The 286,124-nt window shown below is 53.9% G+C and overlaps 1 protein-coding gene across 14 annotated transcripts; it reads right to left on the bottom strand.

Annotated features, from left to right (window-relative positions):
* Positions 1-65,993: 65,993 nt before the first annotated feature.
* Positions 65,994-276,845, bottom strand: RGS3 (regulator of G protein signaling 3). Of its 14 annotated transcripts, none has more exons than XM_044992123.1 (24): positions 276,777-276,845; positions 252,827-252,955; positions 228,808-228,858; positions 224,974-225,032; positions 223,972-224,066; positions 222,772-222,840; positions 221,173-221,233; positions 215,434-215,524; positions 213,835-213,902; positions 207,513-207,594; positions 199,426-199,531; positions 197,539-197,878; positions 195,373-195,412; positions 181,576-181,766; positions 176,260-176,343; positions 162,638-162,749; positions 150,002-150,045; positions 124,658-124,780; positions 90,204-90,782; positions 75,774-75,847; positions 70,510-70,611; positions 69,389-69,450; positions 67,928-68,094; positions 65,994-67,194 (listed from the first exon to the last, which is right to left on the bottom strand). In XM_044992123.1, exons 2-24 carry the CDS (start codon positions 252,951-252,953, stop codon positions 67,009-67,011), a joined length of 2,913 nt encoding a protein of 970 aa, XP_044848058.1. In that variant the 5' UTR covers positions 252,954-252,955; positions 276,777-276,845; the 3' UTR covers positions 65,994-67,008. The 14 variants fall into 14 exon arrangements, with proteins under 14 accessions (XP_044848058.1, XP_044848056.1, XP_044848055.1 ...); XM_044992121.1 differs by lacking the exon at positions 276,777-276,845 and adding an exon at positions 253,334-253,566; XM_044992120.1 differs by lacking the exon at positions 276,777-276,845 and adding an exon at positions 253,448-253,514.
* Positions 276,846-286,124: the final 9,279 nt, after the last annotated feature.

Here is a 286,124-nt window from a genome sequence, read left to right as displayed (position 1 = left end):
CTCCTCAGGGCCGACGTCCTGCCGCCCTGCTCCACATTCAAAGGGCAACACTGCAATCAACTGCCCTTTGGCCCCTGGCACTTGGTGGTGGGGAGAGGAGCCTGGTACCCTGCATCCGCCTTGCTGGGGTGGGGGCTGGGGGAGCAAAAACCCATGTGATGCCTCTTGGAACTCTAGGGAGTGCTTTGCTATTCGGGGGGAGGGGGGACTCAGGACTCCCTCGGCCCGTTCACTTCACATTTGGTAGAAAAATTCTGCCTCGGCTCCAGACCGAACCTAATCATTTTGAGAGGGATGTGATTATTTTTGTGGCTATTACAGGGGAAGGGGCTCAATTGCCATGTAAACGATGGAGCAACGGCTGATGCTTCAGGGTGGAATTATGCTGGAAGATTGCTGAGCCGTGAGGACACGAGGAAGGAGCGAGGCTCGGTGACAAATATGGTCCCTTTGTCTGTCAGGCGGGCTCTCCAATGAAGGGGTGTTTGCACAGCTCATGGGGGGTTACCTTATTGGAAATGAACTCTCCAGAGCTCCCAGTCTCATTGGTCTACATGGGCGCACCACTCCTTCCAAGCCAGCTCACTAGCCACGTCTGAGCACCCAGAAGGGCCTCAGTCTAAACTTTAGTCTCTAAACCAAAGCAAATGGGCAGCATTTTACAGCTATTTTGGCCACTCTGTTGGCACCGGGCTGGCTCTGTCTCTTGTCAGCACATGCTGTATTTCTGTCCACACAGAGTGCACCCCACTGCCACTGTCATAGAGCTCGGAAAACTTAGAATCCAAATCACAGGGCTAGAAGGGCCCGCAAGGGCCATCTACTCTAACCCCTGCCGTTGTCACAATTTAATGCCAAGGGCCCATGCAGGTTGATGCCAGATATAACAGCACATGCCCAGCTGTGAGCACTTTACCTGGAGACCGAGAAATCCCAGAGGAAATAAAATGCAGCATTCCAGAGTGCCCAGAACTGCAATCTGCAGCCAATTCCTCGAGAGCATTCTAAATATTTACCAGGAATCAGTCAGAGGCTGAGGATGAGCTCAGGTTTGATGAGGATGAGGATGAGGAGAGGTTTAGGTTGGATATTAGGAAAAACTTTTTCACTAGTAGGGTGGTGAAGAACTGGAATGGGTTACGTAGGGAGGTGGTGGAATCTCCTTCCTTAGAGGTTTTTAAGGTCAGGCTTGACAAAGCCCTGGCTGGGATGACTTAGTTGGGTTTGGTCCTGCTTTGAGCAGGGGGTTGGACTAGATGACCTCCTGAGGTCCCTTCCAACCCTGAGATTCTATGATTCTATGCAGAGCAGGAAGCATTGTCCTGAGAGACTCTCATCATAATCCCCATTGGTCTTGGTTCTGCTCCATCATCCAGTCTTGTCTGTCGGTCTTTGACTGGCTCCTGCTCCCTCAGTTGTATCAGGGAGAGGACGGTTTGCTTTAAGCTGTTGCTAAATGACATATGTATGTTAATAGCTTGAAAACTGGCCATGAACCCTGGACAGTCCCAAAACTCCCCTCTGTTCTCACTGTCCCTCAGCATGTACAGTTGTGTAGGGCTGGAAGCCTTATGTTTTCTGGCTCCTGTCTATAAGAGTGTGTGCGCTCTTCCCTGGACTATGAGGAATCCATCCCTCAGTGCAGAGACAACCAGTGAGCCGAGGTCATGGAGAAGTGGCCTGTTACACCAATATGTTATTACCACTTCAGAAAACTGTGCGTACCACAGACTACAAGGATCAGTTGTCAGGGCAACCTTCAAATGGAGCAGTTCTGAGGCCTTTGGAGCAGTTTGAAACATTCACAAACCAGGCCTTAGAACACCCCTGCAAGGTAGATCATGTCCCTCCTTTACAGCTGGGGACTGAGCTACTTGACAAAGGTCCCAGAGTCTGGGGCAGAGCTGGGAACAGAAATCACATCTCCTGACACCCAGGCTCATGATCCAAACACAGGATGCATTGCGTGCTACAGAGCATGTTCCCTCCCACAAGGCCAAACTGAGCGTTCAGATAAGCAGGCTAAACTCCCCCCGATACCAATGAGAATTGAGCTCACTTACACCAGGTCGGTGTTGAATCAAGGTCAGGCATATTAGAGTGAGGGCACTACTAAGGGCCGGTTTCTATCCTCGGAAGCACTGGCTGCAAGTCTGGCTGAGATGGGATACATGGCAAACTGGGCCGTAGGCCAGGGCCGCCCAGAGGATTCCGGGGGCCCGGGGTCTTCGGCGGCGGGGGTCCCCCGCTTCAGCGGTAAGTTGGCGGCAAGGGGAGTCCTTCCATTCCAGGACCCGCCGCCAAAGTGCCCCAAAGACCTTGGGCGGGGACCCCCCGCCGCCAAATTACCGCTGAAGCGGGACCTGCCGTCAAGTGCAGCCCCCACCGCGGGTCTTCGGGGAACTTCGGCTGCGGGTCCCAAAACGGAAGGACCCCCCCACTGCCGCCGAATTACCGCCGAAGACCCGGCTGCACTCCGGCGGCAGGTCCCGCTTCGGTGGTAATTTGGCGGCGGGGGGGGTCCTTCTGTCCCGGAGAGGAAGGACCCCCAGCCAGCGAAGACCGGGAGCGAAGAAGCGAGAGTTCCCCCCCCCCGCGCGAGAGTTTTCTGGGGCCCCCGGAGCGAGTGAAGGACCCCGCTCCGGGGGCCCCGAAAAACTCTTGTGGGGGCCCCTGCTGGGCCCGGGGCCTGGGGCAAATTGCCCCACTTGCCCCCCCCTCTGGGCGGCCCTGCCGTAGGCTGGTGTCTCTATGGCATCCCAGTGACTCCCACTCTCTGGAGGATAGAGACGAGCAAGCGGAGAATGAAGAAACAGTCCCACTGGGAAGTGAATGGAACCAGTACATGTTGATCAAGTCATAGATCTGAAGGTCAGAAGGGACCATTAGATCATTCAGCCTGACCTCCTTCCCATCACAGGCCACAGAAACTCACCCAGCCATTCCTGCATCCAGCCCAACCTACTTGGGGCTGACCTGGAGCAGATCTTTCAGAAAGAGAAAGCCGGTTTAAAGACTCCAAGGGCCAGCTTGTCAGAGGTATTCAGGGGCCTAAAGGTGCAGCTAGGCACCTAGTGGGAGTTTCCAAAGGATGTGGACACATGGGTGCTTCTGAGAGTCCCATTAGGTGCTTTCTGCATCTTTAGGAATCTAAACGCCTTTAAAACTCTGCTCTCAAGTGACAGACAATCCCCCCCATCCCTCGCGGTTCAAAATGTACAGCTCACTTCTAGTTTGAATTTCTCCATCTTCAGGTTCCAGCCATTGGATCTTATTCTGCTAACTGAATGAAAGAGCCCTCGGCTACCGGAAATCTCCTCATGCAGGTACATGTAGACCGGGATCAAGTCACCTCTTTGATAAGTGAACTCCTTTAGTCTCTGCTGGAAAGCAGGTTTTTCAGACATTGCACCATTCCTGTGGCTCTTTTCTGAACTCTCACCAATGTTTCAACATCCTTTTTGAAGTGTGAACACCCGAACTGGACACAGCACTCCGCCAGAGGCCTCACTAGTGCCATACTCTGGGGTAACATAATCTCCCATATTAATGGGAAGATAGAGTAGAAATATGGAAATTATATCCCTCTGTATGGCTGGAATCCTGCTTTCCCGGATATACTCCCTCATCTTTTAAATACATCCTAGAGTCTTTGTTCCTAGCTGTCTGACCTTGCATCTGGCTGTATTTAAATGGATGTTCTTTCTTTGTATTCAGCTTACCAAGGGATCCAGAACTAACCTGTCGGTATCATTATTTATCACTTTGTCCTGGGGTTCAGGGTGCAATCTAGACCAGTGAGGGGATGAGTCACCACCTGCTCTGTAACCAGGCAGATCGAGGGACGTGATCATTCCCCTCTATTTGAACAATTGATGAGGCCTCATCTGGAGTACTGTGTCCAGTTTTGGGCCCCACACTACAAGAAGGATGTGGACAAATTGGAAAGAGTCCAGCGGAAGGCAACAAAAATGATTAGGGGGCTGGAGCACATGACTTATGAGGAGAAGCTGAGGGAACTGGGATTGTTTAGTCTGCAGAAGAGAAGAATGAGGGGGGATTTGATAGCTGCTTTCAACTACCTGAAAGGGGGATCCAAAGAGGATGGATCTAGACTGTTCTCAGTGGTAGCAGATGACAGAACAAGGAGTAATGGTCTCAAGTTGCAGTGGGGGAGGTTTAGGTTGGATATTAGGAAAAACTTTTTCACTAGGAGGGTGGTGAAGCACTGGAATGGGTTATCTAGGGAGGTGGTGGAATCTCCTTCCTTAGAGGTTTTTAAGGTCAGGCTTGACAAAGCCCTGGCTGGGATGATTTAGTTGGGGATTGGTCCTGTTTTGAGCAGGTGGTGGGACTAGATACCTCCTGAGGTCCCTTCCAACCCTGATATTCTATGATTGAAAGGCTGATTGATGATGGAGCCCAGCTGAGAAGGAACAGGCAGGGCTGCTGTTAAGCCAGGAAGTTGGGAACAGAAATGGGCTAGGCTGGGCTAGGCTGGGAGAGGAGGTGGAGGATTTTCTGACCCCAAATGAAATTACTCTAGAACAGCGGTTCTCAAACTTTTGTGCTGGTGACCCCTTTCACAGAGCAAGCCTCCGAGTGTGACCCCCCCTTATAAATTATAAACACTTTTTTTATATTTTACACTATTATAAATGCTGGAGGAGAAGCAGGATTTTGGGTTGGAGGCTGACACTCCGCAACCCCCCATGTAATAACCTTGTGACCCCCTGAGGGGTCACGACCCCTAGTGTGAGAAACCCTGCTCTAGAAACTGAAGAAGAGTCTATTAGAGAGGGAGAATGGTTACAAAGTAGGAAAAAAAGAAGAGACTAGAAGCAAGATCAGATGACGATGATATCAGCATAAGAGCTAAGCTGAGGAAGGAAATAAACCAGCATGTTACACTTGTAAGATCCCAAGCCAAAGAACTAAGCTTCAGTGATGTTAACCCCAGGAAAGTAGCTGACTGGATTTAAGGAAGCCTAGGGGATCTTGTGAGAGCAAGGAGGGGATCTTTTCACTGAATGTAAAAACAAAGAGCAAGCTGATAAATGCTAAAAAGTAAAGTGCTGATGAAAGTCAAAATAAGTTGCCAGCTACCAAAGTATTTGACTGAACTAAAGTGGGTGATACGGAGTGTATTGGCATTGACCAATGATAGGAGAACCAAACACACGGGAGAAAATAAAGTGTTGGTAAGTAAGTGACTAATTAGTAAATGAGGAAGAGAAAACAAGCCATCAGTATTTACTAATTACATGTGATGAATTTACCTGAGAAAGTAAACCCTGGGGTTTCAGCTGTTCCCCTCTCCCCTACAGTGTTATGAGCACTAACGGTATGGGCACGTCGCAGTTAAAGGGAAAAGAAGATGCCGTAACTGTGGAGGACAGCAGGCCTCTCCCTAGGGACACGGTATGGGAAGGACAGAGGCCAAATGTCATCACTGTTGTAGCAATCACAGTCCGGCCTCTAGAGAGTGTAGTGCGGCCAGGCAAGTAAAGAGACGCAAAAGACAAACATTGTGAACAACGTCTCTTATGCAGAAGCTGTAAGGAGGCTCTCAAGGTATCAGGTGAAGCGGGAAGAAACAATCAGCAGGAAAAGGAGAACTGGAGACTCATTCTATGAAGACTATAATAAACCCTGCTGAAGGAATAGGCAATTATTAAGGCTGCGTGTCTGTCATGGAGGTCACAGATTCCATGACCTCTGTGACTTCTGCAGCGGCCTGGTGCTGGCTCAGGGGCACTTACTTGGCGGGGGTGCCCGGCTCCCACTGGTATGTCCCTGCAGCTCCTAGGCAGAGAGGCCAGGCGGCTCTGCAAGCTGCCCGCGCTTGTAGGAGCCGCCCCCAGAGCTCCTATTGGACGGGAACCTCAGCCAATGGGAGCTGCGCCTGTGGAGCCAGCGCTTGTGGCGAGAGCAGCGCGCGGAGACCCCCGGGCCCGAGCTGCGGGAACACGCAGAGCCCGGTATTTAGCCTGTGCATCCCACCAACGTGCAGTAGTAATTCCACTACAAACTTTGGGCAAACTATCCGCACCGATTGCCCTGACGTCCTGTGTATTGCTGGAGCTCCTAGAGCTCTGGCTCCTTGATGGCAGCTGAGGATCAGGACCCAGATAGTTCTCTGCATGCCGGGTACTAGGTGCTGTAATTAGAACTGCCGCTAGAGGGCACCCAAAGCACTGTGTGCAGGTGGTACCGCAGTACAGCATACAGGGCTGCTTTCCACCATAGGAAACCATAGACGGCCTGAGCTCATCACACAGGGTTTGTTTTCAAACAATCAGGGCTGCAAGGGAGGCTGGGAAGAGCTGCTGTCCCGTGGGCCGTGTCAGAGCCCTCATCCCGAAAAGGAGAGAGACCCCCAGCGTCCAGCTCGGTCCCAGGTCAGCGGTTCAGTGGCGTCACGGTCAATGAGTCCCATCATTCAGCAATACCAGCAAACACACCCACCGGAGCACACCTCAGCAGCGGGCCCTGGGATAGCGCACGGCATACACAACCAGCAGAGTGATGCACCTGTCAAACCGCAGTTACTCTCCTACATGCATGTGTGTGTGCATAGATGGGTGTATACGTTCTGTGTGTGTGTGTAGCACCGGCAAACCAGATGCCGGCTCATGCCAATGTCCCCCTGTCTCAGCTGAACACTGGTAAATCCCTGGCTGGAACCAGTCTGGCTCGCCTGTGTGTTAGTATCGTTAACATAGGTATTAGGATTATAAAAATGTGTGTAAGGGCCCATCTATCACAGAGGCAGGCTCCCCTGGGTGGTGCGACGGATCACAAGGGGAGCCTGTCCGTGACCCCAGGTTTAGGCTGTTATGGGGCCTGAGAAGTTTACACGTGATAATTGGTTGGTGAAATCTAAGTACAGAACTCACAGCCCGTGTGGGGTTTGTGCCCTGGTTCTTCATAGCCTGCCTGAGGTTGGTGCTCATGGCCATACACTGGGGTCTCGCACACAGGTTTGTATCCTGCTGAGACTACACCAGTGGCTGGTGATTTACAGTCACAGAAGTTCATAATACGACCCTTCCAGTATTACCTTACAGGATGGGATACAGGTGTTACAAGTGAGATTAATACAGGCAGCAACGTACACACATTCAATAAAGTCTAAACACATTCTTATACCTGCTTTAACAATCCTAATACCCAGGTGTCAGATTGAGTCCAGCTGGGTGTTTGTCAGTGTTCAGCTGAGATATGTGTGTGTCGGTGTGTATATATCTAGTATGAGTGTGTCTCTGTGTGTACAGTCTGTGAGTGTACAGTGTGTGGGGCTGTGGGTGTACAGTATGTGAGGCTGGGGGTGTATATAGTCTATTTTTCTGTGTGTGTACAGTATGTGAGGCTGTGGGTATATAATGTGTGTGTGTTGGGAGGTGTACAGTATGTGGGGCTGTGGGTGTATACAGTGTGTGTGTGTGTGTGTGTGTGTGTGTGTGTACAGTATGTGGAGCTGTGGGTGTATACAGCATGAGTGTCTGTGTGTGTACAGTATGTGAGGCTGTGGGTGTATAATGTGTGTGTGTTGGGGGGTGTACAGTATGTGGGGCGGGGGGTGTATACAGTATGAGTGTGTGTGTGTGGCTGTACAGTATATGTGTTATTCATATTCTTATACCTTCCTCTGCAGCAGCTGGTACTGGCCATGACCAGGACACCGGTCGGAGCCAGTCTGGCAGTCCCCGTGTCCCGGTGTGGACAGGAAGCTGCACGGGCAGCACTTAGGACTGATCTACACTTGGAAATTTACCAAAACAGCTATTCCGAGATAATTATTTCCGAACAGCTATTCTGGGATAAGCCGTCATGAGGCCCCTCTTATTCCAGAACGAGTCCCTCTTTTCCATTTAGCTTCATCCACTTTGGATCCAGCATGTGACCAAAACAAGGAGCTGGAGCCAATGGCTAATCAGTCACCACTGGGACTTACATCAGAGCCTCAGAGGCAGCTCTGTGCCCCAGCACACGACGCTTCCTTCTGCGGCATGAGAGCAGCTTGTTACACCTGTCCCGAGGCAGGCACTGGGCCTCCCTATGTTCTGGACAATGTCCAAGCCCAGGAGAAATTGCTTCCAGATGCAGCTGCCTACTAGGAGAGCCCCCAGCTCCCAAACTGATTTGAACATAGGAGCAGGTTGTGCCCAGGCTGGGCTGGAGCCCACCTGCCTCCTTACCCAGGCACCACCTTCTCTCTCAGCTGCTGCTGTCTGTGTGGAGAGAGGAAATTCACACACACGTTCTCCCCTCTTCTCCTCTACAGGCCATTCCTGCCTGGCCCAAAATAGATCTACTGGGCTGCAGCCCTGATATAATTGGCTTAGTCTTTGAACTGCTTCGTCAGCTGAGTTCCCATTAACTTCTTTTCCATGACCTCGTTAGTGCAGGGGATAAATGGGCGGCTTGTTTCCCCTTTGCTTTGAATGAAGGGGGGTTTGTTTGTTAGAAAGTCAGGCTGGTAACAAGAATCTTCCGCTCGCCAAAAATAACTGAAGCTGTTACTGTTTCCTTTCTGCTTCCTTATCTGCACCAGAGGAGTCACAAGGGAGGCTGTGGCCATGACTAGACGCGGCGCTGGGCTGAAAACCTGCCTTGGAGCAAAAGGCTGTGAAACACGGAGCTGAGGCAGACGGCGCTGCAGGGTTACTGGCAAAGCCCACAGCTGTGCACGGGACAGTTCTGCTAGCCCCCTGCTGTCCTGCCCACCGGTGGCAGTGTGTGTGGGCGGGGGCTTACAGCTCCCCCTCCTTAGCTAAAGCAGGACATGCTTCCTCCTCTTCATGGCTTTGAGGACACGGCAAATGACACAGGTTTGCAAGAAGCCAGCAGGGGGTTGGGTTGCATAGGCAGAGGCGTCATGCGATGGAGCCCAGATGGTCCCTCTTTGCCATGGCTCTGCTAGAAGCATCCTGGAATATCGTCCATCAGGAGCTGGATAGCAGAGGGCTAGTTAGTCTCATAGACAGAGGCAGAAGAAGAACCAGTGGCTGGCAGTTGAATCTAGCCCAATTCAAGGTGGAAGTACGGCAGACATTTGTAACAGGGAGGGAAATTAATCACTGGAACAAACTACCAAGGGCTGTGGTGGATTCTTCCCCAACTGAAATCTTTAAATCCAGACTGGGTGTTGTTCCAACACTCGGCTCTAGCTCCACCCCGAGGTTCAGAGTTTAGAGGTATCCCAAGGCGAGGTCCTTTGGCCTGTGTGATGCAGCAGGTCTGGCGGGATGATCTCACGGGTCCCCTCTGGCCTGTGTGGCGCTCCGAGCACTGCCACATGCGGATGAGGCAGACGGGCCGGGTGGCGTTCAGAGACACGGAACAACGGAGGGCAGGGGGCTGAAGGGATTCGCTTTTAAGGAACCGTCAGTGACTGATGAGAGCGGGGCTGGGCGCTTGGGAGGTGATGACACATACCTGGGTGATGTGATCCCCATGGATAGAGAGCAGCCGTTCAGTTAGCCGGGTCCCCGGGGTAAAGCAGGAGCAATGGGGCGACCTTTAAAAAGCAAAGCGAGTGTTGGCTGAACAAAACACATGTGCTGGGGGGAGCATCGTGACTCTGGCAGGGATGTGGCCTGGGACACGCTGAGTTTGTCTCTGCCTAATGTCATTGATTAGAGGTGCCATGCACAGGTTCAGCCGGCATCAATGCCCTTCACCCCCGCCAGAGTCCCACCCCCTGGAATGCTGCCCATCCCCCCGTCAGCACCAGCCCTGGCATCTCACCGGGCTGGACCCCCGGCCGGCACAGAGCAGTTTGGCAGTGAGGGGCCACACAAACCCCAGGTGCCCTCGCACCCCTGTACAGCACGGGAAGGAGCCAGTGCCAATGCCCAAATGGAGTTTGGGGTTTGGGGCATGCCAGCAGCTGGCACTACAGACCTGGCTGCTAGGAGGGGCTTCATTTCCCAGCTAACCTGCCTGCCAGGCCCAGGATCTCAGAGAATGGGGGGATGGGGAACTGTTGTGAGCCAGGGAGCTCCAGCCATTCCTGCTCCTACCCTCAAGCTAGGCCAGAGACTGTGCTTCTGCCCAACCCCCAACTGCTCTCCCTCCCCTCCATGGCTGCATTGCTGTCCCACAGGCCTTCTCCCAGGCAAGCCCAGGCAGGACGCTGCTGGCCCAGGAACGATCACCAGGCACCAGCTTGGCTCCGTCAGGGCCCTGAGGGCCTGGCAGCGAGTGAATGCTAATAACCAAGGACTACCGTGCCTGGGAATCTCGGCGAGCTCACCGTGGGCTTTGTCACCACAGTGAGTGGGAAATTCTGCTCTACTGTTCACCCCACTTGTGTCACGTGACACTGCGGCCTGACCCGAGAACAGAGGCACAAGAGGGCTCTGGGGGGGTGCATAGCGAATGAACCCTGGCTTGCGTAGTGCTGATTAGGGCTTCCCAGCCCGCCTGGGCTGGGCACTGGAGTGGATTGCATCTGGACAAACTCCCCTGCAAGCCATGCTGTGAGTCCTGGGCTCTCCTTGGAACTGCCTGAGTCCAGCTCCCCCTGCCCCACAGGGGGCTCATGGAAATTTTGCAAATAATCACAGATGGCTTGGACTGCTCAGCAAAGCACAGTGACTGCGCAATGCCTGCTCTCCCTGTGCAGCCCCCGCCACGCAGCACTGGCTCCTCCAACGCTAGCACAAGCAGGAAATACGAGACCATCCTCCCGTTACCCACTTCATGGCCGTGCACTTAGTGTGCCCAGGCCCCAGGCCAGATGTGTTCTGCAACTGGAATGCATCCCTAGCAAACATTCCCTCTGTGGCTTTCAGGGTCCCCCCGGGTGCCAGGCTGCTGGTGTATGTGATCCCGTGAGCAGTGTTCCCATAGCCAGTCATGGAAACAAAATGCGAACGTCAAGACTCCACAATGGCCTCGTTCTATCCCTGGACCATAGAATCATAGTTGGAAGAGACCTCAGGAGATCACCTAGTCCAACCCCCTGCTCAAAGCAGAACCAACCCCAACTAAATCATCCCAGCCAGGGCTTTGTCAAGCCTGACTTAAAAACCTCTAAGGAAGGAGATTCCACCACCTCCCTAGGGAACCCATTCCAGGGCTTCACCACCCTCCTAGTGAAAAAGTTTTTCCTAATATCCAAACTAAACCTCCCCCACTGCAACTTGAGACACTGAGCAGTCTAGATCTATCCGCTTTGGAACCCCCTTTCAGGTAGTTGAAAGCAGCTATCAAATCCTCCCTCACTTTTCTCTTCTGCAGACTAAATAACCCCAGTTCCCTCAGCCTCTCCTCATAAGTCATGTGCTCCAGCCCCCTAATCATTTTCATTGCCCTCCACTGGATTCTCTACAATTTGTCCACATCCTTTCTGTAGTGGGGGGTCGAAAACTAGACACAATATTCCATATGTGGCCTCACCAGTGCCGAATAGAGGGGAATAATCACTTCCCTCGATCTGCTGGCAATGCTCCTACTAATACAGCCCAATATGCCATTGGCATTCTTGGCAACAAGGGCACACTGCTGACTCGTATCCAGCTTCTCATCCACTGTAACCCCTAGGTCCTTTTCTGCAGAACTGCTGCCTAGCCATTCGGTCCCTAGTCTGTAACAGTGCATGGGATTCTTCCATCCTAAGTGCAGGACTCTGCACTTGTCCTTGTTGAACCTCATCAGATTTCTTTTGGCCCAGTCCTCTAATTTGTCTAGGTCACTCTGGAGCCTATCCCTATCCTCCAGCATATCTACCTCTCCCCACAGCTTAGTGTCATCTGCAAACTTGTTGAGGATGCAATCCATCCCATCATCCAGATCACTAATGAAGATATTGAACAAAACCGGCCCCAGGACCGACCCTTGGGGCACTCCGCTTGATACCGGCTGCCAACTAGACATGGAGCCATTGATTACTACCCGTTGAGCCTGATGATCTAGCCAGCTCAGATTGGGGGAGGGATAGCTCAGTGGTTTGAGCACTGGCCTGCTAAACCCAGGGTTGTGAGTTCAATCCTTGAGGAGGCCACTTAGGGATCTGGGGCAAAAATTGGTCCTGCTAGTGAAGGCAGGGGGCTGGACTCAATGACCTTTCAAGGTCCCTTCCAGTTCTAGGAGATTGGTATATCTCCAATTATTACCTTTTTTTTATTATTACCTCTCTATCCACCTTATAGTCCATTCATCCAGCCCAGACTTCTTTAACTTGCTGGCAAGAATACTGTGGGAGGCTGTATCAAAAGCTTTGCTAAAGTCAAGGCATGTCAACAGGAGACTGATGCAAAAGGGTGGGAGAGCAGCTCAGCTTCTCGGCAATGTCTTGACTAAGCTGCAGAGCGCCACACTGCACTGCCCAGCTCTGCCGCTCTTGGTGCCACGTGCGTTGCCCACTTCACCGAGAGTGGCGCAGGTTGGTGCCAAAACATCCGTTTAAGCAGTGACCCACCGCTGCTCAGTTTGCCTTGCTCCCTTCGAGGGTTGTTTGGGAGGGGCAGGTCTTATTTTAAATTAATCGCTTGTCATTACATAAGGCCTCCAGTTAGTGTGACAAGGGGTAGGTTTGTTAGCGGGCAATGTTGGCATTTTAGCATTATTAACTCTGTCTTGTGATTGACCATTAGTTACGTCTGCACTGCAAAAAACCTGCTGCAGCGAGTCTCTGAGCCTGGATCAACTGACTTGGTCTTGCGGGGCTCTCGCTACATGGCTAAATATAGCAGCGTTGACATTTCTGCTCGGCCTGGAGCCCAGGCTCTGAAACCCAGCGAGCCAGTTACGCTGGGCTCAGAGACACAGCCGCAGGGCATTTTTGCACTGTAGGCCTGCCCAAAGTGGAAAGGTTCCCTCTGGGAACAGGCATTTGAAAGCACATGTGATGCATCTGCTGACAAGCCATTTTTTCAAGAGAAATAAGGTAGCAACCTCCACTGCTCAAAATCTGTCTGGAAATAGAGAACTTCCCTGTGTAGAGGGCTATTACTCTACCCACAATGGGGTCCTTTTTCATTTCTGAACCTCTCTCTTCTGCCATAATAGGAAGAGCCTATTGGGGATTGGGGCTTCCGCCCAGCGGGGTGGGGGGTCTCGGGGGGGGTGCCCGTCGGGGGTTGGGGCTTCTGCCCAGCGGGGTGGGAGTCTCGGGGGGGCATGCCTGTCAGGGGTGGGGGCTTCGGCCCAGCTGGGGGGATTCTCGGGGGGGGGGGCGTGCCTGTCGGGAGTCAAGGCTTCGGCCCAGCAGAGTGGGGCATCTCGGGGCTTTAGCCCTGGCTCTCACACTTCTGACGATTGTCATCTGTGGCTCAGAGGGTCGGTAAGTGTGGCCACCCCAACCGATACCTCTGCTGGCCTCTCTCACGTCCGCGGGCTGGGGGTAGCGCAGCAGTGGTAGCAGGCTGCACTTGGGTTGTTATTGGCTATAACGCTAATATGCAACTAAGACTAAAGCCCACTCTGCCCCCCCAGAGGGACAGCCCCTCCCTTTGGAGGCACTGTCTAGGGAGAAGTGTTGCCTAGTGGCTGGAGCAATGCCCTGGGACTCAGGACACCTGGGTTCCAGTCACAGCTCTGCTGGGTGACCTGGGGCAAGTCTATGTGCCTCAGTTTCCCTATTATATATAGGAAGGATAATGATACTGCCCTGCTTTATAAAGCTCTTTGAGACCTACTGATGAAAACTAGCTTGGTATCATTGTTACCTGAGGTTTGTGATCAGTGACCGAGGCACATTTCTTTCCAGATAATTATTACTGAAATGTAATGACTGAAACAATCCCTAGTTCCTTCTAAAGATCTGGAAGCAAATGTTATGGGTGTTTCCTTCCTATCTGTGCATATGTGCAAAATTCCAGCTCCAGGCCTGGCTGGAGAAGCATCACATGGCCATGGAAAAGGAAACTCTTGATTAAAATGGACCAAAACATTGGAATGGCTCCATTTTGCTTCTTCAAAAGGCTGATTTTTGCCTTCTAGCACAAACCCACTGGACTTTTTTCTATAGCACTGAAGACCCCAAGTGTGAACAAATTTCAGACGCATCTACCACAGCAGCGTAACGTGGCCAGAAATGATCTCACCTCTCAAGCATGTCTTGGCCTCGCTGCTATGTCCAAAGGCCTAGCCAGCAAAGCACTTCAACACGTGTGTAACCTGAAACATATGAGCAGCTGCTTTGACTACAGAGGGACTGTTCACATACTAGCTGGACCTTTCGTCTGACCCAGTATGGCCGGTCTTATGTGCTTAGTGTTACGTGCGTGCTAAGTGCTTTGCTGGATCAGGTCCTAAATCAGCAACTTGGGTCTAGGAGAAAGCACGTTTCTCTCTCAATCCCTTACTTTTGCAGCCTTTTCAGAACCACTTCTGGGGGTCCCAAAGCTTCTGCCATTCTTCCACATGTTAGTAATAGTTCTTCTAAACAGCAGCCAATCACATTTAAACATTCTCCTTTAGTCACTGTGGCTATGCCGCATAGGGACCTTTCAGCCCTGAACGGCCCTTTCTATATGATCGTCAGGCAGGGGTGAAAGTAAATTAAAGGACTTACCGGTACGCCGGAGTCCTGAGCGGCGGCGTGGCCTCAACCAGAAGAGGCGGGGCCTTTCCGGATTTAAAGGCCCTGGGGCTCCGGCTGTGGCAGAGGCAGCTGGGAGCCCCAGGGCTCAGAGGCAAATTAAAGGCCCTGGAGCTCTGGCCGCCACGGCGCTCTGGGCCCTTTAAATCACCGCCGTAGCCCTGCCGCCGCTACCCTGGGGCGGCAGGGCTCCGGCGGTGATTTAAAGGGCCCGGGGCTCCCTGCAGTGGCTGGAGCCCTGGACCCTTTAAATCACCGCCGGAGAAGCCGGTCCAGTCCAGCACAGCGTACCAGCTCTTGCTGTACACCGTACCAGACTGTACCAGCTTACTATCACCTCTGTCATCAGGTGAAATTTCTTACAATCTGGCTCGGCTGCTGCCTGGGAATCTGCTCAGTTAGGGCAGATTGAGTTTTGTGACATCCCCCAGTTTAACAAATACACCTTGTGGTTTTGAAATCAGAGACTGCAACCCCCACTCTCCTGATTCATAGATTCATAGACTCTAGGACTGGAAGGGACCTCGAGAGGTCATCGAGTCCAGTCCCCTGCCCTCATGGCAGGACCAAATACTGTCTAGACCATCCCTGATAGACATTTATCTAACCTACTCTTAAATATCTCCAGAGATGGAGATTCCACAGCCTCCCTAGGCAATTTATTCCAGTGCTTTACCACCCTGACAGTTAGGAACTTTTCCTAATGTCCAACCTAAACCTCCCTTGCTGCAGTTTAAGCCCATTGCTTCTTGTTCTATCCTTAGAGGCTAAGGTGAACAAGTTTTCTCCCACCTCCTTACAACACCCTTTTAGATACGTGAAAACTGCTCTCATGTCCCCTCTCAGTCTTCTCTTTTCCAAACTAAACAAACCCAATTCTTTCAGCCTCCTTCATAGGTCATGTTCTCTAGACCTTTCATCATTCTTGTTGCTCTTCTCTGGACCCTCTCCAATTTCTCCACATCTTTCTTGAAATGCGGTGCCCAGAACTGGACACAATACTCCAGCTGAGGCCTAACCAGCGCAGAGTAGAGCAGAAGAATGACTTCTCGTGTCTTGCTCACAACACACCAGTTAATGCATCCCAGAATCATGTCTGCTTTTGCAACAGCATCACACTGTTGACTCATATTTAGCTTGTGGTCCACTATAACCCCTAGATCCCTTTTTGCTGTACTCCTTCCTAGACAGTCTCTTCCCATTCTGTGTGTGTGAAACTGATTGTTCCTTCCTAAGTGGAGCACTTTGCATTTCTCTTTGTTAAACTTCATCCTGTTTACCTCAGACCATTTCTCCAATGTGTCCAGATCATTTTGAATTATGACCCTGTCCTCCAAAGCAGTTGCAATCCCTCCCAGTTTGGTATCATCTGCAAACTTAATAAGCGTCCTTTCTATGCCAATATCTAAGTCTTTGATGAAGATATTGAACAGAGCCGGTCCCAAAACAGACCCCTGTGGAATGCCACTCATTATACCTTTCCAGCAGGATTGGGAACCATTAATAACTACTCTCTGAGTACGGTTATTCAGCCAGTTATGCGCCTGTTCTTTTAGTGCTGGTGTGTGCTGTTAAACAGCTAGACAAATTAGAGGATTGGGCCAAAAGAAATATGATGAGGTTCAACAAGGACAAGTGCAGAGTCCTGCACTTAGGACGGAAGAATCCCATGCACTGCTACAGACTAGGGACCGAATGGCTGAGCAGCAGTTCTGCAGAAAAGGACCTAGGAGTTACGGTGGATGAAAAGCTGAATATGAGTCAACAGTGTGCCCCTTGTTGCCAAGAAGGCTAATGGCATTTTGGGTTGTATAGGTAGGGGCATTTCCAGCAGATCGAGGGATGTGATCATTCCCCTCTATTCAGCACTGGTGAGGCCTCATTTGGAGTACTGTGTCCAGTTTTGGGCCCCACACTACAAGAAGGATGTGGATAAATTGGAGAGAGTCCAGCGGAGGGCAACAAAAATGATTAGGGGGTTGGAGCACATGACTTATGAGGAGAGGCTGAGGGAACTGAGATTGTTTAGCCTGCAGAAGAGAAGAATGAGGGGGGATTTGATAGCTGCTTTCAACTACCTGAAAGGGGGTTCCAAAGAGGATGGATCTAGACTGTTCTCAGTGGTAGAAGATGACAGAACAAGGAGTAATGGTCTCAAGTTGCAGAGCGGGAGGTTTAGGTTGGACATTAGGAAAAACTTTTTCACTAGGAGGGTGGTGAAGCACTGGAATGGGTTACCTAGGGAGGTGGTGGAATCTCCTTCCTTAGAGGTTTTTAAGGTCAGGCTTGACAAAGCCCTGGCTGGGATGATTTAGTTGGGTTTGGTCCTGGGATGATTTAGTTGGGTTTGGTCCTGCTTTGAGCAGGGGGTTGGACTAGATGAGCTCCTGAGGTCCCTTCCAACCCTGATATTCTATGATTCTATGATTCTATGACTAGGTTCCCAAGAGACTTAGGCACTTAATTGCCTCTTTAGGCACCTAAATCCAACATTTAAGCTCCATTGACATTCACAAAACCACCGTTCAGCTGCTGCCTGACATCCCGAGGGTACTGCACTTTCCACCAACGGGCATGCACAATAGCACCTACGTGCTGATGCCACCCCACAGCTCCTGGGCTGCTTGGGGCGCTGGCTTGTGCCTAAGCCCCAGTGAGATTCTCAAGCTAGGTGTCCACCGCCTCTCTCCCGAGTGAGGCCCGGCTGGCAGGCAAGCTCAGTGCAGGTCACAATGGGGAGGGAGGGGGTTGCATCCACTAGGTAGGCTGCTTAGCTGAGACATCAGAGAATCCCTGCGCTGCCTGATTTGGAAGAAGGTCACCCACTATTATTCAGCCACTGTAATATCATCTGGTACGATAATTTCGATAGTCTTCAATACACGTCAATGGAGCACCATTACATGGAATGACTGCAGGCTTAGCAAACATCCGCAGATTAGCTCAAACCACTTATTAGTTAAAAGAAACTGTCTCTTCTGTCCTGGAAAAGAAAAAAGGGTTCTTGAAGGTAAAAGGTTGAAAGGCAGAAACTTTCCGGTGTTTTTGACCTTAAACCAGAATGCTGTCTTAGTTCCGATGAAAAATGTGGAATATGTGACTAAATCTCCCCTCTGAAGCATGAAGGACATTGTGAGATAGAGTTTCCAAGGCCTTACATAAGATGCTTTCTCTGAAAAAGCAATCCACAAAAAGCAGATGCACAACGACATGTGCTGGCCAAATGTTATCGGCAGGAGCACTGACTCTTCCTCAGTCGGTTGGACAATCTGAGGAGAACTCTTCAGAGGCGCCGACTGTGAGAGATTTATGAAATAATCTGTTCCACAGTCACTTGGCAGCTTGCAGGCGTTTATCGGTTGGGGCACAGATTAGGCCGAGGTATTTTTCTTATCCATTAGCCAGCTGGGAAAAGACGGTCTTGCTGCGAGACACTTCCGTGGGGCATTCGGACACCTCTCAAAAGCGTGCTGCAGAGATGGGATCAAGGGCATCGCTGGGTCCTGCAATGGAATTTAGTTAATGGTCCTGTTGATGATCCACTGGACAAGGGGCCAATTTCACAGAATCACTTTGCATAGCATGGGCATGGGGCTTCCTCCCTCAGAATGGCCCTTCCCTGGGCTGCTGCCATCCGCTGAGAGGAGAGCTGCGTGGTGCTGCCACAGTGAAATGTGAAAGGAGGGTCACCCACACTGCAAGTCCACCTGGGAGCCTGTATTTCCCACTGACAAAGTCCAGTGAGCACTAACAGATCCTCCATTACTCGTTCAACAGGTTCCCTGAGTATGACACCTCCAAGGTGGCATTGGCAAAATGACGTGGCTTGAAGAGGGAGGTCTTCACCTGATGGCCATGAAAAGTGCTAGTTTCAAACCACCTCACGGCCCTCGCGTTGCCAAGGCCATGAACAGAAAAATTAGTCTTTGGAAACTTCCCTCCTTTGCTCCATTGGATCTCGTGCCAGATCACAGCTCTTGTTATCTTCTGCGGTTTCTCAGTGGAATGAGGGAACTTGCACAGTTTGTTCAGAGAACATGCAGAAGTTAATTGTGATGGCTAATCTCACTCCCAGAGTTTGGGATGGAGCCCAATGATATTGATGGTAATTTCTTTTTTACAGCGTTTCTGGGGCTGTGTTTGTAATTGTTCCCCTCCAGTGCTTCTGTCCTTCCAGTTTAACACGAGCTCACTGCAGTTACAAGCTTCTCTTTGGAACGTAGCTGGTAGAAGATTTCAGCCCTTGCAAAGTGCCTGAGGAATCCTGCTTTGAAAGTGACTTGGCTAATGCAGTTAGCTACAGGCCTGATTTCTCTACAGAGGCTGTCAGTCAAAACTGTTTCCTCCAGCACATCCCAGCTTCAGAAGTAAATTCAATTACCAGGTCAGATGAGCTGACACAGGCCACAAGAGTTTTTTCCACAAACAATTTTGCTCTTTGGCTATTTTTAAGCAGGTTCCAAGGGAGACAACAACAGAGGGAATTGACCTAGAAACAGGCTGTGGTTCTTGGGCAGCGTGCAATCTCCAAAAGATGTTCCACCAGATTTCCAGGTCTGGGCATTTCTCAGGCAGGAGGCCTGGGGAATACAGAGTGGTGTATGCAGCTGCCACAGCAGGTGGGACATGGAAACCGCCTCCTCCTTTGGCTTGAGCTGCAATGAGATAGTTGCAGGTTTATGTAGAATGGAGAGGCCGGATGAGAACAATCTTTGCCCTGCCGATGTCACTGCCAGCTGCTTCAGCATGTCAAACTGCAACTGACACAGTGAGACAGATTCCAATTCACTTATCCTGGTGTAAATCCCAAGTAACTCCACCGACTTCCATGCAGTTAAGCTGGATTTACACTGGTATCACTGAGAGCAGAATTTGGTGGCCCAGTAACGTTTAGGGTCAGATGCTATTGAGCAGAGGTCTTTGTTCAGCTGGGCCTTGTGGGAACAGACGGGCACAAATGAGCAAACAGCCAAGTCTTCGGCCACAGCAAGGCTGTATAATGATGGGCATGTTCTCACTTCCGACAAAGAGCAAATCAGCCTGGCTTTGAGGCTCACCTGGGTTGGTCTGAAAGCCAAGATGCTTCCCCAGGAGCCTACAGCCCAGACCCAGGTCACTGAGGCTGAGCCAGTCCCAGGGCAGTGCTGAAAACTCAGCTCAGTGATATGAAACCTCAGTGATTAGGGCCAACTTTCTCTGGGTCCTTCTGCAGCTTATGGCTCGTGTGCTGAGTCACTGATGTAAACTCACTGCCCCGGGATAGGAGCAGAGAGCTCAGTAAGAGTCTCAGCCCAGCTCCCTACTGCTATGGCTCCCCTCCCCCATCATTCACCAGCGTAGCCTCCCAGCACCTCCGGGGAGCTCGAGTCCATCTGGGGAGAGGCGTGACGGGGAGATGAAGGCTATGGCTGACTTCAAGCGGAGGTGTCATTTCCAGGTCACGTAGACCTATCCGTGCTAGCACTGACTGAGCTGGCCTGCAAAACCCAGAGCGTGGCTGTGTGGCGTGATGGGCTCGCAGCCCCAAGGACCTCCCCGTCTGAGATGCGAGGTGTGTACATGGCTGGCTAGCCCCTCACACCCCACTTCTGGTTTTAGCATGTTAGTTCAAACAGTGCGTGCAGGCATGTCTCTGAGCCCTGGACATTGCACGTCTAGTTCGATGGGCAGATGGCTCCTAAGGGACGGGCCCAAGGTGTGTCCCAGAACAGTGCCTGAGCCATGTGCCTTTCACACTGCCGGGGCTAGGAACAGAATCTGCGGTTACACCTGCCAGCCTGACACCCCCACACTGCAGGGGAGAGGAGATTAGAGCAGGGGTGTCTCAGACTTCTGAAAGCTGAGCCCCTCTCCAGGGAAAGGAAACCACCTGCAGCCCCTCAGAGCTGCCAAGGGCTGGTAATGACTGTCGCTGAGAGGAGACAGAGGGACTCTCTGGGACTGTGAATTAAACCACTGAGCTTCTCTAACTTACGCTGCCTGGGATGATTCCACTCTGCTGCAGGGATCCTGGGCTGGCACGGCACACTCCCGCCGGGCCCCAGCCTGCCCCCTATGCGGAGAAGGGGGAAGCACGTAGCTCTGCGGCCTTTACACCTCCGGCCTCCACTTGCATCCCTTGCTAATGAACCGTTTTGCTGGTGGGTCCAAAGCTGAGCTTGGGGTTTGCTCCCTTGCTCCATCCCTCTGTGCAAAGCTGGGCGCATGCTTCCCTTCCCGGCCGGCTTCTGCCCCCAGTCTGATACAGAAACAGAGCGAGGCCAGGTCCACCTCCTGCTTCCTGCTTTGGGAGCAAGGCAGATGGGAGTGAGCTCAGGCCTCAGCCTTGGAGCTCCAGCAGCCCAGGATCTAGGCTGCGAATGGCTCCCATGTGGTCAGAAAGTGACACCCCAAGAAGAATGGGGCCGTTTCCGCGCTGCAGGGAAATGGGTGGCAACGCGTTGTTTGAGGCTCAGGCTTTATTGAGTTTCTGGGGCTGTGCAGCAACCCTGGTGCTCACAAGCGTCTTGTGGGGCTGACACGAACGGGCCTTGTGTGAATGGAACTCGGGGGCACATTTACACAAGGCGCCTTGGTCACCAAGGGATCTAAGCTAGCAGGACCTTTCCCCCAGCCACGTCCCCAGGTGTTCGACCTGCTTAAGCATAAAAGTTGAGGGGCAGGGGGCAGGGGCCGGCACTAGACCATATGGAATGGACAGGGCTCATGTGATGCAGTTACGGTAGCCCCCTCTGGGGACCAGCCACTGGAGGTGCCCCAGGCAGAAGTGAGTTACACACAGGCCTTGTGCACAGGGGGCATTTCACCCACTGTGAACATCAGATACAGTGGGGATGGGCACAGACAGACTCCCCTCGAGTCAGCTGAGACCCGGCGGGGGCTGGCGGGACGTGCAGGAGGGTGATTTTCAGGAGGTGGAGGATGTAACCAGGGGCGCACTCATTTTAGATTCAATTCTGACCAATGGGGAGGAAGTGGTAGTGAATCTGAAGGTGGAAGGCAGTTTGGGTGAAAATGGCCATGAAATGATGGATTTCATGATTCTAAGGAAAGGAAGGAGCGAGACAGCAGAATAGACTTGGTGAATGGACTTCAAAAAAGCAGATCTTAACAAACTCAGAGAGCTGGAAGAAAATCAAAGGGCAATAGGAGTTCGGGAGAGCTGGCAGTTTCTCAAGGAGACAGTATTAAAGACACAACTGAAAACTATCCCAAGATGAAGGAAAGTTGGGAAAAGCCCAATATGAGCACATCAAGAGCCTCTAGTGACCTGAAAATCAAAAAAGACCCCTATATAAAGGGGGAATATGGACTAATTGCTAAGGAGGAATACAAAGACCAGCACAAGCATGTAGGTATAAAATCAGAAAGGATAAAGCACAAAATGAGTTACATCAAGCAACGGATATAAAATCACTCCAAACCAACCTAATTTTCTTCTTTAACAGTAAGGTTTTTGCCACAACCCCACATGACATACAGCTGAGCAAACTAGGGAATCTGTGGTCTAAATGCACTTACTATAAGGTGGGTGCACAAAAGTAGCTATCAATGGGTCACTGACAAAATGGGAGAGATGTAGTTTGTGGGGTCCTGCAGGGGTCTGTCCTGGGTCTGGCACTATTCAATATTTTCATTAATGACTTGGATAGTGGAGTGGAGAGTAGGCTTATAAAATTTTTGGATGACATCAAGAAGGGAGGGGTTGCAAGTACTTTGGAGGAATTCAGAATGACCTTGACAAATTGAAGAATTAGTATGAATTCAACAAGATGAAAAACTCAAATGGAGAACAACACAGTGGGGACCGAGTGGCTTGGCGGGACTACTGCTGAAAAGGATCTGGGGGGCTATAGTGGGTCACACATTGAATATGACTCAACAATGTTGCAAAAAAGGTTAATGTCATTCTGTGGTGTATTAACAGAAGTGTTGTATGTGAGGCATAGGAGGTGATGGTCCTGCTCTGCTCAGTGCTGGATGCTGTGTCCATTTCTGGGCACCGCACGCTAGGAAAGATGGGGACAAATTGGAGCGGGCCCAGAGGAGAGCTACAAACCATGATAAAAGGTTTAGAAAGCCTGACCTATAAGGAACGGTTAAAAATGTTGGGCACGTCTAGTCTTGAGAAACAAAGACTGGGAGGAGATCTGATCGTCTTCAAATATGTTAAGGGCTGTTACAAAGAGGATGGTTATCAACTGTTCTCCAGAAAAACAACGAGGAGTCTGGTGGCACCTTAAAGACTAACAGATTTGTTTGGACATAAGCTTTCGTGGGTAAAAACCCCACTTCTTCAGATGCTCGGAGTGAAAGTTACAGATGCAGGCATTGTTATACTGACACGTGAAGAGAAGGGAGTGACCTCACAATGGTATGGCTGCCCCCGATAATTGCTCTCCTGGTGCACTGAAGGGAGGACAAGAAGAATGGGCTTAATGTGCAGCAAGGGGGAATTAAAGTTAGACATTGGAAACACCTCTAGCTATAAGGTAGCTAAGATCGGGAGCAGGCTTCCAAGGGAGGTTGCAGGATCCCCATCACTTGAGGTTTTTAAGACCAGGTGGGAGAAACACCCCTCAGGGCTGGTCTAGGTTTCCTTGGCCCTGCCTCAGCGCAGGGGGCTGGATGTGATGAGGGTCCTTTCCAGCCTTACAATCCAATTCCATGGGTAGGGGGATAGGGCAACTCTACAAACATTTCCTCATTCCTGGATGGATCCATCCCGCATTCCTGGGAGGCTGGAACCGTGTTACCAATAACACCGAGCACCTCCCAGTCCTGCACCCATCCAAGTATGCAGCCAGCAGATAGCCCCCACCCCACCCCGGCAGCCTTCATTTTACAGCCAGAGAAACTAATTGGGAGAGTGTCAGCGACTTGCCTCTGGGCAGACAACTCACCCCCACCCCGGGTTGGAGCTCAGGTGCACCCGACACCTCATTTTACTAGACTACATTGGCCCTCTCTTCATTATCGCCTTCTCAGATGGGTAAACTGAGGCACAGCCTAGTGATGTGACTTACTCTGGTTCACACAGTGAGTCAGAGGCAGAACTAGCAGAGGAAGCAGGTCCCTTGATGCCCAGTCCTGAGCTCTGACCTCTCTCCCTGTTGTAGACATAATGCAAGGACACAAACATCCGGCAGCTGTAAACAGGGAGAGACAGCTACAGTTCTAACTGGGAAACCATGCTGGGTGAAATGCACCTCCACACGGCGAGCCAGCACCAGGCCTCAGCCCCACTGACATCCCATCTAGGGCATCAGTGCAGCTTCAGCACTGCCCAGACCTTGTGCTCGCCCAGTGCCAGGGCTGGTTTTCTCCAAACATGAATTTCATGATTAAACAGATCTGGGCTCCTGCACCAGAGTTTATTTGCTCTGAAAACCGATCTGAACAGAACTCCAATCGCAGTCCCGAGAAGTGACTGCAAAGGGGGCAGAGAAATGGCCGACACAACCGTTGTTGACATGACCGTGGGTAACATCTCGCCGTTCCCCCAACTCTGCTAAAAGCACCGAGCAGCATTCCGTAGCAAGGCTGTATTGCATGGTTCAGTTCTCACTCTCTGCCCACGAGGCCAGCCCCCTCCCCATCCCATAACCACACAGTCCGGGTTAGTTATTTCGGATTCAGTCATTGTCTATAAATGGAAACCTACTTTCCAAAGCCCCGTCCAAATCCTGAGGCAGGCAGGCAGCAGAGCAAAGACACGGTCTCTACACTGGCTTCCCAAGGGACCTTTCAAAGCAGAGCCCCGTACTTGGCTGAAAGCACCGCCCGCAGGTAGAGGGAAGCTGGGAATGGCTGTTTACCAGATGTTGCTGTGGAAAAGCAATGCTATTTGGCCTGGTTTAGGTTGCTTAGGGAACAAAGAAACACAAAGCTCACCTTCCACGGCTGGAAGTCAGCCCTGAGAACTGGCAACAGCAAAACAGGAGGAAAGGATTTTTTAAAATATGCACCCTAAAAACTCCCCCTAGAGCCCGAGTCACATTTCCATAAGGGACCACCGGGGTCTGAGTGATTCAGCAGGTGTGTTTGGAAGTAGGCGAGGACAGTGTCCATTTTCAAGCCACCTGGGGGGGGTGAGAGCCCATGGACCTGAGAGGAAAGAGAGCAGAAAGCAGAGGCAGTAACCGCAGCCAGCGGGGGGTAGCTAGGTGCTGGAGATGCAACACAGAAGTGAGCAGGTGATGTAGCTAAGAACATGGTGCTTAGGTGACCAGACAGCAAGTGTGAAAAATCGGGACAGGGAGTGGGGGGTAATAGGAGCCTATATAAGAAAAAGACCCAAAAACTGGGACTGTCCCTATAAAAGCAGGACATCTGGTCACCCTGATGGTGCTGCACATTGTACGGGCTGAGCTGCATTACTCGTACAGCGGGGCCTTCCAAACCACTCAGGGGACAGATGCAGGCTTTGGCGCTGCAGATAGCTTGGTGTTCAGGCAAGTCCACACACTGTTAGGGCTCACTGAGAAAAGGCTAGACAATCTCATTATTTATATTGCCAGAGCTCTAGTCATGGGCCAAGACCCCGCTGGGCTAGGCACTGGACAGACACAGAACAAGAAGCCAAGTCCTGCCCAACGAGCATTAGGAAGCACTGGGATGGGTTCCCTAGGGAGGTGGTGGAATCTCCCTCCTTAGAGGTTTTTAAGGTCAGGCTTGACAAAGCCCTGGCTGGGATGATTTAGTTGGGGATTGGTCCTGCTTTGAGCAGGGGGTTGGACTAGATACCTCCTGGGGTCCCTTCCAACCCTGATCTTCTATGATTCTATGACATTCTCACCTGGAAGGCTGGGGACAATTTTCAAAAGCACCTAGGTGATTTAAGAGCCTGAGTCCTACCCTGCAGCAAGCCGTGAGTGCACACCATGCTGGAAATCAAAGGGGGTTGTGTTCACATGGGAAGGGAGGAGCTTTCTAAAAAGAGAGGGAGAGGATCCCCCCATTGGCCTGGCTGGCTGTCCCCAGCTCTCTGGGGATGTTCAGGCAATTCCCACCCAGTCAATGCATCTCAGGCCCTGTTGTCTGCAGGAGCATTACAGAGCGACTGGCTGGGACCTACAACCCAACTCCTTTCCCCTTGCCGATGCCAGTCCCTCAGCAGGTGGCTGATGCACTGCGATATCGTGGAGACGGTAGCACGATCCTGGGCTGCTACATGCCTGCACTGGCTGGCACCGCTTACATCTTTTAGCTCACTTGACCTGGCAGAGGGAATGGTTTTAGCATCCTCCTCAATGCTTAGTGCGTTTTTCCATGTGCTGAGTACAATGAGCAGCCGGGGGGTTCGGTTTGCCCAGTAAGTGAGGCCAGTGTGCAGTGGGGAGTGTGGGGTAGCAACTCAAAGTGCCCAGAGCTGGGCGCAGCCAGTGGGCTGAAGGCTCTTTCCAGAGCAGCGTTAGAGGGATGCACACGCTCTGCCAGGATAAGCACAAACTCTCTAGTCTGTGCCTGTGGCACTGCTTGTTATCAGAGCCGTTGGGTGCTGTGATGCTCAGATACGCTGGCTCTTGGACATTGGATGCCCTGGCGCCGGGCCCACTGGATAGTCAGGTGCTCCAGAAATCAGTCATTTTGGCCCTTGGTCATTCTGGTCCCTGGGGGCTCTGAGCCTTGATCACTCAGGTCCTTCCATGCCTCCAGCTGCGATTAGGGTTTAAGCCGATTTGCCTAGCTGAGCTGGACTGAACCTCCCTGGGTCCAGAGGGAGCATTGGGCTACCAAGACTTGAAACCTCAGAGCCCAGCAGGAGAGCGCAGATGGGAGCTACCTGGAAAATGACCCTTGATTAACAAAGATTCCTCTGTGGGAACACACGGCAGGCAGCAGAATCTGTCTTGTGCTTTCATTTGCAAAGAGTGAAGCTGCTTGCTGGGTAAGCCCCTGTGCACTGCTCGGTCCATATGGGTGGGCTTCTCTCCCGCATTCTCTGTTCCAATAGTGACACCGCCCCATAACAGTCTCTCCAAGAAACACAGGCCGATTCCCCTGACCATGAGTCATCTTTCCTATTTTACAAACAAATAATTGACCCCCAAGAAAGCCCACAAGCCAAGTGTCCATGGGAAAGCCTGGCGGCTGCTCTCTGCAAAGAGCCAAACGCCTGCTAAATTTGTGAGCATTCTCAGCTCTTTAAAAGCACAAAGCACAGACAAGGTGCCAGTGTCATACACCAGCAGACAGCCCTGCATCCCAAATAGTGCAGGGGCTCCGGCCCCGCAGGTCTGACTCTGTGCACGACTCCCCCTGAGCTCCTGGTAGCCGCTCCCGGGCACTTGACTGGCATTCTCCAGGGGCTGCAGTATTTGAAGACTGGATACATTTGCTCGGCATCACCTGCTGTTACTTCTGACAAGAACTAGGACAGCCAGAAGGTGAAGCCAGTGCACGGCCCCTCTGGCTTCCTCATGCCAAGGCCTGGGCTGGGCGGCCCATTGGGTGTGGAGCCAGGGGCCCGAGGCAGCGATGGAGTGCACCAAAGGGACGGTTTGTTCAGAAGGGCACTAAGGCATCACAAATGCATTTCTAACAGGCAGGGGCCGTCCACAGGCCAGACTGGGGGGAATTCTCTGGGGACCAGCCAGCAGGCTGCAGCATCAGACCCTTAGCATTTGGCTAGTACCCAGTTGACGTAGTCTGGGGCCTTTTACTGTTAGCCTTCCCGACTGCTCCCAGCCTGGGGTGCAACTAGGAGCCTTGCCCTTACACTAAATTAAATAAAATAAAATGGCCCTGAGCTTTCACCCCAAACTGTGACCTCAGCTCAGCCCTCTCCCGCTGTCCAGCACAGAGACGCTTTGGAGCAGTTGGGTTTTCTTGTTGTTGCTTTCAATTTCCTCCCAGCCCTGTCCCCTCCCCCTTTGTTCCAGGCCTAGGCAGAATCCCAGCTTAAGGCTCATAAGCAGGGACTGCATCCTCCTCGCGGTTCCTGGGGGCGAGGAGCAGGAAGGAGAAAGGGGGCCTGGCCCCTGAACTGGCCAGAATCATAGAATCATAGAACTTAAGATCAGAAGGGACCATTATGATCATCTAGTCTGACCTCCCGCAAGATGCAGGCCACAAAAGCCGATCCACCCACTCCTGAAATAATTCTCTCCCTTGACTCAGCTGTTGAAGTCCCCAAATCCTGATTTAAAGACTTCAAGTAGCAGATAATCCTCCAGCAAGCGACCCCTGCCCCATGCTGCGGAGGAAGGCGAAAAACCTCCAGGGCCACTGCCAAAAGTGTGCAGCAGGCACAACCCCACCACACACACTCATTGTGTCTCCCATAGCTCCACACCCCACACGAGGCAGGTCTACACTGCCGCTGGTAGCGCGCCTCCTAGCCCAGGTAGGCAGGCTCACGCCAGCAGGGCCCGCACCAGCAGGGCTCACGCCAAACATAGCAGTGTGGACGCTGTGACCCCACCTAGGCACCTGAGCTCAGACTGGAGAGCCTGAGCTGCAGCCAAGCCGCAGGGGCCACTCTGGCTCTTTCAGCCCCAGCCCTGCTAGCGTGAGTCTGTCTCCCCGGCCCGGGACGCTCGCCCCCTCATTGCCCACATAGGCCTAGGCACTGAAGGTACCATCCAGCCTTTCGTACCTTCCTGCCTCAGGAACGGGGGCACGACTGGATCACCCTTCTTTGAGAAAGTAACAGATTTTTTAGACAAGGGAAATGCGGTGGATCTAATATATCTGGATTTCAGTAAGGCGTTTGATACGGTACCGCATGAGGAATTACTGGTTAAATTGGAAAAGATGGGGATCGAAATGAAAATCCAGAGGTGGATAAGGAGCTGGTTAAAGGGGAGACTGCAGCGGGTCGTATTAAAGGGGGAACTGTCGGGTTGGAGGGGGGTTACCAGTGGAGTTCCTCAAGGTTCGGTTTTGGGTCCAATTTTATTCAATCTATTTATCTCTGACCTGGGAACCAAGAGTAGGAGTGGGCTGATAAAGTTTGCAGATGACACCAAGTTGGGAGGTATTGCAAATTCGGAAAATGATCGGGATATCCTCCAGGGAGATTTGGATGACCTTGTAAACTGGAGTATTAGTAACAGGATGAAATTCAATAGTGAGAAGTGTAAGGTTATGCATTTAGGGATGACTAACAAGAACTTTAGTTATAAGCTGGGGACGCACCAGTTGGAAGTAACGGAGGAGGAGAAGGACCTAGGAGTCCTGGTTGATCGTAGGATGACTATGAGTAGGCAATGTGATGTGTCCGTTAAAAAAGCTAATGCGGTCTTGGGATGCATTAGGCGAGGTATTTCTAGTAGAGATAAGGAGGTGCTAGTCCCATTATATAAGGCGTTGGTAAGACCTCATTTGGAGTATTGTGTGCAGTTTTGGTCTCCCATGTTTAAGAAGGATGAATTCAAACTGGAACGGGTACAAAGAAGGGCCACTAGAATGATCCGAGGAATGGAAAGCCTGTCGTATGAAAGGAGACTTGAGGAGCTCGGTTTGTTTTCCTTAACCAAAAGAAGGATAAGAGGAGATATGATTGCACTCTTTAAATATATCAGAGGGATAAATACCAGGGAAGGAGAGGAATTATTTCAGCTCAGTGCTAATGTGGACACGAGGACAAACGGATATAAATTGTCAGTCAGGAAATTTAGGCTTGAAATTAGACGAAGGTTTCTAACCATCAGAGGAGTGCAATTCTGGAACAGACTACCGAAGGAAACAGTGGGGGCGAAGGACCTCCATGACTTTAAGATTAAGCTAGATAAGTTTATGGAGGAGATGGTATGATAGGATAACGGGCTTAGTCAATAGGTCAATTAAGTGCCACACTGGTAATTAGTACAATGGGTCAATGATAGGATATTGTTAGCCTTTTTCCAGAGGGTCTGGCTGGAGAGTCTTGCCCGCATGCTCGGGGTTCAGCTGACCGCCATATTTGGGGTCGGGAAGGAATTTTCCTCCAGGGTAGATTGGCAGTGGCCCTGGAGGTTTTTCGCCTTCCTCCGAAGCATGGGGCAGGGGTCGCTTGCTTAAGGAGTGGGTGGATCGGCTTATGTGGCCTGCATCTTGCAGGAGGTCAGACTAGATGATCATAATGGTCCCTTCTGATCTTGAATTCTATGATTCTATGATCCCTGTTCCCTGGCAATGCCCGACTGTGCAACCTGGCAAAGCTAGAGCGGCTTTCAGACCAGCCCCGAGCTCGAGAGGAGAAAAGGAGCGTAAAGCCACAACCCACCCACAGGTGTCTTCAGCTGGTCCTTGGCCACAGCCTCGGCCCCCGGAGCTCTGCAGCGTGAGGCAGGAGGAGTGTTGTGGCTGAGATTCACAGAGAAATGAAAAGGCCCCAGGAACGCTCTGTGAAGCCAGAGCTCATGCTGTGCTGTGCTGTCATCACTAGAGATTAATAACAGGCAGGGAGATAGCCTGCGATTCCCCCCCTCGGCTCTCCCATTCAGCCTGAACATGGGAACGACGCCTTCAGACCCGTCCAGCCAGGCGCTGAAGGGAGGCAGATGGAGCCAGAACAGCACGAGCTGCGCCTGGGAGGAGGGCGAGTCCTGATAACAGGAGGGTGAGTGGGAAGCACAACACAGTGAAATGCGCCGTTGTTCTGTGTCCGCCTGGAAACAACCACGACTGTGCTCTTGGCACGAGGCGGTTCCCTGCCACGACCTGCCACTGGACGCAAAAGGCTTGGGCTGAGCTAATTAGTTCCTTGTGCAAATCAGAGCAGGCTCTGGGCCCGCTGTACATGACACTGGTGGGGGCCGCCGGAGGAGCCCAGAGGTGAAGGGGTGGTTCCAAGCTGCCTTTCCCTCCCCCCACCCAGGCTGGGACTGGCCTGAATGGGCATTTTGTACAATCCTGGGTGTCCGGTGATCAGTCAGAAGCAGCCAGTTGCTCACAGTGCACATGCCGAATGGAGCCAGCCGCCTGGACAGCATCTGGGTAACGTCTGGGTAACGGGAACCCCTCGTCTGCTCCTGGCTGCAGCGAACAGCACGCAGCAATGCCTGAGGACAAGGCGGGTGAAGCATTCTGTGTCCCACGGCCACTGAGGTAGAGGAGCCCAGCCTGGGAATTGGCCAGGGCCCCAGAGATCTCTAGCGACTCCGAGAGGAAAGGCCCTCGGCTGCCTGCCCTGCAGTAGGGCCCCTGGCACCATGCCGGAGCACTGGCTGATGAGTGACTCAGCAGACAACACGTTCTGAGGCTGGGTGTGTGACTCCAGTAGGTAGCTGGGCCTCAGGCCAGCTGTGTGAGAAGCTCTGCTCACTGGAGATCAGCATGGGGGAAGCTGCTGAAGGAGTGCAGGGAGTTTGGCCATTTTCACCAAAATGCCCCCTGCCTCCCACTGCCCCTGGGTTGTAGTGGCACCAGACTGGCAGCTCAGGGGGAACACCAGGGGCTGACAGCAGATGGCATAAGAACCTAAGAACGGCCCTACTGGGTCAGACCAAAGGTCCATCTAGCCCAATATTCAGTCTTCTGACCGTGGCCAGTGCCAGGTGCCCCAGAGGGAATGAACAGAACTGGTAACCATCAAGTGATTCATCTCTGTCGCTCATTCCCAGCTTCTGGCAAACAGAGGCTAGGGACACCATCCCTGCCCATCCTGGCTAATAGCCATTGATGGACCTATCCTCCATGAATTTATCTAGTTCTTTTTTGAACCCTGTTATGGTCTTGGCCTTTACAGCATCCTCTGGCAAAGAGTTCCACAGGTTGACTGTGTGTTGTGTGAAGAAATACTTCCTTTTGTTTGTTTTAAACCTGCTGTCTATTAATTTCATTTGGTGACCCCTAGTTCTTGTGTTTTGAGAAGGAGTAAACCACACTTCCTTATTTACTTTCTCTACACCAGTCATGATTTTATAGACCTCAATCATATCTCCCCTCAGCCGCCTCTTTTCCAAGCTGAAAAGTCCCAGTCCTATTAATCTCTCCTCATACAGAAGCCGTTCCATATCCTCATCATTTTTGTTGCCCTTTTCTGAATCTTTTTCAATTCCAATAGATCTTTTTTCAGATGGGGCGACCACATCTGCTCACAGCATTCATGATATTTTCTGTCCTATTATCTATCCCTTTCTTAATTATTCCCAGCATTCTGTTTGCTTTTTTGACTGCCGCTGCACATTGAGTGGATGTTTTCAGAGAACTATCCACAATGACTCCAAGATCCCTTTCTTGAGTGGTAACAGCTAATTTAGACCCCATCATTGTATATGTATAGTTGGGATTATGCTTTCCAGTGTTCATTACTTTGCATTTATCAACATTAAATTTCATCTGCCATTTTGTTGCCCAGTCGCCCAGTTTTGAGAGATTCTTTTGTAGCTCTTCGCAGTCTGCCTGGGTCTTAACTATCTTTAGTAATTTTGTATCATATGCAAATTTTTCCACCTCACTGTTTACCCCTTTTTCCAGATCATTTATGAATATGTTGAATAGGACTGGCTCAGTACAGACCCCTGGGGGACACCACTATTTACCTCTCTCCATTCTGAACACTGACCATTTATTCCTACCCTTTGTTTCCTATCTTTTAACCAGTTACTAATCCACGAGAGCACCTTCCCTCTTATCCCGTGGCAGCTTACTTTACGTAAGAGCCTTTGGTGAGGGAACTTGTCAAAGGCTTTTTTAAAATCTAAGTACACTATATCCACTAGATCCCCTTTTTCCACATGCTTGTTGACCCCCTCAAAGAATTCTAGTAGATCGGTGAGGCATGATTTCCCTTTACTAAAACCATGTTGACTCTTCCTCAACAAATGATGTTCATCTATATGTCTGACATATATTGTTCTTTATTATAGTTTCAACCAGTTAGCCAGGTACTGAAGTCAGGCTTAGAGGCCTGTAATTGCCAGGATCATCTCTGGAGCCCTTTTTAAAAATTGGCATCACATTAGCTTCCTCCAGTCATCTGGTACAGAAGCTGATTTAAATGATAGGTTACAGACTACAGTTCCTTCAGAACTCTTGGGTGATACCATCTGGTTCTGGTGACTTTATGCTGTTTATCAATTTGTTCCAAAACCTCCTCTAATGACACCTCAATCTGGGACAGTTCCTCAGATTTGTCACCTAAAAAGAATGTCTCAGGTTTGGGAATCCCCCTCACATCCTCAGCCATGCAGCCTGATGCAAAGAATTCATTCAGTTTCCCCGCAATGGCCTTATCATCCTTGAGTGCTCCCTTAGCACCTCGATAGTCCAGGGGCCCCACTGGTTGTTTAGCAGCTTCCTGCTTCTGATGTAGTTTAAAAAAAATTGCTATTACTTTTTGAGTCTTTGGGTGACTGTTCCTCAAAATCTTTTTTGGCCTTCCTAATTGTATTTTTACACTTCATTTGCCAGAGGTTATGCTCCTATCTATTTTCCTCACTAGGATTTAACTTCCCCTTTTTAAAGGATGCTTTTTTGCTTCTTACTGCTTCTTTTACTTTGTTGTTAAGCCACAGTGGCACTTTTTTGGTTCTTATGTTTTTTAATTAGGGGTACACATTTAAGTTGAGCCTCTATTATGGTGTCTTTAAAAAGTTTCCATGCAGCTTGCAGAGATTTCACTTTTGGCGCTTTACCCTGTAATTTCTGTCACATGGGCTTAGCTCCCACACCTGCCAGGAGAGGCAAGGGGCTCTCAGGAAAGGTCTGCCTGAGGCAACCTCGTTCTGGTCTGCTGCCCAGAGACAGGCATCACTTGTGGCTGACTTGAGGCAGACAATGTGGCTGGCTTCTGAGAGTGAATCAGCCAGGCCCATTGGGGTAGGAGCTGAACACTAAGCCATTGTCAGATTCTGCATCAAGCAGTACACTAGAAACAAGGAAGAAGCAGTGGCATAGCCTTGCCCATGGTGCAGCCGGCTGCCTCCAGGAAAGGTGAGATTCAGTCCCGGTGCCTGTGCCGATGTACTGGAGAACTGGTGAGATGAACACCTCAGCCTATGGAGCAGAATCTTATTCAGTGATGCACTCGATATTGGCTTGACTATCACCTCCAGTGTCTGAATATCCTGCCAGGCCCAGCAGGTGTGAATGCTCCCCCTCAGCCTGCCTGGGCTCAAACTCAGTGGCCAGATTGTCTCTGGGGAACCCATGGCTGGCGAGGGAGGGTTCCAGCCATCCCTGCGCGATGACACTCCAGTGTTGTGGCAGCTGAGAACTATGGCACCGATCGAGTTGTTATGAAGCCATTCTCTTTGCTCACACAATGTTCTGGGGCTGCTCCGCCCCTTCACGACGTTTTCTTCCATTCGCCTAGCTTGTGTTGGCTGCGAGCTCCACTGCTTCATAAATAGCCACCGGCTCATCAGTGGGGTAAATCAGCCTAGCAACATTGACTTTGATGGAGCCCCGCAGATTTGCACCAGCTGAGAATTTGGAAGAATTACAACAGTTCCATGCAAATGCCTGGTCTCACTTTCAGGTGATGTTGTAAGTAAGAAGCAGGCAGCATTATCTCCTGTAAATGTAAACATGTTTGTCTTTGCGATTGGCTGAACAAGAAGTAGGACTGAGTGGACTTGTAGGCTCTAACATTTTACATTGTTTGGTATTTGAGTGCAGGTATGTAAAAAAAAATCTACATTTGTAAGTTGCACTTTCTTGATAAAAAGATTGCACTACAGTACTTGTATTTCTTTTATCTTTTTTACAGTGCAAATATTTGTAATAAAAAATAATATAAAGTGAATAATGTACATTTTGTATTCTGTGTTGTAATTGAAATCAATATATTTGAAAATGTAGAAATACATCCAAAAATATTTATAATAAATTTAAATTGGTATTCTGTTATTGTTTAACAGTGTGATTAAAACTGTGATTAATCGTGACCTTTTTTAATCTCACAATTAATTGCAATTATTTTTAATCATTTGACAGCCCTATTGATAGCACTTCCTACAGCTGATAGATCCCTGCCTCTCTTCTTATTCCTTTGGGAGAGCTAATATTTGAAGTGAATGAACTGAAATAAGAGCAAGGCAGGACATTTACATTTAGGTTACATTTTTCAAAAGCACCGAAGTGACTTAGAAGCCTGAGTCTATCACAGAGTGTAAGTGACTTGAAAGTCAGTGGGATAAGTTCCTAAAGATCAGATTTTTAAAGGTATTTTGGTGCCTAAAGATACACACCTAGTCAGATTTTCAAAAGATTAATCTCAGGGTATGTCTACACCGCAAAAAGAAAAAGAAAGAAAGAAAGAAAGAAAGAAAGGTGTGTTCTTCTCATGGGTTAGCTAACCTGCGTTAGCTAACTCAGATTAAAATAGCAGTGAAGACATAGCACTTGGCTTAAAAAATAAGACTTGTTTATGCACTCTCTTTATTTAAAGAAACTAATGTGTCATTCTAACTCCTAATGTTCTGCTGGCACTGCACATACATATTTGTGTAATTTCAGTGGGAAGTTTTTATAGTTGGGGGTTGGAATCCACCAGAGCTCTGAAGAAGTCCTGCCCTGTTCCGTGGTATCCATTAATGTACACACTCAACAACAGTGCCATTTTTAGATACATGCATTACTATACTGAGAGGAGACATGATAACAGTTTTCAAGTACATAAAAGGTTGTTACAAGGAGGAGGGAGAAAAATTGTTGCTCTGAACCTCTGAGGATGGGCCAAAAAGCAATGGGCTTAAATTGCAGCAAGGGCGGTTTAGGTTGGACATTAGGAAAAACTTCCTAACTGTCAGGGTAGTTAAGCACTGGAATAAATTGCCTAGGGAGGTTGTGGAATCTCCATCACTGGGGATTTTTAAGAGCAGGTTGGACAAACACCCATCAGGGATGATCTAGATAATACTTAGTCCTGCCTTGCATGCAGGGGACGGCACTAGATGACCTCTCGAGGTTCCTTCCAGTTCTATGAGTCTATGATACTCTTTTAACTTGGGTTAGCAGCTGAAGGTAAAGTCTATACGTGAGCCTGGGGTTGGACTCAAACTGCTAACCTGAGTTAATAACCAAGTTGTGCTGCCTTTGCTGCTATTGTAACATGAGTTAGTGACTGTGGGTTAGTTAACCCCAGTTAAGAACACCACTTTCTGTTGCAGTGCAGATGTACCCTTGGAGAGGGGGCGGTGGGGACTGAATTACCTTCCCCTCTTGAGGCAGACTGGTGGGAAGCTGCATGTGCTGTTAGGTTGAAAGGTTCTGCAATACATAGTGTCTGTCAATTGCTGTCAGTCAGTTCCTGTCACGGCTACTATACAAGACAATGTTCATACCTTGTGAAAAGGAAAATTCACAGTCTCTGTGATGGCTTGGCTGTAGGTCAGCTTCGAATCAGCCCTGCTATCATTTCACCAAGGAGGTTACATTGTGAGGGACCACACAGACTGGCTCATCTAACAAGCATTTGTCCCACCTACATCATATTGCTCTGATTTATACAGATCCTTTGGCAATTACAATCTTGGTGAAACAATGCTGTTGCTATTTGAATGGAGGAGTAACTGCTTCCATAAAAACCTGCAGCCCAGACTGGGGATCTGTAACTCATCATCGGGATTAGCTCATGAAACAGAAAAAAAAGTGTTTCTCACAGTGCTGTATTTCTGGTAACCACCGCAATTATTTTAGGCGTTCAGAGTAACAGGAAAATGTGTGATTGTGTGGCCTGGTATGACCCCTGAAGAATACAGTCATACATCTCAAAAATGTTGTAACCTTATTGGAAAACGGTTTTTGACTGGCTGATATTTTCACCCTTTGAAGGCTCTTCAGGAGTTTCTAAGAAGTACAGGGCAGGAATTCACACTAGCTCTCACAGAGCCATGAAAGCAAAAAGTGGCAAATGTATAGGAGGGTTCCAAAAGCCACAGCTGCAAATAACTAACTGCAGTAAAATAGATACACCATGTGCACAGCCAAACCAAGCTCTCAGTATCCCATTCCCATGGCTCTTGGCCTGTTTTTTCCAGTTCCTCTCATGCCGCAGTGAAACAAATTCCTATTGTCCTGTCCGTGTGGCCTGGCCTGGGTAGTTTGGCAGATGCATTCCGCTTTCATTAGCTCCTTCCAGCCAAAGAGCTCTGGCAGCTGACAGATATTAATTAATGAATCCTCACAACTTGCTAAGAACCAGGTAAACAAGATGATGCCCATTTTAGAGCAGGGCTAATTGAGGCACACACTTGCTGCCCATGGGAACTGCAGGCATCTTTGGAACTGGGCCATTCATATAGATTTCAGTGGCAAGCTTTATGCACCAGTGTGGCCGGCGTGGTCTCCCGGGGACCTGTGTCATGTGATCAGGCCTGTCCGGCTGTCTGTCTAGGGTTTTATACTTCACCCGTCACTGTGGAATCTGCTCAGCAAAGAGGCCTCACAGAGGCCTGTGTCAGCTTAGCAGCACGGCAGAGAGACATCCCAGAGCCCAGCAGGGACCGGGGTGAGCGGCACCACTTGGCCTACATGGCAATGAGTCAGTGTCCCTGGGTTTTCCCTCCAAAAGAGTTGGCACCTGCCCCCTACACCAGCCCCTCCCCAGAGAGCTAAGGAGCATCACAACCTACATGACACAGGCCACCAGGAGCTCATGATGATTTGCTCTTCCTGGCCCCTGCAGGGCCCAGCCTGGCTATGCAAAGCAGCTGAAACCTTCAGAATTGATTCCTTGAGGACCTGCTCCATGATTTTTCCAGGGACTGAGGTGAGACTGACTGGCCTGTAGTTCCCCGGATCCTCCTTCTTCCCTTTTTTAAAGATGGGCACTACAGTAGCCTTTTTCCAGGCATCCGGGACCTCCCCCGATCGTCATGAGTTTTCAAAGATAATGGCCAATGGCTCTGCAATCACATCCGCCAACTCCTTTAGCACCCTCAGATGCAGCGCATCCGGCCCCATGGACTTGTGCTCGTCCAGCTTTTCTAAATAGTCCTGAACCACTTCTTTCTCCACAGAGGGCTGGTCACCTCCTCCCCATACTGTGCTGCAGAGTGCAGCAGTCTGGGAGCTGACCTTGTTTGTGAAGACAGAGGCAAAAAAATAATTGAGTACATTAGCTTTCTCCACATCCTCTGTCACTAGGTTCCCTCCCTCATTCAGCAAGGGGCCCACACTTTCCTTGACCACCTTCTTGTTGCTAACATACCTGAAGAAACCCTTCTTGTTACTCTTAACATCTCTTGCTAGCTGCAATTCCAAGTGTGATTTGGCCTTCCTGATTTCACTCCTGCATGCCTGAGCAATATTTTTATACTCCTCCTTGGCCATTTGTCCAATCTTCCACTTCTTGTAAGCTGCTTTTCTGTGATTAAGATCAGCAAGGATTTCACTGTTAAGCCAAGCTGGTCGCCTGCCATAATTACTATTATTTCTACACATTGGGATGGTTTGTTCCTGCAACCTCAATAAGGATCCTTTAAAATACAGCCAGCTCTCCTGGACTCCTTTCCCCCTCATGTTATTCTGCCAGGGGATCCTGCCCATCAGTTCCCTGAGGGAGTCAGAGTCTGCTTTTCTGAAGTCCAGGATCCATATTTTGCTGCTCTCCTTTCTTCCTTGTGTCAGGATCTGAACTCGAATATCTCATGGTCACTGCCTCCCAGGTTCCCATCCACTTTTGCTTCCCCTACTAACTCTTCCTGGTTTGTGAGCAGCAGGTCAAGAAGAGCTATGCCCCTACTTGGTTCCTCCAGCACTTGCACCGGAAATTGTCCCCTACACTTTCCAAAATCTTCCTGGATTGTCTCTGCACCGCTGTATTGCTCTCCCAGCAGATTTCGGGGTGATTGAAGTCCCCCATGAGAACCAGGGCCTGTGATCTAGTAACTTCTATTAGTTGCCTGAAGAAAGCCTTGTCCACCTCATCCCCCTGGTCTGGTGGTCTGTAGCAGACTCCCACCACGACATCACCCTTGTTGCTCACACTTCTAAACTTAATGCAGAGACTCTCAGGTTTTTTTGCAGTTTCATACCGGAGCTTGAGCAGTCATACTGCTCTCTTACATACAATGCAACTCCCCCACCTTTTCTGCCCTGCCTGTCCTTCCTGAACAGTTTATATCCATCTATGACAGTGCTCCAGTCATGTGAGTTATCCCACCAGGTCTCTGTTATTCCAATCACATAGAATCATAGACTATCAGGCTTGGAAGGGACCACAGGCGGTCAGCAAGGGCACACTGTTGACTCATATCCAGCTTCTCGTCTACGGTAACCCCTAGGTCCTTTTCCGTAGAACGGCTTCCTAGCCACTCGGTCCCTAGTCTGTAGCAGTGCATGGGATTCTTCCGTCCTGTGTTGAACCTCATCAGATTTCTTTTGGCCCAATCCTCTAATTTGTCTAGGTCTCTCTGTATCCTATCCCTACCCTCCAGCGTATCTACCACTCCTCCCACTTTAGTGCAAACTGCAAACTTGCTGAGGGTGCAGTCCATGCCATCCTCCAGATCATTAATGAAGATATTGAACAAAACCAGCCCCAGGACTGACTCTTGGGGCACTCCGCTTGATACCGGCTGCCAACTAGATATGGAGCCATTGATCACTACCCTCCATGTCATAATTCCTTGACTGTGCCAGGACTTCCAGTTCTCCCTGCTTGTTTCCCAGGCGTCTTGCATTTTTGTATAGGCACTTAAGATAACTCGCTGATCGTCCTGCTTTCTCAATATGAGGCAGGAGTCCTCCCCTCTTGCGCTCTTGTGCTCGTGCTTCCTCCTGGTATTCCACTTCCCTCAGGGTTTTGGTCTTCTTCCCCCGAAGAACCTAGTTTAAAGCCCTCCTCACTAGGTTAGCCAGCCTGCTTGCGACGATGCTCTTCCTTCTCTTGGTTAAGTGGCACCTGTCTCTGCCTAGCACTGCTCCTTCTGGGAACAGCATCCCATGGCAAAAGCCTTCTCTCCAACACCACCTGCATAGCCATTCATTGACTTCCACAATTCAACGGTCTGTCCCAGGTCTTTTCCTTCCACAGGGAGGATGGACGAGAACACCACTTGTGCCTCAAACTCCTTTATCCTTCTTCCCAGAGCCACGTAGTCTGCAGTGATCTGCTCAAGGTCATTCTTGGCAGTATCATTGGTGCCCACGTGGAGAATCATAGAATCATAGAATTCAAGATCAGAAGGGACCATTATGATCATCTAGTCTGACCTCCTGCAAGATGCAGGCCACATAAGCTGATCCACCCACTCCTGAACTAATTCTCTCCCTTGACTCTGCTGTTGAATGCTCCAAATCATGATTTAAAGACTTCAAGTAGCAGATAATCCACCAGCAAGTGACCCCTGCCCCATGCTTCGGAGGAAGGCGAAAAACTTCCAGGGCCACTGCCAATCTACCCTGGAGGAAAATTCCTTCCCGACCCCAAATATGGCGGTCAGCTGAACCCCGAGCATGTGGGCAAGACTCTCCAGCCAGACCCTCTGGAAAAGGCTAACAATATCCCAACATTGACCCTTTGTACTAATTACCAGTGTGGCACGTTATTGACCTATTGACTAAACCCGTTATCCTATCATACCATCCCCTCCATAAACTTATCCAGCTTAATCTTAAAGTCATGGAGGTCCTTCGCCCCCACTGTTTCCCTCGGTGGGCTGTTCCAGAATTGCACTCCTCTGATGGTTAGAAACCTTCGTCTAATGTCAAGCCTAAATTTCCTGACTGACAATTTATATTTAGAAGCAGGAAGGGGCAGCGATCCGAGGGCTTGATGAGTCTTGGCAGTCTCTCCGTCACATCGTGAATCCTAGCTCCTGGCAAGCTGCAGACCTCTCGGTTTTCCGGTCGGGGCGGCAGATAGATGACTCAGTCCCCCTGAGGAGGGAGTCCCCAACCACCACCACCCGCCATACCCTGTACACATACCCTGAAAGGTCACCCAGTCCTTGACCCTGCAGGCAGCTCCCCTGGCTCATATAGACCAGCTTGTGAGCCCCTCAGCGGCCTGTGCTGGCAGGAGGGTGGCCCTGCAGTGCTGCCAGGCTGAACCAGTGGCAGGGCAGGCCAGGGTTGAGTGCCCTCTCAGAAGCCTGGGCCCAGGGAGAAGGGAGCGCACACAGCTGGATGAATTCCCAAAGGCCTGGGCCAGGGCACAAGGCCTGAATCACTTCAGAGAAGCCTACCCCATGTCAGGGTCCTGCTCCCCTTTGTAAGCCACTGGTGCATGCACCCTAAGCGGGCCCCTCTGGCATATCCAGATACCCACACGCATGGATAGCAACCAGGACCTGCTTCCTTCCAGGCTGGGCCTGGGCTGCAGTCCTGTAGACATTTTCCATCCTGCTCAGTGTGATCCAGGAGTGCTCTTGTTTCTGTTTGTGCTGCTATGACAACCAGGCCCTGGACTTGCTTCATCTGATGCTAGAAGAATATTGCTTATTGGGTCATTAGGTGGGGAACCAGCCTGGTGCCTGGCCTGTTCCAGGACATGTGCAGTGGTGAAAGGTAATTGAGTTAATACCAAATCCCCACCCTACTAGACCATATTTGCTTCTTGTTCTCATCACACGGTTACACACAGGCTGAAAATGACTCCAGGATTTGTGACCTCTCTTTTCAAACTCCCTAACCCCACATCCCTTCAGCACTCGCCACTAAGATGCAGCCTGAAATCTTGCCTGGGTTCCCAAGATTATACCACAACATAACAAAACTCCCTGGCTTGGCTTGAATTCACCACCAGTTCATCCATTAGGTGCAAGGATTGCAATCCGCCCTTCTTCTGTTTGGCCGGCTAATGAGGCCTTGCTCTGATCACGTGCCTTTTACAGAGAAGCCAAGAATTAACCCCTGTACAAGATGGAATATAAGCATAGGGCCAGTGGGATGGGATACACCTGGCACTTCAAAGCCCCCTGCTGGAGGCCCCAGGCCCACCCCAGTAGGAGAGCAGTGAGGGTGGGTCCTCCAGATCTGCCTGGAAAAGCTGCACAGAAGCAGCCAATCAGAGCGCAGCAGGCCCAGATAAAAAGGAGCTCCAGGTGCTGAGCAGGTCAGTTCTTGGTGGGAACCTGAGTGGCAAGGAAGGTGACTCTGTGCTGGCCCCAGGAGCCAGAGACAGAACCACAAGTTGAGTGCTGGCTCTATTTTGCTTTCTACAAGGAGAGCGTCTGTTAGTCTATAAGGTGCCACAGGACTCTTTGTCGCTTTTTACAGATCCAGACTAACACAGCTACCCCTCTGATACAAGGAGAGAGTGGACCTGAGACTGCTGAACTCGAATTAATATGCAAATTAGATATAATTAACTTAGGTTTAAACAGAGATTGGGAATGGTTGGGTCATTACACTAATTGAATCTATTTCCCTATGTTACGGTCTCCTCACACCTTCTATGGGTCATCTCGATTATCACTTCAAAGGTTTTTTTCTCCTGCTGATGATAGCTCATCTCAGTTGATTGGCCTCTGCCTGTTGGTATGGGTACTTCCACCTTTTCATGTTCTCTGTATGTATAAATATCTCCTGTCTGTGTGTTCCACTCTATGCATCCGAAGAAGTGAGCTGTAGCCCACGAAAGCTCATGCTGAAATAAATGTGTTAGTCTCTAAGGTGCCACAAGGACTCCTGTTCTTTTGACCTGAGAACTGTAATCCTATGGGACTGGGTGAAGGTAAAGAGACCCGGTGGGAAGAAGCTCGGGGGAAACGGTAGCAGCTAATGGATGGCAGTAAAGGCAGCAGTGTGTGACCCCTGTTCACAGGGTCCCTGGCTTGGGACCCAGAGTAGTGGGTGGGCCCGGATTCCTCCACCAGCCACTGGGGAAGTGGCCTAAGCCCCAAGAAGGGGAGAAGTTTCCTTTAGAAGACTGAGCAGAGGGCTGGACTTCAGGGAGCCCAAGAGGGGCTGAGGAGAGAAGGCCCCCTCAGGAAGGAGGGGCAGAGCCCCGCTCGAGCCAGGGAATTGTTTGTTTTGGACTTGAGTGGTTCGGCCATTTTACAACAGTGTGACTTGGCCGGAGGGCTGAGTCACTGAAGACCCACCTCGTGAGGCCAACATCCTACAGGGGGTGCTAGGAGCAGAAAAGGTTGTGGCACTGACAAAAGGCACGTGCCCCATTACAGCCAGTCAGGGGGGATCGCTCAGTGGTTTGAGCATTGGCCTGCTAAACCCAGGATTGTGAGCTCAATCCTTGAGGGGGCCATTTAGGGATCTGGGGCAAAAATCTGTCTGGGGATTGGTCCTGCCCTGAGCAAGGGATGGGACTGGATGACCTGAGGTCCCTTCCAGCCCTGAGATTCTACGACTCAGGGCCAGGCTTTCAAGTGCTCAGTGTCAGGGCTAGCTGCACTTCTGTCCCCTCTCTAGGCTCTCCCTGTGCCCCGGCCCTTCCCTGGCCCAGGGTGCAGTTCTCCCCCTCTCAGACCAGGCCCTGGGCTATGACACCCTGTGTCTCCATCATGCTTACCCTGCAGCTCCAAAGGGGTTCCACACCTGTGGTTTTCCCCAGTGGGGGATAACACAACCAGGCCGCCTTCTTAAACCAAAGTATTGTTTAATCTTAACAGTAGCAACAAAGCATAGAGCGAAAAGGATTGTAAAACAATAAACAGTCTGTGCGCACGTCCATCTCACCATCCCCTGCCAATAGCCCAGTCAGGCCCAGCTTCTTCAGATTCCTTGAGGGGCGCCTGTGTCAGTCTGAACAGCTCCCAACAACTAAGAAAGAAACTCTTTGTATCCCACCATCCTCCTTTTGCTCTTCGCGCTCCCAGGTTTGGCGCTGCCTGGCAAAGCCAATTTTGTAACTTGGCTATAGCCCGGAGGTAGAATCTTTACAGCTATTAGTTTGGGCACCGTCTCTCTACAACCCTGCAGTGTCTATTGGGGGTGGTGGTTTATCTTGAGCCATTGTTTCTCTTCCAGCTTGTTTCCCCACAATCCCCCTATTAAACTACACCACTATATTCCTCCAGTAAAACGTCCCCAAAACCAGGTCAACAGTCTAGGGACCGAATGGCTGGGCAGCAGTTCTGCAGCAGAGGACCTAGGGATTCCAGTGGACGAGAAGCTGGATATGAGTCGACAGTGTGTCCTTGTTGCCAAGAAGGCTAACGGCATTTTGGGCTGTATAAGTAGGGGCATTGCCAGCAGATCAAGGGACGTGATCATTCCCCTCTATTCAGCACGGGTGAGGCCTCATCTGGAGTACTGTGTCCAGTTTTGGGCCCCACACTACAAGAAGGATGTGGATAAATTGGAGAGAGTCCAGCGGAGGGCAACAAAAATGATTAGGGGGCTGGAGCACATGACTTATGAGGAGAGGCTGAGGGAACTGGAATTGTTTAGTCTGCAGAAGAGAAGAATGAGGGGGGATTTGATAGCTGCTTTCAACTACCTGAAAGGGGGGTTAAAAAAGGATGGATCTAGATGGTTTTCAGTGGTACCAGATGACAGAACAAGGAGCAATGGTCTCAAGTTGCAGTGGGGGAGGTCTAGGTTGGATATTAGGAAACACTATTTCACTAGTAGGGTGGTGAAGCACTGGAATGGGTTCCCTAGGGAGGTGGTGGAATCTCCTTTCTTAGAGGTTTTTAAGGTCAGGCTTGACTAAGCCCTGTCTGGGATGATTTAGTTGGGGCTTGGTCCTGCTTTGAGCAGGGGGTTGGACTAGATACCTCCTGAGGTCCCTTCCAACCCTGAGATTCTATGAGCCTATGATTCTATGATACACTATTCATCAATTCTTGCAGTGCAGCCCCACATCTGTCACGCTCAGCCCCCACACCTGGGGCCAGATTTTCCCCAAGCTCAGCACCCAGGATGCTCATAGTGTACTGGACTGTTTGGAAAGTCTGGCCTCAGTTATAGCTAGTGGGTCCTTTTAAAAATGTTTGCCCTTGGGTCACAATTCAATCCCGTGGAAGTCTGGATTTGCACCCCCATACATCGGGTCAGAATATGGCTTGTCGGATTCATTTTACAATATCAATGAGGCCCACAGGCACTATACTGAAACTGCGTTACCACAAAGCTAGCAGGTGAGTGACAGCATCAGAAAGCCACCGTTTCAGAGAGTACTAAGGGGTCACTTGCTCACAACCTATAGGTATCTACATGGGGAACAACGTTTTGATAATGGGCTCTTCGGTCTAGCAGACAAAGGTATCACAGAAGCTAGACACATTCAGACTAGTAATAAGGTGTATATGTTTAACAGGGAGAGTAATTAACCATTGGAGCAATTTACCAAGGATCGTGGTGGCTTCCCCATCACTGGCAATTTTTAAATGACATCTGGGTGTTTTTTCTAAAAGATGTGCTCTAGCTCGACCAGGGAGTTACTCAGGGAGGTCCCATGGCTGTGCTGTGCAGGAGGTCAGACTAGATAATCACAGAGATCCCTTCTGTCCTTGTAATCTATGAATCTATGAAAACAGGAAAGTACGAAATGAGCTCAGCCAAATGTACAGTGTCTATGGTTAGTATCCATGCTTTGCCTGTTAGCCATAGACACTGTCTGCTTGCCTATCTGTGAGCACTTAAGAGATGAGGCGAACCACATTGTCAGAACCATCTTAATTTTTAGATGCCCTTCCTTTTCCTCTTGGTAAGAAGCTTCTCCTCACCAGGTGGACCAATCTCTCAGGCTTCACTGGCTGGTTACTTGAAAATTACCTCCCCTTGGATCCACCCCTTCTCGGGACATGCACTCATTGGATTAAAGGCCTTTCCATTCCTGCCAGGAGGTCTGAGTCACCTCTTTCTTTGTGGATGGCAAACGTGATTGCCCCCCTCTGGGTTCAGGTATTATTCCTTCGTTACTGTTACTCTTTCCTCAGCACAGCACCCTCCAAGACAAAGCTCCACCATCCTCCCAGTTTCTTGTGGGCGTTTCAGTCTCAAAGAAATAAGAAATTAATAAACTTACAGAGAAGACATGAGGAAATCAAACCTGCCGTGTGTTTGATCCTTGCGAAGGATAATGTTTTTGTCCTCACTGGTGTTTGCAAGTATATAAACAGAACTGAATTGGTTAAGAAAGGGATCAGCCATGCAGGTGCAGCCCCATGATTTCACTTACAGTCACTTCCATCTACAGCAACATGGTACTGTCAGACCAGTGCTTCTGGATGGACCTTAGCAACATTCCAGCTGCCAAGCCTGACCTTGGCTTTGCTAGTGCAGGTTTGGCAGGCAAAAGCATTGTGACCTGATGGCATTTGCTTCACAACTTCTCCACGCAAGCAAGCTGAGTCTCGTGCCCCATAACACCCTTTTCAGAGCTCGGGAGGAGCAAACTCTATACAAATTAAGGGTATCTGCTCTTCTCACTCATGTTGAATACTACCCTATCCTGTGAGTAGCTCGCAGATTTAACTGGGAATATGATACAACCCTACATTAGTAAGAGCAGGGAATAAAGTGTTAAGTTCTTTCACTCTCACATTGTCAGTCATATGCTCAGATTCTTAGAACTCTCAAAAGACCAAACTGGTTATTTCGGTGTGTGTGTGTTTGTTTAAACAGAACATATAGGGCTGATTCTCATCCACCTCGTTTTACCTCGAGATGAACACGCATGGTCAATGGCTGTGAACCTCAAATATTGCTTCTGCCATGCAAAGACAGACATTCATCAATACAGTGTCATAATGGAGAAGCTATGGAATAATATAGACGTGAACGTGAATAACCCAGCCACAGTGGCAAGAAATTCCTTACATCTTTGGCTAACCAAACGACTGGCTGAGAAGCTAGCCACTGTGATCTGGGCTTTCAGCTCTGCCAAGTTAGTTTGCTGCACCTCATTCTACCTGGGGACATTGTGAAGGCCACCTGGAAAAATCATTTTTTAAGCAAAAGCACTGCTGAGAGTCCATCAGTGGTTTGAGCATTGGCCTGCTAAAGTCAGGGTTGTAAGTTTAATCCTGCAGGGGGCCACTTAGGGATCTGGGGCAAAAATCAGTACTTGGTCCTGCCTAGTGAAGGCAGAGGGCTGGACTCCATGACCTTTCAGGGTCCCTTCTAGCTCTATGAGATAGGATATCTCCATATATTGGTGCTCTGCACACTCCACTGGCTTCCTGTTTGTGTCCAATTCCTGAGGAACTCCACACATACCCCACCAAGGACCTTCACTCAGTGGAAATGCTGCGGTTGACGGTGACTAGGGTGGAACTGTCAGATCAAGGACAGAGCATTCTCAACGGAGAATCCCCCCAAGTGTAGGACTCCTTAGCACCAGAGATCAGAATGAACCCGAGGCCAATCATCTACAGAACACGATGCAAGACCCATTCTGCTGCACAAGCCATCCCTCAAAAACAAGGCCTGAAGAAACACTGGCACCATTGCTCCTGGGAAGTTAAGATGACGGGTGTGATTTTCAAAAGTGCTCAGCATTGGCTTAACTCACTCCAGTGAAATCACAGACTCGTAGGACTGGAAGGGACTGTGAGAGGGGATCTAGTCCAGTCCCCTGCACTCATGGCAGGACTATGTAATAACTAGACCATCCCTGACAGGTGTTTGTCCAACCTGCTCTTAAAAATCCCCAATGATGGAGATTCCACAACCTCCCTAGGCAATTTATTCCAGTGCTTAACCACCCTGACAGTTAGGAAGTTTTTCCTAATGTCCAACCTAAACCGCCCTTGCTGCAATTTAAGCCCATTGCTTCTTGGCCCATCCTCAGAGGTTCAGAGCAACAATTTTTCTCCCTCCTCCTTGTAACAACGTTTTATGTACTTGAAAACTGTTATCATGTCCCCTCTCAGGCTTCTCTTCTCCAGACTCAACAAACCCAGTTTTTTTTTATCTTCAATCAATGGGAGTTTTACCACTGACTTCAATGGGAGCAGAGTTTGGTAAACACTCAGCGCCTTTGCAAATCTCATCCGAGAATTAAAAGCAAAATGAACAAACCCAAGTACTGTTGATTAACCACATAGTGGGGAATATGATCCTTTATGGAGAACAAGTATAGGTGTGTCTCAGTGCTGTATTCTCAGATGTCTATACAGCACAGTGACGGGTACGCTACCTACTGCTGGGGGAATTCTGTGCCACTGCACGTATACAGAATTCACGTCTTCCACAGATTTCTTTGCTTCTCTGCAGAAAAATGACTTTCGGCCTGGGAAGCAAAGAGAAGCCACAAAAGCGATCATGTGTCCCTCCCCAGCAGTGCAGCCGTGTCGTTTCAGGTGTCCGGAACAGCTGGCAGAGATGTAAATCACCTCAGGGGAGGGGGCTGAGGATCCCCCAGCTGGTGTCTCCTACCCTGCACTGAGCTCAGCTCTAGTCCCGGCTGGGCTGAGGACAAGACTTCCTCTTTCCTTGAAAAGAGGGGCTGGGGCTGGCTCAGATCCACCCCCAAAACCTTCCCCTGGCTGCAGGAAGCTCCACAAACCCCCTTCCCTGCTTTCTGCCCCCATCACGCCTCAGCTGCAGGGGGAGGGCTCGCAGTACAGGCACTACTTCCCCATGCATCCAGATCCCCCATGCAAGACACCCCCATAGAGCTACACTCTCCACACTCCCAGAACCCCCCATTCAGCTCCCCCACACCCCAAACCCCACCTCATCGAGTCCCCCAACCCGCACCCAGACTCCCCCACCCTCCCTACATCCAGATCCCCAATCCGGCACCCAGACCACTCCCCACTGAGCCCCCCATACTCAAACCCCCTCCCGGAGGAGCCACACCCCTGCAGCTGGACCACCCTGATGAGCCCTGCACACCCAGACCCCCATCCCATTGAGACCCACTCTCTCAGCACCTGGACCTCCCCTGACTGAGTCCCCCACACTCAGCCCCCCCGCTGAGCCCCAACCACCTTCACCTGGACCACCTTGCAGTGTCTCATTGCCCCCACACCCGACCCCCTATTGAGCTGCCCACACTTGGATCCTGCCAGGTGGAACCTGCCTGCCCACACCTGGTCCTCCTGGCACAGAGGGTCAGGGCCCCGGGCTGGTTCTGGGACAGACCCCACCCGACCCATGTGCTGTGTCAGGGTCAGGTGCAGCCTCCCTGCCAAGTCCACCTCCTGGGGGAGGAGGCGCTGCAGGGTGATCTCCCTCCTCCATGCAGCCAGTGGCCTGTGCTCCCCACATTCATTTACTGAGAAATAAAATTTCCAGAATTTTAAAATATTGTGCACAGAATTTTTAATTTTTTGGCGCAGAATGTCCTCAGGAGAGAGACAGCTGAGCTGAATGGCGTTAGCATGATAGACCACGTTGTAATAATACGTTTCCACTTCCCCCTGCTTGTATGGGGTTGCACAAACCTTTCAGTCAAATCTGTCAACAGAGTGATGCAGTAGAGGAGTCGGCTGGAGTAATGACAGGGACGTGTAATCAGAAGGCGCCTTCGAGTGGCAGACACCATAACCCAGTGGCTGATTTGTTTCATGCAGGCTTTTCACCTGACGGACCTGTGGTGTTGCTGAGGTTGCTCTACTCCAGAGGCCTTGCAGCCCATTCGGACACAGCGCAACACCCAGCTGCAAGGTTCTTTGCTTTGCTTTCTTCAACGCCACTGCAGGAGTTGCTGCCTTTGCTTCCTAATTCTGGGCCCAACCTGAAATCGCACCTGCAGAAAATGTTCAGCTTGTAGCAGCTGGAGCATGAAACCTGAAGGGGTCTTTGAAGCATGAACCTGAAGAAATCCGCGTTTTCCCCAAACATGGCTCACTCCTACTCCCACCAAACTATTGATGATAATCTAGCTGAGTACGAAGGACTTCTGGGAATACACACAAGTCAGGGTAACTTCCTCCAGAATTAGCCAGTGCTGCCTGCAAAGCACTCTGGAGAAAAAGGCCCGTGTAGATGTTAGCTAACTGCAATTTGATATAGCAGGAGAACCAAGGTGTCAGTGCAGCAGCTTCGTGGAGAGGAAAACGAGGCCGGTGGCAGAACTCTTTGAAGAGCGAATATGGGATGTGTGACAGTCCAGCCACAGAAGAACAGAGGAGGGCACAAGCGCCGACTTTCCAAAGTGCTGGGGGGTGCTTGACCCCCAGCTCTGCCCCAGGGGCTGCCCCAGGCGCCGCCTCCCCCAGCTCCATCCTGTCTCTTCCTGCCCCCGCTCCACCCCCTTCCCGCCCAGTTCCTTCCCCTCCCCTGAGTGCGTTGCATCCTTGCTCCCCCCCAGCCTCCTGCATGCCGTGAAACAGCTGATTGCAGGAGGCGGGAGGGGGAGACGCTGAGGGGTGGAGGGGAGCTGATGGGAGGGGCTGCCGGTGAGTGCTCAGCACCCACCATTTTCTCCCTGTGGGTGCTCCCGCCCCGGAGCACCCACGGAGTCAGCCCCAATGGAGAAGGGCGTATGGCAGTGGTTCTCAACCAGGGATCTGGGGGCCATGAGTCGGTTTCAGGGGGTCGACAAAAATGAAGCAGAGGGCAGGGCCGGCGTTAGACTCGTTGGGGGCCAGGGCTGAAAGCCAAAGCCCGAGCAACTTAGCTTCCCAGGGCCCCACGCCAGAGGGGGCCCTGGGGCCCTGGGAGTCGGAGATTGGCCTACGGGGATGACTGACTCCTATGCTGAGCACCCCTAATACGGGCACCACCGGCTCCTCACTGCTGTACAGCTCCTGGCTACAGGGGAGGCACCACTGAGCAGCCTCAGGCAAAGATCCCTGATGCCGCCATTTGGGCTGATGTGCACCTCACAGCAGCCCCCTCCTGATCCCCCGATACGCCATGCATGGCTCCTTCCAGCATCTGCCAGCAACCCCAGCTGCTCTTAGCGAGAATTCGCTGCACAGCGACTGTGGAGTCTGCTAGTGTCTTCCCGGCCACACAGGCACAAGGCTGCGGATTAGCACAGTCGCAGCAGACCCTGTAATGCAGCTCCTGTAACGACTGTTCATAATTCTGCTCTAATTAAGGCTGCATCAGCATTTCAGGAGCTTAATATAGCTCAGCCATAAAAACAATATCACACTGAGCTGAAATGTGGCTCCGAGCTCCCTTGCTCTGTGTCTGTTGTATAAAAGGAAGGGCTGGGCTAGACTGACTTAACAGGCCTGCTGCCCCAAGCCCCTCTCCTCCCCTCCCCCCAAGCCCCCCTTCCCCATAGCTTAGTGCATAAAGCACTTGTTGGCAATTCGGACAACTGACCTATTAAAGGAAACCTGTCCTGCAACACCTGCCAATGCAGCCCATGAGCCCAGACCTTCAGCCCGATCCCCCTGACCTCCAGAGGGCAATACCTGCCAGTACAGCCCATGAGCCCAGACCTTCAGCCCGTTCCCACTGACCTCCAGAGGGCAATACCTGCCAATACAGCCCATGAGCCTGGATCTTCAGCCTGGTCCCACTGACCTCCAGAGGGCAATACCTGCCAATACAGCCCATGAGCCTGGATCTTCAGCCTGGTCCCACTGACCTCCAGAGGGCAATACCTGCTAATACAGCCCATGAGCCTGGATCTTCAGCCTGGTCCCACTGACCTCCAGAGGGCAATACCTGCCAGTACAGCCCATGAGCCTGGATCTTCAGCCCGGTCCCCCTGACCTCCAGAGGACTGTTATTCACTTGGGTAAGTAGGGGTGCTGTAACTAGGGGTGCAGTACAATGAACTCCAAAGGGGTTAACCCTAATTCGAGAAGGTTTAATTTAATTCAATAACATTTATCTTAATTCCATATGGTTCGTGCAGGATATTGTCAATCTGCCACAGTCGGCTCCTGATAGTTCTAATTTAGAAAAGAAGCAGAAAAAAAATGAGATGGAGGGGTTGGGTTTGGGGAAAACACATCATCAAGAGGCAGCAAAGAGAACAAACTCATTCATTTTACTTTGCAGTTCACCTTTTAAAATGTGAGCCAGGTTCTCTTCCAGTATGTTATTGTCCTTCCCATCCCAAGAGCTCCTGGGACCAGAGCGACAGCAGACTTGTAGTGCAATGCACATGCCACAGCAGAGGAACCAGGCAGCTGGGAAACTCAGCCCCAGTTTGTCAGGCAAGTGAATCCATTTAGCATCCCAAGGGCTGCACCAACCAGACCCCACCCTGAGCGTACAGGGGCTTAGGCAGCTCCAGGGTCAACACATGGTAGGACACAAGCTATGGCCCAGCCTCGGGAGGAGGAGGCTGGAGAACTGATCACAACAGCTCGGAGCTGTAGCAGTGCGTGGTTGGGAATCTTGAGCTGCTGGGAAAAGAATCGGTGATTCGGAGCCAGCTGCTATATGGGGATTGGTAAGAATCTGCATTTCTTAAAAGGAACAACCTTGGAAACTGCCGAGCCGTCTGCTGCTTTGGAACCAGTTCCGACATTTCCAGATGCTCCCGCATTTGTGCAGCCCACGCTGGGGGTGTTATTACACTGCAGGGCTCCTTCGAAACACTGAAAGGCGTGTTTCACTCCCCTCCTTCCAGACGGACCCACCTCCCCGAGGCCAGCCAAGAGAGTCCAGGGTTTGTTTACCTTCTTCCCTCAAAGACAAAGGACTGTGGGCGTTGGATGGGCCAAGGAATCAGCATGACCTAATGCAGGGCCCAAACAGACAGTGAGCAATGGGAGATGCCCGGAATGCTTCCGGAATTAGTTCTCTAGGCTCTGGGGATTGCTACCACCACTTGCTTTCCTGCCCTGGCGCCTGGCCAGTCAGGCTTATGGCCTTGACAACTGCGAGCAAAGGAGCCTGATTCAACACTGGAGAGAAGTAGTGTTTATTTTTACTTCTTTTAATTACAGGAGTGTTTTAGTCTCATGTCTTTCAGTTTCACTGACTTTTCCTAGGAGTGACTTATTGCTATTGCCAATGGCAGAGCTCTGCAGCGCTTGCTACTAGAGTCATCGCTTAACTGAGACCTCCAAAGGAAAAGCTCTGTGCCAGTGTTTGCTAGTCCCTGGGGCAGCCTCACCGCACTGGAGGCTGAGCGAGGCTCTGTGCTACCCCTGTTCAGCCATTGCTGTGCTGGGGGGATTCTCCCCGTGCTGGCTGCGGTGCTTTGCACACGAAGGGGCCAGAATCAGCGTCCAAGGGTTTTAAAAGAACCGACCAAGGAGCTGACTGTGCTGTTAATATTAATTTTCAATCATTCTTGGAAGACTGAGAACGTTCCAGAGATCAGCTTTCTTCCAATGTGGTGCCAATGTTTTTAAAATATTCCTGGATGAGCTCGTAATTATAGCCCTGCCAGCCAGACATCGATCCTGGGCAAGATAATGGAGCAGCTGATTGTAAAGAATTAAACAAAGTTAATACAATTAATGCCAATGAACATGAGCTTATGTAAAATTGGTCCTGTCAAACTACTGTTTGAAACCCATGAGCTGCATCCCCAGGCTAGCTTCAGCCTGCAGCCACCACCTGGGAGCTGGCTGGTACCGTAGGGAGTGTGGGCTGCGGGGCCCTCGCTCACCATTGGACTGCCCACAAAGCTCCCAGCGGAGGAGACACCCGCCCCCACCAGCTGGCTCAGACTCACTATTTCAGCCAGAAGGAGGCAGAGAAAATTGTCTGAGCAACTAGGTGAATCCCTGGGTGGCTGCTGCTTTGGCCCCAGCCTCCTAGGCAGACTCCTGAGCCCTGTATCGTTTCTGATTCCTGTCCCCTCCTTGCCTTGTTCCAGATCCCTGCTTCTCTGTCCCACCCCATGCTACTGAATCCAGCTCCAACCCTTGGCTGATTCTTGACTCTTACTCCTAGTCTGACCACCTACAGCCTGGTCTGGGACACTAATGTGATTTTTATTTGGATGAGGAGATTACAAGTTTGGTTGATAAAGAGAATCGTGTTGCTGTATTAGACTTAGACTTTGGTAAGGCATTTGGCCTGGTACTAGTTTTTAATAAAACTGTTGTGCAGAACAATACAAAATTAACAAGGCAAGACACATTAAATGGATTAAAAACTGGCTGACAGGTCTCAAAATGTCAATGGAGAATTATTATCTAGCAGGTGTGTTTCTAGTGGGGTGCCTCAGGAATCGTATTTAACACTCCCTACACTGCTTAACATTTTGAGCAATGACCTGGAAGAAAACAAAAATCCCTGCTGAAGAAGTTTGCAGATGACACAAAGATTGGGGGAGTGGTGAATAGCAGAGAGGAGAGGTCACTGATACAGAGGGATCAGGATTGCGTGGTAAAATGGATGCAAACAGACAATATACATTTCGATACATCTAGGAACAAAGAATGTAGGTCATGCTCACAGAAGCGGAGACTCTGTCCTGCAGAGCAGCGACACTGAAAAAACGTGGGGGTTATGGTGGACAATCAGCTGAACATGAGCTTCCAGTGTGACGCTGTGACAAAAAGGGCTAAAGTGATCCTTGGCTACATAACCACGGTAATCTCCTGGAGGAGTAGGCTGGAATCCATGATAAAGTTATTAGGATGGTATAAATGTGTGGTTGTGGCTGCGAGGAGGGAGTGAAACCTCTGCCCCCCTGAAATCAATACTATGTGAAGGCAGGAAGAAAGGCCCTGTCCTCAGTACTCTTCCATGCGGCTGTGGAAAAAGTGACAGTCATTGCCACAGTCAGGCTGGGTGACCTGAAATGGCCCAAACCAAAGCTTGGGCTATGCTGATCACCTAGCGATTGGAGGAGAGACAAGGAATATGTCACACGCTGACTGGAGACCTGAAGGAAGTGGCAAGAAAAATGGGAGTGAGAGCAATGAAGATAAAATGAGAGGGGTCAGAGACAAGAATGATTAAAGGATTGAGTCTGTCACTATAAGGCATGTTTTCCAATTTGCTCAATCTATGTAACTTAACAAAGAGAAGGTTAAAGGGTGAGTTGATCACAGTCTGTAAGTACCTCTATGGGGAACAGAAATTTGAGACTGGCTCCTTCAGCCTAACAGACCAAGGTCTAACACGATCTGGAAGTTGAAATTAGGCAAATTCAGACTAGACGTCAGATGCACGTTTTTAGCAGGGGAGGGAATTAGCCACTGGAACAATTTACCAAGGGTTCTCTATCACTGGCCGTTTTTAAATCAACATTGGATGTTTTTCTCAAAGATCTGCTCTAGTTCCAACAGGAATTAATTCAGGGACATCCTATGGCTTGTGTTATGCGGAAGGTCAGGTTAGATGCTCACAATGATCCCTTCTGCCTTTATGATCTCTGAATCCAGTAATATTTGCAGTAATATTAATATTTTCCAGTAATATTTCAAATGTCTAAGACAATTAGCTGAAGTCTGAGCATGGGAAAATGTCTGTGTGCTTGTGGAATGTGAAGGACTGGCTGTCTATGCAGAGTACGTGTGGGCCTAGATCGCATCGTTTCCAAATAGGAGAGTTTTGATGATGATGATGATGATGATGATGATGATGATGATGATGATGATGATAAAAGGTATTAATTTAATTGTAAACTTTCAAAAAAAGTCACTAGAAACGTTCTAGGCCAACTCTATTTCTAGTGTACTGATTTGCAAGGAATTTGGTTGCTTTAATCAAAAGTTAAAGGAGTTAAAAACAGAACTAATGAAATGTATACACAAAGAATGACGTGTCGACCCAACCCTAATGACAGACGCATACCTGATACCTCTGTAAAGTCGCTCTGCCCTTCCAGTACCGCTTGCCACTTTCTCCTAGCGCTAGTCACATACCTGATGGGCCGATCGGTCATCTGATAAGAAAGGGGAACCTGCACTGCCAGATGGGCGTTTGTCTCCCCTCTTGGAGGATGTTACCGGCCGTTAGATTTGCCCTTTGTTCTCTGAAGTAGTTCACTGACTCAAACAGAGGATTTAGTTTTAGCTACTAACCCAGCTGCTTTCAAAAGACCAAATCTTACTGAAGTGAATCCAAAGTGCCAGCTGGCGAGTTCACATGGAAAACTAACTTCCCCTGCCCGGGAGTCTCTCATCCTGGAGGAATCTCTGGTTTGTGAGAGGCTCCAAAATACAAAAAAACCTGCTGACTCCAAGCAGCTCTCCCCATTCTGCTCTAATTGAACAGGCTCAGAGGAGTCAGGCCCACTCCTCAGCTGCTGCAACTCAGCACCGCTCAAGGGAGCTCCCCTGCTGCCCTGGCTTGTATCTGAATGCAGGGCTGATGCTTCAGGGGTTTTTTCACAGGGGCACCAAAACCAGTGTTCCCAGCCCCAAGTGCTCACAAATCAGCAGTCAGGCAGGCCCCCGAAAACTCATGACATTGGTTTCAAAAAAACTTTGAGATTTTCATTATAATACATTTGATTCTTTTTATTTGGCATCTGGTATTTGAGCCTTTCCTTGAAGGTTTTTAGGCTTTTCCCACAACCACGAGGTTGAGAAACGTCCTTTTCATTTATGAACACTGGAGTTCTCACACAATAACATGACTTGAGGGACTGGGGCTTTAAGAAAAACACCAAATGAGACTGGTGATAAAATCATGAGAGTTGCCAGAACATCCAGGCCTTCATCATCAAGAGGATGGAGCTCGGCTGTTCTCCGTGGTGGCAGATGACAGAACAAGGAGTAATGGTCTCAAGTTGCAGTGGGGGAGGTTTAGGTTGGAGATTAGGAAAAACTTTTTCACTAGGAGGGTGGTGAAGCACTGGAATGGGTTCCCTAGGGAGGTGGTGGAATCTCCTTCCTTGGAGGTTTTTAAGGTCAGGCTTGACAAAGCCCTGGCTGGGATGATTTAGTTGGGGTTGGTCCTGCTTTGAGCAGGGGGTTGGACTAGCTACCTCCTGAGGTCCCTTCCAACCCTGAGATTCTGTGATTCTATGATCTGCAAAGGCTACTGATGAGAATTAAAATTCCACTCAAAGTTTCCCATTTCCCCCTCCAAGCCCTTCCCAAAACATGGTCTGTGAGGGGGCAGCAAACAGATCCCTGCCCAGGGCACAACAGCTGTGGTGCTGGGGACTGTGCCTATAAGGACTGAGCTTCCCAGACAGTAAATCTGGGCGAGGCACTGTGAAGCTCTTGTTACGCACGGCCCTTTGGAACTGGACACAGAATAAGCCAAATTTCTTGCAAGTTCTTTAAGTGATTGTGGAATAGTGATAACAATAGTCTTCTCTACAGCTGATTTTGTATCCCTTAGTATGCCCGTAACAAAACTTCATTCAGCCTTAAAAGTTCTTGTAACAATAGCATCAGCAGCAGTCTTGTGCTTGCATTTTGCCTGTGCAAGGTTCAGAACACGTGCATCCTACAGCAAGTCACTCTGCACCACCAAAGGGAGCAGGAAATACAAACCTTGCAGCTCCAACAGTGCAACTCGTCCTCGAAGTACAACCCCACAGTTCTCTTGTTCACGCTTCAAAGATTGATCTGGCAGCTCAGGGCACTAGCTGGGCCATTGTTGCTAACTTTTGCTATTTTATCACAAGCCTCAGGGGTTTTTGCTGTATTTCTTGAAGTTCCTGGAGTCAAGTGATTTTATGAGATTTGCAGCTTCATTTAAAGAAGAAAACTGCTGGCTTAGCCAGGCTGGGGACCAACTAGCTAAGCAGCAGTTCTGCAGAAAAGGACCTGGGGATTACAGTGGATGAGAAGCTGGATATGAGTCAGCAGTGTGCCCTCGTTGCCAAGAAGGCCAACGGCATATTGGGCTGCATTGCACCTGATCCAGGGACCGTCCCTTTATTAATCAGTCGTCGAGGTGCGGGTAAAGTTGGACTCCTCGATGTCACATGTAAGCGGCCACTGGCACTATGCACTTTGTGAACACTCTCGGGGCCGACAAGAGACCAAAGGGCATTGGAAACGGCACTGGCCCAGCATGAAAAAGAGGAAGTGCTGATGTCCCTGGAAAATGGAAATATGGAAATATGCGTCCTTTAAATCGAGGGTGGCGTACCAGTCTCCCGGATCCAGGGTGGGGATGATGGAAGCCAGGGAGACCATGCACAATTTCAACTTCTTGAGGCCATGCAGGTCCAGAATGGGTCTGAGATCCCCTTTTGCCTTCGGAATTAGGAAGAAATGGGAGTAGAACCCTCTTCCTTCCATCTTCCGAGGAACCTCCTCGACTGCCACCAGGCGCAGGAAGTTGTCAACCTTCTGAATGAGGAGCTGCTCATGAGAAGGGTCCTTGAAGAGGGACAGGGAAGGAGGGTAGGAGGGGTGGTTGGCGATAAACTGTAGGGTATAGCCCAAAGAGACTGTATCGAGCACCCGATGGTCCAAGGTGATATGGGACCAGGCCGACTGGAAAGGGCAGAGGTGGTTGAGGAAAGATAGGGATGGATCCAGTGAATTGACTGGGGCATCATCCTTGGGTGCACCCTCAAAACAGCTGCTTTTGGCCTCCCTGGTTTCTGGGAGGTCAGGTTGAGCAGCCAGGTGAGAAGACAATGGATATCACCACTTATGCCCCTTGTCTTTGTCCTTCCTCCTGTAGGAGCCCGCCTTGGGAGTTCCCCAGGACTCAGATTGCTGAAGGGGAGGAGGAGGAGGACGGAAAGTCTTCCTGGACTCTTGAGGGGTGTGAAGGCCCAGGGAGCGGAAGGTGGCTCGGGAGTCTTTAAGGCTATGGAGCCTTGAGTCCATCAGCTCAGCGAAGAGCCCTGTACCCTTGAAGGGGAAGTCCTGGATTGTGGCCTGCCTCTCCTGGGACAACCCAGAGGACTGCAGCCAAGAGCTGCGTCTCATGGCCACCGCAGACGCGACCACCCTGGCCACCGAGTCGGTAGCGTCCCAGGCCATTTGGAGGACTCCCCTGGTGACTGAGGTGCCTTTGTCCACCAGAGCAGCGAACTCTTGGACATGATCCTGTGGGAGGGCCTCCTTGAATTTATTCAGGGAGTCCCACAGACTGAAGTTATATCTGCCAAGCAGGGCCTGATGATTAGACACCCTGAATTGTAGACTAGCAGTCAAATAAACTTTTTCTGCTAAACAGGTCCAGTCTTTTGGCATCCTTGTTCTTCAGTGTGCCACTAACTTGTCCCTGCCTGTCCCTTTCATTCACTGCAGACACGATCAGTGATGCTGCATGGGGATGAGTGGATAGGAAATGGGAGGCAGTGACCATGAGATGGTCGAGTTCAGGTTCCTGACACAAGGAAGAAAGGAGAGCAGCAGAATATGGACCCTGAACTTCAGAAAAGCAGACTTTGACTCCCTCAGGGAACGGAGGGGCAGGATCCCCTGAGGGAATAACATGAGGGGGAAAGGAGTCTAGGAGAGCTGGCTGTATTTTAAAGAATCCTTATCGAGGTTGCAGGAACAAACCATCCTGATGTGTAGAAAGAATAGTAAATATGGCAGGCGACCAGCTTGGCTTAACAGTGAAATCCTTGCTGATCTTAAACACAAAAAAGCAGATTACGGGAAGTGGAAGATTGGACAAATGGCCAAGGAGGAGTATAAAAATATTGCTCAGGCATGCAGGAGTGAAATCAGGAAGGCCAAATCACACTTGGTGTTGCAGCTAGCAAGAGATGTTAAGAGTAACAAGAAGGGTTTCTTCAGGTATGTTAGCAACAAGAAGGTGGTCAAGGAAAGTGTGGGCCCCTTACTGAATGAGGGAGGCAACCTTGTGACAGAGGATGTGGAGAAAGCTAGTGTACTCAATGATATTTTTGCCTCTATCTTCACAAACAAGGTCAACTCCCAGACTGCTGCACTGGGCAGCACAGTATGGGGAGGAGGTGACCAGCTCTCTGTGGAGAAAGAAGTGGTTCAGGACTATTTAGAAAAGCTGGACGAGCACAAATCCATAGGCCGGATGCGCTGCATCCGACGGTGCTAAAGGAGTTGGTGATTGCAGAGCCATTGGCCATTATCTTTGAAAACTTGTGGCGATCGGGGGAGGTCCCGGACTATTGGAAATGGACAAATATAGTGCCCATATTTAAAAAAGGGAAGAAGGAGAATCCAGGGAATTACAGACTCACCTCAGTCCCTGAAAAAATCATGAAGCAGGTTCCCAAGGAATCCGTTTTGAAGCACTTGGAGGAGAGGAAGGTGATCAGTCAACATGGATTCACCAAGGGCAAGTCATGCCTGACCAACCCGATTGCCTTCTATGATGAGATAACTGGCTCTGTGGATATGGGGAAAGCGGTGGATGTGATATACCTTGACTTTAGCAAAGCTTTTGATACGGTCTCCCACAGTATTCTTGCCAGCAAGTTAAAAAAGTATGGATTGGATGAATGGACTATAAGATGGATAGAAAGCTGGGTAGGTCATCGGGCTCAACGGGTAGTGATCAACGGTTCCATGTCTAGTTGGCAGCCAGTATCAAGTGGAGTGCCCCAGGGGTTGGTCCTGGGGCTGGTTTTGTTCAACATCTTATTTAATGATCTGGATGATGGGATGGATTGCACCCTCAGCAAGTTCGCAGATGACGCTAAGATGGGGGGAGAGGTAGATACGCTGGAGGGTAGGGATAGGGTCCAGAGTGACCTAGACAAATTGGAGGATTGGGCCAAAAGAAATCTGATGAGGTTCAACAAGGACAAGTGCAGAGTCCTGCACTTAGGATGGAAGAATCCCATGTACTGCTACAGGCTGGGAACTGACTGGCTAAGTGGCAGTTCTGCAAAAAAGGACCTGGGGATTACAGTGGATGAGAAGCTGGATATGAGTCAGCAGTGTGCCCTTGTTGCCAAGAAGGCCAATGGCACATTGGGCTGCATTAGTAGAAGCATTGCCAGCAGATCGAGGGAAGTGATTATTCCCCTCTATTCAGCACTGGTGAGGCCACACTGGAGTACTGCGTCCAGTTTTGGGCCCCCCACTGCAGAAAGGATGTGGACAAATTGGAGAAAGTCCAGCAGAGGGCAACGAAAATGATTAGGGGGCTGGAGCACATGACTTATGAGGAGAGGCTGAGGGAACTGGGGTTATTTAGTCTGCAGAAGAGATGAGTGAGGGGAGATTTGATAACAGGCTTCAAATACCTGAAGGGGGTTCCAAAGAGGATGGAGCTCGGCTGTTCTCAGTGGTGGCAGATGACAGAAAAAGGAGCAAGGGTCTCAAGTTGCAGTGGGGGAGGTTTAGGTTGGATATTAGGAAAAACTTTTTCACTAGGAGGGTTGTGAAGCCCTGGAATGGGTTACCCAGGGAGGTGGCAGAATCTCCTTCCTTAGAGGTTTTTAAGGCCCGGCTTGACAAAGCCCTGGCTGGGATGATTTAGTTGGGGATTGGTCCTGCTTTGAGCAGGGGATTGGACTAAATACCTCCTGAGGTCCCTTCCAACCCTGATATTCTATGATTCTATGATTCCGGAGTCCCATGCCTAGTAGGTGGGGAGTGCGTCGAGGATCTGGGCCTTCTAGCTGGAGAGTTAGGGTGCAGTGCCAGGGTCTGCAGTCACGGAGCTGGAGGCTGCGCCTGTGGTCTGGTGACCGGGGTGCTCCGCCATCTTGTACGGCTGCACTCTGGTAAGCTTGCCCTTCGGTGCCGGGGCCGTAGCCAAGTCAGCCACCTGGCGTGGTGCCTGCGGAGCCGGTGGGCTGTGCTCTTTAGCTGCCGGGACTGCTTCAGGCACTGACAGCCTGGGAGAAGCTGGGAACCCTTCCCGGGGTGGATCCTGGGCCGGGCTGGGGGTCCAACCTCAGCAGTACCCCCATGAAGCCCCATAGTGGGTGCATGGCCTGACAGAGGTCCTTTGCCCACAGCCCCCTTGCCCTTCAGTGCCGAGGGGCTCCTCTTCTGGCTCTTTTTCGGCACCGGCGAGGGGGAGCGGTGCTGGGTGGAGCCCGGTGCTGGTGGTGCGCTTCCTTGGCGTGGGTTCTGCTGCGGAGGGCTCTGACGTGGGGCGAAGCGCAGCCTCCATGAGGAGGGCCCTCAAGTGGGTATCCCTCTCCTTTGGTGTACGAGGACGAGGCAAGACTTGTCCTTTCTATGGGCTTCCCCCAAACCCTTCAGGCAGCTGTCCTGGGGGTCACTAATCGCATCCGCCTGCTCCATGATGCACGTGGCTTGAAGCCAGGAGAGTGGGGCATGCCCTGCTCAGGGACAAAGTCCCAGCCGGGACTCTACGCACTCCGCTTAGCACTACCGAGCTAACTAACTACTAGGAACTATGCACAGACGAGGCAGAACAAAGGGCTATGAAGAACCGCTCACGCGCTTATGAAGTGCAAGACGAGGCGCGCCGGCTAACCACCACGGGTGGTTAGAAGGAACTAAGAGGGCTTGGGGTCGGCGGCGCCTGATATACCGGCGCATGAGCGCAGCACTCTAGGGGGCGCCACATGACCCTATGGACAGGGCCGGCTCCAGGGGTTTTGCCACCCCAAACGACGGAGGGAAAAAAAAAAGCCGCGGTTGCGCTCGGCGGCAGCTCCACAGCGCCGCTTTCTTCTTCAGCCACACTTCGGCGGCAGGTCCTTCCCTCCGAGAGGGACCGAGGGACCCGCCACCTAAGAGCCCGACGTGCCGTCCCTTCCCCTTGGCCGCCTCAAGCACCTGCCTGCTGAGCTGGTGCCTGGAGCCGGCCCTGCCTACGGATACCGCTACGGCAAAAGTCTCCGACAACTGTGCATGTGGGCACACGCACGCCTAGACTGGAACCGACACGAGCAAGCACTCCACGAAGAAGAGAGTCCTACCAAAAGCAGAAACTAGGCCAGATTACAAAGGATGAATATAAATTTACACAAGTATATACGGACAAAATTAGGAAGGCCAAGGAACAAAATGAGATTAAACGAGCTAGAGGCAAACCAGGTCACAAGAAAACATTCTACAAATCCATTGGAAGTAAGAGGAAGGTCAAGGACAGTGCAGGCCAGAGGTTCTCACAACGCATTTTTTGGTGGCCTTACAATGTGGTCACCAACTCTTGCTGGTGGCCGCTCTGACAATTTTTCCTAAAATACTTAATTAACTTTAGGAAAAACAAATAAATCTGCATGTATACACATGGTCGGCGCCAGAGCCAGAGATCTGAGCCCACGGCCCCGTGGCCAGAGGTTGGAGTGTGAAGCCCCACGGCTGGAGCCTTAGACTGCAGCCAGGCTCCCTAAGTCCCCACTGCCCAACCACCCCAGAGCTGAAGTCTGAGCCCCACTAAGCCCCTTGGTGCCCCCTGCAGGTAGAGAACTCACCGTGCTCCTTCAGGGTTGTGCCCCACCCGTCTCCAGAGACACGTTTTGCCGCCCCCGCTCCCATCACCGCCCAGAAAGCAGCCATGGCCACAGGGAAAACCCCTGGTGGCCACATTTGAGAAACGGTGGCATAGGCCCATTACTCAATGCGGAGTGGAAAACAATAACAGAAAATGGCAGACGTGCGAAATGACTTTTTTTGTTTTGGTTTTCACCAAAAAGATTAGTAGCGATTGGACGTCTAACATAGTGAATGCCAGTGAAAATGAGGCGGGGTCAGGAACCTTCAGCCCGTGGCCCATCAGGGTAATCCACTGGCGGGTCACGAGACATTTTGCTGATGTTGACTGTCTGCAGGGGCACACACACACACAGCTCCCAGTGCCCTCAGTTAGCTGTTCCCGGCCAATGGAGCTGCGGGAAGTGGCAGCCAGAATGCCCCTGCTGCTCACCACTTCCCGCAGCTCCCAATGGCCAGGAACGGCGAACCACAGCCACTGGGAGATGCTGGGGCCATGCCAGCGAATGGTCAACATAAACAAAACGTCTTGCGGCCCACCAGCGGATTACCCTGGTGGGCCGCGTGCAGAAGGTTGCCGACCCCTTGCATAGAGAGTACACTTATAAAGTTTGCAGATGGGAGGGGCTGCAAGTGCTTTGGAGGATGGGATTATAATTCAAAATGATCTGAACAAACTGGAGAAATGGTCTGAAGTCAATAGGATGAAATTCAATAAGGACAAATGCAAAGTACTCCACTTAGGAAGGAACAATCAGTTGCACACATACAGAATGGGCAATGACTGCCTAGGAAACAGCACTGCAGAAAGGGATCTGGAGGTTATAGTGGATCACAAGCTAAATATGAGTCAACAGTGTAACACTGTTGCAAAAAAAGCAAACATCCTTCTGGGATGTATTAGCAGGAGTGTTGTAAGCAAGACACGAGAATTCTTCCGCTCTACTCTGTGCTGATTAGGCCTCAACTGGAGTATTGTGTCCAGTTCTGGGCACCACATTTCAATAAAGATGTGGAGAAAGTCCAGAGAAGAGCAACAAAATGATTAAAGGTCTGAAAAACCTGGCCTATGAGGGAACATTGCAAAAAATGGGTTTGATTGGTCTGGAGAGGAGAAGACAGAGGGGACGTGATGACAATTTCCAAGTACATAAAAGGTCGTTACAAGGAGGAGGGAGGTAAATTTTCTCCTTAATCTCCGAGGACAGGACAAGAACTTAACATGAGGTTGCCATAGCAACAGCAGGCAGGGGGCGAGCCAGTCGTTAACCCAACCGCCCCCCCGAGGTTTATGGCCGAATGGTTCCATTGCCCTAGGGACAGCCGCTCGGGCGGTGGATTGCCTGAGGCGACGGGGAACCCCGACCGTCACTCTACGACACGGCAAAGCTCCAGCGCCATTGCTGGGCCGCTGCAGTGTAGACAGGGTCTCGGTGCCTGCCAGGGCTGCTCCCTGCACATGGGAGGGGGCTGATGGCGCCAGTCTGCTGGAGCTCATGGAACACAGCAGCACGGGCAGCGCCCCTGGGACAGGGCCCAGAGACTCTCCTGCTGCGCGTGGCTGGTGCTGGAGGGCTGCTGAGGTCAGAGCACTGCCTGGCCAGCAACGAGCCAGGGCAGGTGCCCTGAGCACCTGGGAAGCCTGGGCCCTGCTCGGCAAAACCTGGCTGTGGCAGCTGGCAAGGCCCGGGCAGGGCTGGGGTTGGAGGCTGGGCGAGGGGCGGGTGACATCACTGGGGGGAAATGGCCTCGTCCCTTCGCTGGTAAATGCCCTGGAGCAGGCAGGTCCACCAGGTGGGTGCCGGGCCCATGCTTGGCTTGGTCGCTGGCCAGGAGCCATGGAGGTCAGCCTGCAGTCGGCAGCACACGGTGGGCACTAGCCAGTCAGGCCTGGTCCCTCCCCCCGGTGAGGGGGAGGTGTTCATGGAGTAGCTGGATCACTTTGTTGTCCCAGGGCAGCAGTGTCAGAATGGTCATTGGCAGCAAATCAACCCCCGGCTAAAAGACTGTTGCACTGGGGGGAGCAAAATGGGGCCCGGTTGGGGGGGCCACTCCCCAAGACCTCCCTCCAGGGAAACAAGGACCCAGGCAGTGCCTCCCATCCCCCCAGCCACACAGAGAGGAGCCAGCCAGGGACTCTGGAGCAGGGCCCAGCAGCCATAGCCGTGACTGGACTTTCTCTGCCCTGCGCTGATGGGTTGTTTGCACCAACCCTCCCCTCCCCATCACTCCACACTGACCCGTCTCCTCCCCATCCTGTCCCTCTCTCCCCTTTACCTTCTGCTCGTCCCTCCTAACAACCCCCCCCCGCCCCACAACACATGGCACTGCCATGCCAGGGGTCACTCTGCTCTACCCCTTCCACACCTGCGCCGTGGCAGGCTGGGCTGTTTAGCTTGTCAGCTCTTCGGGGCAGAGACCGTCTGCGATCTGTGTTTGTGCAGCGCCGAGCACAATGGGGCCCATTTCGGCTGGCCCTTAGGCACCCTGGCATACACAGGATTGATCAGGAAAGGAGCGGGGGCCCTGTAAAGTGAACTGGTACTGCTGTGTAAAGCTGAACACGGCTGGAAGGTAAAATCGTGTGTCACTGAATTAAATCAGATGCCAGTTTAACAGCATGGTCAATGTAAGAGGCCCAGACGGGTGAGGGACTGGAACAGAGCCCGTCTGTAAAGCAGGATCATTTGTAATAGATTTATAGGTGTTAAGGCCAGAAGGGACCATTAGATCATCCAGTTTGGCCTCCTGCACAGCACAGGCTTGTGAATTCCACCAAGTGATTCCTGCCTTGAGCACAGACCTTCTGGCAGAGCTCTTAGCCAGAGATGTGGTGAATTGAATTAAATTGAATTAAAGACACCAAGCGATGATCTGTCGAGATCTCGGGTTTTAGTGAGACCATCAGATGCAAGGAATATAATGGACCAGCCCAGATCAAAGGAAAACGGCCGTTAAAAATAGAACTTTCAAACACAAACGCTCTTTGCGGCGCTAAGACTAATCGAGGCTTCAAACCAGCCACAGTTACCTGTCACTGCTGGTGCTGCTTGTTCACATTTGGTTTTTCACTGGATAATGAAAATCCCCTTGGGTGACTGGTCATCTCAGGTCCTGGCCCTGTGCTGCAATGTTCGGGTTACAAACACCGCAGGGGAGTAGTTTGGTTTTTAAAAAATTCATGGCAACGGCCCTACTGCTCCTGGGGGTTGGAAGGAAAAGCTTGTGTTAAATCTGGAACCAGGTTAGTCCCTTTAGGCCACGCCCAGGCAGAGGAGGAGTGGTAATCAGCCTGCAGTGTGAATTCATTTTTCACACCTATGGAAAAGATGCTGAGCCTTATGGAACAAGATTTTTTGCTGACTTTTCTTTGGGTGGAAACACTAGTGGGTCCTTCCTGGAGGAATGTCTCAGCCCTGCTGGCTTTGGAGCCATTGTTTGGGCAAGGAGAGCAGGCTCGCCTGGGTTTGTGGTCCCAGTTCATATCACACTGGCCAGCTGTTTAAAGAAACAACCCATGAAGAAAAGGCAGGTACAAGAAATTATATTTTCTCCTTTTATTTACACTATAACCATGACCTCAACATGTTTTTGTTAGCTGCAGAGATGCTTTGCATTGTAAACCGGGCACTTAGACGCAAGGCATTCTGTCCAACTCCGTCAGGTCCGGCACTAAGACCACGACATCGTTATCAGAGCAGTGAGAGTGTCTGATTCACACAGCTGTTTATCTACACAATCAAACCCTCCGTTGTCACGGAACTATATATACACCCGGGCTCTCCCAGCGGCCTGCTGCTAGGAGCACCGAGTTTGTCGAATCAAACCCACCGAGTTAGAAAATGTTGGACACACTCTTAGAAGAGATGGCGTCCATTCCACCGCGGGACTCCAAGACGCAGAAATATTGCACTTGTAAATTAACAAAGGAAAGGATGCAAGGAGTTCCCATCACACAGCAACGCGCCCAGCTACAGGAGGTCAATAAATAAACCGAGAGGCGTGCGGTGGGCGTGGGGGAGGAACTGGCTCTCGCTGCTTGAGGGACGCATGGCCACACACAGACACAGGAAGTGCCATTCTGGCCCGTGATCAGGGCCAAGTGCGAGTTCTGCCGGGCCAGGGGAGCACGGCAACGCCACGGAAAGCGGTTTGGTCCCGTTCTTGCTGGTTTCCCCTCGCCCCAAAGCCTCACTGCCCACCAACTTATGGCCCCCCAAAACAAAAGACAAAGCTCAGGCCAGTGCGTCCCAGTCGTCTCGTGGGATCTTCCCTTCCCCCCGAGCCACGGCAAAGGGCGTCGTACCGGTGAGACGGTGAGATCCTGAGGAACGGTACAATGGAACAGTACCAGCCTGCTCGGCTCTCCAGCCCCCTTGGCCTCTAGCTCTCTGCCTTGGCCTGCTCACGCGTCCGTTCGCTACGGAGCTATGGCTTCCATGGGTGTGAATCCCAGCAGAAAGGCACGCTCCCCTCGTCCAGCTCAGGGAAGACTGTCCCAGTCGAATTCATGTAAACATACAGCTCCCAGTCTGCCCCAGACAGAGTCCTTGGGATCTACAGTGGGGGGCTGGATTTCTTCTGGTTAATTATGTCTAAATACAACTCCGAGCGGAGGAAGCGGGGGTAAGAGTCCTTCTCCATGAGCCCATAGATCCGCTTCTGAGCGAGGTCGAAGCAGCTCCGGGTAATGGTCTGCAGGTTCTCTTTGGTGTGCTCCCGTGTGTAGGAGTCCAGGTTTACCTGCAGAGGAACAAGGGACAGTCCCCGTCAGCTACGTCCCCATATAGCCGGGCACAGCAGACACCTGGCTCTCAGTGAGGAGCAACAGCAGGTGCTGCAGCCTTTCCAGCCTGGCCTACGCATCACTCAGTCTCCATTCCAAAGGCACCGACACCCACTTGGGAAGGGCTTCGGCAGGGGCAGACCCAGGCACAAACCAGGCATTGGATCTCTCTGAAACGGGAGCCATGGAGGGATCATTTAATGGGTGTCATTAGGGCACCTCCGAGCCACCAGCAGCACTTTACAGGGCGACAAGGTGCTGCTAAGGGACCAGCCCCCCCTGAGCTGACTTGGCAGCACTGACATCAGGCCATGGATGTTTTTGGATGCTACCCTCTGGCCAGTGTGGGCGTCTATTGGCAACCTGAGGCTCCCTGGAATTCGAGTCCACCCTGAAGCCAGCCACAGCCTCAGACTGTACAAATGCCCATTTCCTGCCCCCAGGGCCTCACGCCTGCTATGGGGCACTGGCCAGTATCTCCAGAGCAGGCACCAACTGGCGCCTCTCCGTCCCCCAGCACGCAGTCCCCCCGACTGCATGGTCCCCTGTGCTCTCTGCCCTTCCGACAGCTGGCATCATGGGCCCCCGGCAGGGCAGTGCGCTGCACCAGGGCCCCGAGCAGCGTCTGTGCTGTGCAGAATACAGAGCTGGGAACCGCCCCTCCCGGGTGCAGCAGACGCGCCCTGTTACCTCTTTGCATGACTGGATAGCAATGTACTCAGCAAAGATCTTCTTGGCCTTCGAGACCATCTTGGACTGGGATTTGATCTTCTTGTACTCCTCGCACGCAAGCCAGAACTCCAGGTTCTCCTCACTGAACTCCGTCCGCAGGAAAGCCCGGAAGGCAGCCAGCCCATCTGTGGGGAGCAGAGACACAGCTCTACTGCCAGGCCCCAGCAGCCAGCCTCGCCAGGCCCCCTCGGAGAGCACTGCCCCTCTGGGATCCCACTGACACCCCCTCCTGTCAAACTCTTCCCTCTGCCCTGAGGGAAACAGATGCCTGGGGACACATGCTCCATTCCAGTCCCTCCACCTGATGTCTACACTCTGAGCTGGAAATGCTACCGCAGCCGGAGAACTGGGGGAAGGGCTGGGAGTCTTGTAATGTCTCCTGCCCCCGCAAAGTCCTGCTGGGAACAGGCAGGCTGCGGCTGCGGCTGCAGCTGCGCTGATGTGAGAAGCACGCCGAGTGTCCCTGGAGCGGTGCCCTCACTAGTGCTACCAGGCTGCCGCGCTGCACTGGGGCAAGCGCCTCATCTCAGTGCGGAGAACCGCAGACGGGTCTGAGCATCGGCCTGATCCGCTCCATGTCGACAGGGAGCTGGGCCACGGGCGGTAACGTTCACTATGGCCACCTCTCAGCCAGGTATCACAGCAACAAGCATCTCCTCTGAGCCCAGAGAGAGGGGCCTCCTTCCATCAGAGAGTGCCTTCAGCTGAGAGGGCCCACCCCAGCACCGCGGGGCGGGAGGTGCAGTGTCTGTAGGTGTGTGTATGTGGAAATGCAGCCACCTCTGGGGTGGAACGCAGGGACTGTTCTGTGGCCATGACACCGTTTTAGGGCAGGAAATGGCAGAAGTTTGCATTCCTAGAGCACCTTCCATCCAAGCTTCTCAAAGTGCTTTTCACACCTTCCTGACCTCCCCTCCCAACTCCGACAGGAGATGGAGAGATATCCCTGTCTCCCGTTCCGGAGGGGAACCTGCGACACAGAGTGGAGGGGCACAGATCACAGGACCCACAGACCCTGTCACTCCCAAACCATCCAGTGACACCCATCTCCCCCAGCCTAGCTTGTGCACTGGGACACAGCCCGACCGGCCCGTGAAGGGAGGAGGTGGAATTTCTAGCACTGCCATTTCTCCAAAGAGGAAGAATCAAGAAACTACTCGGCTCATTGGGCTGGAATTGGAGTGCTGTCCCTCGAGGACACAGTGCCCTCCAGGGCTGGCCTGCTTCCCAGCCCCACAGGGACCAGAGGGAAGAGGAGTGCCTCAGCCCCACGCTGAACACTTGGCATGGGAACCCCCCGAGGGAATCACACTCTTGAAGCATGAGGCCAGAGCGAGACAATCCTCCTCTGCCAGCGGAGAGCTCAGGGCTGGCACGTGACCCCCCTGAACCCTGCTGGGGGGGGCAGCAAACACTTACATTTGTGCAGCAGCAGTTTCTCGAGAGATTCCCCCCACTTGAGAGCTTCCTCCGGGGTCGGCCTGCAATGGAAGGGGCCGTTTGTTGGAAAGGCAAATTCGTGCTCCTGGGCTGCCCATGCTGGCTGAACAGCAGCAGCTGCACTGACACCCAGACATCCCCCCCTCCCCAGCATGCAGAGACTCAGCCTCGGCACCCCCAGCCAGGCAGCAGCTTTGAGCAGGTGAGAGCTAATCTGCCTGTCGCAGCCCAGCCTCAGGCTCAGACAATGGGCTGCTGGCAGGTGCTCTGCCCCCAGGGCGGGGCAGGAGAGAATCAGCCACAAGTAGTGCTCTGGTGGCAGGCTGGGTCCTCCTGCGTGTCTGAGCATGTGCTCGTGCTCCAGCCTGGGCTCAGCGAGGGAGCTCAGTTCCAGGTCACTCTGCACTGAGCCCGGGATAGCAGGGACCAGCCCTCCAGAGCCGGGGCTCTGAGCACAGACAGCGTCTCCTGGGGAGCCCTGCCATGAGTGAAGCAGCTGTTCTCCGAGGGGTTACCCAGGAGGCGCTGTGCAGGGGCCACTGTCCCTCCTGGCTCACAGATCCTGCGTAACGCCCTGAGCTGACGGCTGGGCAATCCTCCATGCGGGGCAGCTGCGCCGGAGCTTTCGGAAGCTGCGTGGTAGCTCAGCCACAGGTCATGGGGCTTGGAGCAGGATGCGCTGAGGGAGGTTCTCCGGCCTGGGTGAGGCAGGAGCTCAGACTTCTCCACTGGGGCCTTAACGTCTAGAGCTTTTGGCTAGCCCAGGCAGCCTGCCCCCTGCTGCCATGGGCGGGGGACAGCAGCTGGCACCCACCCGGCCCTAGTGGCTTCACGCTGAGCACAACAGTTTAAAATCCAGCCCTCTAGGTCAGGATATGGCCTGGGACTCGGGGCAGTGGGGCTGTTCCTGCCCTCCTGGCCGGGCGCTGGGTGTCCTGGGGACACCTGGTCAGTGCGGCTGCTCCCATGGCAGCCTGTATTGTAACCCCTGCGGTGGGGAGGTGTCACAGTGCTGCCTGCAGGCACCCCCCACCCCCCACCCCAGAGAGGGCCCAGCAGAGCAGCTCTGGCAGCCCAGCACCTCCCCCGCCAGTACCTACTTCAGGGATTTCATTGCTTTGTCCAGCTTGCTGATGGGGTTGGCTCCTGGAGACTCGTTTCGCCGTCGAAATATCCCCAGTCGGTTCTTCATGTCTTTGGCCCTAGAGAGAAGAGCAGGTTTTAGTGCCCAGGGTGGTGAGGGCTGGGGACAGCAGCGGCCCCAGGCTCGCACTCGAGGCAGCTGTTTCGGGAGCCTGCTGCCAGAGGGTGGCTGACTGATCAGTGCGAGAGCTTCCCGCCCGGCCCGAGGCAGGCGAGACGGAGCAGCCGGGGGCCAGCCCTCCCTTGCATGTCCCTGCGCTCGCCCAGCGCACGCCAACACCTACTCCTTCATGGTGTGCCGGCGCGGCAGGTTCCCGCTGCGTGGCCGGGGCAGGCCGAGCAGCATGTCCGAGTGGAACTCCAGGGGCTGGGGCTTGGAGAGGTCTCGGAGGAAGGGCATGGCTGTGCCCCCGGCTCCAGGCAGCGAGCCCACGGAGGGACCCTGAGCCTGGAGCGCAGCGACCTGCCTGGCCAGAGGCTGCCGGAGCTCTGCGCTGCGCTCTCGCCCGGGGCCAGCGAGCCGGGAAGTGGGAGGGACCGGGCCGGAGGAGTGACTGCGGCATGTGTGAGTCAGGGCGTCGGCCGCGCTCCAGCTGTGCACAGCCCTGCACAGGGGCTGCAGCTCTTCCCCACGACTCCACAGCCGGTTGCTGTGGCAACCAAAGGAAGGTGGAAAAAGCAGCCCAGCAGCAGGACAGGCCAGCGGGGCTCTGCCGGAGCGGGGAACGGCAGGCAGGGATTTACGAGGAGCTATTTATAGAGTGCAGGCATCCTCAGGAATGAGAGCTGGCAAAGCACAGGGCCCTGCACCAGAACAGGCAGACAGCGACGTAGATGTGGCGTTAGCCTCCAGCGAGAGCACCACAAGGGCTTTGGTGCAGCCCACATCTGGGTAAAAGGGCCTGATCTTGCTGCCCTTACTCAGACATCGACTTGCCACAAGTCCTCAGGGCAGGCAGGGGCTCGGCTCACCGTGGTGCTGGGCCGATCACAGGGAGGACATGGGGAGTCGGTGCAGAACTGCTGGACTTGGCTAGGGAAAACAGCTAACCCTGCCAGCTGTTCATTCCATGTGCAATGTGATTTGTTGGGGTTGGTCCTGCTTTGAGCAGGGGGTTGGACCAGACACCTCCTGAGGTCCCTTCCCACCCTGAGATTCTCTGATTCTATGCAACCTCGCCATGGGAGAGAGCCGGGAAAGCCCCAGAGCTGTGCATGGGCCACAGGGGTTTACAGACGCTCTGCCCTGGGAAGGCCAGAGAGGACTTCGGCAGCCATTTACACAAACCACTGATTGGTAGTTTCTAAACTAAGGCCAAGGCTGCCTTGAGTTGAACAGGCTTTAGCCAACAACTGCTGGGCTGTCCGGTTAAAGCTGACAGGCCCACGCAGCCACGCTGGGGAGGGTATGGAGTGGGTGAGCTCCAGCCCCAGCAGCACCAGCACAGCCCAGTCACGTGGCACACTGCGCGGCCCCGGGGGTGCGTCTGACTTGCAGTGTGGCCCAGGAGGGGACTGCTGGGCCGAAGCAACGGCCGTCCCTGCCAGTGGAGGAGATCCAGGCCCTTGTGACGCTTTCCCCACCCATCTCTCTGCCACCTGCCTGCCCTCCTGACAAGGCCCAAGGTATGTCTTTGTCCCATGCAGATAAGAAGCTGGAGCCAGGGCTGTGTGTTCTGTCCGAGGGCTCTGCACAGCGCCCCTCGGCACCGTATCTCCTGAGCTGTCCTAGACACACTCCCTCTTCCCAGAGTCTCCCAAGCCCTGACTATGGTGCAGGTGTCTAGCTGTGCAGATGGCAGCCTGGGGAGTCCCCAGTGGGTCAGCGCAGGACAGTAGCCACTAAGCAGCAGCACATCTGCCCAGTCACTGCGGAGAGTGGCGAGGCAATGGAAGAGAGAATCCAATGCTCAGGGGACCATGGCGCAGAATGGCCTGGTGGGGACCTGGCCACCACCCAATCCACAGGCTCTCCAGCCCAGGACAGGGGCTGGGAGAAGAGACTCTCCTGGAAAATGGTTCTCTTGTCTGAATGACAGGTGGCTTAGCGCTCAGCCCTGCAGGGGGCTGCGCACTCGGGCCCCGAGCCAGCCAAACACGTACGTGCATACTTGGCTTTAAGCTCCTGTGATGTTCCATTGACTTCAAAGGGCCTTGTCAGGCACCTAAAGTGAGACACATGTTTCAATACTTTGCTGGACTGAGGTTAGAGTGCTCAGCGCCTTGCTGAATGGAGCGCGCAGTGGCCAAGGCTGGGCAGTGACTCGGACACTGGTTGTTCGTTGCCAAGTATCAGTCAGAAAGCAACGTGGGAAAACAGGGTCTAAACAAGGAATCTAGCCCTCAAATGCCATCTGTCTCCTATTACAGCACTCCCAGGAATGCTAATGCCTGAGTGCCGTTTTCCAAGAGAGAGCCACACAACCCTACACATCTCAAACCCACAATTGTAGCCATGTTCTTAACTTAGCAACTCAGTGGTTATTCCTCTGCAAAATCATCCCCTGCCGTTTGCATTGGCAGTGTACTTGAGAAGGTTACAAGCACTCTGGTATTTACAAGGACACATACAGAGAGCATGTGAACATAACCATGCACAAATACCTACATATCAGCATAGTGCAAATCTCTGGCTATAAACAGCTCTGTATCTCCTGCCTGAGACTAAGCAGTTCCAGACAGCTCCAGGTGACTTTTCTATCGATCACATGCAAAGAAACAACACCTGATGAGATTCCACATTTACTAACTGCAAGAGACAACTGTCCTTTGTTTTCCTTGCACATAACTGCAAACACACAACAGAAACAGCCCTCCCATCACCAAGGCTGCATCAGGTGGAGAAATCCACAGAACTGAGCTGCCAGGTCCCCAGTGGATTATTTGCCTTATGGAACATAGCAGCAAAAGTGACAGCTTATAAGAAAACTCTTTTCTCTTTCATTTTGGGGCTAGCACCTCTTTTCAAAACCACGAGGGCCTAGAAGCAGCCATGCCCTGGATATTCTGGTTTAGGACAGTCTCGCAAGTTCAATCATTCGTGGAAGGAAAAGAGAGAGGGTCAGAGATTCTCATTGCCTGGGCGTCTCTCAGCTCCTCACAGCAGCCCTACACCCTCTCTCAGTGCCCGTGCAGTGCAGCCACCACTGCATGCCAGCCTGCCTGGCACTGCTGCAATGCCACCTCCAGCACCCGCACACACACAAAGACCACAGCAAACAGCCTCACATCAATTCCTCTGCCCCCCTGGGCTCTGGGCCACCAGCCACAACCGGGCAAGAAATCCTACCTTTCCAGGTACTTTTCTGAAAAGTCCACCATGGTGTGGTACATTGGGAGGCGTCAGTGGGCGAGCGATGGCTGGAGGTGTGCCCTGGTCTGGGGAAGAAGCAGAGTGCCAGCTCCCAGCTGCAGGCACCAGAAATACTCCACATGGACTGACAGCAAACCAGCGGCTCAGCCAATAGCAGGGCAGCCCAGCGCTGAGACGCTCCCCCGGGAATCTGCCGCTGTCCCCTATTGTCCCCAGGTGAGGAGCAGATACAGGGCCCTGCAGCTGCCCTTGAGACCCATCTCAAATGGGGAACTTGGCTAGTCTGAGTCCTCGTCTTCCTTCCCAGCCGCGCTCATCCGAGCTGGCCTCTCCCAGCCTGTGCAAGCGGTGGGGCAAGGTCCCGGTGCTCTGCCCGCAGCGCGGGAGCATGAAAAGCGGCTTGGGACGGACTGGCTTTAAATTGAACTGTCAGGAGGAAAGAATCAAAAATGCAAAAACCTGAACCCTTCCACTGCAGTGCCTGCTTGCACCCCCACGTGGCAACATTGCCCCCTGGTGGCACTCCCATGTACTGCTCTATTTAAACCACGCTGCACAACTAGCCAAGGGGCAAGCCTGCAGGGGAGGAAGGAGTGTCCGGTGGCTGTTGATGCTTCCCCACCTCCTGGGCACCTCTGGGATAAGAGCACTGCCCATTATGAAGTGATCCCTTACGGCTGCGTCAGCCACCCGATGTACCAGGCCGATAACTGCTCCACCTGTGGCTGTTTACACAGTAGCTTTCCATCCACACCACACTTGGCACCTATTTTTGTAGGACAATAATACCTCCCCCCTCGCCCCCAGGTTTCTGTGGCTGCCCCAAGGGATGGTTAAGGAGGACAGAGCCCATTTGCCAGGCTGTTGTTATAATGTGCATCTGGTCACACCTTTGCTTTTCAAATGCAAGGCAGTTTTCCCAAAGCAAACCTGTAACGGTGGTGACCATAGGTGCTTCCTAGGCTTCTTTTCCCACGGCCCTCTGTCTGCACATGTAAGAACTAGATCCGTAACCCACGTTTCTGTGCAAGGGTGCACACTCAGGGCACACTTGTGTGTCGTGTAACACTTACAGCTCGGCTTGCAGCATGGCTGCAAACCTGAAAGGTAGGTGTGTGGGTGGGGGGAGGGGGTGGGTTTGGGTTTCAGTTTTAGACGCAGCCAAAGGTCAGCACAGACCAAATCTGAGCAGTTAGAAAGGACCAGCCTGGTTAGCTTCCCTCGCTGGCCTCATTCTTCTGTTCAGTCAGAGAATTCACTGCTGGGAGTCCTTAGCAGTTCTTACAGGCCCGGCTCCTTCCTGGGATAGTAAACAGCAGCAGCTGCAAGCTTCCTTGCTCCTCACCCTGCATGGGGCCAGCAGGAAGGAGGCCCCAGCTCAAGTTTCACTCACTCTAAATGTCCTTTTTCTGACCTCCGCTTCCCTGCCGCAGCCCAGGGAATCCTGTGTTCCAGGGGCCCCAGCAGCAAGAGAGCCTGTGAGAAACCCATCAAGAAAGAAACGAGCCCCTAACATCTTCCATTCTTACCCTAGCTGTTTGCTACTGGCCCTGCACGCTGCCTCCAGTATGCACTCCCCTACACGCCCTGGGGGAGGGCCAGTTTCCTTCAAGGATAGTCAGCCTTTAGCTACGAATCTAAAGGGAGATCTTACTGCGTTCTGTCCTTCCCACTCCCTTCCCACCGCGTTACCGAGGGCAAGGAAGCGATGGTCATTCAGCTGCACAGAGCTCTGTCCGGCCCACCAGCGACCCAGCCCGGACAGAGCACAGCCTCGTTATTTCAAACACAGACAGACCAGCCTCCCTTCCCAATCACAGCCTAAGACCTGAGTGGCATCCTGGGGGCAGTGCAGCCACACAGCACAGGTGGGACAACGCTCTGACCCGGCCCTCGCGTGCCACTTACAAGTTTTTGCTCCTTTTCTTGCAGGAGGCCTCGTCCCCATCCTCACAGCTGCACTCGTTGTCTGTTCCGCTGAGCTGCAGGGGGAAATACAAAAACACTGTCTGCATCCTGGTGCCAGTGTGTGCCTGCGCCCCCGAGTGGCACCGCCTGCCTCCCGCTCCCACTGACAAGGCTTTTGGGGCCTGTGGTCCAGGGACAGAGGCTCCTCTAGCCAGGCAGGGGGAAGCAGAGACCGTGTGAGCATGGGGAGGTGAGCATGAGTTCTGTGCAGATCCCTGGCCAGCCCCGAAGGCTGTTGGGCCAAGGGCCATCTCCTCGGACTGGGGCGAGGTCAAACAGTGCAGGCTGCCTGGGGCAACGGCTGTCCCAGGCACAGTGAGAGGGTCCCTGCCAGCTCCAGCATCCTCCGGGCCGGTGCAAAGCACAGCTCATCTGGTCACGCTCTCAGGGTCAGTCCCGGCCCAGCCCCGGCCAGCTTCATCCCTGTTCCTCCACAGGCCTTTCCACCATGCTGGGAAGGGGCTGCCCGTAAGCGCCGCTGGCTGGCAGGGAGCGCCCAGAGGGTGGAGGTGGAGCAGGGCTGGGGATACCAGCCCCTCTGCCCCCACTGACTGGTCTGGGGAGGGGCAACCATGCAGCAAAGAATGGCAGCAGCCCCTGCCAGCCACTGGAGGGACAACACATCAGAGAGTCCCCCACTCCCCCCTGCACCACAGGCCTCTGCCCCGCCCCCGCAAAACAGGCCTCCTGACACCCCCCCACAACAAGCCTCTGCCCCGCCCCCGCACCACAACAGGCCTCCTGACACCCCTCCCCACAACAGGCCTCTGCCCCACCCCCGCACCACAACAGGCCTCCTGACACACACACCCCCCACAACAGGCCTCTGCCCCACCCCCGCACCACAACAGGCCTCCTGACACCCCCCACAACAGGCCTCTGCCCCACCCCCACACCACAACAGGCCTCCTGACACCCCCCCCCCACAACAGGCCTCTGCCCCACCCCCGCACCACAACAGGCCTCCTGACACCTCCCCCCACAACAGGCCTCTGCCCCACCCCCGCACCACAACAGGCCTCCTGACACCCCCCACCACAACAGGCCTCTGCCCCACCCCCGCACCACAACAGGCCTCCTGACACCCCCCCCACAACAGGCCTCTGCCCCACCCCCACATCACAACTGGCCTCCTGACACCCCCCACCACAACAGGCCTCCTGACACCGCGCACCACAACAGGCCTCTGCCCCACCCCCGCACCACAACAGGCCTCCTGACACCCCCCACCACAACAGGCCTCTGCCCCACCCCCGCACCACAACAGGCCTCCTGACACCCCCCACCACAACAGATCTCTGCCCCACCCCCGCACCATAACAGGCCTCTGCCTCCCCCCCCGCAATGAAATCCCCCACACAACCGGCCTCTGCCACACACACACCCCCAACAACCGTCCTGTTGTTGGGGCCTAGAGCCGCCCCTGGGTGCTGCTCTCTCTCTCTGAGGTAAAGGGAAGAGCAGCAGCCTCTGGAAACCACATGTGTTTAAATTAGCCTTGGAATAAGCACACTGAGGCCCAATCCTGCTCCCCTCGGAGTCAGTGGTAAAACTGCTGCCAACAGAAGCAGGCCTGGGGCCTGGTACGTGTCTCTATCTGAAGGGTCCCAGCTGCGCAGGCACTCGTCTAAGGGATCCAATCGTAGAAATCCTGCGATTTCAAAGCAGGCACCCCGGAGAACGCACCACTGCACCCTGTTCCGGCTCGGCTATTTCTGCGTGGCGGGGGGGCTTGCAATGGAAACGAACTCCTGCCCCAGAACCCCTGCTCTGGGTAATGCACACCATCCCGCTCACCCCGGACAGGCAGAGAGTCACGGCCACCTCCGCTCTCAACACGCGCACTGCTCAGGGTGGGCTCTGTGGTCAGCGTCTCTGACTCCTGAGCAAACGGGCTCCGTTTACAAGGACCTGCCAGCTCTGCCGACTCCTCTGGGCTCGGGGAGCCGAGCGGGGCTCTCTCCTGCCTGGGACCGTTGCCTGAGACTGAAGCAATGGCCCATGTGTTCAAAGTGAGGCACATACATCGAAGGGGCCTGGTTCCCCATGGCGGCAGGCTCCTCCCCAGCGAAATCCATTCAGCCCCAGGCCAGGTCCTGGTTACTTAGCTCTTCCCATGCAAAGCCTGGGCAGCAGCAGCCCAGCTTGAGGCAGGGGCACAGATGGGCCTGGGGAGCCTGCAGCTGCATCAGGTGAGGCAGGTCCAGCTGCTGGCAGAGCTTGGAGGTGTCAGCCAAGCCAGACCTCGGGCAAGCCCCAGCCTCCACACGCTGGCGAGGGTCAGCAGCCTCGGCAGGAGCTCCTGTCACTCGGGGCCCTGGAAGTCCTGGGGATCTCTCTGAAGATCAGCTGGGCTTTCCCAGGGAGCTGGCTTTGCCTTTCTCCCCTCAGCACGTCAGCTTGGCGCAGAGCACCAATGTGCAGCCGTCCCGCTCGGCCGGCGTGTGCCCAGACGGGGCCTAAGCAGGACCCACCAACAGCTGCCTGCCAATCGCTGGAGGCGACTTTTAATAAACCTTGGAACATGGGGCAAGTGGCAGAGGCCAGGCAAAGCTAACGAGCCGCTATCTAACAGGGCGAGGGGGATGGCCGGGGGCTGGACACACTGATAACGAAGTCAGAGATGACAGCACAGGAATCCGCATGCCCTGCGGGGAAGCAGCTCTCAATCCATGCTACAGGGAGGGCCATGGGGCTCCTCTTCCCAAGGGGCAGTCTGGGAACCAGGGAGGGTCTCGCGATGCAGACCCGGGAAAGCCACAGGGAAGCCCATGCTCCCAAGGGGCAGTGCAGCCCCTCCCCACCCAGTGAACACTCAACCGGGGGCACCTGGCCTGGCATTTCCTAGAAATCTTGGAGCAGCTTCAGAGCAGCGTCCCTGCGCTTGGGTGGTGGGTATAACAGGCCAGGGGAGGCCAAGCCTCCATTGGGCTATGCCTGGCCTGCGCTCCGCCTCGTCCCATCCCCGCTCCACCCTTTCCCCGAGGACCCCACCGCCAGCCGTCCCGCCTCTCCCCCACTCCACCCCCCACTCGCCGTGTCCCTCCTCTCCTCCACTCCACCCCCCACTCGCCGTGTCCCTCCTCTCCTCCACTCCACCCCCCACGCCGGAGGTCCCCGCCGCTCACCGTGTCCCTCCTCCCCGTCCCTGCGAGAACCCCCCCCACTCACCTTTTCCCTCCTCCCCTCCACCCCGTTCCTGCGAGACCCCCCTACCCACGTCGCTCCTCACTTCCCCCACCCTGTGGGGGTGGAGGGACATGGCGGATGGGGGGAGCTCGCAGGGGAGGAGGAGGAGAGGAGGGACTGGGCAGGTGGCGGCAGGGGGGCCAAGTGGGGGAGAGGGCGGGGCCTGGGTGGGGCTGTGGGCAGAAGAGGCAGGACAGGGAGCTGGCCTCCCCCAGTGGACCCCTGCGTAGGGTTGCCAACTCTGACTGAAGCTATTCCGGGAGATTTTCCCCCCAACATGATGTTTCTTAAAATATCCTGGGAAAGTCTCCTGATTGCTTTCAACAGTCACCGGGAGGTCGATGCTGATTCTGGGAGACGCCAGGCCAATCCTGGAGGGTTGGCAACCCTGCTGCCCTGCGTCTGGCCCACTGAGCCCTGCCAGTTGTCTCGGTCTCTGAGCCGGATTCAGCTCCTCCCGGCCATGTGAACAGACCTGCCCCGGGTTCTGGCGGCTCGCTTTGCAGAAGCCCCGACCTCCTCCTACCAGGATCCAGCTGCCTCGGCCTGGGCACCCACAAAGGCAGCCCCAGCAGTACTTGCCACCGGGGAAACGTGGCCTCAGGGCCAGAGGGAGGCAATGCCCAGCGGGCAGGCTGTCCGTCTCCCGCCCGTCGGTGCCCACAGCTCCAGCACTGCCTGCAGCACACTGCAAACCTCAGCCACGCCCGCGTCCGCCCTGACAGACAGCACGGCTTGGGCCGGAGGGCTGTGCCAGGGGCAGTGCGGGCTGGCTGCTCGCGGAGCCGCAGCACCACGCAGGACTAGTGCGCGCTTTCCAGGATTCCCGGCAGCCTGGCCCTACCGTGGGAACATGCTCCACAGCCCAGCAGCCCCGGGACTTCCTTCCATTCTAAGCTTGGGCTTCCGGAGCTTATCAGCCCCAAACAATGCAGCCCTCCAATACCACGGCCCTGGCGAGGGACTGCAACCCAGGCGACTTGCAGCCCTGGGAACGTTTCCTTCCATTGTCGGCAAAGCCTCCACTTCCGCATGGAGACAAAAGGCAGACAGCAGCCTAACCTCAGCCCCAGCCGTCCCACCGCTCCCACCTACCATGGGGCCTTACAACCACCACCTCTGAATGCAGCACCAGGCAGGCAGGGGTGCGACAGAGCTCTGCGGCACCAGACACAGAAGGATTAAAAGGACCTGTGCACACTGTGCAGACAGGGAACTTTGGGAGTTTGGGGAAGAAAACACCTGGAGGTGTCTGGTAGCAATGTGCAGCCGGGGCACCCCACCCACCCCCTGTGGGGCATTCTGGGTAGCGCAGTCCAAGAGGCATTTCCTGTTCTTAGTAGTATTATAATTAGAACCACCACTAGAGGGCACTCCGTAGGCAGGTCACATGGGGTTTTCTAGTCCCTGTTAAACCCCTCAGCAGCGGGCAGGAGATACCCCCAAACAAGCTGCTACAAGGGCCCTGGGTGTCTCTCTTCCCTCTTCTCCTGCACGCCTGCCCCTCAGACGGGGAGTGTGCCCACCTCCAGCGGCAGCATTCAGGGCTGAGCCCCAGGCTCGGTCAGCCCCTCACAGCAATTCATCCCTGTTAGGAACCACAGTGTGCTTCAGCTTCCATAGGAAGAGTGGCTTCCCCGGTGGCATGGCAGCAGTGACCGTCTCCTGCCAATGCCCCTGGCTGGAGATGGGCCTCATCCACCCTGCTGTATCTCTGTGTGCAGCAAGCTCAGAGCTCGGGGAGCTGGCCAGAGCCACTGATGGTCTCCTGGGAGGCAGCCGGGAGGCCCGGGGGCAGGGAATGCCGGCCTGGGGGCGGGGAACGCCGGCCTGGGGGCAGGGAACGCCGGCCCGGGGCTGTGGGGCGGCCCGGGGACAGGGAACGCCGGCCCGGGGGCAGGGAACGCTGGCCTGGGGCTGTGGGGCAGCCTGGGGGCAGGGAACGCCGGCCTGGGGGCAGGGAACGCCGGCCCGGGGGCAGGGAACGCCGGCCTGGGGGCAGGGAACGCCGGCCTGGGGCTGTGGGGCAGCCCGGGGACAGGTAACGCCGGCCCGGGGGCAGGGAACGCCAGCCTGGGGCTGTGGGGCGGCCCGGGGGCAGGGAACGCCGGCCCGGGGGCAGGGAACGCTGGCCTGGGGCTGTGGGGCAGCCTGGGGGCAGGGAACGCCAGCCTGGGGGCAGGGAACGCCGGCCCGGGGGCAGGGAACGCCGGCCTGGGAGGCAGCCGGGAGGCCTGGGAGCAGGGAACGCCGGCCTGGGGCTGTGGGGCGGCCCGGGGGCAGGGAACGCCGGCCCGGGGGCAGGGAACGCCGGCCTGGGGCTGTGGGGCGGCCTGCAGGCAGGGAACGCCGGCCTGGGGGCAGGGAACGCCAGCCTGGGGCTGTGGGGCGGCCCGGGGGCAGGGAACGCCGGCCCAGGGGCAGGGAACGCCAGCCTGGGGCTGTGGGGCGGCCCGGGGGCAGGGAACGCCGGCCCGGGGGCAGGGAACGCCGGCCTGGGGCTGTGGGGCGGCCCGGGGGCAGGGAACGCCAGCCCAGGGGCAGGGAACGCCGGCCTGGGGCTGTGGGGCGGTTAGCAGCTGGAGGGGTGAGGGGCTGTTCCCCAGGCCCTGCACTGTCCCCAGGAGGGTCAGCGATAGGAAGTGGGAGTAAAGTACCCCAAGCATGACTCCAGTGTCCCCAAATGAGAAGTGGGCAGACTCCCTTTCCCCGCATTTCCCCTCGACTACATTACTGCTCCCTGGCCTGCACCCCCACGACCTCCCTCAGCCCCCCCAGGAACCAGCGGGCGGGTGTCAGATCGGGGCAGGGGCCCTGGGCTGGGGTCTGCAGGGTGACTGGGCTGCTGCTGGAATCAGAGGGTGAGAAAGGACAGATGCTCTGAGTGGGGCAGTTTCCTTTCCTGTCTGCTGGCACTGACCCATGAAATAAACAGGCATGCCAGGGAATCTGGGCCGGGCAAGGAGTGCCACCCTCAGGCTCATGAGCGTGCCTTGGGGTGCCACGGCCATCCTGCCCCCCTCACCCCTCTCTCCCCCTTGTCACGCAGCTACTGAGGCAGAGTGGGCGGAGCCAGCAGAAAGGCTGCCCGGCCCGGTTGACTGAGTCACCGAAAGATCCAGTGGCCACCTTGACCCCTGCCTCCAGACGCACCCAGAGCCAATCTTCTGGGGTCAAAGGAGCTGTGGGGGCAGAGCACAGGGGCACTGACCAGTCTGCAGCAGCTGCTGCTGAGGCCTGTGCACCGCTGCCGCCTGGGCAGCCGGGGCAGAGATCCTGCAGGGCTGCGAGCGCGGCGGGGGGGCAGGCAGCGCTCACCTTGCCACGTGCACCCACAGCACGGCGTGAGCCGTGAGAAACAGATCAACGGTGCGGCGGGGAGGGGGGACTGTCGTGCCCTAGGAGCAGCAGCTGTGGGGAGAAGGTGTTATGGTGCCCCCGCCCCCGCTCTCTGGGTTTTTATTTCTTATTTTGTCTGAGTCTCCCCCTCTAAGCTGTGGGGATCACTTGGCTAACGCACAGGGCTCACTGCCCCGATGTGCCATAGGCCCCACCCGACCCAAGCGCTGCAAGGGGGAGACCCTGGGAAATAGCCCCCAACCAGGAGGCCGTTGCGGATCAGCACAGTTGCCCACTAGTGGGCGCCCTCGCATTGAGCAAGCAGGACGGGGGTCTCTGACCCAGACCCAGACCCAGCGGGTCTCCTGAGTGGCCCGTCAGAGGCAGGGCCTTGAGCACCGGGCCGGGGTTTGTTCCCCACAGCCCATTGCAGCTCTTCTGAGCATGGGGTGGTGGGTGGGCAGCAGGGGGTTCAGGCCACAGCACCAGCGCGAGACTGTCCAGTCACAGCCCATTCATGGGGCGCTCGGGTCCAGCCGCTCATGAGGAGCCAGTCACCAGGCTGAGCCCCGGCTCTCCCCTCTGCACTGCTCCTAGCAACTTCACCGGAGACCCCTGCTGGGGCTGGCCTGGGATTCCCGCCTGCCCCCCAGTAGAGCAGGTGGCGTCGGAGCCACGCTGATCTCCCCGGCATACACAGAACGGGGGCGCTGGGCTGGAAACAACGGGATGACAGCGACCAGAGCAACTGCGTGAGCCAGGCTGGAAGATCCTGCCCTGCAATAGCAGCAGTGGCCTGGTGACTGCCCAGGGAGCCCATTTCCTGCCGCCAGCTGTGTCCCAGCTGCAGCTCGGCTCAGCCTGGGAACTGCCCAGGGAGCCCATTTCCGGCAGCCAGCTGTGTCGCAGCTGCAGCTCGGCTCAGCCTGGGAACTGCCCAGGGAGCCCATTTCCGGCAGCCAGCTGTGTCGCAGCTGCAGCTCGGCTCAGGCACGTGACAGCAGGGCCCTGCCCATTTGGACAGGCTGCGGCTCTCAGGCAAGGGTGGACCTTGTAACAAACCCCCAGGTCGAGCAGTGCCGGGGGCCACGGTCGTGCTGGGCTCACTGGTGGCCCCTCCTGCTCCAGGAGCCCAGACCCCATCCCTGGAGCCACAGGCCCATGGCCTGTCTGAGGAGCACTCCTCATTTCGCCCAGAAGGGGGCAGCAGACTCAAGCTGGCCGCAGGCTGGCTCCCTGCAGGCTCTCACCGCGCGGCGCCAGCGCATCTCCTGCGGGCAGCTGGCACCTCGCTCAGCACAGCTGGGCCCCACCCCGCCTGCCAGATTCCTCCCCCAGCGCCCTAGGGCGGCTCCGGGCAGAGCCGCTCCTGGGCTGGCGGGCGAAGGGGGCACCTGGGACAGGCTGCGTCTCCTGAACCCCCGCGGCGCCCAGCCCCAGGCTCACCCTCTGGCCTGAGAGTCTCCATGGCTGCAGAGCCCCCCGAGAGCACGGCCCTGCCCCAGCCCAGCTGCCTGCCAGCCCCAGGCGCCGAGCGCTGCAGGCCTGGGACCCCGCCCCACTGCCCGCTGGGCAGGGCAGCGCCAGGGCTGTTCCCAGGCAGGCCCACGCTGACAGGGCCCCAGGAGAGCTGGAGCACTAACCCTCTGGGGAGTAACCGGAGTGAGTCACCCGCTGGCAGCTCCCAGCGGGACGTGCCCCCAGGGCAGCGCCGCGAAGGGCCGCCAGCCCCTGCACAAAGCTTGGCCAAGGGCAGGTTCTTTCCTGTCAGTATTTGTTGTGCAACAGAACACAGCACACAGCAGCTGCCGCACTCCACTCCGGTGGGCGCAGGGCAAGCGCTCCAATCTAGCTCTGCCGGTGCCCCTCACTCCCGACCCGCAGCCCCTGCTAGCCCAGCCCTGCCCCGCCCCAGCTCTGCCGGTGCCCCTCACTCCCGACCCGCAGCCCCTGCTAGCCTAGCCCTGCCCCGCCCCAGCTCTGCCGGTGCCCCTCACTCCCGACCCGCAGCCCCTGCTAGCCCGGTCCTGCGCTCCCCCCTCCCAGCTCTGCCGGTGCCCCTCACTCCCGACCCGCAGCCCCTGCTAGCCCAGCCCTGCCCCGCCCCAGCTCTGCCGGTGCCCCTCACTCCCGACCCGCAGCCCCTGCTAGCCCAGCCCTGCCCCGCCCCAGCTCTGCCGGTGCCCCTCACTCCCGACCCGCAGCCCCTGCTAGCCCAGCCCTGCCCCGCCCCAGCTCTGCCGGTGCCCCTCACTCCCGACCCGCAGCCCCTGCTAGCCCGGCCCTGCGCTCCCCAGTCCCAGCTCAGCCAGCGCCCCTCAATCCCAACCCGCAGCCCCTGCTAGCCCAGCCCTGCCCCGCCCCAGCTCTGCCGGTGCCCCTCACTCCCGACCCGCAGCCCCTGCTAGCCCAGCCCTGCCCCGCCCCAGCTCTGCCGGTGCCCCTCACTCCCGACCCGCAGCCCTTGCTAGCCCGGCCCTGTGCTCCCCAGTCCCAGCTCAGCCAGCGCCCCTCACTCCCGACCCGCAGCCCCTGCTAGCCCGGCCCTGCGCTCCCCCCTCCCAGCTCTGCCGGTGCCCCTCACTCCCGACCCGCAGCCCCTGCTAGGCTAGCCCTGCCTCGGCCCAGCTCTGCCGGTGCCCCTCACTCCCGACCCGCAGCCCCTGCTAGCCCGGTCCTGCGCTCCCCCCTCCCAGCTCTGCCGGTGCCCCTCACTCCCGACCCGCAGCCCCTGCTAGCCCAGCCCTGCCCCGCCCCAGCTCTGCCGGTGCCCCTCACTCCCGACCCGCAGCCCCTGCTAGCCCAGCCCTGCCCCGCCCCAGCTCTGCCGGTGCCCCTCACTCCCGACCCGCAGCCCCTGCTAGCCCAGCCCTGCCCCGCCCCAGCTCTGCCGGTGCCCCTCACTCCCGACCCGCAGCCCCTGCTAGCCCGGCCCTGCGCTCCCCAGTCCCAGCTCAGCCAGCGCCCCTCAATCCCAACCCGCAGCCCCTGCTAGCCCAGCCCTGCCCCGCCCCAGCTCTACCGGTGCCCCTCACTCCCGACCCGCAGCCCCTGCTAGCCCAGCCCTGCCCCGCCCCAGCTCTGCCGGTGCCCCTCACTCCCGACCCGCAGCCCTTGCTAGCCCGGCCCTGTGCTCCCCAGTCCCAGCTCAGCCAGCGCCCCTCACTCCCGACCCGCAGCCCCTGCTAGCCCGGCCCTGCGCTCCCCCCTCCCAGCTCTGCCGGTGCCCCTCACTCCCGACCCGCAGCCCCTGCTAGCCCAGCCCTGCCCCGCCCCAGCTCTGCCGGTGCCCCTCACTCCCGACCCGCAGCCCCTGCTAGCCCGGCCCTGCGCTCCCCACACAGCTCTGCCAGTGCCCCTCACTCCCGACCCGCAGCCCCTGCTAGCCCAGCCCTGCCCCGCCCCAGCTCTGCCGGTGCCCCTCACTCCCGACCCGCAGCCCCTGCTAGCCTAGCCCTGCCCCGCCCCAGCTCTGCCGGTGCCCCTCACTCCCGACCCGCAGCCCCTGCTAGCCCGGCCCTGCGCTCCCCACACAGCTCTGCCGGTGCCCCTCACTCCCGACCACTCTTCTATCTGGGGCAATAGGGAGGATTGTTTGACAGGCTCTTTCCTTCTACTCATCTAGCAGTGAAGTCATAAGATATTGCTGACATCACCCTCGTGGCCATGGCAACACACTGATGGCCCCCACCGAGGGTGGGGCTCGGTGCAGGATGAGAGCCCGGGAACGGGGGGGGCCGAAAGGCTCCACCCCAGGAGGTGCTTTGGCACCAGGCGAAGTTCCCTCTAAGCTGCCCAGCTGCAGGGCTCAGGGCCCCAGCGCGGCGCTGCCTTGGAGCTGCCGTGGCCGGGGGGAGGCGCCGCTCCCCTGCCCCGGGCTGCTGCGGCGAGTTCTGTACCCCGAACCCCTCATCCCCAGCCCCCGCCAGAGCCTGCACCCCCAGGCAGAGCCCTCAGCCCCCTCCAACACCCTGAACCCCTCATCCCCAGCCCCACCCCAGAGCCTGCGCCCCCAGGCAGAGCCCTCAGCCCTGCTGCACCCCAGCCCTCTGCCCCGCCCTCAGCCCCCTCCAACCCCCCAACCCCTCATCCCCGCCCCCCCAGACCCGAACCCTCTGCCCCGCCCTGAGCCCCCTCCAACCCCCTGAACCCCTCATCCCCAGCCCCACCCCAGAGCCTGCACCCCCAGCCAGAGCCCTCAGCCCCGCCGCCCCCCAGCCCTCTGCCCCGCCCTCAGCCCCCTCCAACCCCCCAACCCCCTCATCCCGCCCCCCAGACCCGAACCCTCTGCCCCGCCCTGAGCCCCCTCCAACACCCTGAACCCCTCATCCCCAGCCCCCGCCAGAGCCTGCACCCCCAGCCAGAGCCCTCAGCCCCGCCGCCCCCCAGCCCTCTGCCCCGCCCTCAGCCCCCTCCAACCCCCCAATCCCTCATCCCCGCCCCCCAGACCCGAACCCTCTGCCCCGCCCTGAGCCCCCTCCAACACCCTGAACCCCTCATCCCCAGCCCCCGCCAGAGCCTGCACCCCCAGCCAGAGCCCTCAGCCCCGCCGCCCCCCAGCCCTCTGCCCCGCCCTCAGCCCCCTCCAACCCCCCAACCCCCTCATCCCGCCCCCCAGACCCGAACCCTCTGCCCCGCCCTGAGCCCCCTCCAACACCCTGAACTCCTCATCCCCAGCCCCCGCCAGAGCCTGCACCCCCAGCCAGAGCCCTCAGCCCCGCCGCACCCCAACCCTCAGCCCCCTCCAACCTCCCAACCCCCTCATCCCCGCCCCCCAGACCCGAACCCTCTGCCCCGCCCTCAGCCCCCTCCAACCCCCCAACCCCCTCATCCCGCCCCCCAGACCCGAACCCTCTGCCCCGCCCTCAGCCCCCTCCAACCCCCCAACCCCCTCATCCACGCCCCCCAGACCCGAACCCTCTGCCCCGCCCTGAGCCCCCTCCAACACCCTGAACTCCTCATCCCCAGCCCCCGCCAGAGCCTGCACCCCCAGCCAGAGCCCTCAGCCCCGCCGCACCCCAAACCTCAGCCCCCCCCACCCCCCCAACCCCCTCATCCCCGCCCCCCAGACCCGAACCCTCTGCCCCGCCCTCAGCCCCCTCCAACCCCCCAACCCCCTCATCCCCGCCCCCCAGACCCGAACCCTCTGCCCCGCCCTCAGCCCCCTCCAACCCCCCAACCCCCTCATCCACGCCCCCCAGACCCGAACCCTCTGCCCCGCCCTGAGCCCCCTCCAACCCCCTGAACCCCTCATCCCCAGCCCCCGCCAGAGCCTGCACCCCCAGCCAGAGCCCTCAGCCCCGCCGCCCCCCAGCCCTCTGCCCCGCCCTCAGCCCCCTCCAACCCCCCAACCCCTCATCCCCAGCCCCCGCCAGAGCCTGCACCCCCAGGCAGAGCCCTCAGCCCCGCCGCACTCCAACCCTCAGCCCCCTCCAACCTCCCAACCCCCTCATCCCCGCCCCCCAGACCCGAACCCTCTGCCCCGCCCTCAGCCCCCTCCAACACCCCAACCCCCTCATCCCCGCCCCCCAGACCCGAACCCTCTGCCCCGCCCTGAGCCCCCTCCAACCCCCTGAACCCCTCATCCCCAGCCCCACCCCAGAGCCTGCACCCCCAGCCAGAGCCCTCAGCCCCGCCGCCCCCCAGCCCTCTGCCCCGCCCTCAGCCCCCTCCAACCCCCCAACCCCCTCATCCCGCCCCCCAGACCCGAACCCTCTGCCCCGCCCTGAGCCCCCTCCAACACCCTGAACTCCTCATCCCCAGCCCCCGCCAGAGCCTGCACCCCCAGCCAGAGCCCTCAGCCCCGCCGCACCCCAAACCTCAGCCCCCTCCAACCTCCCAACCCCCTCATCCCCGCCCCCCAGACCCGACCCCTCTGCCCCGCCCTCAGCCCCCTCCAACCCCCCAACCCCCTCATCCCCGCCCCCCAGACCCGAACCCTCTGCCCCGCCCTCAGCCCCCTCCAACCCCCCAACCCCCTCATCCACGCCCCCCAGACCCGAACCCTCTGCCCCGCCCTGAGCCCCCTCCAACCCCCTGAACCCCTCATCCCCAGCCCCCGCCAGAGCCTGCACCCCCAGCCAGAGCCCTCAGCCCCGCCGCCCCCCAGCCCTCTGCCCCGCCCTCAGCCCCCTCCAACCCCCCAACCCCTCATCCCCAGCCCCCGCCAGAGCCTGCACCCCCAGGCAGAGCCCTCAGCCCCGCCGCACTCCAACCCTCAGCCCCCTCCAACCTCCCAACCCCCTCATCCCCGCCCCCCAGACCCGAACCCTCTGCCCCGCCCTCAGCCCCCTCCAACACCCCAACCCCCTCATCCCCGCCCCCCAGACCCGAACCCTCTGCCCCGCCCTGAGCCCCCTCCAACACCCTGAACCCCTCATCCCCAGCCCCCGCCAGAGCCTGCACCCCCAGCCAGAGCCCTCGGCCCCGCCGCCCCCCAGCCCTCTGCCCCGCCCTCAGCCCCCTCCAACCCCCCAATCCCTCATCCCCGCCCCCCAGACCCGAACCCTCTGCCCCGCCCTGAGCCCCCTCCAACACCCTGAACCCCTCATCCCCAGCCCCCGCCAGAGCCTGCACCCCCAGCCAGAGCCCTCAGCCCCGCCGCACCCCAACCACTGCTGCAGCCCTGAGCCCCTCCCACACTCCGAACCCCTCGGCCCCACCCCCACCCCCTGGATTTTGTGATGTGACCCATATGATGGTGATGTGTCCCCTGCACAGGGCCCAGCTCCTGCCCAGGTCTCTGCAGGGCACAGTGGCAGGGCTCTGCCTGCCCCTGCAACAGAGCAGGAAGTCCTGGGTGGGTGCAGCCGGGGGGCTGCCAGGGGCACCTCCCCCAGGCACGTTCGCTGTGTGAGCACAGGACTGAACATTAAACATCCGGCTGCGGAGGAAGCTGTCGAGGGACGGGGATCAGACGGGGCTGCCAGAGGAGCCAGACAATGACATCACTGGCAGGGTCGCCCGTCCCCGTGGGGCGAGGGCTCAGCTCCCCCGGGCCAGGCACCATCCATCTGCTGGGGAGCTGGGGCTCCAGGCTGGAGTCTCTGCTTTCCCGGAGCTCGGAGGGGATCCCCACCTGCCTTGCAGAGGCGCCGGTAGCACTGATGCTGGGGGCGGAGGGGCTGGGTCGGATGAGCCCAGGGCTGGACATTGGGGCAGAACTTGCACTGGGCTGCCTGGAGGGGGCACCAAAAGCACCCCCCCAACCAGCCCAATCTGGAGGAGAGGCACAGCAGCCCCATGAATGCCGCCCGCCCACCCCACCGCCGTCGGGCTGCCATCTGCCACGCTGCGGCTTGGAGCGTAGCAGGGCACCTCCGCCCTGCAGTGGGGGTGGGAGTTTGGGGATGCTGGCGGCGGGTCCTACAGTGCCTGGGCTCTGGAGACCGCTGGGCTGGGGCCGGGCACTCAGGCTCACCGAGTGCCTTGTCCTCCATGGGCAGGCTGGGCACAGGGTGAGGACTGGCGGGCGGGCGGGCACACGGCACCCCCCAGCGCCTGGGTTGCAGGGACACAGGCCTGTCAGCCCGGCGGGCGAAGCCTCAGTGCTCGGGCCCCATGCCAACCTCCCCAGCTGTGCCCCCCACAACCCCCGCGGCCAGGGACTGATCAGCCCAGGGCCATGCAGATGAGGAAGGGATTAGTCCGGCCTCCCCCATTCTCTCTCTGGCTCCAGGCCTGTATCCCCTGGGGTGCAGAGGGACCCCTCCATGGGGGAGAGGAGCTCAGCCCTCCTGACAGCAGGACATCCCAGCCAGGGAGGGCACCCCCGGCTCCTCCCCACCGCGAGGGAGAGCAGCCCCGGCATGGGGAGGGAGCGGGGGGCTCTGGCTCACGTACCTTCCTGTGACCAGAGAAGAGGAGGCCGAGCTGGTGGATGGAGCCCCCGTTCTTGGCGAGCTCCTTCTTGAGGGTCCTGGGTGAGGGCAGTGCCCAGCGGGCCTGGGGGCCCTGGATGTCCAGGCAGTTGAGGGTGGTGTCGGAGGTGAAGCAGTGGCCCTTGGTCTCCTGCAGCAGGCTGCCCTCGCTGTGCGTGCGGCGCCGCAGGGAGCCCTGCACCGTCAGGGTGTAGGTCGGCTCGCAGCTCGACGGCTCAATCATGCTGCAGCGCTTCCCCTCGCTCCTCTCCTGATAGTGCTGGTCGCTGTCCTCCTCGTCCTCGTCCTCCTCCTCGTCCTCCTCGTCCGTCGGGCCGTCCGCCGTGCAGTCCAGCCGCAGCTCCGGGATCACAAAGGCCGGGCTGGAGCCAGGCTGCTCCTCCACACGCTCGGCCGCAATCACCACCTTCTCCTCCAGTGGGACAGCCTCCTTCAACGCCCTCTCTGCTGCCCCTTCGGTGGCCGGGCAGGCATCGCCCCCTGCCACCTTCTCCTCCTCCGAGGGCATCACCCTCAGCTCCTCAGTGTCCGTCCCAAGCATCTGCCAGGGAAAGACAGGACAAAAGGGGGAAACGATAAGCCAAGGGGAGTCAGGAACATCCCCCAGTGTCCCGGGGGGCCCTGCGCCAAGGGGAGTCAGGAACATCCCCCAGGTCAGTGCACCACAGGGAGTCAGGAACATCCCCCAGTGTCCCGGGGGGCCCTGCACCAAGGGGAGTTAGGAACATCCCCCAGTGTCCCGGGGGGCCCTGTGCCAGGGGAGTTAGGAACATCCCCCAGTGTCCCGGGGGGCCCTGCGCCAAGGGGAGTCAGGAACATCCCCCAGTGTCCCGGGGGGCCCTGCGCCAAGGGGAGTCAGGAACATCCCCCAGTGTCCCGGGGGGCGCGTACCGAGGTCTCTCTCTATTTCTAATCCCCCAATATGTCGATTCAGCCCCGTTGCTGGGTCATTGCCCACAAGGGGCTGGGTCAGGCCGCAGCTCTTCCAGCCCTGGACTGGGGCGTGCTGCCCTCTGCTGGTGCCGGGGGAGGTCTCCCGTCTGCTGCCCAGGCCGGCAGCACTGGGCACCGTCCTTCCAGCCCCGACCAGCGACCCACAGAACGAGGGGCCATGCTGCTTTATTATCCTGCTTACAGCCGGGCCGGGCCCCCCAGCCCCGTCCCTGCCGGGGGCTCTCAGGCCAGCGTGAGGCACGGAGCAGTGCCACGGAGGAGGGGCAAACGATGGCAGGACGGCATCCAGGCCTGGACCGCCCACACGCCCCCTCACCTCAGAACCAGGCGCAGGCCAGGGACCGCTGCTGGCAGCCTGCGTGGCCTGGGTGCCCTCTGGAGAACCCAGGGCTTCCCACCAGCCCCAGTCTGTCCCATGAGCCCCACCTCGCCATAGGGCTTGGGCTGCTTGCGAGTGGAGCCCCCTACGTCGCGTGGCAGGTCCGCCCGAATCAGCTCTGCCGGGTCCCCGCGGAGTGCCAGGAGCAGCTAGCTCTGAGAGCCCTGGGCATGGCAGCCTCACTCGCAGAGCTGCAAACACAGGGGTGGTGGGGACGAGGCACTGGCAGTGCACAAGGCCAGGCCAGGCCGGCTTGGCACAGGCTGGCTACGGGCACCCGGCACAGGTTCCAGACACAGATGGGCTCAGCCAGAGCCTGTGACCAACAGGCACTGTCCTTACCCTCCATGGCACCCGAGCACCCGCCATGGCTTGGCTCAGCCTCCCGGAGATCCGGCGGAGCTGGGCCCGGCTCTCCGAGCACCGGGGCCAGGCTGCAGCAGGGAGAAGCAGGCAGTGAAACCAGACACACTCGTCTGGCAGCTCCTGCCCCTCCTGCGCCACAGGAACAAAAAGCGAAGGGGAAGTGCCGGCCCCTGTTCATCTGCTGATTGCCCAAGGCTCAGCCCCGCCCGGCCTGCGCTTACAGCCTGCCTTGGGCTGGCCACAGGCCACTCACTCGGGGCTCCCAGATCCCAGCCCCCTGCTGCCTGCTGCTCCTCTTGCTGTGGGGCGCCGTGTTCCCACCCCCCTGCAGCACCGTGAGCCAGGCCCCAGAAAAACATGGGATCTTTGCAAATGATCTTTGTCAGGTTTGTTCTTCACCTTCCGGTGTCTGAGCCTCGGCCGCCCCCAGTTCTGCAGCCGGCAGGGCCAGCCCCGGGCTCTTTCCCCCGGGGAAGGTGAGGTTCTCAGGGAACTACAGCTCAGAGCTGGGTTTTGAGACAAACACCCCATGGAGTGAGACCTGGGACCACAGCAAGAGAGCAGGCAGCACTGAGGTCGCTTGCTGCTGCTGCTGCTGCTGCTGCTGCTGGCCGGCTCTGAGCCAGGACCCAGCACTCGTGGGCCAGCCGGTGCCACATTCCCTGGGCACAGCAGTGCTCCAGGACGGCCCGGGATGAGGCATTGCTTGGAAAAGGGCACAGCTGGCCCCTTAGCAGCCTGCAGCCACTAAGAAATCCTCTCTCCTTGGGGCACACAGCTGGGCGAGTCTGCTGGGAGCCCCCTGTCTCAAACAACTGGGCGGGAAGAGGCAGGGTGGGGGTGGGGCTCGGGAGAAGGGGTGGGTGGGAGTGGGGCCTGGGGTGAAGCAGGGGGCTGAGCACCCCTGGGACCTGGAGGAAGCTGCTGCTTGTGACTGGGAGGAGTGGGCACTAAACTGGGAGGAGTGGTTGATACGCTGGAGGGTAGGGATAGGATCCAGAGGGACCTAGACAAATTAGAGGACTGGGCCGAAAGAAACCTGATGAGGTTCAACAAGGACAAGTGCAGAGTCCTGCACTTAGGACAGAAGAATCCCATGCACTGCTACAGACTAGGGACCGAATGGCTGGGCAGCAGTTCTGCAGAAAAGGACCTAGGGGTTACGGTGGACGAGAAGCTGGATATGAGTCACAATGTGCCCTTGTTGCCAAGAAGGCTAATGGCATTTTGGGCTGTATAAGTAGGGGCATTGCCAGCAGATCGAGGGATGTGATCATTCCCCTCTATTCGACATTGGTGAGGCCTCCTCTGGAGTACAGTGTCCAGTTTTGGGCCCCACACTACAAGAAGGATGTGGAAAAATTGGAAAGAGTCCAGCGGAGGGCAACAAAAATGATTAGGGGGCTGGAGCACATGACTTATGAGGAGAGGCTGAGGGAACTGGGATTGTTTAGTCTGCAGAAGAGAAGAATGAGGGGGGATTTGATAGCTGCTTTCAACTACCTGAAAGGGGGTTCCAAAGAGGATGGATCTAGACTGTTCTCAGTGGTACCCGATGACAGAACAAGGAGCAATGGTCTCAAGTTGCAGTGGGGGGGGTTTAGGTTGGATATTAGGAAAAACTATTTCACTAGGAGGGTGGTGAAGAACTGGAATGGGTTACCTAGGGAGGTGGTGGAATCTCCTTCCTTAGAGGTTTTTAAGGTCAGGCTTGACAAAGCCCTGGCTGGGATGATTTAGTTGGTGTTGGTCCTGCTTTGAGCAGGGGGTTGGACTAGATACCTCTTGAGGACCCTTCCAACCCTGATAGTCTATGATTCTATGACTGTGCTAGGGGCTGGTGCAAGTTTGCCAGGTCTCGGAGCTCATCAGACCGTGGGCTGGGCCTGTGTTTAACGTGGCTCCAGCCCAGCTGCACTAGGTTCTCTCTTTTCCCAACCAGGGCAGTTAGCACCACCTTCAATCTCATCTAGCATCCTGTCCACCGGGGCTCTCCTGATACAAGCTCTCTGCAGCCAAAGGCAAAGCGAGGACGAGCTGTTGTCCCAGTGAAAGCTCTAATTCATACCTGACATTTCAAAGGCTTTCGCTGACTTTCCTTCTTTTTCCTGACCCCATGAGGACAGGCGTGTGCTCGGGGGGGACTGTCTGTGTATCACCTGCCTCCATCACGCACCCCTGAGTCCTACACTGTGTATTACAATCAGGATAGGACACACACCTGTCTGCACACATACACACACATCCCTCTGTCCGAGGCGCTATGTCCTTTCGCAGCTTTTCCAGTGAGCATGTGTGTGAACAGCCTCCTTTTCCACTTGGGTCCCCGGTGCACCAGCCCCAGGCAATGCTGGAGAGCCCTGGAGTGCCCTGCTGCTCTTCCGCTCTCTCTTTGGGCAGCAGGGGCAGAGGGGAAGCAGAGGCTGGGCCGGAAGGTGTCCTGCTCTCAGAGGAGGATGAGCAACCACCTGCGAGAGGCGAGTCTCCCAGGGAAGTTTGCCGATTTACTCCTTTGCTTCACAAAGCCAAGAACAAGGTAGTTCTGAAACAAATGCCAAGCAGCAGCAATTCCCTCAGTGCGGGCACTCCCCGCCCTGGGGAAATCATTAACCTCTCCCTGCAGAGCTAACGAACCAGCGGCTAAGTGCTCCTTCCGCCCACAGATCCAGTTTGTATAGATTATCGCTCACCACCAGATTTCACATGCAACAATAAAACTGCTGCCAGTCCTGGGCAATGCCCCAGGGGGCCCTGGGCACCGCGCAGACAGCAGGCTCTGTCCTAGAACAACCAGGTCTTCTAGGAACTTTGGGGCCCTTTCCTGCACCCCGCATGCCAGACTCAGTGCACCCTGGAGACATCTTGCAGTCAAGGGACCCAGAGCCCCTAGAGATTCCTACACCTGTGGGAAGCTTGGGGAATCCCAGAATGGCACCCAGCTCCACTAGTCCCTGACTGGTCTTAGAATGGCTACCCCCTTAGTAGGAGATTGCAGCGCCAGCAACACCTGGGACGGACCAGTCCCGAACAGGACAGCTGCTCTTAGAGCCCTGGAAGTCACAAGGCTGGTTTTCAGGGGGACTCTGGGGAGCAAAGTGTTTCTAGGCATAAGCGAGAGATTCCCCAGCTGCCTAGCCTGGGTTCCCCCAAAGGACAGCTAGAGCTTGCCAGGCAGAGAACTTTTTATTACCTTTTGAAACTTAAGATTGCAACCCATTGTGTCCCTATGTTTACTTGCTTTAACCTCGTCAATAACACTCTGGTTTCCTTTTCCTATTCATGTTTACCTGCTTTAACCTCATAACTAGCTCCCTTCTTTCCTTCTCCTCGTCATAAACCCGGATGTCGCTCATTGCAGGATTGGCTCCCAGCCTTGTCTTTGGTGTGAGATCTAAGGTGCAATTGACCTGGGGTAAGTGACTGGTCCTTTGGGTCTGGGAGTAACCTGAATATTGCTGTGATTGGTGGTGTAAGGGCCCATCCATCACAAGGCAGGCTCCCCTGGCTGGTGCGACAGATCAGGGTACCCAAGGGGCCTGCCTGTGACTCCACGTTCTGGCTGTTATGGTGCTTGGGGGGTTTACCAGTGATAATTGGTTGGAACTCACAGCCAGGGCGGGGGTTTGACCTGGTTCCTGCCAGTCTGCTCTGAGGTTGGTGCTCACGTTTCTGAGTCACTGCAGGCAGCGGTACAGTAGCTCCGGTCAATAACTGCCCCATGCAGCAAGCCAGCCAATTCTGGAGCCCGGAATCCTCTCTTTATCCAGAGCAGGTACACTGCCAGCCTGCATCTCCCAGACCAGGGCAGCCTGGTTCTCCCATGAGAGGGGAACTGAGTAGACACACCCACCCACTCCTTGGCCTCTCTGCTGCAGCTGGCAAACACGGGATGTGTCTACACTGCAGCATGTGTAGACACAGCTAGATCAAAGTCAGCTCAAGTAACAATCCCAGTGAAGCAGCAGCAGCATGGGCAACTGTACGGGCTAACCCCTCCGACCCAGGATCCGGGGTACATGTTTGAGTGGCCTGTGCTGCTGCTGCGGCTTCACTACTATTGTTGTCCACACTAGCTAGATCACAACTAGCTGGGGTCTGTCTACACATGCTGCAGTGCAGACAAGCCCAGAGAGTCAGTTGTGTTGGTGTTCTCTGGAGCACCCCAGACTCAGGCCCCGAGACAACTGTCATGACATTCAGATTTTGAATAGTACTGATCTGGAGTCAAACCAGAGACCTGGAGCTAAAATGCTCCATACTCTCAGTTCCACGAGCCATTTCACACCCCCACCCCCAGGACAGTTTCTTGTACAAATGTTGCATGTTTCCAAACTTGCTGTGTGGTGCTCATCCTACCTAGTGTGCCCAGCAATCATACTAGCTTGGGCATTATTTATATCACATTCATTAGTATTATCATTTCATGAAATAATGATGGGAAAACCTACACAGGTGACTTGTCCTAGTGCTCCCTGATTCGCAGCAATCCCCGTGCCAGTCTCTGCTCGCGCCTGAAGGCTGCCTATCAGATCAACCCTTACATTTAATATTGTTGGATGCCTGCATCAGATAAGGGCTAACAGGAAATGAACAAGCTCCTTTAAGATGAGAAACATTTTTGGATTAAATTAAATCTCTCTGCAAATTCAATCAAAGGGTCTGCTGTGAGCAGGATATGAACAGACACCCCTCTCCAGGGCCACACGGCAGGTTTTCCATCTCAAGACTCTCCAGTGTGAACTCCAGCCATAGTGTTCACTGCAGAGTGGGATGTCAGCACCCGAGGAGAGGCCTGCTGGAATGTAACAGCAAGGGCAGGGCAGAGGATGGCTCAGAGATCTCTGGAAGAGGGGCAGCCCTGAGCTCACCTGGCTCTGTGTGCACCAAACTGAAAGGAAACTTTATTGGCCCCAAATGAAACCTGCAGTGGCCTGGGCAGCTCAGGGACTCCTGAAAAGATAACAGATGCAGAATTTCATTCTGGTCACTGGGCTCAAATCAGCAGAGTATGAGTAGTGGAAAGTCAGCCCTGTCTGTCGGGTGCCTGTGTGAAATTCAGAGATTCTGAGGCCAGAGGGGCCCATGTGATCATCTAGTCTCACCCCCTGTGTGATGCGCCAGAGAATTGCCCCCAAACAATTCCTAGAGCAGAGTGTTTAGAAAAACATCCAGTCTTGATTTCAGAATTGTCAGTGATGGAGAATCCATCTCAACCCTTAATAATGATCTATGGAGCTCTACCTATCTCCTAGAGCTGGAAGGGACCCTAAGAGTCATTGGGTCCAGCCCCCTGCCTTCACTAACAGGGCCAAGTACTGATTGTGCCCCAAATCCTTAAGTAGCTGCTTCAAGGACTGAACTCACAACTCTGGGTTTAGCAGGCCAATGCTCAAACCACTGAGCTGTCCCTCCCCCTTTGGAGAATTGATCCCTCCCTGCCTTAGAGAATCGATCCAGTGGTTAGTTATTCTCATTGTTAAAAAATTACGCCTTAGTTCCAATCTGAATTTATCTAGCGTCAGCATTCAGCCATTGGCTCGTGTTAGACCTTTCTCTGCTAGACAGAAGAGCCCATTATGAAATATTTGTTCCCCAGGTAGGTACTTATAGAGTGTGAGCAAATCACCCCTTAACCTTCTCTTTGTTAAGCTAAACAGACTGAGCTCCTTGAGTCTCTCTCTAAGGCAGGTTTTCTAGTCCTTTCCTTATTCTCATGGTTCTTCTCTGAACCCTCTCCAGTATTTCGCTATCCTTCTCGAATAGTGGACACCAGAACTGGACACAGATTCCAGCAGTGGTCAAAACACCTCTTGACTCCTACTCAAGATTTCCCTGTTTATGCATCCCAGGATTGCATTAGCCCTTTTGGACACAGCATCACACTGGAAGATGATTATTCACCACAATGCCCAAATCTTTTTCAGAGTCCCTGCTCCCCAGCAGAGTCCCCCATTCTCAAAGTATGGCTGACATCCTTTGTTCCTAGACCGATACATTTGCATTTAGCTGCATTACAATGCATATTGTTTGCTTGCACCCAGTTTGCCAAGTGATCCAGATTGCTTGGTGTCAGTCACCTGTTCTCTTCATAACCACGCCCCCAATTTTTGTGTCATCTGCAGACTATCCTGTTGTATTCCAGGTCATTTACAACAGTGGTTCTCAACCAGGGGTACGTGTACTCCGGGGGTACACACAGCTCTTTCAAGGGATACATCAACTCATTGAGATATTTGCCTGCTTTTACAACAGGCTACATAAAAAGCACTAGCCAAGTCAGTACAAACTAAAATTTCATACAAGGACTTGTTTATCCTGTTCTATGTACTACACACTGAAATGTAAGTATGATATTTATATTCCAATTGATTTATTTGATAATTATTTGGTAAAAATGAGAAAGTCGGCAAATTTTCAGTGTTACTGTGGCTGTGACACCTTTGTATTTTTAGATCTGATTTTGGAAGCAAGTTGTTTTTAAGTGAAGTGAAACTTGGGGGACGCGAGACAAATCAGCCCCAGCACACGGTGGTCTGGAAAGGCTGAGGGCCACTGATTTATAAATACGTTCAATAGCCCGAGGCCAGGACCTGCTACCGGCAGGACCCCACTAGAAACACCCCCACTCAGTGACGAGTCCCTGTTTATCAGTATATTTGGAGAGCCATTAGTTAGCCGATTTGTAATCCGTTTACTATGTTAATTGTATTTCATTCTAATCATGTCGTGCGGTACCTTACGGAAGTGTCAATTACATCCACACTATTACTTTTATCAACCAAGCTTCTAAGCTCATAGAAAAAAAGGAGGACAAGTTAGTCTGATTTGCTCTATTTTCCATAAGTCATGTTGCTTGGCATTAATTATATTACCCTCTGCAAACGAGTGGCCTCCTCTCAGGCGCTCCCTTGTGGCAGCCCTGCAAGTGGCCCTCACCTCAGTTTCCCTCTTGGGTTCCCACAAAGTCCATACGAGCTTATTCTCTGGTTCATCAACAGTGTATTAACCAAAACCCAGTACCAAAGTCCCAAACCAACTGTCCCACAACAGCCCATATCAACCTGTGCAAGTCAGTGTTAAACCCCGGGCTTCGTTCCCACCATTCTGGTGTCTTGCACCAGACCTGGACTCTTTACCCCCAGCCAGAACAGCCACCCCAGGCTGTCCTTCTGGGGCACAACCCTGCTCTTCCCAGCCGGAGCTCCTACAGCCTCTCTGCAGGGAGCCTCTCATGGCTCCTCTAGGACCCAGCCCTCTGCAGCTGCCTTCCTGCAACCATCTAGCCCTGGCTCTCTGGCCTGGGGACACCAGCCAGCGCCGCCTTGTGGCTCTCCTGCCTTCAGCCCTCTCCCAGGAACCGTCTTCTCTCTGTGGCAGCTCTCATCGCCTGCTCCCCCGACTGAACCACTGGATCTCACCTGGCCTCCTCTACTCCCCCACCCTCTTCAGTGGCCCAGCTGGCCGCACCTGGACTGGAACAGGACAGCTGAGCCCAGGCTCCTCTAATGGGCCAACTACCCTGTCACCCTCCTTTAATTCTTTATTAATCAAGTCCGGCATCAGTCACTCCACGGATCTTGCCCGGGATCGATGTCACACTGCCAGGCCTATAACTACCCGGGTTACCCCGTTTACCCTTTGAACTATTGGCACGACATTCGCTTTCTTCCTGCCCTCTGGCACTTCCCGGGGTTCCAAGGCTTATTGAAAATCCCCAGCACCACAGCTCTGGGGTGCAAGTTATCCAGAGCTGTGATTTAAAGGGGAGGGCTTGCCATCCCAACTGGCATCTCCTCTGTGGGCAGGAAAGTGCCCCTGCCAGGCCCAGGGCTGCACCTACATGGGGAGGGGCAAAGGGGACATGACAGGGACTTCTACTGCAGAAACCTGCCGGAGCAACACAGGTCAACAGCAGCACCTGGGCCCCCACTACCCAGGCCAAGGGGGCACCTAGCCCCCACCAATCTCTGCAATAAATTCCAACAGGAGAGGTCTCCCTCCTCCCTCTGCTCGTTCTGTGCTCTGAGCATTGACTCTGGGATGGTGGCTGGGACAGCAAACCCCAGAACATGGCAGGCCAGAGTGTTTGTGTGCTGTCTCCGTAGCCTGGCTAGCGGGGGCAGCCAGGACAGGATGCTGAAAGGGATTCCCCTGGCTGCTCACCTGGAGGGATTGTCAGCCAGGCACTGGATTCCACTGGGATGGGCTGCCCTGTGCAGGGCCAGAGTGGGAGACTCACCTGTGCAGAGGCCAGCATGAGGCGCTGGCCCCATTCACAGCAACTCTCTGCTTAACTATTGAATCAAGGCAGCACCGACTCTATTGAAGTGGCGAAGAACAATACATGTATCAGCAACACCAGCCTGTGCTGCAGAATCAGAGCCAGCAGGATTATCTAATCGCCTGGGGGGCTTTCCTGGTGCATGTATAAAGGAGGACAGTGGGTGCCATTGTAACTGTCTGGATCTTGTAAAGCAAACAAAACCAAACGCCAGCCTTGCTTGAAATGTCTCCGAGCCCTGGAAGGAGACAAAGGCCTTTGCAGAAGGAAATGATCCTATGTCAGCAGCCTGGAATAATCCCATTACCCCATTACTGTCATCCCCAATTGATAGCTCTGGATAAACTAAGTCTTAACAGGGTATCACACAGCCCTCACTGCTGCAGTGACCACACCACATGTCCATAAAAGGACCAGGCTCCGCACGCTCTAGAAATGAACTGTAAACAAGCTTGTTTGTTCAACTCCGGAATAATATGCTTTCCCGTAGTGATGGCATCTTGGAGACGGCAGCAGCCAAACAGCAACACCAGACCTTCCCTGAGCGGCCAGCCCACCAGAGCTTCCCAGGCCCCCAGGAGGCAGTCAGCTCTCAAGCTGGGAGAGGGGGCAGTGGGCATGGCTGGGTGTCAGTGGCAGGGAGAGGGACTGGGTGTGCGAAAGCTGCAGTGGTTTATGACACAAGCCCTTGTTGCCTGCACTCCACTCCACTCCGCCCCTGGACAGAGGGGTTCGCCTTGGATTGCTCTGGGTAGAGCCGGGGGCTGTATGCTCAGCAAGCTAAGCCAGCCCATGACAGCCAGCGCAGCGCCATGCAGAGAACAGGCACAGAGCTTCCTGCACGGCCACCCGCCTGTCCTGCCATGCCGGGGCACCATGCAGATGCTGTCCCATGGGGGGGTGAGGTAATGAAATACTGCGAACAACTAGACTAAAACCAGCGAGCTCGTGGCACTTGCGCTTGGCTGCCTTGGCGCGCGCTCCCTGCCAGGTCAGTGCGCTGACCCAGCAACCTCGCCGCTCGCAGGGCAGGCATCGCGCTGCTCGGCTCAGCCCGCGGGGAGCCCCGGGGCTCAGAGGGGCCATGGCTCTCAGCCATTGCCTTTCCTCTTTGCTTTCGCCACGTTACTCTTCAGCAGCCATGGCAACTGGTTTGAACCAGTGAACTCTCACCTGGCGCACGTGCCCGGGGAGCAGCCAGGCTCCAAGCCCCGTGGCCCCTGCGCCCTCACAGCACTGAGCCATCTGGTGAGACCATCCCAAGGGCAGCATGTTCCAGACTAGGCAGGATCCTGAGACAGAGTCCAGGCCTCTCTCATCTCCCAGAACTGCAATCGCCCACTGCTGCCCAGGAGATGGAGCGTCCCAGCCAGCCTGGAAAACAAGCAACTGGGGGAGGGTAGCCTCTGTGAACCGGGTAACCGTCTCGGTGGATCCCAGGAGGGGATGCACAGAACTGCTTCACATGCCCACAAATCATGATGCTGGAGTTCCCAGGGCATGCAGGGCTGCCAGGAGCTGGAAACCCCAAAGCAGAGGAATTCACCCAAACAGACAAGCCTGTGTCAGCCTTCGGAGAGTGTCAGCACACACCAGAGCAGGGTACGAACCCCTCCCAGCACAGAGCAGAGCAGAGGGGAGCTCTAACTGCATGCAGCACGCTCCTAGCAAGCAGAGACACACACGAAGAGGAAGAAATCTCCCCATGTGCAGTCACCTACAGTCACAGCACTGAGCCCGCCCTCCCCAAACCGCTGGCTTCATACACACCGCCGAGAAAATGGATTATTGGCCCCTGCTACATTTGTCCTGTGTCCAACTCTTCCACCCTCCCCCTCTCCCAGCTGAGATTAGGGAGTGGTCAGTTTAAAGCTGGCTGCTAGATCACACACCCATTTGATAAATGGCTGCAAAAGCAGCGAGCGGCAGCACCACTTTCAGCAGAAAGCCCATCGTCTGCAGCTCACATTGTAAATGTTGCTTTCGCCACAGGATGGTTTCTCCAAAAGGCCCTGCTGGAACAGCCCAGCACTTGAGGAGAAACTGCAACCAGCCGCACTCCCTACAAACCCAGCTCATTTCTCCCTTTAATGCGATCACTTTTTTTTTAATCCTGTGAAAGAAGATGCCTTTCAGCATCACTTTGCAAGGTTACAGAGCTACGGTGAAACAGAACAGATTCCCCCATCAGAGAGCAAAGCCAGAACTGGAGCAGGGAGTCCTGGAAACTGAAGACGCCTTTTGATTTAAGGACATTTCTGCCCCAATCTCTGGGTACATGCTGCCTCTTCGGACACTTCAAGCCCCAGCGAGCTCACAGCAGATCAAAGGCACAAACCACCCACCACAAAACTTTCAGTGAAACACATACCAAGTCTGTTCTCTCCGTGAGGAGCTGAATCCCAGTCAGCAGCATCCACGTCTACCTGCAACAACACCCAACCTGCAGCTCCGCCCGCTGCATGAGAACTAGCAGCGCCTGTGCCCTATATACGTCCACATCAGAGCTTCAGTGGGATGCTAGCGCAGCAGCCAGCCTCTGCTCCTGCAGTTATTAATGTCCATGTCAAATGCTAGCTGAAGACACACCAGCCTCTCCCCAGCCAGCGTGCGCCTTTGTGCCCATTGTTCTATTGCGGGCTCTGCTGGAGTTCCCCAGAGGCACCATTACCTGCTGCGAAAAGGCAGGTGGATGACCACGGCGCCACCAGGCAAATCTCTAGATGAGATTTAAACTCCTTGCATCAGCTTTTCCAGCTTGCCCTGGCCTCAGGCGACGCTAAGCAAGAGGCCGGTTTTAATGCTTCCTGCAAATAGAAACTCTGCCGCTATGTTTCCAAACTACTTTCTGCTGGAAAATGTGTCACGTCTCAAACCGAAGGTCCTTAACCCCAGCAGTCCCTGCACTGTGCAACGGCCGCCCGCTCCCAGCTCTTCACTGGAGGCCCCCTCGAGCCAGCACCATTCCCAAGGGAAACAGAGCTGCAGTGCCAAGTCCGTTCGCATTTGCTAACGTGCCCCAGCTGCCAAACAAGGCACCTGTTTCCCTTCGGCTGGCAGGGCCCAGTCCCCTTCTACTCCGCACACCCGCACACATGCCCAGGTACACACGCATGTGCACCCCCCCCAACTCCTGCTAGAACTGCCACGCTGAGCACGCCCAGAGCACAAGCACAGGGTGTGGCACTGGTGCTGCATCAGCGCCCACGGGAGTTGGCACCTCGCCAACGCCTCCAGTTTGCTAGTGCTCCTCCATAGCCTTCTGCAGTCCCGTTATTTCTGGCTGGCTGGGCAGGCAGAGAACGCGGCAGAGCCCAGCCCAGCTCAGCCCAGGCGGAGGCAGTGGGTGATCGCTATCTGAGCAGAGCCCTCCCCCTCCCCTGCCAGGCCCTGCTGCTCAGTGCTGGTCAGGTTTGGTTAACAGCAAGGCCAGATTTCAGATGCCTCTGCTAAATCTCCCTCCCCCGGCATTACCATTACAGCGAATTGACTTGGATAGGCACCTTGCCCTCCAGGCTGTGGGCTGAGACCACAGCTATCAACAGGCCACTCCACTCCAGCTGTTTACCCAGCACTCTGCACAAGAGCCATCATTACCATTAGCTCCTTGCTCCGCCCTGGCTGAGCTGATTACACAATGCGCCCAGCTGCCATGAAGCCAGACTTGAGTGTAAATACATTGCCAGCCTTGGAAAGGGGCTTGAGACTCAGCTCGGCACACAGACCTCGGCCTGTACATACAACGCCCCCCAAGAGAGACGCGGGGATGGTCCATGCGGTGTGGTGGCAGAGCAGGGCATGAAATGCCTCGCTGCCAAGCCTGGCCCAGCACCTCACATGCAGCTCTGGCTTCCTCTTGTTACCAACAGGAAATCTCATTAGCTCAATAAGTCTGGTGTCTGCCAGCCGGGGCAAAGCGCCATAGCCACCTTCACACGCACTCCCTGGCCCGGGCCACGGGCAGAATCTGGCCCCAGGGCAGCTGCACCCTGAGCTGTACCTGGGTCCTGCATGGTCCTGGCACTGAGGCCCCAAGCGATTTGAAGTCTCGCTGCAGCCAGCGGGAGCTGCTCCCATTCGCACTGGAGAGCTGCCCCAGGCTCCTTGTGATCCAGAGGCAGGGAACCCAGGGCCAAGCTCAGGGCTGTGCTGCAGTGTCCACAGCAAATCTGGACAGCAAGAAACTCTGGTCACAAACACTCATTTAGGGAACATTTCTATTGACAGGGACTGGTTCCCACAGCCAGGCCGGCTCCAGGGGTTTTGCTGCCCCAAGCAGCCAAAAAAAAAAAAGCCGCGATCACGATCTCGGCAATTCAGCGGGAGGTCCTTCGCTCCGAGCGGGAGTGAGGGACCCTCCGCCGAATTGCCACCGAATAGCCGGACGTGCCGCCCCTCTCCAGAGCGGCCGCCCCAAGCACCTGCTTGCTGAGCTGGTGCCTGGAGCCGGCCCTGCCCACAGCCCTGTGCTCCTTTCCTGTAACCTGGGCTGGCTGGCACCAGGAACGGCCCACACCCTGGGCAGAGTGCGAGGGCCCTCTGTGACGCTGGCCGACAAGGTGCCAGCTTACACCACGGTCTGTCTGTCTCCACTGACCACTGACAAACACCTCGCTGGACCCTGTCAGTTGTGAAAACTGTAAAAATGTGTTTAGTGTTTAGATTTCATTGAATGCTTGTGAGTTGCTGTCGGTATTAATGTCACTTCTCACACCTGTATCCCAGCCTGTAAGGGAATATTGGCACATTTGCATGGTAAGCCTCTGTGGCTGGGGCCTGATCTAGACTACAGAGGTTGGTCAATGCAAGGCTGCTGACGTCGACCTAACACTGAAAGCATCTGCACTGAAACATTGCTCCCGGCGATGTAAATCACCCACTCCACCTCCGCAAGAGCCGTAGCACTTAGGTCGACATAGTTAGGTCGATGCACGGTCAGTGTAGACACTTATGTCGACTCTAGCAGTCTCCAGGAGATGTCCCACAATGCTCCATGGTGACCACTCTGGTCACCGTTTGGAACTCCGCTGGCTGGCAGCTGTGTACGCCCCTCCCCTCTAAAGTCTCACGAACTATTGAAATTCCATTTCCTGTTTGCTCGGTGTGGAGAGCTCCCCTAGCAACTGCCCAGATGACTATGCTGGTTCCAGGCTGCAGACACACACCTGCCTGGAGCACACAGGAGGTGGTGGATCTCCTGGGTCTGTGGGGAGAAGAGCTGTGAGGGCCCAGGCATAGAAACGTTGCTATCTATGAGCAGATCACTCGCAGCATGGGAGAGACGGGCTACAAGCGGGCGCTGCAGCAGGGCCGCGTGAAAGCCAAGGAGCGGCGACAGGCAGACCAGATGGCCAAGGAGGCCAACGGCGACTCTGGTGCAGAGCCGCAGACATGCCACTTTTACAACAAAGTCCAGGCCATCCTCAGCAGACTCCCCACCCCCAAGAGTCCCGTGAATCCTCCAGAGAGATCTCGAGGACACTTTCCTGGAGGTACTCTGCAATGCTCTGCCAAAGGTTTCCTCCGCCGTGGTAGGACACTTTCCCAGGCCACTCGGCAGTTACTCAGCAGGCACCATTGCAGCACACTGGCTAGCAGCATACGAACCCAGTCTGCAGCCGGACGTGTGCAGGAGCTGTTCCCTTTAAGCCTTCGGTACCCTCAGGAGTGAGAAATCAGCTAAACCCACCACTATCTGTGGGAAGCGGTGCCCATATTCAGTTCAACTGCCCTATCTGCATAAACTCACACCTGTGAGCTACCCCCGAACTCGCCCCCACCCTGGGCCGTGCTCACCATGGCTGGGACTGCCGCCATGCTCTGGGAATCCCAAGGAGCAGTGAGACTGTACTGCTTGCGACTTGTGTGGATTCGGTCAGGTGTACCAAGTTTCTGTGTGCCTTGTGAACGCACTCACAAATGCACCTCTATGCACTGTATCTTTTTCAGCTGGAAATGTGGTCTTGAGGGTCTCTCCAACCACCCCAGCAGAGCAGCTCAGCCAGCTAAGGAGAAGAAGGAAGAGGACGTGGGTTGACATGTTCCAAGAGATCCTGGAAGTCTCTGGTGCTTCAGACACCAAGAACAGGGCTTGGGAGGTCACCCTCGTGGACAGAATGGCCAGGGATAGAGCAGAGAGGAGAAAGGCACAGGAAAAGGAGAGGGATGTGTAGCAGGAGATACAAAAACAACAACAAGGCAGAAGTGGGTTTTTACCCACGAAAGCTTATGCCCAAATAAATCTGTTAGTTTTTAAGGTGCCACCGGCCTCCTTGTTGTTTCTGTGGATACAGACTAACACGGCTGCCCCCCGATAGGAGATACGAGCAGGTCTCAAGCAGCAGACACACATGCTGGGGACTCTTGTCGATCTTCAGGTTCAACAGACCTGTGCTCGCCTCCCTCTGCAGCCCATAGAGAACTGCATTCTGGGACCTCCTTCCACCTTCCCCCCACACACACCCACACACATTCCATGTGATGGCCAAGGCCGCTACACGACCCCTACTACTGCACCCCGGGGGGGATACAGACAATCCCAGAGGCACGGTTGGTGTATGTGCTTGTGAAACGGACATGACTGTTCTTTCCCCTGTAAAGGTGCTTTTCCCTGTATGTATAAAGTTTCATTCCATTATAAATATGTCTGTTTACCTGGGTTTGGAATAAAAGGCTATTTATGGAAACGTAATTCATCTTTATTAGTTCACAACATATGCTGGCTGGGGCTGACGTCATTCACAGATAATAGCAAGAGGTGCATTTGCAATGTTCTGTGACTACACACACACACTCATTACAAGGTTCATACTGGGGTGCAAAAAACCAATGCCAGGCACAGCACGCTACAGCAACACACATTACCGTGGCTCACTATTCAAATGGCCTTTCAAAGCCTCCCTGAACCATACTGGTTCCTGCTGAGCTCTTCTTATGGCCCTGCTGTCTGGCTGCTCAAACTCAGCAGCCCGCTGTGCCACTTGCGCCCTCCACGCCGGCGGAAACGTCTCCCCCTTTGCGTCACAGATATTATGAGGTCCACAACAGGCAGCTACAACCATTGGGATTTTTTTTCACTGAGGTCTAATCTTGTGAGTGGACAGTGCCAGTGGCCTTTCAAAAGGAATTCAGCTGTCATTCTGCACCTGCTCACCCTGTATTTGAAGCTCTCCCAGCTGCTGTCAAGGTGGCGGTGTAGGGCTTTGTAAGCCACAGGAGTCAGGAGTAGGCTGGATCACTATGGGCATTTCACCATCTCCAATGGTAATCCTCTGGTCTGAAAAGGGAGTCCCTGCTTGCAGCTTTCGGAACAGGCCTGTGTCCTCAAACCTGTGTGCATCATGCACCTTCCCTGACCATCCCACGTTGATGTCAGTAAAACATCCCTGGTGATCCACCAACGCTTGCATTACCACAGAGAAGTGGCCCTTTCTGTTGATTACTCTGTGGCGAGGTGGTCTGGTGCCAAAATAGAGATGTGTGTGACGTCTATTGCCCCACGGCTGCAAACCCATCCATTCTGTCCTGCACATTGCCCAGACTCACAGTCCTTCATAGCAGGACGTGATTAAGAGCCCTGCACACTTGTATCACAGCAACCCTAACGGTGGATTTCCCAACTCCAAATTGATTCCCGACTGACTGGGAGCAGTCTGGTGTTGCAAGCTTCCACACAGTGATCACCACTCGCCTCTCCATTGGCAGTACAGCTCTCACTTTGGTGTCACTGGGCTGGGGCGAGCTCAGCACATACACATCCAGAAATGTAGCCTTGCGCATCTAAAAGTTCTGCAGCCACTGCTTGTCATCCCAAACCTGCATAATGATGCGATCCCACCAGTCGGTGCTCGTTTCTCGGGCCTAAAGCCAGCAATCCCCCATCTGCAGCTGCTCCAGGAATGCCAACAGCAACCTGGAATTGTTTCTTTCGATGTCCTACAGCAAGCTAGCCTGCAAGGCATCGTCAGGTTCCCTGCGGCTCCTCTGGTGGCTCTGCAAATACTGCAGGCTCAGGTGCCCCGTGCTCACAACTCCTCACAACAGCGTGCAGCTGTGCAGGATCCATGCTTCACACGGAGATGGCAGATGGGCGGGTTTGCAGGGCTTTTGAAAAGAGGCGCGAAACGTTATGGGACGTAGATAAAATTATGGGATGGAGAAAACTGCATCAAGGGATGTTGAAACCATGTTCCCAGTCACCCCTGCACAACTTGTTTGCCCCCAGTAGGCGTTGCAAACCCTTCCCACAACACTGTGCGAGAAGGTGGCAAGTTGCACAGTGGGAGAGCTGCCAGGGTGCCCTGCTCTCTGCACTGATGCTAGCGCTGCTAGCGAGGGCACACACACCGCTGACACGAGGAGCGGCGTGTGGACATGCAGTGGCTGTACGTCGACGTATCTCAGGTCAGCTTAGACTTGGGCTGTGTAAATCACCAGAGCGGAGAGGGATGTGACGCGCCGAGCTCCACCAGGAGGGTTACTGACACGGAGGCCTATTGACGCCAGGTGGACTAGAGTGAAACACTGCGGAGGACAAAATACTTGGCTGTTTACTTCCACCTCCCTCCCCCACCCCCCAAAGATGAGTCTTGCAAGTGGATTCCTCCCATCAGCTGAGTTTGCAGCTCAAAGCATAAGGGGGAAAGGGAATGAAAACCCCTAACAAGAGGCGACTGGATCTTATTGCTGCTTGGACTCTGGGGAAAGGTTTCTAGGCTTAAGCAAAGGATCCCAAGTGCTTAGCCTGGGTTAGCCCTAAAGGTCATCGAGAGCTTGTTCCTTATAGAAACTTCTGTTAGCTTTTGAAACTGCAGATTGTAACTCATTTGTACATGTGCATTTACCTGCTTTAACCTCATAACTAGCTCCCTTCTTTCCTTCTCCTCGTCATAAACCTGGATGTCGTTCATTGCAGGATGGGCTCCCAGCCTTGTCTTTGGCGTGAGATCTAAGGTGCAATTGAGCTGGGGTAAGTGACTGGTCCTTTGGCATTGGAAGTAACCTGAATATTGCTGTGATTGGTGGGGTAAGGGCCCATCCATCACAGAGGCAGGCTCCCCTGGCTGGTGCGACAGATCACAGTGCCCAAGGGGACTGCCTGTTTTAGGCCGTTGTGGTGCCTGAGGAGTTTACACATGATAATTTGTTGGTGAACTACAAGTATAGAACTCAACCCGTTTGGGGATTGTGCCCCAATTCTTAACCGTCTGCCCTGAGGTTGGTGCTCATGCTCCTGAGCCACTGCAGGACAGCCTGACACACACCCCGTGCAGGAGCTGCCCGTAGGCCTGTTAGTCACAGCACAGACTAGAGACCTGCCACTAGAAAGCTCACATGAGCCTAGCCCCAATCCAGGGTCAGTTCCGGCCCCGCTTTCCTCTTCTTAGCACTTCTGGAGACATTCCTGGGAGTCCCGCCAAAGCCAGGCAGCGAGCGACCATCACAAACCGATTTCTGATCGGGCGAACCTGGCGTTGCTGTGGCGACTGCGTTAGCTCTGAAAGCTGGTGCTAAGGAACACAATGACTGGGTGATACATATCCCCGCTGCTCCGTGCAAGTGGGAAGGATGGGGTGGAAAAGGGGCACTGGAGAGTGTGTAGCCCTATCGTCAGTAATCCAAGTCAGCTCCCCCCTCGGGCTGGGGGAGCGTGGAAGCCTCCATGGGAGGAGGAGCAAGGGGTTGGTGTTGGGGGGCCGTGACCGGGACTTGCTGCCCCCACTGCAAGCTGGAGGCCATCACCTGAGCTGAGCAGGGTACAGGATTCCAAGCTGGCTTTGCTCTTAGGGCATTCAAGGCATGAACTGGAGCAATTACTGTGGCTCTGATCCCAAAGCAAACCCAAGCCCCTTCCAATCTTTGGGTTGTAAGTGCCAGAACTGACACTGCATGAGCACAGATGGACCTGCCCCTCTGGCTGAATAACAAGTACATGTTTACAACAGAGTCGTTGCACACCCAACACGTTCTGTATACTAGATAACAGTGCGTGTGTGTGTGGTAAGTCCCCACATATGCACATATGGAAATACTCACAGATGCACAGAGGGAAATGCACACACGTGTGTACACAGAGAAATGCACATGTACATGCACACAGAGAAACGCATGAACGGGGAAATGAGCACATACAGAAATGCATAGTGCACACATGCACACACAGAGAACATGCGTAAACACACACACGTGTGCACACAGAAAAATAAACAAATGTGTACGCACACAGCAAAATGCACATATGTACCTACACCCAGAGAAATACATAAACACACACACATATGCATGGACACTCACACACACAGGGAAACACGCAAGCGCATACATACTGTGAAATGCACATGTGTACACACAGGGAAATGCAAAAGCATGCACAGAGCCAGGGAAATGCACACGTGTGCACACGCACACACAGACTGAGACATAGGAGAGTCTGTCCCTTTCAGGCTGACTACACTAGCCTGTCCATTAGGGTGACCAGATGTTAAGGGGAAAATATCGGGACCGCCGCAGGGGGGGCGTTTTTTTGTCTGTGTTTTATTTTTTTTACACTCACCCGTCCGGGAGTTTGGTGGCAATTCGGTGGAGAGCCCTTCAGTCGCGGACGGTCTTCGGCGGTATTTCAGCAGCGGGTAATAAACCTTGCTGCCAAAGACAGAAGCACCCGCCGCCGAAATACTGCCAAAGACCGTCTGCGACTGAAGGACTCTCCGCCGAATTGCCGCCAAAGACCAGGAAACAAAATATCGGGAGAAATGGCGTCCCGGCTGTACTCTGGGCGGGACGTGGGACAAACTCCTCAAAATCGGGACAGTCCCGATTTTATCGGGCTGTCTGGTCACCCTACTGTCCATCCAGGCGCCACGTCTGACCACAGGCTCCCACCTTCAGCGCCCCGGAGCACACAGAGACTGCCAAGCTCAACTCCCTCAAACACCTTTCAGCCTAGGCTCCTTGGCCGCCAGCATCCTGCCCTGCCTAGGGGAGCTGCACGAGGCTGGGTGGGAAAGGTCACCGTAGCAGTGCAGCTCCCCTAGGCAGGGCAGGATGCCGTGTCAGTGCCATCGAGCCGCGATGCAGCCTCACGCCCTGAGCTTTATTCGCAGGGTGCAGGCATGGCACCAGGAGAGCGCTGGGACAACAGCCAGTGCAGAGCGCAGCAAGGAAAAACAAGGACACAACCACCTTGAAGCAGGGCAGAGCCCCGAGCTCTCAGTGCAGCAGTGGTCAAAGGGACCCCACCCCATCACCGCACAGAATAAGGGGAGCCAACCCCAGGCAGAAAGAACAAAGGCAGGGCCCACATATGGCTAAGGACAAGGCTACTGAAAGCTGGTGCTTGGCATGTGCCCTAACGCCATGCTCCCAAAGCACGGCGCCGAGGTGCCGCTCTTACAGAGCAGAAAGCTCCGGCACACGGAAGGGAAATGTCTTGCCCCAAGGCACACAGGAAATCCGTGAGAGTCAGGTCCCCGGCTCCCACCCTGCACGCTGCCCTCTCCACCCTCCAGCTCTCCGCTCAAGCCCCACCGGGATCCTGGGGTCCCAGTTAGTCTTGCAGAGGAGAGCAGGGGGCCCCCCAAGGCTCCTGTACTGCCTCGTTTCCTCGTCACCGTCAGAGCGCTGGCACCAGCTGCTCCCCAGAGCGGGCAGAGCAAACCCAGCCTGTCCTGTGGATTCTGCAGCCTGCTCCAACAGCCCTGCCCCATCGGGACGTGCCCTGACGGGGAACCGAGCCTGGGTTCATGCTGAAGTGCTGGATGGCACTGGCAAATCCTGCTGCTCACAGCCGTACCCCGCCCCAGCCCCTGTTCTGACAGTTAGATAGAGAGGTGGCGCGTTAGCTTCCCATCCTTCAGGCAAGCGAGCGGACAACATCCCACCCTCCTCTTGCTCCTGGGAATAATCCCCCAGCAAAACTGCTCGTGCTGGGATACATACCAGCATCTGCCGCCACCTTCCCAGAGTGCAGGAGAAAGGGGACAGGACACAGCTGAGGATGCTTGCGAGGCTTGGCCCAGGGACCCCCGTCCCGCTGTCCACAGCCACCCTGCTGTCTCCAGCATCGAGTAGCTCCCTGGCACTGCCTGGCAATCGTGCACCTGAGAGAGTCACCGCCGCAGAAAGCGGGAGAGAGGCGGGGGACATCCCGGCTGGCGGCAGAGCCAGGCCGGTCTCACGCCGCTGCCTCACCAGCATGCTGGAAAGAACGAAGCTTTGGCAAATATCTCAGAACGGGCTCAGAGGGCAGCAAAGGAGAGAGCTGCCAGGACCAGCCCTCCTTTGTGCGGCGAGCGTCTCCCCTTCACTGGGAGAGCTGCACTTACGCAGGGTTTTATTGTCCTCATTAAATCACATCATTGGATTAAACCAGTTCAGCCTGTGCCAGAAACCAGCCAATTCAAATGATGCTCAGTGCGCCAGAGCAGCTCAGTCCCCCTGTGCGGCAGGCGCCACTTTCTCTGGCTGGCTCGCACCAGCCCTTCCCAGGACGCATAGGAGCAAACCTGAGCTTTTCAAAATGCCTCCTTCAGGGCTGAAACGGAAAGGGCCGGAGGCTGCTCCAGTCTCCATTAGGCTTCATTTCTTCCTGTGGCGAGAACAAGCCCATGTATGGAGCGTGTGAGGGATCAGCACTGCTCCAGACTTGGACACGAGCTTGGCAGACAGTGCCAAGGAAACAGCACGGTCATTTGCCGGAGGGGAAAGAACGGGTTTCAGGACGACTTTAGAACCAGCCTAAGAAAACACACAACTGGAACTGGAGACAGAATTCTCCAGCCCCTGGCTGCTCCAGGATCTGCACGGCAGGCTGCGTTCTCTCTCACAGTGTACAGCACAGCATACCTTGGGAATCAGCGAGAGCCAGCTGCGTCCAGCCCCAGCCAGCGTGTCCAAGCGACGCGGGGTGCACAGCCTGGCCATTCCAGGGCTCTGTCATTCACACGCCAAAGCTCAGCTCCACTTGCAGAACTTTGAGCTTTGCACTCTGAGCCTTGATAAGGGGGAAGGTGCAACAGGAACTGTCCCAGGAGCTTGCATCACGTCTGCAATCTGTCACTGAGCAGAGAAACCACGTGCCAGGGTTGGGTCACAACTTCCACACACCTGAGATCTGCTGAACTTGGTGAAGGGGGAATCAGGAGCGGGGGGGGGGGGAAATGGGTGAGCGGAGATGGGGGCCTGGGAGACGAGGTGGGTGCCAGGGGAGGGGGGAATGGGTGAGCGGAGATGGGGACCTGGGAGCCGAGGTGGGGCCAGGTGAAAGTGGAGTGTGTGAGTGGAGACAGGAGCCTGGCGAAGGGGGATCGGGAGCCGAGGCGGGGGCCTGGCGAAGGGGGATCGGGAGCCGAGGCGGGGGCCTGGCGAAGGGGGTTCGGGAGCCGAGGCGGGGGCCTGGTGAAGGGGGATCGGGAGCCGAGGCGGGGGCCTGGAGAAGGGGGATCGGGCTCCCAATCCCCCTACCTCCAGGCCCTCGCGCACTGCCTGGGTCTCGCCCCAGGCTCTTGGCTGGGAGCAGCCTTACAGGGCCTCTTGCCCATGTCAGGCTTGCAATATCCATCTGCCCCCACAAAAACAGGGGAGGGAGAGGGGAGGCCAGGCACTACCCTAGTGGAGCTCACTGGCAGTCCCCAGCAGCCTCTCCTCCTGGGCAAACTTCCCCCTTTCCTGTGGTGAGCTCCCCTGCTCCAGGTGCACATGCTCTGCAGGTGCCTGAGCACCCCGACGCGCCGTAGCCTTTCTGCCGGTGGGATGGGGCCTGTCACCGAGCTGGGCACACGCTGCGCTGGGCTTTGGACAAGCAGGAGGGTTTGGGCTGCAGTTGATTCTCCTGGTCCTCTAAGGGACACTGTGGTGCTAGCTGAGCAGCCTGCCTCCACCTTCCCGGTCCGCTGCCGCTGGGCATGAGTAGGGCCCTACCAAATTCACAGTCCATTCTGGTCAATTTCCAGTCAGAGGATTTTAAATATTGTAAATTTCATGAGTTCAGCTATTTAAATCTGAAATTTCAGAGTGTTCATAGAATCAGAGAATCTCAGGGTTGGAAGGGACCTTAGGAGGGATCTAGTCCAACCCCCTGCTCAAACAGGGCGGGTGCAAGGATGTTTCACGCCCAAGGCGAAACTTCCACCTTGCGCCCCTCCCTCCCCCGAGCCCTGTGACAGCTCCCTGCCCCCCCCCCCCCGCCGGGCAGCTCCCCCTCCGCCCTGAGGTGCCCCCCCGCAGCAGCTCCCCACCCCATCTCCCTGAGGCACCCCCCCCCGCAGCAGCTCCCCACCCCATCCCTCCGCCCTAAGGCGCCCCCCGCCGGGCAGCTCCCCACCCCATCCCTCCGCCCTGAGGCGCCCCACGCCGGGCAGCTCCCCACCCCATCCCTCCGCCCTAAGGCGCCCCCCGCCGGGCAGCTCCCCACCCCATCCCTCCGCCCTAAGGCGCCCCCCAAGGCAGCTCCTCCCCTCCGCCCTGAGGCGCCCCCCCCCACGGCAGCTCCCCACCCCATCCCTCCGCCCTAAGGCGCCCCTCGCCGGGCAGCTCCCCACCCCATCCCTCCGCCCTAAGGTGCCCCCCAAGGCAGCTCCTCCCCTCCGCCCTGAGGCGCCCCCCCCCACGGCAGCTCCCCACCCCATCTCCCTGAGGCGCCCCCCCCCCGTGGCAGCTCCCCACCCCAGCTCACCTCTGCTCCACCTCCTCCCCAAGCACGCTGTCGCTGCTCCACTTCTCCCGCCTCCCAGACTTGCGGCACCAATCAGCTGTTTGGCACCGCGAGCCTGGGAGGGAGAGAAGCAGAGCGGGGCGGCGTGCTCAGGGGAGGAGGCGGAGCAGAGGTGAGCTGGGGCAGGGAGCGGTTCCCCTGCATGCCGCGACCTCCTTACTTGCTGCAGGCGGCCCTCCCCGCGCCCCCCTGCCCCAGCTCCCTCCGCCTAAATGCTGATGACGACCGGGGTGGCCGAAGATCCGGCCGCCGCGGTCGACGCCAAAGGACCCGAAATGCCGCCCCCCAAATGCTAGTGCCCTAGGCAACCACCTAGGTCGCCTACTGGGTTGCACCGGCCCTGTGCTCAAAGCAAGACCAACCCCCAACTAAATCATCCCAGCCAGGGCTTTGTCAAGCCTGATCTTAAAAACCTCTAAGGAAGGAGATTCCACCACCTCCCTAGGGAACCCATTCCAGTGCTTCACCACCCTCCTAGTGAAATAGTGTTTCCTAATATCCAACCTAAACCTCCCCCACTGCAACTTGAGACCATTACTCCTTGTTCTGTCATCTGCTACCACTGAGAACAGTCTAGATCCATCCTCCTTGGACCCCCTTTCGGGTAGTTGAAAGGAGCTATCAAATCCCTCCTCATTCTTTTCTTCTGCAGACTAAACAATCCCAGTTCCCTCAGCCTCTCCTCATAAGTCATGTGCTCCAGCCCCCTAATCATTTTTGTTGCCCTTCACTGGACTCTTTCCAACTTTTCCACATCCTTCTTGTAGTGTGGGGCCGAAAACTGGACCCAGTACTCCAGATGAGGCCTCACCAATGTCGAATAGAGGAGAATGATCATGTCATTAAATCATTAAATCATTAAAAAGGGGATAGAGAATAAGACTGAGAATATATTATTGCCCTTATATAAATCCATGGTACGCTCACATCTCGAATACTGTGTACAGATGTGGTCTCCTCACCTCAAAAAAGATATTCTAGCACTAGAAATGGTTCAGAAAAGGGCAACTAAAATGATTAGGGGTTTGGAAAGGGTCCCATATGAGGAAAGATTAAAGAGGCTAGGACTCTTCAGCTTGGAAAAGAGGAGACTAAGGGGGGATATGATAGAGGTATATAAAATCATGAGTGATGTGGAGAAAGTGGATAAGGAAAAATTATTTACTTATTCCCATAATACAAGAACTAGGGGTCACCAAATGAAATTAATAGGCAGCAGGTTTAAAACAAATAAAAGGAAGTTCTTCTTCACGCAGCGCACAGTCAACTTGTGGAACTCCTTACCTGAGGAGGTTGTGAAGGCTAGGACTACAACAGTGTTTAAAAGAGAACTGGATAAATTCATGGTGGTTAAGTCCATAAATGGCTATTGGCCAGGATGGGTAAAGAATGATGTCCCTAGCCTCTGTTTGTCAGAGGATGGAGATGGATGGCAGGAGAGAGATCACTTGATCATTGCCTGTTAGGTTCACTCCCTCTGGGGCACTTGGCATTGGCCATTGTCGGTAGACAGATACTGGGCTAGATGGACCTTTGGTCTGACCCGGTACGGCCGTTCTTATGTTCTTATGTTATGTTCTTATGTCCCTCGATCTGCTGGCAATGCCCCTACTTATACAGCCCAATATGTCGTTAGCCTTCTTGGCAACAAGGGCACACTGTTGACTCATGTCCAAATTCTCATCCACTGTAACCCCTAGGTCCTTTTCTTCAGAACTGCTGCTTAGCCAGTCGGTCCTCTGCCTGTAGCAGTGCATGGGATTCTTCCATCCTAAGTGCAGGACTCTGCACTTGTCCTTGTTGAACCTCATCAGGTTTCTTTCGGCCCAATCGTCTAATTTGTCTAGGTCCCTCTGTATCGTATCCCTACCCTCCAGTGTATCTACCACTCCTCCCAGTTTAGTGTTATCTGCAGACTTGCTGAGAGTGCAGTCCACGCCATCCTCCAGATCATTAATGAAGATATTGAACAAAACCAGCCCCAGGACCGACCCTTGGGGCACTCCACTTGAAACCAGCTGCCAACTAGACATGGAGCCATTGATCACTACCCGTTGAGCCTGACGATCTAGCCAGCTTTCTATCCACCTTATAGTCCATTCATCCAGCCCAGACTTCTTTAACTTGCTGGCAAGAATACTGTGGGAGACTGTATCAAAAGCTTTGCTAAAGTCAAGGAATAACACGTCCACTGCTTTCCCCTCATCCACAGAGCCAGTTATCTCATCATAGGAGGCAATTAGGTTAGTCAGGCATGACTTGCCCTTGGTGAATCTATCCTGACTGTTCCTGATCACTTTCCTCTCCTCTTAGTGCATCAGAATTGATTCCTTGAGGACCTGCTCCATGATTTTTCCAGGGACTGAGGTGAGACTGACTGGCCTGTAGTTCCCCGGATCCTCCTTCTTCCCTTTTTTAAAGATGGGCACTACAGTAGCCTTTTTCCAGGCATCTGGGACCTCCCCCATTTGCCATGAATTTTCAAAGATAATGGCCAATGGCTCTGCAATCACATTCGCCAACTCCTTTAGCACCTCGGATGCAGCGCATCCGGCCCCATGGACTTGTGCTCGTCCAGCTTTTCTAAATAGTCCTGACCCACTTCTTTCCCCACAGGGGGCTGGTCACCTCCTCCCCGTGCTGGGCTGCCCAGTGCAGCAGTCTTTGTTGTAATTGTAGGGTCCTGACCCAAAGAGGAGCTGGGGGTGGGGGTTGCAAGGTTATTGTAGGATGGGAGCGGGGTTGTGGTACTGATGCTCTTACTTCTGTGCTGCTGCTGGCAACTTTGTTTTGATGGATAAAGAAGAATTGATCACAGACCTAAAAATTAGCAATTGCTTATCTTGACTTGATCGCATTTGTTATCTGCAAACCCAATACAGTTCAAACCCTTCCAGCTTTCCTGTGAACCACTGATAACTACTGTCGGGGAACCGTTTTCCAACCAGTTTTGCACCCACCTTATGGTAGCTCCATCTAGGTTGTATTTCCCTACTTTGTTTATGAGAAGGTCATGCGAGACAGTATCGAAAGCCTTACTAAAGTCAAGATATGCCACGTCTACTGCTCCCCCGCCACTCCCCATCCACAAGGCTTGTTATTGTTACCCTGTAAAAGAAAGTAGGTTGCTTTGACATGATTTGTTCTTGACAAATCCACGCTTATTACCTTCTAGGTGTTTGCAAATTGACTGTTTGATAATTTCCTCCCTTATCTTTCTGGGCACTGAATTTTAGCTGACTGGTCTGTAATTCCCTGGGTTGTCCTAATTCGCCTTTTCATAGATTAGCATTATATTTGCCCTCTGGAATCTCTCCTGTTGTCCATGAGTTTCTGAAGATAATCGCTAATGGCTCAGATATCTCCTCAGTCAGCTCCTTGAGTGTTCTAGGATGCATTTATCAGGCCTCGCTGATTTGAAGATGTCTAATTTATCTATTTTTTTAAGGTTTCAGAGTAGCAGCCGTGTTAGTCTGTATCCACAAAAAGAACAGGAGTCCTTGTGGCACCTTAGAGACTAACACATTTATTTCAGCATGAGATGAAATAAATTTGTTAGTCTCTAAGGTGCATCCGATGAAGGGGCTGTAGCTCACGAAAGCTCATGCTGAAATAAATGTGTTAGTCTCTAAGGTGCCACAAGGACTCCTGTTCTATTTTTTTTAACTTACCCTTTCCCTATTTTAGCCTCAACTCTACCTCATTTTTACTGGTGTTCACGGTTAGATTTCCAATCCCTACTAACCTTTTTGGTGAAAACGGAAACAAAAAAAGTCATTTAGCACTTCTGCCATTTCCACATTTTCTGTTATTGTCTTTCCCCTTTGAAAGCACCAGGTATAATATAGATACTTGGTGTTTTCAAGGGTCAGTTTTTCACAAAGCTGAAAACAATTAAAAGCCAAATCAGCTGGGAGGATGAATGTAAACAGAAAAATGTGAATGATAATTGGGACTCACTTAAGAACACTTTACTAGATGCCCAAAAAGCCACAACTGAGAAAGAAGGCCACATTGGTTAAAATCAACAACTGGCTTAGAGGGGAAATGAAGGCAACTATAAATAATAAATAATAACAACAAACAACAACAACAAAAATAGATAACAAATGGAAGAAGGGGAAATTGATAGCAATGAATATAAATCAGATGCTAGAACTGTAGAAAACTGATAAGGAAAGCAAAAGGACACAAGAAGCCCTCTATGGCCAGCAGAGTTAAGAACAATAAGAAGGAATTATTTAAGCATACTAGGATCAGAAAGAATCCTAATAACAGTATTGGTCCATTACTAGATGGAAATGGTAGAATTGTCAATAAAAAAATGCAGAAGAGGCAGAAGTGTTCAATAACTATTTCTGTTCTGCATTGGGGGGGGGGCACATGATGTACTCATATCGTATGACTACATAAGTATAAAACACTTTTCATTCCAACTGTAACTGAGGAGGCTGTTAAACAGCAGCTGTGAAAGTTATGTGCAGTGTTGTTGTAGCTGTGTTGGTCCCAGGATATTAAAGAGACAAGATGAGTGAGGTAATACTGGACAAACTTCTGTTGGTGAGAAAGAAAAGCTTTGTGTGTAAGCTCGACACGTGTTTCTCTCACCAACATAAGTTGATCCAATAAAAGATATTACCTCACCCATCTTGTCGCTAAATTTAGACATTTTTAAATCAGCAAGTCTGGATAACTTGCATTCAGTATTTTTAAAAGAGCTGGCTGAGGAGCTTGCTGGACTATGAATGTTGATTTTCAATAATTGTTGAAACACTGGGGAAATTCTAGAAGACTGGAAGAAAGCTAATGTTGTGCCACTGTTTAAACAGGATAAACTGGATAGTTAAAGGCCTGTCAGCCTGACATTGATCCCAGACAAAATAATGGAGCTGCTGATACAGGACTTAATTAATAAAGCATTAAATTAATGCCAATCACATGGGTTTATGGAAATCAGATCCTGTCACGCTAACCTGACTTTTTTTTTTATCAGATTACAAGTTGGGTGGAAAAAGGTAATAGTGTTGATGCAATATACTTATACTGCTGTAAGATGTTTGACTTGGTACCACGCTGTATTTTGATTAAGAAACTAGAATGATACAAAATCAACATGGCACACATTAAATGGATTTAAAACTGGCTAACTGATAGGTCTCAAAATGTAAGTGTAAACAGGCAATCATCTTCAAGCGGTGTGTTTCTAGTGAGGTCCTACAGGGATTGGTTGGCTCTATGCTATTAACATTTTTATCAATGACACGGAAGAAAATAATAAAATCACTGATAAAGTTTACAGAGGACACAAAGACCGGGGGAGTGGTAAATAAAGAGGAGGACAGGTCACTACAGAGCGATCTGGATCGCTTGGTGAGCTGAGCGCAAGTAAGCATCATGCTTTTCAGTACGGCCAAACTTTAAGTCATACGTCTAGGAACAACAGGTAGGCCACTCTGACAGTATGGGAAACTTCCTTACACTAACCGGGGACAATATAGGCCGTTCTTACTCTATCCTGGGAAGAAGTGGCTCTGGGGTAGGGGGGTCATGGTGGAGAATCAGCTGAACATGAACCCCCAGTGCAATGCTCTGGGCCAAAGGGGCTAATGCCATCCTTGGATGCATGAAGAGGGGACTCTCGAATAAGAGAAGGGAGGTGATTTTACCTCTATCTTTGGCACTGGTGTGACCACTGCTACAGCATGTTCAGACAGCCATTAAAAAGCTCACACATGTCACTCAGGGAGTGCATCACTCAACACTCTTCTCCTGAAACAAAGACCCTCCACAACTATTCAACCTGTCCCATGCCCAGCGGTTTGTATCTCAGTGCAGGAGGGAGTGTGGGTCCTGGATTCTCTGAGCTGAGATGCACTGGCCATAGCTTAGTCCCCAAGCCACATGGGAGACGGTTGCTGCCATCTGCAGTCCTACAGCCCAAGGTCAGAACTACCCTCAGGAGACACTGTCCTGCCAATCGAGGTGACCTTGAGGTGGCTTTTTACACCCCATGTGACCAAGCTTTCCAACTGCCCACGTTCTCACCCCTGGTCCACATAGGCAGAGGGGCAGCATAGCCTGCACCAAGTGGGCCAGCCTCACATGGGCAGCCCAGCTGTGCTGTGCAGCTGCCCAGCTGTGCCTCAGCTGACTGCAAACCACCCCACTTCCCACCCCCACAACCCTGCTGCAAGTGGCCCTCCCAGCTGCCAGCTCTAAAACAAAAAGCAGAAGAGTCCTGGCAGCAAGATATAAGGCCGAGGACTCTGCCACACGAACCCCTGCTGCTCCCTCCAAACCTTCCCTATGGGCGGGACCGGGGTTGGATCAGGAGCCGATAGCAGCTGTACCCACTGACAGGCTCTCTACCAGCACAGCACATGAAGTGCAGATTTCCACTGCAGTTAGCATGCAGGGAAATACCAGCGTCCACACACATCTGGAAGCAGATGCTATTCAGCCAGAACATTCCATGTACCCCAGCCATAAAGGAAGGACTGGGCCCAAAGAGCCAGGAGCACCAGGAGTCTGTGCTAATGCCTGTGTAACCCCCACACCTCCGGGTGTGGTGCTCTGGCCCATGTAGTGGCACGGAGACCACTTAGGGAGCAGTTAATAAGTCTGCTCTACAGCCTTAGGTAACAGGCAGGTGGCTTTTAGCTCATGCACTAAGCTCCAGAGGTCCCCAGTTCAATCCTGCCCGCCGCCCCGGGGTCTGCAAAGAATGAAGATGGGCAGGGGTAAGGTGGGGGGTCTGGCAGATACGGGTTAGAATCTCATCTTTGTTCCAGCAGCAGAAAGCTGCTGGATCTCCCCAGCTTGTCTGCTTGGGTGTGTCAGGGCAGGAGAGGGGTGGCACTTCCAGTTACTCTGGCCCCATGGCCAGAGCCAGTCAGAGGAGACTAGAAGAGCCCCAGTGCTAGGGCTGGTCCCAGAATCAGAGCTCAGTGGCACGCCATGCCCAGGGTGTCCTCCCAGCGGAGAAGGCAGCCCGTGGGCTCTAGCTCTGAAGCAATCCCCGGGGTGCCACGGGGCAAGCCGCCGGCCCTCTCTGTGCCTCGGTTCATTTAATAAAATAGCACCAACAGTGTCTTCAGCTGCAACGTTCTCATCATGTCCCAGCCTCCTCCTCGCCTGCTGCCTCTGAGCCAGTGGGAACAATACGCAGCACTGCGGAAGGGACAATCCCCACTGACCCCGGGACTGCATGTGCATATTCCAATGGGCTTGGCGAGGAATTTACCTGGCATTCAGTCCACCCATTCCGAAGCCATGGGAGATGGCGAGAGGCGGCCAGACCATACTCTGAGCACCAGCTCCCCAGCGCCAGCCCTGCCAGGTGCAGGACAGACACACGAGACCTTGCAGCTTCCTCTGTGATTGGACTCAACAAAGAGCCTCCTTTATGAGATTGGTTCATTCTCAGGGCACCAAAGCGGCCACCATCACTCCCCTGATTTGGACTCACTGCAAACGCTGACTCTGGAGGAATCCCCTGGCGAATCTTAGAGCCAAGCCAGCCTGGGCAGAGCTTTTCGAGGGAAATGATTTGAACACTGGCTCTAGAACTGTGGACAGGATCCCTGCTGACTCAGCACATAAACCACAGCAAAGCCTTACTCCTTGGCTACGATCAGTGACTGATTCATCTCGTCCGAGTGCTGTCAGGTGAGTTCTTACACAGCCCCTCGCTGTGTGCATCACCCTGCACAGCCAAAGCCCTCAGTGCCAGAGCAAAGTGCCTGTGTCATCAGCACTCAGAGGGGAGATCACGCAACCCAGTGGCACGTCAGTGTAAGAGCTCCTGCCAGGGTTCCTGTTGGCATTTAGTCTCTCAGATCATTTCCTCTACCCCCACTCCCAGGAACGGCGCCTGCTCCAGTCCTTTCCGCACAGACTCAGCCTCACTCTTCCCCCGGTCTGAGGAATGACGCAAACACCAGACTATGCACAGCTAGGATCTAAAGTCTTCCCTAGGAACGCTGGTTGCACAGGCACACCCTGTCATTGTGCTGAGCGCTGCAGTGGTGGAAGAGACTGTACGGGATCAGGGGATGCCCCATCGCTCGCCTGCCCCAGCCACGGACACGGCGTTGGAAGATGGAAGGAGGAAAAGGACTGAAAACGGGCCGAGCCTCCCGAATCACCCACAAACCCGTTGGCACATCAGGAAGTGGAGCTGCACCACTCCTCCCTGCTGAGACCTCAGCTGGGCTGCTCAGGTTCACCCATTGTCCTGGCAATAGCCTACACTGCAATTCCACAAACACACGGCAGGTCTCGTTCCGAGCAGGGGTCAGCTAAATCCCCACGGGATGGATGGATACGGAGCCTTGTCACCCGACCGGGGGGGGGGGGGGGGATTATTTACATTTCCGGGGGGGTTAGTTACTAATCGGGGGTCTCAGACTGGTTTGTTGTTGCCTCACAAAGCTATTCCAGCTCCTTTGAAATCCGAGGGAGACGGCGTCTAGAAGCTCTGTCTCCTGCAGAGTCAGTTTGTGCTGACCCAGTTTGGGACGCTGCAAAGTAAATGCCACGTTCTCTCTGCACATGAGTCAGGCAGGCGGCTGAGACCTTCTGTCCCTCAGCACCCGCCTTGCGTCTGCAAACGCAGCATGAATGAGAGCCTCAGGCTGTGCGGCAAGCAAGGCCGACCATGAGCCGGCCAGGGGTGTCTGGGCAAAGCTTTAACCCTTCTCCCAGCACTGCTCTAGGAGCGGTGCAGCTCCACCAGCAGAGCCACGGGGACATGCTTGTGTGGACAGGACCCAGGTATTCCCCCCACCACGGCATCTCTAGGGGTTTAGACGGAGCTCCTCTGTACGAGCACGGCCACCGTGGCCAGCTGCTCCAGTCCTCAGCAGGGCTGAGCGAATGGCTGCGAGCCCCTGACGGTAGAAATACCAGACAACCCCTCTCTGCTCCCACTGAAACAGGGGAGTGAGCCCAGCTCCTGAGGGAAGCCAGGGCCCCAGCATGGAAAGCCCCTGGCACTAGCAGGCCCCTTGCAGGCCGGTTCAGCAGTGCCCAAGGAGACCTGGGGTCTCTCGCCAGGGCAGGGACTGGACACGTTAGCAGCTTCCCACACTCTGCTCCTTCTCTGCATGGAGCACTCCAGGCTCCCCGGCTCACAAGCCGACTGAACCTCTTTAATGCAGGAGAGCTGGTGTTGCCACCTCAATGTGTAGGATAAACAGGGCTTCTCCATGCCACGACACCAGGCCGCTGGGGCCAGCCTGAGGCCACCCTGCTGGGGAAAGCAGGCCGGGTCCCCGCAGTGCAGCTACGCAGGGCCCCCGTGGCTCTGGCCTTTCAGTAGGGCCCTGAACCTTGTGTGCATTGCCAGGCGCTGCTTCCCTCTGTGATCATCCCTGCCCTGCAGCCAGGCATTATCTCTGGGGACAGTCTGTGTGCTGGAGCTGTGCAGCCTCCGCTCTCCAAACAGATACCCAGGGAGCAGGGAAAGGGGCCAGTTTGCCAAAGTCTGGCTCAGCTTGGGTCAGTGGCTGTAAATCCAGCGACATGCTCTCCAGTGCAGCCTCGGAAGCTGCAGTCCCAGCAGCCCCTTGATGTGAGCTGGCAGCACCCCTGGCTCAAGTTGGTTTTTGAGAGTCCTTGCAGGAATGTGAGATGAGCAAAGCCCCTGTGACAGGGAAGGCCCCAGCCCTGTGGTGCCAGGAGTGTGCCCTGTCTGCCCAGCTGGCCAGCCCGCCAGCTCCTTACCTTGTTCTCCGCAGGAGCTGCTGCCGGATGCTGCTGCTTAGTGATGTTCTCAGCCAGACACCAGCAGATCCTCTTCTTCTGCTCCTGGGAGTAAGCCTCCAAACTTAATAAGCACTCCGACTTCTGACGTAAAGGAAACACAGGCAGAGAGCGAGGTCATTAGCGGCATGTCACGGCCCTGGCTTTGTTTGCAAAGTACAAGCTTCCCAAACCCCACCTCGGATGAATGTAAGTGCGAGTGGAGAGCTCGCTCTGAGTAAGTGCCCATCACTTCAGGCACTAAGGAGAGAGCAAAGCAAAGGGTAAGATCAGTTCGGAAGTGGCACGCTGGCTGTAATGCGGAGCAATGGTGCCAAGAAGTGGGAGCGGGGTGGTGAGAGCTGGACAGATTGTCGGTAATATTGCATCACGTGACACCACAATGCAAATGTGGCTACTGAGCTAATTCAGAGGATGGAAATTGCTCTTTGCTGTGTGCAAACAGCTGGAGACTCCAGAGCCTGCACAACGAAAGCAGCCGAGCCTAGGCTGTGCAGGGCTAGGGCCAATCGAGGGGGAAGCGGGAGCTGTCAGACCTGCACAAGGGGCCCGGGTGGCACAGCAGCTTGGCTTAGGGGCAGGGGCAGCAGGTCCTGTGATCTGTGATCAGGCAAAGGCTGCATGAGAGATTGGGCGTGATGCTTCCTGGAAGCACCCAGGAGTGTGAGGCACCTTGCTGCGCCCCACCCTTAGCATGGCAGAGCCCTGTCTGTGCCTGCCTGGGGTCAGCGCCTGACTACACCAGCCACGGGCAACACAAGCCCGGCCCTCTCAGCCTACGCAGGCCCTGCTCTCCCTGGGCAGGCACATCCCACCCTCCAAGCATGGCCCTGGAGTGCCCGGCCCCTGCTCCGCTGGAGACACAGAATTCACAGATCTGCTGGTCCCAAAGGGACAGTGCCCCCAGCTTCCCCGGTACACCTCAGGATCCTGCCCCCCTCCACTCACAGCACATAGGTACATTTCAGTGAAAACACGCACACGGTCCCAGAACACAGGACAGAGAAGTAGCAAGTAGAATTAACGGAAACAAACGGTTACGTATAAACTAAAATCACAAGAGCTTTCTAGAGCCTGAACTGAACTAAGAAGCCATTCTCCTGTCTCGGAAAGGTTAGCTCCCCCAGAGCACCTCACCCAGCACTGAACAACCAGACCGGCTGTGACATCAGACAACCAGCTGGCAGCTTGTCCCCAGGTGACGGTGTACCTCTGCACTCCAGACACAGTTCCAAATTCCTACCCTTAATGTCTTCACTTGCACCCTCTGCGGCTTGTGTTTCCCTGGAGAGTGAGGCTCTGCAATCTCTTCATTAGCATTTTGCTCACATGATTAGCATTTTGCTCAGACTGTAAATAGGCGGCCATGCTGAAGGATACAATACTCAATTTAACATAGAGCCAGACTGATAGTTAAGTGTTTCCTGCCTGAAAGAAACTTATTTATCTCCTTCTGGTGACCACCTCCAACTCACAGCCCTTAAGAGCGCAGATACATAACTCCTTGCGTATTACCATATGTTCCGCTCACACTGGCTATGGTGACCAGTTTGACAGCAGAGACCTCACATGATGCCCTTGACAAGTTATGATGTAGAGACCAGACCCAGGGGATTGCTGTAACCCTTACGCACCCCTGTTCCTTCTCCAGTGGGCACCAAGAGGTCCCTGGGTCACATGGAGAAGAGCCACCAGGAACACCATGCACTGACGAAAAGAAATGACGGAACTCATCCTAAGCAAGGGAGCTTCATGGGCATCTGCCTGGCGCACCCCCAGGTGCCAGTGAGCCTGCACCCCCATCCCAGCACATATTTCAGCCTCTCCCATCTGCTGTGACCCCACCACACATACTTTGTAATATGTGTGTGGGAACAAACTGCTCTGCTCTCCCTTGGCCTGTTCCCTGGGTCAGCTCCCACCCCAGGAGCTGGTGAAACCCTCCTGCACACCCCCAACGGGAAACATCTTCCGGCCTCTGAACTGCCACCCTCTTACCCCAAAAGTTACATGCTAAGCAGCTACGTGGGATCTGCTTGGAGCCTGGCAGATCTCCCTTCACATATGGCAGGGCTTCGGGGTATTTCCGAGGAGGCAGGCGTGCGGCAGGCTCTGTCCCCTAAGGCAGAGCAGAATGTAGCAGCCTGCCTGCTTAGTGAATTGTTCCCATTGTACTTAGTGAATTCCCCCAGGAGTATAAAACAGGTGTTAAAGATGTAAGGCTCTTTACATTGCCATTGTGCTGTAAAGGACAGTATGGCTTATAAATGCATATGGTGCTTCAGTGATTAGAACTGATCTAAATTTTTGGACTAAAACATTTTCATGTCACAATGTGCTCCATGAACTGTTTGCAACTGACCTTTCTGGAGGTGCTCAGTAGCCAATATAAATTGTGACTTTGACTCCCCAGCCCTCACTTGCTCTTCAGTTGCTTATGATGTAACACTGAGCATACGGCTGCATATATTTGTTGACAAATAACTAGACATATAGAGTAAAACCTAGCAACATTACTAATAGACAGAGGGGGGTTGGGGATTTCCTCCAATGCTCCCCACTCCCATTCTCCATCCATTGTATTGTAGTTTAAATAAATTGCCAAAATAATTGAAACCAGCATGATTCTATTGCACTATTTTGATAAATAAAATATGCAGAATGTTTAAACATTGTGCAAAGAATTTTTATGTTTTTAGCACAGAATTCCCCCACGAGTATGTCAAATGCTCTAGTTTTTGTTTGATTTTTAAAACTCATTTAATTCATATGTACTACAAACTGTTGGGAGAAAAGCTCATTGAGTTAAAGAGCAACACCTCTATTTTAACTAAGAAAAAGCCCCCATTCTAGTTTTCTCCTCCTCCAAGGGGACCACCAGAAAACACAGGGAAGACCTGATATAAAAACAAGTGAGGTTTTGAGGCCTCCTTGGGCCTTCTAATCCCTCATCAAAAGAAAATAATGGCACAAAACCAATAGCCCCTGTCAAGCTGCCTACAGTGACTCGAGAGTGTGAGTAGCAGCATCACGGCAGGCTGTGAAGAACCAGGGCACAAACCCTGAAAGTTTTATACTTAGATTTCATCAACCAATTGTCAAGTGCAGATCTCACACCAATGACAACACTTGTAGCCAATCCTGTGATAAACTAGACACAGAGTTATGAATAGGAAAAGGAAACAAGAGAGTTATTTACAAGGTTAAATGTTACGTTTCAAAAGATAAGAGAAACTTCTATAACAATCAAGCTCTATATGATCTTTAGGGCTAATCCAGGCTAAGCACTGCAGGCCTCTTGCTTGTGCCTACAAACTGTCTCCCCAGAGTCCAAGCAGCAGAGAGAATCATAGAATCTCAGGGTTGGAAGGGACCTCAGGAGGTATCTAGTCCAACCCCTGCTTAAAGCAGGACCAAGCTCCAACTAAATCATCCCAGCCAGGGCTTTGTCAAGCCTGACCTTAAAAACCTCTAAGGAAGGAGATTCCACCACCTCCCTAGGTAACCCATTCCAGTGCTTCACCACTCTCTGAGTGAAAAAGTTTTTCCTAATATCCAACCTAAACCTCCTCCACTGCAACTTGAGACCATTACTCCTTGTTCTGTCATCTGCTACCACTGAGAACAGTCTAGATCCATCCTCTTTGGAACCCCCTTTCAGGTAGTTGAAAGCAGCTATCAAATCCCCCCCTCATTCTTCTCTTCTGCAGACTAAACAATCCCAGTTCCCTCAGCCTCTCCTCATCAGTTCCTTCTTGTTAGCGGCTTTTATTCCCCTCCTCCCATGTGCTCTGAGCTGCAAACTGATGGGAAGCAGCAAAGAGTCCTGTGGCATCTTATAGACTAACAGATGTTTTGGAGCATGAGCTTTCGTGGGTATTCACCCACGAAAGCTCATGCTCCAAAACGTCTGTTAGTCTTTAAGGTGCCACAAGACTCTTTGCTGCTTTTACAGATCCAGACTAACACGGCGACCCCTCTGATACTAAACTGATGGGAGGAGTCTATTTGCATGACTCATCTTCATGGGGGGAATTAGAGAACAACAAAGTACGTTATCCTCTTTAATATCCCACAATAGTCCATCTAGTGTCGATGGACCTTCTCTGTTGGGCAGGACTTTCTGTTAGAAACCAGCAATTCACACTAGTTAATGTCTCTCTCCTGTCTGGTGATTTACACAGTCACGGAAGCTCACAACACAAATGCTCAAATGTTACCTTGCTATATGGGGTACGAACGCTATAAGTGAGATTAATGCCGGCAGCCACTCACAAGCATTCAATAAAGTCTAAACCCTAAACACATTCCTATCATTCTAATACCTGCTTTAAGAATCCTACCACACAGGCTGGCTCCAGCTAGGTATTTGTCTGTGTTCGGATGAGACGGGCCCTGGCCTGAGCTAGCCCCTGATCTGCCAGCATCACAGCCCCATTTGCAAGTTACCTTTAAAAACATCATTTGTGGCATCAGCTATCACAAGGGCAGTAAAAGCTGCAAGAGTTCACTCAGGCTGTGAAACCTGGAGGGCTGTCGGCTGCTGGGCTGGGCACTGGGAATAATGTTTGTTGACACTGTCAGCTCGAATTCTCTTTGGGTGGAGGGGGGATTTCCAACATGCCTAAGAGAGTTGGGTGCACAGTTCCCAGTGACACTCACTGGGGGCCTAAGTCCTTTTCTGTGTATTTTTAATAAGGCCAAATTGTCCAAGAGTTGGGAGCTGGAGGGGGCATTTCGACACACTCCATAAACCAGACCAGTCCTCTTTGGCAGGGGGAATGCCAGGATTCCCTTGCCTGCCTCTTCCCATCCTGCCCAAAGGCGTCCTGTCCTGATGCCGCCAGCCCCACCCTCCCCCGCCACCAAAGTCTACCAGTGCTGTTCTGAACATCCGCTAGAGTGAGAGCGACACAATGCCCCTTGCCTTGCCCAGCACACCCAGCCTCTGCCATCCTGCAGTGCGCAGGCCCAAATTCCAGTCAGGTAGAAGATCTGATCTTCATTATACCAGGCTGATACACAATCTTTGGAGATTTCTGAAATAAGCTGAGTGCCAGTCCCAAAATCCCGGCATGGAGCGAGACTCTGCCCTGCCCTCTGGGGTCTGCAGCAGCGGAAGTGAACGATTTCAAAGAAATCAATAGAGCCTAATAGGTGTAAGTGTAGCTAGGGGGAGTCATGTGACTGCCCAGATACTGTAACTAATGCATCTTCCACAGTCTATACAGAGCTGCAGCAATTCCCCTGGAGCAAGGCTTAGCGATTCCAAGTACATTTCATCTCCACTTTACTGAGAGCCATTCAGGGCTCACCTAATCCCACGTTACAGCCCCTCGCTAAGTAGATGCTAGCTAGGCTTGGCAGAATTCAACTGCTTTTGTATCATTAGACAGACAATATCAAGGTTTATTTTTAAGCTTTTTATTATTTTAATTGATTTAAATTTTCACAGCTGCAGGAAATTATGGGGGTGCCAGAAAATGGGGGCCCGACAATAATTATTTAAAGGACAGTGGGTGCTGGGATTCAAGAAGTTAAAGCTAAGAACAAATTGCCAACATCACATGTCAAAATACATCCACTAAATATCTTAAATCAAACTCTAGTAAGTTCTCAAGCAGCATTTTTCTCACTTTGCCAGTCTGTCAATGTTAGTTATTATGGATGGAAATATTTTTTCATCAGTTTGAGTGTGTGCAGTGAAATCAATCAAGCACCAACACCCCCCTCTGAAAATCAGCCCGTTTGCACAGCAGACGACAGAGGCAGATACATGAAGGGTTTTAACCATCAGCCAATCCGCTCACACACGCTGCTTGTCCCCTCAGCTAGTTCCCTGCCTGTGTGCTGAGGCCCATGCGCATTGCCAGACTGGGTCAAGCTCAGTGCCCACCTCGCTGGTACCCCAGTGCGGAACAGCAGCAGATGCACAGACAGCGTCTGCTCAGATGAACACAACACTGTCCTCCACTTTAAGAACCTTCCTAATCAGGGACCCCGACTCTCCATTCCTCAGGCAGCAGTACCCCGGGGGCTTCCCCCAGGACTTCCAACTCATACCCAGCAGGTACCTGCGAGGAATCTGGAACCCCAGAAGCCCCCGACTCAGTCTGGGACCCTCGGATGTAGTGGGCAGGCAGAATGCACAGCAGCCAGCTGATCCCACCTCCCCTCTGCCCTGAAATGCAGCCCAGACAAGCACACTGCACAGAGACCGCCTGTGAGTTCAGGCAACCAACCGCCCTGCAAGTGTTTCCATTCAGGGAGCTGCTGCTTCCCCTGCCAATGTTTGCAAAGAGAAAACGTGGTTTAATCTCGCAGTGCTGGGGAAGGAGGATGCAGATGGCGGGAGAGGGACATTTGCAACCAGATAAAGTGCCTGACAGGAGCGCTGCCAGCCGCGTTCTAACTGGCTGTTTACATGGAGCTTTCGAAAAATATGTTATTGCAGGTGCTCAGAGTGAGCCGATGTGGGACACCCCGTCGTGTGAGGCTGTGACACGCAGGGCAGGGCTGGCCACCACGCTGGGGAGCCACCAGGAGTCAGACCATTCCTGTTGGGCTCAGGGGACCTCAGGGTGGACACGGGCACCAGGGGCGGCTCTGTGTTTTTTGCTGTCCCAAGCACGGCCGTCGGGTGGCCTTCGCTGGTCATGCGGATTTGGCGGCGTTTCTGCGGGTGATCTGCCGAATCCATGACCGGCGGACCTCCTGCAGGCGCACCGCCGAAGCCTGCCTGACTGCTGCCCTCACGGCAACCGGCAGGCCGCCCCCCTTGCTGCACTGGTGCCTGGAGCCGCCCTGACAGGCACCATTCGGATAAGCAGCCAAAATCTCAGACCTTCAGGAGTTCTGCCCACAGCCTGGCCCAACCCTCTCTGGGGCAGTGAGGCCAGATAACCCCGCATGGGCATCAGAGCCTCACTCCCTGCTTACTGGGGAGGAGGGCAGGATTGCATGAAGGCCCAGACTACACTAAGCAGTGGGAGCAGGGGTCAGGTTGTGGTATCCAATGGCACTGGGGCGGGAGGGCGTGCTGGAGACCTGCACTGAGCTAGGGCAATGGGCCCCGGGCCCTGCTGCAGACTCAGGCACCCATCTCTGCCTTGGCAATACTCAGGGGCCGGTGGGCCCCATCCCCATATTGTCCCCACCTGTCTTACAAACGGTGAGCTCCCTGGGGCTGTGTTACGCAGCCCCCAGCACACGGGCTCCTGGTGTGTGACTGGGGCTATACAAACAACAAACAGGGATAACAAATAACAACCACCACGCGAGGCGGGCAGGTCTTTTTTAAATGAAATCTTGAGAGTCTGTCTGCAGTGGGGCCATTCCCCTCTCCCTGCCGGCACCCTGGCCCCACTGCCCCTGCCCCAGGCCATGCTGGGAAGGCTGTTTACAGAGCTCCCTCCACACAGAGGGACAAGGACGCTCCTTGGAGATGCTGCTGCAAAGGGGAAGCAAACACAGAGAGCCTGTCCCGCCTCCCTCCCCTCTGCCCACTCACACCCGCCACAGATGGCTACTGCTACTCCAGATAAAGCTGGGCTCTGTGGATGGGCTTGGATCAGCCAGATCAACCTGGGCCCCAGCCAGGACAGAGAGGAAAGGTCACTAGCCCAGATCACCCCACTTCTCTGCTTTGGCAGGGAGCCTGTGGGCAGTGGGAAATGTGAAGCCTGGGGGCGATGCACCCTGCACTATCTGTTCCCTCTGGCACAGGCCCAGAGTGATGATAGCTCTCTGTGGCTGGCCGGCCGCAGCCGCAGCGCCAGTAATGAAGAACAGGAAATACAGCCAGGGGAGGGAGTGCCTCTCCGCTGGTCTCACAGTAGCCATCTCGATCAGCTCTGTCTTCACTGAGCAAAGGTCGTGCTCCCGCATGTTCCTGAGACCTACTGCCCCAGAGCAGCAAAACTGGCATGGAGTGGAAGTGCCAGAGCAGCTTCCCCCATATACCAGTGGGGCCCAGGCAGGGGACTGAGATCTGGGACCAAAGACAGAGGGATGTAGCCCGGGCACTGCCCTGAAGGGCACCTAGGACACAATCCCAGAATAGTAGCACACGTGTCAGCACACCTCAGTTCTGCTCAGCTCCAGCACTCTGAGAGGCTCCTAGGGTTTGACTCCAATTTTACCAGCTGTTCAAGACAAGGGACCAGCTTCCCCAAGGCCACAAAGCATTGAGGCATTCAGCCCTGGACTGAGACCAAGGCAGTCTCCCAGCTCTCGGATGTGGACTCTAGATTGTGGGGCTGGGGCAGGTGTTCCCGTAGTAACCCGACAAGCCCTGAGCACATCCGGTCAGCCAGACGAGGGCCACAGCCGGCAGGTTTGTTCCCGGCCAGCTGTCCGGCCTGCTGGGACCACGCTGCTTGCACGTGTTGTGAACAGTAAGTTGGTCTGGGCAGAGGCTGCTGCTTTTTCCTGTTATCTAGCGTGCTGGGCAAAGGCATTATGCTCAGCAAATAAATAGCTAGTGACAGCGATGACCCTTGCTCCAATGCGTCCATACACCTGCACTCAGGGCCCCAGTGCTGACAGCAGGAACTGGACTCTAAATACGAAGTGATTTCACTGTGAACAGGGGTGGCTCTAGCTTTTTTGTCGCCCCAAGTACGGCAGGCAGGCTGCGTTTGGCGGCACGCCTGCGGGAGGTCCCCGGTCCCGCGGATTCGGCGGCACGCCTGCGGGAGGTCCGCCAGTCCCACAGATTCGGCGGCTTGCCTGCGGGAGGTCCGCCAGTCCCACAGATTCGGCGGCTTGCCTGCGGGAGGTCCGCCAGTCCCACAGATTCGGTAGCGTGCCTGCGGGAGGTCCGCCAGTCCTGCGGATTCGGCAGCGTGCCTGCGGGAGGTCCCCGGTCCCGCGGATTCGGTGGCGCGCCTGCGGGAGGTCCCCGGTCCCACGGTTTTGGCATACCCACTGCCGAATTGCTGCCGAATCCACGGGACCGGTGGACCTCCCGCAGGCGCGCCCCCGAAGGCTGCCCGACTGCCGCCCTTGCAGGGCACCCCCCATGGCTTGCCACCCCAGGCACGCGCTTGGAGCACTGGTGCCTGGAGCCGCCACTGACGGTGAACCATTTCCAGGTACTGTTCAAATGCAAACCAGCACTGGGCTGACCAAAAGGCAGCATCTTCTGGAGGCTGTGTGGGGGCAGGAACCCTGTGGACCAGAATCGCCACTAGCTGGCACTTGCTGGGCTCCCTGGCTGGACTCTCTGCAGACAGGCTGCGATGTTGCTGTGCCTGGGGGAGGTGTGCCATGCTCTGGGGGAAGTGTGAGCAGTTTGCACTGCTGCTGCCTGTGCTGGGCTGAGAGGATCTGCCCCCCTTACTGCCTTTTCCTCCTGTGACATCCGGGAAGGACCTTGAGAGGAGAGATTTTTCTCTGCCCCTTTCCTCCCCACAGCCACCTGTAAGCATGGAGGGAGCGGGGATAATGTAGTGAGACAGGGTCACCATTCATTATGGAGGGCTGGCCCCGGTCACTGGGGGAAGGGAGCCCCCAGTGCTTAATTTGTGCCAGGTCAGAGCCCCGGCACCTCTGGGCCTGGCAGGTCAGAGCCCCGGCACCTCTGGGCCTGGCAGGTCAGTTGTAAATGTAAAACAATTGCTTGAGCCCTGGCACCTCTTTTATTACAAATTAAGCATTGGGAGCCCCCCTTGGCTAGCTAGTCTCCCCCGGCATCATTCAGCCCCTGCTGCCCTGATGAATGCAGCTGCCATGGAAGACCATGAGCAGTGCCCTCTTGAGGGTCCCGGATTCCAGGACGTCGTCTCACTGGACGGCAGGCAGTCCTGGGAGCCCCGGACTAGGAGGAGCCATTCTGAAGGGTTTGTTTCACCTGTGTGCACAGCTCCTCCTGCTTCCACAAACCAGCCAGGTGTCTCTAATGAGCATGGGAATTTCCCAGCCCTGGGACTGTCCAGACAAACAGCAAACCTGTCTGCAGGCCACAGGCCCTGTGCAAACCCCTTTCTGGCAAGCCAAGAGCCAGGCCCACTGTGCAAACACTCCATCCCTCCCACGGACAGAGAATGCAAAATTCACACAGCCCTGGCAGCCGTCCCCTAAGCTACGGCTGCCAATCAGACAGGGCATAACCGGTATCGCCGGCCTGAAATACCACTGACCTCACACCCTCCTGCCCTTCTCCTCCAAGTACCCGCAACATGATCTCCCTCCTTCCCTCCCCAGACCCAGACTGCCAAGGGACTACAGGGTACCAGCTGCTAGGCTGGGTACTCACAGCCTTCCTAAGGTCCCTCCATGCCAGCACAGACCCTCCCTGCCATATGGGGCACCTCTTAGGGCAGCAGCCACAGCCCCTCTGGACCCAATTTTGTGACCTTGAAATCTGGGCCAGGAGGCTTCATCCACTGGCTCTTCCTCCCCAGACATGCCAGCAGCGGCTGGTGTCCCCTTCCCTAGCCAAGAGACCTGCTGCTAGCGAGAGCTGCTGCCAAGCCACATGCCTAGGGATGCCAACGTTCTAATCGCACAGAACCGAACACCCCTGCCCCGCCCCTTCACTAAGGCCCCGCCCCTTCACCGAGACCCCGCCCCACTCGCTCCATCCCTCCGTCACTCGCTCTCCCGCACCCTCACTCGCTCTCACCAGGCTGGGCAGCGGGTTAGGGTGCAGGAAGGTGCTGAGAGCTCTGGGGTGAGGCAGGGGATGAGTGTTTTGGGGTGAAGGAGCAGGCTCCTGACTGGGGTGAGGGGGTTGGAGTGCGGTAGGGGGTGCGGGCTCCAGATGGGGGTGTAGGCTCTGGGGTGGGGCCAGGGATGAGGGGTTTGGGGTGCCGGCTCCGGGATGGAGTGTGGGTGCAGGAGGGGACTCTGGGATATGGCGGGGGGTTGGAGTGCGGTAGGGGGCTGGGGGAGGGGGCTGGGGTGCCGGCTCCGGGATGGAGTGTGGGTGTGGGAGGGGACTCTGGGATATGGCAGGGGTTGGAGTGCGGGAGGGGGCTGGGGAAGGGGGAGGGGGCTGGGGTGCCGGCTCCAGGAGGGAGTGTGGGTGCAGGAGGGGACTCTGGGATATGGCGGGGGGTTGGAGTGCGGGAGGGGGCTGGGGGAGGGGGCTGGGGTGCCAGCTCTGGGATGGAGTGTGGGTGCAGGAGGGGACTCCGGGATGTGGTGGGGGTTGGAGTGCAGGAGGGGCTGGGGTGCCGGCTCCGGGATGGAGTGTGGGTGCAGGAGGGGACTCTGGGATATGGCGGGGGGTTGGAGTGCAGGAGGGGGTTGGGGGAGGGGGCTGGGGTGCCGGCTCCGGGATGGAGTGTGGGTGTGGGAGGGAACTCCAGGATGAGGCAGGGGTTGGAGTGCAGGAGGGGGCTGGGGGAGGGGGCTGGGGTGCCGGCTCCGGGATGGAGTGTGGGTGTGGGAGGGAACTCCAGGATGAGGCAGGGGTTGGAGTGCAGGAGGGGGCTGGGGGAGGGGGCTGGGGTGCCGGCTCCGGGATGGAGTGTGGGTGCAGGAGGGGACTCTGGGATGTGGTGGTGGTTGGAGTGCAGGAGAGGGTTCAGGGTGCAGGGTCCCGGTGGCGCTTACCACAGCTCCCAGGAAGCAGCCGCCAGGTCCCTGCAGTGCAGCCCCATGGCGCATGGGTGGCTCTGTGCACTGCCCTCACGCTCCCAGGCGCTGCCCCTGCAGCTCCCATTGGTCAGGAACCACGACCAATGGGAATTGCAGAGCCGGCCCTCGGGGCAGGGGCAGCGTGCGAAGCCTCCCTGGCCGCCCATGAGTCTAGGGGCTGCAGGGACCTGGCGGATGCTTCCTGGAGCCGCATGGAGTGTTTTGGGGTGAAGGAGCAGGCTCCTGACTGGGGTGAGGGGGTTGGAGTGCGGTAGGGGGTGCGGGCTCCAGGGGCCAGGGCACGCAGGGAACCTGCCTTAGCCCCGGGCCCCCCATGCCGCCAACGGGACTTTTAAAGGCTCGATTGGCAGTGCCAACTGGACCATCCAGGGTCCCTTTTTGACTGGGAGTGGCAACCCTACACATGCCAGCTGGTGGAGAAAGAGAGGAGAGCTCATTTCTCCTCCAGGCAGGCTGCTTACAAAAGCTGCGGGTGAGAGTTGCTGGGCCTGGCTTCGCTGCGGGTCTCAATGGGAACAGTGCTGGTTTGCTGACACAATGGAGGGGACGTTCTCTCTGAGCCTGGCCTCTCCTCCCACCCTGGGCTCTAGGCCAGGGCAAGCTGCCCCTCCTCTCCCAGGAAGGCTGAGCCCCTCCCTGCAGGAGGAAGTCCACCTCCTAGGCAGCCAGCTGAACGCCCTCCTCCATCCAGTGTGCACCCAGCCCCTCCAGGCCTGCTAGGCTCCTTCCAGCCCCCGCCCCCGAGCTCCTTCATTTCCACACCCAGCAGCCTCAGGGAGCCTTGGGGCAGATTCAGGCCCACACTGACACCGCAGACTTTCAGAAAGAAATGGCCCAGAGAGTGGAACTAAATGAGAAGCCCTCTGGCAGAGGCTGCCCTGTCCCGGGAGTGGCAGCACATACAGGCAGAGCTCGTGTGCCCTGGACCTGTGCCTGAGGCTCACCCTCCCGGCCGAGGCTGATCGCAGAAAGATGCCAGTGATAACTGGCAGCATGGAGAGTTTGCATGGAGTAAATCTGTGTACACACCACTGCACACTGGCCGACTCGGCGCCCCCTTGTGAGGGAGATGTGCATAGCGCCGGCCCCAGGGGCGCCCTCGTCACGGGGGTGCCGGGCGGCAGCGCAGAGGTCCACACTGCCAGCGTAGCCAGAAACGGCTCCTGGCTGGCAAGGGAGTGTCATGTGGGGGTGCCCAGATTGCTCCCTACTTCCTCCCAGCGGAGGAACATGGGGGCAGGGAGGCGAACGGTGACCCACAGATACTGTCCCCCCCGCCCAACGTTCCTCTGCGCCCCGCTACGGGGCTGCAAGGAAGGGAGCGAGGAGCAACATCAAGCGCTCCGTGGTGCGCCCAGGTCACTTTCCCCACCTGGGCTGGGCTGGGCTGGGCTGGGAGGCATCAGGGGCTGCTGTTCTCCTGCCCTCCCCTTATGCAGCCCAGGTAGGGAAGGTGACTTGGACGCAGGGAGCCCCGACCACGCTCCTTCCTCCCCCGTTACGGTGCCCTAGGGGTGCGTAGAGGAGCAGCATTGGAGTGAGGGAGCGAGCAGCAATGCCAGCTGCTCCATGCATCCAGGTCAGTTTCCCCATGTGGGTGCAGGAGGGGGGCACATGAGGGGTTGGGGTGCAGAGAGGGTGCAGGGGTCAGGGTGCAGGGCTTAGGGGCAAAGAGGGCACAGTGCAGGGCTTAGGGTGCAAGAGGGCAGGAGTTAGGGGTACAGGAGGGGGCACAGTGGAGGGATTAGGGGTGCAGGGGTTAGGGGTGCAGGGCTTGGGGTAAAGGGGGCACAGTGCAGGGCTTAGGGTGCAAGAGGGCAGGAGTTAGGGGTACAGGAGGGGGCACAGTGGAGGGATTAGGGGTGCAGGGGTTAGGGGTGCAGGGCTTGGGGTAAAGGGGTCACAGTGCAGGGCTTAGGGTGCAAGAGGGCAGGAGTTAGGGGTACAGGAGGGGGCACAGTGGAGGGATTAGGGGTGCAAGGATTGGGGCAAAGGGGAGGTGGGGAGCTCGCAGGGTCCAGTGGCAATGGGGAGGCACCCACGGGGGGCCGGGGCAATGGGGGGTGCTGTGCCCACGGGGGCCAGGGGTGCCAAAACAGAAGTCCGTCCAGGGTATGACTTTCCCTAAGGGCTTGGCTACACTTACAAATTTGCAGCGCTGCAGCAGGGTGTGAAAACACACCCTCTGCAGCGCTGCAAATTGCGGCGCTACAAAGCGCCAGTGTAGTCAAAGCCCCAGCGCTGGGAGCCGCGCTCCCAGCGCTGTCCATTATTCCCCACAGGGAGGTGGAGTACGGACAGCGCTGGGAGAGTTTTCTCCCAGCGCTGGCGCTTTGACTACACTTAGCGCTTCAAAGCGCTGCCGCGGCAGCGCTTTGAAATGCAAGTGTAGCCAAAGCCTAAAGCTGGCCCTGTATGTGCACACAGGAATGGCCAGGCTGGATCAGACCCAGGGTCCATCTAGCCCAGTCTCTGGCAACGACCAGCACCAGCTGCTGCAGAGGAAGGTGTAAGAACCCTCCCACATTAGGTCTCATCCTGATTTCAAATAGTTGAAAGTAACTGAAGCCCTGAAGTATGAGGTTTAAGCATCCATTCCAAAACATTTGGTAGCACTACTGTTACCTCTCTGGCTATTCTTGTTATCCACAGAAACATCCAAGCCCTTTTTGAATTTCACTAAGTTCTTTGCCTCAACAGTATTTGGCGGCTGTGAGTTCCACAGTCTAATTATACATTGTGTGAAAATTTATTTACTTTTATTGGCTGTGAATTTTCCACAATCTGCCTTCTCTAGGCTGTTCATTATTTTACATGCATTTAAACATGTCCCTTCTCATCCAGCTCCTCTACAGTAAACAATCTCACTCTTTTCAGTCTCCCTTCACAGGAGAGTACGCAAATCCCCTGGGCGTGGGGAGGAGACAGAACTCGTCAATCTCTGCTCCTCACAGGCGTCAGTATAATGGAATGTAACAATACCACTCTCATCAGGCCATTAGGTTAAGAACACTTCACCTTGTGAAGCATCTGGGATACTCTGGGGGCCAGATCCTCAGCTGGGGTAAGATGGCATACGTCCAGGGAGCCTATGGAGCTAGGCTGATTTACACCAGCTGTGGGGCTAGCTCTCGATACCTTAAGCTGCCAATTAAGTAGCAGTCAACCTAAATTTGTGTTTGGTAGTAAAACTTATCCAACACATTTTTTGTTCAACTGCCTCAGATAGAAAAGGGCAGTGACTAATTCTACGAGCATATGTATTTATCTGTGGTTTAAAAACCGGGCCTGAACTAGGCTCTAGGAGAGTTAACGCAATATCTGGGAAATACGATTATATTCAAATTAACTGTCAAACGTGCCTCTTCCTGGTGCCATATGGGGCCAAACACTGACCTATGCGGCTGGTGTAAATCCAAGGGAACTCCTTGGGAGTTCATGGGGTCCTTGAGATTTACACTAGCAGTCAGGACACAAGTTGATCCTGTTTGCATAAGGCCTTGATGCGGCAACTGAATGCACCGTGTGAGGCCTTCTGCCTACCAGGGCTCTGCATGGGCTCAGGGATCCACCGATGCAGAGCCGAGGGCAGGATGGGGCCTGACTAGAGACCAGCGCCGCGGGCCAGCAGCCCCTCCAGTGCAATGCCTAGTGCAGGACTCAGGCAGTGGCGCTCCCGTTTGAATGCCTGGTCAAGAAGGGACATCCTGCATTGTGTAGCAGGAATGTGTTCACTGAAGTGATTTTAACATTAACACGCTTTATTTTTAAAAAGGACAATGACAACGCTCTGCAAAGTCTGCCCGTCCCTCCACACACATTCCAGCGCAGAACGAGCATTACCAGGGACAGTGCAGTCTGCACTCCCAGACTGCAGTCGGACCGGGACCCCTTTGTGCCAGGCATGGTACAAACACCTAGGAAGATGCACTCTGTGTCCTAAGAGCCCAAACGCTTGCTTACCTCCATCACAACCTGTAGCTGACACTCAGTGGCAGTTTGGTATTTGACTGTAAATAATCATTATAGTCAGGAGACCTTTAAACCTACGCAGAGTGATCTTTTTGTGAGTAATCAGAGCAATGACTAATTGTAGCTTTTCTGTTACACTGCAGTATTCATTGAAGTTTGAAATCTCCACTCTGTTAAAAACAAATAAAGCAACTGATAGCAGCTAAAAGTATTTCAATATCCAGAACACACTTGACGCTATTACTAAAACTCCCACATTACTGGAGAAAAATCAATATTTATTCATAAATCATCTCAAGAATATCAGGCCCCTGGAGAGCAACAGTCTACAGAGAAATGCTCTTCTCGGAGTGAGAGCGCAGCGTGCTGGGCACGATGGAATCCTTCTCTACTTACAAAGCCATTAAAGAAATTAAAGGTTTCATTACAGATGACATGCAGATAATAAATAATGAGATGAGAGCTTCCACCAGCAGCTGCCTCAATCACACAAAGCCACCGCAGCGGCTGTTAGGTCTCAGGTCTCTGCGCCCAGAAGCCATGGTGATGGGTATGCTGTAAACAAGTGTAACATCAACAACCTCCATCACCATTCTGGATCTGCCGCAAAGGGTAATTACTGCTAGTGGCTGGCCCGCTGCCTCCTGGAATGAGATTCCATACCAATGCTGCGCACCATTGGAGACTGCAGGCCTCTCCCACACAGCTAAGGGCAGAGCTCTAATCACAGAGCGTCCCAAACAGGGGACAACCTCCCAGTCCTCTTTAGCCATCTTAGATAAGCACAGAGGCTACTCCTGGGGAATGCTGCGTCACTGTGCATGCACAGAATTCATGTCCCCCGCAGATTTCTTTGCTTCCCTGCAGAAAAATGAAGCAAAGGGAAGCCACAAGAGTGATCGCACGCCCCTCTCCAACAGCGCAGGCTGGTTAGTCGAGTGCCTGGAGCAGCCGGTAGAGAGGTAAATGACCGGTGGGTGTGGGGGGCTGGGCAGTCATAGTGTGTGAGAGAGAGAGACACTCTATCCCTCTTGCTCACCACTGCAGCACGCTCGGTGTGGAGGGGCAGGGCTTTGGGGTATTTCTGCGAGGTAGGCATGGGGCAGGCTCTGTCCCCTCAGGCAGAGCAGAATGTATATAAGAACATAAGAACAGCCATACTGGGTCAGACCAAAGGTCCATCTAGCCCAGTATCCTGTCTTCTGACAGTGGCCAGTGCCAGGTGCCCCAGAGGGAATGAACAGAACAGGGAATCATCAAGTGATCCATTCCCTGTCGCCCATTCCCAGTTTCTGGCAAACAGAGGCTAGGGACACCATCCCTGCCCATTGTGGCTAATAGCTATTGATGGACCTGTCCTCCATGAAGTTATCTAGTTCTAGCCTGCCTGCTTAGTAAATTGTTCCCATTGTTCTTAGTGAATTCCCCCAGGAGTATAAAACAGGTGTTAAACTTGTACGGCTCCTTTACATTGCCATTGTGCTGTAAAGGACAGTATGGCTTATAAATGCATATGGTGCTTCAGTGATTAGAACTGATTACATTTTTGGACTGAAAAAGTTTCCTATCTCAATGTGCTGGAGGTGCTCAGTAGCCAATATAAATTGTGAGTTTGATTCCCCAGCCCTCACTTGCTCTTCAATTGCCTATGATGTAACACTGAGCATGCGGCTGCATATATTTGTTGACTAATAGCTAGAAATAAAGGGTCAAACCTAGCGACATTACTATTAGACAGAGGGGGTTTGGGGATTTCCTCCAATGCTGCCCACTCCCATTCTCCAGCCACTGTATTCTAGTTTAAAGAAATTACCAAAATAATTGAAACCAGCACAATTATATTCTATGTTCCATTCTATGCATCCGATGAAGTGAGCTGTAGCCTACAAAAGCTCATGCTCAAATAAATTTGCTAGTCTCTAAGGTGGCACAAGTACCCCTGTTCTTTTTGTGGATACAGACTAACACGGCTGCTACACTGAAACCATAATTATATTGCGTTATTTTGACAAACAAAATATGCTGAGTTTTAAAATATTGTACACAGAATTTTTAGGCGCAGAATTCCCCCAGGAGCAAGAGGGGCACAAGACTCTTTACTCAGCTTTGCAGATCACCTCCCATTTGAAATTCGCCTCCTGCTGGAGCTCCTGCAGGCCTCAGGCAGAAGCACCTTGTGCTGAATTGACCATTTGCTGGCACAGAGGAGGAAGAGGAAGGGGGGTGCTGTGCCGTGCCAGTGAGGGACGGGAAATCCAGTGGTGCTATCCCCACAGGGACAGTGAGAAGAGAGCAATGGCAGGGCCCAATGGAACCAGTCTCCCCACCTTGCATTCTTGCATGTGGCTGGGCTTTGGAGGGTGAATTGCTGCAGGATGCACTCATCATGGGCCAGGTTTGCCAGCAGGCCCTAGCAGCTCTGCAGGGCTGAGACAGCCTAGTGTGGCCAAGGGTGCCCAGGAATCTGACTGTGTAACCCCACTGTCAGTTCAGAAGTCTCTCTCCCACTGAGGCGTTGGCACACTCCTGTCACAAGCCGTGGCTGTCTCCTTGCTGTCCTGGCCTCCCTCCCTCGGCTCTAGCCTGGAGCCAGCCGCGCTCAGCGGGAAAGCACTGTTTACCAAAGGAAGCAGGCTCTGCTGTTTCCACACTCTGCAGGGAGGCTGAGCTTCGTGCCCAGGCAAAAAGGGAAGTTATGCAGCTGTCGCCCAGACTGACGAGCACATCCATCAGGATGACAGGGACAGCCCCTCTGCGGGGCACACACTGCTGGCTCTGGGAGGCATGGACACCTGGGACTTTCTTGTTTTAAGGCTGCCAACTTGTGCTCCAGAATCTCAGCTTTCATTTAAAACAGACCGAGTCTCTAGCCCACACAACTCTGGAGATAACCTTGAAAATGTGCCCTAGTATAACCAATGACTGGAGTGATGCCTGCTTGATTCTGTGGTCAGGCGGAAACAACAGCTCCCAGAGGTGAGCTCTGCCCCTACCTGTCCCGAGGGGCAGCTGCTCTGAAGCCCAAAGATGAAAACTAAAACACCATTGGCACTAACCACAGAACTGGAGGGCTGGAAGGGACCTTGAGAAGTTCTCCAGTCCATTTCCCACCCCCCACCGGGGCGGGGCCAAGTAAACCCAGACCATCCCACACAGACGTTTGTCTGAAACCCCCCCAGTGGCAGGGGAACCAGTTCCTCTGCTTAACCCCCCTGAGAGTTAGAACTTTCTCCTTAATATTTAACCTAAATCTCCCTTGCTGCAGCTTACCCCCATTCCTTCTTGTCCCGCCTTCACGGACACTGTGATCTTTGTAACAGCCCTTAGCATATTTGAAGCCTGTTATCAGCCCCCTCCCGCCCGTGTTCATTTCTCAAGACTAAAAGTGCTCAGTTTTTAAACCTTTGCTCACAGATCAGGTTCTCTAAACCTTTTATCATGTTTGTTCCTCTTCTCTGGACTCTCCAATTTGTCCACATCTTTCCTAAAGTGTGGCCCCAGAACTGCACACAGCACTGCAGCTGCGCCTCAGCGGTGCTGAGTGGAGCAGGGCAGTTACCTCCCAACACTTCTGTGAATACACCCTAGGACTACGCTGCATTATTGCCTCATACTCACTTTGTGAGCCACTCTAACCCCCAGATCCTCCCCAGCATTATGAGCCCTGGCCAGTTAGTCTCCATTTTGTAGCTAAGCTTTGGTTTTTCCTTCCTAAGTGTAGTACTTTGAGCTTGTCTTCATTGAATTTCACCTTGTTCATTTCAGACCAATTATTCAATTAATCAAGGCCATTTTGATTCTAATTCTGTCCTCCAAAGAGCAGAAACCCTCCCAACTTGGCATCTGGGAGGGATAGGACAATGCCTGTAATATCTTTGGGGTCCACTGCTTCAAATGAATGGTTCCTGTATGATTCTGTCCTGCTCCATTGGGGCAGGGCTGCACAGCTCCTCCAGGAACTACGAACAGTGGGTGGAGATTAAGGCAAATCAGCCAGGGTGGAACCCACCAGACAAACCACCTCCTGGGGAGGCTCATGCATTCTGGTTCAAACTGGCTTTCCAGAGACCAACAGATAAAAAAAGGACTATTGGATAAATAGCCAGAGTTCAAACTGACTCAGGCTGTTTGTTCTGATCCAGTAAACAGCCAGGACCTCCTTCCAAAGGGTGCCCCAATCCTCGTGGAAGGGTTGGAAAAACTGAACCTACCAGGGGCCTATGAGACTGAGGGCTGACCTATGGTAAGCTTTTAGCCTGCATATAGGAACCTTTATTGTCTTAATATGTTTTCTTTGTGATGCTTTTACCTTAAGAATAAAGGTGCTTGCTCAGAAGGAGCTGCATGGTGACTTGTGACTGCTGGCAATACACTGGTCATAGTTCTCAGAGAGAAAGCAAAGTGCAGGCATTGTCCGCTAGGCAGACTGGCTTGCTGGGGATATCATAGAGCTATGCAGCCTTAAAACCCTGGTCTGGAAGGAGAGAGGCGTGGGAGACAGCTGGGAGCCATAAACCTTTCAATAGGTGCCCTTGAGAGAGCACAACAGGGGAATACAGGTGCAGTTACCCCAAAACTGTGACAGTGTCATCCACAGATTTTATACACATACTCTCTACACCATTGTCCAAGTCATTAATGAAAATCTTGACCAGCACCGGACCCAGGACTGACCCCTCCGGGACCCGACTAGATACATCTTCCCGTCTGACAGTGAGCTATTGATCGCTACGCTTGGAGTAAGGTCTTCCCATCAGTTGTGCACCCACCTTGTAGGAATTTCATCATGACCACATCTCCCTAGTTTGCTTAGGAGACTGTCATGTGGGACTGTCAAAAACCTTCCTAAAATCAAAATATATCACATCTACTGCTTCCCCCAATCCACTAGGCCAGTATCCCTGTCAAAGGAGGTAATCAGGTTGGTTTGGCATGATTGTTCCTCTAAAAATCCATCTTGTCTATTCTTTATAACCCTGTTGTCTTCTGGGTGCTTACAAACCGATTAAGAATTTGTTCCAGTACCTTGTCGTGTATCAAAGCTGGGCTGATATTTCATTGCTGATCTGTGCATGATTGTGATCATCTCATAACCTAATGTGAGTCACAGCCTCCTGCCACCTCAAGTGGGCACAGCTGGGTTTGTGGGGAAAGCTGGAGTGAGCCCACCCCACCACAATTTAACCACTAGAACTCTCATTCGCCTTCCTTCCTGCTAACAGCAGCACTTTGCATTTCGATAGCACTGTACATCTATGGATCTCCATGTACTCAGCAGACAACGAATTCAGTCCCAGAACCTTCATCCACGGCAGATGGCAGGTAAGGCTTTTACCCCACCAATGCACAGTGAGTTTAAGTGGCTCGTTCTAGGTCACCAAGTAAGTCAGTGGCAGAGCTCAGACTGGAACCCAGCTGTCCTCTCTCCCAGGCCTGTACTTTACCCATCAACCCTCCTTCATCCTTTAGTCTAGCACTGGCAGCAGCTGCATTATTCTCCTTAGCTCCCAGGACAGTAACCTCTTGGTCATGGCAGTGAGACAGCATGTCGACAGGAGAAGATGAGTGAGTCAAGATTCACAAGCTCTATTTCTGTCTCTGCCACTAACTCACAGGTATGATTAGGGCCCTACCAAATTCACGGCCGTGAAAAGTGCGTCATGGACCATGGAATCTGGTCTCCCCCGTGAAATCTGGTCTTTTGTGTACTTTTACCCTACACTAAACTAAAGGCCGGGTAAAAGTATACAAAAGTACAGAGCGTTTCTCAGACTGCGGGTCCTGACCCAAAGACTGCAGGGCTATTCAAGGGGGGTCACGTTACTGCCCCCCCTTCCTTCTGCGCTGTGGTGGCGCTGCCCAGACAGCTGCTCTACAACTGCCAAGCTCCGAAAGCAGCGAAACGGAAGGGTGGCAATACTGAGACTCCCCTCCCAACAACAGCCTTGCAGCCCCTTCTCGGGTCAGGCCCCCCAGCTCGAGAGATGCTGTTTATATTTTGCTGTTTTTAAATACATATTCATGCTTTGTTACACCATGGAATTTAAGGTTTAAATATCTAAACCCATGAAATTCAAGGTGTTTTAAATGCTCTGACTGTGAAATTTACAAAAATGGAGTGTGAATTTGATAGGACCTATTTGATGTTGGGCGAGTCATTTCCCCTCTCTGCGCCTCAGTTTCCCCTCTGTACAGGTGGAGTGACATGTCTCTGTTATGCTCACTGAGCTTGGTGAAAGGAAGATGCTTCATCATTACCTCTCTCCCCTCGCCTGCCCTCCCCGAGCCTCCTGCCTGTTCTTGTGTATTCACAATCACTTGGTCTTATTTTTTAGAATCCTTTCCTCTCCCCCCAGCCAGTGCTGCATGAAGGGCTCCCCCAAAGCAGCAAAGCAGGCGTAGCTGCCTGCCTGGACGGGCAGTGAGTGACACTGGCTATATAGACAGCGGGTGGGAAACACACAGAGGAAGCAGACTGAAAAAACCAGAGACAGAATATTTCCCCTTCCCTCTGCCAGCTCCAGCCCTCACTGGGGCAGGGCAGGCCCAGCATTTTCAGGCAAGAGTGCGATTTGTACAGGTCCCTTGGACACCCTCAACCAGTTCTCGCACTGCACGGGGCAGGGAGTCTATTCTACCCTTGTTCTGCACCCGCCTGAACCAGGCACGAAGGCTCTGTGCTCTTTCCAGCAGTAGTGGGTGACTGGGTAGAGAGCGGGTGGCACTGGTGGAAGGGGAAGATTAACGAGATGCTGGCTGGGATGGCAGCGATCCCCCAAGTCTGAGAGAGGCCACGGCTTTTCAGCAGAGATGAGATGCACCGTTAGGGTGATGGCATCTTTGTGTCTAGAGGCTTTCACTGATCAAAGCATGAGCACCCCCGGCTGGCCACAGTACACAGCTGAAAGCCTGCCCTTGGCTTCAGACTAAGATGAACAGAGGAAATCGCAAGGCTACACATAACTTAGGGAAGTGGAGAGAAGGAGAAGAAGGGCTTCCTCAGTCCTGCATCACTGGCCCAAACTCTGCCCACTCTCCAGAGCTACAGGCCTCAGCAGCAGGGCTGCAGAAACTCTGCCCACTCTCCAGAGCTACAGGCCTCAGCAGCAGGGCTGCAGAAACTCTGCCCACTCTCCAGAGCTACAGGGCTGCAGAAATTAATGCTGGGGAAGAGCAAGAAGTGAATGTTTCTGACTTTTGATCCAACTATCATGTGAGCCGGGTGTCAGTTGTGGCTACCAGGGAGCAGAGCTGTGGGACAGATTCACAGCGACACTCAAACCCAGCACAAGGCCAGAGCTTGGCATTTCACTACTGCTTGGCAAGAACAAGCCAACTCTGCACAAAAAACTCCTGCAAAATCTAAACCTCCAAACATGGTATGTTGGAATCCAAAATGGTTCTTAGGCTAGGGCTCCACTAGAGAGCCTGCAGTGGCACAGCTGCACCAATCCGGGGGGGCAGGGGGCTATGCCCTCCCACTTTTTACCAGCTGTAATGGCCAGCAATGAGGGAGGAGGGGTGGTGTGGGGGTGGGGCCACGGTTCAGGCACTGGTGCATGCCCCCCCCCCACACACACACTTATAGGGAGCTTCTGCCGGTCCTGGCAGTGATGCACTGTAAGTTCTATGTAGCCACTCTAAGCCAACAGGAGAGAGCTCTCCCCTCCGCTTCATTCCTCCAGCCCCCCGTGAGCATGACTCCTGTTGCTTGTGGGGTGACTAATTCAGCCTTGGACAAGGGTTGCACTTTCCCCCTGACGCTCTCTGCTTCAAGGGGAAACTGACAATTGGGCAAAATGCTACATTTTAGGGTCACAACCTGATTCTTATTGATTTGTATTACGGTAGTGTCAAGAGGTTTCAAACGAGGTTGGGGCCCCGTTGTGCTAGGTGCTGTACGTAGCATAGGGACAGAGTGTTCCTGCCCCACAGATCTTATAATTGAAATAGACAAACAGAGAGGGGGAGGGCAAAGAGAGAGGGTCACGCAGCAAGTTCTAGAGCGGGGTCGGCACCTTTCAGCAGTGCTGTGCCGAGTCTTCATTTATTCACTCTAATTTAAGGTTTCGCGTGCCAGTCAGACATTTTAATGTTTTTAGAAGGTCTCTTTCTATAAGTCTATAATATATAACTAAACTATTGTTGTATGTAAAGTAAATAAGATTTTTAAAATGTTTAAGAGGCTTCATTTTAAAATTAAATTAAAATGCAGAGCCCCCTGGACTGGTGGCCAGGACCCAGGCAGTGTGAGTACCGCTGAAAATCAGCTTACATGCCGCCTTTGGCACACGTGCCATAGGTTGCCTACCCCTGTTCTAGACCCAAACTCCTGCCCTCTAAATACCAGGCCTTGGAATCAGGTACCACATGGAGTTACTTGCAAAAAATAAAAACAAAAAGCAGGCACAAGATCTGATAATTGGGTAGGTTAATTTCACAAAGAACAAGTTCTGCAGCTCTCTCAACTCATTTCTGACAAAGGGAACTTGGCTAAAATACAAGTGATTATAAACATGTATATGATATTCAGTCATCTCCTATCCATATGCTTTGAGATCTGTGTTTTACAGTCAGGGGCGGCTCTACGTTTTTGACCGCCCCAAGCAGTCATGCGCGGGAGGCGCCCCGGAGCCGCGGGAGCAGCGGACCTCCCGCGGGCATGACTGCAGAGGGACCGCTGGTCCCGCGTGGCTCGGCTGGACCTCCCGCGGCTGCGGACGGTTCGCGGGTCCGGCGGCTCTGCTTGAGCTGCCGCAGGCATGCCTGCGGGAGGTCCAGCCGAGCCGCGGGACGAGCGCCCCCTCCGCAGTCATGCCTGCGGCAGGTCCGGTCCTCCCGGGGCTCCGGTGGACCTCCCGCAGGCATGACTGCGGCAGGTCCGCCAGCCCAGCCTGCCCCCCCCCGGCGGCAGGGAACGCCCCCTACATTTTGCCGCCCTAGGCACCAGCTTGTTTTGCTGGTGCCTAGAGCCGCCCCTGTTTACAGTGTAATTCCAGTTATGCAAATGCCCTTTATCCGAAAATCCTAGTTATGTGAATCCACTGTGTGCCCTCCCTGAAACCTTATGTTAGTTAATCACCAGCTAATAACTTTTCAATTAGCCTCTTAGTGCTAATCAATGACTTTGTGTTTGTACAGCTGTTCAGAGCTGTCACCTGCAGTCCCTGAGACCTAATCCCATTTCAGCAGTAAAAGAAACCTGACAGGATTATATGCAGTTCAAAATAGCACTTCCGTCTACCCCAATGTCCAGTGACCCCAAGGCCATTTGGATAAATAGGAACTTACTATGTGTGGGGTTTGGTTGTTCCTACTTGCTTGTTTAAAAGTCTGATTTTGAAGGCAAGAACAGAAAACCACCTGTAAACTCAAATCAAAATAAACTGGCAAAGAAATCCATGAGTGGGCTAAAGAACCAGAGGCACCAATCGAAAGTCAGAGCAGTGGGGAAAGAGCTGCCCCCTGATTGGATTGTGGGGGAAGGAAAAGTTACAGGCATCAACTCTTCACTGCCTCCTGAGTCACAGATTCCACTTAACAGCTTCTTACTCAGATATGCTGGCTGGAGCCATTCATGTTTCCTTTCCCGACAACGGGCAAACTAATTCAAAAGAGAAGTGTAATTGAGCCAGTCTCCGCTCTCCCTCCCCACTACAGAGAACTGGTTAGTGTGCAGGACATTTTAGGCTCTGTGGAGTTCAACTCCCAAAGCGCTACACTCACCTCTGCAAGGTAGAGGATGCAGAATTTCAGATCTTCAGAAGAACCTATAAGGGAAAAAACAAGGCCAAAATCAGGCTTTGGCTGCATCTGGGCCTCCACAAGCAAAGATCTCTGGCACCAGCAGCGGAATCAGCTGTGGGGTTGCATTTAATGAGCAAAGGTTGAAGTTCTGCATGGCAGGTTGTCAGCTGGGAGCGATGTCTGCTGCGGCTGGCTTCCAAGGGGATGGATCAGGGCTGATGAAGCAGGCAAACTGGCGCTGGTCTGGAAAGCAGAGGTGCTTTCCAATTACTCACTGCACAATTAGGGCTATTTCTCCAGGCTCATTTCCCTGAAAAAGGGTCTCTCTCTCTCTCTCTCTCTCTGTCACAGCTGTAGCCTGGTGGGGTTGGTCAATGCACTGTGCAGGCAAGGGCCAACCTGATGCAGAAGCAAAGCAAGAGGCTGCTTAGGGCCCTGCTCCACTGGGAGCTGTGCAGCACATGGGCTGGGCCAGTCCCCCTTGCCAGCAGAGGGGAACGTCGCTCAGAACTGGCTGCCCTCCTGGCAGGCTGCAGACCGGGGTCTCTGGGAATAAGAAGGCTGACGCTAGTACAGGCAATTGTCATTACACACAGACGCACCCACTCACCCCTGGTCTCCACGTTGATCACTGAACATCTCTCCACCCTAGGGCTTTAGGGAAAGGAATCTCCTAAATTCACATCGGGACACAGGAATTGCCTGACTGGATCAGAAACCCAAGGTCCATCTAGCCCAGTGTCCTGTCTCTGGCAGTGGCCAGCACCAGCTATGTCAGAGGAGGTGTGGGAAACAGGTCTAGGGAGGCAGCTGTGGGATAACCTGTCCCCAGGGGCAGTTCCTGACCCCAAGAGCCCTGACAAACTCTTGGCTATTACTACCGTAGCTCTGGATATGTTATCGGTATAAATGCACAGTCTCATTTGAAGCCTTCTAAGCTCTTTTGCTCAATAATTTCATGTGGCAGGGAGTTCCGCTGTCTAATTACACAATGTGTGAAAAAGCATTTCCTTTCATGGGTTACTGCCTTTCCTTTTTGTTGAACGCTCCCTTGTTCCTGTGTGATAAGACAGGCTGAACAGAGGCTCCTGAAATACCTTCTCTGTGCATGCATTACTCTGTATTCTGTTAGCATTGTATTCGTCTCCTCTGTAAGGTACAGCCCCAATCTTCCCAATCTCTCGTGGTCTGGGAGTCTGTCCCTGGTCATTCCCATCGCCTGTCTCTGAGCCTCCTGGATTTCTGCGAAGTCCTTTGTGAGACGGAAAGATCCTCTGTAGCCAGGGGCGGCTCTATGTATTTTGCCACCCCAAGCATGGCAGTCAGGCGGCTTTTGGCGGCACACCTGCGGGAGGTCCGCCGGTCCCGCGCCTTCAGCGTACCTGCCGCCGAATTGCCGCCGAAGCCGCGGGACCTCCCGCAGGTGTGCCGCCGAAGGCAGCCTGACTGACGCCCTCACGGCGATCGGCAGGCCGCCCCGCCCCGCCCCCCGCAGCCCCAGGCACGCGCTTGGTGCGCCAGTGCCTGGAGCCACCCCTGTCTGTAGCGAGGCTGCCTTCACATCCCTCCCATCTGCACAGCCCATGCAGGACAGGGCCACGTACCTGAGCCAAAGGGGGATGGGGGTGGAAGACAACCAGAGCAGAGGAGGCAGGAACAAAACGCCAAAGGAGGCAGAGGGCTTGTGCCCTGCCATGCTGCCCCATTTCCTACTCTGCAGTGCAGGGAAAAGGGATGCGCCTTGACAAGGGCCCCATGAGCCAGCTCCAAGTGTGCACCCCCCCTCTGGAACAGCCCCGGGGACCTGGCTCCTCCTAGCCCTGCCCCCACCCCCGGCAGGGCAGGCAGGGCGGCCTCTGGCCTGAGGGGGCGGAAGGAGCCGCTGCTCAGGAAGCGGAGGCGTAACACTTCCCCTGCATTCTGTGGCAACATCTACACAGGGATAAAAACCCCGCGGCTGGCCCAGGTCAGCCCACTCGGGCTGCAGGGCTGAAAAATCGCTGTGTAGGGGTTCAGGCTTGGGCTGGAGCTGAGCTCTAAGACCCTGCGAGGAGGGAGGTCCCAGAGCGCAGGCTCCAGGCAGAGCGTCTGCACTGCCATTTTTAGCCCTACACCCGGAGCCCTGCGAGCCCAAGTCAGCCAACCTGGGCCAGCTGCGGCTGTACCGCAGGGTCTTTTATCCTGCAGAGCCACTGCCAGCACAGGCTCTCCAGGAGACCTGTCTCCATGCAGCTGGCCCCCTGCGTGGCCCTTGGAAAGGGAGGTGATGAGAGAGCACGAGTCACTCCAAAGCGACAGTGAAGCCTTTGTGAAGCCTGGAGCTTCCTCATCTCCTAACCCCGTTCAGCCCAGCGTGGCTGAGGAAGGCTGCTAGGCCTCGCTCCAGTCCAGACAGGTGCCGCAGCACTAGGGACCAGCTGAGCTAACACACTGGCTGGCGTTTTCCACTGACAGACTTTGCTGAGCGTGATGCCCCCTTGTCCTCCATATGGGATCCGTTGGAGGGAAGGAGAACCTCCGACTGTGCCGAGCCGTGGGAAAGCCAGCCCGCGGCAGGCACCTGAGCCCAGGCTCGCTCAAGGAGATTTAGTCAACACACCGCAGGGCCACTTGGACTTTACAGCAGGACATTCAACCTACTGGAGGATGTTCCCGAGGCGCCATGGCCCCCTGCTCCCAGTGCGTGTTATCTCCTGTGTGGAGCAGGCTGGCGCTGCAATTCATGCTCAGGTGCGATTCTTGCTCATGGCAAAGTCAGTACAAGTCAGTCTCATTCTCACAGCGTGTGTAGCGCTAATGATGGAACCAGGGTGCCTCACACTCTCCAGAGAACTGCAGACTAACCATCCCAGTGCACTCAGCAGCCCTGGAGTTCCCTGCTGGCATGAGAGGCTGATGCCACCAGTGCCTTCGCCAGGAGGGAGATGGGCAGAATTCAATTTTTATTTGTTTAGAATTGTGATGGATAATATCAGGGGGTATTTAAAAGCATTTTTATTGATTTAAATTTTCATATTGCAGGAAATTTGGGGGATCAGACAATAATTATTTAATGACAGTAGATGCTGAGATTCCAAATATTAAAGCTTTATAGCCGTTAAAACAGAAACTGTCAACATCACATGTCAAAATATACCAAGTCGATATCCTCCAGACACCTAACACATTCTCAAGCAGTGTTTTCCCTACTTTGCCTCTCTGCACATTTTGATTTTGATCAGTTTTTGCAGGTGTGCTGAAATCAATGTTTACCAGCTTTGACTGATAAAACTCTAATCCTTCCAAGGCTGTCCCTGAGCAGCAAAGACAGTGCACACAGCAATGCAACATGCTCAGCTTTTTCCTTACAGTGACTTTCTGCTGGCCTTTGGTGAGCACGGTCTGGGGGATCACAGGCTTCCCCCACTCCAACTACCAGGGCTGGGGAAGACTGAGGACCCTGCAGCAGGGGCGGCTATAGGAATTTGGCCGCCCCAAGCAGGGCGGCACGCCGCAGGGGGCGCACTGCCAGTCGCCGGTCCCGCGGCTCTGGGGGACCTCTTGCAGACGTGCCTGCGAAGGGTGCGCTGGTCCCGCGGCTCCGGTGGAGCATCCGCAGGCATGCCTGCGGGAGGTCCACCTGAGCTGCGGGACCAGCAAACCGTCCGCAGGCATGACTGCGGAAGGTCCGCCGGAGCCGCCTGCCGCCCTACCGGCAAAATGCTGCCCCAAGCGCGCGCTTGGCGCGCTGGGGTCTGGAGCCGGCCCTGCCCTGCAGGGCCTTGGTTTTAAAGGGCACGATGTCCCCTTTGCAGGGACAGTTGTGCCCAAGTCCCAGGACATGCTGGTGACATCCCGATATGCTGGGAATGCTGTTGGAGAGGTGTCAGATAAAGAACACTTTAGCACAATGCATATCTGCAGGCATCCTGAACTCTGCTCTGCCACATCCCATGCTGGGTTAGTTAGGGTCTGGAAAATGCCCTCATGCGCCTGTGCTACTGTAACTAAGTAATGGGGCTGGGAGTCCAGGGCCTGCTTTATATCCTTACAAAAGCGAAGAAGAAGGTTCCCGCACCTGAAAGGGCCCATGGCTTCCTCCACACCCCCCACAGGTTCCAAAGTGGCCACTAGGGGCTGTTCAAGAGCTCACACACCACCTCTCGACTTACCACTCCCACATGCCCGGGCATCCCACCAGCACCCCAAGCCATAAGAACATAAGAACGGCCGTACCGGGTCAGACCAAAGGTCCATCCAGCTCAGTATCCTGTCTACCGACAGTGGCCAATGCCAGGTGCCCCAGAGGGAGTGAACCTAACAGGCAATGATCAAGTGATCTCTCTCCTGCCATCCATCTCCATCCTCTGACGAACAGAGGCTAGGGACACCATTCCTTACCCATCCTGGCTAATAGCCATTTATGGACTTAGCCACCATGAATTTATCCAGTCCCCTTTTAAACATTGTTATAGTCCTGGCCTTCACAACCTCCTCAGGTAAGGAGTTCCACAAGTTGACTGTGTGCTGCGTGAAGAAGAACTTCCTTTTAATTTCCATTCAATCCTTGAGAGGGCCACTTAGGGATCTGGGGCAAAAATTGGTCCTGCTAGTGAAGGCAGAGGGCTGGACTCGATGACCTTTCAAGGTCCCTTCCAGTTCTAGGAGATTGGTATATCTCCAATTATTTAATTTAATTTATTTAATTTGTTTTAAACCTGCTGACAGTTCCTACGCAGGCTGTGCCAGGACCCCCACAGCATCTTAACTTCCCTTTACTCTTCCCACTTCTCCCCTCCCCCCAAACGTGGCCTTTTCTTGCTTCCTTCGCTCTGAAGAGCAGAGAGATGAAACTAGGGCCCTGCTTAGCACAATGTGGGTATCAGGCAGGAGACTGGCCTCGCAAGCCGCCACCACAGCCCGTTTGCAAGGTTGATAATCCAGCTCCCCGAGGGGCTGGCGAAGCTCAGACACAAGCATCCCCCAGCCCGATAAGAGGACAGTGACACTGGCTAGTAGCTGCCTTGGGAAAGTTACAGTCTTGAGACGTATTTACTGTATTTGGGTTCCTACAATAATACATCATAACAGACGGCTGCTTAATACGGGAGGACAAAACACATGGCCACCGGGACTGATTTCCCTTCTGAGCGGCCAATACCCTTCTGGAAAGTTACAGACAAGCAAGAACCCTACCTCTGCAGGCCCCTCCGCTCCCTTCCCAGACCCCGTGGCGGGGTCATTGCTGGGCAATGGACACAGGTAGGCAGTTCCGGGGCTGTCCTTCGCCGGAGGGATGTACAGGCCCAAGGTTTGCAGGGTTGACCTGGAGTCTTTCATCCCATGCAGGCGGACGTCAGTTTGGTCTGCAAACAACGCTTTCCCGTCGAAGGGAAGGTCCTGCATCAAGGACTAGGATTCTGTGGACAGTCCGGACAGTCGAAGCCACGACGCCCTGTGCATGGATATGGCGGAGGCCATGGAACGGGCTGCTGTGTCTGCTGTGTCTGATGCCGCTTGGAGGGCTGCTTTCGCCGCTGACGCTCCTTCCTCTACCAGAGCCCTGAACTCCTTTTTGTCCCGCTCCGGGAGGAGAGGTTCGAACTTTGGTAGGGACCCCCATAAACTGAAGTCATAGCGACTTAGAAGGGCTTGGTGAGTGGCCACTCTGAGCTGGAAACTCGCCGAGGAATAAACCTTCCTGCCAAATGTGTCCAGTCTCCTGGCATCCTTGTCCTTAGGGGTGGGCACGGGCTGACCGTGATGTTCCCGGTGGTTAACTGACTCTCCCACCAGGGAGTTAGGTGCCGGGTGGGAATACAGGTATTCATGGCCCTTAGCCGGCACGAAGTATTTCCTCTCTGCTTTCTTAGAGATGGGGGCCAAGGAAGCTGGGGTTTGCCACAGGGTAGTCAAGAGATTGGCTACCCCCCGGTGGAGAGGTAGGGCCACACGGCCCAGTGCCGAGGATGACAGTACATTAAAGAGATTCAGACGGCTCCTCCATCTCCTCAGCCTGGAGCTGGAGATTGGACGTCACCTGCTTGAGGAGCTCTTGGTGAAGTCCTCTTGTGGGACAGGCGGTGGTGCCACTATGGCATCCTCCAGTGCTGGCGAGGGGACTGACACGGAGCCTAGGGAGTTGGACAGTACCGGTGGTTCGATCCCCGGTCAGAGTCCGGGCGCGGTGCCATCAGCTCGGGACCTGTTGATTTCTCCCTCTGTCATGGAGGGGAGGCTGAAGGAGCCTGAGACGCTCCGGCCACCGAGCAGGGTCTCGCCTGGGCTGGGACCTGCAGCCATGGAGCCCATTGACACCACTGCCCTTGCCACGGTGTCCCGTGCCACTGACAGACTTGGGTGCCAGGCAGTGCAGTTTGCTCTCGCAGATGACTTGGAGACGGGCAGCTGGGTGCCGATGCGGAGGCCGCCGCCGCCGCGCCGACCGCATGGTACCGTAGGAGCAACGTGAGCAACGGTGCCCGTGATGGTGCCGTCCACGTGACCAGGACCTCAAGGACCAAGTTCGGTACCCGTCCAAGGTGCTGCTCCTGTACTCTCCCCGACGGCTGGAGAGGAGTCCCGTGCGCGAAGTCTGGCAGAGCAGGAACTCAAGTCGGAGCGTCTACATCGGTGGTCAGGATCGGCTTTGGTAGCTTCGACGCGAGGAGGAGCGTTGGTGCCACTTATCCCGGTGCCTGTGTCCCCGGTCGCAGGGCATAGAGGAGCCCCGAGGCTCCCTTGCGGGTGGCGAGCTGGTCAGCCTAAGCGGGGTAGAGGGCTGGCACAAGCCGCGGGAAGACCACATTGATCGAGGCGGCAAGCGGTCCTCGGAGCGGGGACTGTGCCGCATCGGGGAGGGTTGTTGTGCTCCCAGTGGCGGCTTCCCTCGAGACTGGGGGCCGACAGCATCCTCACCGCAGGGGAGGCACGCGCGGACGGGACCGGGCTGCTCCGCTCAACGCGAGTCGGAGACCTGGGTCCCAAGGGGGATCGTGGGCTGCCCAGCTCGGGTCCGGCCTCACCCCATCTTTCTCTCGGCGCCGCTGAGTCTTCCCTTGCTTCTTTGAAGGGGAGCGGTGCCGGCTAGTGGAGGGGACTTTGCTCCGTCCCGAAGATGCGGTGCCGGGCGCCGAATCCGTTCGGCGTGCCGGTGCCGGGGTCAGTGCTGATTCCATTAGGAGAGCGTGAAGTCTAATGTCCCTCTCCTTCTTAGTCCGCGGTTTGAAAGATCTACAGCTCCTACAGCGCTCACTTACGTGGGTCTCGCCCAAGCAGCGGAGACACCGCGTGTGCAGATCACTTCTTGGCATAGAACTGCGACAGGAGTCGCACGACGTGAAGCCTGGGGCATGGGGCATGCCCCGAGCCCAGACGACTAACTGGAGAAACTACTGAAGGACTGTACGACTAAGGCTAACTAGAAAAGCTGCAGCAAGGCCGGAGCACAAAGTTCCGACTACCTTCGCTGGCGGCAAGAAGGAACCGAGGGTGGGGGGAGCGCGCAGCTCCCCTTATAGTGCGATATAGAGGTCCCATTCCAGGGGTCGCACCGGTGCTCCCCCCCTACGGATACTGCTAAGGGAAAAACTTTGGCACCGGTGCACGTGGCGAGCACGCACACCTGCTGTGGAATACAGCTGAGCAAGCACTCGCAGAACGCCAGTTACAGAACAGGTAACTGTCCTTTCTGTGGTGTTTGTTATTCAGCGTCTCCCCCCGACCCCTCCTTGTGCTCTGTAACCCCAGCACGCACACCTGCTGTGGAATACAGCTGAGCAAGCACTCGCAGAAGAGCTGGCCAGGGTTAAAAACCAAGGAGCAAGGAAAAGAGGGACTGAAAGGAAAGTCATTGGTGCCCTCACTCCCCACCCTTTGTATCTGGGCTCTTATGCTGGAAGCTCTCTAGGGCAGGAACCGGGCGTATCTGCTCATCCTCTCTAGGGCAGGACCCTGGCCTTTCCGTGTGCTCATTCCGGCAAGCGCCCACAGCATGCGAGTCAAATATAATATCAGCTGTGCAGAAACTCCCCAGCGGGCCTGCTGCCTCTGTGTCTCTCGCTCAGAGGTGAGCCATGGCGGCAGGACCTGCCCCTGAATGGGTCTGTGGGCTCCGCACTGGTCGGAGTCGCTCGATGCTATTGCAATGGAAAGGGTCCGGGCACACCTGCTTCTGTCCTCTTGTACCGCCCCCAGCACTCACCAGTAATGAGTGATAACAGTCTGTCGAAAGCCACCCCGGCTCTGCTGTGACAGAGACACAGGCTGTTATCAGCCACACTCAGGGACATGCTACAAGGGAGAAAGCAGCACAAAAAGCCAAGGACCAAATGCTTAAGATTCTTTGCATAAGCACATCAGGCAGGCAGTGTCCCGCTCTGACCTGCTGGGCATACGCTGTAAAGCACTGAAGGGGAGCAAATGGCTTGTACACAGAACCACCCAGCACAGATTAAGCCCTGCAGGCCAGTCATGTCCCCACAGAGCCAACAATCACTGTGTGTAATGTGGGCCCCTGTACACAGCAGCTGTTCAGCACCCCACCCCCACCCCCTTTTGAGAGGCAGGTGAGCAGACGACAAGAACCCAGGAGCAGAGGAAAGAGCTGCTCAGCCCCGTGCGGCCTGGAGGGACCCGCGGGTGCAGCTCAGGGAGGCTGCTGTCAGGCCGGGGGATGGGAAAGGGGGTGGGCTGGCAGTGCACTGCAACAACTGCCGTTCCCAGGTCCCTGCAGCTGGCCCATCACATGAAACAGGGCTCAGCACTCCTGGGCCAGACCAGGGGCTCCCTGCCGGGCTAATTAAGAAAGTGGGACAGCACCTGGGGGCTACAAAAGGTCAGTCAGGAGTCAGCCAGGCGAGGGCAGGAGATGGGAGCTGCCAGAGACAGAGGGTGGTTCCTGGGGGCAGGAGAGAAGAAAGAGGGGTTTGCTGACGGGGGTCCCCAGGGCCAGGCGGGCTGGAGAGGGCCGAAGGCAGGAGAAGCAGCAGAGGGAGATGTCTGCAGGCTCTAAGCTGCAGAGTTAGTGCCCAGGGCCAGAGGCAGGGGAGCAGCGGAGGGATGTACCCGCTACCGTCCCCTTGCTGGAGAGCTGGGGTGTGCTGAGAACAAAGACTGTGTGCCTGGGGCTATGGACTAGTAGAGACTCGTGCTGGAATCAGCTGCCCCCAGGAGGGACGATGCTGTAAAGTAAGAACCTGAGGTGACGTCCTTTGAGGGACACTGAGGCGAGGAGCCACTGGCAGGGCTGCCCCAAGGGGGCGTCCTGGAGGAGGCCACTCATCTACAGGGAAACTAGCCTCCGGGGGCACCTCCGAACAGAGCAAAGGTACCGAGTAATGGCTAACAGCCACTTCGGCTCCAGCCAGCAGCAGCAAGATGGGACCGGCCCAGCAGAGGGAGTGGGACAGTGTTGAAATCCTGGGGCTAATTACCATACAAGAGGCTGCTTTAAGCATGGTGCCTCCTCGGTACCCTGAGCACTGGGCCAGCAGAGCAGCATGCAAACGGCGAAGCCTCTGTTCCTACTCTGGAGTGCGAAAAGGGTGGGGACAAGGAGCATGGCTGGGGCAGGTCTCAGTGGAATCCCTGATTTGGGCTATGATGTATTGTTGCCCCTTTCCATTCCCGATCTGAAGCTTCCCCACCCCAGTAAGGGTGTGGTCCCAGCAAGTGGGAAATTCCCACAGTATCTAACCAAGGACGCTCACCCCATTACACTGGAAACCCTGGCTGGCGTGATGCTCATCAGCCATGCTGGGCTTCTAAAGCAGGAAGACAGTGCATTGTAAAGCCGATTATACTGATTTGCTTTAGCACAGTGCAGCGAGCAGCAGAAACAGGAAACATCACAATGGTCTTCAGTGTACCGGAGATGTCTCAATTGTTACACTCAGCAATACGCCTGTTCCTATTAACGTGCCATTCAGTTATTTAGGAGAGCAGCAGAAAGTCACTGCCAAAAGGGACTGACAGCTTTTGACTTTGGCTCTGGCTCGGTGACACGATTTTGCACCAGACTTGTGTGATCCATAAGCAGGCAACTTTCTGGAAGCAAACGGCACTGAGCTGGATTCCTAGGGAAGATCACGCTAAAGGTTAGGAAAGGCAGAAAGAAACATCCCTTTCGGGAGGGGCTCCCTGGGCTTGCTCAGGCAATACATAACAGACAGCTTCCTGAGAAATCCAGCTGGCATGAAGGAGCAGACGGCACATCCCAGTGCAGGACCTGAGCAGAGCCAACTTCTCCAAGCTCCTGAGCAGGTGCAGGAGAAAGCAGCCATCTGGCAGCAGTTACGATTCCGAGGGCCATTGAACAGCTTGGCCACAGGGCCCAGCTGTGAAATCAAAGATGCACCTGATGCCCACAGAAACGTACTCCCCTCAGGGGATGGCCACACTTCGAGCTGGAGTGTGATTCGCAGCTCGAGGGGAAATACAGCTAGTGAGCTAAAGCCAGAGCACAGCCTTGGCAGTGCAACCAGCTGTCCCAAGGACATCCCAATGGGCTGGGCCGGGGGCTGCTAGCCCCTCCTGTGGCTGTGGCTACACTCTCCCTAGCATGCGAGCTCGATGAGAGCTCATGTGAGCATTTCTCCTTGAGCTGAGACTCAATCCCCAGCTCCAAGTGCTGACGTACTCTACGGGGCAACATTTCTGTATCCGTTCTTTAGAAGCAACCTGCCTGCGCTGGGGGGAGAGTGCCCAAACCACTCTCACGCATATTCTATCTTGTTTCTAAATGAGTTTGCTTTTTCTGTGTCATCTCTCATTGTGTCTGCTCTCCCCATATAGTCTAGTGAATGAGTTCACTGGCAGAAAGATCCTGGAAACAGGCAATGCTAAGTGACTCTTGCAAAAGAAACAAACATACCATGTCACAAACAGCTCCAATATTCACTCTCCAGAGCTCACAAGGAACTGGAAGAAGCTGACAGCCAAAACTCATTCCCAGAGAGTTCCAATCAGCTGGAGGAGTGATGGGAAATTCCCAAACAGGAAACACTCGGTAAATCATCCGTTGGGAAGGAAAGCCCGGCTCCAGAGAGTGCCCTCTCAGCAGTAGATGTGGACTCCTAGTGCCATCTACACTGGGATACCAAATAGCAGAGCCTGGTTCCACAGGAGGGTGCCAATTTTGGTTAGATGTATTCCTCGAGGCTTCATCACATGACATAATCTTTAATTAAAGATTAATTTGTAATTCCTGGAGACTCCAGGACAATCCTGGAGGGTGGGCAACCCTATTCCACAGCAGCTTCAGGCCTGGGGCTGGGGAAGGAGATGGGGTGGGGAGATCCGGGCAGTGCACCATGTCCGCAGCACCTCATGACTCCACCCACACAGAATGTCAGCTACTCTCACTCCTCTGCCCTGCCCGAGCAGGTCTCCCATCAATGAGATAACGTCACCTGCACCAGTTACACAGCAGGACGAGTGCTAGGCTCGCCTGGCCAAGGTCTGGGGTAGCTGTGGGCTCTGAGCCAGTCTGCACAACCCACCAATGCAAACCAGGAACATGAAGCAATGAGCAGGCTAGTCCTTCAGTGCCGTGTCTACCATCCACTCCTCAGTTCTCCATCTCACCTCCATTGCCTCCCGCCCGCCACCCACCGCCCACGTCATCTCCAGCCTCAGCAGCTGCCTCTTGGGGGCTGCAGGCTAGAGGGCTGTTCAGAGAGGATTTGCACATGTTCCCAGGTATGCTGGCTGCCCCAGGGAAGGAGAGGCAGGGAACCGGGGTCAGGGAAGGGATGTTCCTCATTTGTATCTGAGAAGCCTCTCCACCCCCTCCCAGCATCCCAACTGAATCAATTGCTTCAGATCGCTCCCCACCGCTGGAGCCATCTCTGCTGGTAACAGTCCCTGCAGCCAGCCCATCAGCAGGGTGTAGCAGCCATGCCAGGCAGGCAGCGTGAGAGGAAGGCTCCCAGCCCGACCCAGCAGCCATCGGTGTGTCAAGGCATAGATGGGAGAAACTGCCCTGGCTGGCTGTGAAGGGAAACCGTAGGCGGTTGAAGGAGGAAGTGGAGTAAGCAAAGGTCACTGGAGCTTAGTCAGAGGCCTGCGGAAGAAGCTGCTGTGCTCTGTTAAAGCACCAGAGGGGAAACCTCAAGCCTTCGTTTCCCTCCTTGTCTCAGCTAGCCACTGCTGCAACCAATATGGCACCGGCGGGATGGGGAAGGGCAGCTCAGCATGGTGACTGCACAGCACACAGCGGCCTTGGACGGGCCGGCCTGTCATCCCTGGAGAAGAGCCCTGTCCACTCCCACAACAGCAAGGGACAGGCTCTGCAAGAGGCCTGCAGTACCCTGGCAACCAGAGTTCTGCCTATGTGCCCCGGACTATGACCAGACTGGAGCCTGTGTTGGGTGATGCTGGGCAGGGCTGGCTGGCACCCCCAGGGAAGGGTAGCTAGGAAGGAAGGCTCACTGGGGGTCCTGAGCTCCTCCCATGGGGGGTACATTCAGCAGGACAAGCAGGAGGGGAAATCATGTACTTCTGAAACCCTTGCAACAGCAGGAAACAACGTTGGGGGACGGCATGCTGCCTGGGCTGCCCCACGTGCCAATCAACAGCCAGAAAATGTCCACAAAAGTCAGGCATGAAGAAGCTTCTGCCTGCTGGCACACTCACCCTCCTGGAGTTTGACACTCTGGAGATAGAGAGGATTCCTCAGCACATTGCAGCGCCCGGGCTCATCTTCCTTAGTGAAGAGCAGCAAGTCTGAGTAGATGAAGACAGTCACCTGGAGGGTAAGATGGCAACACAGAAGGCATCAGAAGCCATTGCCAAAGAGCCTCCTTCCAGCCTAGACAGTCGTCAGCCCCAAGAGTTAGCCAGGACCTCCTTTCCAGCACCGCAGAGGCCTCTGGAGACACACTGGCAATGAAAAGAGCATTTCAGACACTGCAAAACTCAGACTACTTCAAACGACAGAAGCTTGCTAGAATCAACAAGTTATTACCCATCACTCCTACCTTGCAGTCTGTTATTTACAGGGGACTTCTGGAGCCCTGTGATGGGAGGAATCAATGTGTCCAGAATGTAATAGATGCAGTTGTTGTGCCCACATGCATACACCACACCGCTCTCTCTCCAACCCTCTTTTCCAAGGTTTTCACACCCCCAGATGAAGGACAGGAAATGATTTGAGTTGTGGAAGTTCCAGTCCGGGAGCACATTTACTCGCTCAGACTGCAGGAGAACCCATTTTGGTGAGGTTGAGGGGCTTTGACTCTGTTTTAAGCCATCACACACCAGGTTGGCTCCGAAGGAGCCATGCTAAAGGAGAATGTTTGCAGGCATGTAATGGGGACAAACAATGATACTTAAAAACAATAATAATTTTGGTTGCAATTGGGATGCAAATATTACAAAGTACGAAAGCTACAGGCCTTAGCGACTTAATTCCCCTGAAACTCGGGCAAGGGAACCTACTATATATTCATGGCATTAACTGTTTGTTAATGGTTTGTACAGCTCCTAGCACAGCGTGGTCCTGACTACGGCTCCCAAGTGCTACTGCAAAAAGCAAAAGAATCAACTCCTCCACCACGTGGGACTCCATGACTCAGATGTTAGCAGTTCTGTCCTGCCAGCCAGTGTATGGCTCGGCTTGGTTACGAAAGGCACTCGCGGGACTCTGAGCTTGCCCAAGTCTCAGCCAGATGCCCAAAGCCTACATCCAACCCTAGATTGAAAAGGGGACAGGACAAACCCTCGGGAACCTCTTGAATTTCTTTCTCCTCTAAAAGTGGGTGCTTCCCTAGCCAACCAAGAGGCACGCTGTGTGAGGGATGAAGTGGCACAGGAGAGAGCCAACCTGCTGCCGTTCTCCCTGATCACCCCCAGCTCAGTGCCAGCAGTTGTACTGCACCTCCAGGAATGCTGGCACTGCCGCTGAACGATGCTGAGTAACTACCCCAACATCTTTGTGACCAAACTTGTGGCAACTTATTTCCAAAAGCAGAAAATTAAGAAACCTGAATGCTTTTTGCTAGGGTTGTAAGAGAGAATCCACTTGCTGCTTCGCTACTGCTCTGTCGCCACCATTCCCTGGACCAGCCTTCAGCCACGGGACTGACCGAACATGCAGTGTGGTTCTGAGAGCCAAGGCAGATTTCACTAGGCCGAGGGCCCAGATTTCAGGTTCTAACCGAACTCCGTATGTTGTGTCAGCATTTGGCGCTGACGCTGAAATGAGTGGCCTTGCTACAGTCAATTTTCCTTCCTGTCCACAGGTTTGGTTTTGTGGAGTTCTCAGGAGTGAAGAACTATGAACCTTGCTTTAGCTTACAAATAAAACTAGCTTTGTGTTTGCTTCTCTTACTGAACAGCCAGAGGCCCGGCCCTGCTGCCCACACTCACCCCCTCAGGGTTTGGCTTAATTATTAACTTCCAGACCAACACAATACAAACCTCACCCTAAGCCTGCTTCTGAATTTGGTTTGTTCCAAGGGTCACTCCCTGGGGGATCCCTCCAGCCCTGTCACTCTGCCTGGTAAGGAGATACTCCAGCACTGCTGTACTTGCCAACGGGCGCTAACAGGAAACAATGGAGACCAGGAAACATCAGCAAAATCACTCTAGCTCCATGGGGGGGGTCATAGGACATAGGAATCTCCAGACTGGATCAGACTCATGATCCACCTGGTCCAGTCTCCCGTCTCTGGCAGCGGCAGTACCAGCTGTGAAAACCCAGCAGTGGTCAGATGGGGGATAATGGGACCTTTGCATTGGGTCTCTAGGGTACATCTGCAAGGCATGGCCACGGCTGGCTTAGGTCAGCTAACTCAGGCTCATGGGGCTCAGGCTGCAGGGCTAAAAATTGCTGTATAGACATTTGGGCTCAGGCTGGACCCTGGACTCTGGGACCCGCCTCCTCAAGGGGCCTGAGCCTGAACATCTACACAGCAGTTTTCCAGCCTCGCAACCTGAGCCCCACACGTCCGAGTCAACTAGCCCAGGCCAGGGGCAGGTGGTTAATTGCAGTCTAAACATACCCTAATGGTTAGAAACTGGCTCAAGCCCTGAAGCCTGAGGTTTGATGTCCCTCCCAAAATGTTTATTGTCATTAATTATAACAAATCTAGATGTTCTTGTTATCCATATAAATGTCCAACCTCTCTTTGAATCTTGTTAAATTCTTGGCCTCAGCAAGTTCCTGTGGTAAGGAGTTCCACAGTCCAATATTGTGTTGTATGAAGAAGGGTTTCTGTTTGTCAGTTTTTAATTTGTCACCCTTTCATTTCACTGAATGCCCCTTGTTCTTGTGTTATGAGACTGAGAACAGAAGTTCCCAATCTCCCTTCTCTAGACCATTCATTACTTTGCATGCTTTTATCATGCTGCCTCCTATTCATCTCCTCTTCAAAGTAAACAATCTCAATCTTTTCAATCTCTCTTCCTGCAAGTTTTTCCAGGCCCCTCGTCATTCTCATCATCCTTGGACCTAGAGTCTGTCACGCTCCCCAAGAAAAATATTACAGTTATTTTGCAAACACACATCCCTTTAAGCCCAGTGAACATAAAAACAGAAAAGCGCTTCCTTTAAAGTAGAGCTGCTCACACACTGAACTTTCCATTCCGTGGGAAACTCCAGCATTTGAAATATTTATTTTATTTTTCTTCCAAATCGGAATGAAAAGCTGCAATTTTAAAATTTCCCACAAAACAAAATTTCAAAAAAATTCAAATTCGGGCCCATCAAAATGTTTCATTTTGATCATGTTGATTCTTTTCCTTTCAACTATTTTATTAAAATATTAAATATAATATATTTTCTCTGTCACATTAAATATAACAAAATATAATAAAATTATGATTTTCATGATATTAAAGTCTAATCAAAATGAATAGAAACAATAAACTCAACACAAAATGGTTTAACTGTATTGAAAATGACAATAGTCGACATGAAACAGTTCCTCTTTTCCTGTGGAAAATGCCCTGCCAGGTGGAGGAGGAGGAGGGCAGAGCACTGGCTCTGAGCTCTGGCCAGGCAGAGGCCAGCAGAGACTTTGGTCAGAGCTGTTTCCATGGGGTGCAGGGGTGGAAGCTGGACTGGAGAGGGGCTGGGAAGAAACCAGAGGGGAACTCCAGCCACAGGCTGCAGACAGTGCGATCAAGGATCTGAAAGGGAAAGGGCAGTAAACGGAGAGACAAGTAGGGTGAAGCTAGAGGCAGAATATCACTGAGTTTAGAAGCCAAGCAGATTTGAACTGAAGATCACAGAGGCACAAACACAGAACATAAAATGCCATTTCACAGTCACTTTTCTGAGCAGACCTACTGGGAACATGGAAAAATTAAAATTCAGCATGTAGAGAAAACAAGAGTAGAGACCAGTGCAGACTACACAGGAGGCATTTATCCAAGTGGCTCTCAAACTTTTGTGCTGGTGACGCCTTTCACACAGCAAGTCTCTGAGTGCGACCCCCCACCCCATAAATTAAAAACACATTTTATCTATTTAACACCACTATAAATGCTGGAGGCAAAGCGGGGTTTGGGGTGGAGGCTGACAGCTCGCGACCCCCCCATGTAATAACTTTGTGACCTCCTGAGAGGTCCTGACCCCCAGTTTGAGAACCCCTGGTTTATACCAAACAGGAGCAGGGTCCAGCGCAGATTACACAGGAGGTGTTTATACCAAACAGGAGTGGAGTCCAGCGCAGATTACACAGGAGGTGTTTATACCTAACAGGAGTGGAATCCAGTGCAGATTACACAGGAGGTGTTTATACCAAACAGGAGTGGAGTCCAGCGCAGATTACACAGGAGGTGTTTATACCGAACAGGAGTGGAATCCAGTGCAGATTACACAGGAGGCGTTATACCAGGGTGCAAGTGTCCAGGTGGTTTTCAGAAGGTGATATTCTACTTTACACCAAAGGCCACACCCGTCAGAGAGAAATGGTTCCCTCTATCTTCCTCGCAAACCCCATGGCAAAGCAAGGGAGGGTGAACCCCCCAGAGGACTAGGAAAGCCTAGGCACCTGGAAGAGGTTCCTCCGGCAGAGCTAGGAGAATGGCAAACACTTGGAGGAGGGAGCATTCCAGAAGTTAGGGGTGAGATCGTTACATACCACTGTACAAGGTGGCTGCATTTGAGCTTGTTCTTTTCTGGAGCGTAGAGAAATAAGCCAGCCCTGGAGCACACGCAAAGCATTTCCTATTGATCCTCTGACCGGGGGTGCTGTCCCTCGGTTCAGCAAGCCGAGGGTTCGCTGAGCAGCGGCCTCGAGGACTGACTAACTGCTAACAAGGTGGGTCACAAGAGCTACCCAACTGCTCCAGTGAGGCCCTGGCGAGGGTACCCACCCATCTCTCCCGAAGGGGGCTGTCACTGCTCGAGCTAGCAGCCTCCTGTGTGCTAGCGGGGCACGGAGGCACAGAGTTTCCTGGGAAAGGTCCTTTTCACACATTCGTAGAGATTTGAGGGCAGACTGCAGCCTGCAGAACACAGGCCAGAGAATTCCACCCAGGGCTTCCCGCCGCGTGGCCATGTGTTCCGGCGGAGCTCGGAGAACAGCACATCCAATCGCGAGGATGATCTAAACGCAGGTTTGTACCGACTGAGCTATAGTCTCAGTGAGGGGGATGGGAGGGCCAGGGATGGGGACGGGTGAGAGGGGGGTCTGGGGTAGGGAGGGGAAGGTGAGGGGGTGTCACTGGGGCGGGATGGCAGAGTGGGGGTGGAGAGGGGAAGGTGAGGGGGTGTCACTGGGGCGGGATGGCAGGGTGGGGGTGGAGAGGGGAAGGTGAGGGGGTGGAGAGGCGATGTGATGGCAGTGTGGGGGAAGGGAGGGGAATGGGGGTGTCACTGGGGCAGGATGGGAGGGTGAGGGGTGCAGAGGAGGTCGGGGGTGTCAAGGAGACATGATGGCAGTGTGGGGGTGGGGAGGGGAAGGTGAGGGGGTGTCACTGGGGCAGGATGGCAGGGTGGGGGTGGAGAGGGGAAGGTGAGGGGGTGGAGAGGAGACATGATGGCAGTGTGGGGGAAGGGAGGGGAATGAGGGGTGTCACTGGGGCGGGATGGGAGGGTGGGGGTGGAGAGGGGAATGAGGGGTGTCACTGGGGGGGATGGGAGGGTGAGGGGTGCAGAGGAGGTCGGGGGGTGTCAAGGAGACGTGATGGCAGTGTGGGGGAAGGGAGAGGAATGGGGGTGTCATTGGGGCGGGATGACAGAGTGGGGGTGGGGAGGGGAATGGGGGTGTCACTGGGGGGGATGGGAGGGTGAGGGGTGCAGAGGAGGTCGGGAGGTGTCAAGGAGACGTGATGGCAGTGGGGGGGGAAGGTGAGGGGGTGTCACTGGGGCAGGATGGCAGGGTGGGGGTGGGGAGGGGAAGGTGAGGGGGTGGAGAGGCGATGTGATGGCAGTGTGGGGGAAGGGAGGGGAATGGGGGTGTCACTGGGGCGGGATGGCAGGGTGGGGAGGGGAATAAGGGGTGTCACTGGGGAAGGATGGGAGGGTGAGGGGTGGAGAGGAGAAGGTGGGGGGGTGTCACTGGGGCGGGATGACAGAGTGGGGGTGGGGAGGGGAATGGGGGTGTCACTGGGGGGGAGGGGAGGGTGAGGGGTGCAGAGGAGGTCGGGGGTGTCAAGGAGACGTGATGGCAGTGTGGGGGTGGGGAGGGGAAGGTGAGGGGGTGTCACTGGGGTGGGATGGCAGGGTGAGGAGGGGAATGGGGGTGTCACTGGGGGGGATGGGAGGGTGAGGGGTGGGGGGGAAGGTATAGAGCGATTGAGTCTCCGGCCCAATCGGACTTGTTAGGCTGGAGGGAATTGCTGTGAGTTGCAGTTACTGAGAGGCTGCTTTTGAAACCTCCCCTGGAGTTCAGTGGGTCCATCTGACCCTTTGTCCCAGCCGGGCCCAGCTACCCCACTCCCAGCTGGACCTGGCACCCCGAGTGCTGGGATCTTGCAGCACAAGGCGGCAAGGAACGATCTGAAGAGAAAGTCCTGCTTGTGTCTCCAAGGTGGGGGATCGGGGCGTGCTGGCGCTCCCGGTGCAGGGTTTCCGGCTGCCCCGAATGGAATTCCCGATGGCTGGGAAGGCAGGGAAGAGAGGGGTGGGTGGAACTTGTTGTAGCTTCAGTGGCTGCCTTCAAGGACGTTAGGGAATGGGCCAGACAAAGGCAAAGTACATCTAGGTTCCTCTGCAAAACAGGCTGCAGCCTTCTGGATCCTCTGGCTGGAGGCTTGTTGGGGGGATTTCGGAAGGCCATAAAAGCGGGAATTGCAATATAGTCTAGACAGGATGTGTGTGAGGCCTGACTAAGGATTGCACCAGAGGCAGGGCCAGAGAAAGGACAGATTCTGGCAGGGCTCCAGAGATGGAGACCGATTCCCTCCTACAGGAGGTGGAGGACAAAGAGCTTCGGGTTCCTGGCTTTGGAAGTGCCAAGTTATGGTCCAAGTGAAGGGGAAGATAATGGAGTTCAGGAGGAAAGGCAAAGAGTTCATTCTGAAATCAAGATGCAGGAATTCAGTCTCTGCCAGCTGCCCCATGGCTTCCTGCTCCTGAATGATTCAGAGCCCAGGCAAACGGAGGGATTCCAGTGCCAGGCATCTGCCACTCAGAACTGCTGTCCTGGGCTGACACAGGTCAGGGTCAGAAGAGAAAGAGGGCAGAGGGCACTAGGCACACTGCAGAGAGGAAAGGGGATTATCCGGGAAATGAAAGCAGGCCAGAGAGCGAGACAGAGAAGGCCGAGGGCTGCCCTGAGATCAAGCCAGGTGGGAAGAGAGGTGTGACATTCTCTACCTTGGGGGAGCGTCCTACAACCCCCATAATCCTCATTTTCATAGAATCATGATCTTACATATAAAGCAGGCCATGTGAGGCATCAGGGGAAAGGTTATGATCTGCTGAAAGTCATTTCTCTAGCATAGATGTGTATCATTAATGCATGTGAAGTTATGAGAATTGTGTTGTGTGGTTGTCACTAAAACATGCTGTAAGTTGGGGAATCAGCCAGATATTCGCTCCCCAGAGGCAACAACAAGGAAAGTAACCAACACCCGGATGGGGTGTGAAACAACCCATCAACAGCCATTGTCCAGCAAGGGAGCTACAATTCGAAGACTCACCTGCATGAGGCCACACCAGAGGAACTGCTCAACCTTGCCTGGAGACTCAGCAATGCCCCCAGGCATGCCTGGACTTGTGCTCCCCAAGCGCATGGTCTGGCCACATGCTGGACTTTTTCTCCTGCCCCCACCCATGCTGCAAGCAACTAAGACACTGAGAAGAAGACAAGACTCCAACAGAGGAGATTGGCCCAGATTTCAAGGGTGAACTCTGTATACTAAGGACTGCAATATCCAGTGGGGTAAGAACACCTGCTTAATCTAGTTGTTGCCCAGTCTAACAGGGTTGAGAGGTTAGACTGCCTGCCTATATTTTATTTCTTTTGGTAACTAACTCTGACTTTTTGCCTATCACTTAAAATCTACCTTTTATAGTCAATACATTTATTTAATTGTTTATCTTTACCAGTGAGTTTGTATGAAGTGTTGGGCAAATCTGCTCTTGTTTGACAAAGGCTGGTGTATGTCCATTTTCCATTGCTGAAGTTGTGAACCAATTAATAAATGTGCACTGCCCATCTCGAGCAGTACAAAATGGTATATTGCTGGGGTACAGTGCTGGGAGCTGGGGGGATTTGGCTGGTGCCTTTCTCTGTGTGATTCATGAGTGGCTCTGGGAGCATTCATGCAATCGAGCTGGGTGTGGGGCTCCACGTCTGTTGTGCTGAGTGATCTCAGTGCCTGGAGGGGTTTGCTGCTGGCCACTCCCAGGCTGGGGAGAGTTCAGAGGGCACAGCAGCCCCACAGTCTCAGGCTGCACCCCGGGCGGATCCCATCACAAGACTCTATAGTATAGGGTGAGGCTCTGCTCTTGGGCATGCCACTGTAAATCGGACATGAAAGGTTTAAGGACGACAAGCAGGTGCTCTCAGTTCCACGGGAGAAGGGAGGTCTCCAGCTTTCTGAAGGAATGCACTGCACTTGCCTCCTGCTCTGCCAGGTTCCATGAGATCTAGATAAGTTCATGGAGGACAGGTCCATCAATGGCTATTAGCCAGGGTGGGCAGGGATGGTGTCCCTGGCCTCTGTTTGCCAGAAGCTGGGAATGAGCGACAGGGGATGGATCACTTGATGATTTCCTGTTCTGTTCATTCCCCCTGCGGCACCTGGCCTTGGCCACTGTCAGTAGACAGGATACTGGGCTAGATGGACCTTTGGTCTGACCCAGTCTAGCCGTTCTTATGTTCTTATCAGACCTTAGAGTGGGGATGTTGCTGAGTTCGATCAAACACTGAGTGATGTAAAAATGTTATTAGTTACGATCCTCCTCTCTCCACAGTGCAGCTAGCTAGGCTCAGAGCTGCTCCTGGATGCTGCTGCGCACTGTGCCCAACATGGCAGCTCAGTCTTCCAAGGCAGCTGCTGCCAATCTGTCCCCTCCCACCTCATTAGTCATATCCAGAGCCAGGCTCCACGGCCCTCAGCGACATATTCTTCTCTCTTCCCCCTGGCCAGATTTAGCAGATAGCACGGCCCCAAGTGCAACATGATTCCCAACCATCTCCCGCACTCACACCCAGGGCACAGTTCTTTCAAGGCGGTAACTCCGACGTGGAGATCCCACTCTCATCCCCTCGACGTGATGGACCAACAGGACCCGTTTGTTCTCTGGCGCCCTCACTCTGACCGAGCTTGGACGTCTACAGCAGGGGCCCCAAAATGGCCAACCAGAGCCACTTGGCTATAGTGACAGGGCAGCATATTTCTTCTAGCTAGAAAAGCCTCAGCATGACCCTCTTCATGTTCCCATCTACTTCCACCTCCTGCCCCCTCACCTTGGCCAGCCGGAAACGGCAGCTCAGGGACACAGGGTGAGCTCACATTTTGCTCTCGTGTAGACTTTGAAACGGAACCGGAGACAGGCAACTCCAATCAACCCAGAGTGGGCATCAGGGCTGTACTAACTCACTGCCCCACAGAGGGGCAGGGGGGAGGTAAATATTACGACACCGCCTCCACACCCATACGGGAGCTGCACTCCCACAGCTGAGTGCTCTGCTGACGCTGCATATACACCTCTACCCCGATAGAACACTGTCCTCGGGAACCAAAAAATCTTAGCATGTTATAGGTGAAACCGCACTCTATCGAACTTGCTTTGATCCACCGGAGCGCGCAGTCTAATGCTTTGCCGCGTTATTTCAGAATTCGTGTTGTATTGGGTGGCATTATATTGGGGTAGCGGTGTATCAGGGTAGCGGTGTATCGGGTGGCATTATATCGGGGTAGCGGTGTATTGGGGTAGCGGTGTATCGGGTGGCGTTATAGCGGGGTAGCGAGGTAGCAGTGTATCGGGTGCCGTTATATCGGGGTAGAGGTGTATCGGGGTAGAGGTGTATCGGGTGGTGTTATATCGGGATAGAGGTGTATTGGGTTGCGTTATATTGGGGTAGCAATGTATCGGCTGGTGTTATATCGGGGTAGAGGTGTATTGGGATAGCGGTGTATCGGGGTAGAGGTGTATCGGGTGGCGTTATATCGGGGTAGCGATGTATCAGGGTAGCGGTGTATCGGGTGGTGTTATATCGGGGTAGCGGTGTATCGGGGTAGAGGTGTATCGGGTGGCGTTATATCGGGGTAGCGGTGTATCGGGTAGCGGTGTATCGGGGTAGCGGTGTATTGGGGTAGAGGTGTATCGGGTGGCGTTATATCGGGGTAGAGGTGTATCAGGGTAGCGGTGTATCGGGTGGCGTTATATCGGGGTAGAGGCATATCAGGGTAGCGGTGTATCGGGATAGAGGTGTATCGGGTGGCGTTATATCGGGGTAGAGGTGTATTGGGGTAGCGGTGTATCAGGGTAGAGGTGTATCGGGTGGCGTTATATCGGGCTAGAGGTGTATCAGGTGGCGTTATATCGGGGTAGCGGTGTATTGGGGTAGCGGTGTATCGGGGTAGCGGTGTATCGGGTGGCGTTATATCGGGCTAGAGGTGTATCAGGTGGCATTATATCGGGGTAGCGGTGTGTCGCGGTAGCGGTGTATCGGGTGGCGTTATATCGGGGTAGAGGCGTATCGGGTGGCGTTATATCGGGGTAGAGGCGTATCAGGGTAGCGGTGTATCGGGGTAGCGGTGTATCGGGTGGCGTTATATCGGGGTAGCGGTGTATTGGGGTAGCGGTGTATCGGGGTAGAGGTGTATCGGGTGGCGTTATATCGGGCTAGAGGTGTATCAGGTGGCGTTATATCGGGGTAGCGGTGTGTCGGGGTAGTGGTGTATTGGGTGGCGTTATATTGGGGTAGCAGTGTATCGGGTGGCGTTATATCGGGGTAGAGGCGTATCAGGGTAGCGGTGTATTGGGGTAGAGGTGTATCGGGTGGCGTTATATCGGGGTAGAGGTGTATCGGGTGGCGTTATATCGGGGTAGCGGTGTATCGGGGTAGCGGTGTATCGAGGTAGAGGTGTACCTGCACTTACTTGGGGGGCTCTGTGGTCCTAGAAGAGCCATGACAGTGAAGGACATTTGAGGTGCAGGCAGGGCAAGAGTCTAGTTGCAAATCAGTGATGAGTTTCCCAAGTTAATGACACAATTTTCCAATGACTTTCATGGAAAGACCAATGAATCAGATCAGAAAGATGGCGGAATTATATTTTGAACACCATAGAGAAGAACAGGAGCAATTTAACAGAGCTGAACCACACAGATGCTTGTGTGCCATTGGCCAGGAGCGAGGTGGTGGTTTTCTGAGACTCTGCAACCAGCCATCCAAAAACATTAAACACAAAAGGATCTGAATAGTAAATGACAAGGTCCCTCCGTGGCTGCATGGACATGACACAGAATTTTGTGCAGCCAAACAGGTTACCGAGCATCCGAGCGACTACACACATATCAGCGAGCTGGAGGAAGAACAGATTTTTCCGTTCGTGGCAGTTCCAAAAAAATCAAAACATAATTTCAGTTTGGGCTGAACTGAAACCAAAACTTTTGGAGTTTTCAGTGAATCTAAGGGTACAGCTATACTACCCGCCGGATCAGTGGGTAGCATTCGATGTATCAGGGATCGATTTATCACGTCTCGTCTGGACGCGATAAATCGATCCGCTAATCGATGCCCGTATTCCACCTCAGCAGGAGGAGTAAGCGGAGTCGACGGGGGAGCCGCGGCAGTCTACTCGCCGCCGTAAGGACGGCCAGGTAAGTCAAACTAAGATACTTCGACTTCAGCTACGTGAACAGCGAATAGCGTAGCTGAAGTTGCATATCTTAGTTCGAACCCCCCTGCTAGTGTAGCCCAGGCCTAAGAAGCCAAAAACATTTCATGAAATCATAGACTTTAAAGTCAGAAGGGACCATTATGATCATTTAGTCTGACCTCCTGCACAACGCAGGACACAGAATCTCACCCACCCACTTACTCCTGTATCAAACCTGTGTCTGAGCCATTGAAGTCCTCAAATCATGGTTTAAAGACTTCAAGGTGCAGAGAAGCTTCCAGCAAGTGACCCGTGACATTTCATTTTGGGTCGAAGGAATTGATTTTTAATAAAAGCAAAGGGACTGAAGGGCTGGATTCACAAAACCCAGCTCAAGGAGATGGCACGGATGCTGGTGCCCCCTTTAGCCCAATAGTGAGGACACTCACCTGGGATATGGGAGATCCAGATTCTAATCCCAGCTAGCAGGAACCAGAACCCAGGTTTTCCCCCCTGCCTGGTGAGCACCCCAACCCCAGGCTGCTGAGTATTGCGGCGGGGGCTCTCATTCTCTCCTGTTGATGCTCTCCCACTTTGGAGAAAAGCAGAACTAGTCGCTGGTCAGACAGCATGAGAACGACTCTGACTTGGTGGGTAGGGTGCTCCGTTTGGGGGGCACCTGGGTCCAGTCCCTACTCCAGGGAGTATTTATACAAACAGAACAGCTTCAATGGGACATACTGAGAAAGACCCATCCCCAGAGGAGCCTATAGCCAGTGGTTAGGGCACTCGCCTGGCAGAAGGGGGAGACCTGGATTCATGTCCCTTCTCCAGAGCAGAGATTTGCCCGTGGGTCTCCATACACCAGGTGAGTGCTCTAACCACTGGGCTGAAGGTTCGGGGGCGTGGGGGTGCCCAGGTACCTCTTCCTCTGGGGAGGCTGATATAGAAATCTAGCCCAAAACATTGAAGTGAGATGTTTTGTTAATGTCAAAATGGTTCATTTTAGCATTTCCAATTTAAAATTATTGTTTTATCATTTTCATTATAATTATAATTTTCATTTCAACCAAAAAAATTCCCCAAAATTGACACACATTTGTAAAATGTTTCAGTCAACCCAAATCTACATTTTTTGGCAATCAAAGATTTTGACGGAAACCTTTCTCCCACCTCTACTCATTATGGTAACTGGACAGGAAAAGGAGGGTCCGCCGCATGACAATGTTTCCAGCAAAATCATCTAAAACAAACTACACTTAGTCCCATGCTTTCATGTCAGACAGAGACAGGTGACTAGAGCCCAACGGAGCTTAGACAAACCTCTTCTTCAGCGTCAAATACTTGGGGGTTGCAACACTACATTTTGGCTCCAAATGAAGCCAAAGCAAAACTCAGATGAAATCATCAGATTCCCTGGGTTTGGCTGTTAAACTTCTGATGTACACAGCCTGGCTCAAGCATGTACCCAGCCCTGGTCTGGTTGTCAGGGGTTTGCACACCCCTCCTGATAACGCCGCAGGCACAAAACACAGCAAGTGAGGAGGGGCCAGGGGTTAGGAGAGGGCATATTTCCGCTTTCAGGACCTACGCTTACCAAAAACCAAACCCTGGTGAAATCTAGGTATGGTTTCCCTTGAAGCCTATTTTGGTTTCTCCAGTTTTGGGAGCTTCCACAGTGCACAAAGGTTCCCAACCCTGCCCCCGGGATCAGATCCTGAGCCAACAGTTAAGCAGAAACAAACCCTCATGGCTTTTAGGCAAATGACTGGCATGTGTTTGCCATGTGTGGAATTCTCTCTGTCTCATGCCATCAAAGAGGATCCGAAGAAGAGAAGACTCCAGCAACTGCTGTGGCAGTTAGTCTATCCCAAGATGCACTCGCTACAACTGGTTTTGAATTCCACTGGGAGGAAGCATTTTAAAAGTCAAACATTGACCTTTTCAATCTAGCACGTTAGCTGCGTAGGAATGTGTTTAAAAAGCACAAGCACAATAACCATGTTAGGAGCGACTGAAATTCTCACCTTTACAGTCTTGCTTCTGCCTTCATGAAGCAGCAGCTCCTCTGACAAAAGGAGAGTCCGGACTGGGTTGCAAAGGTCTAGAGGCTAAACATTTAAAACAAACAAAAAAAAAAGGATCCAGAACATCAACTCGAAATGAGAAAGTTTCCCCATGAAACGTGTGTTAACTCTCCACCCCCCCGAAGCTCCTCGCCTTTAGTTTAAGTTGTAAACCACTGAAAGTGAAGCAGCCGTGAGCTGCCCCGCGACAGCACATCTCTCACGGATGGAAACTCTGCAGTCCAGCTAAGTGATAAAAGGGAAAAAAACCCTCACATTTAACACCTATGTCATGGGAAGCTATAAAAAGATTATCAGCAGCTTCTGCTTCTCTGTACATTACTTCTTCTGCAAAGCGTGGGCTTGCCTGTGGTGGCTCGGAGAGCAGGAAGCACAACCACAGCACTAGCCCACCCCAGGCTCATCTAGCTTCAACACCAATATGGGGAGCGACACATTTTAACAGATTAACTTAATTAGCAAGATGAAGAGCCTCTGGGCAGGTGCTGTCTATGCTGCAGTGGACTTTGGGCTACAGCCAACTTTGCAGGGGCAACTTGCTTTGACATTGGATAAGCCAAGAACTAAAAAAAATCAGTTGCTCTGATTCCTGCACAATGCTGAGAAACCAGCTTCTGAGACAATATCCTGCAGAAGAGCATTCAGAGCGGTGTAACTGCTGCCTGGGATGGGACTTTGCTCTGCAAAGCCTACAAGATGAAATACTGCAAAGCACAGAGGCAAAGTCTGAATTCACTGAAAGACACTGTCATTAATATCAGTTTTAAAAGTGTGGGAACATTTCAGAGTGAAACCAAGAGTCACCGACTTGGAAAGACAATAAAACAGTAACAAAGCTCCAGTTAGTCTATAAGGTGCCACAGGATTCTTTGTTGCTTTTTACAGATCCAGACTAACACAGCTACCCCTCTGATAAAGCCCCAGTTGTGTTCTTACTTGGGCCTGGTCTACACTACGAGTTTATCTCGAATTTAGCAGCGTTAAACCGAATTAACCCTGCACCTGTCCACACAACAAAGCCCTTTATTTTGATATAAAGGGCTCTTAATACCGATATCTGTACTCCTCCCCAACGAGGGGAGTAGCACTGAAATCGGTATTGCCATTTTGAATTAGGGTTAGTGTGGCCACAATTTGATGGTATTGGCCTCCGGGAGCAATCCCACAGTGCACCATTGTGACCGCTCTGGACAGCAATCTGAACTCGGATGCACTGGCCAGGTAGATAGGAAAAGCCCCGCGAACTTTTGAATTTCATTTCCTGTTTGCCCAGCGTGGAGCGCTGATCAGCACAGGTGACCAAGCAGTCCCAGAATCAAAAAAGAGCTCCAGCATGGACCGTACGGGAGATGCTGAATCTGATCTCTGTATGGGGAGATGAAGCTGTTCTATCAGAACTCCGTTCCAATAGACGAAATGCCAAAACATTTGAAAAAAATCTCCAAGGCCATGATGGACAGAGGCCACAACAGGGACTCGACACAGTGCTGTGTGAAACTTAAGGAGCTGAGACAAGCGTACCAGAAAGCCAAAGAATCAAATGGACGCTCACAGAGGGAGGGGTGACTGATGACTGTAGCTATCCCACAGTTCCCGCACTCTCCGAAAACCATTTGAATTCTTGGCTGAGCTCTCAAAGCCTGAAGGGTCAAAAACATTGTCGTGGGTGGTTCAGGGTATATGTCGTCAGCGCTCCTCCTCCCCATCCTGTGAAAGCAAAGGGAAAAAAATCGCTTCTCGCCTTTTTTCAATGTCACCGTATGTCTACTGGATGCTGCCGGCAGACACGGTGCTGCAGCGCTACACAGCAGTATCCCCTTCTCTTCCCTTGTGGATGACAGACGGTACAGTAGGACTGGTATCCGTCGTCATCGTCCCATGGGTGCTCCTGGCTGGCCTCGGTGAGGTCAGCCGGGGGCGCCTGGGCAAAAATGGGAATGACTCCAGGTCATTCTCTTCTTTAAGTTTTGTCTAATGGAGATTCACTCCTGCCTGGAATATCATGGCAGCTGGAGGCTTCTGCCTCAGGCTGCTCTCTGCAGTCAGCAGCACCGCACGGTCGCGCCCACCCCTTGCTACCAGGGATCACAATCAGATACTTAGACCTCTACATTTTGCTGCAAATAAAAAAATGAAGCTGCCGTTTAGAACTGTCCCCCAACATACATATCCTGGGACATTTTGTATTTTACCAGTGTTAACCAAAGGCGCACACACAAATGGAGATTCAGTCCTGCCTGTGCTTCTATCCTAGTGCTTGTCACAGATTCCCATTTTCAGCTATAGGCTGAGCAAGTGCAGAATGGTGGTTCACTCTACTTCACTGTCAGCCAACCGCCCTCCCCTCCCCGCTTTGATCTCTGCTTGCAGAGGCAATAAAGTCAGTGTTGTTTCTTATTCATACATTCTTTATTATTTCATCACACAAATGGGGGGATAACTGCCAGGGTAGCCCAAGAGGGGTTGGGGAGGAGGGAAGCAACGGGTGGGGTTGTTGCAGGGGCACCCCCTAGAATGGCATGCAGCTCATCATTTCTGCGGGATGTCTGGGGCTCTGACCCAGGGCGGCCGTTTGCCTCTCTGGTTCTTTAGTAGGCTTGCCTGATATTCTAGGCAGGACTGACTCTCCATTAGACAAAACTTAAAGAAGAGAATGACCTGGGGCGTCATTCCCATTTTTGTCCAGGCGCCCCCGATCGACCTCACCGAGGCTGGCCAGGAGCACCCATGACAGCAGCAGACGGTACAATATGACTGGTAACCGTCTTTGTCAACTTGCAAAGCAGCAGACGATACAGCAGGGCTGGTAACCATCTCTGCTAACTTGCAAAGGCAAGGGGATGCTGCTGTGTAGCACTGCAGTACCACGTCTGTTAGCAACATCCAGTAGACATACGTAACAGTGAAAAAAGGCTGAATGGGCTCCATGGTTGCCATGCTATGGTGTCTGCCCGGGCAATCCAGGGAAAAGGGCGCGAAATGATTGTCTGCTGTTGCTTTCACGGAGAGAGGATTGACTGATGACATTTATCCATAACCACCCGCGACAAATTTTTGGCCCCATCAGGCATTGGGATCTCAACCCAGAATTCCAATGGGTGGGGGAGATTGCAGGAACTATGGGATAGCTACCCACAGTGCAACGCTCCGGAAGTCGACGCTAGCCTCGGTACATGGACGCACACCACCGAATGAATGTGCTTAGTGTGGCCGCGTGCACTCGACTTTATACAATCTGTTTCCAAAAATCGGTTTCTGTAAAATCGGAATAATCCTGTAGTGTAGACATACCCTTAAAGACAAACCATGAATGCACCCATTGCTTGGGCACGGTGAGTTCAGATAACGCATGCAATACACATGTAGTAGTTCTGCTGTGGAAGGCAGTGATAGGGAAGCGAACTTGTTTTGAAAACTAGATTATGGAACTGGCTGGGCTCATCCCAGAAGCTGCAAACTGAGTCTGCATCAGGGGCGGCTCCAGGCACCAGCACACCAAGCGCGTGCCTGGGGCGGCAAGCCGTGGGGGTCGGCCTGCTGGTCACTGGGAGGGCGGCAGGCAGGCGACTTTCGGCGGCGCGCCTGCGGGAGGTCCGCTGGTCCCGCAGTTTCAGCGGCAATTCAGCGGCGGGTACACCGAAGGCGCGGGACCAGCGGACCTCCCGCAGGCGTGCTGCCGAATCCGCGTTACCGGCAGACTTCCTGCGGCACTGAAGGACCCCCCGCCACCGAAATGCCGCTGAAGACCCCCCAGAGCGGGGCCCTCTTAGGTGCGGGGCCGATTCTGGGTAATTGGGGGAATCGGCTAAAGCCAGCCCTGATTACCCCCACCTCCTGTCCCAATTTTTCACATTTGCTGTCTGGTCACTCTAACCTTGCAGCCATGAGCAGCTATGTCATTCAGTACCTTCCGTAATGAGAACTCGGTGGTCGAAACCCAGGCTTGACTGGTCAGGATTCCCTCAAATGGCTCAAGCAGCCAAGCACCAAAGGTGGAAAGCTGCCCTTTTACAATGAAAACCACAGAAGCTAGAGACGGGGAAGTCCATTGCATCAGCAAGTCCATCCCCTTACAAGAGCAGGACATAGTTCCCTAGAGAGGCTCTGCACTGAATGCTAGACAATACTAGGAGGGGGAAGCTGAACATGATGAGGGATCCAGTTCTTTGGTACACATTGCATGGAGGATTTCTTTCCCTTCTATGACAGTATCTACAGTCATCACTCAAGATCTGGCGGCGAACTCTGCGCTTCCTGCCAAGAGGCTGCGCTTGGCAGTGCCATCCCAGGAGTGCAGCACAGCACGTGGACAAGGGTCTTTTCCCACAGCCAACAGCTCAGTTCCCTGACCAAGGACTTTTGATGAAAGTCGATTCTAGTGGTAAATGGTGGCTTACGAGTGGGTCTTTGAGGCACAAAGGTGAATGAAGAGCTTAAAGGAAAAGGAGTTTCCACAATGGGACAGAGATGTGAGGCACGTTCCCTGGCACAAATGGCAGGCAGCCCTGCAGTTTGTTAGAGAACTGGAAGTTAGCACATGCAGGGAGAGTCTGTGATACATGGGCTGCCTTTGGGCCACACCAGGCTGGGTAAACAGGGGAAAATCTGATTGTTTAATTTAGTTATTTAAATTACGTTTTTCTTTTTTTTAAATAAACCAGTTTAAAATGAAATCTGAATTTAATACAAAATATGTTAAGGCTTGAACTTCTTATAACTCAGTTGTGAATGTGAAACGGGTTTTGATAAGAGAAATGTACGTATCCAAAACATTTAAGATTGTTTTGTTTAATCAAAATAAATGTTATATGTGGTTTTGTGTGTTTAATTAAATCCCTGTTACCATCCTAATGCAGTTTGGCACAAATCATGAGCCAAAAGTTTATTGTCTCATAAATAAGCAATGTATCATTCCCCATTTCTAACATACTAAATGTACAATTGATAAGAATCTGACAATATTAGGCTATATAAATAACTGTGTACCTTGCTATAGTGTTATTGTGTCCCCTCCTAGGCTGCGAAAAGATGTACCAAGTCGAGTGTAAAGGCACTCTGGTTATAAATCAACATGTCTGATCAGTTATAGCAGCCAGAGAGAAAGCACCTTTCTTTAGACAATAACTGGAAAAGCTGATTCAAATCGATGATTTAAATCCAGGCTTTGCACTTGGTGATTTAAATCCCCCTGATTTCAGTCAATCCCCCCTGGCCATCCAGCCTGGTTTCCAGATGTACCGGGAAGGGCCTGCTTACCTGCACAAAGACTGGGAAGACGAGGACTTTGGGGGCCAGTGTCACGTAGGTGCCGTAGCTGGAGTGCGGGATATGAGGCCTCACAATGGTGCAGTTCTGGTAGTTCCCATAGCTCTTCATCGTTTGCACTGTCTTCATCAGCCTGGATTTCCGCCCGGATCCCGTATGGGATTTGCCTTTCCCTGCATTTCCTGGGACCGTGAGAAACCAAAAGAAAGCAAAGGAGAGAGAGCGAGAACTGAATTTCCAAGGGTCTAGTCCACTCTGTCATCATAATTCCTGACATCGCTGATCATGCAAAGGGGAGTAACTCGAACTGAGAACTGCAGGGAATCAGTGTCTGTGCTATCATAACCACTCAGCATTGTAGTGCATGGAGCTGCTGATTGAGTGACCCAAAGATTAACCAAAACACCTGGCACAAACAGATTTACACCAGCTGAGGATCTGGCTCTATGACTTACACTCACACGCACAGCACAGTGGGTGGTTGGTACAAGGGTTTTATCAGCACTGATGTGAAATGGTCGCATTACTCATGAACAACAAAATCCCAACTATCTGCCAATAAAACCCAGGCAGTCGCCCAGCAGCCTTTGTACACACCAGATGTTGTCAAAAATATTTGGCAAATGTTTTTGAGTTTTAAAGACTGTAATTGGCATTATTTGCTGTATGTATCCAACGGAGCAGGGCTCAAACTCATAAAAACTAACAGCTCTAAACATGAGCGTAAATAGACCCACAACTGTCCCCTACCTTGAGACCTTCTTCCCATTGCTAAGCATGGACACTCCCCTTCTCAATGGGATAAAGAGTCATAGAGTCTAAGGCCAGAAGGGACCATCAGATTGTGTAGTCTGATATCCTGTATATCCTGGGCCACCGACACCACTCAGCACCCGCACACTCAACCCAACACCTGAACTGAGACCAAAGTATCACAGCCTGCAGGAGACTGGACTTCTGGCCAGGAAATGATTACGTGAGATAATCCTGGCAGGTGACCCACATCCACATGCTGCAGAGGAAGCCAATCACCCCCCCGCAGGTCACTGCCAACTCGACGTATGGTGATCAGTTAGACCAGGAGCCAGCCAGCCACACCCCTCAGATCGAGAATCCTCGGTGCCACCCCGTCCAATGTCCCATCTCTGGCTGGGGCCAGTCCTGATGCTTCAGAGGAAGAAGCACCCAGGCCTGGCCCTGATGGACATCAAAGCTGTGACATTTTTTCATACAGAAATCCTGTCCCTGGTCCAGAACTGAATCTTGCCCAGTCCTAGGGTATTTGGGGCCCGGGGAGCAGATTTCACATTATGGGGAGAAGAAAACATTCTCAGGCAGGTCACTTTTTTAACTGCAGCGCTGAGAAGCTGCTCGGGGTGGGAGACGCCAGAATAAATGTCAGAAAAATGGATTTGTAAATCTCTTTGTAAGTATCTGAATGACCCCAGGCCTCTCCAAAGCGACCAGTGGCTATTACAGCTGCTCAGACATGGCGAATGTACACGTCAATGACGACTCATTGTGAGTGAGAGTGGCAGCACCCAGCCCGCACAGTTTCGGTTTTTAAGCATCGTATTTCACCGTCACACTCAGGAAATCTGACCAACCTCATTAGTTTTCTTTCAGGACAGGTAGTGGAGTCGGTGGTGCTCTGCGTGTGCTGTGAAGATGGTTTGGGGGCCGCTTTGCTTGGATATCAACCCACTCTTTCCTCACTAATGGCACAATTTAGACAGATCAGAACCTTGCAGATTGCTGGGAGCATTTCCCCACACCCACAGTCGGAGGCCTGGGTGCAGAGAAGCAAGAGACGGGCACTATACAGCTGAGGGGGATTAATGCGATCCAGAAGCCTATCCATGTCACTCCGCCCTCTGCATTAGTAGGTGTAACCCATATAACGTTTCCTTCTGATACTCGTTTTACAGCTCTTCCTTTGGGTTACCCCCAGGATGCCCAAGGGGAGCGGGACAGTGGCAGGGAGGGGAGCGGATCATTCTCAATTAGCCAGAGGCAGGCACATACCGGAGCCCGCAATCTAAACTCACCCAAACTATCTCAGCACACTTTCCCCAATCCCTGCAAGACTGTGTCCTACACACTCTCTTTCAACTGGCCGAGAGCTGGCAGCATCCCAAATTTCCCAGCTGAGCCTTCCTCCTAGCGACAGGAGCCTCTTTAGAAGGTGACAGTCAGAACTGCGTGCAGTCCACTGCATGGGGGAGCTTACACATAGCCTGGGGTACAGTGCTGGCCTGATGGAGTTTCATGGATCTTTTACTGGTGTGCAGCACTCTGGCATTTTTAGGTGGGGCTCTCTCCTGTGCTTCCATCCTAGCAGTAGCTGCACTGGCTGGAGAATGAGTTAATTGCCTTCAGAATGCCAGCTGTAGAGGTCAGCAGTGCTTCTGTATCCTGGGAAATTTCCCAAACTCTTGGGAATTTTCATTCAAAACATTTTACTCAAAAATTCCCATTTCCCAAGTTGAAACATTTTACTCACAAATTCCCAGGTTTGGGGAAATTTCCCAGGATACAGAAGCACTGTAAAAAACTTTATCTGAGAATGTTTCACCAGATTTGGGAAATTTTTGGTGCTAGGTTGGGAAAAGTTGGCATCATGATACAGAAACACTGGAGGTCAGCTGGTTTGCTTTCATTTAGCATGGTTAAAGGTTAAGGTAATAACTGGAGATATACCAATCTCCTAGAACTGGAAGGGACCTTGAAAGGTCATTGAGTCCAGCCCCCTGCCTTCACTAGCAGGACCAATTTTTGCCCCACATCCCTAAGTGGCCTCCTCAAGGATTGAACTCACAACCCTGAGTTTAGCAGGCCAATGCTCAAACCACTGAGCTATCCCTCCCCCCATAGTTGCTGGTTGCAGGTTGCAAAGCTCCATGTCTTGTTGCAGATTAAACTAATGCCCTTAATAACACTAATGATAGCGGCTGCAATAGGCATAGCTAGTAACACAGCCTCCTAGTCAATTACAGCTATGGGCTCTGCCTTGGACACACCTTCCACCTGTGTGCAAACCACATGAAGATGGGAGACTGTAACCCCCTTCCTCTGCCTCAAGTGTCAGCACAGTCTGAAGGTGACTGACCCCACAGAACTGGGGGTCAAGAGAGCTGTCCTCTAATGCCAACCTGCCTCTGACTCATGAGTGGCCTTGGGGCAAGTCACAGCCTCCAGTTCCTCGATTTCCCCTTTTGTGAAACGGGACTAACAACATGCACCTTTCTCTGTAAGGCACTTTGGGCTCCACAGGTGGACAGTGTTAGATGAATGACAGGTGACTTATGCGGGAAGCTGCTCTTTTCAGTCAACTCAAATCCTGGGACAGTTATACCTAAGTGAGACTCTACGAGCCGCAGAGCAATGCACCCAGCTTTCATAACAGCTGCATTCCCAAATGTTTCCGAGTGGCCAGCTGCCAGATTCATTCATCTGTCAGCAGGAGACACTGTGCAGGTGACTCAGCCTGGAAAGCAGCGTGAGTGCATGTGGGACAAATGTTATGGTGAAGTGCGTATGCCGTGCAGCTGGAGCGTGTTGGCGGCAGGATATCAGAGACAGCTGTTACAGTAGGTGGCACTCTCAATGGGTCACTGAACAGATGCGCTCAGGTACTGCACAGCAGAGAACTCCGCTTACCCGGTCGAAGGGCTAGGGCTGCAGTGCCTAAGTGCTGGTTTTGGGGGACAATGAACCCTCCTTTAGAGCTGTCAGCCCCCCACCCTTCAGAGCCTTCTCAGAACTACCCCCAGGGCCGCCGAGAGCGGGTTCGGGCCCCAGTGAAAAAAAATGTTCAGGCCCCTCAGCAAGAGCTGACCGGCTAAACAGGGCCGACGAAGCCAGGGAAGCCGGGCCCCGGGCCCCTTCCTGACCGCTGGGCCCCAGTAATTTGTACCGGCTTCCTCCCCTCTTGTCAGCCCTGACTACCCCCAAGGATGTGGGGCAGGGGAGTTCCTGCCTACCAAGAAGCAGGTAGCTCTGAAAATGCAATGCCAGGGTGCTGCCTGTCTGGGGAGGAGGAGACTGCCAGTCCATCTGGCCCATGGTTAGCATCAGAGGGGAGATGAAAGCAGGGCTGTCAAGCTGGGGGAAGTTGTAAAATATTTCCTACTGATAACATGTTGTTTGCTGTCCCGCTGGCACGGGGTGGGGGCTGACTACAGGAAGAGCTCTCCTATGACGTGGGGCCACTGAAAGCACTGGGGAGGTATAGGGGGACCCAGACCCATCCCAGGGTCTCAGCCTGCCAGAAGTGAATCTGCAGCACCATAACTGGACAGAGTGCAGGAGCTGCCACCACCCGTCACCCCAAGGAGTCAGAGCAGCCTCTGCACCCCAGAGCAGGGCCCAGATGAAGGGCCTTTGGGGCTGGGAATCTAAGTTCTGTGTCGAGATTTCAGGGCAAAGCCATTGCCAAAGGGATCTGACTGCATCTCTCTGCCAGCCAAAAGCTGCCCCCTCGTCCCCGTGGATGCTGCCCCTTCTGTGGCTGGTGTTCCACATAGACCAGGGAGAGGACCAAGCAGGCAGAAATCTCCCAGGTCGGCCATTAGGACTTAAGTGAAATGAGACTCCAGAGAGCTACTAGCAAAGGAATCTTGCCTAAAGCAATGTCCCTCTGCTAGTGCCTAGTGCTTGGGTGCAGCAGCGTCAGTGCTAAGTGGCTGCATAGGCTGCAGTCCCTCCAGTTGCCACTACATGAATCCAGCCATTTCTGTTATGACCATCACAGAGCGCTCTGCATTTTCTGCTCCGACCTTTGCATTGCAGCTGAAACCCATAAGAAGAAAGAGGAGTGTCCATGTACCAGCAATGCAGATACAGGTGAGCAACTGTTTTCATGTTCTCTCTACAGGTACAAATGCAGAGAGTGGAGTAGATGATACATCTGAGCAGAAGGAGACTCCACCGATTGGAAGGCATGAGATGCACTGTCCTAGGGATGGGGGTTCCACCACCACCGCTCCCAAGAGGGAGGTGGGTGGTGGTGGTCAGGGACTCCCTCCTCAGGGGACTAAGTCATCTATCTGCCACCCCGACCGAGAAAACCGAGAGGTGTGCTGCTTGCCAGGAGCTAGGATTCACGATGTGACGGAAAAACTGCCGAGACTCATCAAGCCCTCGGATCGCTACCCCTTCCTGCTTCTCCACATGGGCACCAATGATACTGCCAAGAATGACCTTGAGCGGATCACTGCAGACTACGTGGCTCTGGGAAGAAGGATAAAGGAGTTTGAGGCGCAAGTGGTGCTTGACCATGGGATGAGTTCCAAGAAGGAGGAGTGCTAGGCAGAGACGGGCTCCACTTAACGAAGAGAGGGAAGAGCATCTTCGCAAGCAGGCTGGCTAACCTAGTGAGGAGGCTTTAAACCAAGTTCTCCAGGGGAAGGAGACCAAAGCCCTGAGGTAAGTGGGGAAGTGGGATGCCGGGAGGAAGCACGAGCAGGAGAGCGCAAGAGGAGAGGACTCCTGCCTCATACTGAGAAAGCAGGACTATCAGCGAGTTATCTTAACTGCCTATACACAAATGCAAGAAGCCTGGGAAACAAGCAGGGAGAACTGGAAGTCCTGGCATGGTCAAGGAATTATGATGTGATTGGAATAACAGAGACCTGGTGGGATAACTCACATGACTGGAGCACTGTCATGGATGGATATAAACTGTTCAGGAAGGACAGGCAGGGCAGAAAAGGTGGGGGAGTTGCACTGTATGTAAGAGAGCAGTATGACTGCTCAGAGCTCCGGTATGAAACTGCAGACAAACCTAAGAGTCTCTGGATTAAGTATAGAAGTGTGAGCAACAAGGGTGATGTCGTGGTGGGAGTCTGCTATAGACCACCAGACCAGGGGGATGAGGTGGACGAGGCTTTCTTCAGGCAACTAACAGAAGTTACTAGATCACAGGCCCTGATTCTCATGGGGGACTTCAATCACCCCGATATCTGCTGGGAGAGCAATACAGCGGTGCACAGACAATCCAGAAAGATTTGGAAAGTGTAGGGGACAATTTCCTGGTGCAAGTGCTGGAGGAACCAACTAGGGGCATAGCTCTTCTTGACCTGCTGCTCAGAAACCAGGAAGAATTAGTAGGGGAAGCAAAAGTGGATGGGAACCTGGGAGGCAGTGACCATGAGATGGTCGAGTTCAGAATCCTGACACAAAGAAGAAAGGAGAGCAGCAAAATACAGACCTTGGACTTCAGAAAAGCAGACTCTGACTCCCCCAGGGAACTGATGGGCAGGATCCCCTGGGAGAATAACATGAGGGGGAAAGGAGTCCAGGAGAGCTGGCTGTATTTTAAAGAATCCTTATTGAGGTTGCAGGAACAAACCATCCTGATGTGTAGAAAGAATAGTAAATATGGCAGGCGACCAGCTTGGCTTAACAGTGAAATCCTCATTGATCTTAAACACAGAAAAGCAGCTTACAAGAAGTGGAAGATTGGACAAATGACCAGAGAGGAGTATAAAAATATTGCTCAGGCTGCAGGAGTGAAATCAGGAAGGCCAAATCACACTTGGAGTTGCAGCTAGCAAGAGATGTTAAGAGTAACAAGAAGGGTTTCTTCAGGTATGTTAGCAACAAGAAGAAGGTCAAGGAAAGTGTGAGCCGCTTACTGAATGAGGGAGGCAACCTAGTGACAGAGGATGTGGAAAAAGCTAATGTACTCAATGATTTTTTTGCCTCTGTCTTCACAAACAAGGTCAACTCCCAGACTGCTGCACTGGGCAGCACAGTATGGAAAGGAGGTGCCCAGCTCTCTGTGGAGAAAGAAGTGGTTCAGGACTGTTTAGAAAAGCTGGATGAGCACAAGTCCATGGGGCCGGATGCGCTGCATCCCAGGGTGCTAAAGGAGTTGGCGGATGTGATTGCAGAGCCATTGGCCATTATCTCTGAAAACTCATGGCTATCGGGGGAGGTAGCCTCACTAACCTAAATGTCTTCTACGATGAGATAACTAGCTCTGTGGCTGAGGGGAAAGCAGTGGATGTGTTATTCCTTGACTTTAGCAAAGCTTTTGATACTGTGTCCCACAGTATTCTTGCCGGCAAGTTAAAGAAGTATGGGCTGGATGAATGGACTATAAGGTGGATAGAAAGTGGCTAGATCGTCGGGCTCAACAGGTAGTGATCAACGGCTCCATGTCTAGTTGTCAGCCGGTATCAAGGGTTGGTTCTGGGGCTAGTTTTGTTCAATATCTTCATTAATTATCTGGAGGATGGTGTGGACTGCACCCTCAGCAAGTTTGCATATGACACCAAACTGGGAGGAGTGGTAGATACACTGGAGGGTAGGGATAGGATACAGAGGGACCTAGACAAATTAGAGGATTGGGCCAAAAGAAAGCTGATGAGGTTCAACAAGGACAAGTGCAGAGTCCTGCACTTAGGATGAAAGAATCCCATGCACTGCTGCAGACTAGGGACCGTAGGGCTAGGCAACAGATCTGCAGAAAAGGACCCAGGGGTTACAGTGGATGAGAAGCTGGATATGAGTCAACAATGTGCCCTTGTTGCCAAGAAGGCTAACGGCATTTTGGGCTGAATAAGTAGGGGCATTGCCAGCAGATCGAGCGACGTGATCATTCCCCTCTATTCGACATTGGTGAGGCCTCATCTGGAGTACTGAGTTGGAAAGAGTCCAGCGAAGGGCAACAAAAATGATTAGGGGGCTGGAGCATGTGACTTATGAGGAGAGGCTGAGGGAACTGGGATTGTTTAGTCTGCAGAAGAGAAGAATGAGGGGGGATTTGATAGCTTCTTTCAACTACCTGAAAGGAGGTTCCAAAGAGGATGGATCTAGACTGTTCTCAATGGTAGGAGATGACAGAACAAGGAGCAATGGTCTCAAGTTGCAGTGGGGGAGGTCTAGGTTGGATATTAGGAAACACTATTTCACTAGGAGGGTGGTGAAGAACTGGAATGGGTTACCTAGGGAGGTGGTGGAATCTCCTTCCTTAGAGGTTTTTAAGGTCAGGCTTGACAAAGCCCTGGCTGGGATGATTTAGTTGGGATTGGTCCTGCTTTGAGCAGGGGGTTGAACTAGGTGATCTCCTGAGGTCCCTTCCAACCCTGATAGTCTATGATAACCATCCTGTACATAAACAGGCCAAAACACTCCTGCATAAGGCCATGGAGTAAGTAGGACCTTTTCCAAACTAAATACTAGTCTAACCAACATTATAAAAAGGGTGTGGAGCAACTGGAGGGGATCCAGAGACGAGCGACAAAGATGACCAAAGGGATGGAACACAAGCCATACAAGCAAAGGCTGAAGGAGCTGGGTATGTTTAGTTTGGAGAAGAGGCGATTAAGGGGGGACATGATAGCAATCTTCAAATACTTGAAAGGCTGCCAGAAAACAGATGGAGAAAAGTTGTTCTCTCTTGCCACAGAGGGCAGGACAAGAGGCAGTAGGTTCAAACTACAGCACAGAAGATAGTACACTAGCACTTTTGTCAATTAGGGGTGTGAAAAAACACACACACCCTGACCGACATAAGTTTCACCAACAGAAGCGCCGGTATGCACAGCCCTATGCCAGCGGGAGACGCTCTCCTGCCGACATAGCTAACGCCGCTTGTTGGGATGGTTTAATTATGCTGACAGGAGAGTGGCTACACGGGAGACCTTACAGCGGTGAGGCTGCAGCGGTACAGCTGTGCCGCTGTAATATCTGTAGTGTAGACATGGCCATAGATGAAATCTCAGGAAAAACATCCTACTGTCAGAACAGCAGGACAATGGCACAGACACCCAGGAAGGTTGTGGAAGCTCCTTCACTGGAGGTTTTCAAAAGGAGGCCGGATGGGTTAGGCCAGTGGTTCTCAACCAGGGGTATGCATACCCCTGGGGGTACACAGAGGTCTTCCAGGGGGTACATCAACTTATCTAGATATTTGCCTAGTTTTATCACAGGCTACATAAAAAGCACTAGCGAGATCAGTACAAACTAAAATTTCATACAGACAAAATGAGAAGTCAGCAATGTTTCAGTAACAGTGTGGCTCTGACACTTCTGTATTTTTATATCTGATTTTATAAGCAAGTAGTTTTTAAGTGTGGTGAAACTTGGGGGCACGCAAGACAAACCAGCCTCCTGAAAGGGGGAGAGTCGTCTGGAAAGGTTGAGAGTCACTAGTGTAGACACAACAAATCCTGCCTCTTGCCAGGGGGTTAGAGTAGCTGACCCTTGTGGTCCCTTCTAACCCTCTGGTTCTACGATTACATATTCCCTTAACCATTAGGCAGTAGTGTGTTTGCTTTTAGATAAATGCCAGGAGAGACTGACTGCACTGTATTCGCAGCACCCACTAGTCCTGTTCGTCCAGTACCTTGCCCTGATGGGGGCGGTGGGCTCAGTTATCTGCCAGGTTCTTTCCAGCTCTAACTACAGGGATTCTCTAATTAATTCCATCTTCCCTTTGCTAACAGTCTGCAAACGATGAGAGATGGGCTCATGGCCGGGCACTGAAGGGCAAGGTGACTTCCCCATATTGCTAAATCTCCTCATTTCACTTCAAAAATTCGTCACCCATCAAAAGTAGTTTCCTAATTGTCTCGGGTCTGATCTGGGGAGGCAGCCAACATGCCCAAAGCAATGTTCCTCTTGCAATATGGCAGGTGACAGCAGCTCCAGTGTTTGCTTGTTTAATCTCAGTTCAGATTAACTGGTGTTTTCTCTCCCCTGCTCCCCTTCTCTTCCCCATAGTGTTTACTATGGGGAAAATCCTGGTTCTTCCTAACCAGGCTCCTGTTGCAACAGGGAGGCCCCCATGGCAAGGACACGCTCTTCACAGGCCAGCAGTGGCAGAATGTTGTAATAACCCACAAGACAGCAGCGTCCCGCTGCCTGCTCAGGTTTCAGGTAAGGGAAATGTCCCATCTGAAGGAATTCAGAGCTTGGGGAAGCCTGCACAGGATCTTGGAAACTTGGGAGCCATGCTGAAGACTCCAGCTGTCACCCAGCTTTTCCACTGCAGAGCTTTCCAGCTGCCACATTGTATCCATGAAGGGGGCTGGCCAATAACTACACTCAGTACAAAATTTTACAGCTGGAAAACTTGCACGGGCAGTTGCCCCAATGCCAGGAGGAGACTGTTCAATTAGAGAAGCATAGAGAACTTCTCATCCTAGTCCACACCTAGAACCGCAGCCCCATGACACACCCAGAGCAGAGCTCTCAAGCTACCCTGGAGCCAAGCAGACAACAACCCCACCGTCCATCCAGATCACTGGGAGAAGCCAGAGGGCAAGGCCTGCTGCTCCCCGGCAATGGCAGCTGTGTGAAGCGCTCCGGGCTGAAAACGGTGATTTCCAGCATCCAGTCTATACCCAGCTGAGCACCTCCAATTCTCTCACCTGTGCTGGGCTTAGTCTGAAACACACATGCTCTGCGTCGAGAGCCCCTCCCTGAGTCCCGTGTTTACACTGCTCATTTCAGCTCAGCAAGCTCAGGAGAAACTCTCTTTAGCTCAGCAACATCTGTCCTCACCAATGCTCATCCAAACTAGCCCGACCCCCTGCACAGGCCGGGTTCCTGGCCTCCCTCCGCCCCTGGAGGCATGCCTGTCCTTGCTGTACAGGAGTCTGAGGTCCAGCAGGGCGCTCACACGCATGCAGTTAACCCCTCTGGCCGCCAGCTTCAGGGTTCAGTGGCTGCCTGCAGGAGTCGCTGATGCGGCTACAGAGCTGCAGGACCGGGGTGATTCAAGCAAGGGGCCGGTGCCAACAGAGAACTGCTAGTATGGCATTGCTCACCCAGCCCCAGCGAAAGGAGAAGCTGGGTCTGCAGGTCTGAGCCGCTCACCGAAGTCCTTCACTGAGACGCACAGCTTCCCCCTGCAACCACTGTCCATCCACCCTCTTCTTCTCCCAACCCCAGCAGCAGCTTGAGGGCTGCATTTGGAATTCCCGAGAATAAACCCTCCATCTCTTGGCATTGGCTAGCTTCTTCCATTGCTTCGGGACCATTTTATTGAGCTGCCATAATGTGAAGTCTGGTCTCTCAACAGAACCCAGGCATTTCAAGGCCACGAGCAGCACAGATTGCCCAAATAAATAAACCAAACACAAGGAGAAGCCGCACACCCACGCACAAAGGACAGGCAGAGAGATCATTTCTCAGCCCCGAGCCTCTCTCCACACCAGCCTGTTCCCATACTAGGCGGATCTTACATGAATATCCTCTGGCTCTGGGATTTGTTCTGTTATACAGAGGGGAGAGGCAAAGTGGGGGAAAGCAGACACTTCTCATGAGTCCATTGGCAAGCAAGTCGTTGGCCTCCTGTATTGCAGACAGCCGTGCAGAAAGAGGAACTCAGGGCTGCAGAACATGCTACAACCAGCCAAACACACCGGGACTACAGGGCTGATTGCTAAGAAGACGATAAGACTTTTCCAGCTTCTCACAAACGCTGGCTCTAGAAAACCACGTCTTTAGTACAACCCGTTAGCAAGCCCAAGCTAAACGCTGGAGCTACATCTGCCCCATTGGCCCATGTCTACAAGTGGTTTTGCATTAAAACTAGACTGGATGCACTAACGTGGGCCTGCATCAAGCAAGCCTGTCCTCACGCCGCGGCCCAGGACTGCACACCTGACACTGCTTCAGAAAAGCTGATTTGAAACAAACGTCCCACACCTCAGGAGAGCACTTAATGGCCAAAAGGCTCAGAGCTCAGAGCCCTGCTTCATCTAGTCCACCAAAACCCAAACACACATATTGTCACAGAAAACCCTGTCGCCCTCCACTCCGTTCACCTTCCCTTTCCCGCCCCTCATGTAACCCTTCACTCTGCAGCAAAGGCCCCCCGCCTGGCACGCACCTCGGCAGCCGGCTGCCCTGTTCGGAGCTGACGCTGCGCAGGGAGGATTTCCCACGATCAAACGAGCGGCCGTTCACACGGCTCTGGAGCAGTCTGTGCACAGGAACCACACGCCCTTTCCCCAGACAATATGTTGAGTCACGGGGCATGTCACCGCCAGAGCACACGGAAGCCGCTCGCCCAGCAGGGGGTACCAGAAGTACACGTTTCTCTGGAGCCAGACTGGCATCAGTTCCCACAGCTCTGAAGGGCAGGACTTGCTGTTATCCGTCTAGCTCCTCACCCCACAGCAAAGAGACCCACCAGAGCTGAATGGATGAGTGAGCCAACGGGATTGCAAGGAAAGCTGGCACAGTGTCTGCAGCAGCCTCAGACAGTCGTGTAACTTCGACTGCACTAACCCCTGTAAGGATCAGATCCAGGGCCAGTTCCAATTGCTCGGTAATAAGGTGAACCCATTGGAGAAGTGCTAGGGGATGTCCTATATGAGGAGCAACACCAGCATCTAGAGAGCTCCTTTCCCCAAGCCTGAGGAGGGCAGACCCAGGCAATGCATCGCAGACAGGCCCACGGACATATTCAGGGACCTGCCAGAATATCCCCCCTCAGTGCTTTTCATCCCAGGATCTTAGTGCACTTTGCAAAGCAGGGCACGGAGCATTATCGCCATTTTAGAGATGGGGAAACTGAGGCACACTGGTGGGGGAGGGAGAAGTGCAGTGATGTGCTCTCAAAGGCGGCTCCCCCTCGTTCAGCTAAATGCAGGATGCTCCTAGCGTGATTTGCTTTCCTTCACACAACAAAATAACCCAGTAATTCTACCATCTTCCTCCCATAATCTTCACCAAGCCTTCCACAAGGCCCTCACCAGACACATCTGCCCTTACACCTCAGCCATGCTTCCCCACCCCTCCAGTAGGGTCTCCCCTACCAGGAAGCTGTGGTGGCAAGTGGGTTGTTTCCAGCCCTCTGGCTGTGTGGTGCTTGGCTGGACGTGGAAAACGTCCTTCTGGTGCTGGCTTATGGTCGGCTGCAAAATGGATCCCCTTTGTTTCCCGAGATGGCCTGGTCTCCTCTGACTGCTGGGAGGGGCTCAATGGGGGAGAGAGTCTTCCCTGGCTTGTGCGGGGAGTTTCTAGGGAGGAGTTGGCTGGGGTGGGGTGCAGGGGTGGGCAGGCAGGCATGGCAGGGACGTCCACTCAGTGGAACAGCAGCAAGGCCACAACCTGCTCCTCCCCATGCCCAGCTGGAACAGCTGACAGGCTCCAGGAGGAGAGTACATGGCACTTCCTCCATATGCAATGCCTTGCTGAGGAGTGGAGGTCCCTTGCAGCTGCTGCTCTGGCAAGGATGAGGCACTGCAGGGCAGCCGCCGCCTCTGTGAGCAGCAGAAAGGTCCGTCCCAGCCCCAGAGAGGACGTCTGCTGCTTGCCCCGACCCGACATCACCAGTTCCCTCTCACCGACAGCAGGTGATACGCACAGGGCTGGCCTGAGGACGCTGGGGAAGCCAGAGAGGTGAAGCTGTGAGACAAACCCTAAGCATGGTGCGGGAGCCACACTGGGCCCCTGCCTCCTGCCAAAGGAGGGCAGCCCAGCAGCTTGTCTCCTCAAGCCCTTGCAGTGATGTTTCCAGGCTTAGGTCTCTGCAAAGAACAAAGCCAGAGGCTTTCCCTCCTGGGGCCTCAGGCTGGCTCTGTTAGCCAGGGCTGGTGCCGCTTAGTGACTGCACAAGTTCACAGCCCAGGGGAACTTAGCCCAGCTTCCCTCCCAGGCTAGTGCCCCCTCCGCTGAGGGGGGCGCCACAGCAACTGCCTAGACACTTGCATCACTTGCATCTGAAGAAGTGGGTATTCACCCACGAAAGCTCATGCTGCAAAACGTCTGTTAGTCTATAAGGTGCCACAGGATTCTTTGCTGCTTCTAGGAATGGACACTTACCCACAGCGGCACTGTGCTCCTGATACACCGGCCTCAGCAGCTGGAAGACACAGAGCAGGCAGGACACGGTTACTCCCTGCAGCTCCTGCACACCAGCAACCCTCAGCACTCGACTTCCAGAGATCCCCAAGCACTTCGCAGAGGGAGGCATATTGCACTCCCGGCTTCCCCCAGCACTTGGCACAACCCTGCTGCTAAACAGGTTCAGCACAGCCAGCCGCCATGCCCCTTCGCAGGACAGTATCAGCACACCCCGTACAATGGTGAGTGCTGCCGGGGGTGGAAAGAGGCCTTGGGACACAGCACCAGCTTGGATCTAATCTACTGTGCTGAAAATAAGCAAAGACCACAAACCCTTCCCCTTCCCCTGTGGCTGGGCAGGCATCACTTCAGACAGGCAGCAGCCCAGACTCACCCCACAGGGCTGCACTGTTCCCTTCTCTTCCCCTCCTAGCTAACCACACCGTACCCAGCAGCCACAGAGACAACAGTCGTCCCCAGTGACATCTTGGGGGGCGGAAGGGGCTCGTTGCGGTCCGTTTGCATCATGCCACTGTGACATTTCTTGGTGCACAGGACCAGGAGCCAGGGACCCCACAGCTGTGGGCTGATTGCCTGCTCCTTGCAAATGGCCATAGCCAGGGCATCTGCAGACACCAAGACACAGCAAGAAGCAGTGTCTGCTCCATGCATGAAGTCCAGCCTGTGCCGATGCAGGCTGGGGACGGGGGAGGGCCTGCCTAGGAGCATCAGAGAGGCTGAGGCTGGAGGCAGGATCGCAGGCTAACTGGAGCTGTGAGGAGTCAAAGCCCATGAGCGCTCAGAGCTCAGTGCTGCCCCTTGGAGGACCAAAGAGCTTTGAACACCTCATTTCTGGCAGCAACTCAATCTGCACCCCACTCCTCCCGAAGGAGCCTCCTTGCTGACTCAGGGGAGCTCAGAGTGGCTACTCCCAGAGGTGAAAGTAAGCCAGTAGGTCTGGTACGGCGTACCGGCAAGAGCCAGTAGGCCGGGCTGGACTGCATCGACTTCCACGGCGGGGATTGAAAGGGCTCTGGGCTGCCCACGGCTGCGGGCAGCCCAGAGCCCTTTAAATCCCGGCCGCGGCTCTGGCGTCCGGGCCAGGGCTGGGATTTAAAGGGCTCAGAGCTCCCTGCAGCTGCGAGCAGCCCAGAGCCCTTTAAATCCCAGCCGTGGCTCTGGCGTCCGGGCCAGGGCTGGGATTTAAAGGGCTCAGAGCGCCCCGCGGCTGCGAGCAGCCCAGAGCCCTTTAAATCCCGGCCACGGCTCTGGCGTCCGGGCCAGGGCTGGGATTTAAAGGGCTCAGAGCTCCCTGCGGCTGCGAGCAGCCCAGAGCCCTTTAAATCCCAGCCGTGGCTCTGGCGTCCGGGCCAGGGCTGGGATTTAAAGGGCTCAGAGCGCCCCGCGGCTGCGAGCAGCCCAGAGCCCTTTAAATCCCGGCCACGGCTCTGGCGTCCGGGCCAGGGCTGGGATTTAAAGGGCTCAGAGCTCCCCGTGGCTGCGAGCAGCCCAGAGCCCTTTCAATCCCGGCCACGGCTCTGGAGTCTGGGCTGGGGCCAGGATTTAAAGGGCTCAGAGCTCCCCTCAGCAGCAGGAGCTCTGGGCCCTTTAAATCCCTGCTCCAGCCCCACAAAGCTCGGGATTCCCCCTGGCAGCCAGAGCCCCAGGCCCTTTAATTTGCCCCTGAGTCCCAGGGGGCTCCCAGCCACCTCTGCAGCTGGGAGCCCCTGGTTGATTTAAAGGCTCTGGTTCTCCCAGCCACAGCTGGTTCCCCAGGGCCATTAAATCTTGAGAGGCCCCGCCTCTTCCGGATCAGGCCACGCCCCCTCAGGACTCCAGCTGTACCCGTAAGTCCTGTAAGTTACTTTCACCCCTGGCTACTCCTGAAGCCCTCCAGTGCAGCCCTGGGCCCAGTAGCTCCGGAAAGCCAGAGCGTGTCCCAGACGAGGCAGCACTGGCTCTAGGGATCACATGGCCTGGGGCCTAGGCTTTGGCGGATCCCCCTTCCGGTGAAGGTGGCTTAGGACAGGTGTTCCCTGGAGGCAGGGCTGGCTGGCGAGTTGGTCAGAGGCAAAGGCCTGGCCAGCGTGGGGGGCACACCTAGTGCCCAGGGGCAGGCATCGCTAGTGCTGGAGGGGGCCGTACCTGACTCCCGGGATTCAGAGGGGCTAAGAGGATGTAGTTCTTGTCCCCGTCGGAGGCGGCCCGGGACAACGGTGGCATCGTGTGCTGGCTCCGCTTCCCAACCTCCGTGTATCGCGCCCAGTTGTTCAGCACCAGCCTGTCGCTGCCGTCGTACACGATGTGGCAGCTCTGGCGCTGCTCGGGGCGCGAGGGCACCGCGCTGTTTTTCTCCCGCTTGTTTGGAGGCGACTGGAGGTCATAGGTAGATTTGCAGGACGACCTCCGTATCATGCCTTCAAGGCCCGGCTTGATCTGCGGCACGATCCTCCACACCAGCAGGATGATCTCACTGGGACAGTTCCTGAAAGAGACACCGTGGGGGAGGGTCAGACGAATGCAGCCGGGAGAAGCCAGCCAGCCCCACAGGCAAGCCCAGCTCCAGCACGGCAAACAACACGCTCGGCAGGCGACACTAGGCACAGAGTGCCCCAAGCCACGCAACTTCAGCAGCCACACGGACATCCCCCACCACCATCTCCCTTCCCTTCCCATCCTCCCGCCCCAAGAGTCCCTCTCCCTTCCCTTCCCCACCACCAGAGAGTCCCTCTCCCTTCCCTTCCCCCACCACCAGAGAGTCCCACTCCCTTCCCTTCCCCCACCACCAGAGAGTCCCTCTCCCTTCCCTTCCCCCACCACCAGAGAGTCCCTCTCCCTTCCCTTCCCATCCTCCCGCCCTGAGTCCCTCTCCCTTCACTTCCCCGCCCCCAGAGAGTCCCTCTCCCGTTCCTTCCCCCCCACCCAGAGAGTCCCTCTCCCTTCCCTTCCCCCCCACCCAGAGAGTCCCTCTCCCGTCCCTTCACCCCCCACTCCGAGAGTCCCTCTCCCTTCCCTTCCCCCCCCCGAGAGTCCCTCTCCCTTCCCTTCCCCCCCAGAGAGTCCCTCTCCCTTCCCTTCCCCCACCACCAGAGAGTCCCTCTCCCTTCCCTTCCCCCACCACCAGAGAGTCCCTCTCCCTTCCCTTCCCCCACCCAGAGAGTCCCTCTCCCTTCCCTTCCCCCACCACCAGAGAGTCCCTCTCCCTTCCCTTCCCCCACCACCAGAGAGTCCCTCTCCCTTCCCTTCCCCCACCACCAGAGAGTCCCTCTCCCTTCCCTTCTGCCCCACTCTGAGAGTTCCTTCCCTTCCCATCCTCCCGCCCCGAGTTCCTCTCCCTTCACTTCCCTCCCCCCCTGATTCCCTCTCCCTTCCCTTACCATCCCCACCCAAGAATCCCTCTCGCTTCACCTGCACCACCTCAGGGACACCTCCCTCCCCTCCCCCTTCTCTGCTTAATGGACTCCCCCTCCCAGCTCCCTGCACCCCCTCAGACCCTCTCCCTTCCAGCCTCCTGCTCCACTCGAGAGACTCTTGCCTCCCCTCCCTCACACCCCTAATCAGAGACTTCTCCTCCCCCTCCCCAACTCCCTTTCCCAGCCCCCTGCACCTCCTCTGAGACCCTCCCTCCCCAAACCCCTGTGCCCCTCTGAGGCTCCATCTCCTCCCCTCCCCTCCAGCTCCCCCCGAGCCCCACTCTCCCCACACAGATACACGGGTACCCCCTCCCCCCCCAGGCAGCCCCACAAATCTGCAACCCTCAGCTGGGCCCCCCCTCCACCTGCCACTCCCCTCTGCAGCACACGGGCCCCATGCCAAGGCTCCCGCCTCAGCCCAGTCTGGGGGAACCGCCTGTCCAGGCTTTCCCGGGATCGCCCCACCCCTGAGGCGGCTGTGCAGGGAAACCTGCCCGCCAGCTCAGCGCACACTTCAGCTGGCCAGCTCTCGGGGCTCAGCATCGCTCCGGGGCCCGTTCTCTGTCTCCCACATGGCTGCCGCGCCCCAGCCCGACGGGTACTGAGTGTGAACAGTCACCGGATTTCATGTGCCAACTCCACGCATTTCCAGTGCTCCACGGGCTGCTGGTTCAGCTGCACCACGGTGTCCAGCTGCTGCAGGCCAGCCTTCTCCGCTGGGCCACCTAATGGAGAGAAGGAGCCGTGCCAACAATCTGCCCCAGGACAGAGCCCCCCGCAGGGGGTGGACACAGGTACAGGGGTCAGCTTTGCATCCGGGGCATTCGCTCCTTCACCCCAGATCTCCCTCCCTACCACCCAGATCTTCTAAGGACCCCGTCCCTTCCCTCCCTACCGCCCGGATGCCGTACTCACCCCGTCCCTTCCCTCCCTACCGCCCGGATCACATACTCATCCCATCCCTTCCCTCCCTACCACATGGATCCCGTAGTCACCCCGTACCTTCCCTCTCTACCACCTGGATCTTCTAAGGACCCCATCCCTTCCCTCCCTACCGCCCAGATCACATACTCACCCCATCCCTTCCCTCTCTACCACACGGATCCCATAGTCACCCCGTACCTTCCCTCTCTACCACCTGGATCTTCTAAGGACCCCGTCCCTTCCCTCCCTACCGCCCAGATCACATACTCATCCCATCCGTTCCCTTTGTACCGCCCTGATCTTCTAAGGACCCCGTCACTTCCCTCCCTACTGCCCGGATCCCGTACTCACCCCGTACCTTCCCTCTCTACCTCCCAGATCCCGTCGTCACCCCGTCCCTTCCCTCCCTACCACCAGATCCCGTATTCACTCCATACCTTCCTTCCCTACCGCTCGGATCCCGTATTCATCCTGTCCCTTCCCTCCCAAACACCCAGATCCTGTACTAACCACATCCCTTCCCTCCGAACCGCCAGGATCCCATACTGACCCCATGCCTTCCCACCCTACCACCCACATCCCGTACTGACCACGTCCCTACCCTCCAAACCACCCCAATCCTGTCTTGACCCCATCCCTTCCCTCCCTACTGTCCAGTTCCTGTACTGACCCCGTCCTTTCTGTCTCTACCACCCAGATTCTGTATTCACCTCATCCCTTCCCTCCCTACCAGCGGATCTTGTACTCACCCCATCCCTTCCCTCCAAACTGTCCGGATCCCATACTCACCCTGTCCCTTCCTTCCCTAACGCCCGGATCCCGTACTGACCCCAACCGTTCCATCCCTAATGCCTGGATCGCATACTCACCCCATCCCTTCCCTCCCTACTGCCCAGATCCCATACTGACCCCATCCCTGTCCTCTCTACCACCTGGATCCCGGAATGACGCAGTCCCTTCTGTCCCTTCCCCTACTGCCCAGATGCAGTACTGCCCCTGTCCCTTCCCTCCCCCACTGCCCAGATCCCGTACTGACCCCATCCCTTCCCTCCCTACTTCCCAGATTCTGTTCTCACCCCGTGAGCATCGTGTCTGACCTACTGGGTCCTCTCCCGGCCACTCCCAATGAGAGTTAATAGTGTCAATGGCAGTGCTTGTTGATGTGATAAAAATATGTGTCCACTAGGAACTTTTCTGAGACCTTCAATCTCCTAAACATAGAAGCCAGCACCAAGCCATCAGATTGTAATAACTGACAGTCATTGCTAGCCTGAACTGTGTGTGCAACAGGCCAACTAGGGGTGAAGCATACCATGAGGTTAGTGTCATTTATGGATGCCTGTTTAAGTCAAACACCACGTCCCTGTAAAATGTACATGCTACAGTCTCACTACAGTTCCAGCCTGTGACATTGATTAAAGGTAACCACGTAGATCATTGTTGCTACCACTGTTCTATAATTGCAACAAATCTTGTACAAAATGTGTCAAGTAAGGCACCAATGGAAAAGTTACAGTTTGCTGAATACGATTATCCTGTTTGTAGGCAGGTATCATTTTTGTATCTGAAGTTATGAATAATGACCATGTATCTGTATCTCATATGTGTCTGCTCCTGTGATAGCACCCACAGGGCAATTTGCATCCAGTCTGGCCAGCACACTGTTGATTGCTCATCAGCAAACACAGTGAATCACAGAAGAAGCCTATCCACATCAGACAGACTTTCGTATGAATGTTCTAACTAGAGTACACGTAATGGCCTCTGCTACAGAATCATAGAATGTCAGGGTTGGAAGGGACCTCAGGAGGTATCTAGTCTAACTCCCTGCTCAAAGCAGGACCAATCCCCAGACAGATTTTTGCCTGAGAGCCCTAAATGCCCCCCCCCAAGGATTGAACTCCCAACCCTGGGTTTAGCAGGCCAATGCTTAAACCACTGAGCTATCCCCCCCATGACAAAGCAATGCAGGCATGGACATGTGACTTGCCTATGTGACTCCAAACTCCATCTTGTTATCTGTAATTTTCCACACACTAGAACAATAGGTTTCCCTCCACATGGCAGAAGCTATACCAGGCCCTGGAAACACCTCCATTTTGCCACTTTCCTGCTCAAACCTCTGGACTATGGATTTATACTAATGGGAGCATCTATCCAAGGGACTGAGGACCTTCCTATTATTTGGGAGCAACCAACTTAACAAGCCAGCAGTTTATTTCATCACTGCTTCAAGCCTGATCCAAGAACTCTTTGCAACACTAAATCTCCCATCTCTACTATAAAACTGACCTCAACACTGTATTCATATCTGCATTTATAGTGATCTTTTAACCAATACTCTCTCTCTTTCCTTTTTAAATACATTTTAATTTAGTTAATAGGAATTGGCTGTACACGTGTATTGGGTAAGATCTGAAATATTCATTGACCTGGTGGGTAATGTGCCCAATCCTTTGGGATTGGTAGAACTTTCTTAAATGATGAATAAGATTTTCCGTAATCCTCATCATATTTGACCTGGGTGTCTGGGTGGAAGCCCAAGGGTGGGTTGCTTTAAGGGAACTGTGTTTGGGCTCCTGGGTAACCAGTGAGGTATCATAGAAGCTGTTTTGTGGCTAGTTTGGTGGATCTAAGTATTGGAATGACCACCAGCTTTGGAGATTGTCTGCACCATTGATTGACACAGCCATTGATGCGAATATACACACAAGTTCCAAACACCTCATGTTTACCCAGGAAATCTGACCACCTGCCATGCAGCTCCACCAGAGACACACTTGGTTCCTTTACAAAATACTGTCCATGCTGTTGAGTAAGACAGAAAATATGAGCCATGTTTGAAGACAATCCCTCCAGCAGTTTTACAGTTCTGGACACTTCAGTCTGGCTCTTTGGCTGTCTCTACGAGACATTCACAGCTATCAGCTGTTCTCCTAGAGAACAACTGGGCCACCCACACTCATGCTGATGAGCCCAGATGGGTCCTGTGGAGGGAACAGGATGCCGCATCCTGCATGAGCAACTGAGCCCTGGGTACAGTGAACTCCATGGACATGGTCTGGGGGAAACTAGACATGGACTACCGTGCCCAGGCCGTCCTTTGAGCAAAGTGAGGAAGCTTCCCAGCAGGCTGGAGGTGGACGATGCACTGACACCACCTTCTCTCTTAGACTCCGGCTGAGTCAAACAGGGCACCGCAGTTCCATACTACTTGGATGAATGGAGGCAGATGTCCTCAATGGAAGGGGAGGATGGTGAGTCAGCCAGGTCTAAGTAAGCACTTCTCCTTTCCAATCCCGCCATTCTGGACTTGCCCGGATGGAGTTTGTACCAGCTGCCCTTGGCTACTCTGGGGGACCTGCAATGGGGGGGTGGGGTTTGTAGAAGAGGAGCAGTTGCCCATTTCCACTCTCTGGGGCTGTTGGAGCAATAAGTGGAGCCACTGTAGTGCAGTGCTATCCGTCCCACTAAGTCACACAGGCAGGTTAGCAGCCTGGGACATTCGGAACAGCTCGAGGGCAGAGGGCAAGGGGCCCCCTGATATCAGCTGGCCTGACCCCAACTCACTATTGTTATCATCTGTAGCTAGGAAATGTCAGGTGATCTGTCACTGGAAAGCTCATCACTCACTGGGTATTCCCAGCATCATGTCATACAGGTGCGAGCAACTGAGGCAAAGTTATGGACATAAACTGACATTATCATTCTTAAAATGTGTTTGCCAGCCACCCAGGAGTTAGCTCACTCTAAACAAAGTCCCGAGCTTTCTGCACCGTGACCGGGCAGTTACTTCCCAAACACTTTGACAGACAATGAGAATGTGCTGACATAGCAGCTAACAAAGCTCTCCAGCTAACAAGTGTGAGGAAGAGGCTGCCTGGCTAGGCCCCAGGCAGAGACACTTTATCGGAGCTCTAAAGACAGCGGAGTCTAAATCTCAAATAATAAGCAATTGAATTAACTCATTGAATACAATATTCGTGCATCATGGAAGGTCTGTTCTGTAGGCCTGTAGCACGCTGGTGGTAAAACGTCCGTATTGATACTAGAGGAGGAATTCTGGATGCTCATTGAGATTCTGCTGCCCAGTCCGCCCAGACACAGCTACTTACTTGTCTCCTATGTAAATCAAGCATGATGGACTCAAACAATGGAAGCCTCATTTATACCGAAATCATGTGGGGGATGGGAAGCCCACAGGAAGGGAAGACCAGCACGAGGTCATTAACCTTTGGGAGATATGGCCTCCAGCACTAGAGAAACACGAGAGGCTAGAGCTCGTACAAGCTGAGAAAGATTGGTCCTTCAACCAAGAGGGGAGCGGGGGCTTGAAGTCTCTGGAACTGAATGCAGATGAGAAACCTGCTTAGATAGAGATGATTCACCTAAGAAGACAAGAGCAACCAGCCCCTGGTGCTTTTGTGGAAGGTCCTGACTGAGGGAAAGTCAGCCACGGCAGGGAAGAAGAACGACTGGTGAGAGAACAAAGCCTGTATCTTGCTAGGTGACGTTTTAGACTCTTAGATGCATGTTTTCACTTGTATTTGCTTGTTACCTTTTCTAACTTTATTCTTTTACTTAGTAGCACTTAACCTATGGCTAATTATTAATAATATTTTATTTTACTATAAACCAACAGCGCTGTGTTCACCCCAATTAGGTTCATAAGCTGTGATGTGGTTTTGTCTCTTTAGAGGAACAAATAAGCCATATTAAAGCTCTGATCTGCCCAGGGCATGTGGCTTTGGGCAAATTCGGGACTTGGAGTGCGTGAGGGTCTCCCTGCCAGATGTAACCAAGGCTGGTGGAAGTCGCTGTGGGGCTGTAGACAGGGGTCAGAGCTGCTGAACCAGGGCCGTCTAGCACATGGACAGTCAGGCTAGCTGGGAGTAGCCCAGTCTGAGAGCTACAGCAACAAAGCACCATGAGGTGCCCAGGGTTACAGGGCAGGTGATGACACAACCATGCACTGGTCTGGATTTGCACCCCACACTGACCGGACCATTGTGGTAACTGGTTTGAAAGATGCGGGGAAGTCACAACATGGAAGCACCAACATGGGACCTACACCCAAGGCCAGGAGAATAGCCTCTTTAGCGCCAGTGCGGCTGTCCCTGCTCCGACGCCCAGTGACAAAGCATCAGGATGCAGCAGACTTGCTGTTGAAGCATGGCTGCTGCTAGCTTCTCAGTTACTTTGCCAAGGAATGGGAAGTTACAGGTGGGGCAGTGCCAGGTGGTTTCCTGCATCAAGTATTGGCTTCCTGACTATTGTGGCCTATGGCATTCCTCAGGGTGGGCTGGCAGGTTAGCTTCTCACAAGCAGGTGTTGATTATTTCCATCAGAAGCAGTCATCGTTTTTTGCCAGCTTTCCCCAGCCGGGACAGGCATGGCTCTTCTCGCGGGGGGAACTCCCCTGTGACTGGGAGGGCCGGCAGCATGCCCTCGGCACCATCTCATGCCTGCACTGGGGTGGGGACCACAGGCAGAGCACTCATTTGGGGTGCCTCTGAACCCCCAGTGCTCCAGTCTCCACATCAGCCCTTGTCATAACTATAAAGAGAAGGGAACAGCCCTCCTGTGTACAATACTATAAAATCCCTCCTGGCCAGAGGCACCAAAATCCTTTTACCTGTAATGGGTTAAGAAGCTCAGGTAACCTGGCTGACACCTGACCCAAAGGACCAATAAGGGGACAAGATACTTTCAAATCCTGTGGGGGGAAGGCTTTTGTTTGTGTGCTCTTTGTTTTGGGGGTTGTTCGCTCTTGGGACTAAGAGGGACCAGACATCAATCCAGGCTCTCCAAATCTTTCTGAATCAGTCTCTCATGTTTCAAACTTGTAAGTAACAGCCAGGCAAGGCAAGTTAGTTTTATCTTTGTTTTCTCAACTTGGAAATGTTCCTTTTGGCTAAGAGGATTTTACCTCTGTTTGCTGTAACTTTGAACCTAAGGCTAGAGGGGGCTTCTCTGGGCTCTATGAATCTGATTACCCTGTAAAGTTATTTTCCATCCTGATTTTACAGAGATGATTTTTACCTTTCTTTCTTTAATTAAAAGCTTTCTTTTTAAGAACCTGATTGATTTTTCCTTGTTTTGAGATGCAAGGGGGTTGGATCTGCACTCACCAGGAATTGGTGGGGGGAAAGGAGGGGGAATGGTTAATTTCTCCTTGTTTTAAGATCCAGGGGTTTGGATCTGTGTCCACCAGGAACTTGGTGGAGAAGTCTCTCAAGGCTACTGGGAGGGAGGTAGTCTCCGGGGAAGGTAGACAGAGTTTCCCAAATAACTCTTAAAGGATTTGGGTGGTGGCAGTAAAACCAGATCTAAGCTGGTAATTAAGCTTAGAGGTTCTCATGCAGGTCCCTACATCTGTACCCTAGAGTTCAGAGTGGGGAAGGAACCTTGACAGCCCTGCAGAGACCAGCATGCAGCAGGGAGCGCACCTCGGGATCTGGATTTACACAGCTCCTGCAGCCCCCGTGCTGAGCCGTGTCATGGAGGAGATGCCAGCTGCATCCCAGCTGCAGGAGGCTGTCCCTGGCCTGGGATTGGGGCAGCGATGCGCTTTCACTTCCTCAGGCACACCAAGGACCCAATTACTCACATGCAGGAAAAGCAGATGAGATTTGGGTTCCTCATTACCTCAGTAGGCAGGTACAGGATAGCAAACTAGATTTCCAGGTCACTTTTGTGGGAGAGACAAATCCATTTCTCACCCTGATGATTCTGGAGAAAAGCTTGAAAACACATCCCATAAACGCTCAACAACAAGACCGCAACTAAAAAGAACCCAAAGTGCGTCCGTTTTAAAACCCCAACGTTTGTGAAATGTTGTCAGTTTTGGACAACTGAAATGTGTAATATTTTGGCCTGTTTGGCAAACATTTTCAGTAAAGCCAAAACATTTTGCCTGACCCACTGAAATTTTTCGGTTGTTGAAAACCAAACAATTTTCAGTGTTCATGGTTTTGTTGGGAGTTTTTTTTTCCTGGCAAAAAAATGAAAAATTCTGTCGAAATCTGTCAACAAAAACATATAAAATAGTTTTTGTCTAAATGTTTTGTGGGGGGGAACCTTTCTCAGACAGTACTAGTACGTATATTAGACTGACACCAAAACACTGCAGAATGCCACACAGAGCACAAATGGTAAATTGTCCTATTTGAGAACCTGCATGGGATCCCAGCATTAAACACTGTGTGTGAGGCATAAGCACAAGGGGCAGAGTTAAGGTGGCTTTTCCACTTAACGTTTGCATTTCCTGACTTTTGCTGTGGAAATGAAGGGACTGATGCAAAGCCAACTGAAGTCAATAGAAAGGCTCCTAGTGATTTCCATGGGCTTTGGACCCAGCCATTAATGCTCTCTCCCAATATCTGGCTATCTGGAGTACTCATTACATAATCAAATTTTACTCACTCGATGAGCAATTAGGAAAAAACTAGTTGCCACCATTTGTGTGTCAAACACCACGAAATGGCACAGGAGTCCCGCCCCCGCTGCCCTGTGCCCAGCAGTCACACCGAAATACCTTCTTGCTGAGCGTACAGCGCTGAGCACAGGCAGTGCTGTAACGAGACAGCCATGCTGGCCTCTGGCCTCATTAGAGGCAAAAAGGGGACATTTAAAAGAAACTGTTCAAGAGAAAAGGAAAATTCTGTGAGGTTTGAGAGGCTCCTAAGACAGGATCAAACACAGGGAAGCAAAGGGGGCCGGGGAGTCCCTTTCAAATCAGTCCAACAATAAAAGATGTATAAAAATGGGTTGTTCTCTTACCAGAGTCTACAGCCTGCACACGGACTGGAGAGTCGCAGCAGATTGTGAAGCCAAACCCATCCCTTCCTCGAGGGATTGTAATCTGAAAACAGACATCAGAGTCATCCTGTTACACAGGAAGGCAGCTACTGTGTGTGACCACTACGAACCCAGCACTTTGCTCATGCACAGCCGCAGGACTTTTCTGCCTACATTAAAACAGCATCTGTATCGCCAACTGGAGAGGGATGGATGGACTGTTCAGAGACAACAAACAGCTGTCAGTATAAAAGTCCTCCCTTTGTAAGAGGACATAAACTACTGCAGACGGCCAGGACATAGCTGACACATCTGAGCCTGGACTGCAGCCAAGGGCATTTAAAAGGGCATTTACAAATCACACAAAATTTGGCATTGCGATCTGTGAGCAGGTGAGCTGTGTATTCTGTACTACAGGCAGATAATACAATTCCCCTCCCCTGAATTTCTCTTGATAACCAATGGAGTCTTCTAGAGGTGGGATGAAGGATGGGTTAAAGGATAAGATTGGGAACCAGGAGATATGATTTTATTCCTGGCTTTGACAAAGACTTCCGGTGTGACTTCTTTGAGCAACTCTCTGTGCCTCGGTTTCCCTTATGTAATATGTAAATAATGGCATTTCCCTACCTTGCAGGATTGTGGCAAGACTTAGTATATTCATATTTGTAAAGCAGTTGGAACGAAGACGCTCTGAAAGCCTCACACATAATTTTGTGCTAAAGTATTTTCATTGAGTAGGCTATGGCTGGAAGGAGTTCTGAAGGGAAGGGATGAAGTGTTCATGGGGTTTTTCCATCAGCATTCAGGGAACAAGCGAAAGGCTCCCCTCGCCCCGCTGACCCCGGAGGCTGTGAGCTCTCAGGAACAGAGTGAAGTTCATTGGTTGCAGGCTGCCTTTCAGCGGGAGCTCAGAGTCACAGTTCCTATACATGTTATTTCAGAGAAGTTTGTCACGTTTCCTGGTTTACTGAAAAGAAGGGGGGTGGGGGGAAACCAACTGACCCACATGATTTCTGGAAATAAACAGCCAGAAAGATGGATCCCATTGAGGGACCCAGTATAAGCAACCACAGATCCTGGCTGAGGAGAGTTTAATCCAAGCCTCTTTCTATCTTTTGCTCTAATAAAGCGAAGCTGAAATCACAATAGTATCGGGTTGCCGAGCTCCACGCCCTGTCTCCCAGCATTTCCCTAGCATGGCAGTGGGCTTCCGAACCCAAACTCCCTTCCACTGGCATCATCAAGAGCACGCCCAGTCCCACCACCACGGGTAGCTTTGGGGCTTGGTGGGTCACAAACAGGCCAAAATGCTGGTGGTGGCTCTTCAGCTTTGACCCTTCTCTATGCGTAGCTCGAACACAGGGCCAGAGGGGGTTTCTAGGCCTGGGAATCCTGACCAGAGCTCGGTGAGCAGCTCTTTGGACAGCCCCATGCCACGGACCCCAGCCCTGGCTTCCCATCCCCACCTCTGCCCCTTGACCACTGACAGAGACACTCTTAGCCCTGAAGGGAGAAGGGGGTTTTATGTCACAAGCCCATTCAAACGTGGGGATGGTGACCCAAAGGGACAGGGTGAAAACAGCACCGTCTTACTCTGTCCTGTGGGTCTGCATGTCAGATCTGCAGCTTTCCCTGGCAGAGCCATGTTATTTCTCCTGCTAGCCCTGAAGAGCCAGCCTGGCCACAGGAGAGTGAGCTGGAGTCACTTCTGCTCATGCAGCATCAAGAGAACCAGCAGCTGAGCAGAGATCTTCGTTACTGAAAAAGGAACCCAGCTCTGCTCTTCACGATGGAGTGATCAAAACACTGGAGCTCGGGCTCTGGGCTACAGCTCCCAGCTGCACCAGCGCTGCAGACAAGGGCTGGGAAGTGTGAACCCAGACAGGGAAGGTGGGTGCAGAGATGGCATGTGACTTCAGTACCCTAGACGGCACCGAGTTATCAGAACTCTACACCCCTGGTGTGGAGGGAGGAGCCAGGGGAGATTTCAATGGTTTTGGGAGACCAAGAATTAACATGGCCCAAGACAAGAGTCATAGTAAACCATTTCCACATGCAGAGCGGAGTGGTGTTGCCTTTATCCAGCCCAGAGACTGGATGGGGCATGTTTAACCAAGGAGACTCCTTCTGCTCTGTCTTCTTCGCATCTACGTTGTGAAACTAATTAACTGCACTGAAGGGAGTGCAGTGCCACATATACCCGATCCCGCAATCCCAGCCCTAGCCTCAGAACTAGGGTAAACAGGAGAACTCAACAAAGGGGCTGGGACCCCAGTATGCCTGGGAGTGAGCCATGACCCCACTGCAGAGCAATGGGGAGCTGGTGTCAGAAATGCCAAGGCAGCTTCATCTACACAGCCACATTTACACCATTAAAAATACCCTGCGACAGACAGAGCCACGGACAAACCCTGTCAGACAGAACTTGGAACTTTTCTTTATAACCTCAGCAAGACTCTTTCCTAGCAGCCATCAGTGTCTCCCTAAAGCATGCCTGATAAACACAAGGAAGGATCTGCTTACCAGTCTGCAGTGCCCTCCTCTCCACTAATGAACGGGACATTGGACACTACCGCTCAGCTTAGAACTTCCCCGGGACACAGCAGGTCCTTCGAGCACTAACACTCAGGCCATTAGCGCAAGCTGAATGCTCGCTCCCACCATGGGGCCATCCACACTTCTGCAGATCGGCCCGTACGCAGACAGAGATCATCTCTACACAGCCGCCGACTTGCCAAGCATTTCCACAATCTTTGCTATAACAGCATTTGCAAAACAATCCTGACAAACCAATACACGAGAAATAGCCTGACACACACAGCCAGAGCAGCAGGGGAAGAACACACACACGCACATATGCCTAACTCGGACTCTGAAATAGACATGCATCCCCCAGATGGATTCACTTTGCATTCGGATTAGGGTTGGGTTCCACAGACCTGTCTGTATCTCCGCTCCGAGCACACCTTGCAGAGTCCATTGAAGCGATTCATGATTGCAGGCTCTAAACTTGCCGCTAGCCCATGGAAATTAAATCCCTCAAAGGAGCAGCAATCCTGGTCTCCTTGTATCACAACAGCATGGAACAAGCCACAGTGAAACTGGCATGACCGCCCCTGGGAACCCAGCGCTAGAGAAGAATGGCAGGAAGCCACCTTTCACCTCCCAAGCCCCTGTCTGTGCTGTATGCCGCTTTACGATAAGACAGAGGGCTTCCTGAAAACTCCAAGTGACAAGGAAGAGAGAGAGTTTTATATTAAAATTCCTGTCAACTATTCAGTATTCCCTAGTCCCTTCTCTGTTGATGTGGCTTTTGTTCCTGCTGCATTCTTCAGCGGCACAGAGCACTTTGTTATTGCGAGGTTCTCACAAACACTTGGAGGATGTGTAAGCAGCGTTTCACAGGCCTCGGCGGCACAAGCTTCACTTCAGTAAAAAGACTCCGTACGCTAGTTTAAAGATACGGGAGGAAAAGTGATTCTGCTTTAGGAAACCAAGGAAGAATTTGTTTTCACAGAACACACCCGCACAATACTGCTTTGTGTTTACAGGGGGGCGGGGGGAAGCACGACCCAAAGCTTGGAGGTCAGTGGCACCCATGGTTTAATTTCAGAATTAAAGGCACAGCAAAACTCTGCCTCAAGTCAGACATGCAGTGCAAAGCTGGATTGTGTGACATGGCCTCTTTGCACACTGCAGCAGCAGCTCCCAGGAATGCCGAGTCACAGGGGAACCCTTGCAGAATGCAGCTAAACAAAGCCCGAAGAAAGCTCCTTTCAGCTTCCTCCCCAGGGCAGAAATGAGGCAAGGCTTCCAACCCCAACCAAACCGAGGCCCCGGAGTCCCTGTCCCTGCAGCATGGTCTGGTGGCTGTGGGTGAGAGGGATTTTAACTAGCAGAGGACACAAAGGGCTTGCTTTGAAGTCACTAACCAAACTGGCTCGGCAGTGTCTAGCCCTGCCAGCCTGGGACCGCGCTGAGCTGACAGGCCGCCATTCTGCCTCCCCCAGTTTGCCATCTTTGAGGTCAGTGGTGTTCATCCTTACAGGGCATTTCCCGGAGCCCCCATCCCTCCCACCATGCTACAAAAACTCCAGGGGGGGGGTGAAAATATTTACAGGAGGGAGCTCCACTCCGGCCAGCGCCGGCTGAATGTAAACCCTGCCTATGTGAGAGGAAGGGAGGGATAAGGGCGCTGGGTTGGTCTGTCTAGCTCAACCCTACAGTTTAAAACAAATAACTGAGAATGCAGCTGAGGGAAGCAGCGAGGCAAATTTGGCACAGATCAATCACAGGGCCGGTTGGGCCCAGTTTCCGACGTGGGCCCTGTGTTTGTGTTGCTGTTTCCCATCCTTGCCTCTCCTATAAATCACAGAGACCTCGGTTTCAAGCGCCCCACTCGGATGGCAAAGGATTTAATGTAACATCCACTGGAAAGACGTAGGGTGAAAACGCAGCATGTTCAGACAGATCAGCAGGTGTCCGTAGCACGGTCTAGTCCGGGGTGGCAAACTACGGCCCGGGATCCACATCCGGCCCTTCAGACATTTTAATCTGGCCCTTGAGCTCCCGCTGGGGAGCGGGGTCAGGGGCTTGCTCCGCACAGCTCCTGGAGGAAGCGACACGTCCCCCCTCCAGCTCCTACATGTAGGGGCAGCCAAGGGGCTCCGCACGGTGCCCCTGCACCAAGCGCCGTCCCCACAGCTCCCATTGGCCAGGGACCACAGCCAATGGGAGCTGCAGGGGCGGCACCTGCGGTAGGGCCAGCGTGCAGAGCCACCTGGCCTTGCCTCCACATAGGAGCTGGAGGGGGGACATGCTGCTGCTTCTGGGAGCTGCTTGAGGTAAGCGCCTCCCAGAGCCTGCACCCCGGAGCCTGCACCCCTGACTCCCTCCCACGCCCCAACCCCCTGCCCCAGCCCTGCCCCCACTCCTGCCCGTTGGTACCAGCCTGGAGCAGCCTCCTGCACCCCAAACCCTCATCCCCAGCCCCCCCCCCCAAGAGCCCAGACCTCCAGCCAGAGCCCTCACCCTCCCGCACCCCAACCCCCTGCCCCATCCCGGAGCCCTCTCCTGCACACTGAACTCCTCATTTCTGGACCCACCACAGAGCCCACACCCCCAGCCAGAGCCCTCACCCCGTCCTGCACCCCAACCCCCAATTTCATGAGAATTCATGGCCCGCTGTACAATTTCCATACCCAGGTGTGGCCCTCAGGCCAAAAAGTTTGCCCATCCCGAGTCTAGTCACACAGCTCTGGCTCCTTTGAAAGTCTTTGGAATGAATCACTCCTCTCCCCGAGCTAGAGCAAAGCCTCGCCAGTACCACCTCCGGGCTCCCCAGTACCACCCCGTAGCACGCGTGCAGGGAAGCACAGGCACATCCCCACATTGTCAGGTAGCTTCCCCATGGGGTGCATGTCGCTCAAGGCCTGTTTCCCACGGATCTCACCTTCATGGTCCAATCCACACTGCAGCTCCAGCCACTCTGACCAGCTGCAATTCTCCCATCTGACCTGGTCACAAGGGGTGGGGCCTGGGTCCACGCTGGAGTCTTTGTGCTTTGCACCTACACCTGCCACGCCACCCAGCTAGGTACATACCAGTGCATTCTGGGAAATCTGGACCCCTATCCTCATAAGGCCCCAGCAGGGGACAGAGTGCCCAGGAGACGCACATACCGCAGCAGTAACAGTGCACCCTGGGACGTCCTACTACATAGAGAATGGAGGGAGGGGGGCCAACCAGCCTGGTTACATGGCCAGGGGTCCAGTTCACACAGCAACAAAACAGAGGGCTGATCGAGGTGCCAGAACAGAGCCATGGGGCAGCCTAGGCCTGCAGCTGCCATGGGTCCTGGCTACTGACCATGCTGCATGAAGACACCAATTGCGTTTAGAGTCACTAACTGCTCACAAAATCAGCCTATATGCTGGAGTGTGGACAGGGCCTAAACGGAAAAAAAAGCCACCCTGCTGAGTTCAGACACAACCTGCCACAGAGGAGCCACACACACTGCGCTCTCTCTCATGAAGACTTGCTCATTGTGCTTTGTTGTATACAGCAAATGTAATTCTGGCTCGTCTCTGCGTGTGAGAAACCAGCACAGGCCCACTCATTTCACGGTCCCGTTCTGAATCCCCTGCTCAGCAACGCCAGACTTTCCTCTCCTCCCTGCTGGTCTCTGCCCTGCTACACTGCAGATGAGCGTCTTCTCCCGCCCCTGCTCCTGGGTCACTAGTGCTGTGCTGCAGCCATTGGGCTCAGCTTGTCAGGGCAGCACTGGCCCTGGCACACCTACCTTGAGCTGCTCCATGTTCTCAGCCTCCTGGTTTCCCAGTTCAGCCCGCTGGCTCGCCCGTGGTGGCTCTAGAAGGCAACAGAAAGAGCACGTCACGTAGGCTGCTCTTAGGCACCACGCAGACGCTTCTGCCTTTAATAGCGTCTTCTCCCTCTGCACAAAGGCCAAGCACCATGAAATCTATGGGGGCACCAGCTCCAGACTGGAACATGGTGGCATTTCCTGTGGTTATTCGAAGACCCAGAAATTCCCTGTTGATCCACTGAGGGTGGCATGATGGGCAGCTGCCACATGCCCTGCACACACATTGCCCTGCGACAGAGTCCCAGCCCAGACCCCACGGTGTGCACACCACCCCCGCAGCACATCTCCGGTCCCAGGCCTGCTCCGCTCCTGCAGACACTGGGCAGCCCCAGGTTAGAGCCGGACAGGATGGAGAACTCAGCAAGGGCCTGATCCAAAGCTCACTGGAGGCAACAGGAAGGAATCCATTGATTTCAGTGGCCCCAAGGCTGGCGGCTGCTGGCCCAAAGCTGGAGAGCAGGTGAGATACAGCAGCGTGTGGTGACAGGCACAGCGAGTGGGAGAGACAGGGAGGAAAGAAGGGCTTGTGTCCCCAAGGAGGGGGGAGATGCCCCCTCTCTGTGGGTCACCCAGGATCGCTCCTGGGTACGTGCTAACATGGCCCCATTACCACAATGTCTGAGTGTCGCTGGGTCGGGAAATCCAGGCTGTGTAAAGACAATCTGGCTGCCAGGCCAGGCCCCTCCTCCTCCCCTGAAGTGGCCCTGGGCTGCAGGGCTGAACTTTCCACAGGAGAGCTGAGAGCAGTCGAGGTGTGAACATTCCTTCGCCTTCCCCCCAGTAGGGGAGGAGGAGCTGGCAGGGGGGGCGTTGACATGAAAATGGTTGTTGCCATACTGACTATAACGAGGGTAATTAGTTAAGGTGGGCTATCAGCAGCAGGAGGAAAAAAAACCTTTGTAGTGATAATCAGGATGGCCTATTTCCAACAGTTGACAAGAAGGTGTGAATAACAGTAGGGGGAAAATTAGCCTGGGGAAATAGGTTTTACTTTGTTTAATGATGCATCCACTCCCAGTCTTTATTCAAGCCTAATTTAATGGTGTCAAGTTTGCAAATTAATTCCAATGCTGCAGTTTCTCGCTGGAGTCTGTTTTTGAAAATTTTTTGTTGTTTTTAATGTCCTCTGTGTATATATATCTTCCTACTGTATTTTCCACTGCATGCATCCGATGAAGTGGGTTTTAGCCCACGAAAGCTTATGCTCAAATAAATTTCTTAGTCTTTAAGGTGCCACAAGTCCTCCTGTTCTTCTTACTGAACTGGCAGTACTGCCTGGAGCACGGCAAATGGAGGCTGCCAGCTAGGCCCAGCTCCACACAGCACAGGCAGGGAGTCTCCCCTGAAGACCCACATAGACCTGGAGGCCAGCTATACGGTGGGGGGCTCTGCTCATCTGCTCTCCACACACTGACAGTGGGGAGGAGGCAGGGCACGAGAACCCAAGCCGCTCCCATGCTCTGCTAGCTCTTGGGACGTACCACTCCCCAGAGCATGCTGCTGAGGGGGACCCACCTCTGCTGTGCTTCAGACGCCGCGTGGCCACCTTCAGGTGCTTGGTCCTGCCCAGGTCCTCGCCAAGGAGATAGTACCAGCCGCTGACCTCCTAGGGGCAGAGAGAGGGGGTGAGAGCCGCAGAGCTCATGCTCAGCAGGGCAGCTGCCCTCCAACCCCGCAGGAGAGTGTGTCTGTGCAAGGGCTGTGAGTGCAGGGCGCTGGCTGCACAGTGCCTGCTCGGGCAGAACACAGAGCAGGTACGAAAGCCACCCTCTGCACCCAGCATGCCCCAGCCCAGTGTCAGCAAAGTTGGTGGCCCTGGGGCCCTGCATCCACAGTGCTGCCAGAGGGGCCACCAGCAGCACCATTGATTCCCGAGGCTGAGCCAGCCCCAGCACAGGGGCGTGTCCCAGAGCAGACAGGGCCCTGGCACCCTGTGTCTGCTGGCTGAGCTCAGGGGCTGACATGTGAGCCGGGCACTGCAGCAGAAGGGAAGGCGCCTGCCTGGCTCACTGACGCAGGGAGTGCCAGGCAGCGGGAGCACCGTGGAAGCAGGGCCGGCTCCAGGCACCAGCTAAAGAAGCAGGTGCTTGGGGAGGCCAATACTAGGGGGCGGCCCTCCGGCCGCTATTGGGGCGGCAGCTCCGGGTCTTTGGCGGCAAGTCCCTCACTCCCTCTGGGAGGAAGGACCAGCCGCTGAATTGCCACTGAAGAGTGGAGCGGCGCGATCGCGCTGCCACGGGGTTTTTTTTCTGCGCGCCGTTTGGGGCGGCAGAAACCCTGGAGTCGGCCCTGCGTGGGAGGAGAGCATGTGAGACGGGAAGAGGGATTCCTCAGAGTGAAGGAGGAGCAGGATGCAGCAGGTGCAGGAGAGCACAAGAGACTGGGAGCTGAGGGTACAGGGGGCAGCTGTGGTGGGGGTGACGGGGCCCCACATCCCTTGCTCAGACCCCTCTCCTCACTGGGGCTATTTCCCTGCTCTGTTCCTCCCCGGCCTGCCGGTTGCTGGACCCAGGTGCAGTTTGGTGACAGGAAAAGCAGATTTTGCACCTGCTCTGACTCGGGAACAGATGCAATGGTTGTGCTCAGCCTCCAGCCATTAGCATGGAAAGGCCTCAGCTCCAGCGCACACTAGCACTGTCACAGCAAGCCCGAGATAGGGACTCACTTGCTGGCCTCCCTCCCGGAGGCAGGGCTCCCCCACTGCCCATAGCCCCAAAGGGCCATTCCAGCCGCTGGAAATAGCTGGAGCACAGAGGCTGTCTGGCTACACCCCCCCGTCCCCTAGCTATGCTGCCAGCATCAGGGGCTGCTATGGGGGTAGGGCCTGGAGCCACTGTATTTTGCCACTTCACTGTCATCCAGGGAGTCTGGTGAGAAAGGGGTATTCCCAGGTGGGTTTCTAGCCTCATTCTGCAAAAGGACCATATCAGAACTAGGTCACTGCTATAAATCTGTCACCAGGAAGTGCTGACCGAACGTGCTGCGGCGTGGCCTATGTGAAATTAACCAGTTGTTCCAGCCCAGTCCCTCGCTGAAATGTGTCTACACTGCGTGTGCCCCATGCTGGCAGCTCAGCAGGTGGCCAGTATTCTAGCCCTACCACCAGAGAGGCCATCTGCAATCCACACTGGGCGGGCAATGCCAGGGCTCTTTCGCCACGTCCCACGCATGCTGCGGGCCAGGCTGGGCAGGGCATTCCATACACCATGGACAAAGGGTTTGGTTAAAGAAGAGTCTCAAATCAGTGGGCGGGAAACTGTCGCTGAGAGTTTCCTGAATTACCTTGCAGAACCCTGAAGACAGCTCATGCCAGCCACGCGAGGGACAGCTGTGTGTTCACAGCATCAGCCTCCAGACCCTGCCTCTGTGACTCCAGGATGTGTGTGTGTTTGTGTGTGCACACCTGCCTCCTGCCTCTACCCATACAGTCTGGAAGTCACAATTCGCCTGTGGAACTCATTGCCACAGCTTAGCAAGATTCAAAAAAAGATTGGACATTGATATGGCTCAAAGTACCAGAGTCACAATAGTAACTATTAAAGACTAAAACACAAGTCTTAGAGGGGACATGAGCCCCCTGTTTCAAGGCATGAGCAAGCAGATGAATAGATTCACGGCTGTTAAGACCAGACATGATCATCCAGTCTGATCTCTTGCATAGCACAGGCCAGAGAATCTCGCCCAGGGATTCCTGCATCAAACTCATCCCTTCCAGTGGAGCTAGAACACAAAGACATGCCCAGTCTTAGTTTAAAGATGTCAAGAGACAGACAATCCATCACATCCCTTGGCAAGGCTTTTCCAGTGATGAATGGCCCCTTGTGTTCAAAATGTAGACCCCACTCCTAGTGTGAATTCGTCTGGCTTCAGCTTCCAGCCACTGGATCTTGCTCTGCCTTTGTCTGCTTCACTAGATCTAGACTAAATCTGCTCTCAAATCTTCTCCCTGTACAGGGACTTAAAGATTGTGATCAAGTCACCTCTGAACCTTCTCTTAATAGACTGAGCTGGTTTAGTCTCTTGCTACAAGGCAGGTTTCCAGACCTTCAGACCTTCTTGTAGCTCTTTTCTGAACCCTTTGGATTTCTCAATGCCCTGTCTGAAGTGTGAACCCCAGCCCTGGACACCGACACCAGGAAGCAGTCTCTAGCTGAGGGGGTTCAGATGACATTTCCTTGTGGGCTAGGGTTACCAGCTAGCAACCGTGATGGGGGTGGGGAGTAATAGGTGCCTACATACGAAAAAGTCCCAAAAAACGGGCCTGTCCCTTTAAAAATGGGACATCTGGTCCCCCTACTCCAGAGCCAGGTGTTGCAGGATTCTTGCACTTGCTGGTGCTGGCCACTGTCAGTGACAGGGCACCGGCTGGATGGAGCTCAGTCTGGTCCAGTCTGGCAGCTGCTGGGTTGCCTGTTTCTCAGGACCCAGAAGTGGGGATCTGTGGAAGCCATTTACTTTAGCAGAGTTGCTGGTTTATTTGAGGAAGAAACACCCGGTAGATTTTAAAGCTGTGTTACCAGGAAAGTGCCAACAGGTGGCAGCACTGGCTTGACAGGAGTGGGCAATGCTGGGAGAGGCAGGCACTGGCCCAGCCATTCATGTATTTTCTCCAAGACACTGAATGACAAAATGCAGCAGCTGAGGGGGGCAGCAGGCGCCTCCCCCGGCCTGGTAACAGGCTGAGGGTGAGTGAATTCCCACCAGCAGGGGCCTCGCTGGCTGCGAAGGGCGGGTTAGCACCACGCCCTGATGCAGTTACCCCAAGGGATACGGAGCAGCTAACAGCAAGGACAGCCGGGGCGGGGAGCCAAAGGGGACAAGATGGGGGGTTGAACACAGAATGGCTCAAATCCGAGGCCAGTTTAGCCCAGTGTCCTGTCCCACAGCAGCAGACGGGAGACAATCTATCCCCGGGAAGGTGGCAGCCCGGTCCCTTGTTAGGGATTGGGTTAAATACGGAACCAGGAGGGTTTATCTCCCTTGTTCCAACACGCTTCTTTTCACATTAACTGTTAGCTAGAGACGGGGCTCTCCCAGCTAGGGACACCTGCTCCCTCTCCTCCCCAGGCTGCACAATGCTGCACCCTCGGCTGGGGCTCGGAAGGCTCCCCCCATCTGCCATGCCCTGCTGTAAGCACCCCACTGGAACCAGCGCACTCACACACCTGAGGCCCCCCGCCCCCCTCTGACCAGCCAGGTGCCCCATTCACTCTGCCCCTCACCTTGCCTGCTCCCCACAGCTGGGCACCCCAAACTGGTGCCACTCCTGGAAAGAGAATTCTCACCCTCACTCTCCTCACCTGTAAAATGGGGCTCCATGGGCGGGGAGTTCTGCAGAGCCCTTGGGGACCGAGGGGCGGAACGCACCGTGGAAGTGTTATTGTGTTGGGCTTCAGAGGGTTAAATCAGTGCCTCCACTGGACACCTGGCCTCAGACAGGGCTACAGAGCAGGGGCAGTGTGCTCAGGAATGGCCCATGCCACTGAGCAAACAGGCTGCCACAGTTAGCAGCCAGCACCTCTCGCCCCACGCTTGCCTGGGCCAGCCCCAGCAGAGCAGTGTTCTCTGCATGCTGATGGCACAGCAGCCTGGAGGGCAGCAGGAGGGCACCCGCTGGGCCCAGCACGAGGGGGGTGGGAGCCACTGAAATACAGCTCCCCCCCCACATCCGCTCCCCAGACCGGTCGACAGCTACACACAGTCTGCAGGGCCCCAGGCTGGTGGCATGTCGGGAACGATCACTGAGCTGTGTCCATTGCCCAGAACCAGTGGTGAACCATCAAGGCCAGCACCATCTCTGGGCTACCCCCTGGCTGAATCATGCTTGGTGTGGGCAGAAGGGTCAGGGAACTCCAGGTCCTGTGAGAGGGGCTGGCCCTTCCCGCGTGCCTGGGACAAGGCTCAATGACGGTAGTCTCAGCAAAGGGCTGGGAAGGAGCTTTCGCCAGCTGGGAGAGGGAAGGGCCCATCCCCCTGGGGGCAGGTCATAGCATTCCCAGGGCCTCCAGGAGGTGGGGAGACAGGCATTGTTCTCCCCACCGTCGCCAGTGCTGGGGCAGCTCCGGCCAGGGTGAACACAGTCCCTGATCTGCAGATCAGTGACCCAAAGGCAGCAGGATGCCCCAGGCCGGCCCCAGCAGGGAGGAGCCCAGGGTTTGGGGTGCTGCAGGACGGGAAAGCAGAGCGCCTCTTCCCCCTGGGTGCTGCACACAGCCCCATTCTGGGCAGGATGGGCACCACTTGCATTCACCAGCCACAGGCCAGTGCGCAGCCTGGCACTCCGCCCTGGGGCTGCTGGGCCCTAGGCGAAACTTCCACCTTGCACCCCCCCCATCCAGCCCTGCGGCAGCTTCCACCCCCCCTCCACCCTGAGGCGCCCCCACCCCCGTGTCAGCTCCCCCCTGCCCTGAGGCTCCCCCCGCCAGCCATGCAGCACCTCCCCACCCCCGCTCACCTCGGCTCCACGTCCTCCCCGAGCACGCTGCCCCGCTCCAATTCTCCTCCCAGGCTTGCGGCGCCAAACAGCTGATTGGCGCTGCAAGCCTGGGAGGCGGGAGAAGTGGAGCAGCGACCGCGCGCTCGGGGAGGAACCACTGTAAAAAAAAAATTGGGGGCACCGCTTTTTGGCGCCCCCAAATCTTGGCGCCCTAGGCCACCGCCTAGTTCGCCTTAATGGTAGCACCGGCCCTGCTGCTGGGCCACCCAGATGGGCCTCACTCAAACAAGACCGGGCGGCCTTTTGCAGCCTTGAACCTGGACTGGTGTTTGGTGTCGGTGCCAGCAAGCAGCAGATGGGGTCCCTGTCAGCCGATAGCCTGTACCTCCAAGGTGAGCAGGCGCCACTGGCCGAGAGTCACCACCACTCCCTCACTCCCCAGGCCCTGCGGCTCCCCACCTCAGCAGCCTCACTGCGCTCTCCTCGGTGGAGAGGGCAAGGAGGCCGTTGTCAGGACTCCTCTGCCTTCCCCGCAGCCCCAGACCGAAGAGAGCAGCTTCCTCCGCCCGCTGCAGAGCTGGGTACGTGCTCACCACATTGTCGGAAATGCTCTCTCCACTGGAAAACAACCCCCAACTGTCACTTCCAATCCACTCTCCTGCCAGCCTCCCGCAGAGGCCCTGGCGCCCTCACTCCCAGCCGCAGGGAGGCTCTGCCAAGGGCACTGTGCCTCGGACGGGAGGATATCACCTCCTCCCACCTGGTGCACAGGAAGGGCCCGAACTCAGTGTGTGCTCCGTACCCACAAGGGACTGTACCTTGTCGGGGGTCAGGAGCGACTTCACGCCAAAGCTCATACAGCCGATTAGCTGGCTCTGTCTGGAGAAGGATTCAGAGAGCAGGGTTAGCGTCTCCCCTTAAACCCTCCTTACCCCTGAGGCCCAGGGCAGCTTCCCCACCAGCACGGCTCCCACCCCTTCCCTCCGCCAGGAGGGCCTGGCTCCTGCAGGAGTGATGTTAGCACAGGGCTGAGGAGACCCAGCGCTACACACCTCCTCTCCCCGACACACATGCACCTTTGGGCTCTGTCCTCTCTCTGAGGGCAGGGCTTTGTGGGCAGCAGGCGCCCCCACTGCGCTGATCTCGCCAGGTCACCCTGCACTTCGGTCCGGCCCCTCCTGTGTTTGCTCCACTCCGATCGCGGTGTCACTCCAAAGATGGTCGTGGCTGGATTCCCACCCCAGACTGGCACAGAGGGGCAGGGGCTTGGAGGTTAGTTAGGTAGTTAAAAAAGCTAACGCTCCTCTGGAGCCAGGCTGCAGCAGCATGCAGCATTGCTGCTCGACACCTGCTGGGCATTAGCTGTGGAGACGGAGGCAGTTCTGCATGCCTGGGCATCCGTCCCTGCACAGCAGCGGGGCCCTGGAGAGCCCGTCTGGCATACCGGCTTGGCCACTACGTGGATTTGCTCGGAGACCGAAGCTCTCCCGGCCCTTTACAACACTGGCATTTGCTGACAGCTGCCATGCAGGGACCTGAGACCTGAGCTGGAGCATAAATGATCCACCAGGACTTTTCCTTCTTTAGTTTCTCGGATACTGGGAGCGCTGCACCACGTTTGCATATGGGCAGAATGTACATGCACCTAAGTCAGGGTGGCATTAGCATGGGCTCCAGCATTGGCTGCCCCAGTGTGATGTCTGATCCTGCTCCTTTGTGACTCTGGTGAGGGATGCCACTCAGTGGCCTCGGAGCTGGATGTAGCATGCTGAACATCTGGACTGGTTGCACCCATGGCCAGCACAACTTGAAACAGGCTGCCCATGTGCCATGCATGTGAAGCTGCCTGCAGCATCCGGGGTGGGCACTGAGCCATTCCTGGGCTACCACCAGGCATCGGTGTGAGCAGACACTGTGCAGGCTTCCCCTAGGCTAACTAACCTCTCTGCAACTGTGCAAACTGCTCCCCCGGCCCCAGCAGCGTCTGCTCTTGGCACTGCAGTTTGCTTCAATGTCAGCGCAGCAGCAGCCCCGGATCACCCGAAGTCACGGCCAGAGTGCAGAGAGCAGTCAGCATCCACGGCTTCCCAGCAGCACTCGGGGCCCAGCGTGCGACAGAGCACCCTGAGCAGAGGCGTGTGCTGAGGCCAGGTGTGCAGACGTGCTTCACCCACCCCTCACAAAGGGGCTCAGTCCAGTGCCACTGCTCAGATCAAGCAGCCACATCACACTCTCGCTCTACCCATGTGACACCCACTGACGCCAGGCTGGGCCACGGGACCGAGGCTCCGCAGGAACTCACGTGGAAGTGGCCAGAGCAGATGGTATTTTTATCCCTTCTCCAGCCTTTCCAAACCTTGTTAAAGAGACGGCTCAGCAGCATTCCAACCCCAGCCCCGTCCCGGCAGTGGCTTTACCTGGAATTCCTCTCTTGGTTCCAGACTGTAACCAGAAGACGCTTGTGTTCATCTTCTTCTTGAACGGGGCTGTAACAGAAGCCAGAAAGGACAGGATGAGAGCACCCATCGCCACCAGGACACACACCGAGGGGTGGGTTTAGTGTTCCTTTAATGCTCCAGCTACGCCGCATCCCCCACTCCCGGCCCCACTGATTCCTACATGGAACTTCCCAGCAATTGCCATAAATGGCAGTCTTCTCAAACGAGCTACTGTGCACTAATTTACTAAAATTAACGAGGCTGCAAGCTCCAATCCATGTTTGTTACATAACGAAGAACTTGAGGGCCATGCTGCTTGCATGGTTAAACAAAGGAGACATTTGTTATTGACAAGCTGTTGCAAGGGGAGGTGAACTCTCCTGGGCAGGTGCTGAAACACAGCTCAGGTTGTTTAAGGACAGACACATGTTAAACATCAAAGGAAGAACACCACAAAAACACTATCATTCATACTCCTACATAATCACTCTGTGCCGGACTGAATATTTCATGAGTACAGAGATCCGACAGAGGCAGGTCTGCTAGAAATAATTAACTCCACCAAAACGCTGCAAGCCGCCAGCCCCCTTCCCATGCAAGGACATGCTAGAGCTTTGGGAAATCCTTTTACCTTCCTTGTTCATACTGATTCACCAGATCGTGGCAGGCTCAGGGTCTAGGAAATGGAATGTTTTCCCCAACTCCATACAGATGCATAGAAGCTACCAAATAAGAAACTCCAAATGTGCAGGAGTATTGCTGTCATGCTGTGTAGTCACAGCTTTGTGAGCTTCAGCAAAGCTCTGTTCAATAGTTCAAGGCATTTCAGCTCCAAGAAATAGCAAAATAATGTCTGTCACTCCTCATTTCAGTACGAAACCTCATCATGCATGAGGCATGTTTATTGAAGCTACGAAGTGGGGATTCACCCACGAAAGCTCATGCTCTAATACGTCTGTTAGTCTATAAGGTGCCACAGGACTCTGCTGCTTTTACAGATCCAGACTAACACGGCTACCCCTCTGATAAGTGAGTAAACGGGATCTTGGCCATGAGAGGCTAAGGCAGCATTTGCTACAGTTCAGACTCTCTTCCAGCTCCATTCCGAACACATGCCCCATTTGGAACACAAACCAGTGGAAGGACGGGATGGTGCCACCTCGGACCCTGCATACTCACAAGAGAAAATGCTCGTGGAAGATGGGATTTTTGCTGTCTGGAACAGTCTTGGTTTTTTGCCTGCATTTCCGATCAGTATCTGGTACTACAGACATCTTGATGTCGAGAAACAAACAGCACGTTAGCCATCTTTAAGCAAACACAAACTCGCCACAAACCCAGCAACTGTCTCGTGCTCAGCTCATCAGGAGACCCACCAGTCAGCTCTGTGGATGGCCAAGTCGCAAAGATCTAGTTTGTGCTAGCCAGGTGTTTAGGTCTCTTTGCATTGACCAGGGCTAGCCACAACATTACAAAGCTCCTTTGGGCAACGTGAACAGGAGAAAATCTTCCTTAGCAAGTCAGAGACCCCAGGGTTTGATCTGCGCAAACACACACACACACACACACCCACACACACACCCACACACCCCTCTGAGACCCGCTGAGGGTTTTCGGTCAGAATCAGAGGACGTAGAGATGGAAATGACCTACTAAGGTGCTATCAGTTTAACCAGGGCTGCCCAGCCCTGTGCCCTACCGTGCAGTTACTGGAGTTTGCCTAATGCTGATCATTCATTCTCATCCCTTTCCTTAGCCTGCATGCTGAGCGCTGACAGCCACAGACAGAGCTTTCTCCTCTGGCTCCCCCACTCTCTGCCCGTAATGATTCTGTGACAACAAATTCTCCATCGGCGGGTGCCACAGCCCCCAGGTGCAGTTAGCACAGGGATGCACCCAGCACCTGACAGGAGACTGGCTCTCTTAGCTTACCTGGTGCAGGGAAGTTACTCAGCAGCCGGTAAATGCAGGGATGGGGGCGGGGGAGTTCAGGACAAATGGGCAGACACAAAGAAAAGGTTCTGCCCCGATTTCCGTGGCGCCCCAGAAGAGGGACAGGGAGAAGATGGGAGCCCAGCTGCATGCCTGGAGGAATTCACCCCAAAACCAGAAGGGGAACAAAGTGGTCACATCCTCATCCCCAGCTGAACCCAAAGCCCCTGGGGCGACTTGAGAACCCACCTTCACATAGGAGTTGCATGTCTGGTACTCTTTTCCCATCAGGCCCTTTGCTTCCATAACTGGAAAGGAAATGAAACGTGGTTGAAAAGAGACAAGCAAGGCGTCTTCCCACAGCACTGCGCTCATGCCCTGGTGCCGGGCACTGAAAGCCGGGCTCCTCCCTGTCAAGCCTGACTGGCAGGATTAACCCAGAGCTGGCTTACAGGACACGGGCTGGCAGCCTCCGCGCCTGGCAGGCTCCTCGCACGTGCACCTCCCTGCCCCTGAGGGCTCGTGGGGCACAAGGGGGATTGCAGAGAGAAATGGTTGAGGGTTTTATTTTGAAGTAAAACTGTCCTATGAACACATGCATCTGCGGGGGAGCTTGGAGCAGATGCAGCCCAGCATCCAGCTGACAAATTGCATTTCACCCGCCTGACTTCACACAACACAGGGGCTACTGGCGCCAGGCCCCGGGACAAATGTATCATCAAGTTAAATAGCAAAGGCCAGAGCTCCATCTCTGCTCCGCCTCGGCGAAGCCAGCCTCCCTGCACTGACTGCAGTGGCGATGCACCGTTCTTTCCAGCCGTGGGAGTGAAATGAGAATCTGGCCCCGGCACTCAGAGATGGTAACTAGACTGTTCTGTAGATGATGCGCTGTCTGAGCTGTGCAAGCCAGGAGCTGCCGTTCAGAACCCGGCCTGCTATCAGACAGCAGGAGCTTTGCATTAACGGAGCTTTGCACCTGGGTTCCTCGAGGTGCGGATCAGGCTGTCACAAACAGCACAGGAGCGAAGGGCTTCCAGTAAGACCCCTCTGTTGCACACACTCCTAGTTTTCCACTACAATATTTGGGGCTGACCCTTTCGCAGATGTGAAGGCCAGGAGGGACCATTACGATCATCCCATCTGACCTGCAAAGCACAGGCCAGAGAATCTCCCCCAGGGATTCCTGCATCAACCTGGTTATGCCAGAGCAGAATCTCTGAAAGAGACACCCACCTTGGTTTAAAGACTTCAAGGGGTGGAGAATCCACCCCATCCTGAGGTGAGTTGTTTCAAAGGTGAATCACCTCCTCTGGTAAAACACCTCCCTTATTTGTAGCCTAAATTTACCCAGCTTCAGCTTCTAGCCACTGGGTCTCCTTCTGTGTCTGCTGGTTAAAGAGCTCTGTAGTCTCAGAAAGCTTCTCCCCCGTGGGGATTTATACATTGGGGTCACATCATCACACGCTAACCTCCTCTTGGTTAACCACATAGATTGAGCTGCTTTAACCTCTCACTGTCAGGCAAGTTTCCAGACCTCAAATCATCCTTGCAGCTCTTTTCAGAACCTTTTCCGATTTGTTACCATTCTTTCTGAGGTGTGGAGCAAGTTCCCAGTAACAGACTCACTCCGGGCCAGCCCCCAGTCAAATAAAACACCGGGTTAAAGTTTGTGCCAGACTCTTACAGCCATTTTTAGGGTCCAAACCATCCCTTCTCCGTTGTTCTGTAAACCCGAACTCCACCCTTGGCAGGAGGCTGGGCACCGGCCCTGCACGTTCCAGCTTGGAATGCCAGCCTGGAAAAGGATGAGGAGCACGGACCCAGGCCACCCTTATGAGCTGGGTCATGCAGCACCTTCGCTAGGGCCAGCACCAGCTATAAGCAATGGAGCTTCGGCCAGGCCCCTTGGGGAGCCAGTTCTGCTAACAGATGCAGCTCACCCTGGCCCTGGCCAGGTACCCAAGCTACACGTCCTCTCTCCTCACTGCCCAGCCCACTGGAGCTCTGGGGTTCCCCAGCCCCACGCCATCCCAACACGGCCCTGGGCTCACTGCTGGCTCAGGGAGTTCCCAGTCACTGCTCCCCAGCTCCCCTAACTGTCCTGCCGTCGAGGGCAGCTGCTCCTGGGGCACAGAGATCCCCCCTGCAGAACAGGTGGGTGTTTCCTGGCCCCATTCAGACTGCTGCACAGCTCAGCCCCGCCCGGCTGCCCAGCGCCGGCCCACAAAGCTAGGAAGCTGCAGCACACAAAGGCCGGAATGTATTGCCCCTGTTCTGCAGATGGGGGTCTGGGGCGGAGAGTGGCTCAGTGGCTCCCCGAAGCGCACGCAGCGAGTCCGTGGCATGAACAAGCCTGAGCCCACTGGCCTGAACTCAAACTAGCCCCTTTACCACTAGACCATCCACTCTGCTGTCTGCTGTCAGGAGCGCTGTGCGCCCCCGTGGGCCGGACCCCGGCCCTGCTACTGCGTCTGCTCTGCTTGCACGGGCAGTGGGCATGTCTCCGTGTGTGCTGCTAACTGCCCCAGGCCCTCCCCATAGGCTCTGAGGAGGCCCCACGGGCCACTGTCACCATGACGGAAGGGAAGAAGGGTTGGGTCTCCTGTTCCTTTCCCTGACCCCTCTCCTCTGCTCTTCAGAAATGAAATGTAAAAGTTCAATGCATCGCCACACGAGGTCAGGAAATGCAGCCGGCCAAAGGAGATAAATTAGGTCAAAACGTGACCTTTTGGCTGTTTATGAGCCAGACAGAGCCTGTCGCTTGCTGCGGTACACAAAGCACTGGGGGTTAGATGAGACACTCGAGCCTTGTCCCCCCCAGAAACCAAGCTCCCCACAGGGGTAACAGGGCAATGCACTCACCAGAGCTCCCAGAACACATATCTGAGACCTCCAGTGACACCAGCAACGGCCATTTGTGACAAATCTTTCTGTCCTTTATGCCGCATGACGAAGCATCAATGCCACAAGCCCAGCGTTCTGCAGGTCACCTTCAAGGTTCGACAGCAACCTGCGCTCAGCCCCGGGCTTCCCTGGCTAGTGAGAGGCTTCACACGCCGCTGTCTGTGTGGGAACATGTATCCACCAGAAGCACTGGCCATGCGAGCTAGGTGAGCTCACATCACCGCAGAGGCTCTCAGTCGCTGGGGACGTCGCTGTGCATTTAATTTGATGGGACCCTGTTTACTAAGGTTTTTAGGCATCTAACCATGCAGGTAGGCGCCCACTGGGATTTTCCAAAGTGCCCACACAGGTGAGGCACCTCCCCCCCATTGAAAGTCCAGGTGTCCAGCCGCCTTGGGGACTTCAGCCAATCACGGGTGAGCTCAGGCTGACCCATGGGCTCCATTATCACACTCTGGGCATTGCAGGGCCCTACGCTGCCGAGCCAGATTGCTGGGCATCGTGGGAAATCAACCCCAGCACTGGGGCCTGGAGGGAGTGATGGAGGGATTCCCATGCTGCGCTCAGGAGCCAGCTGAGGGTCACTCAGCGTCACTGTTACTGGAGATTTGTCCTGTGCCTGCTAAAGTGCTCGGTGCAGCTGGCGTGCAAAGCACAGCCCTGCCCCCGACGTGACGCAGAGTGGGCCGGACGGGCTGGCCCGCCTAGAGCAGGGGCTGCGCTGGGTGCCCTGGGGGCAGCATCGCTGTTGACTCACTCAAGGACACCACAGGAGGAGTGAGGCTCCTGCCGGCGAGCAGCCTGCCTGGGTTTGCTAAGAGATCTGGCTGGAGCCCTGCTCTCCCTCTGCCTGGGTTAAGTCAGGGCAGCAGGACCGGCACCAGAGTCACTGCAGATCCTCGCAGGTGAGAGCACAGATCACCCTTTGCACAGGTGAGCACACGCACGTGGGGCGGTGCTCTGTTCCCCTCTAGCACGGCTGGTGAGCTTGCGGCAGCCACTGCTAGCAGAGCCTGCTCTTTCCACACCAGCTGCCCCACGGTCAAGCCCCACTGCTGAGCCAGCCTCTCTGGGGCTAACACGCTACAAAAGGCACTAGGCAAAGTGCCCTTCTTGTGAGCTGCCCCTGCCCTCCTGGTGACATGGACTGTATCCCGGCCCCCGCTCGGCGATACTTACTGTGCAACACCAGGAGCCGGCCCTGCATGTCGATGGACAGCTTCAGCTGACCTGGGCAAACAACAGGAGAAAGAGAGATGAGCGACTGGTGCGGAACTCATCCAGGGAGATCCCCTGCCGACTATGCCCCACAAGCCAGCCCAGCTGGGTGCAGAGGGACCCCCCAGTACCCATGGCTCTGCCATTCTGCCAGCTTCACTCCAGCCACTAAACACCCTGGCTCCCTTCCCTGCTCTAACAGCATTTCAGGGGCTGCTGCTCGGTGAGATGCTGCCCATGTAGAGGAGCCTGTGGCAGTGGGGAAGGGCTGGGAAAACCTGGCTCCTGGAAAGGATCCGTCTCACTTTAACACGCCTCCCAGGGCTGAGTGATATGTGGCCACAGAGACGGGGCATGGGAGACTCCTGAACCCTGGCGTGATCACTGGGCTACAGACATGCCCTAATGGGAATTCAGCTGTTCAGCGTAAGTGACAGTAACTAAAGTGTCACAATGACCTGTCCCAACAAATCGTGACAGGAAAAGGTACGCGAGGGAGGCAGAAAGACTGGCTTAGCCCCAACAAAAAGGCCTGTGATAAAACTCAAGGGCTGTGTTAAGATCATGCCTGGTAACCAGCAACAATGTGGGAGCGAGTATCAATGAACCAAAATTGATATGTCAGAAACTAGGCCTAGTTGGTGGACAAAATAATGGGAAGATGGACTAGTCCACCCCCCACTCCCTTTTGGGGTCCTTAAGGAAAGAGATTTGGGGAGAAAAACTGGCTACTGAGCAAGCTTCACCATCATGGCTGCCACCCCTACTGTCTCCTGGGACCCCGGGGCCTTCGTCATCCTGATCCTGACCTGCGAGGACACAGAGAGGGACCCAGATGACATCACCACCTCCACCGGGTCTAGCCAAACCCCAGACAGCCCTGGGATGAAACAGAATTAGACTTTAACAACACCAGCTCCAACCTGTCTCAACAAACTTCTTCTCTTCTCCCCAAAAGGGCAGTTATTACCATCTTCAATACCATCTAAGGGTACATCTACACTGCAGAGAGAAACCCACGGCACCAAGTCTCAGACCCTGGGTCAGCTGACTTGGGTGCACGGGGCTCAGGCTGCAGGGCTAAAAACAACAGCATAGATGTTCCCACTCAGGCTGGAGCCCAGGTTCTGAGACCCTCCTGAGACAATATGTATCCTTAAGTTCACCCTTTTTACAAGACTATGATAAATCTTGTAGAAAATATGCCTTGTGAGGTATCATATGAAAACTCATAATTTGCTGAACATTACTGTCCTGGTAAAATCTGTGTGGCCACATTGTATGTAAAAGTATAAAATTCTACTGTATAAAATGTGTTCTGTGGCATACAGTATGGCTGGGGGGATTTACGTGCTGGAGGCTGTGTGTGGGCAGAAAAGGAGTGGTTGTTCTCACAGCAAAGCAGTGTAAAAGGCACGCCAGGTTGGAGAACTGAGGGGACGCAGGTGTCCAGATTGTACCCTGAGTAATGTCACACCTCCCCCCTCATCACATTTCAGAGCCAGGGCTCCAGCCAGAGCAGAAACATCTACACTGCTGGTTTTAGCCCCATAGCATGACTTGGGCTCTGAGATTCGGTACTGTGAGATTTTCTTTGCAGTGTAGCCTGTCAAACAAGGGTGGGGTGGGGGGTTCCTTCTGAAAACTCTCTCCAGCTCAGAGAAAACGGAACAAGGGATGTAGTTCAAATGAAAGCCTTATTCAACACTTCACATTTCAAATACTTTAGCTGTTTTTCCTTCTTTTCTATATGTTCTTGATGGAGTTTGCCCTGGTACTGAGCAGGCTGAGGGCTCTGTATACTGGACCCTGGACCTTGTTTAACACTGGACAGTGATCGGGTTATGTTAACACCTTCAGCCCATATATTCCAACAAAATTAATACAACAACCCAACCCCCAGCTCTCCATCCTCCCTCTGGGTGGCCTTGGAAGGTCCCTTAGCTCCTCTGCCAAAGCTTTCCTGTCCACAAACCTGGGGTAACACCAACCCGCCCCCACTAGCAGGCTGCAAGGGGCAGTGAGCCTCAGGGAGGGTGGTCTGACAGAGTAACACCTGGGGAAGTGCTGAGTATAATTACACACACAGTGTATGCTCCTGGAAGCAGGGACATTAGCAACGTGTTAAGGCAGGGAGGCAGTGTGTCCTAGTGGATGGAGCACTGCACTGGCAATCAACAGCCTGGAAGCTCGGTGGGTCAGGGAACTGCGTTCCCTGTAAGTGGCACAGCCACACAGCAGCCTATTTAGTACCGTGCAGGTGCTCAGGGAACCCCCTGGCCGGGACCTGCCACTGCCGGAGGAGAGGCGCCCCTCCCCCGGCCCCAACCTAGCCTGGCCCCAACTCAGCCCCGGGGGGGGGCGCCCCAAACCCAGCCTCAGCCCGGACCTGCCGTGGCCGGGGCGCCTATCCCACCCCCCCCAGCCCAACGGATACCAACAGGAGTGGGGAGGAGCCCAGCACCTTACCCTTCCCTCACACAGCCACTGTCTCTGTGCCCATCCCAGAGGCATCAGCACCCCTCTGCGGTGCCCGGGCCCAGAGGGAATTGCTGCTGGTTGGCAGAGCTGACACTGAGCTGCCCAGACACAACCCCAGGGACGGACAGCAGAAGAGGGGATTCCCTAGCAGGAGTTCAGGTAACTAGTCCCCAAGCCCCAGAGACCCTCCTGGCAGGGGCCGGGCTGGCCGCCCAGGGGGCAGGGCTCTGGTGCGGTGCCGGCACTGTGGGGAAGCAACACCCTCACTGGGCATTTCCTGCTTTGCTAAGGGCTGTGCCGTCCCACGCGCGGCAGCAGAAAGCCCCTCACTGGGACAGTGACCTGCAGTGCACCTGGAGGAAGCAAAGAAAGATCCCCATGGCAGGGAGTGCGGGGCTGCCGGGCTAGGAGCCTGGCTGCTAATTCTGGCTCTGCTACTGAGCTGCTGGAGCAAGTCCCTTCTCCTGGACCTGGAGCAAGTCCCTTCTCCTCTGTGGGCCGTGATGTCCCCCTCCCGAAAACGGGGATAACAAAACTCCCCGTCCTGTGCGCAGGGCTCGGAGCTCTAGGGCTGGGCTGCTCAATGCAATGACTAGGTAACATTAACGAGACAAGGTCTGGGCGTGACGGCTGCTACTCCTAAGCCCTGAGACTCAGGAAAGATCCTGCCCTGGCTCCATGCCACACAGATTCCCATGTGCCATCCCCAGCCCGTTAGTTAAGCTAGTGTGGCTGTTTGCATCACTGGGGGCGGGCCATGAGGGGGGAAGCAGCCGTGGGGGAGGGGAAGCAGAGTCCCGCTAGTTACATTCCCATGAGGTATTTCTGGAGATCCTCTGCAATATGAGGAAGTCCAGATTTCCAACTGGCCGAGCCGGGGCACAGCTGGGCTCTAGGTCCTGGCACATCACCTTAGCGGCAGACGGCTCACAGCTCTGCCCCAATAACAAGGCGGCGGGGGGGGTCATTTCACCCTCACCTGGTGTAAGTCAGTGCAGCTCCACTGAAGTCTGTGTCGATTTCCACCAGTGGTGAATTTGGCCCTCAGTGTCTAACACGCTCCCAGAACAAACCCAGCATTTGGAGCCAGGACTTTAACCCTTTTGCCATCTTCCCATTTCTGAAGCCGTGGGAACGCTCTCGTTCTCCCGCCATTAACATCTGACAATGGCTACCCTGGGAAAGCAAAAGGGTGAGATCCAGCCAAGCATGACCCGGAGTCAGCCTGCTAATGAACGGGAGCGCGAGGGGACAGAGAGCTTTTGTGCCAGGGTTATTTGAGGAGCGAGGCGAGGAAGAGCACAGATCGAATCTGCGCCAGGAGTGGCGGGGCAGCCCTGGCTCTGGGAGGCAGCACGTGGTGCTCCCTAAACACAGCGAGCTGAGATTAAGCAGAGCGAGAACAGCAGAAGCAGGGCAGAAGGCTGCAGCTGGGGTTAAAATAATTGAGTGATGTGAGGCTGTTTTATGACAGCATAACTCAATCTGAAGGCGTGTTCGGACTGGACACTGATCAGGGTCATTAGCACTGAGGCATAGGATTGGTTTAGTATTTACTATGCACGGCGGTAGCGCCAGCAGGCCATGAATTAGGGCCCCTGGGTGCTAGGTGCTGTACAAATACTTACAAAAAGATGGGAGGAGGAGAAAAAAACACCTAGTGAAACCACGGAACTTTATGGGGTGTTCTGACCATCTCTGAACCAGTAGGGATTGGCCACTGGTGCCAAGAGAGAGGGCCCTAGACTAGAAGACTGGTCCAGTATGGGAAACCCCATCTTCCTGTAGGAAACGGATGACGGTGCTGGCTCAGAAAGCCATCTGCAAACCGACTTGCCCCTGCCTCTCTCTGGCTACCTGCAAATAGCCGGCATTAGTGTGGTGTGTTTGTACAGCACTGAGCACGCGGGGGTCCTGGTCTTGACTAGGCTCCTAAGCACTCCGGTAATCCAAAGAACACAAGACAGTGAAGCTTAACCACAGCCTGAGAGAGGTGTAAGGATGCACTGCGGCTGGGACAGGAGGCTGAGGTGGGGAGAGTTAAATAAACAAACTGCAGCCACATGGCAATATGGGGCCAGCTGAGGCATTCAGATTTTCTCAGACAAACGGAGTGCTGGCCTCCTCCCGCGGCTGGCAGGAAAGGCAGCCCCACGCCTGCCTCGCCCTATGTAGAACAACCAGCAAAAACTCTGTTAACTTCAACACCCGGACCCAAGGAGCTGCTGGCTTTCTGAGTTTCCCCAGACGAAGAGGGTAGGCTGAGGGCTGCATTTGAGAAATGTGGGTCTTGCGGCAGTGAGATGTCTCTCTGGGCACTAGAGAAGCAGTAAGTGAGGCCCACCAAGGCTGTATCTCCACTAGGGATAAAGGTGGAATTTTACAAGACAAGTGAACACGAGATAACGATCTCATTGTAAACTCCTAGTGGAGACAGGGCAGGGGGGAGTGATCGGGGACATGAGAGAGCCGGCTCACTACCAAGGGCAATGATCCCTACTCTGATGCATTAAACCCTGGGCTTTGTTCATGTTTGTACCTCCTGTTTAACTAAAACCCTTGGGAGTAGAGGTCTGTTGGCGAAGGATCCTGCCCCCCATCACGGTCAGTTAAGGGCTGAGAGCTCTCCTGCCACTCCTCCGAGCCATCCAAGGAGCCCTGGGCAGTCTGGGTGTTCCCACCTGTACATCAGAGCAATGAGTTGGGTGTATGTCCATTGCTGTCTCATGCTGGATCCCGGTAGCAGGGATCTCCTACCAACACTCCATCTTTCTTCTACTGTAGCACTCTCATTACACCACTTGAGCTATGCTCTACTGGGGGGGATGAGTTGCCCTGTACTGAATGAGGTAAGAATTCTGACTGGCACCACAATACTCGCAATACTCTCTGACAGGTCTCTGCCTTCAAGTCCCAGCTCCTGGAGTCCAGTGATTAAGTGAGAATTTCAGCTCTCATTTCAAAAGGGGACGTTTCTGGCCTCCAGGCTGAGGAAAGCCAAGTCGGGTGATGCAGGTGCAACCTAAAGGCTCCAAACCCAGAAGGCCAACAAAAAAGAGCCCAAACTTACTATTTTTAGTCGTGTGTTTTTAAGCCAATCCTGATTTTGGGGGGCTGGCTCATGCTTGGGTCTCAACTGGGGCAATTCTGGGCACACAGGCAGAGCACAGCGCTCCCTGACTGCGCCTGGCCCAGGATTGGTGTGGGGAAGGAAAGCGGCGGTGATGTTACGGAAGCAGAGGCCCCAGGAAGGGACACGCCGTGTCAGGTAAGGGGTGCGATTCCCTGCCTGCTTCCAGCAGCCTTTTATACCTTGTCGCTTTTGTTCTCAGATGATTTACGGCAGCGGGCCTTGGAGAGAACTAAAACAGAACCGTAAGTAAGACCTTGCCGCTTTGAAGAGAAAAGGAAACTGCACCAGTAAATGCCAACGTTGTGTGCTAGCAGCATGGAGGTACGTGGAAAACAACCTCCGTCAGCACAGAATAGTCCACTAGCCCCCATGGAAACCAGGAATCAGCGTCCGGTTTGTCACAAACACACACGCACAGACGCATCCGCACATGCACGGTACAAGTGCAGGGACTGAACCCAGGGGAGGAGCTGCAGGGAACATCGCAGGACATTCTCCCCTCCACACAGAATCACGAGGCCGCCAGGCACTCTCCATCCCAAGGCCAGGGCCCAGCAAAGCAGAGGGACCCAGCGTGGGAGTGTCACTCGCTCTCCATGGTCTCCCTGGGGGAGGGGGGGAACGTTCTGCTCAGTTCCTTCTGCTGCTCGACTGTGAGCATTTCCAGGCCTGTTCAGGAGCAGCCAGGTGGCCCCAGTGTGGGCCCAGGGACCTGGAGCCATGATGGCCCTGCTGCCCTGGACATCCCAGGGCCACGGCTCTCGCTAGCTGTGGCGCATGGAGCTTTAAAAACCACACCCAGGCACATGCACGCGCTCCCCACTTACTGATCTGATTGGGATCCAGGGAATGGCAGTGACAACCTGCTGCTTTGTGAAGTCACCTGGGGCCTGATCTCCAGAGACGCGTATGTTCAGCAGCTCTCACATTTAGACCCTGGCTGCCTTGCAAACGCCAGAGCCGACACAGCGCGCTGCGTGCTTAGTACAGCTCCAGCCATCCACCCGGCAGCGGCTCTGGACTGGCAGAACACGAGTCTTTGGGGCCCGCGTACAATGTGATTGACAGGTGATCTCCTCCACCCAGGTCCACACTGAAAGCTGAAATTCCCAGCCGATCGCAGGCCGCTGCTGTTCTGCCCGGGAGCGATGGCACGGCCCAGGCAATGCAGAAAACCTTCCTCAAGGGCTGTGCCCACAGGGTGGTGAGAGGCAGCTGCTCCTGTGCCACCGGTGCCCTGACCCCTCCCCTGTGCAGCCCCACAGGGCTCTGCTCTCTCCCTGGGCCTGTGCCACTGCTGGAGAATGGGTGGCGCCAAGTGCTCCAACAGCAGCATGCAGAGGTGCCCAGCCCTTTCCTTCGCTCCCAGCCCACAGAGGCCTGGGAAGTCACTGGAAGTTATTCCTGGGAATTCAGTGGGCTTTGCCCAGAGTCACCAGCTATGCCAGGGTTGGGCTGGAACCACGGCATGGGTGGGGAGTGGCTGACCCAAGGCCCGGGTGAGGCGCTGGCTGGAGGCAGAGGGACACAGACAACATGCGTTTGTGTATTTAATTCTGGTGGATGCAAGGCACTGGGCAGACGACATCACACAGCACCCTGGTGGCAAAAGCTACAAACCACTGCCAGCCAGGCGCCCCGAGGCCCAGTGACCTGGAAGTGGAGGGCCCTGTGTCCCTTTACAAAGCCGCCCTCTGGCAGTGCACTGGCTGGGTACGCATGTGGCTCAGGGATTAGGTAACTCAGGGGAAATCAGAGCAGTGCCTGCGATTCTTTTCCAAAGGATCTTTAGTTTTCACCCCACCATGCAGCGGGAGCAGCGGTTAGGAAGGGCAAAGCACCCCTAGCCAAGTGGGCCCCAAACAGCTCACCTGGGACTGCAGGGCAGCACTGGGCACAGGACTGCAGCTTGCAGGGGCACTTGAACCAACAGCCTCGTGGCCCTGATCCAGACACAGGACGCGGCTGCACATCGTGCGCTGCAGAGCTGCTATATGAAGCTTAGATCCCAGCCCAACATGGCATCTGCATGATAGGAGTTTATCTAGCCTCTCCCCTCAGCCAACGCTTCCCTGGCCCACACAGTGGACAGTGCTGAAAAGCCTCCTCTGGTCCCTGGAAAGACCCTCAGCTTTCAAAGCACTTTCTGACATGCCCCCACAAGCTGCTCCTGGGTTACACTACAGCTGAGAATGGAGATTAGGCTGCAAGGGTCAAACTCCTTCCAGGAAGGCTATTGATCTGAACACCCCAGCAGTAGAGACCCAGGGACTCCAGAGCAAAGGTGCATAAAAGGGACCAGCCACCTGACATGTGGAAATGCACAACCAAAGTCGCCAGCCAAGCGGATCTCTGCCTGTAGCAGCTGCTGAAGGAAAACCAGCCCCTCAAACCAGCACTTTCAGCTCCTCTGTGACCACGCACTGCACCTTGCCAGAGTGACCCTTAGCATTGCAGGGCTGAACCTAACCCGTAAAGTCCCAAACTCCCCATCACACTGTATGCGAGAGACCAGCATGCCCCATTCCCATCACAGCCCCACAGCCCCCAATCACACTAGGGTCGTTAGAGATGCAGCGCACAAGTGTCTCCCATCTACATACAAACCTCGGCCCCCAAGCATGAAATCGTAGCACTTCTAAGACACGAGTAAAGGGCACCAGGGTGACAAAGCATCACATACCGCTGAAGAGAGGTAGGAACCCAGTTATAAATCAGTGCCGAGGGGGCACATTTCCTAGTCTCCACCCAGGAGCTGTAGCAGTGCTGGGCCTTCTCCAAACACCAGGGATGTGCAGCCACCAGCGATGGGATGTTCCAACCCCCCCGAAAAACTGCTTGATCCAAACCCAGCTAATCTGACAAAGCAGGTGAGCAGGGAGCAAAGCTGCTGTTACTGTGACTTTCCCGACTTCCTCCTCCACCCCTGGGATTCTTACGCTCAATGGTGTGTGACGGGTCCCACTGCAGGAGCCCCTTCCACAAGCCAGATGTTTACACAATAGACCCCTGCAAACCTCTGCACTGAGAGTGTGACCGCTTGTGACGATGCAACAATAATGTCACACAGCTGGGAGTTCACTCTGCACTTGCTGCCCCATTTGAATGTGTCCAGCAACACCAGAGTAAAACTAGCCTCAGAGGAGCCGCGGCCCCTTCGCACTCAGGGCTGATTGCTGAGGTGCAGGTACCAGCGGAGGGAGGACTGGCTAGTCTCGCCCAGTGAGGCAGAGAGGAAAGGATCGCTGCCCACCCGGCTCCTTGGCATGGGCAGCACAGTACGGGTGAGGGGGTTAAATCTGCCCTCCGGGGAGCTGCTCCTGACCCGAGTCTGCAGGCCAGCCACCAGCCCCGCAGCATGGCCCAGGGAGCCGCCCCCAGCCTGGGCCCAGACCGACTGACCCCCAGGACTGAGCCCCACAGGCCCAGCCCGCCCCGGCCTCGGCACTCACCGAAGGTCGTGAGATAGAAGGAAGAGTCCAGCGGGTCGGCCTGGCCGGCACAGAGCGAGACTCTGCGGACGTCGCCGGGCTCCATGGCCGCCGGGCCCAGCCGGCCTGTGCTGGGAGAGCTGGAGGCGCTTGGCAGGAGCCTCAGCAGCCAGTTAACACGGCAGCGCGCGGCCTGCACAGAGCCCAGCTTCCAACTGCCCGCCCGCGTTTGAACAGCACAAAGGGCTCTGGCAGCCCATTGGCCAGGCCGCTGTGAATGGGGAGCTGCACCTGCCTGAACAAACAAGGCCCTGGCCACACACACACACACACGCAGACACTCTGATACCCACAGAGAGAAACTGACACACATACACTCTCTGATACACACACAGAGACACTGACACACACGCAGACACTCTGATACCCACAGAGAGAAACTGACACACATACACACTCTGATACACACACAGAGACACTGACACACACACAGACACTCTGATACGCACAGAGAGAAACTGACACATACACACTCTGATACACACACACAGATACACTCAAACACAGAGAGACACTGATACACACACACATACACAGACACACACATACACACACTCTGATACACACACAGAGACACTGACGCGCACACACACACTGACACTAGTGACACATGCAGACACTGATACACACAGAGACACACAAACACACATATAGATATTGACACTGATACACAGATACTGACACACACACACAGAGACACTGATACACACAGAAACACAAAATGACACTCATACACAAACACACACAGATATATACTGACACTGATACAGAAACACTGATACACACACATAGCTATTCTGATACACGCACAGAGACACGCAGATATACATACAAAATGGCAGTGATATACACACAAATTCTCATACACACACTAATACACACACTCACACTATATACACACACACTCATACACACACACACTGATACACTGACACTGATACACACACAGACACTCTGATACAGACACACACTGACACTCATACACAAACACAAACAAATATACACTGACACTCTGATACACACACCAACACACTGATACACACACACTGATACACGCATACAGCTATTCTGATACACACAGAGAGACACTGATACACACACACTGATACACAAAGACACTGATAAACACCGAAACTCTGATATACATACACACACACTGACACTCTCACACAGACAAACTCTGATACACACACTGACCCTCTGATATACGCATACACACACAGTGATATACACACACAGAAACTGACACTTTCATACACAAACTCTGATACACACCCACACACACTGATACACACACTCACATACACAAATTCTCATACACACACTCGCACATTGATATACATACACAGACACTGATACACACACTGACCCCCTAATATACACAGAAAGAGAGACTGATACATACACTGCAATACACACACAAACTGACCCTCTAATATACACATACACTGACTTTCATATACACACACATTCTGACACATACACACACACTGATATACACATTGACCCACTGATATACATACACACAGACACTCTGATAGACACACACACTGACACACTAATATATAGACACAAATTCTCATACACACACACAGATATATACACACAGAGATACTTTCACACACATTGACACTGGTACACACACACACACACACTGATATATGCACTGACTGATATATATACACATGACACTCTGAACATACACTGACACTCTGATCTACACACAGAGATACTCTAATACACACAAGATTTACACACTGACCCTTTGATATATACACATACACTGTATCAGAGGGGTCGCCGTGTTAGTCTGGATCTGTAAGAAGCGACAGAGAGTCCTGTGGCACCTTATAGACTAACAGATGTATTGGAGGATGAGCTTTCGTGGGTGAATACCCACTTCGTCGGATGCATGTGAAATTTCCAGAGGCAGGTATAAATATGCAGGCAAGAATCAGTCTAGAGATAACAAGGTTAGGTCAATCAGGGAGGATGAGGCCCTCTTCTAGTTGAGCGAGCCATCGTGCAGCAAAAAAACTTCAGGACCAGACTCCAAAGAGAAACTGCTGAGCTGCAGTTCATTTGCAAATTTGACACCATCAGCTCAGGATTAAACAAAGACTGTGAATGGCTAGCCAACTACAAAAGCAGTTTCTCCTCCCTTGGTTTTCACACCTCAACTGCCACAGGATTCTTTTACACATACACTGACACTGATACACACACACTCTGATATACATATTGACACTGATAGACACACACACTGACGCTCTGATCTACACACACAGACACTCTGATACACACATATTTACACTGACCTTTTGATATATACCAGGGGTCGGCAACCTTTCAGAAGTGCTATGCTGAGTCTTCATTTATTCACTCTAATTTAAGGTCTTGCGTGCCAGTCGTACATTTTAACATTTTTAGAAGGTCTCTTTCTACAAGTCTATAATACATAACTAAACTATTGTTGTATGTAAAGTAAATAAGGTTTTCAAAATGTTTAAGAAGTTTCATTTAAAATTAAATTAAAATGCAGAGCCCCCCAAACCGGTGGCCAGGACCTGGCAGTGTGAGTGCCACTGAAAATCAGCTTGCGTGCCGCCTTCGGCACCCGCGCCATAGGTTGCCTACCCCTGCTATATACATATACACTGACACTCTCATACACACTGTCATAAATATAAAGGGAAGGGTAACAAGCTTTATGCATGCAGTAACATCAAATCCCTCCTGGCCAGAGGTACAGAATCATTTTACCTGTAAGGGGTTAATCAGTTCAATTAACCTAGTTGGCACCTGACCAGAAGGACCAATGGGAAAATATGATACTTTCAAACTGGGGGGAGGGGTGTTTGTGCTCTCTTTTTGTTCCCTCGGGGGGCGGGGAGAGAGAGACCAAGCAGGTAACCCATCTCTTGAAAAGATACCTTGAAATGATACATCTAAAATTACAGAAATTGTAAGTAAAAGCAAGGAAATGTGTTAGATTATCTTTTGTTTTATCTTGTGAATTTTCCCGATGCTAAGAGGGAGGTTTATTCCTGTTTTTGTAACTTTGAAGTTGAGCCTAGAGGGAAATCCTCTGTGTTTTAAATCTTTTATTCACCCTGTAAAATTACCTTCCATCCTAATTTGACAGAGGTGCTTCTTTTACTTTTTTCTTTATAATAAAGTTCTTCTTTTAAGAACCTGATTGATTTTAGTGTCCTAAAAATAAAGGGTCTGGTCTGTACTTTTATTAAAGGCAATTGGTTGGTGTATTATTCTCAAGCCTCCCCAGGAAAGGGGTGAAGGGACTTGGGGGGATATTTTGGGGAAATAGGAACTCCAAGTGGTCCTTTTCCTGAATCTTTGTCTAAATCACTTGGTGGTGGCAGCAATACCGTCCAAGGACAAGGACGGTATTGGGGAAGTTTTAACCTAAGCTGGTAGAAATAAGCTTAGGGAGTCTTTCATGTGGGTCCCCACATCTGTACCCCAGAGTTCAGAGTGGGGAAGGAACCCTGACACACACACACACATTCTGATTTCCTGGGTTCACACACAGACATCATGCTTGCAAGCCAGGCAGCACTGCCGACTAAAGGCACCAGGGTGCCAAGTATCAGAGGGGTAGCCGTGTTAGTCTGTATCCACAAAAACAACGAGGAGACTGGTGGCACCTTAAAGACTAACAGATTTATGCATCTCCATGCATCTGAAGAAGTGGGTTTTTTACCCACGAAAGCTTATGCCCAAATAAATCTCTTAGTCTTTAAGGTACCACCAGACTCATTCTTTTGTGGCACCAGGGTGGGTATTTACTGATCCCAGACATTCTGGGAGGCAGTGGTGGATTTAGAGTTAGTGGGGCCCTGTGTGCAGCTTCATTTTTGGGAGTGGGGGGAGGCCTTGGGACCCAGCCAAGAAAAAACAAACATTCTCTCATCTCCCACCCACCCCCGTTTTCATTATTTTTTTCTTCATCCTCCTCCTATATTATAAGTAATAGAAAGTAAATGAAAAAAAAAGTGAGGTACCTTGATTGGGGCAAGGCGTTGGGGTGTGGAAGAGGGGCTGGGGTCGGGCTCTGGGAGGGCGTTTAGGTGCAGGCTCTGGGCTGGGGCAGGGGGTTACCCAATGACTGGAAGTTAGCTAATGTAACGCCAATATTTAAAAAGGGCTCTAGGGGTGATCCCGGCAATTACAGACCGGTAAGTCTAACGTCGGTACCGGGCAAATTAGTTGAAACAATAGTAAAGAATAAAATTGTCAGACACATAGAAAAACATAAACTCTTGAGCAATAGTCAACATGGTTTCTGTAAAGGGAAATCGTGTCTTACTAATCTATTAGAGTTCTTTGAAGGGGTCAACAAACATGTGGACAAGGGGGATCCGGTGGATATAGTGTACTTAGATTTCCAGAAAGCCTTTGACAAGGTCCCTCACCAAAGGCTCTTACGTAAATTAAGCTGTCATGGGATAAAAGGGAAGGTCCTTTCATGGACTGAGAACTAGTTAAAGGACAGGGAACAAAGGGTAGGAATTAATGGTAAATTCTCAGAATGGAGAGGGGTGTTCCCCAAGGGTCAGTCCTCGGACCAATCCTATTCAATTTATTCATAAATGATCTGGAGAAAGGGGTAAACAGTGAGGTGGTGAAGTTTGCAGATGATACTAAACTTCTCAAGATAGTTAAGACCAAAGCAGATTGTGAAGAACTTCAAAAAGATCTCACAAAACTAAGTGATTGGGCAACAAAATGGCAAATGAAATTTAATGTGGATAAATGTAAAGTAATGCACATTGGAAAAAATAACCCCAACTATACATACAACATGATGGGGGCTAATTTAGCTACAACGAGTCAGGAAAAAGATCTTGGCGTCATCGTGGATAGTTCTCTGAAGATGTCCACGCAGTGTGCAGAGGCGGTCAAAAAAGCAAACAGGATGTTAGGAATCATTAAAAAGGGGATAGAGAATAAGACTGAGAATATATTATTGCCCTTATATAAATCCATGGTACGCCCACATCTCGAATACTGTGTACAGATGTGGTCTCCTCACCTCAAAAAAAATATTCTAGCACTAGAAAAGGTTCAGAAAAGGGCAACTAAAATGATTAGGGGTTTAGAGAGGGTCCCATACGAGGAAAGATTAAAGAGGCTAGGACTCTTCAGCTTGGAAAAGAGAAGACTAAGGGGGGATATGATAGAGGTATATAAAATCATGAGTGATGTTGAGAAAGTGGATAAGGAAAAGTTATTTACTTATTCCCATAATACAAGAACTAGGGGTCACCAAATGAAATTAATAGGCAGCAGGTTTAAAACAAATAAAAGGAAGTTCTTCTTCACGCAGCGCACAGTCAACTTGTGGAACTCCTTACCTGAGGAGGTTGTGAAGGCTAGGACTATAACGATGTTTAAAAGGGGACTGGATAAATTCATGGTGGCTAAGTCCATAAATGGCTATTAGCCAGGATGGGTAAGAATGGTGTCCCTAGCCTCTGTTCGTCAGAGGATGGAGATGAATGGCAGGAGAGAGATCACTTGATCATTGCCTGTTAGGTTCACTCCCTCTGGGGCACCTGGCATTGGCCACTGTCGGTAGACAGATACTGGGCTAGATGGACCTTTGGTCTGATCCGGTACGGCCATTCTTATGTTCTTATGTTGGCATGTGGAAGGGGGTGAGGGGTGCAGGCTCTGGGAAGGAGTTTGGGTGCAGGCTCTGGGCTGGGGCAGGGTGTTGGGGTGTGGAAGGGGGACCAGGGGTCAGGCTCTGGGAGGAAGTTTGGGTGCGGGCTCTGGGCTGGGGCAGGGGGTTGGGGTGCGGGGGGTCAGGCTCTGGGAGGGAGTTTGGGTGCGGGCTCTGGGCTGGGGCAGGGGGTTGGGGTGAGGAGGGTGCAGGCTCTGGGAGGGAGTTTGGGTGCGGGCTCTGGGCTGGGGCAGGGGGTTGGGGTGAGGAGGGTGCAGGCTCTGGGAGGGAGTTTGGGTGCGGGCTCTGGGCTGAGGCAGGGGCTTGGGGTGCAGGAGGGGTCAGGGGGACAGCGCTTACCTCAGGTGGCGCGGCTCCCAAAGTGACTAGCAAACAAACCCCTCTGGCAGCGGCTCCTAGGCGGGGGGCAGGGGGTCTCTGCACACCACTGCCTGCAGGCAGCGCACCCACAGCTCCCATTGGCCGCAGTTCCCGGCCAATGGGAGCTGTGGAGTCAGTGCTCGGGGAGGGGCAATGTGCGGAGACACCCCCCCCCAGGGGCCACAGGGACATGGTGGCCACTTCCGGGAGCGATGCGACGGGGAGAGAGGGAGGCAGTGTGGGCAGGGAGCTGCCTTAGCCCTGCTGCAGGCACATCTCTGCACACTCCTTGGTGGGAGGGGAGCAGCAGGTCTCTGTGCGTTGCCAGGGGTGGGGGCAGCACACGGAGCCACCTCCCCCCGTCAGGGGCACACAGAGACGTGCCAGCAGCTTGCCACTTCCAGGAGCGGCGTGGGGACACTGGCCACAGAATGCAGGTAGCCTGCCTGAGCCCTGCTGCGCCGCCAGCACGGACTTGGGGGCAGGTTGTCAGATGAGATTTGTCCTGCATTTGGGGGGCCCCCCGTCATGCATCCATTGTGCTAGGTCCTGTGTGTAAAAAGTGTCTGAACGGGTTCTCCCCTGCCATCTAGTGATGAACTGGAGAAAAGACCTCAGGAGCGTTCTATTTGCACAGACACATCAATTCTGCCTAGATCAGGGGTAGGCAACCTATGGCACGGGTGCCGAAGGCGGCACACAAGCTGATTTTCAGTGGCACTCACACTGCCCGGGTCCTGACCTTCAGTCCAGGGGGCTCTGCGTTTTAATTTAATTTTAAATGAAGTTTCTTAAACATTTAAAAAACCTTCTCTACTTTACATACAACAATAGTTTAGTTATATATTATAGACTTATAGAAAGAGACCTTCTAAAACTGTTAATGTCTGACTGGCACACGAAACCTTCAATTAGACTGAATAAATGAAGACTCGGCACAGCACTTCTGAAAGGTTGCCTGGCCTAGATGATCAGTGAACGGACCCGCTTGCCAAAGCAGAGGCGACGAGTAACTGTTGATAGTGGGGGAGGCACAATTTAAAGGTTTTGATAGTGTGCAGAACCCACTCCCTGCAAAAAAAAAAAAAGAAAGAAAAATATAAACCCTGGCAGAAATCCATGTGCGCCACCTCTGTGCCAAAGTGATCAATTTTGGCTATTTTGGGTAAAGAAAGGCAAGAGAGATGACTCCAGCAACTGGAGATCCAGCTCTCTCTGTTCCACCATGTACAAATTTTATACCAGCTGCCTTGCGGCTGGAATCACAGACTGGTCAGTGAACAGAGAAGCTCCATCCAGAAAGGCTTCATGTTGTGCAAAGGCTGTTACGAACACAACTTTGTCCTTCGAACTGCCATCCACTGAGGCAATATGCCATAGCATGGCTTGACCTGCCTAATGCTTTCGGATCCATGTCCCACCAGCACATTTTTGCCACGGTCCAAGAGTATGGGATGCCTGAAAACTTCGTACCACTTTATGTAGGCTGCACCACCACCATCCACTCCATGGAAGGAGAGACTCCAAAAATTCCAATCCATAGCAGTGTGAAGCAAGGCAGTCCCCTCAGCCCCATTATTTTCAACCTAGCCATGGAACCACTCATTCGAGCGATCTCCAGTGGTCTAGACTGTTTGGACCTGTTCAGCAACCGAATGAATATCCTGGCCAACGCAGACGATCTGGTCCTCATCACAGACAACCCTGAGAGTCTCCAACAAATGCTCAGTGTCACCAGCCAAGCTACTAACTGGATGGGATTCTGCTTCAGTGCTAGGAAATGCACATCCCTGCATAGCGATGGCAGTAGAAGGGACTCAGTCCAGGTGACACCATTCCAGATCCAGGGTGAACCCATGATCTTCCTTGAGGACGGGCAAGCATACCAACATCTGGGCATGCCCACGGTTTCCATGTCCAGCAGACACCTGAGGATACGATCGCGGAGATCCTGTGGGATGTGGCCAAGATCAACTCCTCCCTGCTGCCACCATGGCAGAAGATCAATGCCTTGAACACCTTCCTGATCCCCCGTATTTCATTTGTCCTGAGGGGATCTGCCATGGTGAATGTACCTCTCCAGAAGATGGACAACACCATCAGGCAGCTAGTGAAGAAGTGGATGTTTCTTCTCCAGAGGGCCAGCAATGAACTTGGTGTACATCTTGCACAGGCAGGGCGGCATCAACGTCCCTCGAATGGGTGATCTGTGCGACATTGCCATGATCACTCATGCCTTCCGCCTTCTGACGTGCCCGGACGCCATGGTGAGGAACATCGCAGCGAGTGCTATGCATGATGTCACGAGGAAGCAAATCACCAGGACCTCCTCCGACCAAGATGTCGCCACCTACCTGAGCAGCTCCCTGGAAAGTGAAATTGGACGAGAGGGGAGAGGCTTTGCTTTGGACTCATGCTCGCAATGCTACACGATGACCGGAGAAGTGTATTGGCTGCCATTGGACGTGGTACGAGGAACGCCAGGAGCTGGGAGTCCTGGTGCCACAGGTGAAGAATACAGAGCACACAATCATCACTCCAAGAGCTAGAACCATGCTGGAGACAACCCTGAAGGATGCTATCCGCTGCCAGTACGTGGGAAACCTGAAACGGAAGCTGGACCAGGACAAGGCCTTCGAGGTGACATCCAAGTGGGTCGCCAGCAATCACTTCCAGGGGCAGCTTCACCCAATTGCCGACTGGAGGTTCAGCCACAGGGCCTGTCTCAGCTGCGTCCCGCTGAACGGAGATGTCTGTCACGGAAACTGGGACAAGTGATGCAGGAAGTGCGGCTATGCCAATGAGTCCCTACCCCATGTCCTGTGTATCTGCAAGCCCCATTCCAGAGCCTGGCAGCTCACCACAATGTCTTCCAGGATCGCCTAGTCAGAGCCATCCCGCCACTTGTGGGGAAGGTGTCCATGAACTCTGCCATCCCTCCGGACAGCCAACTGCGACCAGACACTGTCATCACTAATGAGGCACAGAAGAAGTTCATCATGGTGGATGTCACAGTTCCTTTTGAGAACAGGACCCCGGCCTTCCATGACACCTGAGATCAAAAGCTGGAGAAATACCCTCCTCGGGCTGACACTTTGAGAGCTAGGGGTTACTAGGTCCAAACTCACACACTGATTGTCGGAGCTCTGGGCACATGGGATCCTACTAACAAGCGAGCGTTGCAGGAATGCAGAATCGGTCAGCACTGTGCTTGGCTGATGCGGCAACTCATGGTATCAGACGCCATCAGGTGGTCGAGGGACATCTATTTAGAACACGTCACCAGACATCGGCAATACCAGGAGAGATGAGCGGGAGTGCCATTGAGAAATCAAGTCAGGAAAGTAACTGAAATACTTCTCTGGTAGATTGTATTTACTGAGGCACAACCTAGCCTAAATTCTCAATTACTGAGGGAGAAGCTACACTCATTGCTATATTTGCTTTCCACAAGCTACTCTTAATATAACTTTTTGTAAGTGATGTACCAGAATATTTGGATGCTAATATTTTAACTGTATTGTTAAATTTATTAACCTCAATTTGGAATATTGCAGACTATGTACTAGATGTATTTTATGACTTTGAAACCAAATTTTGTACTTTTGGACAGTTGAAGCATTATACTCACAGTTAGCCTGTGTATTAGATCATTTTAACATTGGCTTTAATAATTTTTCTAAAATGTGAATGCTGGGGTAATGAAGTGCTGTTATAGGGCAGCAGACCTGTGCTTAGCCTGCCTGACTGGGGGGGGGCTGACCCCCACTCGCTAAGCAGGGGATAGTATGACAAACCCCAGTGAAAGGCATAACAGGTGGGCATAGCTGTTCTCATCCGGGCGAGGGAGTGGATCTGTTTTAAGGGCCCCAGGAGCCAGCTGACCCTTTCCCCTCCAGGGTTTAAAGACAGAGCTGACTAGGGGCCTGGGTCTTTTCCAGTGATCACTACAGCTGAACTCACACATCTGCTGAGCTTGACACCTGCTGTGGAGCTGGTGTTGTGGTGAGAAGACAGGGCAGAGGGCAACAAGCCATGAGTGGGGTGCAGCGGAGGGAAAAGAGGACTGGCATATTAAAGAGACATTCATCCACCAGACCTTCCCTCTGCAAGGAGGGAAACTGGGGCAAAGAACCCTGACCCAGACACTGTGGGGCGGGGGCATTTGTGTACTTTCTAGTCCTTGTTGCAGTGTTTTCCCCAACTACTGCTTTGTTGTCTTCTCTGAAATCAGAGTGTTCTCTAGCTATACACAGCCCCGGGGCTTGCGAGAGGGGCCTCTTGCCTCTTGGAGGTGCCCAGGGAGGTTTCATTTACTTTTCCCCCAACTATTGGGGGGGGGCTCAAGCCAGTTCGGTTTTGTGTTGTTCAGAGGGATCCCTAGATACTGACCCCAGCTGTGGTTGCTGCCGCCAGTGCCTGCCAAGAGGGTCCCGTGTAGAAACCCAGCCAGGTGGGCCCTGCCCCAGACAGCTCAGACGCTCAGTGACGGCCGGGGACAGACAGAGCACAAGGGAGCAGTGGGATGGAGAGCGACGGGACCTTGCTCTGGAGCAGACCCAGCCAGAGAGCCCCTGCGCTTCTGCCCAAGGATGCCAAAATCTGCACTCAGGCATGTCCCCTAGGGGAGCGCTGGCTCCCTGGCCTGAGAGCAGGGCACAAGTCAGGACAGGGAGGGCAGGGGCACGGGGGGGGAGGGGGGGTGTCTTCTCCACATAGTCTCTCTGGGGGGCTCTGCGCCAGGTCGTCTCCCAGCACAGGAGGGACAGCACCGATTTCGGGGGGCAGCAGCCCCAGCCCTGGCACTCAGTTTGTGGTTAATGTGGCTATGAGCATTAAGGAGTCAGGGCCCCAAGGCAAATGCCATTTGCTGGAATAATCCCTGCTAGGCGGCTCTGGCTCCCTGGCTGCCCAGTGACCCCAGCGTGGATACTCTGCCATCACCCACATGCAACCCCCGTGCTCTGCCAGGAGCTGGCCTCCGCCAAAGGGACACTGCTCTGGGCTCGCACTGTGCCTGCGAAAGCACCATTGAGCTTCATGCAGGTGTACCAGGCTGGGGCGCTCCCTGGCTGCTGGGGAACAAGCTCCGATGCCCCTTCCCTTTGTGCTGGGGTGAAGGAGCCTTTGGCGAAGCTGGGCTGGCACCGAGGGGACCGGACCAGCCGCAGGCTGGGGCATCGTTTTCTGCCCCACCCACCCCCATCGTCCTACCCAGCGCCCAGTCTGTCCCTGGAGTATGAGCTAGAACCGTCTCTTCTCACCAGCCCCCCTGTTTAGTGAGGGCTGGGATCCCATGGGCTCCAGGACCAGGGCGGGACACGCACACCCAGCCGGCTTGGGCAGTGAGCCAACGCCAGCCCAGAGGAGCACGGTGCTCAGAGAACCTCCAGAGCTCCCTCTACTGGGCACACGGCTACGCACTGACCCCGCTGCATTTAAGCAGCAAAACAATCCTAAGGATTTTTTGGCAACTGACAGATCTGGAGCTGCTCCGGGCAAACTGAGGAACGGTGTCTGTGGGGCTGGTGACTGGGCTGCTACCGTATGGATAGACTGATTTAGTTTAATAGGGGGCTGTTGGGAGGGGAATGAATGGCTCAGGATAAGTCACCTCTCAGCAAACGCTGAGCTCTCAAGGGGCAATGCCAGAACTATTCGTTTTCATGATGTTGCCTCCTCTCCAGCCAACCCACAAACCTGGTTTGCACCAGGACAGAAGATACCAGGGAACATGGAAAGAACAAGACAGCTCTGGCAGGATGAAAAGAGACCTGTCTGCAGTGAGGGGGAACCAGGCTGAGACGCAGAGGCGCTCTGAGGCCATCTGATGAAGACAGGCCTGCCTAGGTTGCTCGTGGGGGATGGCAGGACTCTAGGCAAGGCAAGACACACAGCTGGAGGCAGTTGTTTTAAAATCCATTTTCTCTAGTGCTCTGTTCCTACTGCAAAGCAAGCCCTGCTCTGGGTCAGAAGGCTGCCAGGTCCCGCTGCTCCACACCAGTCACAGACTCCCGCAAGGAAGGCCACAGGAGCTGAATCCAGCTGGATGTGGGGGAAGTGCAGTGGCTATTCAGACAGCTGTAGCCCAGAGCCCATTCTGAGTGTGGTGGGAGAATCATGGCATTCCCACCCCAGGAGAGAGAAAGGCACAAGGACCAGAGGTGAAAGTAAGCCGGTACAGGCAGGTACGGTGTGCCGGACCGGACCGGCTACCCCAGGCTGGTGCTTTAAAGGGCTTGGGGCTCCCTGCAGCGGCCGGAGCCCCGGGCCCTTTAAATCGCCTCCGGAGCCCTGCTGCCGCTACCCTGAGGCTCCAGCAGCCGGACTCAGGCAGTGCTTTAAAGGGCCCGGGGCTCCTGTCGGGTAGTGGTGGGCCCCAGTTTAAATCACCTCTTAGCCCCAGGGCTCCCAGCTGCCTCTGCAACTGGTAGCTCCAGGGGTGATTTAAAGGCCCTGGGGCTCCCAGCCACAGCCGGAGCCCCGGGGCCTTTAAATCTTGATATAAAGGCCCCACCTCTTCTGGCTGAGGCCACGCCTCTTCCAGTTGAGGCCACGCCCCCACTCAGTACTCCAGTGTATCGGTAAGTCCTTTAAGTTACTTTCACCCCTCACAGGGGCTGACATCAGAGACAAGAGAGGGGCCAGAGGGGCCCGACGGGTCACCGCGACCGGTCTCTGAACACTGGTTTGTTGCAGAAGCAGGGAAGTTTCCATCTCTTTATGGGGGGCCGCTGCTTGGAATGTTAGTTGTTCTATTCCTGTCTGCAAATACTGACCCGTCCCAGGGGGCTCTGCACTGGCTGTACACGGGGGTGGGATTTGCTGATAACTGGGTTTAATCAAATACATTTGTTGTCTCAAGCTTTAGGTGACAAAACTTTTGATTTCGACAATGTCAGGTGACAAGAGGCACCTGGGTCTCTCGGCAGCATGGTCCAGCGGACCAGGCAATGCACTGGAGTCTGTCCCTGGCTCTGCCACAGCCGGCTGGGTGCCCTTGGGCAAGTCACCTCTGCTCACTGTGCCTGTCCCAGCCCCTGGCTGTCCTGGCTAGTCAGCGGGAAGCTCTTTGGAATGGGACCCAGCACAACAGGGACTCAAGACACTTCTGCAATGTTGATACGTCACCATCAAACCAACTTCCCTCCGAGGCCTGACCCCGATCTCCCAGGCATCGCTTCCGGACAGGTGCGCCTCGCAGCCCGGCCTCCCTCTGCCCAGGACACCGCGCTGAATTTCAAGATGGTGACATCACCACAGGTTGGAAATTTGGCTTAAGCTCCCCCAGAGCCGCCCGCCCTGCTGCCCGCCTGCAGTGCCTAGGAACACCGTTCCCTGGAGCCCTCTCCTCGCAGTGCCAGTTCTGTTCCGCCCTTTGGTCCGAGAGCTGTAATTACTCCCAGTGCTTGTAACTCAGGTTCGGAGCTCCCCACGAGAAGCCCACTCATTTCACCGCCGCTCTTTGGGAGTTGGGGACTGAACCACTAACTGCTCCGCCAGCCATGGGCCAATCTCTACCCTCTGGGGTAGCCCCACAGCTGACCCACTGATTTTGGGGGCATTCCCCAGCAGATTTCTCTGCATCTACTACCATCACAGGGGCAGATTAGGGTTTTGTGGGGCTCCTGGGCCAGAGTAAGTAGGGGCCCTTCCCCACCCCTTCTGCCTGCAGTCCGTCCCCCCCATCCGCTCCCTCCCCCAGCACTCCTGCCAGGGAAATGGAGTCAGGACCTGGGGGCTTGCCCCGGTCTGCCCACCAGGGATGGGGGGTGGAGGGTGCCCATTTTTCCAGGGGGCCCCAACTGGCTGGGGCACCTGGGTACGGGCCCCATTGGCCCAGTGGCTAATCCACCACTGGTCACACACTGCTGCAGGAGACATGGAAAGGGCGTCCCCGAGAGACAAAGCTGAGTCAGGCTGATCCACTGCACATCTAGGAGCCTTTAATCACACGGATTAATGCTTGGTGCAGTCCTGGCCTCCCACCATGCTTACCCCACATGGCAGGCAGAGACTCAGCGGGGACTGGGACAGCCAGCTCAGGGGCTCCTCAGCCTGACCCTGGCACTGGCTCGGATCCAGCCCAGCTTGGTAGTGCGTGAGAGCTGGCAGCCTGCTCTGTGCCCATCTCTCAGGAACACCACCCTGTACGGCGAACCTCGCTGGCAACAGCCGGACAGGCCTGGAGTAGGGACTCCCCCCAGCCCTAGAAGAGGCGCCCCGAGATGGGGAAGAGAGGCACTGCCCTGCCGGGGGCGGGGGGCTTGCTCCAGCCAGGCCGTCACCGCTCCGTGGGTGTGGAGAGGAGCAGCCCACCCCTTGTCATGTCTGTACCACTGGGACTGGGCCCGGGCAGCCTCACCTGGGCAAAACAGGCTCATTTCCTCCATCTCTGTGCGGCCGGCACGGGGTGCCTGGCACAAGCCTTCTCGCTGCTGGGGAGTGCCTAGTCCCTCTGGGGGCCAGCAGAGCCCCACAGGAGAGCAAAGCCGCTGGCCTGCACAGTAGCCAGGACGGCTTCTCCCCAGCTCTGGGGGAGGGGATGATTTCACAGCACCTTCTAGAGGAGGCTACGCCGGGGTTACGCCTGCCCAGTCCGCTGCCTGGTACTGCGACACCAGGCCTGATCTCTCAGGCTGCATGGGCGCTATTGTCAGCTGGTGTTTGCAGCGTGCTCCCCTGGCACTGCACCACCCTGCTGTGCTCATGCTGCTCCATGCTCAGTCATCTCCCCTTCCCCCGCAGCCACCCAGCCAGGGCAGCCCCTGCAGCGCTGGGCAGGGACCTCCCGCAGCCACCTACCCTTTCCTTTCACTGTGGAATGGCTGATCTTCCTCCGCCGGCTCACACGCGCCCCTCTCTGCTTCCGCGGCAAGGATGGGACTATGGCATCCTTCACCTCAGGGGACAATGCACACGCCAGCTCCATCCCTGCCCGAGAGAACACAGCACAGCTGAGAAGAGCCTCTCTCAGCACACGGCACAGACAGAGAGGTGGCCACATGGTGCGTGCCAGGCTGTGCAGCATCCTCCACCTCACCTTCTCCAGGTTCAGTCATTCCCCCTGCCCAGCCCTGCTCTGCCCCAGACACCCGCCAGGGCCCTCACACGCTGGGACGGAGCAGACACCTTCCGTCTCTGGATGCGTCATGGATATGGCAATCTCCACTAAACCCCATCAGTCCAGGAGCTGGGAAGGAGATCGCTGCCCACAGGGCTGCTCTGCAATCATGCACCTGACCCGTAACTCAGAGCAGCAAGTAGCAGCAGCTCCATGAACCATGGCAAGAGGCCAACTTGTGAGCTCACCCTTGGTTTAGACGCAGATTTGCCGCACAGAGAGGGAATCGTTTCCCACTGGTCAGAGTAACTCCCTGTGCCACCTTGGGACACAGAGATGTTACACTCAGGTACAAACCCAACCTGACACCAGACTGGAAAGCGAAGCCCTACATGTTCCCAGGAGGATTTTCATCAGTGCTCAGCATGGGCTTGTGTGTTCCCAGCACTGCAGAGTCAGCAGGTGTCAGTGGGAGCAGACACAAGCCAACTCAGAGCACTTGTGAAAGTCCCACCCTAAGACAGCAGCTGTTAGTGATGTCACAATCCACCCTGCTGCGTACCCAGGACAGCATGCGCTTAGCCAGCACAAGAGCACTGCTCTGGAGCGGGCACCGTCAGGGACTCTAGACACAGCATTGTCCAATGTCCTTCTACTAGCACAGAAAGAATTTCAGGGCAGTTCAGATTCCTTGGTTGCTGGTCAAATAACTTTTTCTTATCTAATTCTTTGTGAGCAGTGAAGCACGGCTGTGGGTGTGACAGCCATGTAGCCTTGGTAAAATCCCTGTGTGTTGTGGACGTCTACAAGCCCACACAGACCTTGTACAACCCTTTGTATAAATAAGAATGAAGTTCTGGAGCACAGGTTTAATTTCACATCACCTGCTTCCCTGTCACCACAATACTGCACTTGGGTTGGTTCTAAACCCCTGAGAACAGAAATCCAATTCCTAGGGGGGAAATGGGTCCTTAATGGGATTTGGGCCCTTTCTAAATATCCCTTTTGCCTGCCCACTCTGTCACAGAGTGTGGGGGAGTCGGGGCCCTGCACCTCCGGCTTCCTGCGATTCACCAGGACTCAGCCAGCCAGGAAAGCAGAAGGGTTATTTAGACGACAGGAACACAGTCCCAGACAGGTTTTACAGGCACAGACAACAGGATCCTCCCCAGTTAGGTTCATCTTGGGGTCCCAGGAGCATCAAAGCCCCCTTGGGGGGTCAGAGCCCTGTCTCTGCTTCCCTCCATTCCCGAGCCACCTCCTGAAACTCCTCTCACTCTCCAGCCTTTGTCCAGCTTCCTGGGCAGAGGAGACACCTGCCTCTAACCCCTTCCTGGGTTCTCACGTTACATGCTCAGGTCTCCTCCCTCCAGCCAGTCTCCCATCCCCCAATGCAGATCGTCCTCCCAGGCCAGCACCCCCACCCTCCCTCAGCATTCACAGACCACAGTAAGAACAGTCCCAGTTCGTCACACACCCCAAACACTAAACAAATACACAGAAGCAAAGGTATTGTATGAACACACCCTACACCCAATTCCTCCACAAGATCAGAAACAGCCACACCTCAGTTCTGTGTGTCACAGGGGAGAAGTAGCAAAGAATTAAGACCCAGATGCATCTGATACACTTGTTCCACGTACTGTAAGGATTTCTCTTTCAGGCATACTGTAGGGAAACAGGGTGTGAGCAGTCATGCCTAATAGTTACAGTCAGCCGCCTGGAACAGGAGCAGGGGGCAGAGCTGGAGTTGGCATCAGAAGTCAAAGCCGGGCCGTGGCAGGGGCTGGGTGTAGGAGCAGGAACAGGGAACAGACCGGGCTCTGGGCTAAGGAGGCCAGGAACAGGCTGAAGGCAAGTAGGCCCGGGGCATAGTAACAAACAGCCAGGGAATCACCTTGTTCCTGTGCCTCCTTCTGGTGTAATGAGTCCGTCCCCGCCAGTGGGTGTGGCTGGGTGTCTCCCCCATCAGGAGCTCTGTGGGAAATTAGAGCTCCGCTAGCCCCTTGTTTCAATGAGTCGGGTGAGCTGCCTCCAGGTGAACTTTTAGGTCATCTTGGGTTTGACGTCTCTGTTGTATCCAGTCCAGGGCTGCTGGGTTGGGGGAACTTGCAGGTAGCTGCAGGTATGACCAAGGGCGGAACCCATAGTTTGAAAAAAGGGCTTTGCCCCATAGAAGCATGTTCTGCATTATTGTATGTGAACTCTGCCTGAGGTAGCAACAAGGACCAGTCATTCTGGGGGAGGTTTATATGGCATTGAAGATCCTGCTCCAGGATCTGGTTGGTTTTCTCCACTTGACCACTTGTCTGATGACGGTAGCAGAGGAGAGACAAGAGCAGATGCCCAAAATCTGAAGAGCTTCTTGCCAGCTGCAGGAGGTAAATTGCACACCGTGGTCAGAGACAATGTGCTTCAGGAGGCCATGAAGGTGGATGACTTGGTCCACCAGAGTTCTTTGTCCAAAATGTTGTTATTTTTCTCCATAGGTGTGACTTTCCTGGAATAAAAGGTGCCTGGATGTGGCAACTGTTGAGGACCGTACCTTTGGGAACGCACTGCTCCAAGTCACCAAGTTGGAAGCATTCGCTTTGATGGTGAAGGCCTGCATGGTGTCGGGGTGGACCAATATCAGAGCAGTGGTAGATGCAAATTTTACTTGCTTGAAGGCCTTCTGGGCCCCAGGAGACCAGAGGAACCTGGTGTTTTTCCAGAGCAGGTCAGCAAGGGGGAATCCGCCTTGAGAACTTTAGGATGAATCACTGGTAGAAGTTCACGAATCCCAGGAAACACTGTAGTTTGCAAACATGCTGTGGCGTTGCCCACTCGAGGACTGCCTTTACCTTGCGCGGGTCCATTCTGATACTAGAAGGAGATAGGACGAACCCCAGAAATTCTAGGGAGGACTGCTCAAAGATGCATTTTTTACTCCTGGGGGAATTCTGCACCACTGCGCAATGCAGAATTTTGCAGAAATTAATGTGGGGTGCACAGAATTTTCTTTTACCCCCACAGAAATAGGCTGCAGAGATGCTGGCGACCACCAGGGGCTGCTGGACCTGGCAGAGCCCAGCTTGCAAATAGAAGACAAGGCTGGGAGGAGGGGAGGGGCGGGAGCTGGAGGGTTCCCAGCACACTCTGAAGTAAGGAGGTGGCGCGCAGGAACCTCCATACAAGCCTGGGATCCAGCATCAGGCTGTTTCTCCCTCTGGATCCCTGGGCTCGGGGGGGGGAGTGTCTGGGCTGGGGGAGGGGGCCCACAGCTGGCATCTGGGGGGAGTGGGAGGGGGTGTGAGTGTCTGGGCGGGGGGGGATCTGACTGGGCTCGGGGGTGAGAGGATGTGAGTGTCTGGGCTGGGGGTGGTTGTGCAGGGGCTCTGGGGGGGGTGTCAGGGCTGGGGGGGCGTGACTGGGCTCTGGGGCAGAGGGGGTTCGGGTGTATTGTCTGGGGGGGCATGGCTGGGCTCTGGGGGAGAGGGGGTTCGGGTGTATTGTCTGGGGCAGGGCATGGCTGGGCTCTGGGGGAGAGGGGGTTCGGGTGTATTGTCTGGGGCGGGGCATGGCTGGGCTCGGGGGGAGAGGGGTATAGGGTGTATTTGCGGGGGGGCATGGCTGGGCTCTGGGGGCGAGGGGTTTCGGGTGTATTGTCTGGGGGGGGCATGGCTGGGCTCTGGGGGAGAGGGGGTTCGGGTGTATTGTCTGGGGGGGGCATGGCTGGGCTCTGGGGGAGAGGGGGTTCGGGTGTATTGTCTGGGGCAGGGCATGGCTGGGCTCTGGGGCAGAGGGGGTTCGGGTGTATTGTCTGGGGCAGGGCATGGCTGGGCTCTGGCGGAGAGGGGGTTCAGGTGTATTGTCTGGGGGGGGCATGGCTGGGCTCTGGGGCAGAGGGGGATCGGGTGTATTGTCTGGGGCGGGGCATGGCTGGGCTCTGGGGGAGAGGGGGTTCGGGTGTATTGTCTGGGGCAGGGCATGGCTGGGCTCTGGGGCAGAGGGGTTTCGGGTGTATTGTCTGGGGCAGGGCATGGCTGGGCTCTGGGGGAGAGGGGGTTCGGGTGTATTGTCTGGGGGGGGCATGGCTGGGCAATGGGGGAGAGTGGGTTCGGGTGTATTGTCTGGGGGGGCATGGCTGGGCTCTGGGGGAGAGGGGGATCGGGTGTATTGTCGGGGGGGGGCATGGCTGGGCTCTGGGGCAGAGGGGGTTTGGGTGTATTGTCTGGGGCAGGGCATGGCTGGGCTCTGGCGCAGAGGGGGTTCGGGTGTATTGTCTGGGGCAGGGCATGGCTGGGCTCTGGGGGAGAGGGGGTTTGGGTGTATTGTCTGGGGCAGGGCGTGGCTGGGCTCTGGGGCAGAGGGGGTTCGGGTGTATTGGCCGGGGGCGGGGCATGGCTGGGCTCTGGGGCAGAGGGGGTTCGGGTGTATTGTCTGGGGCAGGGCATGGCTGGGCTCTGGGGGAGCGGGTGTATTGTCTGGGGGGGCATGGCTGGGCTCTGGGGCAGAGGGGGTTCGGGTGTATTGTCTGGGGGGGCATGGCTGGGCTTTGGGGGAGAGGGGTTTCGGGTGTATTGTCTGGGGCAGGGCATGGCTGGGCTCTGGGGCAGAGGGGGTTCGGGTGTATTGTCTGGGGCAGGGCGTGGCTGGGCTCTGGGGGAGAGGGGGTTCGGGTGTATTGTCTGGGGCAGGGCATGGCTGGGCTCTGGGGGAGAGGGGGATCGGGTGTATTGTCGGGGGCAGGGCATGGCTGGGCTCTGGGGCAGAGGGGGATCAGGTGTATTGTCTGGGGGGGCATGGCTGGGCTCTGGGGCAGAGGGGGATCTGGTGTATTGTCTGGGGGGGCATGGCTGGGCTTTGGGGGAGAGGGGGTTCGGGTGTATTGTCTGGGGCAGGGCATGGCTGGGCTCTGGGGCAGAGGGGGATCGGGTGTATTGTCTGGGGGGGCATGGCTGGGCTTTGGGGGAGAGGGGGTTCGGGTGTATTGTCTGGGGGCGCATGGCTGGGCGTTGGGGGAGAGGGGTGTCGGGTGTATTGTCTGGGGCAGGGCATGGCTGGGCTCTGGGGCAGAGGGGGTTCGGGTGTATTGTCTGGGGCAGGGCGTGGCTGGGCTCTGGGGGAGAGGGGGTTCGGGTGTATTGTCTGGGGCAGGGCATGGCTGGGCTCTGGGGGAGAGGGGGATCGGGTGTATTGTCTGGGGCAGGGCATGGCTGGGCTCTGGCGCAGAGGGGGATCAGGTGTATTGTCTGGGGCAGGGCATGGCTGGGCTCTGGCGCAGAGGGGGTTCGGGTGTATTGGCCGGGGGCGGGGCATGGCTGGGCTCTGGGGGAGAGGGGGTTCGGGTGTATTGTCTGGGGCAGGGCATGGCTGGGCTCTGGGGCAGAGGGGGATCAGGTGTATTGTCTGGGGGGGCATGGCTGGGCTCTGGGGCAGAGGGGGATCTGGTGTATTGTCTGGGGGGGCATGGCTGGGCTCTGGGGCAGAGGGGGATCGGGTGTATTGTCTGGGGGGGCATGGCTGGGCTCTGGGGGTTCGGGTGTATTGTCTGGGGGGGCATGGCTGGGCTCTGGGGGAGCGGGTGTATTGTCTGGGGCAGGGCATGGCTGGGCTCTGGGGGAGCGGGTGTATTGTCTGGGGCAGGGCATGGCTGGGCTCTGGGGGGAGGGGGTTTGGGTGTATTGGCCGGGGCGGGGCATGGCTGGGCTCTGGGGGAGAGGGGGTTCGGGTGTATTGGCCGGGGGCGGGGCATGGCTGGGCTCTGGGGGAGAGGGGGTTCGGGTGTATTGGCCGGGGGCGGGGCATGGCTGGGCTCTGGGGGAGAGGGGGTTCGGGTGTATTGTCTGGGGCAGGGCATGGCTGGGCTCTGGGGCAGAGGGGGATCAGGTGTATTGTCTGGGGGGGCATGGCTGGGCTCTGGGGGAGAGGGGGTTCAGGTGTATTGTCTGGGGGGGCATGGCTGGGCTCTGGGGCAGAGGGGGATCAGGTGTATTGTCTGGGGGGGCATGGCTGGGCTCTGGGGCAGAGGGGGTTTGGGTGTATTGTCTGGGGCAGGGCATGGCTGGGCTCTGGGGGAGAGGGGTTCGGGTGTATTGTCTGGGGGGGGCACGGCTGGACTCTGGGGGAGAGGGGGTTCGGGTGTATTGTCTGGGGCAGGGTGTGGCTGGGCTCTGGGGGAGAAGGGGCAGAGAAACAGGAACTGGGTTGTCATAGGAATTTCTTTAACTCTCAACGCCTGGGGGGATTTTTGTGTGTGCTAAGGTTGCCTGATGGTTCCCATCATAAGAGCCTTATTATTTATTTATTTGTTTGTTTATTGGTCTGGCTCAGGTTGAACTTTTTGGGAAAGTTTCAGCTAAAACAGTTCAGCTGTTCCCAAGAAAAAAAGTTTGGTGGAAAATTCATTGTTTGCCAATATTGAAACAAATGTGATTACTCCTGCACCAAAAAATGAAAAATTCCATGCACAGTATTTTAAAATTCTGCAAATTTTATTTGTCAGAATAACACTATATAATCAGGCCAGTTTCAATTATTTTGATGATTTATTTCAAAATACCTGTAACAAAACAGACACACACACAAATTCCCCCAGGAGTAGAGAGCTCAGGAAACTCTTAGGACATCCCAGTTCCTGCTTCTCTGCCCCTCCCAGAGCCCAGCCAGGGGGGCAGACACTCGCCCCCCCTCCCCGCACAGCCCAGACACTGCCAGAGCCCAGGCTTACATGGATTCTCCTGGGTCCCTGCCTGCTTCCTTCAGGGCACGCTGGGAACTGCCGCTGTTGGGAACCCTCCAGTTCCCTGCCTCTCCCCCCAGCCTTGTCTTCTATTTGTGAGCTGGGCTCTGCCGGGTCCAGTGGCCCCTAGTGGTGGCCAACATCTCTGCAGCTTGTTTCTATGGAGATATACCAATCTCTTAGAACTGGAAGGGACTTTGAAAGGTCATCAAGTCCAGCTCCCTGCCTTTGCTAGCAGGACCAATTTTTGCCCCAGATCCCTAAGTACCACCCCGCCAGCCTTTGTGTCCTCTGCAAACTTCACCAGTGGTGACTTTATGTTTTTGTGCATGTAAGTAGCACAGGGTCAAGAACTGATCCCCGCAGGACCCCACTAGAAACACCCCCACTTCATGACAGTTCCCTAGTTACAATGGCATTGTGAGATCTATCAGTTAGCCAGATTGTAATGCCCAGGTGGAGGGTCAGGCTCCAGTTAAGTGTGACCCGGGAGGCTGCGGGGATGCTGCCTGCCTGACACACAGATGGCTCAGTCGAACCCCAGGAGGTGCTGCTGTTGCTGCCAGGCTCAGACTGGGGCCTCAAGCAGACAAAGTACGACCAGGTCGACATCTCTGCACGGGGGCCTAGGCTCTGGTGGCGAGATGCTCTGGTCCATGTCAGGTGTAAAGGCACAGTCCTGACCCCCTGCGGTCATTACACAGCGACTTACGTGGCCCCCAGCTGTGCAGTCTCTCAGCGCCTCACAAGCCTTAATGTTTCCCTCTCAGCACTCCTGTCCCCCATGGCACAGAGGCTAAGGGGCTGGCCCAGGGTCCCAGGCCCAGGGAGTCTGTGGCAGACCAGGGACTCGCCCGTGTGTGCTGTTGGGCAGGTTAACCGCTCCAGGGCTCAGTTCCCCAGCCGGGCAATGAGGAGAACAACAGAGTTCATTAAAGACTGTGAGGTGCTCAGATACCCAGTGAGGGGGGGCCTCACCCAGGAAGCACTTCTGGTCCCCAGGGGGAAGGTGTCACTGCCAGAGGCCAGGCCCCTGTATCCCTCAGAGCAGCATTTCTCCACAGGGAGCCATCGGGGATGCGAGGCATTGGCAGGGGTATTACAGCATAAAGCAAAGGCCGTCTGGTTCTGCCCCTCACCCCTGCAGCCGCTCAGCACACACACGAACTATCCTGGGGGTCACCAAGGGGGAGGGAAGGGTGCACAGTCTGGGACTTGGAATAAAGGGTTGCCCACCTGAGGAGGGTGAGGCGCGGGGCCCTCGATCCGTGTTCCGAACCCCGGGGGGGTCACGTGTGCCTCTCACACGGGCTCTGCACTGCACTGATTGCAGCAGGGTGTCCGGGGCCCTCAGCGCCGCTCATTTCATTCTGGAGCCGAACGGACAGAGGACGCCCACAGACGAAGAGCAGCCAGCTCTGGCCTGCAGCACCCTGGGGTGCTACTGCCCCACTCTTCACTGAGGCTGAAAGCTACTGAGCCCGGGATCCATCCCGGGCAGGCCAGGCTCGGCCGAGCAGCCTCTGTGTCCTACCAGGCTTCGCAAGGGGAACAAGGGCAGCCTGTGCTCGGGAGACAGGAGCGCTAGATGCTGGGACCACCGGGAGGGTTTGCCTGAGAGACTCCACTACAGAAGGAAGCCAGTCTCCAAACTCCGCCCAGAGCACGGACACCAGGGACTCCTCCCGCTCTGAGCCACAGGGCTCCTGCTGAGTCCCAGCCACACCTGTGTCTTCGGCAAGGCAGACAGCTCCAGGCAAAGCCGGGCATCCGGGCTCTGACCAGAGCCTGCACTCGTGTAGCCAGCCAGACCCACCCACATCAACGGCAGCAGGGCCCAGTTTGGCCCTTACTTTTTCCTAAGTCCCTCTGAGGAAGAAACATCCTGTAAGATACTGTGGGGAGAGTAAAGCAATGTGTGTGTGTGTGCATGCCTGTGTGTGTGCCTGTGCATGCCTGTGTGTGCGTGCCTGGGTGCCTGTCTGTGTGCCTCTGTGCGTGTGTGTGTGCGCCTCTGTGTGTGTGTGTGTGCGCGCGCATCTGTGTGCCTATGTGTGTGCCTGTGTGTGTGTGTGCGTGTCTGTGTGTATGTGCCTGGGCACCTGTCTGTGTGCCTATGTGTGTGCCTCTGTGTGTGTGTGCGCATGTGTGCATCTCTGTGTGCACATCTGAGTGCCTATGTGTGTGCCTGTGTGTGTGTGTGCGCGCATGTGTGCATCTCTGTGTGCACATCTGAGTGCCTATGTGTGTGCCTGTGTGTGTGTGCACACGCATGTGTGCATCTCTGTGGGCACATCTGTTTGCCTGTGCGTGTGCCTGTGTGTGTGTGTGTGTGTGCATGCGTGCCTCTGTGTGTGCCTGGGCGCCTCTGTGTGTGCGCCTGTGTGTGTGTGTGTGTGTGTGTGTGTGTGCACTCACATGCATGTATCTCTGTGCGCGCATCTGTGTGCCTCTGTGTATGCCTCTGTGTGTGCGCACACCTGTGTGTGTGTGTGTGTGCCTGGACGCTTCTGTGTGTGCATGCACCTGTGTGTGCCTCTCTGTGTGTGTCCGCCTCTCTGTGTGCCTGTGTGTATGTGCGCGCCTGTGTGTGTGCCTCTGTGTGTGTGTGTGTGCGCGCACATGTGTGCATCTCTGTGTATGCCTGTGTGGGTGGGTGTGTGCACATCTGGGTGTGGGTGTGGGTGTGCCTGGGTGCCTCTGTGTGTGCCTCTGTGTGTGCATGCACTTGTGTGTGTGTGCGCCTCTGTGTGTGTGTGTGTGCATGCGTGCATCTGTGTGCACATCTGTGTGCCTGTGTGTGTGTGCACGTGCGCGCCTGTGTGTGCATGAGTGCCTATGTGTGTGTGCCTGGGCGCCTCTGTGTGTGTGTGTGTGTGTGTGTGTGTGCACCTGTGTGTGTGTGTGTGTGCATGCGTGCATCTCTGTGTGCGTATCTGTGTGCCTCTGTGTGTGCCTGTGCCCCGGTGTGTGTGTGTGTCCAGCACCAAGCGCAGTGGGGCCCTGATTCGGGCTGATTCCACAAAAAGACGTGCCCCCTCGTTCAGCCCTGGTCAGGCGTGCAGGCCAAGAGGTGACTCCACAGCAGTTGCTTGGAAGGGACATTTGCCTGGTAGCAAACTGGCCTTTCCCCAGGAGTTTGTTTGGTCCCGTTGGGAGCAGGCGCTGGCCCTAGAAACGGGGGGTTGGCTCCAAAGCTGGAAAACCAGCAGCCCAACAGCAGCAGGGCAGACGCCAAGTCACCAAGCCAGGGAAAGCATGAGAGACGCTGACCCCAACGGCTGGCTATTGTCCTGCCGCTGTAAATCACGGCCCTTGGGGTGGCTGAGGAGACAAATACAGACACTGACCCATTATTCTGCACCGGCCCCTGAACAAAGAGCTCGGCTTTGTTTGGACTGGCCTCCCTCCCGCTTCACTCAGCCACAGGGAGCATGGGGGGCGGGGGCAGCCGAGCGACCGATGGAGCTGCAGGAGGTACTGACAGACACCAGCACCCTGCAGAATGTGCCGGTGACGCTCAGTGCTCAGCAAGGCGCTGGGTCCAGATCTAAAAGGGGCCTCGAACCTCCAGGGTGACTGGTTAGTTTCCTCTTCATCCCCCCCCGGGACACAAAGGAAGGGGCAGAAACCCCCAAGCTGGGCACGAGGACTAGGACATCCGCCCCTCAGAACACCAGCGTAAGAGCAATTCAAGCCCGAGGCTCCAAACCCATGGGAGTCATTTTCCTGTTCCCCAAGAGCAATTCTGCCCTGTCCTGTACCCAGAGCCGAGCTGCTCAACCCAAACATGATGCTGGAAACCAGGAGCCAGCTCCGCTACCTGCCCAGGGAATGGGTAGGGGGGCGGCGAGAAACAGCAGGCCAGTCTCAGCACCCCCCCAGCCTCTCTCAAACGCTGTCCTGATGAATCTGACCCCTCCTCCGTGCCGGATCCAGCCACAAGCCGTGGGAGACAAGGGGGGGGGGGGAGACCCTGACAAAGGCATTATTTGTTCTTTAATTGCTGCTTGTTTATTTAGAAACTGAGCGGCCTTGGGGCCTGGGCTGTAAATCAATGGCAGCGGGACTGTAAACAATCACCAGTAACTATTTCAAAAAAGGCAGAAATGGCTCCAGGAGCTGGGTACAAATCAGACCCCTGGAGACCGCTGGGTAGGTTCTGTTTTTAGAGAAGCCCACTCCCAATAATAAGGTAACTCCTTTCTCTTCATGTGCCAGTATATCTATGCCGGCATCTGTAATTTTCACTCCATACATCTGAAGAAGTGGGGTTTTTATCCATGAAAGCTTATGCCCAAATAAATGGATTAGTCTCTAAGGTGCCACTGGACTCCTCATTGGTTTTGTGGATACAGACTAACACGGCCGCCCCTCTGATACTTGGCACCATGCAAGGCTCTGCATTTAGCTGTATGAAATGGAAATCCATCAGCTTCATGAAAAAACTCACACAGATACAGACAACCTATCCTGAATGACGATCCCTCACTCTCACAGGCCTTGGGAGACAGGCCAGGCCTCGCTTACAGACAGCCTCCCAACCTGAAGCAAATACTCAACAACAACCACACACCACACCACAGAAACACTAACCCAGGAACCAATCCCAGTAACAAACCCCGTTACCAACTCTGTCCACATATCTATTCTAGTGACACCATCATAGGACCCAACCACATCAGCCACATCATCAGGGGCTCATTCACCTGCACGTCTACCAATGTGATATATGCCATCATGTGCCAGCAATGCCCCCTGCCATGTACATTGGCCAAACCAGACAGTCTCTACGTAAAAGAATAAATGGACACAAATCAGACATCAGGAATGATAACATACAAACGCCTGTAGGAGAACACTTCAATCTCCCTGGACATTCAGTAACAGATTTAAAAGTAGCCATCCTTCAACAAAAAAACTTCAAAAACAGACTTCAAAGAGAAACTGCAGAGCTACAATTCATTTGCAAACTTAACACCATTAATTTGGGCTTGAATAGGGACTGGGAGTGGCTGGCTCTCTACAAAAGCAATTTTCCCTCTCTTGGTATTGACACCTCATCAATTATTGGGAGTGGACCTCATCCACCCTGACTGAAATGGCCTTGTTTACAATGGTTCTCCACTCATGTGCCAGTATATTTATGCCGGCATCTGTAATTTTCACTCCATGCATCTGAAGAAGTGGGGTTTTTACCCACAAAAGCTTATGCCCAAATAAACCTGTCAGTCTTTAAGGTGCCACCGGACACCTCATTGTTTCTTTCTCTTCTGCTGCTAAGAGTTGTGGGAAGGCGGAGGGGGTCGCAGGGCATCCTGGGTCCTGTCCCAATGCCCCATGATGCATTGCTTTGCATCCCAGCAATCCCTGTGCTTCCATCTGCATTTAGCGCTGTCTTTCAAACGTTTGTGTACTGTGTGCCCTGCCTCTTCGGGCTGCAGGAATGGATCCCAATCTGCTGACCTATATGCTGCTCACTCTGACCAACACATCACGAGTGGCAGCAGAGTTATTCCTTAAACTACAAAAGCAAGAGGAGTAAGTCATTGATCTTGCCACGTGTACTAGCTACAACACGAGATTGCTTGTGGCATTCACGGCGGTGCTGACCACAGCAGAACACCGCTTTGGGGCTCGGGACACAAGCACTGAGTGGTGGGGTCACATCGTCATGCGCATCTGGGAATATGAGCAGTGGCTGCAGAACTTTCGGATGAGGAAAGCCACATTCATGGGACTGTGTGATGAGCTCACACCAGCCCTGCGGCGCAAGGACACGAGAATGAGAGCTGCCCTGTCGCTGGAGAAGCACGTGGTGATTGCACTGTGGCAGCTGGCTACTCCAGACTGCTACCGATCAGTCGCTAACCAGTTCGGAGTGGGAAAGTCGACCCATATTGACGGAAGTGTGCAGGGCCATTAGTAGCATTCTGCTCTCTAAGACCGTGACTCTGGGGAACATGCAGGACATTGTGGATGGCTTTGCACAAATGGGCTTCCCTAACTGTGGAGGGGCAGAGATGACACGCGCATTCCAATTCTGGCACCAATCACCTAGCCACTGAGTACATTAATCACAAGGGGTATTTCTCTATGGTTGTGGATCATTGTGGACATTTCACGGACATTAACACAGGCTGGTCCGGAAAGGAGCAGGACACATGCATCTCTCGGAACACTTGCCTGTTCAGGAAGCTGCAAGCCAGGACTTTCTTCCTGGACCAGAAGATCACTGTAGGGAAAGTCGAAATACCCATTGCAATCCTGGGAGACTCTGCCTACCCCTTAATGCCATGGCTTATGAACCATACACAGGGCACCTTGACAGTAGCAAGGAGCTGTTCAATCACAGGCTGAGCAAGTGCAGAATGACTGTGGACTGTGCTTTTGGCCGTTTAAAGGCCCGCTGGCGCTGCCTGTATGGGAGGCTGAACCTGGACGATGACAATATTCCTATGCTTATAGCCGCATGCTGTGTGCTCTATTATATTTGTGAAGGGAAGGGTGAAAGCTTCACTTAGGGCTGTACCGCTGAGGTTCAGCACCTGGAGGCTGAATTTGAACAGCCAGAGACCAGGGCTATTAGAGGGGTGCAATGTGGGGCCATAAGGATCAGGGATGCCTTGAGGCAGCAACTTGAAGCTGAAAGTCACTAATATTTATTGCTATGCTCGGGAGTGCAGTGCTTGTAATGCTAGGAGGTAATTGTGATTGGCGCAGATGATGCACTATGAAAGTTTAAGAAAATTGCCTGTTGCTTTGCAGGGCTCTGTTTGCTTTCAATTAATAGACTAAAGATTGCTTTCAAACCAACACAATTCTTTTATTAAAAAACAGCAACTGGAAGAGAGAGACAAACGAAAAACCACATCAGCACTGAGGGGGATGGGGAAAGGGAAGGTCCCAGGAGGAGGAGGGGTCCTGGGATGGCTAGCGATTTGTGTATGTCCAGATATATCCAACCTTCTCCTTTGGAGGACAGTGCAGTGGGTGCTGTACTTCAGCAGGGCTAAAGTGCAGAGGGACGTGTGTTGAGTGCAGTGGGTACTGGGACTCTGCAGGGCTGGAATGCAATGGGTACAGACTGGAGCCAGGAGGTTGATAAGAGTGTGTTGGCGGTGGCTGGGGGGCGCGCATGGGAAAGGGGTTTGCAGTGGAGGGTGGCCGCAGAGCTGCTCAGTTTGCAGGGCTCGTAAGCGCCTGGAGTGTGTCCGCTTGGTGCTCCATAACGTTTAAGAGCCGCTCCGGGGCTTCGTTCTGGTGCACCATGTTCTCCTTTTGGTCCCTCTTCTCGCTGTCCCGCCACTCCTTCAATTCTTGTTTTTTGGTTGCGGAGTGAATCATGACCTCACGCAGACCTTTAGTTTTTTGTGGCCGCTTTCTAATTCTGCACAGCCATTCAGCCAGTGATAACAAAGCGGGAGGCTGGGCTCCCAAGGTCATCTCTGTGAAGCCAAAATGCAACATTTTACAGAAGCAGGATTGTTTGCAACACACAGACACTGATCCAGTGATTTAAAACACAGCCACTATTCACATACCTGTCGCTAACTGCCTGACCCCAGGGAAGCACACATAGAATCATAGAAGATTAGGGTTGGAAGGGACCTCAGGAGGTATCTAGTCCAACCCCCAGCTCAAAGCAGGACCAAACCCAACTAAATCATCCCAGCCAGGGCTTTGTCAAGCTGGGCCTTAAAAACCTCTAAGGATGGAGATTCCACCACTTCCCATTCCAGTGCTTCACCATCATCCTAGTGAAATAGTGTTAAGGTGCCACAAGTACTCCTGTTCTTTTTGCGGATACAGACTAACACGGCTGCTACTCTGAAACCAGTGTTTCCTAATATCCAACCTAAACCTCCCCCACTGCAACTTGAGACCATTGCTCCTTGTTCTGTCATCAGGTACCACTGAGAACAGTCTAGAGCCATCCTCTTTGGAACCCCCTTTCAGGTAGTTGAAAGCAGCTATCAAATCCCCCCTCATTCTTCTCTTCTCCAGACTAAACAATCCCAGTTCCCTCAGCCTCTCCTCATAAGTCATGTGCTCCAGCCCCCTAATCATTTTTGTTGTCCTCTGCTGGACTCTCTCCAGTTTTTCCACATCCCTTCTGTAGTGGGGGGACCAAAACTGGACACAGTACTCCAGGTGTGGCCTCACCAGTGCCGAATAGAGGGGAATAATCACTTCCCTCGATCTGCTGGCAATGCTCCTACTAATGCAGCCCAATATGCCATATCCAGCTTCTCGTCCTGTAATCCCCAGGTCCTTTTCTGCAGAACTGCTGCTTAGCCAGTCGGTCCCCAGCCTGTAGCAGTGCATGGGATTCTTCCCTCCTAAGTGCAGAGTACATGAGCCACAACCCCCCCAAAATGGTGAGTAACCACAGGGGCAGGGGAAATCCGTGTTCCAGGACCGTACTGTACACTGGGCATGTGGCCCTGGCGGGGCCTGATAGTCATTCATGTCCCCACATTTTCCACGGGCTGCGTTCATTATGGAAGATCTCGCTGCTGCGGGTGAGCAGGGAATCAAGGGAGGGTCTTCTCCAAGACTGCGGCTTCTGCCCTGGCCCTTAGGCAGCTCGCCTGTGTGCAGCAATGGTCTCCGCCCCCTCAGTGATGGCAGAGTGGCACGGGAAATTTACCCTTAACAAAGCAGCTCTGCCAAAGAACCTGCGGCAGTGGATTGCCCAGTGTCTCCGTGAGAGTTTCGTGGAGGTCTCTGAGGCAGATTCCCGTGAAGTGAGGGAGTCAATCAACACCCTGTTCCACTGCTCAGACTAGGCATGTGGTGGTACGTGCATCATACAGACAGAACCCTGCTTTCTGCAACCCTCCTGCCCCCAACAACTCGCTTCAGCAATTCCCAAACTTAAAGCCACTTACCAAGGGCCTCCTCTCCTGTTTGTGCTTCACCAAGCTCTGACAGCTGTGCCTGGCTAGTCTTCTCCGGGGTAGAGAAGAGCTCCTGGCTGCATGCATCTCTGGCCTCCGAGTCATCCTCTGCCTCTGCCATCCTCATCCTCGTCCAAGATTTCCTCCTCCTGGTTCAGTCCACTCTTGACTGGCACACGAGCCACCGAAGTATCCACAGGGGCCTTCACAGTGGAGGTGTGGTCACCACCGAGTAGAACCCGCAGCTCGTGGGCACAGCACCGGAGCGGCAGTTTGCCTCACACACCTTGTGGTAGGCGTTGCACAGCTCTGTCACTTTGACCCTGCACTGCATTGTGTCCCGGTCATGGCCCCTTTCTGTCCTGCATCGTGAAATCTGTCCGTAGGTGTCATAATTCCTACGGCTGGAGCGCAGCTGGGACTGGACAGCCTCCTCTCCCCAAATGCTGATGAGGTCCAGCAGCTCGGTGATACCAGTCAGCTCTGTGTTCTTGGGGAACCAGGATGCAGTATCCAGCCTGTCTGACTCATGAAGGATGCCCTCTCCCCCCAGCCTCTGCTTGAACCAAAACCAGTCAGAGAAAAGACTTGCAGAGAGCAGTGAAGAGTGGTGGGAGACACACCTAGACCCCTCCTGACAAGGGTGACAGGATTAAGACAACTCCCCAGCCTCATCTGCATCAAAGATGGGACAGGGAGGCATCCCCATTAGCTACAGAATGGAGAACAGAGATTCCAAGGCAAGAACCGCACTGAACTCTGGGACCAGAGAAGCAGGGAAGCAGTGCATCCTGGGGGATCTCTGCTCCAGATGTTAATGAACCTACATCTGCACATACCCAGCTCAGCAGTTATCAGACCAATTCTAGTAATGAATCCTTGACTGATATCCAAAATACTGAAGCTGCCTAATTGTACTGTGAGCTCCCTTGAAGGAACATCACCCATGGCCAGGAGTGATCAGCTCCTATTGTCTAGCCTAAAGAAAACCCTTGAGTCATCAGTTTATCCATAAACAAATCTAGTGTTCTCCCTTGAACCATTGTTTCCCTACAGAAAACCCTACCCATGCTCCAGAAAGTGTGGGTGATGCATGGATCCAAACTCTGCATCAGTTCCACTGGGATTTCATCTTCTCCTGATTGATTGTGCTGGGGGCTCTGCCTCGCTCCAGCACTCAGGAGCCTGAGCTACCACCATCACCTGGGAACCCCGACCAGCTCAAGCTTCATGGAGTGATGAGATCCCCCCCCGCCCCGTTTTCTTTTTTACCTCAGGTATAACTCTCTAACCCTGACTTGTTTGATCAGGTCTAGTTTTCTACATATGACTTTTGTAACCTTTAATAATGTAACTGTTCTGTTTGTTTAGGCTTATTCAATAAAGAACTTTTATGGTTAAGCTGGTTGCTTCTCTCTCTCTCTCTCTCTCTTTCTCTGAACTTTATTCTTTTGTGTTTTTAGCGTCCCCATTTACTCTGCAGCAACGCTCCTCTTACCTAAGCTAAAGATCCCTCCAGCGCCCAAAAATCCTGTGGGGTTTGCTCATCAAGTGGGTTACGACCAGTACAATTGTAACGTGAAAGTGGGGACAGGGACGTGCTGAATCTGGGACATACGAGGGTGGCAGCTTGAAGTGCTGCTTGACCCAGTCTGCTGAGTCCAGGGCACATAAGGGTGGCAGCCTGGAAGTGCTGTTCGACCAGCCTGCTCAGGCTTACTCTATTCCAGTGCGGTATCCGTGGCATATAAGGGGTCAGCTTGAAAGTGCTGATTGACCTGGCCCACTCAGACTTGCCGTGTGTGTGTGTGTGTGTGTGTTCGTGTTCGTGTTCGTTCGTTCATCTGGTTCTGGAGGAACCCAGCCCTGGGGAACCGAGGTCCTGCAGGCCAGCTCCATTGGGTGGGGACGTGTGGAAGGGAGAAGCTCCATATGAAAACACAAGTGACACAAGCAGAACATTAATAGAATTACAGACCCCACCCAGAAGAGTAACCCTAATAAATGAGCGCACCCCAAAGTAACTGGCCAATCTGGTAACATTGGCATTGCTCCAAGTGGGGGATTGCCTGGTGCGTGGAGCAGGCACGGTCACCTGGAAAGATGCGCCCAGACCACTGCACACATCACCAAGCAAACAGGAAGGCGACTTCCAAAATTCCCAAGGAATTTAAGAGGAGGGATGACGGTTGGTCACCTGAGGGCAGGGCAGTAGAGTTCAAACCAATGACCAGAGAGGCGAGAACAGGCATTGTGGGAAACCTCCCGGAGGCCAATCACAGCGCTGTATCGACCAGGGTGTCTACACTGGCAGTGCTGTGCTGTAGCTCCGGCGCAGAAAGCTCTACGCCTCTCGCTGGGTGGTTTTATTACAGCGCAGTTTCTGCGCACTAAGTGGCTCGGCGGTGTGTACACCTCAGGAGTTACAGTGCAGAAAGCTGCTTCACTGCACAGAAACTTCCCAGTGTAGACAAGACCAAAAAGGTCACTTCTTGGAAGCGTTTGCACCGTCAGTTAGATCAGGGGCTGCCCAGGAGGTGCTGCAATATCCCAGCATGAGGTAATCTGTGTTCTTGCTTGGGCGACAGGTGCAGGCAGCAGCTGCACCCGAGACTGATTGGGTCAGGAAGATACTTTAGTGGTGATCGGTGGCAAGCAGGTTCTAGAAAGAATTGCAGCACAACTAACCCTGAGGATATTGAAGCCATTCAGCATTGACCGCTGGGCACCCTTCCAGTCGGGATAATGTGGGGTGACATTGATGGACAGAGTTTGACCTAGAGATCAGCCAATCCACTGTGCCAGCCAAGCCCCTCACTTGGCTTCTTCAGACTTGACAGTGCTGTAAAGACGTTTTTACACTATCTAGTTCTGTCGCTCTTGTTGGCATATTAGATTCCCTGCAGTGTTGGAGCTGGGCGTGGGGAGCTGGGACCAGACACGTACTCTGTACGTACACTGAAGGAGAGCAGAGGGTTTCGTATCTAGCCCAGCTCTGGGCACAATGTCCTGCTACGGCTGCAGCAGTTTTTGTGAATCTAGCATAGGTGGCATAATTCAGTCATTCTGGAAAGCTCTTTCTTCCCTTACAGAAGAACCGAGGACCCTCTCTGCAGCTAGAAATCCCTTTGCTGTTGGAACACCAGATGGTTAACGGAGCCAGATTTTGTTTCTAGTCATGGCAAACTTCAAAAGCTTATTTTAGCCTGCAGTATCCTTGCACATGGAGTGACCATCCCAACTCAGTTGTGGTTAGACTTACATATTCCAGCCAAACAAGGAATTACCTACAGCTGGGAAAGTGCAGAATTTGCCATGCAAACTATGTAAATAAACACATCTTTAATCAATCTGAAAGGAAACTCACTAACCCGCACAGTCATGAGTGGAATGTGCAGGTCACTGTAGAAGTTAATGTAAAGTGAAGGTTAATTTCAGTGCCCAGGGGATTAAAGTAGCCAAGAGGAATCTCCTGGGAGCAGCGAGAGAGAGAGACCCTTGTCCTCTCCCCAGCCCACACGGTGGCTTTACTGGCTCTGGAAGGGAAGTAGAGGGACTCCTGATTGCTTTGCCAGGCTGCCTTGGTCCAAGGCTCTGGGCAGCTAAAGCGGGAAATGGTTGCAAAACCCTAGCGCTGACAGTGTTCGTGCCATTTTTCGTTTCTTTCTCTGCACCCCCTTGTGGGGCCTGTGCTAATGCACAACATTCCTGCTGGGAACTGTGGGGCAGCCGTCACGCTGCAGAGAGCAAGCAGCGAAGTGGCAAGTGCTCGGGTCAGATTTCTCTAGTTAGTCTGGGTGATTTTCAGGGCCAAAGTTCATGTTGGCAAGAGCTGTGCAGGCTGTGCTCGTTAACGCCATGACTAGGCTTCTCCCTTCTGGCTGTTCTCCGTGTGTTAGGAAACCTCTCCGGCGCTGGTGGAAAATACCCAGCACGGGGCTGCTAGAACTGACCAGGATGGAGCTGGTTTGCTGCATCGATGCCCCTGATTGGATTCCTGGTTAATTATTACTAAGCAGGTGCCCTGTTGGTTCCACAGATTTCAAATGAATGGTGTTCGGGGCAAGGGGGTGCAGAGGGGAGGTGTCTCCAGTTCCCACTGCAAGGCGGCTGGAAGAGGCTTAGCGCTGTGTACGACTGGACCCAACCCAATCCGGGCTCAGGTTTCTTCCCCAGCATTTTGTGCTGGCTGGTTGCGTAGGCCCAATCCTGCCAGGTGCTGGGAGACAGAGTTTGGGAAAGCGCTGATGAGTTGGGTCCCTTGGCTCCTGGGTGCTGAACTGGAGATACCTGGAGCCTGATTTTCAAAGGCATTGAGCACCCAGAACTCCCGCTGAGCTGAGGGTGCTTAGGACCCAGATGACTTGATTTTCGTTTCCTTGGCATCTCCACAGCAACTATTTCCTGACTTCTTGTTGGTTGGGCTGGGACCCCTCCTGGCATGACCCCCCCTTCAAAAGCTGCTAGGCAGGCTGGTTTAAAGGGACAGCGCCCTTTTGTGATGGTCCCATTCTTCCTTTCTTTGTCCTCTTAAAAAAAGTTTTGCAGTAAAAAATGGAGCGAGGAGGCGCTGTCTGAGAACGAGGAGTTTCTAGGATACTGCTGGTGGCATGTGAGGCAAACATTGTCTTCTCTTTGGATTTAAATTAGTCTGACTGGGGGGAGCCGCTAACTCACCCAAGTGAGAGACCAAATAATGCAGATTTGACAGAGCCAGGGCAAAGGAGGGACATTTTGGACCCCACCGTGCTGCAAAGCTGCCTGGGGCGTGTGGCTGTTTGTCTTGCTAAGCGCTCTCGGGATGGCAGCTTTGCCCTCAGTTGATGGAATTCCAGTGCCCAGAGGGGTTTCATGCAGATCTTATGCCAGTTCAGCCCTTCCCAACCGAACTGCACAGCTCTGGGCTTGCGTTCCCTACAGACTGAGCTGCGTCACATTGTCCATTGATAGTTTTGCTTGCAAACTGGACAAGTGTGCGTGGAAGACAATACGCTGAGACCACCAAGCTCATTGCCCAGGCTGGGGCAGGAGGGATACAACTGTTCCTAGATGCACTGCTGAATGCCTGGTAGATGCAGCGTGATGCTTGCTGTGAACCCGTGGGGTTTCTTGGGCATGGTAATGAAACATGTCAATGCTGCTGATGGCAAAATTGGAGCCATCAACACCTCTGGGCCAAGAGTGAAATCAGCCAGTGGACACAGCAGTCTAGGAGCCCTCGGCTTTAGCACATCTGGAACGTAAATATCTTGCGACGCTGGCTACAACAGTGCCATACAAACACCTTTCAGGTGACATTGTAAATAAGAAACGGGCAACATTATCTACCGCAAATGTAAACAAACTTGTTTGTCTGAGCGACTGGCTGAACAAGAAATAGGACTGAGTGGACTTGTAGGCTCTAAAGTTTTACATTCTTTTATTTTTGAACGCAGTTTTTTTGGTACATAATTCTACATTTGTAAGTTGAACTTTCATGACAAAGTACTGTCATCACTACAGTACTTGTATTAGGTGAATTGAAAAATACTATTTTTTTTTATAGTGCAAATATTTGTAATAAAAAAATCTGAAGTGCATTTTGTATTCTGCGTTGTAACTGAAATCAATATATTTGAAAATGTAGACAACATCCAAAAATATTTAAAGAAATGGTATTCTATTATTGTTTAACAGCGCAATTAATTGCATGATTAATTGCAATTAATTTTTTTAATCGCTTGACAGCCCTAAAACAACCTTTCTCCTCCTACTCGAGATTCCCCGGATTATGCATCCAAAGATACTATTCACTCTTTTGGCCACATCGTTGCACTGGGAGCTCATTTGCAGTTGATTCTCCACCATAACCCTCTACCCTTTCTCAGAGTCCCAGATTCCCAGGATAGAGTCCCCCAACCTGCATTCTTTGCTCCGCGAGGTATACAGTTATATTTAGCTGTATTAAAATGCATGTTCTTTGCTTGCACCCAGTTTAGCAAGCAATTCAGAGTAGAACCTTGTGTGGAACTATCTTTTTAATCCTGCTCCCACCCTCCCCAAAATGCCCACTCCCACCCGCTCCCTCATTGTTTCTTGCATTTCTATCATGCTCCCACCCACAGAAACCTTAGATTCCCCAAATCCCGAGAGACAGATTCCCCCATGCTACTAAAAAACCCAACAAAAACCAGTTGGTTAATATATTATGTATAGAAATGGAATTCAGACACAATTTTACTACTAAAAGAATACAACAAAACTTGCTTAAATCATGTAAAAATACTTTAACTCTTGTTATAATAGACATCAAACCTCTTTCTATCCCTCGCTTAAATGTAAGTGTTAAAACCTTTATTTAAAAAAAAAAGAAAAACTTGCTTGACAGTGCTGAAATTTGATTTATGACAAACCAATGAGAGATTCAGTGTTTCCCTGCAGTCTATGCCCCCCCACACACATCCCGCCCACAGCAAAGTACATTTTCCCCACTGCCTCTGTTATGACCGTGGGTCCTGTGTGGCCCGCGGGACCCCGGTCCACTGCTGGGCTCTGATCCTGATCGCTCTGTAGCAGTGACCTGTCCTTTTCATCATTTACCACAACCCCAACCTTTTTGCCATCTGCAAATGTTATCAGTGATGATTATAGGTTTTCTTCCAAGTCATTGATAAAAATGTTAAATAGCCTAGAGCCAAGAACTGATGGGACCCTGCAGGACCCCACTAAAAACACACCCGCTCTGAGTGGGGGGTGATTCCCCATTTACAATTACATTTTCCTGTCTATCAGTTGGCCAGTTTTCATCCATTTAACATGTGCCACGTTGATTTGAGATCGTTCTAGTTTCTAGTTTCTAATCTAAGTAAAGGCATCCAGCCTGGAACAGCAACCCTGGGCCAGGCTCACTGCTGGTGTAACCCTCCTAAGCATAGTGAGGGGGGAGGGGCTCGGCACTGCTGCCAGCATGATGCCCTTAGCAGACACAGCAAACACTGAGCATCAGCCACAGGCAGGACGCAGCTGCAAGATGCCAGGTTAGCTTGACCCAAAGGAGCCGTTCAACCCACTGCAGCCTAGAGTCCATGCTGTCCCCTCTGTGGGTGCAGGCCCTGGCACAGGTCCGTCACGCAGGGAGGGGGTGGGGGAAGTGGGCACGGCCAGAGACACATTGGGTCCCTCCTCTCAGCCACTGCACCAATGGGGCTCCCACAGACCCTCAGCCTTGGTGGAACATGGTTCCTGCCGGGAGCTCTGATGACGGGCAGCATCGCTGACACGTTTCCTCTATCAGGGAAGTGTGAGTTGCACCACAACTGGCACCAGGGGTGGATTTGGCCTCGCCTGGTCACTTAGAATCCCAGCCACTGTCCTCTGGGGCATGATATGGACAGGACCCCAGGGTCAGTCCCAAATGTGCGACTGGCACAAGGCATCTCCAGCCACGACAGCGAGAAGGAGCTCGCTGCATCTCCCTTCAGCCATGCAACACAACTACCCTGTCTGGGAGCATTGGTGCCACCGCTCTGGCCTGCCACAGCCTGGACCATGGAGAATGTATGCGTCCACGATGGACCCCAAACCCATATGCCAACAATGGTGCCACAGCGACAGTTCCACCAGCTGCTGTCTCACCTCACACCCTGGACAAACCACAGCCCCTAACACCTGCAAAGTCTCAGCCCCTGAATGCTGCTGCCTCTGGGGATGGGATTTAAACCAGCACTGATGCTGGGCTTGCAAATACTAGTGACTCGCTGCTGCCCACTAGCAAAACGTGCAACCCTGACCTCCCTCCTCCTGGGTCTGGGCAGAGCCAGTTCCATTCACCCCAGCCCCTAAGCTAGAACATGGCAGGGTCTCGGCACCTTCCCAGCAAGGCCGGTCAGCCCCCAGCTGCTGCCGTTCTACACTGATCACTCCTTCCACCCCACCGGGGGGTCAGTTTACAACAAATCTCCTTAAAAAACCAGCAGCACCAGTCCAGACAATCCCCGGGCTGGGAGATGCAGTAACCAGCACCAGTTACCTCCTAAATTACCAGGGTCTAGCGGGTGAAATCCGATGGCAAAGCCTGGTGCTCACCTGCAAGCAGCCCACGCCAGACAGCTCAGAGCCTCTGTGAACTTGCCTGGGAATGTCTGGAAAGAAATCGACCAGTCTTAAAGGTACAGGCCCCCTTTCCCTATCAAATGGCAAAGAGGAGCTGTTTCCACGCCTGCGCCCAGCTCTCTTTGGATAAAGGCACCCGGAGTCCCCTCTGGGACGGGCAGGGGAGACAGAGTTGAACGGTTTTGAGTTTAACGGCTCAGTCTGGCTCCTAAGAGGGGAGGAAATCCTGTACTTAGCCACAGGCTTCGGAGCTCTAGCGGGGAATGCCAGGGAGTGACAAATCCATGGTCATGTGTGGAGGCTGCATGTATCCAGCTATCGCCCAAGGGCTTGCGGAGGCCCCTGAACTAACCTAGTGTGGAAAAAGCTGCCCAAAGAAACGTGCATGGCAGATACATGTAGCTACCAGGAGCCCAAGCCAGGGGAAGTCCAAATCAGGACCACCAGAGCCTTTTTAGTGGACAGCTGGGCAGGCCAGAACTCGGAGCATCAGCCCCGCTGGGACTCCGGATTCAGCCCCATGGCAGGTATACTGGGACTGACGCCCTGTTCTCCCTTACCCACAGGGCTAAACTCGCGAGTCCCAGCGCATCTCCCCATTAAGGATGGGATCTGAATTAGCTGCTCCTGCTCAAGAAAGAGGTTTTGGAGTCATGGTGGCTACATCCGCTCGATGGGCAGCGGCAGTGGAAACAGCTCAGAGAAGCATGTTAGGAAGCATTAGGAGAAGGATAGAGAATAAAGGAGAAACAAACAGAACACCATTATATCAACCCCGTAAGCGGGTTCCCAAAAGAAGGAGATGAGTTCGTGGAGGGTCGGTCCCTCAACGGCTGTTAGCGAAGACGGCCAGGGGCAGGAGCCCATGCTCTGCGGGTCCCGAAACCTCCAGCTGTCAGAAGACGGGGGAGGGGGCGACTCATAGAATCATAGAATCATGGAACTTAAGATCAGAAGGGACCATTATGATCATCTAGTCTGACCTCCCGCAAGATGCAGGCCACAAAAGCTGACCCACCCACTCCTGAAATAATTCTCTCCCTTGACTCAGCTGTTGAAGTCCCCAAATCCTGATTTAAAGACTTCAAGTAGCAGATAATCCTCCAGCAAGCGACCCCTGCCCCATGCTGCGGAGGAAGGTGAAAAACCTCCAGGGCCACTGCCAATCTACCCTGGAGGAAAATTCCTTCCCGACCCCAAATATGGCGATCAGCTGAACCCCGAGCATGCGGGCAAGCCTCTCCAGCCAGACACTCGGGAAAAAGACTTTCAATATCCCAACATTGACCCTCGGTACTAATTACCAGTGGCGGCACGTTATTGACCTATTGACTAAATCACGTTATCCTATCAAACCATTCCCTCCATAAACTTATCAAGCTTAATCTTAAAGCCAGAGAGGTCCTTCGCCCCCACTGTTTCCCTCGGTAGGCTGTTCCAGAATTTCACTCCCCTCATGGTTAGAAACCTTCGTCTAATTTCAAGCCTAAACTTCCCGACTGCCAATTTATATCCATTTGTTCTCGTGTCCACATTAGTACTGAGCTGAAATAATTCCTCTCCCTCCCTGGTATTTATCCCTCTGATATATTTAAAGAGAGCAATCATATCTCCTCTCAACTTTCTTTTGGTTAAGGAAAACAAACCGAGCTCCTCAAGTGTCTTTTCATACGACAGGCTTTCCATTCCTCGGATCATTCTAGTGGCCCTTCTTTGTACCCGTTCCAGTTTGAATTCATCCTTCTTATACATGGGAGACCAAAACTGCACACAGTACTCCAAATGAGGTCTCATCAATGCCTTGTATAACGGGACTAGCACCTCCTTATCTCTACTAGAAATACCTCGCCTAATGCATCCCAAGACCGCATAAGCTTTTTTAACGGCCACATCACATTGCCGACTCATAGTCATCCTGCGATCAACCAGGACTTCGAGGTCCTTCTCCTCTTCCGTTACTTCCAACTGGTGCATCCCCAGCTTATAACTAAAATTCCTTTTAGTCATCCCTAAATGCATAACCTTACACTTCTCACTATTGAATTTCATCCTATTACTAATTCTCCAGTTTACAAGGTCATCCAAATCTCCCTGGAGGATATCCCGATCCTTCTCCAAATTGGCAATACCTCCCAACTTCGTGTCATCCGCAAACTTTATCAGCCCACTCCTACTTTTGGTTCCGAGGTCAGTGATAAATAGATTGAATAAGATCGGACCCAAAACCGAACCTTGAGGAACCCCACTGGTAACCTCCCTCCAACCCGACAGATCACCTTTCAATACGACCCGCTGCAGTCTCCCCTTTAACCAGTTCCTTATCCACCTCTGGATTTTCATTTCAATCCCCATCTTTTCCAATTTAACCAGTAATTCTTCATGCGGTACCGTATCAAACGCCTTACTGAAATCAAGATATATTAGATCCACCGCATTTCCCTTGTCTAAAAAATCTGTTACTTTCTCAAAGAAGGAGATCAGGTTTGGCACGATCTACCTTTCGTAAAACCATGTTGTAATTTGTCCCAATTGCCATTGATCTCAAGGTCTGTAACTACTCTCTCCTTTAATATTTTTTCCATGACTTTGCATACTACAGATGTTAAACTAACAGGCCTGTAGTTACCCGGGTCACTTTTTTTCCCCTTCTTGAAAATAGGAACTATATTAGCTAATCTCCAGTCAAACGGTACAACTCCCGAGTTCAGAGATTCATTAAAAATTATTGCTAACGGGCTTGCAATTTCACTCGCCAATTCCTTTAATATTCTAGGATGAAGATTATCTGGGCCCCCCGATTTACTACCGTTAAGCTGTTCAAGTTTGGCTTCTACCTCGGATACTGTAATTTCCAATCCCGCACCTTCATTCCCATCAGTCACTCTGCCACTATTCCTAAGCCCTTCATTAGCCTCATTAAAGACCGAGGCAAAATATTCGTTTAGATATTGTGCCATGCCTAGCTTATCCTTAATCTCCACTCCGTTTACAGTTTTAAGCGGTCCCACTTCTTCTTTCTTGGTTTTCTTCCTATTTATATGGCTAAAAAACCTTTTACTATTGGTTTTAATTCCCTTCGCAAGGTCCATCTCTACCCGGCTTTTGGCTTTTCTCACTGCATCCCTACACCCTCTGACCTCAATAAAGTAGGTTTCTTTGCTGATCCCTCCCATCTTCCACTCCCTGTACACTTTCTGTTTTTTCTTAATCACCCCTCTGAGACGCTTGCTCATCCAGCTCGGTCTAAAACTGCTACCTACGAACTGTTTACCCTTTCTCGGGATACAGGCCTCTGACAGCTCCTGCAACTTCAACCTGAAATAATCCCAGGCGTCTTCCGCCTTTAGATCCCTAAATATGTTAGTCCAATCCACTTCCCTAACTAGTCGCCTTAATTTAGTAAAGTTAGCCCTTTTGAAATCGTAAACCTTAGTCTCAGATGCAATTGTGTTTATCCTTCCATTTATTTTGAACCGAATTAGCTCATGATCACTTGAGCCAAGGTTGTCCCCTACAACCATTTCTTCAACAAGGTCCTCACTACTCACCAAAACCAAATCTAAAATGGCATCCCCCCTCGTCGGTTCAGTAACTACTTGATGAAGGAATTCATCAGCTATCACGTCTAGGAAAAGCTGAGCCCTATTATTATTACTAGCATTTGTTCCCCAATCTATATCCGGGAAGTTAAAGTCTCCCATGATCACACAGTTCCTATTAGTATTTACCTCCTTAAAAACATTAAAGAGTTCTCTATCCATATCCAGGCTAGATCCCGGCGGTCTATAGCACACCCCAATCACTATCCCAGGGGAGGCTCTAGTAGTTTTCTTCCCCAATGTGACCATTGCCCAAACAGACTCCGTATTATCCATTCCATTACTAGTTATTTCATTACAGTTTACCTCATTATTGACATACAATGCTACTCCCCCACCTTTACCTTTGTTTCGGTTTTTCCTAAACAGCACATACCCTTCCATACCTGTACTCCAGTCATGACTACCATTCCACCATGTTTTGGTTATTCCTACGATATCCGGTTTCAATTCTCGGACCAGGAGCTCCAATTCCTCCATTTTGTTACCTAGGCTTCTCGCACTGGTGAACAAACATCCTAATTTTTGCTGTTTGGCTTCTCTCACCTTTGTTACCCAATTTGGTAGGGACACAGTACCATTAGTATGACCTATTGGTCTAGTATCCATCCCCCCCCCTTCCTTATGTCCAAACCCCTCCCTCTGGCTATATCCGTTCTTATCCTGTTGTCCTCCCTCTCAATGTTTAAATTTGGCGTGGAGAGTGCCTGGACATCTCCCAACCGTCTCCCCTCAATTCCTAGTTTAAAGCTCTTTTGATCAGATGAGCCAGCCTCCCTCCTAGAAGTCTATTTCCTTCCCTACTCAGGTGGAACCCATCCCGTGAGAACAGTTCTCTGTCCCTGAAAGCCTCCCAGTGCCCATACATCCCAAAGCCCTCCTTGTAACACCAGTCCCTCAGTCAACTATTTATCATCACAATCCTGTCACCCCCTTGTCGCCCTTCCCTAGGGACAGGTAGAATCCCACTGAAGATCACCTGAGCCTCAATTTCCTTGAGCGTCTTACCCAGCCTGGCATAGTCTCCCTTGATTCTCTCCAGTGAGAATCTGGCCGTGTCATTCGTTCCTACATGAAGGATGATCAATGGGTTCTTACCTGCTCCTCTTAGGATCCTTTTCAACCGCAGGTCCACATCCCGTATTTTAGCGCCCGGTAGACAGCACACCCTTCTGTTCTCCGGATCGGCCCTGGTCACAGGCCTGTCCAACCTTCTCAGTATGGAATCCCCAATCACGTAGACCTGCCTTTGCCTGGGGACAGTGCGGTCTGCTAACCTATCCCCCGTTCCCCCTGGTTGCAAGCTCCTTCCATTCCTATCCTCCCTTGTAGTCCCCCTTAAGCCATCCTGCATCCTCCCGGGGTCCAAAGTTGGTGCTGCCTCCATCGACTCCTCCCCTCTTTCAATCGGACTAGCCGCTATTCTCTTCTTCCTTGGTCTCCCACCGTCAGCTACCACCTGCTGTGCCCCTTCCTCATTCTCCAGACCTTCAAACCTGTTCCTTAGCTCTATTTCTCCCTCACTGGCTCTCCGTTTCCCCTTCCTGCTTCTCACAGTCACATGCTTCCACTGCCCATGTTACCCATCCAGCATTCCCCCCTCACAGGCCTTAGCCCCTGCTTCCCCCTGTACCCCTGAGCATTCCCCTTCAGCCACAGCTTGCCTTTGCTCCATCAGCTGCTCAAACCCCCTTCTAAACTCTACCAGGGTTTCTACCTGCATCTCTAGACCTCGGATCTTTTCTTCCAGCAGGTCTATTAGGCGGCACTTCATGCATACATACCTCTGTTCCGGCGCCCCCGCTAGGACCATGTACATACCGCAGCTACCGCATGCAATCATCCTCATTGTATCCTCTGCTGCTTGGCTCATGGCTGCTGTTGTCTCTGCCTCTATCAGCACTCTCACCTGGGGAACACAGCACACACAGCGCCGCGCCCCCTGCCCCTTCCGACTCCCACTCAAACTCCCCTGTTAGCAGCCCTGTTCGCCGGCTCCCGTGCCGCTGCTCGCAGCTGTGCCGCGGCCTGGCTGGGCGGCCGCTTTTATAGGCCCCTCTTCAGCCTACCTCCGCCCCCTACTCAGGGCTCGGCTGCCCACTCAGCAGTCTGCCCCTACAGGCCTCTACAGAGAGATACAAGCACTACACAGACAGATGCAAATACAAATACCTGCTCCTCCAATGGGAACTCCCACTCAAACTCCCCTGTTAGCAGCCCTGTTCGCCGGCTCCCTCTTCTCTTCGTCCCCTCATGGGTCTCTGGCTCGGGATGCTGTGAGAAGAGAGGCTCTTGCAGCAGATGGAGCGATGGTTGACCCACCTTGTCCCCTCTCTGGAGGGGCCAGTGCCAGGGGTAGCCAGTGGGGTGTTTCTGCCTTCAGGCAGGTGATGTGACGCACTGTCCTGCAGATGAACTGAAGTGTGCTCTGAGGTGGCAGAGAACAGGGAGCTGGCAGGGGCAGGGGCTTTTGTGAGGAGCCTTCTTAGTGCAGCCCAAAGCATTGCTGGGATTTATCCCAGATGGTCTAGGGGTCAGGTTTTGGTGTTTTCACTACTGGGGCCAGGGGAACCCAGTTCGTTGTCTCCCCTTTTCAAATGTCTTCTTCGTTTCTCCTTCATTCTCCTTCCCTCATCCTTCCTTTCAAACTCCATCCTCCAGGGCCTACTTTTGAAGGGCCTTTGACTGGTCCTCTTGCCTCTCTTCACCCTGCCATCTGTCTCACACATGTTCCTGGTTGGTCTCAGACCTGGGCGCAGAGGGAGCCTCTTGCCCTCTCCTCCCTGGTGGTTTAGTGGTCAGGTTTCCGCACTCTCACTGCCATGGCTGGGTTCTGCAAGATCTGGACCCCAATTTGATTTCCTATCCCTGTGTAATCCACCAAACCGCACTTTGCACAAAGCTTCATGATACAATGTTAATGGTGATTAAACCTGTCAACTTCCATCAGTTCAAGTCATCACTGCAACACAGAGCGTTCAAAAGCTTTCTTTCAGAAGTATCTGCCAATTACAATGGCCTGTTGGTTCATAATGACATTGCTGGCTGAGCACAGGCAGGTACTAAGAAGGCTGTGGGAAATTCAAGTTCATATGAAGAATATCAACATAACATTCCATGGAAAAAGGCAGAAGAGTTGCATGCATTTTTGAGAGGTTCGCAAGTATGAGCATCCTGGACTTCTTTGTTGCTTTACTAGAACTAGATAAGTTCATGTGTCATGGAGGATAGGAATGGTGTCCCTGGCCTCTGTTTGCCTGAAGTTGGGAATGGGCGACAGGGGATGGATCACTTGATGATTCCCTGTTCTGTTTATTCCATATGAAGCACCTGACATTGACCACTGTTGGAAGACAAGATACTGGGCTAAATGGACCTTTGGTCTGACCCCGTATGGCCATTCTTTTGTTCTTATGTACTTAAATGATTTCAACTTAAAGCTACAGAGGTAAAATCACAATGTAGTTGATCTCCACAGCAGCGTCACTTCATTTCAAACCAAACTGAGTCTTTGCAAAAGTTATTTGGAAACTGGGGAGGTGCTGCTTTTCCCATCACTGCTAGGCTGCCAGGACACTGCAGATGTGAACCAGATGGTATCATCTCTGAAGAGGCTCCTTCAAAACTTCCAGCAGAGATTTCAAGAATTTGAAAGTGTTAACAACATCTTCCTGTTTGTAAGGAACCCATTTGTGGTACCAGCAAATGGCACTTGGTGTGATCAAGCAAAAGCATTCTTTCCAGATGACGAAAAAGCAAAATTACAACTGGAGCTTACTGATTTACAATCAGATGAAGTGCTTAAGGTGAGACACACTGAAACTTTCTGGCCAACCCTCGTGCTGGACTCCACTTATCCACACTTGAGGAAGATGGCATTTAACATTTTGACTACGTGTGGCTTGAGTCTGTGTGTGTCAGCATTCTCAATAATGAACAACACTTAGAATGTCAGGGTTGGAAGGGACCTCAAGAAGGTCACCTAGTCTAACACCCTGCTCAAAGGGGGACCAATCCCCAGACAGATTTTTGCCCCAGATCCCTAAACGGCCCTCTCAAGGATTGAACTCATAACCCTGGGTTTAGCAGGCCAATGCTCAAACCACTGAGCTATCCATTTAATCACATAATTGCTCCCTTCTGACTGATAATCATCCATGCAGAAGCTGGGAATGGACAACGGGTGAATCACTTGATGATTACCTGTTCTGCTCATTCCGTCTGAAGCACCTGGCAATGGCCACTGTCAGTAGACAGGATACTGGGCTAGATGGACCTTGGTCTGACCCAGTATGGCCATTCTTATGTTCTCATGTGCAACTGCCTCCATCTTGTCTTGACTGAACTCACTCAAAACTTCCAGACCTTTGTCCAGCAAAGGACCTGTCACTTTCCCCTCTGATGGCGAGTGGTATAATTATATATTATTCATGCATATTTTATTTTAAATTTGTATTGCTGTATAAAATTACATTTGCAGTAGTAATACTACAGTAATAACAGGTATTTCACAGTAATTATTCATGATTCTTTTGCTTTCTACACGTAGGTGGGTGTGTATTTGTTATTGGAAAGACCTGAATCGCAAAAGATAAAGACTTCATGTGTACTGAATGGTATTTTCTTTCAAACTCTGAGAATTATGTTAAATAAACCACAAAAGGCTGAAAAGTTTTGAATGTTTATTTGTCTATATACAGATATGCCAACAATAATTGTATTTGACAAAACTCATTCAAAATTAAAAGAGTTGTCTGAAAGTCTTTTAATGCTAATATTTGCATCTCTTTGACATTTTATCTATTTACTTTCTCAAACTCTCAGATGTCATTTATTACATCTGTCTTGGAGGTTATTTTTCGGTTATACGGTGGTTTGATTTAATTTTCCTTTAATGCACTAAAAATATAAGCAATAGTCCCCAGGTACGTTTCACAGCATTGTATGGGCTTGTTGAACAGGGGCACTTGCAGTGTGAAAAATGTTTCTTTGGAGTCCAGACCTTGACTATACCCCTTGGTCAAGAAATTTGGCCCTTGACAAAAAATAATTGACTACCCCAGCCTCCTAGAGACAAACCCTGAGTCGCTGAGGTGGGCAGGAGAGAGACCCAGCAGGGGTGGAGAGGAGGGAGCCAGGATTCAGGAGAATCCCAGCCCTGGAGTCTGGAAGGGGCTCAGACATGGTAGTGCTGGGTACTGTGTAAACCTCAGGTGACTCGGGAGCCAGCAGAGTCCCAGCTCTCCAGTGCAGGAGGGACCCACTGCTGGGGTGAGGTGGGTGATACCAGAAGCAGGAGAGCTCTCTCCTCAAGGTGCAGAAGGGTGACACCCAGGGGCCAGCAATCCCCCGGACTCAGTTCTCTTCCAGGTAAGAGAAACAGACTTGGGGCTCCAGGTCTCCCAGCTTCTCCCTCGCCTGCATGGACTGCTGCTTCCAGGCCTCCCTCTGGAGCAGACCCTGCCCCTCTGAGCCCCAGCAGGGCTGCTAGCCTGCGCTGAACAAGGGCCATGTCCACCCCGCTCTGAGGAGAGGACCTTGCTGGGTGTTACATAAATACACGAAAGGACCGTGGGCCAGGCTGACAGGCTGGGGGTGTCTATCCTGGAAGCAGTGACTCTGCAAGGGACTTAGGGGTCGTGGTGGATAATCAGCTGAACATGAGCTGCCAGATCTGGTTAGAGTTGCCAACTTTCTACTCGCACAAAACTGATGAACACCC

The sequence above is a fragment of the Mauremys mutica genome, chromosome 18 (assembly GCF_020497125.1).
Source record: "Mauremys mutica isolate MM-2020 ecotype Southern chromosome 18, ASM2049712v1, whole genome shotgun sequence".
In the NCBI taxonomy this organism is placed as follows: domain Eukaryota; kingdom Metazoa; phylum Chordata; order Testudines; family Geoemydidae; genus Mauremys; species Mauremys mutica.
This window is presented reverse-complemented; position numbering and strand designations above follow the sequence as displayed.

Bases quoted from the DNA above. Each gene is read 5' to 3' on its own strand.
- RGS3 (XM_044992120.1), bottom strand. From the start codon at position 253,499: ATGAAAATCCTCCTGGGAACATGTAGGGCTTCGCTTTCCAGTCTGGTG. The intron at 222,841-223,971 runs GTGAGTATGCAG...CTTCTGTTACAG, and splicing joins TTCCACGAGCATTTTCTCTT to CCCCGTTCAAGAAGAAGATG. The intron at 150,046-162,637 runs GTGAGTGTGCCA...TTTCCCTTATAG, and splicing joins GAGTGTCAAACTCCAGGAGG to GTTCTTCTGAAGATCTGAAA.